Below are 243,793 nucleotides of genomic sequence, written 5' to 3' on the forward strand. Positions count from 1 at the left end.
GTTCTGTGATAATAATTTTAAAAAATTAGAACTCAATCTAGAGGCTCCTGTATAGACCTAACAGAAAGCCTAAGGTGTGATTAGGGAGAAAAAACATCCTACATCAACCCAGCAAGACTAAATTTTAGTCCAATAGGGCTTTTCAATCATTTGGAATATTTCCACACAGAGCAATTAGTATATACTATATAATAATTTAATTTTAACTGCAGATTTAGAAAAAAAATGTTGCATCCCACAAAAGAAATTAGAAATAATTGGCAAATTCCTTTCACCACACTGCTGCTGCTGAGGACTTTATATCTAAGGACTATGCATTTATTTATAAGTGGAGGGTTATCCTTATAACTACAGGTGTACTATTGCAGTTTTTACACACAGGATGCAAGTCAATGAAAATTTGAAACAAATGGAGCATAGTTTCTTTTTAACAAAAATAGACATCACCAAAAAGTGCAGACCCCATTCCTGAAGATTCAGTGAGTCCTGCAGGGAATTTCCCTTAAACTGTGTTTGCCTGCACAACAGAGGAGGACCTAGCAGACTGTCGGGTAGCTGCAGCATTACTCGATACTTTACACTTCCTCTCTTTGGAAGAGCACTCTCATTTAGAAGAAATGTCCTGTCCACTCATCATTATTTCTGATCATCCTCTGACTGTCTGATGCATGATACCACTGCTAACAGTGCTGCAGGCACATACAGCCATTTAAAGACTTCTTAGTGAGTCATTTTTCCAATGATAAACGTTTCTTTTTTGAATATATTACCAGCAGGGCCAGCTCTAGGATTTTTGCCGCCCCAAGCGAAAACAATTTTGGCCGCCCCCACCCCCCGCATTTTTTTCTTACCCCACCCCTGGCCCCGCCTCAACTCCGCCCCTTCCCCAAATCCCCAGCCCTGCCTCCTCCCCCCAGGCTCTCAAGCCTAGGAGGGAGGGAGGGAGAGGGAGAAGCAGCGCGTGCACTGCGGCCACTCAGGGTCTCCCCCTCCCTCCCAGGCTCTCAAACCCGGGAGGGAGGGGGAGATCCCGAGCGGCCGCGGTGCGCAAAACAGCTGATTTCACGCGCCGCTGCTTCCCCTCCCTCCCAGGCTCTCAAACCCGGGAGGGAAGGCTGGTTTGAGAGCCTGGGAGGGAGGGCGAGCAGCGGTGCGCGAGCGGCAGCAGCAGAGGTGAGTTAGGTGAGTTAGGTGAGTTAGGGCGGCCGGGGCACATTTTTAGGGGCGGCATGGCCCACGCCAGAATGCTGCCCCTAAAAATGTGCCGCCCCAAGCACCAGCTTGTTTTGCTAGAGCCGGCCCTGATTACCAGGCAACAGAAAATGCCTAAAAGGAGGGTCACATATATTATCTGACTTCTGAGCCTGCACATTTTACAGCCCTGTTTGCTTCCTTGTTAAGGATCCAATCCTACCCCTTAAATCAATCACAAAACTCATTGACTGCAGTAGGTTCAGGATCTGGATCTTGGTGAGAATACTAATTTTATAATAGTAGTAGTAATTATAATACTTTGCACTTATATTGTCACTTTTCCCAAAGGACCTCACTGCACTTCAAAAACATTAATTAAGCCTAGTCACAATATGCCTGTGAGGCAGGTAAATATCACTATAATATATAGATGAGAGGCACAAAGCAAATGATCTGCCCAAGGTCATATACATCAAACAGAGATGAGAATAGGACCCAGGAATCCTGACGTCCAGTGACTTGTTCTAACCACTAGGCAACACTTTCTAGCAAGATTCTGTTATAAAGAAATGTGCTAGAAAATAGTAGATTCATTGGGTACTAAAAACTGCTCACAGATTATGGGAAAATGCATCACAGTTTAGGAACTTTCTTGATCATTTATCAACTAACTAAAAACTTGAGGTTTGTTGTGTCAACTACCTATTTGTATATGATTAATATAAACTTTCCAAAGAGTATAATATAGCTGTCTTTGATTACAAGGTATAAAGCTAATTTTAAAAATATATTTTGTTTCTCTCAAAGTGGGGAGGAAGGTTAGTGTACAAATTTTTTTTCAATGGCCGAGATGACCATTCAAGAGAGCAACACGCTTGAAAGAAAGGTTTTTTGTCTTTATCTGAGGGTCTTTTTCACTCCTAACTTTTTGTTCCTTTGCTTTTCTTCCTTCACCTTAAATTCAGTACTTTAGAGAGGATTACTCAGTGTTCTGTTATGGACCAGACTGTACGCTGTGTTCCACTGTGTATCGGACTTAGCTTTCCTCTGCACGATCCACTCCAACCTTCAAGGATATGGAGGAGCAGGAGCCCTACTGTGAAATAACTCCATTAAGAAGATCTGTGGTTCACTCTCAGCTCAGCTATATACTGCCAGCAATACCACAATCAAAGTAATGTATTCTTTTGAGTCAATTTCCTTCTCAGTGAAGGTCCTGCATGATGCAAAGTGAAACCAAATAGTTCCAAATAAAACCAATCCCCAACCCTAACCCAGCTCCTCCCCACACACTTCCATCTATGAAATATTAAAAGTTGCTACTCACTAAACAATGTATGGGACCTGCTTCACGGTAGTATGCAAATACTTTCTAACGAATAAGAAAGCAATAAAGGTCAGCCCAGATCTGAAATGAAAATCAAAACATGAGAAGCTTTTCTTCAGCTATTATGAGCCAGATCCTCCGCTGACAGAAAAATGATGAAGCCTTAATAGGGCCCTACCAAATTTTCGGCCATGAAAAGCACATCATGGACAATGAAATCTGGTTCCCCCTCCTCCCCCCATGACATCTGGTTTTGTATGTGCTTTTACCCTGTACTATACTGATTTCATGGGGGAGACCAGTGTTTCTCAAATTGGGGGTCCTGACCCAGAAGGAAGTTGCAGGGGATCACTAGGTTATTTTAAGGGGCTCATGATATTGCCACATTTACTTCTGTGCTGCCTTCAGAGAAGGGTGGCTGGAGAGCGGTGGCTGTTGGCCGAGTACCCAGCTCTGAAGCCAGCACCCCACCAGCAGCAGCGCAGAAGGGTGGCAATACCATACCATGTCACCCTTACTTCTGTATTGCTGCCAGCGCTGGCTCTGCCTTCAGAGCTGGGCTCCTGGCCAGCAGCCACTGCTCTCCAGCTGCCCAGCTCTAAAGGCAGCCCGTCACCTGCAGCAGTGCAGAAGTAAGGATAGCAATACTGCAACCCCTCCTACAATAACCTTGCGACACCCACACACACACAACTCCAGGACCCCTACTATTACAACACCATGGCAAGCAGCTGGAGGAATGAGCAGGGTGCCTTCTCCCTCCCCCAGGGTGGGAAGTGAACTCATACGAATGCACCTCTGAACTCTGGGTCCATTGACCAAGGAAAACCATTATGAGTGGGTGCAGTGGAGGGAGAAGGAAGGGGTACATTAAAGAAACATTTGTTTGTTGGCCTATGTTTTAGTGACTTTGCTCCAGAATGCTAGATTTGTGACTGGGGAGCTTATATGAATATACATTTCCTAGTAGGCCAAGATTTTTAAAATGCATTATTTGCCAGTGTCGTCATCGCACAGTGTTGCTATCTCGAGCGGTTATTATCTTGGGGAGGTTCTGCACTAAACATTTTTATTATATTATAATTACTTTTTCATAAGAATATAAGAATGGCCATTCTGGGTCAGACCAATGGTCAATCTAGCCCAATATCCTGTCTTTCAACAGTGGTCAATGCCAGGTGCTTCAAAGGGAATTAACAGAACAGGGCAATTATTGAGTGATCCATTCCCTGTCGCCCACACCCAGCTTTTGGCGAACAGAGGCTAGGGACACTCAGAGCATGGTGTTGCATTCCTGCTGATCCTGCTGATAGCCATTGATGGACCTATCCCTAATCCTGTTGTAGTTTTGGCCTTCACAACAACGTCCCCTGCAAAAAAGTTCCACGGGTTGACTGGGTGTTGTGTGAAGAAGTACTTCGTTTTGTTTGTTTTAAACCTGCTGTCTATTAAATTCATTTGGTGAGCCCTAGTTCTTGTGTTATGTGAAGGAGTAAATAACACTTCCTTATTCGCTTTCTCCACATCAGTCAAGATATTATAGACCTCTATCATATCCCCTCTTAGTCGTCTCTTTTCTGAGCTGAAAAGTCTATCTTATTAATCTCTTCTCATATTGAACTGTTCCATACCCCTAATCATTTTAGTTGTCCTTCTCTGTATCTTTTCCAACTCCAATATATCTTTTTGAGATGGGGTGACCAGAACTGTACATAGTATTCAAGATGTGGGCATACCATAAGTTTATACAGTAAAAGTGGAGGAGCTTGGTTTGCCAGACTGATCAGCAAACCAATGCTTACAACCTATGTGAAAAGGCTGCAAAACACTAAGCCTCTGGACTGCACTGACATACAGAAAATCTTATAAGCCAGTCACTGTGAAAGCCAATTTTAGATATACTTCATAAGGCTGTTAAGACACCACAGTTTATGCAAACAAACATGGCTGTCACATCATGCTTTTTATTTAAGCAAGAGCTATCACACACTACAAACTGGAGGCCACTGTTACGTGCATTGTCACTTGTTAATCCTTAAATTGGACACTAGTTCTGACCAAGACCAGCAAATGCTCACTATCTTTCTGTAAGAAACTCAACTGACTGGTTAGAAGCATGCAGTGCAACAGTGAAAGACTCAGCAATTGAAAAAGAAAAGAACTCTCTCACCGCATTCAGCAAATGTGCATACATGTCTAATGAATGCACCGATTCAAATTGATATCAAGTATTAAGTTATTGCATATGTTATCTTGATGTCAGTGGTAGGCCAGTAGATGTATTTCTAGATGTTCAGGTTATAGATGACACATCGTCTGCATCTGAGATAACCCACAATTTAGAAGAGTTAAATGCTTGTAAAATGAACCCCAAAGAGATGGCTGCTTGTGCATTTGATGGAGTTGCAAACTTCTCTGGAAGACATGGTGGAGTATAAGCTTTGCTCAGAGAAAAGTGTAACCCTAATCTCTCCTATACACACTGCAGAGGCCAGCTATTCCAACTACCACTAGTATGAGCTGCAGAATTTTCAAAAGACATTAAAAAGGCCATAAATGTAATGTCTTTGTTATATTCTTTTTTTCAGCAACAGGCCAAAAGGACCGAATGTCTTAGAAAAAATAGAAGATACACTGGGACTGAAATTCAAATGAGTCTAACCTGGGAAAACCCACTGATCCTTAGCTGTTGTCTTAAAATGACAGCAATCATTATTGGCTTTAGAAAGTATCTACCGAGATGGGACAGATCTAAGGTAGTGAGGCTGGTGGACTACTTTTGCTACTAAGTTCAGAGAACAGATATAATTTAGAGAATTTTTTCACTTCAAGGTCCCAGAAACAAAGACAAGGTTTTCATCTCGAGGCCAAATGACCAAAAACATCAAGACACTTGATCACGGCCTTAGATAGACCAAGAGACTACCTACACTTGACCAGAGCCATTGCCATTCTCTCTCTTGTAAGTCTACTGTTGAAACCACTTGGTCATTAAACAATGCCATCCAGGCATCTGCTACAACAGTAGTAGATCTTTGTCCAGAAATAGAAGCTACGCTTGGATTAATCAGAGAGATATCCATGGAAAATGTACTGGAAGAAGCAAAGACTTCAGTTCAGAAGTTGACTAATTAAGGTACTTATATTGACTCCTTAAGTGAAGAGGACAAAAAGGTGTTTGTTAAGCTAGCTGAAAAAGAACACAGACTTGATTCTTACATATCTACAACAGTGACTTCTGGATTCTACTCAACCTCTGCATAGCTTTTACTGATCCCTGTTTTACAAAACACCGACAGTTTGAGTGGTGTGAGGAACTACCCTCAATGGGGCTGCTATGTGATCAGGACAGAATAAAGAATTTGAACACAGAGTGGAATATCATATGATGAATGAATGAAGATTTGACTGCAACTTCTTTCTCATCACTAGGGGTTCAACACAATCTTTGTGCTATGTTTCCTGGGATGAAAGAAGTAGGAATTAATCTCTTGCTACTCCCAGTCACAACAGCTACAGTTGAGCATTATTTTTCCTCATTGAATAGAATTTTGTGTTCTGAAAGAACTTGCCTTCTGCCTGATCATAAGCATATCATGAAAGACTGGAGGTACTGGATACACGATAAGCTATCAAAGATGAATGCACTGCTTTCGAGAAGTTCATTAACAGAGTTGTGCAAAATTACAAAGAACCAAGAAGGATATAGATGTAGTTCTTCATAGTAGGATTCAGTAGCCAACTTTAATTTGTATGATGATTTTAAAACATGAGTTAACTCTAATGAAATGGTTGTGAAATATTTTAGTTTTTACTATCATGCCATACCACCCACCTTTGCCCTCAGGGTCTTATCCCTTGTTAGCCATCACCCCTCCCCCCTTGATATTTGAACACACCCCCTAATTTCAATTCCTGGGGAAAACACTGCCCAGTCTCCTTGTCCAACCAATCCAAGCTGCACCTCCCCCACTGCCATCTCCAGTGTCCTTGTCCAGTTGTCCCAGTCCATTCTCCTGCCCTCAGACTCAGTCTTACTTGATTTTTTGTCCCAAGATGCTCCTTTCCCTCTCCCAATGTGGCTTTTGTCCCCCTTCCTACTCTGTGCGGCCTGCAGCAAGCAGGGGGTTCACTAAGAACATAGCAGAGACAGGCTCTCTGCTCTCAATTCCAGGGCTGGGTCCCACATTGGAGCAGCTATTACAGGGAAAGTCTGACTTTGGTCCTATTGTCCTGGATTTGTGGCATGGTCATTTGCTCTGTGAAGAGGGGGTATGCACAGTCTGTTCACACACAGGAGCTGTGAGGAGATGAGACACATTCAGTCATATTGTGGGGATGACGCATGGGCAGTGTGGTTGGAATTAGGAGCTGAGAAAGGCTGAGTAATGTTCAGATTTAGCAGCTAAAATCTCTGAAGTCTCTACTGAGTATGTGCCAACAATAATTTTTCAAACACTTATAAACTGGACAAATTTGGGCAGATTTTCATGGGAATGGCAAAAGACACATCCCTGACAAATATCAGAGGGGTAGCCGTGTTAGTCTGAATCTGTAAAAAGCAACAGAGGGTCCTGTGGCACCTTTGAGACTAACAGAAGTATTGGGAGCATAAGCTTTCGTGAGTAAGAACCTCACTTCTTCAGATGCAAGTCATCTGGTTCTTACCCACGAAAGCTTATGCTCCCAATGCTTCTGTTAGTCTCAAAGGTGCCACGACCCTCTGTTGCTTATCCCTGACAAAGGCTCTGCCAGATTTCAACTACCTGCTCCAAAGCTATTCAAACACTAGCAACATTTTTTAACATGGGTAAAACAATGCATGTTCCCCAGCCTTGTTCTCTTGTTGTTTTCCAAGACAATTCAGCTTGAGGCAGACATCCAGCATGGAATATTTCAGCTCAAATGGCTTGGTAAAGGGAAGGTCCTCTCATGGATTCGTAACTGGGTAAAAGATAGGAAACAAAGGGTAGGAATAAATGGTCAGTTTTCAGAATGGAGAGAGGTAAATAGTGGTGTCCCCCCAGGGGTCTATACTGGGAACAGTCCTATTTAACATAAATGATCTGGAAAAAGGGGTAAACATTGAGGTGGCAAAATTTGCAGATGATACAAAATCAAGATGGTTATGTCCCAGGCAGACTGAAGAGCTACAAAAGGATCTCACAACTGGGTGATTGGGCAACAAAATGGCAGATGAAATTCAATGTTGATAAATGCAAAATAATGCACATTGGAAAACATCCCAACTATACTTATACAATGTTGGGGTCTAAATTAGCTGTTACCACTCAGGAAAGATCTTGGAGTCATTGTGGCTAGTTCTCTGAAAACATCCACTCAATGTGCAGCGGCAGTCAAAAAAGTGAACAGAATGTTGGGAATCATTAAGAAAGGGATAGAAAATAAGACAGAAAATATCATATTGCCTCAGATAAATACATGGTATGCCCACATCTTGAATAGTACGTGTAGATGTGGTTGTCCCATCTCAAAAGATATATTGGAATTGGAAAAGAACAACAAAAATGATTAGGGGTATGGAACGGTTTCCGTATGAGGAAAGATTAATAAGACTGGGACTTTTCAGCTTGGAAAAGACGACTAAGGAGGGATATGATAGAGGTCTATAAAATCATGACTGGGTTGAGAACGTAAATAAGGAAGTGTTATTTACTCCTTCTCATAACACAAGAACTAGGGGTCACCAAGTGAAATTAATAGGCAGCAGGTTTAAAACAAACAAAAGAAAGTATTTTTTCCACACAATGCACAGTTAATCTGTGGAACTCCTTGCTAGAAGATGTTGTGAAGGCCAAGACTATAACAGGGTTCAAAAAAGAACTAGATAAGTTCATGAAGGATAGAGTCCATCAATGGCTATTAGCCAGGATGGGCAGGTATGGTATCCCTAGGCTCTGTTTGCCAGAAGCTGAGAATGGGTGACGGGATGGATCACTTGATGACTACCTGTTCTATTCATTCCCTCTGGGGCACCTGGCATTGGCCACTGTCAGAAGACAGGATACTGGGCTAGATGGACCTATGGTCTGACCCAGTATGGCCGTCCTTATGTAAAGTTATAAGCATCTGAAAATAGAATCTTAAAATGGGAAGAGTTAGGCAACCTTAATAATAAATGATGCTACCAGCCCTGCCTAGAATTATAATACTGTAATTGTGATATAATACATTACACTTATATAATTCCTTACATGTGAATATCTCAAATTGCCTTAAAATGGTAATGAATTAACCCTCAACACCTCTGTGAGATAGATATGCCTATTTCATAATTGTGGACACATCAAGAATAGAGACAAATGACTGGTTTATGCTAGTTTAACAACTAAATCATGCTTTCCATTTTAGTACCACACTATGATGTGGTTTCCTTATACAAATATGGTTGTATTTGCTGTGGTAGTTGCTGAATATCAGTATTCTGGGAAGAAGAAGAACAAAGTTTTAAATGACCTTCTAGGTTCACACATCCCTAATGATCTATTATAAGGACTGTGTGAGCATGATCTTAGATGGCTATTATGGGGACCTTTTCTAGTTCACTTTTGAAAGAACTACTATTTTCCTGCTTTTAAGAGAGACAGCTGCCTTCCCAGCATGGTTCAGAGTGGACACAGAACAGCATAATTGGCTTACAGTATTTCTCTTCCCTTTTGTCAGAAGAGTGACAGGTTTGAGGCATCAGATGGCAAACAGTTTTAATAAGTGCTTTTCATTCAGACTAAATGGGTTTTCTGATAATGCAGTAGCCCCTCCTAAATAATCTCTACTTCATTTTTTAGTTTAGATTTTGGATGTCCGTTCCTTCCCCTACGCACCCTTGAATCCAGTTGCATTTCGAACAATGCTTTGTGTCTGTCTGGGACACCACCATCTTCCACATTCTATAAGCCGGAGGAAAAAACAAGATGAGAAAAAGGTGGGAGAGTATTCAATAGCTGGTGCATTAGGATTTACAATGGAGGATGGCCCCACTGACCAGAAAGTGCTGCACAAATCAGAAGCCAGGGCTAATGGAGTTGAGGCAGGGGCAGTCTCAGAGAAGCACATTAACCCACCTACTCCCATCCATCATTCTGAGACCAGTTTTTTCACTTATAAAAGGTGAAATAGGAGCAGTTAAATGCGGTTATATTTAAGATTTACAGGTGAAAAATTAAACTTCAAGGAGGGTCTGCCAACTGCCAGATTCTGGTCCACTAGAGGGCCAAGCAAGAAAAGGCAAATCAAAAAAGTTAGTATTCCTCTGAAATATAAACTGTTCAGCTGCCGGGCTCAGTAGAACTCCATGGGTAATGAAGTCTCTGAAGTTTTGCTTTCACTTCTAGAAGCTGAGCTAGGACATGTCAGATCAGTAAATCAAGAGTATGGGGAAAAAGAAAACCTAACTTTCCTTCCCTAGCAAATAACTCTCCAACACTTTAAGCTTCAGTGTCCAATACAGTCCACTACACACAATAGTTGTGTATTGAAAATCCCATTACAGTCAGTGGTAGATCTGCTAGTTGAGTACTGCCACTGTGGGAAAAAAAGAAAAATATTATGCACCATTCAGATCAGTCAGTGGTTCTTTCAGATAAAGGGTCTGTTTCTGGGCTTACACAGGTTTTACATTCACACCAATCCACTTCTGCTGGTCAAGTTACACCCCTGTAAATGAGAGCAGAATCAGGCCCAAAGGAGCCATACAAGGCAGCAGGTTGAGTGGCCCAAAGCGTGTAGTGCACACTCCTGTAGGGGGCTGCAAAGCAGCAGAGTGGAGTGCCTACAATCAGTTCCAGCAGCCCAGCATCCAAAGTGTAAAGATGGTTTGGCAATTAGAGAGACTTGGTGGGTGAGGTAATATATCTTATTGGACTAACTTCGGTTAAATAAAAGAGAGAAGCTTTCAAGCTTACACAGAGCTCTTCTTCAGGTCTGGGAGCAGCAGACATGGCACTTCTCCACGTTCACTCCGAGTCCTGCTGGCAACCACTGTAGGGGCTGAGGGGAGAACCCTTGTTCTATGGATGTCAGGCTTAATTAATCGCTGCACAGGAAACTAAGGAGAGTTTTTTTTCTATCCAAAGGTTAGTTTAGCCCACTGATTACAAAGGCAGAGGAAAGAGTTACGTAATTTAAGTAAATAGTCTATTTACCACTATTGATTTAGCTACCCCACTTTTCCTTCTGCATGCCCCACTACCACCACCACCACCACCATCACCATTTATAAGTTTATTTACATATTATGTATATTCATATTTAGGGCCAAATTCTTCAGTAGGCCCCAGCCTCTTTATGCCAATCTGGTGTTCCCTGGCCACAATAGAGCTGCAGGGGAACATGCTGGTTGGGAGTGTATTGGGGAAGAGAGAACACTCCTGGTTCGCCAACTATTTTTGATTGGCATACTAGCTGCTCAGGGCCCATTACAAGCCAGTGCAACTTGGAGCAGCCCTGAGGCTGCTCTAAGACACACAGGGGTCAGAATACAGAAAAACTCAAAAGAAGTGTAGGCATAGAGGAATGCAGGAAGGGAGTAGTGGAAGCTGTGGCCCTTACTATGTAAATGAGCTGATTTCATGATACGGCTGGTAGTTTCTTATTTAGAGACAGACAAACACAAATATGGCATCGCCAAAAATGCCCAGTCAACAAGAAGAACATGCCCTTGCTGATCAGTCATTCATGTTTAATTGCTTAATTAGCCCAATAAGCTTGCTTCAGTTGCATTAACCTTCTGTTATAACTTACATTTGCATGGGCTAATTGCGGAAGCATTCCAAACCCCAGCAGTCTGAAACGTGGTTAAAAGCACTATTCTGAAAGCAATTTTTTATGCCAAAAATAATTTCAAGATGTTAGAATAATGAACAAAAATAAACTTGCCATGGTTTCAATAATTTTTTTTTGCCAAGTCCTAGCTACAAAATAATAAACCCTACTAGCTAAATACCATTGAAATGAAGGTGCTCATTCAGAGAGAGCAGTAGATATGAAAAGGTTCTCAATCCTCCTACAATACTCCTCAATCCTCCTACAATACTCCCCACTGTTCCTTGTGGCAAGTCTGTCTCTCCACCTTTACTGTGACAACTCACAGCTCCTTACGAATTTTCCCCCTCTGCTCATCAGAAGTTATTTAGGTACAAAATATTTGCACACCTGCTTAAATAGCTAGATCTGGCCCCATGACTCTGTAGCCAGAGTTATATACTGCTAAAGGGAAGGAGACTGGGGAAGATTCTAGAAGAAGATCTACAGGACCAGGAGATGAGCAGGCACAGGGCCCCATAGAATTTACAGCCCCTGCAAAGAGAACTAAAATTCAAACAATTAAGGAACTGTATTATTTTATGTCAGTTTAAAATATTCAGTCCAATATCAGTGATTATTGCCTTTCTGTAGAATATAGCAAAGTAATTTTCTGGTGCCCAAAGGGGTATTGCTGCAAATAATGGAAGCATCACACCGCCTGCTGGAGTGGATACAGCCAAAATTATGAGAAAATGTGATAACCTCTCATTAAATAAATAAATTAAATTAAATTAATGGAGATATCCTATCTCCTAGAACTGGAAGGGACCTTGAAAGGTCATCAAGTCCAGCCTCCTGCCTTCACTAGCAGGACCAAGTATTGATTTTTGCCCCGATCCCTAAGTTGCCCCCTCAAGGACTGAACTCACAACCTTGGGTTTAAGCAGACCAGTGCTCAAACCACTGAGCTATCCCTCCCCCAATTAGCAGAGCATTACCCAAGCAGTGTGGGGCAGCTTGCTTAACCTCACAATGTTACCTGACAAATAGACTAGGATTACTGGTCTAGGATGTCTCTTGAAGACTAACTATAGGATAGTGCAGGGGTAGGCAACCTATGGCACGTGTGCCAAAGGCGGCACACGAGCTGATTTTCAGTGGCACTCACACTGCCCAGGTCCTGGCCACCGGTCCAGGGGGCTCTGCATTTTAATTTCATTTTAAATGAAGCTTCTTAAACATTTTAAAAACCTTATTTACTTTACATACAACAATAGTTTAGTTATATATTATAGACTTATAGAAAGAGACCTTCTAAAAACATTAAAATGTATTACTGGCACGTGAAACCTTAAATTAGAGTGAATAAATGAAGACTCGGCACACTACTTCTGAAAGGTTGCTGACCCCTGGGATAGTGCCACTGCAGGGGCTGGAGGAAGCCAGAGACTTACCCTGAGATTCTTTTCTATTGTAGCTCAGTAGAGCCCTTAAGCAGAATGCTGTCCCATCCAATGTCAAATAAATAGTTCAAAAACTGCACCCAGTGGTGAGCACCAGGTGGCTGACTAACTAGAATGGAAATCTTCTTGCGCAAAATAAAAGTAATACTCAACTTGTAAAAATGAAGAGCAAAAAAGCACAAATCCAAAGGTCTGGTGTCAAAAGAAGGAGAGAGGCAGGGTGTTCGTTTAAAGGAAGTATTTATAAAACTCTGACAACAACAAAACAGTTACTTAAAAGCTGAAACAAATAATTCAACAATCCTTTCTTCACAAAAGGGTAACAGAGGATGCTGGCTGAAAAACAAGCAGACAGTAGCTTTGAGAGGTGCTACTTTATTATTTGAGGGAATACCTCTCTACCTTTTTAAGATAGTATTGTAGGTTTTGTTCTTTTATTAGGTTTCCCCAGGATGACACCACAACAGATGTGGCCTTGATTTTCAATTACTTTTACACCCAGTTTTACCCCCTCTGTCAGAATGGTGTAGTGTAAATGAGGTATATCTCCACTGCACTTGGAGGTGTGATTGCAGCTTGTGTAGACATACCTGTACTAGCTCAAGTGGGGGCTTACCCTCAGGGCCGGCTTGGGGCGGCCACTCCGGACAGGGGCGGCAGGTCCAGCTATTCGGCGGCAATTCGGCGGACGGTCCCTCACTCCCGCTAGGAGTGAAAGACCTTCCGCCGAATTGCCGCCGCAGACCGCGATCGCGGCTTTTTTTTTTTTTTTGGTGTGGCTGCTTGGGGCTGCCAAATCCCTGGAGCCGGCCCTGCTTACCCTGGTGGGCCGCAGGCCAAAGGTTCCCGATGCCTGGCTTAGAGGAAAAGATCTGGGAGGCACCAGTGACAGCTTAATTAAAAACTTTGCTTAGTGTGCAGCAATGATAAAAAGAGTTAGGATGCATAAGGAATGGGATAAAAAAAAATAGTCAAAATAGCCTAATGCCATTAAGCGAAAATCAATTGTAGGCCATCACCTGAAATACTTTGTTCCATTCTGGTCCACCTATCTCAAAAGAATTCCTCAGAGACAAATAGAGCATTGAAAATGAGCAGAGGCATGGCAGATTATGTCTGGAGAGACCTAAAAGACTGAGAAGATTTAATTTAGAAACTAGTTAAGATGGGTTATGATGGAGGTACATAAAGTAAGACATAAGACAGAGAAAGTAAATCAGGTATTCATTTATCCTCCCATAATACAGGAATAAAAAGGAGTCATCCAATTAAACTGAAGGTCAACATATTAAAATCTTTTTTATGTACTGCATAATTAGCCTGCATGAGTAATTGACACAAGTGAATTCATTGGGTACACCTACACTGCAATAAAAGACCTGCAGTGTAGACGGCTGCAGCTGACCTAGGTCAACGTACTCTGTCTCACAGGGCTTGGTCTGCAGGGCTAAAAATTGAAGTGTAGACATTCAGGCTTAGGCTGGAGCCTTGGTTCTGAAACCCCGTGAAAGGGGGTGGGTCTCACAGCGTGGGCTCCAACCTGCCTATGCCTACACTGCAAATGCCTACACTGCAAATTTTAGCCCTGCAACCCAAGCCACACAAGCCTGAGTCAATTGACCCAGGCTCTGAGACTTGGTGCTGCCGTATTTTTATCGCAGTGTAGACATACCCAGTGAGACCAGGAGCTCAGAAGGTTTCAAAAAGGAGAAGACATGTATATGAATAAGAACATCCACCGTAACATCAGACAGAACAAAAGAAAAATTTAGAAGGGATATACACCCTCCTGCCTGATCCAAAGCACATCGAATCCAATGAAATATTTTCTGATTTCAGTTGGATTTGGATCAGACCCTCCAGGTATGTGACCACTAACTGATAGGGACTAGACAAACTTCTCAGGCCAAGTTATTCCATAATTGCCCAGTATGGGCAATTTCTTGCATCTTTCACTGAAGCATCAGATTCTGGCAAGTGTTGGAGACAGGATACTGAGTTAGATAGACCACTTCTCTGACCCAGCATGACATGTTTTGTAATTAAGGATGACTGATTCAATTCAGTGGATAAAATAAGATCTTTCACCAAAATTAAAAACTAAAAGGGTTTTTTTAGGTATGAAAAAACGTGATTAACTTTTGTTGCTGAAGTTGTTCACTGCGCCATCTCCTGGGTCCATCTAGAAACAGATCTACAAAAATACAGTGAGAAAGGTTATTCTTGTAACAATTCCCACCAGATCAGAAGTAGGAAAGACAAGAAATATGAGAAATCTGTTAAGGAACAGCAGTTAAAGAAGTTCAAGGAAGAGATTTAGCAACTGGCAGAGTTGCCATATTCAGTCCACACACAAAAAAGTATCAATTTCAAAACTATTTTTTCCAGGATCTCCTGCTGATTTGTGACTCCTAAATTTCACTTTGTTCTCAAAATCATCATTTCTATTTGGTAGAGAGTCCTGGTCTTTCCTGAGCCCGCAAACAAGGCATATACCCAGAGCATGTGTGTTCTCCAATCTGATAATTCTAATCTTGGCATTTTGGACTTTGTATGAAAGCAGTTGAAGCTCTTACTCAGTATTATACAGACTGCTCTGAACAGTGTCCAATTTCTGTGGTATCCATTTAGGACTTCAGGTTCCACTTGTATTCAAAAATCTTGCCCTCAAAGGCATGAAGTTTGAAACAAGGATTAATTTGCAAAATGTCAGACTTTCATCATGGTAATGAAAACATAGCAGGCCATAAACTAGCTAAAATAAAAGCTAAATCTCCAGTGTGGGGAGGGGGAGAGGTGATAACTGAAACCCAACACATCTGCTCAAATGGTGAACGAATTAACCATTTTAATATGATTTTTAATCATTCTGTATTCCATGTTTGTTTCTAATGCCGCACAACTTTTCTTTAGTTCACCTTCTTTGCTGGTTTCGTTTCCATGACAGTTGTTTGTTTCTACTTAGAGCTGGGTAACGGTCGAACAAGCCCAGCAAACTTCAGGTACTCCTAAACACATGGATGGTGGTCATGCCTGCCAAACTAGTTGCCAAGCCAGCAGATTCCACCATTTTGTGATTAATTTTTTATTGATTTTCATAAAGAAACAGACAAGGAAAAGTGCAAAAAGGCAAATGACTTACAGCTTATGTATGGTTTCAAATACTTCATGCTTGACAGGCTCTACAATGGAATTATGCAACTATGCAACTTGGCAAAGCTGCAAGACCAGACAATACTACATAGATATAACATGGGGGAAAGGGTAACGGTAATAAGAAGACATACCTGAATAGGGAGAGGAGGGGACTAGTCTGGGGGGTGAAAAAAAGAGGAGGGGTTAAGTAGAATGGAGGTCTATCATTCTTTGAGCCATCCACCATTTTTTGTTGCTGTAGAAGTAATGGCCTCAAAAGTGCCAATTCACTGATTCTGTTCCACACTATATTTCATCGCCTTCTAAAAGTAGTACTTCCAGGAATAGAATAGTGAAATGAAGGCCCCCTCCAATATTTGGCATCCTCAAAGGTAAGTAGGAACTGTGGGGGAAGGAAAAACAAACATGGCTGAGATTTTCAGTGGCAGGCCATTACTTGTTTATTTTCAGAAGGCCTGACTGTGTGCATATAGAAATAATAATGTGATAAAGTTCTCCATTGCCAAAAACTGTAAATAGTGCGTACTTGTAGTATGTGCATGTAGGAAACTCTCCAGCTATTTTATAACAAATTGTCCAGCTGAAATAGTACAGACAGGCAGCAGCAAATTAAATTATTGTAAGAACTTTCTTTTTGAACTATTTTAACTCAACTGGTAGTCTCTATAAGTCAGTGAAACATAGCCAATTAATGGAATAAGAGGCCTGAAAAAAGCAGTGTTGCTATAGATTTGGTGTCTGTATTATATCAGATAAGGCACAGAAAACTGGATCAATAGCCCTTATTTACACATGGTTGGAGCTGCTGTGCCCAGGAGGTATATCTGATGCCTAGTTAGGACAGGCAAAAACTCAACTGAAGAGGACTTCTCTGTCCATAATGGAGAATACCAAGAGAAAACTAAATATTGTACCAAACTCTAAACAGTTTCAGTGTACGACTGGACTGGACTTCGGATATTTTAGCATAACTCATTCCTTCCATCAGTACATGATAGAAAATTCTGATGATCTCTAGTTCTTGCAAAACAATCTTAAGAGCTTTGCCATTTGGCAAGTAATTATTTCAAAAGTGGGAGTGTTATCCAGGGTTTTCATAACCCAAAGCAGTCACTTAACCATTTCTTTCCAGGCGGTGTCAGGAATAAATCAATGGGGACATAGCTCCTTGGTCTGATAAATGATAGGTAAAACCATTCTTGTTTGTACCAAAAATTATTTCTATAAGGCAGGGGTGGCCAAACCTACTGGCCCTCTGAGCCGCATATAAAAATCTTCAGAAATTTGAGAGCCGGGATACACCTGCTGCCGGGAGCCGGTGCTCAGGGCTTCAGCCCCACTCCTGCTGATGCCCCGAGCCCCAGCAGTGCGCCCTGCAGGGCTGAAGCTGCTAGACCCCCCCCCCTCCCTGCTGGACAGAAGCCCCTACCCCACCTCCCTACTGCAAGGCAGAGGTCCTGAGCTCCCCTCTCCCAGTCTGGTAGGCGGAGAAGGGGGGTGGCACGGGGGGCTTGCAAGCCACACTTTAACAGTAAAGGAGCCACAATTTGGCCACCGCTTCTATAAGGTTTCAAAAACACACATACATCCTGTAGCAGTAGGTTCAGAGCATCCCAAACATTTATATTTACCCAAAGTCTGAGATGGTTTTGAGTGATCAGCAACCAGGCTTCCAGGGGCCCTCCTTCTGACCAGCCACTGGAGAGTTTAGTTGCCAGTTCTTTGCCCAAAGAAAAGCTTTCTCGGACTGCTCCAAAGCACACTTTCTAACTAAACTCTTTATAGATTTTGCCGGGACAAAACACAACTCGTAATAGCCCCGAACAGGCTAACAAATTTCCCTAATAGCAGCCAATAACAATTCATTATGCTTCTTATCAGTGAAGCAGGTTCAGCCAAAAAAAAAAAAAAAAAAAAACCACATCACCTTACAAACACAATCAGAATCAAGATCAGTTTTCCACATTCCCACCCCATCCTGCCCCGCTCTTATGAATCTGTCCTTTCACTTATCTATCCTAGTCAGTAACACTGCAGCTTGCAGCTGTTTTTGTCTGTCCAAGCAAGGCCAGATTTTTCTCCTGACTCTGTGGTGTCGTCACTTCCAGCTTAGGGGTTGGGGCAGGAGATGTTAAGTGCACAAGTTGGCTGTAGATTATATCAAATCCAGTTCTCTCACAACAGAGAGATATGCCTTGTGTAAGGGGCAGCATGAAAGAATGCAGACACATTTGTGTGAGAAACAAAATGGAAAAACGAGACCTGTCGACATTGGCAAAGCAGAGGGAAGGGCACAACGCAATAAGAAACAAGAGGAAACAAGTGGGGAGGGCCAGAGCTATGAAGGGCCTTTTAAAGTGAAGACAAGCAGCTTGAACTTGATGTGGTGACAGAGGAAGAGCTAATGGAGGATTTCAAAGAGCAGGTGACCCGAGGGATAGGTCAGGAAGATGATCTTAGCAACATTGTTCTGAATAGATTGGAAGGGGCAATTCAGAAGGCTGGAAAGTAATCAAGGTGGGAGATGAGGAGAGCCTGGGTGAGTTTTAACTGTAGGGATAGAGAGAAAAGGATGAATCTTAGAAATATTATGGAGGCAGAAGCAACAATATTTGGAAGCAAGGAAGAAAGACTTGGAGAAGGCCCTAGATAATTAGCCTGGATGACATCCAACAGTTGCCCAAGTAGTGGAGTAATATGGCTCCACTACAGAGACAGCCTTGCCTTCTGGCAACCTCGTGGTCTCACAAAGATAGTGTTCTTTCAGTCTTCATGATGAAGACTAAAACCGCTATTGTGAAGAAGCCCAGCAACTAAAAAAAAAAAAAAATTGCTCTTTTGGGAGCTTTTCAAGTTCATGATTTTTTAAAATAGTTATCCTACAGAAACCTGGAAAAACATTAGAAACTGTGGGTGACGTTCAATTTTTTAATGTAGTGATATCAATAAGGCTTTAAAGCATATAAAAAAAATCTAGAAAAAGAAAGATTTACCTTCTTGAAATATTCCACATGTGTAATGATCTCTGTATCCTGCTGAATTGCACTCTACTTTTAGTGGAAAACTCACTACAACCTGAAAAACAGAACCATTGGGTGTCTCTATAAATTACCTGGAACAATACCAATAACACTGGTCTACAATTTGAGAAGTCGTCTGCTTCAGAGATAAAATGTGCTATTTATTATGTATTTTGATGTGCTGAATTCAAATATGACAATTAAAACAACTGATTGGCTACTGTTTCTAAGATATTTAAGTTTTTACATTTTATGTCTATGTATATTGTGTAGATAGTAGAGTTTTAATCATAAATTGTAAACCTAGGTCTTTTCATGTGTTTATGGTTGCTTTACATGATAATATTTCACCTGTCCTGTTTATGTAACACTTTAAAAATCAGCAAAAGGGTTATATAAATAAAATGTATTATGAAACAAAAAGGCAAAAACTATTATGTACATAGTTTAGTCCTATTCAGTGTCTACTCGGCGCTTCTTGGCTTGTCTCTTGTATTCATTAAATGGAGCATCTCTTGTCACTGTCCAGCAATAGCCTGCAAGCATTGATGGGCTCCATTTGCCCTGATAGCTTTCGCCATTGTTGCAATGTCCTGGTGAAATCGCTCGCCGTGCTCGTCGCTCACTGCTCCGCAGTTCGGTGGGAAAAAAAATCTAGATGAGAGTGCAAAAAATGTATCTTTAGTGACATGTTGCAACCAAGGCTTGAGGAGGTTTTCCACCAACAACCTGTAGTTGTCTGCCTTGTTGTTTCCGAGAAAATTTATTGCCACTAACTGGAAGGCTTTCCATGCCGTCTTTTCCTTGCCATGCAGTGCATGGTCAAATGCATCATCTCGAAGAAGTTCACGAATCTGAGGACCAACAAAGACACCTTCTTTTATCTTAGCTTCACTTAACCTTGGAAATTTTCCACGGAGGTACTTGAAAGCTGCTTGTGTTTTGTCAATGGCCTCAACAAAGTTCTTCATCAGACCCACCTTGATGTGTAAGGGTGGTAACAAAATCTTCCTTGATTCAACAAGTGGTGGATGCTGAACACTTTTCCTCCCAGGCTCCAATGACTGTCGGAGTGGCCAATCTTTCTTGATGTAGTGGGAATCTCTTGCACGACTATCCCATTCGCAGAGAAAACAGCAGTACTTTGTGTATCCAGTCTGCAGACCAGCAAGAGAGCAACAACCTTCAAATCGCCACAAAGCTGCCACTGATGTTGGTCATAGTTTATGCACCTCAAAAGTTGCATCATGTTGTCATAGATTTCCTTCATATGGACTACATGACCAGCTGGAATTGATGGCAAAACATTGCCATTATGCAGTAAAACAGCTTTAAGACTCGTCTTTGATGAATCAATGAACAGTCTCCACTCATCTGGGTCATGAACGATGTTGAGGGCTGCAATCACACCATCGATGTTGTTGCAGGCTACAAGATCACCTTCCATAAAGAAGAATGGGACAAGATCCTTTTGACGGTTACGAAACATGGAAACCCTAACCTCACCTGCCAGGAGATTCCACTGCTGTAGTCTGGAGCCCAACAGCTCTGCCTTACTCTTGGGTCATTCCAAATCCCTGACAAGGTCATTCAGTTCATCTTGTGTTATGAGGTGTGATTCAGAGGAGGAGTATGGGAGAAAATGTGGGTCCTGTGACATTGATGGTTCAGGACCAGAAGTTTCATCCTCTTCCTCGTCTGGCTCAAGTGAGAATGATTCTGGTGCATCAGGAACCAGTAATCCTTCTCCGTGGGGTACTGGGCGTATAGCTGATGGAATGTTTGGATAATGCACAGTCCACTTTTTCTTCTTTGACACACCTTTCCCAACTGGAGGCACCATGCAGAAGTAACAATTGCTGGTATGATCTGTTGGCTCTCTCCAAATCATTGGCACTGCAAAAGGCATAGATTTCCTTTTCCTGTTCAACCACTGGCGAAGATTTGTTGCACAAGTGTTGCAGCATATGTGTGGGGCCCACCTCTTGTCCTGATCTCCAATTTTGCAGCCAAAATAAAGGTGATAGGCTTTCTTAACCATAGTGGTTATACTGCGCTTTTGTGATGCAAAAGTCACGTCACCACAAACATAGCAGAAGTTATCTGCACTGTTCACACAAGTACGAGGCATCTCTGCTCACTTTGGCTAAACAGAAATGTGTCCCTTTGCAAAATCAAACACTGACAAATAAGAGAGCACGACACTGTATGATTTCTAGAGCTGATATAGGGCAATTTGTTCAGCAGAGTGTGTAAGCTTCGTTATGATTGCATCATCCATGACTTCTAGGAATAACATGATGCAATTCATATCATGTATGATGCAATACCAGCTTCAGATTGCATCATTCATTGTTTTGCCTAAAAAGCAAGTGCTGTCCAAACCCAGTCATAGATTTATTCATAGATCCAGTCAAAGATGTATTTTAGTCATTTCTGGTTTAAATTGAGATCCCTTCCCTTTATGAGGGTATGTCTACACTATGAGAGTAGTTCGATTGTACTTAAGTTGAATATGTGGAATCGATATTACAAAGACGAACGTGTGTATCCACACTAAGGACAGTAATTTGACTTTGTGAGTCCACACTAACGGGGCAAGCGTCGACATTGGAAGCAGTGCACTGTGGGCAGTTATCCCACAGTTCCCGCTGCCCATTGGAATTCTGTGTCAAGCCCCCAATGCCTGCTGGGGAAAAAAAATGTGTCGAGGGTGGTTTTGGGAAACTGTCGTCATCCAACCGTCACTCCCACCCTCCCTCCCTGAAAGCGCCGGCAGGCAATCAGTTCACGCACTTTTCTAGTGAGTGACAGTGCGGACGCCACAGCACTGCGAGCATGGAGCCCACTGCGACCATCGCTGCACTTATGGCCATTGTCAACACCTCGCACCTTATCATCCACCTTTTCCAGAGGCAGATGTTGAGAAATCGGGTGAGGAGGCTACGGCAGCGCGGTGAGGACATGAAGTCTGAGAGTGGCACAGACCTCTCACAAAGCACGGGACCCCGCGCCGTGAACATCATGGTGGCAATGGGTCATGTTGATGCTGTGGAACGGCGATTCTGGGCCCGGGAAACAAGCACGGACTGGTGGGACCGCATAGTGCTGCAGGTCTGGGATGAATCACAGTGGCTGCGAAATTTTCGTATGCGGAAGGGAACTTTCCTGGAACTTTGTGAGTTGCTGTCCCCTGCCCTGAAGCGCAAGGACACCCGGATGTGAGCAGCCCTGACTGTCCAGAAGTGAGTGGCAGTAGCCCTCTGGAAGCTTGCAATGCCAGACAGCTACCTGTCAGTCGCGAATCACTTTGGCGTCGGCAAATCTACCATGGGGGTTGCTGTGATGCAAGTAGCCAACGCAATCGTTGAGCTACTGCTGTCAAAGGTAGTGACCCTTGGAAATGTCCAGGTCATCATAGATGGCTTCGCCGCGATGGGATTCCCAAACTGCGGTGGGGCTATCAATGGAACTCACATTCCTATCCTGGGACTGGACCACCAGGCCAGCCAGTACATTAACCGAAAGGGCTACTTTTCAATGGTACTGCAAGCACTGGTGGACCATAGGGGATGTTTTACAAACATCAACGTAGGATGGCTGGGCAAGGTTCATGACACTCGTGTTTTCAGGAACACTGGTCTGTTTAGACGGCTGCAGAAAACAACTTACTTCCCGGACCAGAAAATGACTGTTGGGGATGTGGAGATGCCTATAGTGATCCTCGGGGACCCAGCCTACCCGCTAACGCCCTGGCTCATGAAGCCCTATACAGGCACCCTGGACACTGAAAAAGAACTCTTCAACTACCATCTGAGCAAGTGCAGAATGGTGGTGGAGTGTACTTTTGGACGTCTCAAGGGGAGATGGAGAAGCTTACTGACTTGCTCTGATCTCAGCGAAACCAGTATCCCCATTGTTATTGCAGCTTGCTGTGTGCTCCACAATCTCTGAGAGCAAGGGGGAGACCTTTATGGTGGAGTGGGAGGTTGAGGCGAATAGCCTGGCTGCTGATTACGCCCAGCCAGACAGCTGTGTGATTAGAAGAGCCCAGCGGGACATGCTGTGGATCTGGGAGGCTTTGAAAGCTAGGTTCCTCAGTGAGCAGGGTAACCTGTGACTATTAAGTTTGTTTAAAGAGCAGCTGAACCTGCCCCTGTTTCTTTACCCACTTACTGTTGACTATCCTCTCCAGCTACATACCCCATTCACCCCGTCCCAGCCCCCTTCCAACATATGTTTAAAAATAAATGGAACTTTGTTAATGAACACTGTTTTCTTTATTAGGGATTTCGCGGTAAAGTGTTGAAACTGGGACACACTCTGTGGTGGGGAGCGGGTGTAGTGATGGAAAGAATGCTTCTAAACTCGAGGAATGACAGGCTCCTGCTCCTAGAGAGGTCTGCAGTGGTGGACTGGTTGTTTCAATGGAGCCTGCCCCCCTCCTTTTTGGGACTGTGTGCGGGGGGGCTATGTGACTTTGTGACGGGGGAGGAAGGTTACAGATCCCCTGCTGCGTGGCTCTGTGATCCAGGATAAGGACTGCAGCATAAGATCTCTATCTGCCCTCCCCTGACACAAAGTCACATGCCCCCCCATACACACACACACACACCCCCCGAACATGAAAGCCACCTCCCAGACTGACCAGGGTGCCTAGTGACTGCAATGTGTGTATGACCTTCTGCTGAACCTGCCCCCGTGTCTGTACCCTGGTAAAGGTGACTGTCCTCTCCAATTACCAACCCCTTTCCCCCCCCTTCAAACACACTCTCCCCTAAAAGAACATGATGGAAACAGTAATTAACAGAAATGTATCTTTTATTAGCAACTACACAATTAGGGGATGAAACTGGGACGGGGGCTTGGGTGAGGCGGGAAGGAAAGGACTTATCAAATTTTTGGGAATGAGAGCCTTCTGGTACTTGAGCAGTCTGCAGGGGTGGAGTGACAGTTTTCACGGCCCCTGCCACCCCTCCTCCTTGGGACTTTGGGTGAGGGGAATATGGGAGTTTGTGTCGGGGTAGGGCGGTTAGAGATAGACCGCAGCGGGGCTTTGTCCTCCTGCCTCCGGTCCTGCAGAACATCCACAAGGCGCCGGAGCGTGTCCGTTTGCTCCCTCATTAGTCCAAGCAGCATTTGAGTCACCTGCTGGTCTTCCTGCCACCACCTCTCCTCCTGTTTGCTGTGTGCTCACTGGTATTGCGACATGTTCTCCCTCCACTGGGTCTGCTGGACCGCATTGGCTCGGGAGCAGCCCATAAGTTCTGAGAACATGTCGTCCTGTGTCCTTTTCTTTCTCCGCCTAATCTGCACCAGCCTCTGCAAGGGGGATGCCAGGGTAGGTCGGGAGACAGTCACAGCTGTGGAATGGGAAAAAGGGAGTGAATTCCTTACAAAGATAATTTTTTGTGAACAATGAACATAGTCTCTCTCTGTGAACAAGACCATGCACAGCACCTATCACATGCGCACTCAGGACAAGGTCGAATTTTCAGCCTTCGCATTCAGTGCCTGGGGTCTTGCAGTGGAGATCAGACAAGCGGGGCAGGACAGCTGAATTCGGGTAGAAGGCTGACATGGTAAGCCATAGACTTTTGGCTGCTTAAAACTTAAATTATAGCAGTGCCCTCCTTTCATGTTCAAAGCAATGCTCCTATTGTTGGGCAATTCCTGCTGCCGGCAATCTGGCAAGCATGAACTCTGCCCCTGTCCCACCCCCTCGCGGCTGTCCCCGGGAAAGATCCCTTTATGCTGCCCCTCTCCCGCCTCCACCGCGTGGTGGTAAACTGCCGGTGACAGTTCTGTAAAGGAACAGGCAAGCAGTCCCAATAGTAACATTCCCCTAATTCTAAGCAGGTCACCATGAGCGACATCACTCTGCTGAGAATTTCTGAGACTGAGAAAGAATGCATGCTGCATGAAAGCCAGCAAAAACCAGGGCCGTATGCTGCCATGCTCTGCAAGGCAATGATCCCAGAGTACTTGATGATAGCCTGGCGAGGAAAAGTTTTCTACCATGGAGGACACAATAAGGCCACTCTCCCCAGGAACCTCATGCAAAGGCTTTCCAATTACCTCCAGAAGAGCTTCGTGGAGATGTCCCATGAGGATTTCAGCTCTATCCCCAGACATATAGACCTTCTTTTCCAATAGCTGCACTGGCAAGGACTAAAAAGTAGAGCGCCTAGGGCAAACAAATCATGAAAAACCCATTGATAATATTCCTGTTCTGTTCAAAATAAATGTTTACATGTCTAAAACATTTACCGACTAATCCTTCCCCTGATTCAGGGTCTGGGTTAATGCCTGGGGACGGTTGGTAGGGGATCTCTGTGAGGGTGATGGAGATCCTGGCTGTCTGGGAAATCAGCGTTGTAAGTGCTGTTGACTGCCTCGTCTTCCTCCTCACCTTCCCCATCCGCTAACATCTCCGAGGAAGCAGCCGTCGACAATATCCCATCCTCAGAGTCCACGGTCAGTGGTGGGGTAGTGGTGGCGGCCGCACCTAGAATGGAATGCAGTGCCTCATAGAAACGGCATGTCTGGGGCTGGGATCCGGAGCATCCGTTTGACTTTGGTCTTCTGGTACGCTTGTCTCAGCTCCTTGATTTTCACACGGCACTGCATTGCATCCCGGCTGTATCCTCTCTCTGTCATGGCTTTTGAGATCTTCTCGTAGATCTTTGCATTCCATCTTTTCGATCACAGCTCCAAAAGCACAGACTCATCGCCCCACACAGCGATCAGATCCAAGACTTCCCGATTAGTCCATGCTGGGGCCCTCTTTCTATTCTGAGATTGCATGGTCACCTCTGCTGGAGAGATCTGCATCGTTGCCAGTGCTGCTGAGCTCGCCACGATGTCCAAACAGGAAATGAGATTCAAACTGCCCAGACAGGAAAAGGGATTCAAATTTTCCCAGGGCTTTTCCTGTGTGGCTGGTCAGAGCATCCGAGCTCGGACTGCTGTCCAGAGCGTCAACAGAGTAGTGCACTGTGGGATAGCTCCTGGAGCTATTAGCGTCGATTTCCATCCACACCTACCCTAATTCGACATGGCCATGTCGAATTTAGCGCTACTCTCCTTGTTGGGGAGGAGTACAGAAATTGAATTTAAGAGACCTCTATGTCGAACTAAATAGCTTCGTTGTGTGGACGGGTACAGGGTTAATTCGATTTAACGCTGCTAAATTCGACATAACCTCCTAGTGTAGACCAGGCCTAACTCACTTATCCTCCGCCATTCCCAAGTCAAGGGTCATATATACTGACCCAATAGCATATCTTGAAAACTAGAGCCAATCAACAATTTTAAGCATAATTTTCGTTCTCAGTGACCCAAAATTAGTAAAGTTTGACTACATTTATTTCAGAAACATTTTGGCTGTAGAGCAGTGTAATCTGAGTACTGTACTGAAATTGCTTCTTTTGTTGTTGACTTGTATTGTGGCTAGTGAAACAAATGCAAAAATAGATTCTAAAAATGTAAAAACATATGACAATTAAAGTTAAGGAAAAACAAGGAGCTGGAATTTTCAGAAAGAAGCATCTGATGAAGAAGATGTAATGACTGGCAGTGTTTTAGAAATTAAAACTGATTATTAGAATGTCTCATGAACAGAGAGTTCTTTTCAGAGTTCTACAGTATAACAGAATGCAATTAGGTTTAATGGGCCTGATTCGCCTCTCACACTGGTGTAGATCAGGTAAAATTCCATTGAAGTTAATATAGTCCTTTGTTTATGTCTTAGTTTCATGCATGTTCTTTCCCTGTATCCAGAAAATATCATTACAAATGCTTTCAGCATAATATGTTAATTCTATATTTTTGACTTCTCACATTACATTCTTATCTTTCCACTCCTCCACTTTTAGGTCTATTTGTCACAACAATCAAAATTTAAATTAAAAGAACAGTAAAGTGTTTTAGACTAAACTCTTATCTGATGCATTCACAGCTATTAAGCAGCCATTTATCATAACGGTTTGTGTGGTTTTTTTTATTAGCGACAGCTAGTCAACACTATCTGCTCTTGTTGGATGAAGGTTGCTTTTCTCATACAGCAAAGCTAGCCAATGAGACATTCCATTTGTGAACAGTTAGAAGGTAGCAAAACAAAAAGTTACACATGGAAAATGCAAATGTTTATCATGAATGAAAAGACATTTGAAAACCTTGGTACAGAATGTTTCCTGTTATTCCCCTTGGAACTTTTTAAGGCTGAGGAAAATTAAAGTTCAAAACTAGTGTTTTGAATCCAAATGAAGAATAATTACGTTAAAGGCTTTTTGAGAACTGGAATATAGAGGTACTTGAACTTTGTACGGCTTTAGCTAATGTTCTGTCCTGCTGTGCTTTTTCATAACATTAATAGACTTTGAATCTCTAATCCAGAGTGACCATTTACAGACTTTTATCCCACCTAAGATGGTGGGCAATGATTTCTCTGTAACTTTCTATGAAAGTTACAGAGAACTCTATCCACAAAGCCTTCTGAAGTTTCATTGCAAAGATCTTATTGAGTAGCTCAAATGAGAATTCCCTATGTTGGCACAAATATCTTTATTAGCTATCACTGAGATAGTGCAGTGTTTAAAACCCATAACGCTTCTTTTATTTTATTCCAAAATAGTAATTGAAAGGATATTTGCCTATTTTTAAACCCATTCGGGTACTATTTAGACTCTCCTGAGTTTGGAATTATTCTGAACAACTTTAACAGGCTGTAAGCCTCTTTAATTTAAAGCTTCTGCACTCTGAGGTAATTAACTTAACTACTGCCAAACTTCTAATTTACTCTTTATATCCAATGTTTGAAGATGGTTCAGATTCATTTATGTGCCCACCTAACTCAATTGATCCTGTTTGAAACATTTCAGGCTACCTTGCTGTTTTTCTTCACACTTCTCAGCTCTCCTTGATTTCCTTTTGATCTTCTTTGCAGCCAGGAGTGGGCCTGTCTGGTATAGGTTTGGACTGATTTCAAACCATATTTTTTAGAACAGCCTGTTAATTTTTTTGGAGTAAATTTAGTTTCAATTCATTTGATTTGTGATCATGAGTCTTGAAAAGTTTGAGACCATTACTATTTTATAAATCTGTGTGATTGCTAAATTATAATTCATTAATATGGTTTCACTGTTATGCTGATGATAATGAAGAGTTAGCATTTCAATCTAGTTCAGGGATCGGCAACCTTTGGCAGGCGGCCAGCCAGGGTAAGCCCCCTGGCAGGCCGGGCCAGTTTGTTTACCTGCCACCTCCGCAGGTTCGGCCGATCGCGGCTCCCACTAGCCACGGTTCGCTGTCCCAGGCCAATGTGGGCTGCAGGAAGCAGCGCAGGCCGAGGGATGTGATGGCCACTGCTTCCCGCAGCCCCCATTGACCTGGAGCAGTGAACCGCAGCCAGTGGAAGCTGCGATCGGCCAAACCTGCGGCTATGGCAGGTAAACAAACTGGCTTGGCCCGCCAAGATGCTTACCCTGGCGAGCCGCATGCCAAAGGTTGCCAATGCCTGATCTAGTTAGTACTATAACAGTGTTAACCAATTGTTAGTGTGGTGATCACGTCAGGAAGGTGGCAGATAGAGAAGAAATCTAGTAAAACAAATTCTGGTGAACTTCATTGCTTGCTTGGATTGGCATCTTCTCTGGCAGTTTACTTAGATAATAGTTCAAGTTTCCACGTGAACATAAATGTTTATAGCAGTTGAATCTAGGTGTTTATGTCTTTGGATTTATCAGCAGATGAACACTTTGTATCTGTTACAAAATCATTTTGTATCATCATAATGTGGCCAGCTAAAGACTTCTGCTTAGCAAGTATTATAGGGGATGTTAGGAAATATTTTTGTAGATTTTAGTGGCAATTTTTGTAACTCATTTTCTGGGCTGTTAATATTACTACTATTTTACCTTTTATATACTACTTTAAAAGCCAACACACTATGTTGGTGTATAACATTGATACCAGAGTTTTAAGCAGAGCTATATTAATCCCTTCTATTAGCAGCTGAGGACCTGCCTTTCTGGGTCTCAGTTGCCACAGTGTAAAAAGAGATTATAATACTTCCCTACCTCGCTTTGGTGTTGCATGCTCAAAATTAAGTGATGGAGCCAGATAAATGCCTAGCCAAACAGGCACAATATTATTTTTTGCTTCTAATCACACTTCATACTAAAATAGCAATATTCTCATCTGAGGTGGTTAACTAGTAGTGAAAAAATTTAACATCACATCTAGCTGATTATTTCAGCACTCAAACTTTTGAGAGAGATTTTCAGTACAAGCTCTCAAGCTGTCATCAACTGATGACCATCTAATTCTTCAGATAGAGGAATCACTAGGTTCTTCACTAGTGCACAGACAGCATCTGAACACAGAAAATTGACATGATAAATGTAACTTGTAATTACATGATGCAAAGGTGCATAGTATTACAGGTGAAAAAAATTAAATACAGATCTATGGAAAAAATATCAAATGGCAGTGCTTGATATGTATTTTTATCATTTTACATTCTCTTATTTAACCAAATTTTCTGTGCGGGAATACAAAAAAATTGGTTAAATAAAATCTGTTGGGCCTGATTCTGACCACACACACACATTTTATACTTGTGTAACTCCACTGTAGCCAATGGAGTTACTCCTGATTTACACCAGTGTCGTTTAGATCTGAATCAGGTTTATCGTTTGTGAAGTTACATGTGTGAACTAAAACGGAATTGATAAGCAGTTAGAAGACTTGCTTTTCGACATACTTTTGAGTCTCTCTCATTAATTTTCTTCTTTTCTGGCTAGTTTTATGGCTCTTTTTCATTTCTTCTGTCTACCTTCCAAAGCCTAGTTTCCCTCATCAATTCTCCAGTGAACAATTCTTTATTATTGATAACCTTAAAATTATTCAGTGGTTAGTCTTTGGTACTTTTCATGATTATATTGTCCATTTCTTAGCAGACATGAATATATCAATTTAATACAGAGCTTCTGAATCTTTTTCAAGCTGTGACCCCAGTTTTCACAATGAAAAAAAATTGTGACCTTAATCCCTCAATTTCCATGAGTACATTAAAAAATGAAGTAAGTGTACTTTGATTTTGTTCATTTGTATTAGTTAATGACCCTGACATCTTATAATATATCTAATATTCTGCATACATCTCAGACAGTTATGTGGCAATAGTGAGGAAAAGGCAATTACTACATTCATTTTCAATTTCTTATCATTCATGTCTGTGGGATAACTGCTTGTTTGACAGAGTAGAGGCAATCTAAAAATATGGTTCCAGGCAGCTGATTTGTAAGTGAAGATTGCCCTAAAACAGCAAGACAGCATAAATGTTTGTTTTTTTCCAGTTAAATATATATTGAAAATTTCTGTTAGAAAGGAAAAATAATTGGGAATCAGGACATCTCTGACGGACTCCCTGTGTGCATTGTACAAAGCACTTAATCTCTATGTAACTCACTTCCACCTCTGTAAAATGAGTTAATATTTCCTCCCATCTTTTGTCTGCTGTAGTTAAATTACAAGCTCTTTGCAGCAGAAACTCATTCTAACTATGTGTATTGTAACAAAGTTCCTCCTCTATCTTGGTGGGTCCTGCGCTTATTGGGGGATTTTCTTGCCTCAGAGATTCACCATGTGAGTTGGGGAACAGCCCAGAAACCTTCCCCTCTGGAAGAACCCACAGTCCAAGTCAATTGGGAGGTTTGGGGGGAACCCAGCCCCGCCCTCTACTCCGGGTTCCAGCCCAGGGCCCTGTGGACTGCAGCTGTCTATAGTGCCTCCTGTAACAGCTACATGACAGCTACAACTCCCTGGGCTACTTCCCCATGGCCTCCTCCAAACACCTTCCTTAGTCTCACCACAGGACCTTCCTCCTGGTGTCTGATAATGCTTGTGCTCCTCAGTCCTCCTCCTCCTCCAGCAGCACACCCACACTCTCTCAGCTCCTTGCGCCTCTTGCTCCCAGCTCCTCACACTCACCCCCACAAACTGAAGTGAGCTCCTTTTAAAACCCAGGTGCCCTGATTAGCCTGCCTTAATTGATTCTAACAGCTTCTTCTTAATTGGCTCCAGGTGTCCTAATTAGCCTGCCTGCCGTATCTGGTTCTAGCAGGTTCCTGATTACTCTATGCAGCCCCTGCTCTGGTCACTCAGGGAACAGAAAACTACTCATCCAGTGACCAGTATATTTTGCCCTCTACCAGACTCCTGTACCCCACTGGTCTGGGTCTGTCACAGAATGTATTTCACCTAGCATGACGGGACCCCCATCTCAGCTGGGGTCTCTATGTACTACTAGAATGCAAACAACAATAAATAATAATATGCTGAAGAGCTACTGTATCCAGGAGCAAAAAATAAAGATCTGAGGACAACTGAACAGACATACTATGGAGAGATACTCAATGCATTGGATTAATACATGGCAAAATTGGTCAACAAAGGTGAAAGCAGTAACAAATATGGAGAAATAAAAGTAATACTAAATGCAGGTTAAAAGTAACTGTAACAGTAATGAATTATTTGGAAAGAAGTTATAGAAAAAGGTCAGACTGGTGAGAAAGTGTTTTTGTGTTGACATTTACCACATGGAAATAGGCTGCCTGGGTTTCACTTTGAATGAAGAAGGGCTATTTAACATTTATAAGAGTTGAATTGTAATGCAAATAAAAATGTGCTTATGTAAAGCTTATGTAACAGGATGCCTGATCAAAATTAGACAGACAAGCTGTTTTAATTTCAATATCACATTCAAATCTGTCCCTAGAAATTATTATTTAAAACACTACACTGAAAAATTGTATATTTGGGCTGATTACAGGCGTTACTACCAGATTGAAAAATGACATTTACAATGTATTCAAAATACAATAACAGCACTATGGAGAGAGAGAGAGATTTTTTTATTTTATTTTATTTTTTTGGTCTCTGTACCTAAAAACAAAGCTCAGTCACTCCATTCACTATACAAAAGAAAAAATGCCATTATTGTAATCTGTTAACATTATTGTTTAGTGGGCATAATGATTTCTGTTTCTTATAAACAAATAGATAGTTTTGAAGTTTGGTAACAAACAGTATTTTAATTTTTTTAAATGTATTTTAAATATGTATGGAGAGAGATAGAAAGAATGTTGCTGCTCTAGAAACTAAGTGACGATAATGATGTGAGAGGTTAGAAAGAAAAGTACTACTTAATATTCTATGTCCACTAGACTGAAATGTATGGGTAATCTGTGATGTTGCCTTAAGGATAGTAAGCACTAGTTAAAAAATGCAACACCTAGCCACTAAACATCCCATATCAAAAGTCTTTTTAACAATTGTCCAATTTATGGAGATGGTTTTCAAAATAAGTTTACTAATTTTCAGTTTTCAAACATTGATTCATAGATTCCAAGGGCAAAAGGGACCATTCTGAGCATCTACTTTGACCACACAAGTCATAGAACTTCCCCAAAATAATTCCTAGAGCATCTCTCTTAGAAAAGCCTCCAATTTTGTTTTTAAAATAGTCACTGATTGAGAATCCACCATGACCCTTGGCTAATTACTCTTGTTAATTAATCTAGTGGTTAATTACTCTGATATGTTAAACATTTCCACCTTATTTCCAGTCTGAATTTGTCTAGCTTCAACTTCCAGCCATTGGATCATGTTATACCTTTATCTGCTAGATTAAAGAGCCCATTATTAAATATTTGTTCCCTATGTAGGTTTTTATAGACTAATCAAGTCCCCTCCTTAACCTTCTCTTTATTAAACTAAATAGATTGATCTCCTTGAGTCTATCACTGTAAGGTATGTTTTCTAATCCTTTAATCATTCTCATGGCTCTACTTTGAACCCTCTCCAATTTATCAACATCCTTTTTGAATTGTGGACACCAGAATAGGACACAGTGTTCCAGAAATACTTTCAAAAGTGTCACATATAGAGGTAAAAGAACCTTCGTAAGATTCCCCTTTCACGCATCCCAGGATTGCAGTGGTTCTTTTGGCTACAGCATCACATTGGAAGCTCATGTTCAGCTCATTATCTATCACAACCCCCAATCTTTTTCAGTCACTGCTTCCTCAAAAAGAGTCCCCCATCTTATAAGTATGGCCTACATTCTTTGTTCCTAGATGTATACATTTATACTTAGTCATATTAAAATGCATATTGTTTGCTTGCACCCGATTTACCAATCTAGATCATTCTGTATCAGTGACCAGTCATTATTATTTACCACTGCCCCATTTTTTGGGTCATCTGCAGACTTTATCAGTGGTGATAGTTTTATGTTTTCTTCCAGGTCATTGATAAAAATGTTAAATAGCTTAGGACCAAGAGCCAGACCCTGCAGGACCCCACTGAAAACACACCTGCTCAAAGATGGTTTCCCATTTACAATCACATTTTGAGACCTACGAGTTAGTCAGGTTTTCATCCATTTAATTTATGCCATATTAATTTTATATGGTTCTAGTTGTCTAATCAAAAAGCACCCATGCTGATTAGCATTAATTACATTCCCTCCTTTAGTTCGCTATTAATTGAGTCCCGTATCAGCTGCTCCATTGTTTTGCCCAAGATTGACATCAGGCCTAGAATTACCTGAGTCATTCCATTTGCCATTTCTAAATATCGGTATTATATTAGCTTTCTTCCAGTCTTCTATAACTTCCTACTCCGAGACTTATTGAAAATCAGCATTAATAGTCCAGCAAGCTCCTCTGCTAGATCTTTTAAAACACTTGGATGAAAGTTATCCATATCTGCTGATTTAAAAATGTTTAACTTCAGTAGCTAACATCCTCCAGAGATACAGGTAGAATGGAGTGACATCACTATATGATGACACTACATGTTTTCTTCCCCAAGTAAAGAACTGACATTTTTTTTTTGAACATTTCTACTTTTTTTTCAAAAACAACAAGGAGTCCGGTGGCACCTTAAAGACTAACAGATTTATTTGGGCATAAGACTTCAAAGAGAAACTGCAGAGCTACAATTCATTTGCAAACTTAACACATCAATTTGGCTTGAATAGGGACTGGGAGTGGCTGGCTCACTACAAAAGCAATTTTCCCTTTCTTGGTATTGACACCTCCTCATCAATTATCGGGAGTGGACCACATCCACCCTGACTGAATTGGCCTTCAACACTGGTTCTTCATTTGTAAGGTAACTCCCTTCTTTTCATGTGCCAATATATATTTATGCCTGTATCTGTAATTTTCACTCCAGGCATCTGAAAAAGTGGGTTTTTTACGCACGAAAGCTTCTGCCCAAATAAATCTGTTAGTCTTTAAGGTGCCATTGGACTCCTTGTTGTTTTTGTGGATGCCGACTAACACGACTACTCCTCTGATACTCGGTACCTTTTTTTCATTGTTATTAATAATTTTACCATTTTAATCTAATAATGGACCAGTACCTTTTTGCTGCTAATATATTTTAAAAATTCCTTCCTATTGTGTTTAATCCTGCCGGACATAGATTTCTTCTTGTGTCCCTTATCAATTTTCTACAATTCCTAGCTTCTGATTTATATTCATTACTATCAACTTCTCCTTTCTTCCATTTGTTTATTTTTTATACATGCCTTCACTTTACCTCTAAACCATGTTGGTTTTTTAACCATCATAGCCTTTTTCCTCAATTTTGGGACTGTGGCTTTTTGGGCATCTAGTAAACTGTTCTTAAATTATTATAATTATCATTTACATAGTACATGTGAGATATTTGTCTACATACTTCCCAGTCAATGAGTTAAAACTGAGTACCATAACATGTAATTTCCATTTCCAGAATAATTTAGTTATTCACCCCCACTATCCCTAGCACTAATATTATCTTGGTTAAACAAGTATTACTAAACCACATTGGGCAAAATTTGTTGCTGACATTACACAAGGAATCACATTGATACACCTCTGTCAAATATAAAGAATGCAGATAGTCCATACAAGTTAAATCTGGTCACAGAAAGAGCTCTTTCCATGTCATCCCTTCAATCTATGACTTCCACCCATTGTAAATATAATTATCTTGGGTTTTCATCATACCTTGAGAGATGCAGTCCAAACTAAGTGATGAATACATAGATGGATTGTTATACTCATGGGCGGCAGGTGAACGTGCCCTTGGGGGAGGCTAGCCCTTGGCCCCTCCCCCTCTGCCCAAGTACCCGCCCCTTCTGCTCCCTCACTGGAGCCTGGAGCACACCACCTGCCCCCTCCCCCCCCCACCACCATCATCATGGCCACTGCCCCCACCCTCGCCCCCAGCCCCAACGCTGGGTGGCGGTGTGGCCAGAGCACCCCAGTGTTGGGTGGGTGAGTGGGCGGCCGGACCGCCCCTGGCCCAGCGTGGTCTCAGTGCCGGAAGGATGGGTGGCCTGTGGCGTGGTCTTGCACACCAGGGACCCCAGCCTGCCTGCCCCAACCGCTCAGCCACAGAAGGGAGCAGCAGGCAGGAAGGGGCCTGGTGAAGCGTGGGCGGGGCCACTCCAGGCTGTTTGTGGAAGCATCGCCTTCCTTGCCTACGATACCCGCTGCCCATAGTTATATTAATATTGAATCACATCTGAAATGACAAACAGGTAATATTTCCCTGAAACACCTATACAGTTATATATCACTTCCTGCTCTTCCATGCCAAGCTATAAGAAAATTTCTCTCTTTATACGTTATGATGAATATACTTATTTTTAAATTTTGTCTTCTTCTTCTGTCTTATGTAAGCAGCAGGCCAGGTTTTCCCCATTTGTTAACTTCTTTCCTTTTACTTTTCCAGAAGACCTTGCTAACTACCATTGGGTTTTTTTATGATGGTTTATTCTGCCCATGCTGGAATCACATCAGCAGCTCGGTAACAATTTTAAGAGACAAGATGGGTGTGATTGTGACAGTGTACCCCATAAAGCTTTATGGGGGGGGGTGCTTATAAATGTATGTATGACATAACTGGAATATGTTTTGTGCTGCCTGTGCCATGTAATATAGCTCCATAAAGGTCTACTATATCTATTCAGCCTATCTGTACACATATATCATTTTCTACTTGAGGTTAAGAATACGGGCTGTATACTTGCTTGGTTTCTAAATAAGCTTTGTGAGGCATTTGATCAGTTTCTTTAGGAAGGAATTTGCAAGGTTAAGTACCTGATCAGGAAGCACTTGAGGAACAATGCATCTTGGAATGCTCCAATCCACATAAGAAGTCTTCCTGGAGACATACAAGATAGCATGTGGACAATGGCTTCAGCCTGTAAAGACTGAGTCATGCAGGGACATGTGACTTGCCCAGGTGACTCCAAAACTCCATCTTGGAGCTGGACTTTGCATAGGAGGGGGGTCTCCACCCACAAGAGAGAGTCTATTTAAACCTGTGGGCGGCCCCTCCATTTGATCTTCAGCTGGCTAAGGAAGGAGCCTCTCCACCCCCCACCCAGGATACTTGAAGGGACCTGGAACAAAGGACAGTAACTACAGGGGGTGTGAGTGATTGCTGGATCCAGGCTAAAAGGAGATCAGCCTGTAAAAGGGAGCATTCTGGAACTTATCTGTATTTAGTTTGATTAGACATAGATTTGCGCATTTTATTTTATTTTACTTGGTGACTTACTTCATTCTGTCTGTTACTACTTGGAACCACTTAAATCCTACTGTCTGTATTTAATAAAATCACTTTTTATTTAGTAATTTACTCAGAGTATGTATTAATACCTGGGGGAGCAAACAACTGTGGATATCTCTCTATCAGTGTTATAGAGGGCCAACAATTTATGAGTTTGCCCTGCATAAGCCTTATGCAGGGTAAAACGGATTTATTTGGGTTTAGACCCCATTGGGAGTTGGGCATCTGAGTGCTAAAGACAAGCACACTTCTGTGAGCTGTTTTCAGGTAAACTTGCAGCTTTGGGGCAAGTTATTCAGACACTGAGTCTGTGTTGGAACAGATGGGAGAGTCTGGCTCAGCAAGACAGGGTGCTGGAGTCCTGAGCTGGCAGGGAAAAACAGGAACAGAAGTAGTCTTGGTACATTAGGTGGCAGCTCCCAAGGGGGTTTCTGTGATCCAACCCATCACAGTGATATTTTTTATTGACCATTTTCTGTTGGTGAAATAAACAAGCTTTTGAGCTCCACAGAGCTCTTCTACAGGCCTTTCCTACCTTGTCTCTCTCATATCCTGTGATAAACCCAGCTATAGCAACACTGCAAATAATGTAAAGAGTCCTTTATTAAACACATACACTATCCCACAATTACTGGACCTTTCTATTTTTCCCCACTTAAGAAATCCTGAGGTATTCCGTGGGCTCCTGAAAGGGAAGGTCCAGGGAGCTGTCTCCCAAACAGCCTGCTCTCCAAAGAACTCTCCAAGCCTTTTAAGACACTGCTGATGTGATTCATTCACACTTTGCCCCAGGAGTGGCCTTCATCTTGCTTTAGGAACTATAATGCCTTACTTCCTCTATTTATTAAGCACCACTCTAAAAAGGTAATGATTCCACAATGCTCCTGGCATGACTAGCACACTAAATATTCTTCAACTGAGACCCTTTTAATGTACAATTCTTAACTATTAACATTTTTCTATGCTGTATTAAAAGTCAAAGCTTTAAATCTTAAATAATGGATTTCACTCATTTACATATTCACAAGCTTGTCCATAAATATTTAAGAACAACTAGATACTTACATTTGAGCCAGTAGAAGACTTTCCCAACATATCTATAAAAACTACAGAGAATTCTCTCTGTGCTCCATTTCTCTTCTAAGAAGCCTCTCTCCTTTCAGTTTATTCTATTTAGCATTTGCTGCAGTTTCTCGGCACCCTCAAGTTCTTTCAGGTGAAGAATCTTCTGTTTTTTTCTGCTGCTCTAAGTACTAGCTCTGTTCAGAATGCTGCAATTAAATGCTCTGTTTGGTTCCAGATTTCTGCCTTTAAGTTAACTCCATATTCTACAAAATACATTGATGGCTGCAGTCACCGTTTCCAAAACTTTGTCACAAGGTTTGTTTGATAACTCTCTCCCTCTCTCTCTCTCTCTGCATGGCATATTGTTAGTGTTTCAATTTTTGCTTCTTAATCATCTCTCCTTTTTCTTTTCACTCAATAGCCTGTTCTTTAATCTTTTTTTCTTCTTACGTAAAATATGATTTGGCTTATGCCTCTTCGTTTTCACCTGTTGCTTATAAGTAACTAGATGGGGAAGAGATTTCTGATAGTCAATGGCTCTTCAATCTTGCAGGAAAAAAAAGTATAACAAGATCCAGTGGTTGGAACCTGAATGCATACAGAGTCAGACTAGCAATAAGGTATGCATTTTCAACATGAGGGGAATTAACTATTGGAACAACTTACCTAAGGACATGGTGGATTCTCCATCGCCTGAAGTCTTTAAATCAAAACGGGTATCTTTCTAAAAGATATGGAATAGCTCAAGCTATGGGATAGGGGGAATTATTGGGTTAGAAGCTATGGTATGTGTATGCAAGAGGCCAGAATTTTCTGATCATAAAATCTATTAAATGCAATTTCTTCCACTTACTGGCTCCTCGATAGTATTCCTGTATTATTCTAGTTCATCCATTAACTGAAGAATCTACCTTTTCTTCTAGTTGTTGTATCTTAAATTTTGCTTCGTTAGATGTTTAGCTCTTTCAGTGCATATCTTAAATAAAAAAAACCACCACACACACACACACACACACACACCACTTTCTCCTGAATATTTCTCTCTACTATGCTAAACTAGCTCAATCCTGTCCAGCAGTTTCCTTTGTTCATCTTATCCAGTTCTGCTACTAATTGTAGGTGTTTTTTCCCCACACACACTTGGCAGAATTGTTCTTTTTCCACACCATATTGTCCTTTGTGTATTTGATTTTTTTAATATCTTTAGAATGCTACCTTTGGGGGGGCATCTGTCAGTGATTTTTGATCTCAGTCTCTGGCTGCAGCACGTTCTCACAACTGCTTACTGCAAGAGAACTTCTGATCTAGTTCTTAGTTGAATCTGGTCCACAGAGCCTATCATACTGCAAATCCTTACTACTCTATAAGCAGCTCCATTTTTGCATTTCAGACAAATTATATTACATAACCATGTCTTGCATTTTAGTTACCTTTCTAAATTGATGTCACCAATCTATCCTATATACATAGGTGTCCTCAAAGACAACAAATTGGTCATTTGTATCCCTATTGACCTAGCAACATCCACACTGTTGTCATTATATATATATATAATATATATATATATTACGCCTCTTGCCTTGGTTTCTGTTTGTGGCAACATATATAGGAATTTGGAGTGAAATCACTGTTGTGGTCTACTAAATTGGCAATAAAGCTGGGAGATAGAAGACCTGAGTTCCACTCCTAACTGTGCCTCTGATTTTCTGTGCATGCTCAGACAGGTCATTTAACATCTCTGTTGTGCCTCAGTTACACCACCTGTAGAATGGGGAATAATACCATTTATCTACCTTCATAAAGTACTTTGAGATCTACTAAAGAAAAAAGTACTTTATGCAGTCAATTGTAAGGATTATAAATTAACATCATCCATCAAAATTAAAGTCTTCCCTCAACAAATGCTGCATTTCCTAATCTGCAATGTAAAGGATCCATTTACATGGTATTCAGTCACTGATAATACTAGCTAGCTGAATGCTGCTGCATATACTTGCTAGAGAGGGTACACAGATTCATGCTTGGGCCAAGACTGACATTCAGAGGCATACCTCTCCCACATTTGGTTTGGCACAGAAACTAAAGCAGCTGTACTTGGGAGTGAAGGGATCAATAATTCTTCTTTGGCGCAACTCAGGATTTGGGCATTTACCAGCTACAATAATGCTGAAAGTGGTATCAGAAATAAGTGTAATTACATTTTCCAGCTCACACTCCTCTGCCTTATTTACAGAATGGAAACAGGTGTCAAAAAAACACACAGTCTACTTGGGAATTAAATTCAGCAAAGAAGTAGACAAAACAGTAAGGGATAATTGGAACCTGAAAGGCAGATTAAGAAAGACCTAGGAACAGGATCAGCATCTTATCCTCTGGGGAAGAATAAGGGCAGTTAAAATGATGTCAACATTGCAATTTAATTATTGTGTACAGATGCTTCCACTAAGTACCCCACAATTGTACTTTGCATAGTAAATTTTAAAAATGGTAATACACCAAATTGCAAGGCCAACCATGTAGAAAACTTGAAAACGTATCAAATTACACTGTTGCTTACACATTTATCTCATTATCTATCTGCTTATGTTCTTATACATGCACATCATCATAATACCGGAGCAAATTTTAGCAGAAACACATGGAGGATCTAAGATTTCTCTCTTCATCCCCAGGTTCAGGGACTTTTTCCTATTTCTATTACAGTAGCATGTAGGGTTCCCAGCTGAGATCAGTGCCTCATTGTTCTAGGCACTATACATATACCATGACACTCCCTATCACAGAGATCTTACATTTTAACTGAACAAAGTGGGAAGGGCAAACAGACACAGAAAGGTGAAGTGACTTGCCCAAGATCACACAGCAGCTCAATGGCACTACCAGGAAGACACCCAAAGTCTCCAGAGTCCCAAACTGTACCTATTCCCTGGACCACTCTGTATCTTTGTCTCCTTTTGTGTGTAAAGTTATTATAGGAACAATAAGGTGCATTTATATTTTATTTGGAAGGAGGTTAGAGCCATTGTCCTTCTAGTGTGGTCCAGAAATGATTTTCACAACTATGGGCTAGATTCTGAGAAAGCTCCGTCTCCAACACATGCTAGCTTCATTTTTTTGGTGGACAATTCCTTGTTCCAGTGGAACATAGCTGCCTTGAGTAGACACATAATATTGGAGACTGAGGCAGTCCGACAGCTAGCACCAGGCACTCCCATGAAGGTTTGTAAGGATCACAGATGAAGCTATAGATAGGCCCTGAAGAGACCAGAGTAATGAAATGATAAGCTTTTGATGGTCTGCATTGCTAAATATTGCTGAAATTCTGAAGTCTGTGTCTGACACAAGAAGACAGTCACAGAATCTCCAGATGAAAAGAACATTTTTTTTATAGCCATAGCTATTTCTGTGACTATTATCAGTGAGAAGAGGGGGCCCAAAGACTGCAGAAGAACGACCTCAGTATAAAAAGGTTGTGTTAACTGTGAGGACAAATTCTTTGAAGGGCTTCTTTCTCCCCACCAGTATCATTGATCCCTTGCCCAAATTTAGTTTCATCCAACTGCTTTTAATCCAGGTGCTGATGTCTCCTAGGAAGACAGCTAGGATGTCTCCTAGCTGGGAAATTATGTTGTGTGCATGTGTTGCCAAGAAGGTGTAGGCCTGGGTGTTATCTGCATATTGCTCACATTGGAATTCATGCTGTTTTACAGCCTGCCCTTGTGGGTGCCCAGAGATATGAAATAAGGCTGGGCAAGAAGGATGGAAGTCCATAGGTAACCTTCTGGGCTCCTTCTGAAAAAGAACTGAAGCCATTTCAGAGAATTAACCCATGAAATTATGGCTCTCCAAAGGAGACAGTTTTTCCCAGGTAAAAAAATGGAGCAGCAGATTACAAATATAGATTCTCCTACATATGGTAGAAATATTATATTCACCCACACATCTGAAAAGTATTCATTCATTTATATAACACTAGAGAAAATAATGGAATTTAGCCTTCTGTACTGCATGTCCAAATCAAAAACATGGACACAAAAGATTAAACATTTGGAACACTTCATTGAAAATTGAATAGAATTACTTTATCAGCCCACATAGTTATAAAAGGGAAGGTTAAAAATCTCAGACTTGTTTAGGGATTGTCTAATTTTGTAATCTTTGAAAACTTGGCAACTAAAACTAAATTCAGACAAAAAGCTTCTGGAGATAACAATGGACAGTTAAAATAATCTAGGATGGATCAACATTCAGATCATATTTAGTGACTGCAGTGACCTCTTCTAATGCAATAGTTATTAGATTCAAAATCTCCAAACTTGCTTGGAAGATAGTTCAGAACAATCCATACATTTAAAAATAAATCAGGTAAAATGATTAATGTTAATTCATTTAATTTTTTAATCAAATAATGTAATGTAATTTATATCAAAATATAGATTCACTGGACAACATAAGAGACAGATTGCCAGGAATTTACTAAATGGTAAATCCAAATTACCCAAAATCATAGCAATTAATCTGAATTTTCTTCCTACCTCTCTACAGCATAGTTCTTCAGAACATAACCACCATACTGGGTCAGACCAATGGTCCATCTAGCCCAGTATCCTGTCTTAAGACAGTGGCTGGTGCCAGATGCTTCAGAGGGAATGAACAGAACAGGGCAAGTATCGAGTGATCCATCCCCTGTCATCCAGTCCCAACTTCTGGCAGTCAGAGGCTTAGGGACACCTAGAGCAAGGGGCTGTGTCCCAGACCATCTTAGCGAATAGTCATGGACGGACCTATCCTCCATGAACTTATCTAATTCTTTTTTGAACCCAGTTATACTTTTGGCTTTCACCACATCCCTTGGCAATGAGTTCCACAGGCTGACTGTGCATTGTTGAAGACGTACTTCCTTTAATTTGTTTCAAACCTGCTGCCTATTAATTTCATTGCGTGACCCATTTTTGTGTTATGTGAAGGGGTAAATAACACTTCTTTATTCACTTTCTCGACACCTTTCATGATTTTATAGACTTCTATCATATACCCTCTTAGTTGTCTCTTTTCTAAGATCAACAGTCCCCAGTCTTTTTTAATCTCCGCTCATACGGATGTTCTCAAAGTACCTGTCCAGAGCATTTTCTAAACAAGAACTGCCAAAAAAATCTATAAATTAATCCAGGGACCCTATAGCTGGGAATCAGTCATTGCCATGAATGATTCACAAAGGAGGGCAACCCTGGCACCCCCAAAGAGTGACTCCACACCCCAAGCCCCCATAGCATAACCTAGACTGGCTGTGAGAAGCCAACCTCTTTAATAGCCATTCTCCAGTGAAACCTGCAGGGAAACTACTGCAGTAGAATCAGGTAACTGTGCATGGGCCCATATTACATGAATCCATCATTAACTAAAGAAATTTAGAATCCTGGTGATTTAAAATTCCACAGCCATGAGCTCATTATTCTACAGCGTTTCAATAATAATAAAGCTCTTGGACTTTCAGGTTATTTTTCATGAAGGAAAGATAGATGGAAAAAACATACCAAGAAATTATCCTGTGGGGTCGAGGGGGTGGGGAGAACATACGGTGATTCTAGTTAATCTAGGATCCAAAGTCAGCTCCAAGACAAACTAACCATCTGCTTACCAGTAAAAATTACCCTTGTGGGTGCAAAAAGCACTTGAAAAATTTACCAGACATTTATTTGCTTACCAGAGGATCAAATTTACCAGCTAAAGAACAGTATAACAGAGAACTCACCTTATGAGAGCCAGGGTAAGAAACCTATCATCTGTCTGCCGTGGCTGGGATAGAGGGTGCTTCCTCTCAGAGCATAATCCCTGGGCAAAATTTTTCTTTTTTTAATCCATGTGCTCATTTTACCAGATGATCTGCAGCTGAAGGTGAGGAGGTGACTAACTGAGGCAAGGACAACAGGCAGGTGAAGCCAATAGGAAGGGCTGCTTATCCGTTATTGCTTGCTTAGAAGATACAGTCACTGAGGAAAATTCTATGGAGCAACAGTCATTCAGCCCTTCTTCCCAGCTTTCCTTTCCCCCCACTTTTCCTTTGTTGTCCTACTGTCCCTACTCCACTTCTGTTCAAGGAATCAAATGAATTTGAAACCACTAGCACTATTCTACTTTCCTGGTGCCTCACCTACATACTAGAAAGAGATGTCAATCCTTTATGCTCAGATTTGACACCAAAGGTTTTAGAGACCCTAAAAAAGAAGAACACACTACATACCTGGTAAAGAATACCATGGGTTTCCTAGATATTTTTTATTTTATTTTATTTGGCCATAATAACAAATTCATACAAAGTCAACTCACCATAAGGATGAAAAATCATAAAATAGGAAAGTATATTCCTTTATAGCCCAAATTATAGTAGTCTGGGCTCTGAGTCTTCTGTTTCATACTACAAATAACATATGCTGTCAGCATACAAATAGTCAGCACTGCCAGTGTTCAGAGCATTAACATTTCCAGAAATTTATTAACATCAAAGTGTAAACGGGACAACACGGCCTTACTGCTTCAACCTTTTTCTGTTGTATTTCATCCATTAGCATTCTCAAGCCCCATTCTGGGCATAAGGACCCCTATTCCAAACTGTTATGGAGAGTATCATTACAGTTATATTTCTATTGCTTAGTTATGAGTGTTGAATTTACATTTTCCATGCTGATCTTAAATTAATGAACTCCTTTAGGGAATGATTAATGTTAAGATGAATTGCACCATGTTTATTATACTTTTTAAGATCCCTTCCTATGTAGCCTATAAATGTTTTTTTAAAAGATTGCAGTTATTTAGAGTTTTCTTTGGTATGCAAAGATAAGGTAGGAAAACTGACCAGCATAGTGGGTAAGGATTTCATTTACTTTTAAACAAAAAAGAGTGCTTCATTGTCAGCAAGCATTTACACTTCACCAAGCTTTGTTCCATTTAAGACACATTCCTAACTGGTAATTATGGAGAAATCATGTTTATCTCAAATTACCCTATCTTGTGCATTATCATTGATTTATTACAAGCCCAACTACCCAACCCCTCTGGGCTCCTACAATAATGCATCCTTTCAATGAATTAGCAAAACATTTAAAAATGTAACCAATTTATGCACAGAAGTGTTTAGGATAATGTCAGCAGCGACTGCCCTTTTGAATATTCACTAATCTTTCAAAATCTTGCTTTAAAGGACAAATGAAGAATATTGCTTATTTTCCAAACAGCATAAATCTGGACTTCTCTACTCTATGACAGTTTTGCCAGATTTGCTCCACTTTCCTTTATGTACAGGTACTGGGCCAATAAAGATTTTAATTTAAAAAGAAAAACACCAAATGGTTGTTACAGAGGTCACTGCTGTCCGCTTTCCACTCTCCTGTTGGCTTACACAGCTCAGTAAGTCTTTGATCCTGCAAGGGCATGGGTGTGACTTATGAGAAGAGAGCACTGAAACTCCTGTAGAATGGGTACAGTGTTTTGTTACTCTCAACACAATCAGATGAAGGGAGCAGGCACTGTTTGCCAGATCAATGTGACCAGCAGAGATTATAAGGCTTTAAAAGCTGGCTATGAGAGACAGGGCTTTCTTCAAAACTACGGAACCATTTCCCTCAGTGGCTGGTCCCCATGGCTTCCCCTGCTCTCAGTCCCAATTAAATGTAGCTCTTAAGCACACTTGAGTAGACAGTACTCCTGGCTGGATCCGGGAGTAACTAAAAATCCTAAATGTGGCCACTGTACACATCATTTTGATTCATGAATATCTAACACCTTATCCCCACCTCCCTCAGACCCACTTTCCCCCTGCTCCCCCATGTTAGTATAGAGGTCATGCAATCTTCTTGCTGTTCGCTGTTGAAATTGTTACTTGCTCACATGAAGTCTGGAGCCATGTCCATTTTGGAATTTCCAAATGCAGCAGAAGGGGGAGAAAAAAGCCAAAACAATCAACCAGGATTCAGACATGCAGGCCTGACTGGTGTAGAAGGCCCAAGGTGATTTTTTTTAAAAATGAAGTATTAGACATTTACATTTTCATCAGCTACATCTGAAATAGACCCTAAAGTATCACACCAGGAGGTGCACAAATTCCACTTCCATGAGCATGGACACTAACAGATGATATAGGACTCATCAAGGAAGAGCACAAACAACAAGAAGAATAACAGACTATAGGGAGGACCATTAAGCCCTGGACCGGACACTGCTCACTTTAAATATACAAGAGAGGAAGCAGATACACTGGTACTGTTTACAAAGGCCATTTTGGACTTTGTTTTTTCAACAGCCTCAATCTACCGAACTCCTAAAGTTTTATTTTTCAGTAACTTTTAGTAATGTTATTTGTCTCCTTCTTTTTGAACAAATCCGAGTGGCTGCTGAGCATTTCTCCTATGGAAAAAGGAAACCAAAAAACGGGGTAAAGAGTTAGAGAATGAAGGCTGAGAGGTGGGTTAAGAACAAATGAGGCCAAATGATGTCTGAGTTCTCTCTGAGCAAGAGCTGCAGGATCGGTTCTAATGAGATGACATTAATGCCGACAGGTTTGAGTTTCCATGTGATTCAGAGGAATATTTTAAGTTGCAAATTAAGACACAAACAGGAATTACCTGTTACTGTGTTAACTACTCAATAGCCATACATATTACAGTATGTGCCTGAGCAAAGTCTTCTTTTCAAATCTCATACCACATAACTATAATGGAGAGATAATTACTCAGTGAAACTGGCTGGAAGTAATTTTCTGTAAAATAGAACTGAGAAAAATTTGACAAAGAGAGATATATAGTTTCAGGTTCTCAAAGGGAAATTATTTTACTTGTATCTCTGTAATTTCTGACAGAACAGAGCTCATTTCCTAGTACTCATATATTTGTAAGCAAATGTAATATTATGTTTCTAATAATTTACAGAGACTAACAGGACATGAACATACAGACTGGGAAGGAAGATAGCCTTGTGGTTAAGGCACCAGACTTGGATTCCTAGGACTCTCAATACCCAATTCTATTCCAGATTACCTGTGTGACCCTGAGCAAGTGAATGGGCAACTCCCTTAGGCATGTATTAAATTCCATCCTTAATCTCTGTGCCTCAGTTCTCAATCTTCTGCTTTTATGTTGCATCCCCTTTGTCCACACTGTGCCTATCTTGTCTATTTAGATTGTAAATTCTTCAGGACAGACACTCAATGTAGGTTTATCCCAGTGCCTTGCACAATGGGGTCCCATATCAGTTGGGGTTTGTAGGTACTAATGCTTTACATAAAATAAAAAAGAATAAAGTGAAGTGCTGTGAGAGAGGGGGAAATCACTTCTTATTGCACTTGTATGCTCACTTAACGCCATCAATTGCTTTTTGTTTTGCTTTTGTTTCCCGTAACTAAATCATGATGAATGGCCATAATAAAAGCAAAATATTGTTTTAATTGACTCGCTTAATGCATTAGAGAATTGTCCATTTTGCTCCCACTTGAGGGTGTTGTAAAAGCTGTATTCTGTATGTATTACTGCCCATTTCTCTACAGAGGGACACCAAGATTTCCGGTTGATTTTTAAAAATAGATGTTTCTGTTATTCTGAGAGTTAATTATTTTGAACTGTAAAGAAGGCTGTTTTTGTTTGAGTTATTTGGGGTTTTTTGTTTTGTTTTTTTGATGGTCCAGTTACCATAGAGTCCTTACTGGAACAACACGCGCTCTGATTCAGATCCATTTTTTGGCTCTACTACAGGTTTTTTCCATGATAGGATTTGGGGAGTTTATAACTGAATAATTTGAAATGTTGTAGGAATTGTGTCTGAAATCATTCCAGTAAAACCAAATTTTATTATTCCATCTCCACTCCCAGACTAGCTGATCTCCTAACCAAATGCCATATGGACCCTAGACTATCTTTCTTAAATTGTTAAAGCAGAGGATCCAGGTGCGAGGTCTAGAGGGATGGAGCAGCACTAGGACCCGGTGGAGAAATGGAGAAAATTGAGATGGTGTAATCAGCTCCTTTAATCTAAATGTTCCACATTGCTCTATTTACACAATAGACTCCAAATCTCAGCCTCTTCAAGTCTTTCTGCAGTAAAGCAATTCAGCACAAAGAGAGTTTGTTGTTGACCCTTAGCTGGTGCTGCTCTCATTTAAATGAGTCAAGTTCCAAATTTAGCACAATCCTTCCCATACTGGTCTCACTTTCCCATAAAATGCCTCTTGGTTCCTCCCTAGGCCCTAGCTGGTTTGTGTACGCTAGTACTTAAAATTTAGGTCAACATAGTTACAACACTCAGGAGTGTGAAAAGTACACACTCCTGAATGCCCTCACTATGCCAACCTATCCCCCACAGCTTGAATGCTTCCGACAACCTAGTTACCATTCCTCAGGGAGGTGGTTTTCCTACTGCAATGGAAAATCCCTTCCGTTACTGTAGGCTGCCTCTACACTACAGGGTTATGCTGGCATAGCTATGGCACTATAGCTGTGCAGCTATAGTAGTGAACACATGGCCTCAGTGTTGTTTATCTGAAGTGACCATGAGAGGGAAGATTCAATGGGACCCTTTCCAGGCACCCTGCTTACATGAGAGGATTCCATTTGGCTCAAGAATGCTTTCATATACTGATTTCAGAGTAGCAGCCGTGTTAGTCTGTATCCGCAAAAAGAACAGGAGTACTTGTGGCACCTTAGAGACTAACAAATTTCTTAGAGCATAAGCTTTCGTGGGCTACAGCCACTAAGAAGTGGGCTGTAGCCCATGAAAGCTTATGCTCTAAGAAATTTGTTAGTCTCTAAGGTGCCACAAGTACTCCTGTTCTTTTTTCATATGCTGAGGTGACTGTGATGTTTGCAGCTGATGGTGTTGTGATGGAAGATGTTAATGGTTGCCACCAAGTGAGTCTTTGATCTATAGAGGATCACAGACCTGGTTAAAGCTGATGGGTGTGCTAAGCACCCTTCTTTCAGGCTGAATGGAAAGAACTTCATGCAGTGAGTTAGCCTGATCAGATGCTAACCTGTGTGGGCTGAGGGGTTCCTTGATTGCAAATATGGGGTATGTCCACACTGCAATAAAAAACCTGCAGTGTGGTGTCTTAGAGCCCATGTCAAATGAGTTGGATGAGCTACGGCCATGCTGCTGGTCTTTTATTGCAGCATAGGCATACCCATAGGGTACATGTACACAGATGACTTGGGCTGAGACTCCAGGGCTGACAGATTGCTGTGTAGATATTTGGGATTGAGCTGCAGACCGAGCTCTGGGACCCTCCCATCTCACAGGGTCCTAGATCCTGGGCTCCAGCCAGAGCCCAAATGTCTACAGACCAATTAAACAGCCCCTTTGCCTGATCCCTGAGAGCCCAAGTCAGGTGTCATGGACCAGCCCCAGGGTTTTAATTGCAGTATAGACATATCCAGAGAGGGAGCAGAGAGACAGGACTTCTTGGGGCACAGCACTCCCTGGACAGGCAGGCTTGAAAGCTGTGAGCCGGACACTGCCAGCTGGTTGTTCCTGCAGCATTCAGGGGTACAAGCCTTTGTTTACATTCTTTGTAAATAAACAGGATTGCACCAATATACCTGACATCACATCAATTTCTCCTCCTAATGAAAACAAACCTGGAAGGCCCCAAATACTGGCAAACCACCCAGACCAAAGGAGCAACAATAAGAACCTTTCTAGACACATTAGCTTGTCTCTTAGCAAAAACAGCACTTTTCACAATTTCATTCATCAAGCCAATATTTTACAAAATAAAAATGCAATTATCTAGCCATAAGGCATAGCTGTCAGGCTGACTACCACACATGCCACCTGGCAGTCATAAAATGGGAAACCTGCAGATTGTTCCATCACATTTCAGACCTACTATATCATTAAAAAAATAAAAATTGATAATTTGCAACAACTCTAGAAAAATTATTCTTTTATATTATTAAGCCAGATCGTTTTACTATGCATTGTATTTATGCATTCTAATGAGATTCCAGCATAGCTATTATACTGATATTCATCTTTTTGTGGTAATATAAAAAATGTAGACTTGGCCTGTACTGATTCTACCCAATTCATTTATTTACCAATTTTTCTTGTACCTCTATCACTGTGGTGATTAGACACATACCTTCAAGAATTAAAATACAGGAGTAGAGGATCTCTCAGGTAAAGCCAATCCCACGAAGAGCTTTCCACATCAGGACAGAGATCTTCAGCTGGACTCTGTATTCAATAAAGACCCAGCAACATGCAGAGAGTGGAGAAAATATGTAATGTGTTCACAGCAGTGTCTGTTGCTTAACAGATGGACACTGCATTCTGTGCATTTTTAGGCCCCTTATCTTATATACTTGATACATACACAAAACAAAAAGGCCACATGCTGCCAGCTCTTATAGTCTACCTTCTGCATAGCCCAGGGCAGACTGGATCCCAGCCCCTGAATTCTGGGAAGGACAGAATTGCTCCCAGCTGTGCATAGGGATACAGTTACATTCTACACAGGGATGCAATAGTAGGCAACCAGCTTTCTTTACCTCAAATCTCCAATACTGCCTGCACCACCACATGTAGAAGACCGTGCTTAAGTGATATAAATGAGCCAATAGAAGGGAAACATAGTAATCCCACCTAAAGTTTTGGTATCTACATGTCACAGGGTGGCTGGACTCTGTGGTTAATAATAGGTGCAGCCAGCGCCTCTGTGCCAGAGCAGGTGCTCCCAGCTGAGACAGATAAAGGGGCTGCACCTGGGCTATAGAGGGTCAGAGGACCCGCAGCGAGGGTAGAGCTAGAAGGGGAACTGCAGAGCAGGGGTCAGCAACCTCTGGCACATGGCTTACCAGGGTAAACACCCTGACGGGCCGGGCCAGCTGTTTACTTGTCGCGTCCGCAGGTTCGGCCGATCGCGGCTTCCACTGGCCGCGGTTCACCACTCCAGGCCAATGGAGGTGGTGGGAAGCAGCGGACAGCACATCCTTGGGCCCGCGCCGCTTCCTGCAGCTCCCATTGGCCTGGGACGGCAAACCGCAGCCAATGGGAGCCGCGATCGGCCAAACCTGCGGACGCGGCAAGTAAACAGCTGGCCCAGCCCGTCAGGGTGCTTACCCTGGCAAGCCTTGTGCCAGAGGTTGCTGACCCCTGCTGTAGAGTGAAGCCATATGACAAGATGGTCTTCTATAGCGGCCCCTAAAGAAGGGTGTTGAGGCTTGGGGAGAAGACCCAGCTGAGACAGAACCCCTGAGAGGAGAAGCTGTGCCTGGTTTAAAGCTAGCTGGAAGATTTATTTTGTGTTTGCTTCTTTTTGGAGCTTTGTAAATAAAGAAACTAGACCCCTGAAGGGCTGTGACTTAATGAGAGGGTCTGGGGGGGGGGAGGGGAGTTGTTTAAGGAGTCCTGAAAGGGAAAATAGGGAGGGGGCGTGGCAGAGGTTCCCCGGCTGCAAGGAGGTGCTTGGATGGCAGTCATTGTATTATACTATGTTGGATGTAGGGAAGTTTCACCCCCCCATACACAAGCTCTGAACATCAACACCGGTAACTAAGCATAATTGAAAAAATTCCTTCTAAATACAGCAGGTTCCAAATTCCTGATGTCTTTTCTTCTCATCAGATTTATTCCATACGTTAAGATGGGGAAAAATAAACTCCTTAATATCATTTTCCCAGCTGAGTACATTTGCAACCTCTTCCCAATAAAATATTGTGTTTACCATTTGCTCAGAGCCTGCAGTCTTTCACAGCTTTAGCTATAACTGTTCCCTGAGAGTTTAGTATAAATTTATATTACTAGTAAAACCAATCTGCTGCCCAGTTCTTCAGTCATATCCCAAATAGTCTGATTCAATGATGATTCAATCAATCCTTCTCCAGAGAAAGAATTTTTTTAAGTTGGAAAAAAAAATAAGCATCAAAGATTGCATTCCCAAAAATGTGGACAAATGAAATTGTACAAGACAGCTCTTTAAAATTTTGGTCCACAGTTTGTAATTCACATTTCTTTCCAAGTGTTCACATTCACTGAAATATGTGGGCAACCTTTGGTGGTTAATTTGAAATTCTCTCATCTTGTGGGCCCAGAACTCAGCATAAGCTAGTAGCTAATGTCCTGATCCTGTAAAGACATATGCACAGATTTAATTTTAAGTATATGACTAGTACCCGGTCATTAAGCCTATGCAGGATCATAGACTGAGATAGCTGTTTGGGATATACTATCCAAATTCTTAGCTGGTGTAAATGAACATAACTATACTGAATTTATTGAATGTCCATTTACTCAAGTTGAATATCTGGCCAATAAATTAATATATTCGCATTATGTTACAATCTCATTACAATTCTGCTGTTAATCTGTTTTCCTTTCAGTGTGACATAGATGAATACATTGCTACCCATACTTTTTCAAACAAAAAGGAAATGTGTGATCAAAACATTTAACCTGATAAATCTGCCAAGAGAGAAAGCTAGCACTGTAGGGATAGGCTATCTACCAAAAGAAAGAACTGAGAAACCATCCCCAGTGGCATCATATTATCTAGAGCTCACTTAACCCTACCTTGATTCCCAAACTTACTCACATTTGCTGTCTCTATGTTTTGTTTTATCTGAGTTTCTAAATGGTCACCTCATTTCTCCCATGGTTTACTTTATGGACAGAAGAAGAAGATGCCAACTCTGTAATGAAGCACTATCTTGACTTTGTTAATGTTGAAAGGATATGGTCAACCTTTTAATTTGTATCATAATTCACTGTCATAACTTTACAATTAGAATTTGTTCCTTACTGATTTTGTTCTTGCCAGCAGGAAAACATTCACTGGGGGTTTGGGATGTTTCCTCTTGCCATTGGAACTAACACTGACATGACTTTTTTGGTCTATGTATTGTTAAATCTTTTCACCTAAATTTGGGTTATTGCTGATTATGTACTCTATGTATCATATGACTTTTAAAAACAAACTTTGTATTTGTGGATAATCTAGCACTATACCCAGATGTACAGACACTCTTTTCTCAGCCTGTGTATTATATAATTTTTTTAACGTTAGCTTTAATAAGTTTTAAATCTACTGTTATGGATTGTCTAGAAAGACCTCGAAATAATGTTTACTAGTTAATTGCTAAGCCATCTGGCCAAAAGCACACACATTATTTCCCAAGGTTCACAATTTATTTCTTTCCAAAGTAGCAGTAGATTTAGGATTACATGTAAAAGAGATGGTTGGAAAATGGAAAGTTCTGACATTCAACATTTGTTTTTATTTCAAATAGTAAAATTTTGAAAGTTTTCTTGGAATGGAAATTCTGAAAAATTTCAATTTTAAAACATTTCGTTTAAATCACATTTAAACATTTTGTTTCAATAAGTAAAAACTTTTTTCATTTTAATTATATCAAAGCAATATAAAATATTTTAAAATATTAAATATATAACATAAAGATATAAATATGTAAATGGAATTAACAAAATGTTAATGTTTCAACATTATTGATACAAAATTAGAACATCAAATTGATTCACTGATACTTTTCCATAAAAATGTCAAAATTGATTCATTCCCACAAGACATTTCAGTTTCAACTAAACAGCATTTTCCAAAGGAAAACTGTTCTGTAAGAAAAAAAATGAGGGGGAACTTACACTGTTGCACATAGAAATTGAAGAAAGAAAAACAAGTGACATATAAAGAAACTTAAGTGTTTTTAAAGTTATGAATGTTTAAACTTCCTGCATATATGTTAGAATTTTTTATTTAAATGTATAAATCAACCTTAATAAAAGATTAAGCCTCAACCCAACTATCAGTCTCCTATGTGGAGTTCAACAGGTTTACTTATGTGATTAAAGTTACTCACATGTACAAGCATTTGCAGGATCAAGCCTTAGACTAAAGTCAAGCATTCAGTTTTAGGAAATGTTAAACATTAATGTATATAAATATGCTGCCAAATAAAATATGCACATAAATATGCTGCCAAAATTTAACCCGGGTCTCCCTCTAAAATATTTCACCTCTGTACGTCACTGATATATCTGGCAATCCCTTGGTGAAATAATCTTCCCCACATATAGGCTGTTGTGTCTAAACCTAGTGTAACTTAAAAAAAAAGTTGTTAGTTTCCTACCCAGGTACAGAGAATTTAGATGCCCAAGCCTGGAGGTTACAAGTGCATAGGTGATATGGCGAAGGCTGTGTCTGATAACAGGGAACCCAATTTTCTTACAGTCACAACTGGAATTTTTCACCCTCATGACAATTTGGGTCTCCAGAAGCAGTGAAGTACCCTGGTGAACAGCAGGGCTGTGGACTACCTTGCCCACTTAAAGCAGGCACCATCAGTTAACTGCAGAAATGGTGAGTTCTGCTCCCTTTCTCCTCTCAGTGCATTGCTGGACGGGCCAGCAGGGTGTGTGGGGCAGGGGAACTATCTGGTGTGTCCCTCATGCACACCTAAAGGAGGGGTAGGGAGATGGAGAAGGATGCAAGTTCACCTTTGCACCAGCTGCACAGCAATGGTGAGGGGTTGCTCTGTGTGCTTCAGCGGCTGCCACAGTGAGCACATGCCAGCTCAGTCCCAAGCCTCAGAACGAGCTAAACACTTTACCTAGCAGGGCCAGTGAAAATGTTCACAAAGGAGCACGAAGCAATATTTGCTGCCCTGTGTCCCCAAGCATAACTGAAAGCCATCACCTCATCACTATAGGCAAGGCCAGCCAGAGGATTTGGGGGAGGGGTTAGCAAGATAATTCTTTGGGATACATCCTGAACAATATGGCCCCTTATCTGTTCTGTAATGGAGTAAGTACCGTATTTCATCACCAAGGAGAGGTCTCAAGGCCTGATAGTCCATCTTTAGAGTCAGTGCTTAATTTGTGCCACGGCTTGCCAGGGCTTAGCCCCATAATCCCTACGCTTGGCAGTTCATAGCCCCGGCACCTCTGGGCTTGCCGCATCAGTTAGGAAATTAAAAAAATTGCTTGAGCCTCGGCATCTAATTGCTTGAGCCCCTGAATCTCATTACAAATAAAGCACTGTTTAGAAGGATAGAAACGGGCACGTGATCTGAGATCAATATATCTCCAACCAGTCTATCAAATAGGGAAGGGACTATAGAAAAAGCTAAGGAACAGCAGTTGGTACAAAAATATGAGTGAATGCCGCCCCTTAGCATGTGCCGCCCCAGGCACACGCTTCCTCCGCTGGTACCTGGAGCCGGCCCCAATTCCTGCCCAGCTCCTCCCGCCCAGCGCCTCCTGCCTGCTGCTGAACAGTTGATCACCGGCGGGCGGGAGGCACTGGGTGCGGGGGGGGAGGAGCTGATTGGCAGGACACGCAGATGGAAGGTGCTGGGGAGGAGGGGGAGGAGCTGATTGGCGGTGGGTGCTGAGCACCCTTTTTTTTTCCATGGTTGCTCCAGCCCCAGAGCACCCACGGAGTCGGCACCTACATTTGGAAGCTAGGCATAATTGGTGGACAAAATAATGAAGGGAGTGCCCATCACTCCCTTTTGGGGCTCTTAAAAAATAGACTTTGGGCAGGAAATATGGACAAACAGACGGAGGCTACCAGTGACGCCGGCTGACTGAAAGAAGGGGAAGGAGTGAGCTTCACCATCATATCAGCCACCCCCACAATCTCCTGCAACCCTGGGCCTTTGTTATCCTGATCCTGAGAGATGTTGTGGCCAGACTGGGCCAGAGAAAGGGACCCACATGACATCACCACATCTACTAGTTCCAGGCTCCAGCTGAATACCAACCACCCTCTTGTCTAATAAGAGTCTGGCTTAACTGGCCAAGACTATATATTTTGCAACATTTCTGTAAGCCTATGACCAGAAGGAAGCAGCTAAAAGCAATGCCCTAAAAAGCCTGATGCTTGCACAAGATTTGCAGGTCTCAGAGTGGCTGATAAAACCACATGCTGTGCCTGTGTTTCTCCAGCAGTGAGGTAGCAAGTGAGAGTCAACATCAGAGAAAGAAACTGCATTTTCTATCTTTGCTGTTCTTTTCTCTTGCCCTTTTGTGTGTGTTTTTCTTGCTTTACATTAAAGGAAGGAGGGTCAGGTTGTAACAAGAGCAACAGCAGCAGCTTCAGCCTATCTCAATTAACTTCTCTTTTCTCCAAACAGAAATTATTACGATCTTTAATACTATCTAGCTGCCAAACTAGGATTGCCAACTTTCTAATCACAAAAACAACAAGGAGTCTGGTGGCACCTTAAAGACTAACAGATTTATTTGGGCATAAGCTTTCGTGAGTAAAAACCTCACTTCTTCGGATGCATAGAGTGAAAGTTACAGATGCAGGCATTATATACAGACACATGGAGAGCAGGGAGTTACTTCGCAAGTGGAGAACCAGTGTTGACAGGGCCAATTCAATCAGGGTGGATGTAGTCCACTCCCAATAATAGATGAGGAGGTGTCAATTCCAGGAGAGGAAGAACTGCTTCTGTAATGAGCCAGCCACTCCCAGTCCCTATTCAAGCCCAGATTAATGGTGTTAAATTTGATTGGCAGGACCCGCAAAAGAATAAATGGACACAATCCGACATCAGGAATGGTAACATACAAAAGCCAGTAAGTGAACACTTCAATCTCCCTGGTTATTCTATTACAGATTTAAAAGTCACTATCATTGAACAAAAAAACTTCAGAAACAGACTTCAAAGAGAAACAGCAGAACTAAAATTCATTTGCAAATTTAATTGATCAATATTAATTAGCCATAATGCATCTGTGTGAGCTGGAAAAACATTTGTAGTATTGGTAGGCAAATGTGTATACCAAAGCATTGCTAGCATCAATCCAAAATATTGTGCAAATCCATGGCTATAACAGATGGCAATCTTTCTCAGAGCACAATTTAAAAAATTAAATCTTTGCCCTTGATGGGGGTCTGCATTCTGCCTACAAGCCTGACATGTCTAGATTTTATACTGCTATTTGTATATCAACTAATGCTGAATTAATTAATACAGTGTGCCAGAAACAGCACATACAGCATAGCTGTAGTTTTCTTTCAGTGAACAAAGATACGCCAAATAGAAAAACTTAGAAGCTATTTTATCCTCTTCTTTCTGCTTTTCTTCCTCCTAATCATAATAGGCAGTAACATTAAGTTTACAATGACTCCAAATCTGAATTAGTTCTTGGAAAAAATCATTTGAAAAGCCAAATTTCTGCATCAGCTACAAAAATTGCTTGTGGATTCTTCTTGGAAAAATACTAGCCCAGTATTACTAGCATAGTTAAGGATTCAAGTTAAGCAGATAATCTAACCTTAAGGCAATGTTTCAAAACCCACTTCTGAGCATGCACAACAAAAGTAGGACAGAAAGCAGCTTAAAAGCACTTGAGAAGGTTTCTCCAGTTCATTACATGGGTCCATTTCTGGGTTGTTTAGTTTAAACCCAAGTTGAGAGTGCATCTATTAAATTGAGCTACCTTTTCTACAGTTATGTTGTCTTAATCTAGTCTTCCCTTTAACTGAGTTTACTGCACATTGGACGGACAAACAGTGGAATCCAGCTGTTCACCATCCCACTCCAACTTGTTTGTGATGGTGGTGGAGCCATGTTGTATCTCTCATATCCTAGTTCCAAAATGGGTGAGGAAATATTGTTTACTGGACAAACTTCTGTTGGACAAGAGACAAGCTTTCAAGTTCCACAGAGCTTTTCTCTGTGGAGCTTGAAAGCTTGTCTCTTTCATCAACTGCCTTTGGTCCAATAAAAGATATTATCTCACCCATCTTGTCTCTCTCATTCTACTTCAAAGACAGTTTAGTATTGCAGGATGTATGCTAACTGATCGAAGATTTAGGACAAAAATATTTATCATTATTGCTGATATTTGGGGTGACATTCTGGTGCCATTGGCATCAAAGGCCAAACTCTTTGCTACATTATTCAGAGCTTCTTGGAATAAAAATTCAAATTTAGAGCTGTTACCATTTAAAATTGCATGTAATTTGAAATCAAGCAAAAGCCTAAAATAATTAGAGCAAGCATTTTACAATGAAAAAAATTATATTTATCATAGGCATATTTGAAATAATTAAATGTTCTAGGATTTTAATTTGTTTACAATGTTTACTTTCACTGCTGTTATTTTTCCCCTTTGTTTTAGAGTCTTGTCTATCAGCTTCACCTTTATGAAATTACTCTCGTGAGTTGGCTTTAAGATCAATATTTCAATTTAAGGCATGAGGGACTAGTTTTTCAAAGCCTTTGTGATATAGGCATATCTAAAACAAGTGAGCATGCAATATCATGTAGAAGGTGATGCATAGAATTAGATGTGTATGCAATATTCAGACCAGGAAGCAAATCTAGGTGCAACTTTCGGATTTTATTTGTTCATGTTACATCTGCCCTTAGAAGTACTGACTATACCGATAGCTACTTGAGCACCACCTGATAATGATTTTTTTTTTATGTATAAAGGACACATCAGTCCACCAACTTGCAGGTGCTATGTGATGCTGAATGTGGGATCATTGATGTAACCAAATTCCTAGTATTCTGTCACAATTCATTCATCCTTGATGGTTTGATTCAGGGAGGATGGCTCTTACGTGTGTAGATTTTAAGTAGTGGTGGGTGGGATTATTCATAATTCTTTTTATTTACTTTCAGTTCCTAAGACAGCTGTGTATCTTATTTCATATTTTTCAGAAGGCATAGCCTACTCTCTCAAGATTTTGTCCACGACTCTAATTATAAATCCTTCAACTCCTGCATAATTACACTATATGAATCCTATAAAATCACCAGCTCTGTCTTTGAAATGACATCTGGAGTACTAAAGGTACCTCAGTAAGTCCAGCTGTAAATCACAATAGTCATTCCCTTAAAAGTGTAAGATATTCCTTGTCTGCTGTGTTTTGCACACTGTAAGCTCAGTCCATCAACTTCAGTGGGAGCAGGTTGGAACCCCATAGCAGTTAATGAGTTGTTTCAGAATTCTTCTTTTAGAATTACACCTATAAGAGAACATAAGAACAGGCATACTGGGTCAGACCAAAGGTCCATCTAGCCCAGTATCCTGTCTTCCAACAGTGCCCAATGCCAGGTTCCCCAGAGAGAATGAACAGAACAGGTAATCATCAAGCGATCCACCCCCTGTCACCCATTCCCAGCTTCTGGCAAACAGAGGTTAGGGACATGATCCCTGTGCATCCTGGCTAATATCCATTGATGGACCTATCCTCCAGGAACTTTAGTTCTTTTTTGAACGCTGTTATAGATTTGACCTTCACAACATCCTTTGGCAAGGAGTTCCACAGATTGACTGTGCACTGTGTGAAAAAATACTTCCTTATATTTGTTTTAAACCTGCTGCCTATTAATTTCATTTGGTGACCCCCAATTCTTGTGTTATGAGAAGGAGTAAATAACACTTCCTTATTTACTTTCTCCACACCAGTCATGATTTTATAGACCTCTATGATATCCTATGTTAGTCATCTCTTTTCTAAACTGAAAAGTCCCAATCTTATTAATCTCTTCTCATGTGGCAGCCATTCCATATCCCTAATCATTTTTGTTGCCCTTTTCTGAACCTTTTTCCAATTCCAATATATCTTTTTTTAGATGGAGCGACTACATCTGCATGCAGTATTCAAGATGTGGGCTTGCCATGGATTTATATAGAGGCAACATGATATTTTCAGTCTTATCTATCCCTTTCTTAATGATCCCCAACATTCTGTTCGCTTTTTTGACCGCTGCTGCACATTGAGTGGATGTTTTCAGAGAACTATCCACATTGACTCCAAAATCTCTTTCTTGAGTGGTAACAGCCAATTTAGACTGCGTCATTTTGTATGTATAGTTTGGATTATGTTTTCCAATGTGTATTACTTTGCATTTATCAACATTGATTTTCATCTGCCATTTTGTTGCCCAGTCACCTAGTTTTGAGAGATCCTTTTGTAGCTCTTCGCAGTCTGCCTGGGACTTAACTATCTTGAGCAATTCTAGCTTTTCATTTTTTGAATTATCCTTTGACTCGCTCAGTTAAATCACGGGTTCTAACTTTGTTTCCATAATGTGAACCACATCTTAAAGGAGAGATATTATGGACAACTCACGTTCCATTTAACGTCCAATCATAGCAACTCAAACAATTGTTTATATGAAGAAGTATGCATTTTACACCATTTTTGATGCAATAAAAAGCTGTAAAGCAAGGAGGAGGAGCCTGCAACATGTGACCTGGCAACTCTCTGCAGATCACCAGCAAGTGCCACCTCAACACACATGCATGCAAAGACACTTCAGGCCCCTAAACCCCTGAGTAGATGCCCACAGTTCTGCTCAAGTCAGTATCTGTATTAAACTAAAAGGATATTTATAAATGAACTTTGAAGATTCTTATATTGTCCATCCTCTGAAAAGAACTGAGACTTATTGCTCTCATGCACTTATTCTCAAAGGAAATTAAACAAATCCTCTCATCATTTAGGACAGCACAGCAAGTGTATCTCATTGGTCAGGGCACATTATTTCACTAACTCCATCATTCCAGAGTCATGAAAAATAATTACCTACCCCCTTTTTTAGATGTTTTTGCAAGATAATAAGGCATCTCAATTTTCATTTGATGTCATATTGATGTATAGATGAAAAATGGAAACAAACTACTAAGTCAGATATCTATGCTACCTATATCGTATACGTTATTGAAATACTGAATACAAGATACCATTTTTATAAAATGCAGGATGAAAAAGTGTAGCCAATAAGTGTGTCTTCTTAGCTGTCTAAGCAGCTGTGTCCATTTCCGTGGACACCAAGTATACCATTTTCATTACTTCAGCAACCTCTTTAGCAACCAAGAGCTATGAGTCAGTTCCCAAAACGGCACCTTTCAGGTTCTAGTACAGGCTGTGCCATTTTGTAAGTGTCATATTTTTAGAAACATTTAATTAGCATGAAATGTGTGAGCACTTGTTACATCCATTTCAATCAGCCACAGGAAGATCATGAAAAACTTTTTCTGCTGACCGTTCACAGGGGAAAAAACAACAACTAGACAGAAATTTAGAAAACTTTATTTTTGGAATAGTATTTATTTTATATGCTTGTTCAAATATAAAAGAACAGTGAAAAGCTACAGTATTTGCACAGTCTAAGTAAGGTCCCACTTTTTTCTTCAGTTTTGTTGTAAAGGGATCTTATCATTTGGCCCATGTTTAAATTATGTAAAACAAGCTTTTATAAATTTCAAGATCAATATATTTCCACAATTTAAAACAAACAGAAAACAAAACAAAACCTAATGAAAAAACAGTTGAAAGTATCCTTCTGCCTTGTTTAAAATCCAAACATTGCAACACTGAAAACCTGAATATGAAACTGATTGTGTTCAATCCATTTCAGTTTTCTTTATAAACAGTAAACAGAAGTAAATATAGATAAATTGGTTTTTTTTAAAAGTTCTTTCCCCTTTAATAATCATAGGTTTTATTACTGATTTAGAAAAGAGATAAAGAAAATGTGTTTATGTACAACATGATTTTCTAAAAGGACACTGACAACTTGAAATCTAATCAATTTCAAAAAATGAGTTAAAAGTAGTTTGAGGTTCTAAGCCTGGCCTTTGTGTCCATGCTGCCACTTTTTTGTGGTTTTGCAAATCACATTTTCTTGTTTTTAATTTTTTCTCTCTCTCCCATATTTCATGAGAAAGCCACACAAACAACAGGAGTAACTAAGATCTTGATTCAGCAAAGCACTCAAGCACATGCTTAACTCTAATAAGCACATGAGTTGTCATATGCCACAGCATTCAGTGCCAGATCCCTGCCATTACGTATGTGTGTGAATAAATATGTGCAGCTGGCTTTTGTGTGTTCTTTTGTTGTCCAGAAAACTTTAATGTAGCAACATGGCAGACAGAGACTAATACATAATCTGTCGTATGCATTTCCAATAGACCCACCACAGTAGTAGTTAGGCATCTTATATTACAGATGAGGGGAGGAATAGCTCAGTGGTTTGAGCACTGGTGGGCTAAACCTAGGGTTGTGAGTTCAATCCTTGAGAGGCCACTTAGGAATCTCAGACAAAAATCAGTACTTGGTCCTGCTAGTGAAGGCAGGGGGCCTTTCAGGATCCCTTCCAATTCTATGAGATAATATATGGTGATATACCTATTTTATATAAATCATTTCCATCCAAAGGGTGTCAGATCTCAAATGAAGCCTTGGGGGTTGTTGAGGGGAAGCTTTTTCTGAACCTCACCCCTATACAAAGAATAGCCTCTTCCCAACTTCTGTAAGGAAGAGCACTCCTTAATACACAACAGTAAGAAGGGGTTAGATGTATAGCAAAGTGTACATGAGGGAACAGAGAATTATTGAATTATAGCACATCTGAGTACTTTTTCGTATTATCAAGTTTTATAAAGATTTCTTTAAAAAAGATAAAATACCCTAGCTCTTTATTATATATGTCTAATATCTCTTCAGAGAACTGCAAAATACTTTTAATATACTGCACATGTGAGAAAAAAAATACTGGATCAATTGAATACTAAACAGATACCGTGGAACTGTTCCATATATTAATTTATAAAAGTAGATTAAATATTTGTTTTTAAATGTGTAGTTTTCAGACTATCTGGATGCTATACAAGGTTTTTCAAAACACGTACCCAGAAAAGACTACTTTGCAAAAGGTTTTAAAGGGGACTATTTCAAATATATACAGCATCAGCCCATCGTTCATATTAATACATTGAAATTCTGATCCCATAATTGTTTAAAAGCAATTGTATCTTCAAACAGCGATTAATAAATTGTACATTTCTCATTAAAATCGTCCTTGTTTAGCATCACCTATGGCTCCCCATACATCAAAAACAAACTCATCTGGAAATGCGAAGTCTCCAAGAGCTTCATCAAGTGCAACAGCAAATTCATCTGGATTGTTCTTGTCTCTTCCTGCTTCTACCATTGTTGCAGCTTAAAAACAAAAACAAAAACAAAAATGACCAGCCCACAAACACGCATATAGAAAGATTACAAAGAAAATTACAGTTAAATTACATGCTCATTGTACATTTCAAAATAATATATTTTAAACACTGAGAAAGGTCTGCTTAGGGGAGATTTTAAAATGCATCTAACAAGATTTAGGAGCACAAGTCCCAAAAGAGAGTAAACAGGATTCATGCTCCTAAATCTCCCCCTTAATCACTAGTGCTCTGCTATGTGGAAAAGCATGGTTGGGTTCCTAGGGACAAATTCTTCCTGATCTTGTTCTGTTTAGTTCTGGTTCATTTCTCCTTGCTCAGCACAGACTCAGTATCCTTACTACTAACTGTAGTGTCTTGTGAAAGTAAATCCAGGTCTGGAGCTAAAGAACCAGGTAAGATGTGGCACAACACTTCATAACACAATGTCTATTCCAGGATGTCAGAATTTTTATGCCAGATTGTGACACCAACTACTTATCATAATTTCAGTTATTTTAATTGTGAGATCAAGATGCAAATGTGCAACATATTTAATCAACTGGGCTTCATAGAACAGCTCTTAGCAAGCCAGAGCTTAAAATGACCACCCTTTTGGACACTGGATGATCTGTGGAAGTGGAGAATTCACAGGACCTGAGCCTGGAGAGCAGCGTACAACCTGTACACAAAAGGTATGCAACTGAAGACAGACTGGTTTCCAAACACTTGCAGAAGTCAGGGTGAATCAGACTCCAATCAGGAGCATACTCAGCTTGCCCAACATTTGAAAAGGAACATTGTAAATATGACAAGAAAAAAAAACACTGAAAACACCATATCTTTTCTAGGGTGAAAAAATTCAAACTCTGGACAGGAAAAAGTAAATCTCTCTGCTATGTAAAAAGCAGAAAACAGAGGGCAGAGCACTCCAAGTTGGCCAAGCAATGAATACAAAAGGAGACAGAGATGTAGTGTGGCCCAGTGGATAGGGTCTTAGATTAGGGCTCAAGAAACCTAAGTTCTTTCCCTACTGGGCCAACAGCCTTCTGGGTGACCTTGAATAAGTCATGTCACCTTTCTGTGCCTCAGTTTCCCCATACATAAAATGGGGATAATGATACTTACCTTGTTTGTAAAGTGCTTTGAGCTCTACAGATGAAAAGAAAGAGCTCTCTGCATTATCTGAAATATTCTTATTTGAAAGACGAATACACAAAAATTGATTATAAGAAAATTGCAAGCCAAAGAGAAGATACCAGAGGGCTTCTGCCACACAAAGCAGAATAAAGACTTTCAAAAGTGCTTGGGAAAAAACCCTCAAGAATGTATAGGATAAACTTAATCAATTTACAAAAGGGAATAGTAAAAAGATATTAAACATGGAGAGATTTCAGGTGCAAATGAAGATCCAGTGGGGGAAAAAAAAATATCTGATTTGTCATTGGAAATTTTGAAAAGCAGGTCTCTAACATCATTTTAGAGTAAAGGAAGACAAACAGCCTTTGGAATTACGCTGTGGCAAGATCAGTTAGGAAGATCTGCTGTACTGAAACAGCTACCGTGCTATTAAGGCAGATATGAGAACAAAACTATAGAAAAATGTGCATTAGGCCCTAGTGTATTTGTAAAGCCTTGGAAGAAGGATAGAATGATGCATCCCTTTAAAGCCACTGTATTGTAATCTAAGACAACTAGCACATCTAGTACACAAGGTTGCTAGGGCACCGAGCAGACTGCTGAAGCTCTGCTAATAGAGCAGCATTAACCCTGTATGTGTATGTGGGCCAGCATTTACTTCCACAAAACAGCAGAGTATGAGAAATTGTGATTGAGTTTCAGATTAGAAATGGATACATTTATGGTAATTATTTTGGACCCAATCCTCAGCTTCTGCCAAGGAGTAATCGGTAGAGTTCAGGAGGGAGGGACACCCTCCCAATCCTGGACCATCTGGGCACTGGTCTAAAACCCAGGATCAATTAGAGAAGGCTGCTCTAACTTTATGCCTGCTACCGATATCCTCAGGAACCTGTTACAGCAGTTGGAGATTGGCAAGGCCCAGGGATGCCTTGGCCATGCTGCCTGCACCAGCTGCAAGGATGATGAAGGGGTGTTAGCACAGGAGCCACAAGAGCAGCTCTATGCAGCCAAGGACCCCTTAGTCAGGGAGAATCCTTCTGAGCTAATTTTAGGGATGCTGGGTGCTTGCAAAGCAGTCTCAGTACAGCCAAGGACTTGGCCTTTGAATGCAGCTTGCTCACTGAGATATTTGTGTAGATGCCACAGCCTCACGGCATATTCACAACAATGGAGAATATTACAGCCTAGAATCAAATCAATTCAAAAACACTTCTGCTTTTACTGGCTCATGTCTTTTTCTTAAATTGCCAGCTGATATTAACTGAAACTTTGTGATCCATCCAATACTCACGTCACTGTTTTCCCAATCACCACAGAGAAAATGCTATTGTCACGTTTGGAAGGATTTGAAAACCCCTATAAATTTTCCACTTAGAGGGATGTAAAACAACTTATGCAACAGTGCCTGATCAAGGTAACAGAAGCATAAAACCACTAACAGAGGATCTCTACCCTTGAATCAGGACTGGAGCCTGTAAATCTGTCTGATCAAAACCATGTGAGCTTCTCCTGGTTTCAAGTTTTCTTAACATAAAACTCCTCCCACGTTCACTGATGTTTATGAACTTCTGGCAAACCAGAGCTGACTTACGTGAAGATCTGACAAGTTATGAGTAAACTTGGGTCACTCTGGGTGAAAATCATTGAATCAGTAGTTTTGATTGAATTTTACTTTGAGTTTGAATGTGCATTCATTTAACATGAAACTCAAACACAGAATCTGGAAATCAAAGCCAAGGAACCTTGCATAAGTCCTGGCGAACTGAAATTGCTGAGATTTTGACAGCGCTAGTTGAGATTCCCCCCAACTCCCAGGGGTTATTAACCCTGTTTAAACTGCACGGTTCCATGGGGAGAAGGGAATAAACCACAACATTCAAACAGCTGAAATAGCATCTCAAAAATATCTAATTAGAGGTTTAACTAAATTTTTTTTTAAAAAATGACCATAGAGCTGAAACACCCATGAGAAATTTCAGCCCAGTCAGTGAGATTTTTCAGAACAGGAGCTTGTAATAAAAGTGCTTCCTTAATGGTAATCTGGGCCGGCTCTAGGCACCAGCAAAGCAAGCAGTTGCTTGGGGCGGCAAATTTGCAGGGGCGCAAGAATCCAGCATGGGAGCTGAGAACCAACAGGGGGCCCTGGAAGCAGTAGTTCCTTGGTTAGCTCCCTGCCTATAGAGCCAGCCCTGCAGCAGGGAAAGAACTACATTTCCCAGCATTCCCTTGGCCGCAATTAACAGGAAAAGGAGGGGGAAGGAGTGTGGAACTGAAATCTTGCTGTGAATAGTAGGGACAGAGCCAGCTCTAGGTTTTCTGCCGCCCCCACCCCAGCCTAGGGCTCCCCCTGACTCCTGTGTTGCCCTAGCCCTGGACCCCTCCCCTGCTCACACCCCCTGCTGCCCCAGCCCTGGGCTGTCCCAGCACCCGCATCATCTGCCACCCAAACCATGGGCTCTTCTCCCCCACACACACCTGCACCCACTGCTGCCCCAGCTCTGGCCCACACCTGCACCCCCTGCCGCCCCAGCTCTGGCCCCCACCTGCACCTTCTGCCGCCCCAGCCCTGGGCTCTCCCCCAAAGAAAGAATTGGGTGGACTAAATGGACAGTGCACCTCTCTATCTGAAGCCTAGCAAGGGAAGTACATGGATCCCACTAGAATTTAAAATGAAAAGTAAGGGAGGGGAGGCTCTACTAGGACCTGGGCAGCTTTAGATACAGTACCAGGCACGTAGGAGGATTTACACTTCTGAGCCATGGAAGCAGAAATTGACTTTTCTTTTCCAGATTTAGCTAATATTCAGAAAGGGAATGCAGCACCTGCCTTCCAGATTTGAACACCCTCAAAATTCAGGAGTGCTCAAGCTCAATTTGCGCAGCTGTTACTTCATTTCTCCCAAATCAAATATACTGATCCACTGTAGAAAAAGTAGAATAAATTGAGCAAGAAATGCTTCCCAGTGGTTATTCGGACTGGAATTGCTATTTTCAACAGCCATTGCTTTTTTTTTTTTTTTTAGTTTTAGTTTTATTTGTTTAAAAGGAAGACAGTGATATTGCATTGGCAAATTCCCCATAGAAACAAAGAATGGAACAAAAGAATAATAAAGGCACCTCAACTTTTCCTCATTTATGGAGGACAGTCTTATAATATGCATCTAGATATCCTCCAATCACACAAGCTGAAAATTGTTTCACTTTACTGCAGTTCTGTAACCATATGGGAACCAATCCTGTCTGTGTTCTGTGCACATCCAAAATTCCTGCTGAATGACCCGCGCTGGGAGCAAGTTACCAGTGACCCAGGGCTGGGGCAGCAGGAGGGTGCAGATGGGGGGCACGGAGGGAGAGGGAGAGAGAGCCCAGGGCTGGCGGTGGGGGGGAGCCAAAATTTTTTTTGCTTGGGGCAGCAAAAAACCTAGAGCCAGCCCTGATGATAATCATAATTTCAGTGCCCCCCGTGGTACATTATATGTATTATTCTCATTAAAGCAACTTCTTCTGCTCAGATACATTTGATATTATGAAATCTGAAATTTCTGAGAGGAATTATCATAACTTTAGTAGTAGGTGTGTTACTTTCACAATAGCTTGGGGCTGACCTCTAGTGTCAGTAGAGCTGAATTACCTTGCTATGTTATATTAAATGGTAGTCAAAGATGTGGGACCAAATCCTTCTTGATTTTCTCAAGTCCCACTAAGGTTCTTGCATGTGTGAGGCTGAGTCCTGCCTCATTCCCTGCACACCTTAGCAGTAAATAAAACAAGGGCTCCTCAAACACTAGTACTTTCATTACATTTTCACCGTGAGACTAATTTAGCCATGTGTGCACTCACAGTATATAGTTTCCTTTAGATAGGTCCTTTATGGCCTAGTGAGAAAACTCCATGTACTGATGTTTACAGAGTGCAATTTTCCATGGATAATTGCAACAGCAAATCAAGCCAGTGTTTGTCAAAACATTAAAAAGGCACTTGTCAAGGAGAGCTATTTCCATGTCAATTATTTGAGTAAATCTTATTGGGTTCACAGACAGTGTCAGTTTCCTCTTTTTACCACAACTGCTTCTTATAATAGCTGCACAGTACAAGGTTGGAAGGATTTTATTCTAAGAGGGAAAGTGTACTTATTCCCCATTCTCCTCACACTCAAAAGGCTGAGACATTTTTCCTCAAACTTTGCTAAACAATTCACCTTGAGGGAAAAGCCAAGCCTGGGAAATATCAGCCCAAACCATGAGTTTCAATAAGTTATAATAAGTGATTGAAAATGAGCTGTTAGAATGGAAGTCTATTGAAAAGTCAACTATAATGACCTCTGCTAGAATATATAGACACATAGCTACTCTGATGTTTTACCCACTTTTCCCTATTTTCTGATATAGTCCCATTCACACTTAATATCTGAGGTGAAGTTTCCTTTGAGTTTCACTTTTGACACCATATAATACTTCTGATGCGCTATGAGTCTTCCGATCTGCCTGCCATTCTCATTTAACCTTTTATGCACTTTCACTCCTAGACAGCACCAGGTTAGCACTTACTGCAAACTTAACTGTTTGGAGGCTTTATTGCCACCTAAGTCCTACCCTGTAAACCAGCCTAAGTCCAGCTTAATAAAAGTACTTTAAGAATCTGAACAGAATCAACTAGTTTTATTTAGCAGGGAATAATGCACTGTGATTTGCCCACATCAAAAATATCCAAGCAATATGTGGTTCTGGCCTGTGCCTTTAATTAAAAAAAAGAGAGAGAGAAATAATTCCCTTTTCTAACACCAAAGAGACATTCCAGACCATACATTTCAAGTGCATCCCTGCCTTTTGCAGGTGGTTAGAATCCCTGGGTTTTGGCTACATATCTAACACCACCATCCAAAATATTTAAAAGAATCCCTAGAAACCCGTTTCTTTATTGTTTCATTTTAACCAGGTGCCAATTTTAACTGGGCCACAACCTACCAAAGAGAGGAACAGAAACCACATAGATTCTGTTTTTAGACACACTTGCTCTTTTCTTTCCCACAAAATGCCAATTATTCTCCCTCATAATTAACTAACGATCATATTGCATCATAAATATACACTGGGTTTGCAGTACTCAGAAAAGACATCCCCTACTCCAAATAAATACAGCATAGAATATACAAGACAAAAACACAAGAACACAAGAGGACAACAAAGATTCCTGGGAGAAGACAGTTTAATGGGGGGAGAGACAGGAAGCAAGCGAAGTCAATAAAGGAGAGTGATGCTACTCAGAGCAATTGGAAAGGAAAAGGGCTTTCGCAGTCATGTTGGATAGATTGGTGGGAGAGCAGGTGAGAATCAGGGAGGCTGCAAAGAAAGATACAAAAGTCAAGGAGAGAGCTGACCAGGTACAGAGAAGGGTTTTAGCAGCAGGGATACTGAAGAGGGTAGAGATTTTGATGATAAGATGTTAATGAGATATTATTATGTGAGGAGATAGAAGCACAAAGTACTACACTTATGAGGGGGAAAATCATATGCATAAATACAAAATGGGGAATAATCGGCCAGGCAATAATACTGCAGAAAAAAATCTTGGTTTATAGTGGATCACAAACTAAATGAGTCAACAGCGTGATACCGTTGTAAAAAAGGCAAATGTCACCCTGCAATGTATTAACAGGAGTGGAATATGTAACACATAGGAGGTAATTGTTACACTCTGCTCGGCACTGCTGAAGCCTCAGCTGGAGTACTGTGTCCAGTTTTGGGCCCCACATATTAAAAAAGATCTGACCAAACTGTAGAGAGTCCAGGGGACAGCAATAAAAATAATATGAGATTTAGAAAACACGTCCTATGAGGGCATGTTGAGAGAAATGGGGAAGTTCAGTCTAGAGAAGAGAAGGCTGAGGGGGAACATGATAACAGTCTTCAAATATGTAAAAGGTTGTTATAAAGATCAATTGTTCTCCATGTCCACTGAAAGAAGGACAAGAAGTAATCAGGTTAGTTTGCATCAAGAAAGATATAGGTTAGATATAGGAAAAACTTTCTATCAATAAGGATAGTTAACCACTGATACAGGTTACCTAGGGAAGTTGTGAAATCCCATTGGAGGTTTTTAAGAACAGGTTAGAAAAATACTTATCAGGAACAGCCTAGGTTGTACTTAATTCTGCCTCAGCATGGCTGGGATGGACTAGATGACTTCTTGAGGTTCCTTCCAGCCCAACATTTCTATAATTCTAGGACCATAGGGTTGCAAGCCTCGGAGAAAGTAAGAAGAGTAGAACTGTCAATTGCGATGAAGAAGCGAGGTGGTGGAAGGATAGGAAGAACTGGATGGACGTTTTGGGCAGAGTTGAGATACTGGTGAGACATCCCAACAGACTTGTCAGAGATGTTTAGAGATATGAGACTGGAGAAGGGAGTGGAGGTAAAGGATTGAAAAGTAGATTTAGGAATAATCTTAATAGAGGCAGAGAGGACAGATAAGGTTGCCTGAAGTGCTGGGAGGGTACTAAAGGAGAAGAAGAAGGGACCAAGTATAGCATCCTGAGACATACTAATAGATACGCAACTCTGAAGGACAGGGTGATTTCCCGTAAGCACTGAAGAAAAGATCGAAAGTTGGAAAGGAAGTCATTTTTGACATGAACTATCCATCAGTAGCAGAAGAGCTCTTCTGGGATTGGGTTCTATTGACATATGCTTCACATCCTCTTCTGTCCTCTTTGGTAGCAGGAGCAGTCTTCCGTGATCCAACCATCACCAGGATAGAAGAAAGAGTCCCAGTTAGCCCCAGGTGTCCCAGACCTCAGCTTTAGAGGAGCGATCCTGTAAGTGGCCTTCATTGTCATTATTCAGGGAGAAGTCTCTCTTGCTCCATCAATCAAAGAGCAGTTTCTGTTCACTTACCAGACACCACACACCAGTGTTAGAATCATTTGTGGAGGCCTTCACTGGCTCATTTGTTTTTAAATAAGAAGCAGAGTCTATTGGCTCAATTTCCATTGTGCCCTTAAAATTGTTAAGGGCAATGCGTTTCCAAACTCTGGGACACATTCTGCACAGACCCAAGTGGAACTCTAGTAAAATGGTATACGGGACAGATTTTCAAAGGCACAAATGAGCTACATGCATAATTGCCATTGGGAGTCTAATGGCCCTTTGTGTCTTTGAAAATGCTCCTCTAATACCTACCAGCCAAATTGCATTGCCACTGAGTTTAAAGCATTGTACCTATTTAGGTATTTCTGTGCACTTAGTCATTCCTGAAACTTTACGCTGTACAAGATCCTTAACTGGACAAATATTATGGCTTGATCTTATTTTACTCCATTATTTTTTTATAATGGATGCTACTTTATCATTTCTTTTTTAAACCTCTGAGTTAAAATTAGGAGCATTGCATTCTAAACACAATCACACTATGGAAGATGTCAGTTTAATGGAGATTGAATAGCAATATTATCTGACATCAAAAGCCCCTGGAGAACAGAACAGAATGCGAGCAGGGGTCAATGATAAAGCTTTTAATCATTTGCCTGTTGAATAACTATCACACTTGTGGTGATTTGTATTTTCGGCTAATCTGGGATAAATAATGAGTGAAATTCCTAGTTGAACAGTTACTGGCATTCTCTGAATGAATCCTTTCCTCATATTTCATTTCCATGGGCAACTTATCACATTTATAGTCAGTGTATGAAAACGAAATTACATATTGATTGAAGAGATTTGAGGCAGCTGATAATCTTTCCACTGCTAAGGAATTTTAGGTGCTTAGAGCTGTGTAATAGTGTAACAAAAATAAAACTCTGTTTTTGCTGCCTCGTTTTTACCACTGGCCCTTGACAGTTATGTTTGACCACTGAAGGATGTAAACCAGAGCAACAATGCACACTATCCAATAATGCACACAACTACATATACATATTGCATAGAAGAGGGAGGATTAGATAAGGATTAATTACAACAACAAAGCAGAGGAATATAATTTAATCAAATAGCAGTGCTAAATACGTTAATTAAATACTCACCTAGTTCAATATCTCTTATTCCCATGTATGTTTCAAGAAGGTCATCTACTTTTTTTATTGCTTTTTCTTCAATTTCAGAGGGCTTTATTGAAACAAAACACTTAAGAGTTTAAATCCAAACATAAAATGCTACATCTTGGTTACAAATTTCAAAAATTACAAGACACCAAATTAATCCAGATTTTGCATTTAGGATCTGATTTATTCCCATTTTATTATAAATAAATTGCAAGCAAATCTTCTGTCTTAATGTTTTGGGTTTTGGTTAAGATTGATCCTCCACCCCCATCCCACGCCAAAAAAGTCTAGGGTGAAATAGTAGTACAATACAGTTAGTGGGAAACATCTGACTTCCCGATGACACTGCACAAGTAGAACAGAAGATATACATTTTAGTTCCTTCCACCTGACAGGGGAATTCAGCATTTTGGGCATGCACATCAATGAAGTGGGAAGCATGTCATTCACTGTCACAGAGCTGGCCCTTTAAGGGGAGTCAGCTACTTAGGCAGTTAGCTAGCCCCAGGCAAAGCTGGGCTGGCTCCTTCCCTTCAGCAGAGCCTGTTGCAGATAGGCAGGGCATCTGACTCCTCTTAAAGGGACAGCCCTGTGACACTTACCTAACTTTTTGGCTAAGATGTGCCATTGCTAGCTTATTATATGGCAGGAAAACAGATGCGACACGCCTTTCACTTCCCTGACAAATGCCAAAAGATGCAGCCATCTTTCACGTTTTGAGTTATCAGTAATAAGCTATAATAACTGAAAGCGAAGAAGGTTAATGCAGAAAGATGTTTCCTTGGTCAAAGATAATTTCATATTCCTATAAACTCCAGATAAAGGATGCTGATAAATTTATTACTAAAACTTATTATTATTATTACCACCACCTGTAGCACCGAGGGGTCCTATTCATGGACCTATTCGTTGTGGTAGGTGCTGTACAAACACAGAACAATCTAATCTCTGAATGATTTCAAGTGTATTCAAGTGCACAGTATACATAAGTATCTGTATTGCAGACTCCAAGCATTCTAAAATCATGAGTCAGACTCGAAAAAAAAAATCACAATTATCTTAAAAAATAATGTTTATTTATTTTATTTTATTTATTTTATTTTTTATTTGCCTTATGGACTTTGAGCTGTTGTGGTTCATATTTTCTAGATTTTCTTCAGAGCCACCAGGTTTAGAAACTGTTTGCAAATTGAAATTCTCACATAATCGTATGGCTCCAAGAACTGGGGCTTTAAAAGGGCAGTGGGGAAGAAGGGGAAATAAATATTGTGAGACCTGTAATAAAATCATGAGAGTTCACAGCATTGATATGTATGCCACAAGTAACCTGGCTTTAAATTTATTTCTATAAATATTATACATTTCCTAATGAGCCATCTTGTTCCATTACCCACTATTTTTATTTCTTACATCAATACTGAATGTAGCTTTAAACAAACTTTTAGAGACATTTAACAAATTAAGAAACACTGAGATTTTGCTGTGCTGGAATTTTTCAAGAAAATCCCATTTTGCCACATAAACTTTGCTGAAGGATAAATCTGATGTTTTGCATAAATTTAACAGATGCTAAAAGTTTCAAATGCTCTAATTATTACCCCAGAATAAACATACCACTTCCTCCACCACGGCAGGACCTTTGGATCTCAGTCGAAGCGTTTCTCTTCCCTTGGAGATTTTAGCTTCTGATAGAGTTCCACTTTTTAACCTTGGTTCAATCATTTCTAAAAACAAAAGTACAACCGTTAAATGTACCATTTAATTAGAATTAAATAAATATGCTTTAGCTGACTCAGTAGCTTCAGCTTTTAGGTCTACTTAAAATCTAGAGCAACTTGAATTTATAATTTACAGTATTTTAGATATAACTTGGGCCCCAATTGTGCATTAAGATTCACTACCCTGGACTCCTCACAGCCCTTGTGGAATCCTACTCAGATGCTTTACAAGCACAAAGAAATTACTGTGCAATAAAATTAAGACTCTCCTTTGAAAAATCCATCTATGCAGGCATAGTTCATTCTACTATGTTTGTGCATATTTGCATAAATTTAGTTCTCTATTCTAGAGCAAATCATTATTCATTAAATTAGGGTTACCATATTTCAGCAAGCAAAAAAGAGGACGGGAGGAGCCCCGTCCTAGCCCCGCCCCTGTCCTGCCCTAGCCCCGCCCCTGCCCCACCCACTTCCCGCCCCCCTCAGAACCCTCAACCCTCCCCCCGCTTCTTGTCCCGTGACTGCCCTCTCCTGGGACCCCTGCCCCTAAATGCCCCCCAGGACTTCACCCCCTACCTAAGCCTCCCTGCCTCTTGTCCCCTGACTGCCCCCTCCTGAGACCCTCCTCCCATCCTAACTGGCCCCCTAGGACCCTACCCCCTACCTGTACCCTGACTGCTCCAACCCTTATCCACACCCCCACCCCCAGACAGACCCCTGGGACTCCCACGCCCCATCCAACCACTCCCCACCCCCTGACAGCCCCCCCCCAGAACTCCCGACCCATCTAAACCCCTCTGCTCCCTATCCCCTGACTGCTCCGATCCCTCTCCCCACCCCTGCCCCCTGACAGCCCCCCCCCAGAACTCCCAAACCCCCCCCCCGCTCCTTATCCCCTAACTGCCCCCTCCTAAGACCCCCCTCCCTAAATGCCCCCCAGGACCCTACCCCCTACCCGTACCCTGACTGCCCAAAACCTTATCCACATACCTCCCAGAAAGCCCCCCCCCCCCCCGAACTCCCGACCCCCCCCCATCTCTTGACTGCCCCCTCCAGAACCTTCCTGCCCCTTCTCCGACCCCCTGGCTCCCTTGTCGTTGGCCTTTGGTTCGCCTAAGGTCTCTCTGTGAGCTTGCTCAGGAACTGTCTGAGCCGTTCTCCCGGCACGCTGGGCAGCAGTGGGGGAGGAGCTCCAGACTGCCGGAGGTGAATGCAGGGAGGGAGGGAGTGAGTGAGCTCTGCTGCAGGGGGGAGGAGGGACTCTCTCTCGCTGTCGGAGCCCCATGTAAGTGGCACCAGCCGGCTGCCCTGTTAGCCGCGCGTGCTCTGCATGGTGGGGGGGAAGTCCGGACATTAACAAATTCCCCCTGGATGCTATTTTTAGTTAAAAAATCCGGACATGTCCGGGGGAATCTGGACGAATGGTAACCCTAATTAAATAGTATTGGGAATTGGTAAAAATCATGCAGTTTTTACTCAGGCAGAATTCTCACTGACTTCAATCCTGCATTGCGGTCCACACTAAGAGGTAGATCCCTGCTCAATAGGCTTAGCTTTCTTCCAGGATTACACTGTTGCCCTTTTTGACCTGAGAAGCTAGTCAAAGTTCAGGGCCCGGGGATGTTCCATTTGGAAGTAGAAATTGATGGAGTCTGGTATTTTCTTTGATGCAATCTTGTTTATTTACAAAGAATGTACAAAGTCCTAATTCTCCAAACTCAGAATCAAAACCAAAAGGAACAGTTTCTTAGTTTATAGCTCCAAGCCTCTGTAGCCAACTGACCCAAGGGATCTCTAACTAAGTTTTTTCCAGGGCCACACTGTGGTCAGGGCCGGCTCTGGCTTTTTGGCCGCCCTAAGCAAAAAAAAAAAAAAAACAGGGTGCAGGGGGACTCCCTGCGCTGCAGATGTGCCCTGGCTAGCAGGGGGAGAGGGAGGGAGAGGGGGTAGAGACAAAGAAAGGGGGCGGCCCCGTGGCCCCGCCGCCTGCTAGGAGGGCTCTGCGCTGCTCCAGTCGGCTGGGAGGGAAGGATGCGGGCTGCCCTGCCAGGCATCCTGCAGGGCGCTCCCGTCCTCTGCACTGCTGCCCCCTACAGGGCGACCGGAGCGGAACACCACCAAAAAAAAAAGGCCGTGCCACCCTAGGATTGGTGCCTGGAGCCGGCCCTGACTGTGGTCACCAAGTTCTAGTACCTCACTCTCTGTTCTGATTTCTCTGTGCTCTGCCTTCCCTCTTCCTCCCCGACACTTGCCAGGGGAAAGAAAGCACTGGGGTGGGTTCACACACTTCTTTTTCTCAGGTGGGGGCTTGTGTTTACAATTATGTTAATTGAAGGGCGAGTTCACACCTATCAATCTCCAGGAGGTTTTAACTCAATCCATAACAAGACTTCCCCAGCTTAGAACACCCCCACCCACAACTCAGCTTTGGTTATCGTCCCAATGAAGCCTAAAATGGCAATATCCAATAACCCATCCCAAACAGAAATAAAAGAAATAAATTAAAATGATACAAGTTTGACTATTTACATATGTACAGTGTTTTCTATCAAGATGTTTTCACATCATCATGCCCAAAAGAATTTTATTCCCACCCAAAACTCTTTGGGGCTTTTCTCTTCCCGGGTTTCCTTTCAATCAGCCCCTGAAGAACATCTATTGTTTTTGTGGAATTTGTAAGCTGAGACAGACCCTGCACATTTTGTTTTAATGGGGCATTCACCTCTGTAACAACTTTTCTAGCCTTACCTTCCACAGCTACAACCTCAGATTCAGGAAGCAGACAAGCTGAAATTTTGTTCCCCTGATATCTTCTCAAATGGTCCTTATAGGTAACTGTGTTTAGTCCTGGGACCCAACTGGTTCCTGTACACCACTTTATTTATTTGGGCCAGTATTGTATAGGGTGCCTCGCAAGGTTTATCCGATTTAGGGCTCCTACCCTACTTTCTTCTAGGATTGTGTAACCAGACCAGGTCCCCTCTTTTTAAAAGTTTCCCCATATGAATTTACATAATACAAACTTTTTATCTTATCAGAGGTTATCAACTTTTCCCTAGCAAAGGTTTGAACTTTTTCAATTTTGGATTGTAGGGTTTTTACATAGTCCAAATGGTTCCAATCCATTTGTTCCTCTTCAGGAACTCCATACAAGAATTTTTCTGCCGTCCTTAGCTTATGCCCAAACGTGAGAAATCTTAGGGTACACTGCGTACTTTCAATGACTGCTATCCTCTAAACTATCAAAAGGAATGGGATTTTTGCTAGTTCCACTCTGTTTGGTACTGTTCTACCAAAGTAGCCAGCTGAACCCCCCAGAGTCCTATTGCATCCTTCCACCATCCCATTAGATTCTGGGTGTGCTGTGGTGGTGAGAATGTTGTGGCTCCTTAGAATCTTATACAAATCTGTTTAAACACTGGATTCAAAGTTTCTCCCTTGATCTGTGTGAAACTCACTCAGGACCCCAAATCTGGTAAAAATTCATTCACTAGGTCCCCTAATACTGTAACAACTTCTTGATTTCTTATTGGATAAGCCTGAGGCCATTCTGTGAAGCGGTCCATAGCTACCAGCCACTATTGATTACCAGATACCCCACAAGATACTGCTGCAAAGCAGCTCTCCCAGTTTTAGGGGCTCTTCTTTATAATGCAAGCATCGTATTTCCTGCACCAATTTTATAAATCCAGCCTGCATTCTACCCAACAGAAATTCTCCCTTACCTTAGGTAGGGTTTCTGCAACCCCAAAATGTCCAGCAGTTTTAAAATCATGACAACCTCAGAACCACCTTTTCTAATGTATCTGGTACAAATAGCTAGTACCTATATCCATCACCCAATGGTTTATCTCATCTCCCAGGGGTAATGAGAGCCATCGAATCAAACTGTTAATTCTGTATATGATGGAAACCACTTCAAGCCAGAGGGTGCGGTAGCACCTCAGCATCCCTAGTTCCATCACCTATGCCAGCTCCTCTACAATAGGATAGGGATAGCTCAGCGGTTTGAGCATTGGCCTACTAAACCTAGGGTTGTGAGTTCAATCCTTGAGGGGGCTATTTAGGGAACTGGGATAAAAATCTATCTGAGGAGTGGTCCTGCTTTGAGCAGGGGGTTGGACTAGATGACCTCCTGAGGTCCCTTCCAACCCTAATAGTCTATGACCTTTAAATTCCAAGCTTTCCTACTGTGTCCAGAAAGCTTTTACTGTGGTATTATGAATTGACACCACAGTTGCCAATTTTCACGTGGTAAATAATAACCCCGACTTTCACAATAAGACAAAAATCAAGCTAATCCTATTTCAAAAGAAGGCCAAAACAAGCCAATCCCTAAGAACCCCAACACTCTATGTGACTAGATCCCCCCGGCGTGCAGTCTGGGACTGTGGTGGGCCTGCTGTGCACTCCTGACTCTCTCCCACCCCTGACCCCTGCTTGCCCTTTGTCCTTGCTTGCTGGGAGCCGATCAAAAAAAAGCAACAAGCCAAAAAGCAACTCGCAAGCCAATTAAGCCAAAAACAAGCCCCATTTCTGGCAGGGCCGGCTCCAGGCACCAGCTTACCAATCAGGTGCTTGGGGCGGCACGTCCAGCTGTTCGGCGGCAATTCGGCGGACAGTTCCTCACTCGTGCTCGGAGAAAAGGACCTCCCGCTGAATTGCCGCCACAGATCGCGATCGCAGCTTTTTTGTTTGTTTGTTTGGCTGCTTGGGGCAGCCAAAACCCTGGAGCCGGCCCTGATTGCTGGGTTTTTTTCACAGGTTTGGCATGTCTGATTGACACTACAGTCCATGGGGAAGGGATAACTCAGTGGTTTGAGCATTAGCCTGCTAAACTCAGGGTTGTGAGCTCAATTCTTGAGGGGGCTGCTTAGGGATCTGGGGCAAAATCAGTACTTGGTTCTGCTAGTGAAGGCAGGGGGCTGGATTTGATGACCTTTCAAGGTCCCATCCAGTTCTAGGAGATAGGATATCTCCATTTATTTAAATCAACTTTCCAATTGATTTTTCCAATCACACACTATCCTGATAACAGGGTCATCTCTTTGGGAAGATTTTAGTTGCTCTGGGATCCATTCTGGGGCCCCCAACCCCATTGTGCTAGTGGAAGAGCCAGGAGCATGGACACTTCTGCAAACTAGAGGTAAAGCAGCACACCCATCCTCCTGAGCAACTAACTCCTTGCTCTTCTGCTTGGGGAAGTGTTTCCAATTAGCCTCCCAACAAGGCCAGCTGGACAAGACATCAGCATTAACATGCTTATGGCCAGGCCTGTGTGTGTTTGTGAAATCATACCACTGCAGTTCTCCAACTACCTAGCAAGCTGTCCCTCAGGACTCCTGAATCTAAAAAGCTATTGCAGGGAAGCATGCTCTGTCCTGACCATAACCCTCCTCCAAAACAAATAGTGATGAAAACATTCTATAGATTTAACCATTGGAATGTAACCCAGGAATGCTTACAGTAGGGTTACCATTCGTCCGGATTCCCCCGGACATGTCCGGCTTTTTGAGCTAAAAATAGCGTCCGGGGGGAATTTGTAAATGTCCGGACTTCCCCCTGCATGCAGAGCGCGCGTGGCTAACAGGGCAGCCAGCCGGATGGTGTCACTTACATGGGGCTCCGACAGCCGGAGAGAGCCCGTCCTCCGCCCTGCAGCAGAGCTCACTCACTCCCTCCCTCCCTGCATTCGCCTCCGGCAGTCTGGAGCTCCTCCCCCACTCCCCAGCGTGCTGGGAGAACGGCTCAGGCAGTTCCTGAGCAAGCTCACAGAGACGTTAGCCGAAGGCCAACGACAAGGGAGCCAGGGGCTCGGAGAAGGGGCAGGGAGGTTCTGGAGGGGGCAGTCAAGAGATGGGGGGGGGTTGGGAGTTCGGGGGGGGGCTTTCTGGGGGTGGGGGAGTGGATAAGGTTTTGGGCAATCAGGGTACAGATAGGGGGTAGGGTGCTGGGGGGCATTTGGGGGGGTAGTTAGGGGACAAGGAACAGGGAGGCTTAGGTAGGGGGTGGGGTTCTGGAGGGCAGTTAGGAGCAGGGGTCCCAGGAGGGGGCAGTCAGGGGACAAGGAGCGGGGGGGGGTGTTTGGGAGTTCTGGGGGGGGCTCTCAGGGGGCAGGAGTGGGGAGAGGGATTGGAGCAGTCAGGGGACAGGGAGCAGAGAGGTTTAGATGGGTCGGGAGTTCTGTGGGGGGGGCTGTCAGGGGGTGGGGAGTGGTTGGATGGGGCGTGGGAGTCCCAGGGGTCTGTCTGGGGGTGGGGGGGTGGATAAGGGTTGGGGCAGTCAGGGTACAGGTAGGGGGTAGAGTCCTAGGGGGCCACTTAGGATGGGGGGAGGGTCTCAGGAGGGGGTAGTCAGGGGACAAGAGGCAGGGAGGCTTAGGTAGGGGGTGGAGTCCTGGGGGGCAGTTAGGGGCAGGGGTCCCAGGAGGGGGCAGTCAAGGGACAAGGAGCGGGGGGAGGGTTGGGGGTTCTGAGGGGGGGGGAGTGGGAGGGGCAGGACAGGGGCGGGGCTAGGGCGGGGCTCCTCCCGTCCTCTTTTTTGCTTGCTGAAATATGGTAACCCTAGCTTACAGTCAGCTATGATGCAGTTTGTTTTAAAGGCTTAGCATGTCGTCAGTATTCTTTTCTTCCTTAATCCTACTCTTTGATGCAATTCTGCTGCTTATAGGCTATATCCAAGCAAGCAAACAACTGAGTATACAAAGTATACAACTGAACATTTTTATACAACTGAGGCCAGTGCTTAATTTGTGCCAGGGCTGAGCCGTGGCACCTCTAGGCTTGGCAGTTCAGAGCACCAGCACCTCTGGGATTGCTGCATCAGTTATGAATGTAAAAAAATTGCTTGAGCCCCGGCACCTCCTTCATTACAAATTAAGCACTGACTGGAGGTGGATAGTGAAAAAGAAGCATCTCCAAACTTACAACATGTACAGAATGAGGTTGGAGTTCCTAGGAGTTCCTATTAGGTGTTGCAATAATTTCTCTCAAAACTCAGACTCCTGCAGCAAGAAGGTACCACCCTCTCGAGTCTCTGGAGTTCTTGTGTCAATACTGCCCCCAACCCAAAGCACTAGCATCTGTGTCCAATATGAAAGAGGTTTTGAAACATGTACTGGCTAAGAGCTCAACTCTGAAAATGCTACATCACGCTCTGCTGGCCACTGAAGTGTCTTCCCTTTCTCACCCATCCTATGCAGTGGTTTTGCAATATTGGCAAACCCATAAATGATCCTTCTATGATAGCTGCAGAGCCCTGCAAAACTTTACACATCTGAGAGTGTCTGGGAAGTTGGCAAGCTCTGTACAGCCTCTTTTGGTGGGTGGGGTGAAGGAGGGACAGTGGAAATTCCCTCCTCACTAATTGTGTGCCCAAGGTACATTGCCTCTTTTTGAAATAATTCACATTTCTTGGAGTTCAGTTTCAAATTGGCCACCTGCAGTTTAGCGCTCCCCCATCTCCCAAACTGAGAGAAGCTTGCACTAGACATCTTCAACAGTCTGTCCTGGCCAGCCTTAAATGTACATAAGTCCTCCTTTTTGTGGCCAGATTTGTCATAGTACCAGCATTTAACTGAACTGCTTCCTTTAATTTTTTCATTATTGCCAATTTCCCTTGTTTTACCGACCAGATTTATCATCTGTTCTAATCATTCAATACAGTCTTGAGCCAGATTAGAATCCCCTCTTTCATCATACATATTAGACAGAGAGCTGCACTTACAGGACTCATGGTTAGGGCCCTACGAAATTCATGGCCAGGGCCCTACGAAATTCATGGCCATGAAAAACACATCATGGACCGTGAAATCTGGTCTTTTGTGTACTTTTACCCTATACTATACAGATTTCACAGGGGAGACCAGCATTTCTCAAATTGGGGGTCCTGATCCAAAAGGGAGTTGGGGGGGGGCAACAAGGTTATTTTAGGGGGGGATGTCACAGCATTGCCACCCTTACTTCTGCACTGCCTTCAGAGCTAGGTGGCTGGGGAGTGGCTGTTGGCCAGGCGCCCTTACAATAACCTTGTAAACCCCCCTTCCCCAACTCCTTTTTGGGTCAGGACCCCTACAATTACAACACTGTGAAATTCCAGATTTAAATATCTGAAATCATAAAATTTACAATTTTTAAAATCCTCTGACTGTGAAATTGACCAAAATGGACCGGGAATTTGGTAGGGCCCTACTCATGGTGACCAGCTTCCATCTTCCTCACTAGCAGCCGCTTCCTCTTCTGGTGCAGAATTGCAAGAAAAGAGGCAACATCCTTTCACTAAGGCTGTGCTGCGAGCACCATTGCTACTTGGGTCATAGTGTCAATTTAACTAGGTCTGGAACTAGATGAAGATTCTGTCTGCTTCTTCTGTGCCAAGCACCTGGATCAGTTTCAACCATGTAGGATGAGATTCTTGGGGTGAAATTCTGGTCCCACTGAAATCAACAGGAGTTTTGCCATTTACTTTAATGGGTCCAGGATTTCATACCTAGTGTTCATCTATCCCTGGGCCCCCTGGTTTAATTTTGGGTAAGACTTGAACTGCATTCTGGTAGTTATAGAAGAAAGCCTGAGACCTGTTAAACGTGGCATGTCTCAGCCTCACAGGGGCAGTGCCACTTAGGATAAAATTTTATCTGTAAGGTTGGCAGCATTGTTCTGATCTGTCAACGCATAAGCAGCTGAACTGGCCTTAATCTGTTGACTGATATGGGTGTTGCAGAGCTGATTGTACAAAAATGGACTCCCTATCTTCTTAATCTGGACATACTCTCTCCACCAGTCCTTTCCTTTGTTTGGCGGAAGCTAGGGGAATATGCTGAAAGAGTATCCCAAAAGCTTAAAATTCAGAACTGCCAAACTGTGACCCATTATCACTGTCTTGTTCTTCTTCTGTTTTATTCCTGATTCATGTGGAGTCTGTTTTAAGCTGTTAATTAAGAGTCACTTGCAGTCTGTCCATGTGCTATCAGCTGCAAGACTGGAGCAGCTGTGCCATGATTGTAGCAGACTAATGCTTTACAGACTGATACTGTTTCAGGTGTGAATGTTACCTTAGCTTTGCTTTTTAATGTTTACATTTTAAGAAAATGTACTTGACAAATCTTAACTCAGAGTTAATGAAGGTTCTTTGTTTGGAAATATCTATACACACACACACACACACACACACACACACACACACACACACACACACACACACAAAATATGATACAGTGTATATATACACAGCATTAGTTCTGTATGTGTTAAATTAGTTCATTACAGGTACAGTACTTAGTTCAGTGCTGCACATATACTATATTTATGACAAACTAAAACAGAAAAACCACTGTTTATGAACTAGCTAGAAATCCAAGTTAGAAGAAGATACAGTAGCTATCTAATCTCAAAATAAATACTGTATATTGAGAGTAGGTGGCAGTGTAGGCTTACACTAGCCTTTAGCTTCTGGAAAGTTAAGTACAGCATTCAGGTCACAAGTAAAAATGGTACTCTGACCCTTAGTCCTCATTTATGTATACTACAAACTTTTCCACAACTCATAATCTATTTAAGAAAGTCTCAGAAATGAATAGCAGGGGGTTTACAGGTCTGAACTGCATATAGAATTGTCACACTGAACCTTTCATGAACACCAAATCCATTCATTAACTTTATATTACACATTGTAAAATATTAAATGACTGTTTCAAATGAAATTGAATTATCCAGAACAGTGAATTTTAATTTTTTAATTACTGTAGAAATAATTTTACAAACATTCTGAATAAATGTTGATGTATCAGACTACACAATTTCCAGATAACACTTTGTGACGTTACTTGACTAAAATATGACCATATCGATAATTATTGCAACCACTATTATATATTTGCAGCAAATATTGTACAAAGGTTGTAGAGTAAGATGTCTATGAAAAGGTTAGGATTTGCTGGTTATGATTATGCTATCTGTATGCATGTATCATTTTTGTATTTACAGTTGTAAGTATTGGCTCTATACCTGGATTTCAAATGTTTGCTCCTGGGGTAAATACCCACGAAGTAATCAGCCAGATATGCCATGTAAGATATCTGCAAAAAGTGTTATAATTTGCCAGATGTGATAATCTTGTTTAAATGTTTGTATCACCTTTGTATTATGAGATATAGATATGTATGCATGTCTGTATTTCAAACTTGGGCTATGTTTCTGTATTACATAAATCTGTTAGTCTTTAAGGTGCCACCAGACTCCTTGTTGTTTTTGTAGATACAGACTAACACGGCTACCCCCTGATACTTGACCCCCAGACAGTTGGGCATTAGCACTGCCTAGCCTGCTTGATGGCCCATTAAGGACCATCAGCTATACAACTGACCCATTGAGAGAAGGCAGATACACCTTATGACTCAGCAAGGCAGGCAGGGACATGCCCATGGACAGAACTCTAAGGCTTCCAACCCATGTGCTGGGCAGCTTGTGTTTGAAACAAAGGAAGCACAGACTGCATGGCAAAAAACTATAAAAAGCATCTGCATCTTCTCCATTTGGTCTTCAGTCCTGCTTCTTACCTCTGGAGGAACTTTGCTACAAACTGAAGCTCTGAACTGGACTGAATGACCCATCCAAGCTCAACAAGGAGTCTGGTGGCACCTTAAAGACTAACAGATTTATTTGGGCATAAGCTTTCGTGAGTAAAAACCTCACTTCTTCGGATGCATAGAGTGAAAGTTACAGATGCAGGCATTATATACTGACACATGGAGAGCAGGGAGTTACTTCGCAAGTGGAGAACCAGTGTTGACAGGGCCAATTCAATCAGGGTGGATGTAGTCCACTCCCAATAATAGATGAGGAGGTGTCAATTCGGCTACCCCCGGATACTTGACACCATCCAAGCTGTGGATGTACTCCAGAGACTTGACTTAGGCTTACAGCAGTGATGGAATAAACTGCTGGCTTGAGCCAAGAACTTTGCCATTACTGTATGTAACTGATTCCTTTAACCAATTTTAACTCTCACCTTTTTCTTTTTATAAACCTTTAGATTTTAGTTAATAAGAATTGGCTGTAGCATATATTTGGGTAAGATCTGAAACATTCGTTAACGTGGGAGGTAATGTGTCCGATCCTTTGGGATTGGTAGAACCTTTCTTTTATATGATGAAATAAGGTTTACAAAATTTTTCATCATATTTGATGTTGGTACCTGGATGGAGGCGTGAGGATGGATCACTTTAAGGGAACTGTGTTGTTTGGACTTCTGGGTAACCAGTAAGGTAATAAAGAAGCTGTTGTATGCTGGCTGGGTAAATCTAGATATTGGAATATCCACCAGCTTTAAGGGGATTGTCTGCCCCATTCTTTGCAGTTCACCCTAGTTGAAAGAACAGGAGTACTTGTGGCACCTTAGAGACTAACAAATTTATTAGAGCATAAGCTTTCGTGGACTACAGCCCACTTCTTCGGATGCATATAGAATGGAACATATATTGAGGAGATATATATACATATAAGGTGCCATACAGAGAGCATGAACAGGTGGGAGTTGTTGTCTTACCAACTCTGAGAGGCCAATTAAGTAAGAGAAAAAAAAACTTTTGAAGTGATAATCAAGCTAGCCCAGTATGACTAACACGGCTGCTACTCTGATACCTGTCACCCTAATTGAGTGACCATAGCTGGCCCCCACTAGGACCCCGGTCACACACTTATTACTAAGAAATCCTTTCTTCAGTTATTAAAAATCTGTCTCTGTTTCAAGATAAATTATTTCAGCTTATGACTGAGCTAATAAAATATAATAAAGATATAGTAAAAAAAGCATTGGTCTCTCTCTAGAAAGTAATCCAACATGTATTTTACTCTTTACAGAATTTTTTTTAAAAAGTCTTGTATTACTTTAATAAGCTGCATTACTTTAATTCTTTCCATGGGGAGCTTTACACTGTCACTTTATGCCTGACTTTTCATCCATGCTATTATATGCCCATGCATAGGGAAAAACAACAACAACTTGGTTATCAATTTTAAGAAAAACAGCCTATTTGCATATTCTCTTGAAAACTGCTTCATAAAATTAGTGACCAGTGTTCCTAAAGAGATGCATTATTCACTTTAGCACTATTACTCATGTACTGTATTATATGAGGAATTAGAGTGGAAAAATACAACTTCTTACAACCCCCTTCCCCCCCCCCAATTCTGTAATATAATTAAAATATAATTCCAAATGCAAAAGTAGAGTCATAGTACTGAGGAATTTAGAAGTCTAAAGCCTTTAAAATTGATCATTATCCTTCCAGAATTACCCCTCAAAAGAATTCTCTGTCCATGACATTTTCTTAATAATCTTGCTTTTAAAAAGATGAATCTTTAGTATTTTACATTCGTTTTATTCAGATGGGTTCCAGCTGGTTGCTTTATTAGTCTATAGAGTCAGATTATGTGAGGAGAATTTCTACTTTTCAAATTTAAAATTCACTTTTCAAAACACTAATTTTATTTTAGCTCATTTTAATAAACTGATGCTGTACAGTCACTATTACTCACATTTGTTTAACCCTCTGTATAGTTTTTGTACTCAGGGTGCAGTAACAAGGGAGAAGTTAAAGTCTCTTTAACAAGAAACATTTCAAATTCTCATTCCTGATGAAGGATACACTTACATTAGCTCTACCACCAGTAGTATCTTTACTCATGATTTGACATATATGCTATTGTAGATTTGCACCCAACATTTTGGCCAAACTGCCTGTTAAGTTATACTGGCCAGAACAGGACCTTTTTATTAATTCTATCACTATTCAAATTTTAAGAATTGTGCTATACTTACTCCAATTAGTTTCTGTTGATGCCAAAACATTTCATAGAGGGCTAGCTTGTCACTCAGATCACATGCCTACCCAAGGGAGAGCAAGAACCCCTTTCTTACTCAGGCTACCAGTTTGCGTAGCTTACTGCTTCTCCTGAACAGCACTCCTGGATGGGGAATGGGGGCACAGTGGTGGGAAAATGAGTAAACCTTTTGGGTGCATCATATCCCTACTCACTAGCCAGAATAATGAGCCAGGATGTGTGTGTTTGCAGGAGAAGAGGAGGTGCAGTTGGTAAATTATTATTCTTCCCTCATCCCGGGGGAGTAAGGAGTAAGCAAGCAAGACACAGAGGTATGACTCCCAGTCACCATGCCTTCTACAGCTATTCTTGGAGTGATGCAGCTTAAACACTGCCCCTTGCTCAGGGATATGCCTAAAGTTCCAGGCTAGCCCCACGTGGTAAGAACTCAGGCTATGTTGACACAATTTCTTCTACATATGGAGCTATATGTTTTTTGTTTTTTTAAAAAAACAGTAACAAATGGGCTGTGGTGAATACAATTCCATTTGCGGTTTATACCTCCTCAAAATCCTCCATAAACCAATTTCCTAATACAATCATTCAAAGAAACACATTATCTATATAGGACACACAACATTTTTACGTATTGAGAGGAGGAGGGGAAAGTGTGCCCTCTCCAAGTAACAACATATGCTAGTATCACCATGTCTAGAGCATGAAGAAGTATCCTAGAAGATTTTTCTCATCCCTATTGTACTAATTATTTTGAATATCAAATGATATCAAAATCAATTGTTTCCATGTTGCCATTTGCAACATGTTCTATATTCTTAGCATCACTATTAAGTACATACCTGCAATATAAACAAATATATATTTGTTAAATATATATACACACATATTTTTAGAGGCAACAGGTATCACCCACACCTCTCTTACCATGCTGTAGCACCAAGCATAAAAAACACACTTCCAGTTTCTTTCATTCTGTCTAATTACTGCAGTTATTCTGACACCAAGTGTCCACACTGGTGCATTACAGTCTTCCTAGATTGGTCACATATTACAGTGACTTGGAAAACAAATATTTAAACTTGCTGCTGAAATCGGAGGTAGTGGTGGAGAACCCAGAGTTTGCATATGCCAATGGTTATCAATGATTTGTCAACATTTTATTTTGAAAGATTTACGATTATGGAAAAATTTTGTATAGAAAAGGTTATGAGAAAATCTTGAATAAAATGATGGAAATAAAACTAGAAAATATTTTTTTCTCTTTTCAAATGTTCAGCTACATGTATACTGTTTAATTTTCAATGGCTTGTTAAAAAAAATACACAGATGATTAGTGATATAAATAATTATCTCATAAAGAGCCACTGCTCCCTCCTTGCATGGGCGGAGATGGGATAATAGCCTCTGATGCATTGTCACATGCTTTCCTCACATCCCACAGATGCTTGCCATGGGGTGAGGGATGCACACACAGAGGTAGCAGGGCACAGGCAGAGCAAGGTAAACCGGTGCACTACAGAATCTCAGTCTCTGCCTCTATCTTTTCTGTAGAAAATATATACATTGCAGAACCCTAGCCCTTTTAAATAGGCTCAAAGGCGGTTGTCAGTATGGAAACCATGACAGCATTGTCAAGGACCTGGAAGGGTAATGGGGGTGAGGAGGGGGAGTCCTGACCCAGTGCAAGAGTCAAAGTCTACACAAAAGTTTCTGTGTAGATACCATCAGTGTGTTCTGTAAAACAACCCCGCTACCCATTCTGCATGTAAGTATGTGTGGGCGGAGGGGCAGGATGATGAGTTTGGGGGCAAGCACCTCATGAGACAGACGTGATCCAGCCTACAGTGGCCTGCACTGCTAACCAACTTCAGAAAGCACTCACCCTTCCAGGTACAATGCTCAGAGGAGCTGAATGCAAGAAGCATTCATTCATTATGGTATAGAAGGGTACAGCTTGCTCAGGAAGGACACACAGGGGAAAAAATTGAGTTGTTGCCTTATATATTATTTAAAAAAAAAAAAAAAGTATATACTTGGACTGAGGTTGAGATGGAAATAGGAGACAGACTTGTTGAAAATCTCTGTGTAAGGATAAAAGGGGTAAAAAACAAGGGTGATGTCATGGTAGGGGTCTATTACAGACCACCAAACCAGGAAGAAGAAGTGGATGAGGCTTTTTTTTTTTTTTTTTTAAAAACAACTAAAAATCATCCAAAGCACAGGACTTGGTGGTGTTGGGGGGACTTCAACTATTCAGACATCTGTTGAGAAAACAACACAGCAGGGCACAGATTACACTGCTCTACAGCCAAAACGCTTCTGAAATAAATGTAGTCAAACCTTACTAATTCTGGGTCACTGAGAACGAAAATAATGCTTAAAATTGTTGATTGGCTCTAGTTTTCAAGATATGCTATTGGGTCAGTATATACGACTCTTGACTTGGGAATGGCGGAGGATAAGTGAGTTATAAAGGGAAGGGATCTCAATTTAAACCAGAAATGACTAAAATACATCTTTCACTGGATCTATGAATAAATCTGTGACTGGATTTGGACAGTACTTGCTTTTTAGGCAAAACAATGAATGATGCAATCTGAAGCTGGTATTGCGTCATACATGATATGAATTGCATCATGTTATTCCTAGAAGTCATGGATGATGCAATCAGAACGAAGCTTACATCACTCTGCTGAACAAATTGCCCTATATCAGCTCTAGAAATCATACACAGTGTCGTGCTCTTATTTGTCAGTGTTTGATTTTGCAAAGGGACACATTTCTGTTAAGCCAAAGTGAGCAGAGATGCCTCGTACTTGTGTGAACAGTGCAGATAACTTCTGCTATGTTTGTGGTGAAGTGACTTTTGCATCACAAAAGCGCAGTATAACCACTATGGTTAAGAAAGCCTATCACCTTTATTTTGGCTGCAAAATTGGAGAGCAGGACAAGAGGTGGGTCCCACACATATGCTGCAACACTTGTGCAACAAATCTTCACCAGTGGTTGAACAGGAAAAGGAAATCTATGCCTTTTACAGTGCCAATGATTTGGAGAGAGCCAACAGATCATACCAGCAATTGTTACTTCTGCATGGTGCCTCCAGTTGGGAAAGGTGTGTCAAAGAAGAAAAAGTGGACTGTGCATTATCCAAACATTCCATCAGCTATACGCCCAGTAACCCACGGAGAAGGACTGCCAGTTCCTGATGCACCAGAATCATTCTCACTTGAGTCAGACGAGGAAGAGGATGAAACTTCTGATCCTGAACCATCAATGTCACAGGACCCACATTTTCTCCCATTCTCCTCCTCTGAACCACACCTCATAAACACCAGGTGAACTGAATGACCTTGTCAGGGATTTGGAACGACCCAAGAGTAAGGCAGAGCTCTTGGGCTCCAGACTACAGCAGTGGAATCTCCTGGCAGGTGATGTTAGGGTTTCCATGTTCCGTGACCGTCAAAAGGATCTTGTCCCATTCTTCTTCATGGAAGGTGATCTTGTAGCCTGCAACAACATCGATGGTGTGATGGCAGCCCTCAACATTGTTCAGAATCCAGATGAGTGGAGACTGTTCACTGATTCATCGAAGACGAGTCTTAAAGCTGTTTTACTGCATAAGGGCAATGTTTTGCCATCAATTCCAGTTGGTCATGCAGTCCATATGAAGCAAACCTATGACAACATGAAACAATTTTTGAGGTGCATAAACTATGACCAACATCAGTGGCAGCTTTGTGGCGATTTGAAGGCTGTTGCTCTCTTGCTTGGTCTGCAGACTGGATACACAAAGTGCTGCTGTTTTCTCTGCGAATGGGATAGTCGTGCAAGAGATTCCCACTACATCAAGAAAGATTGGCCACTCCGACAGTCATTGGAGCCTGGGAGGAAAAGTGTTCAGCATCCACCACTTGTTGAATCAAGGAAGATTTTGTTACCACCCTTACACATCAAGCTGGGTCTGATGAAGAACTTTGTCAAGGCCATTGACAAAACACAAGCAGCTTTCAAGTACCTCCGTGGAAAATTTCCAAGGTTAAGTGAAGCTAAGATAAAGGAAGGTGTCTTTGTTGGTCCTCAGATTCGTGAACTTCTTCGAGATGATGCATTTGACCATGCACTGCATGGCAAGGAAAAGACGGCATGGAAAGCCTTCCAGTTAGTGGCAATACATTTTCTCGGAAACAACAAGGCAGACAACTACAGGTTGTTGGTGGAAAACCTCCTCAAGGCATACAAAAGCCTTGGTTGCAACATGTCACTAAAGATACATTTTTTGCACTCATCTAGATTTTTTCCCACCGAACTGCGGAGCAGTGAGCGACGAGCACGGGGAGCAATTTCACCAGGACATTGCAACAATGGAGAAATGCTATCAGTGCAAATGGAACCCATCAATGCTTTCAGACTATTGCTGGACAGTGACAAGAGATGCTCCATTTAATGAATACAAGAGACAAGCCAAGACGCGCCGAGTAGACACTGAATAGGATAAACTATGTACATAATAGTGTTTCGCCTTTTGTTTCATAATAAATTTTATTTATATAACCCTTTTGCTGATTTTTAAAGTGTTACATAAACAGGACAGGTGAAATATTATCATGTAAAGCAACCATAAACACATGAAAAGACCTAGGTTTACAATTTATGATTAAAACTCTACTATCTACACAATATACATAGACATAAAATGTAAAAATTTAAATATCGTAGAAACAGTAGCCAATCAGTTGTTTTAATTGATATTTGAATTCAGCACATCAAAATACATAATAAATAGCACATTTTATCTCTGAAGCAGACGACTTCTCAAATTGTCGACCAGTGTTATCCAACAAGTTCTTGGAATTTATTGGAGACAATTTTTTATTTCAGAAGGTGGAGAAACCTACTAGGGGAGATGCTGTTCTAGATTTGATTCTGACAATAGGGAGGAACTGGTTAAGAATTTGAAAATGGAAGGCAGCTTGGGTGAAACTGATCATTAAATGGTAGAGTTCATGATTCTAAGGAATAGTAGGAGGGAGAATAGCAAAATAAAGAATGAATTTCAGGAAGATAGACTTTAGCACACTCATGGAGTTGGTAGGTAAGATCCCCTGGGAAGCAAGTCTAAGAGGAAAAACAATTGAAGACAGTTGGCAGTTTTTCAAAGAGACATTAGTAAGGGAAAAGAGCAAACTATCCCACTGCGTAGGAAAGAGATGAAGTATGGGAAGAGACCACCCTGGCTTAACCAGGAGATCTTCAATGATCTAAAAATTAAAAAAAAAAAAAAAAGTCCTACAAAAGTGGAAGCTAGGTCAAATTACAAAGGATGAATATAAACACCACAAGTACGTAGGGGAAAAATTAGAAAGGCAAAGGCACAAAACGAGATCAAACTAACTAGAGACATAAAGGATAACAAGAAAACTTTCTACAAATACATTAAAAGCAAAAAGGAAGACCAAGGACAGGGTAGGCCCATTACTCAATGAGGGGAAAAAAAACAATAACAGAAAATGTGGAAGTGGCAGAGGTGTTTAATGACTTCTTTGTTTCAGTTTTCACCAAGAAGGTTGGTGGTGATTGGACCTGGGTGGTGATTGGACCCCGCACTCCGAACCCCTTTCCAGACCCCAACCCCCTGCCCCAGTCCAGAGTCCCCTCCCATACTCAAACTCCCTCCCAGATCCTGCACCCTGCACCTCTCCAACACCTTAACACCTTGCCCCAGCCCTGAGCCCTCCCCAGCACTCCAAACCCCTCATCCAAGCCCCCGCCCCAGAGCCCACACCCCCAACCGGAGTCCACGCCCCTTCCTGCACTCCGAAAGCCTTGGCCCCAGGCCAGAGCCGCCTCCTGCACCTCAAACCCTTCATCCCCAGCCCCACCCCAGAGCCTGCATTCTCAGCCGGAGTCCTCACCCCCTCAGTACTCCAGCCTGGAGCCCTTTCCTGCACCCTGAACCTCTCATTTCTGGAGCCTGTACCCCCAGGCCATATTCCCCCACCCCCGCACACCAACCCTCTGCCCCAACCTGGTTCCTCTCCTGCACCCCAAGCCCCTCATCCCTGGCCCCACCACAAAGCCCGCAGCCCAAGCTGAGGTCTTCACACACACCCCGCACCTCAACCCCCTGCCTGGTGAAAGTGAGTGAGGGTGAGGGAGAGTGAGCAAATGGGAGAGGGGGATGGAGTGAGCAGGGGCGTGACCTTGGGGACAGGGATATTTGGTTTTGTGTGATTAGAAAGTTGGCAACCCTACTAGGGAGGTTGTGGAATCTCCATCATTGGAGATTTTTAAGAGCAGGTTAGACAAACACCTGTCAGGGATGGTCTAGATCAGGGGTAAGCAACCTATGGCACGCGTGCCGAAGGCAGCACGCGAGCTGATTTTCAGTGGCACTCACACTGCCTGGGTCCTGGCCACTGGTCCAGGGGGCTCTGAATTTTAATTTAATTTTAATTAAGGTTTTTAAAATGTTTAAGAAACTTCATTTACTTTACATACAACAATAGTTTAGTTATAGACTTATAGAAAGAGACCTTCTAAAAAAATGTTAAAATGTATTACTGGCACGCGAAACCTTAAATTATAGTGAATAAATGAAGACTCGGTTCACCACTTCTGAAAGGTTGCTGACCTCTGGTCTAGATAATACTTACTCCTGCCATGAGTGCAGGGGACTGGACTAGATGACCTCTCAAGGTCCCTTCTAGTCCTAGGACTTCCATTTTCAGAAAGATCAAGGAAGCAATCTACATTTAATAAAAATAGCCTCAAAGACCCACACATTGATTTGATTAAGTTTAGGGTCACTCTGGGGCACAAGAGACAGTCACTCGCTACATGTACACAGAGCACTAGACTACAGCTGCGTCTTGTTCAAACCCATTACTGTACATGAAACATAGAAAAGATCTGGTTTTTTTACTCATTTTTACCCCCAAAATCCTGGGTTTTACAAAAACTATTATTTTACAAAAACAATTTTCACCTGAATTTTAGACCACCCAAATATGTGAAAATACTGGTTATGTTAAGAAAATCCAATACATTAGGTAGATGTGTTTATGTTAATAATAAATTGGCATAAGTGTAAATACGAGGCTGTCAATTCAAGTTAGGCAATGCAGAGGAAGATATGCACACGCATGTGTGTGTGCGCGCATGTGTTAAGGTACTGTTCATTAAATAAACCACAGCATTAAACTGCCTTTACTTTCAACTCTCTTACTTTTCTTTATTTGTTGCATATTTTTCTGTTCTCCTTTCCCCCAGTAGTAACCCTGATATTTACCTAGAAAACTGTAAAGTCAATTTTATGCACTGATTGTAATAAACACCGATAAATGCCAAGGAAATTTGCAAGAAAATAAAAACTGAAAATGAATATAGCTCACAAGTCAAATTAATCTGAACTACAGTTATAGTGAAACTTGAGCAAGAGACCATCTCCCATAGGTAGCGTCTTAACATCTTAAAGTACTCTCAAGGTTTCCAGTTCAACTTTGTTTTCCTATAGTTTAAAAACAAAACACCTCAATTCCTCTAGGCAACTAGGTTACCTAGGATAAATTTCACTGTGTTTGAAAAACAAACAAAACAATGCAGTCATGGTATTTCAATTTCCAGTTACAAGGGGTGGACAGTATGCATATCACTCACCAAATGCTTTCATAGGCTCGATCAATGTTAGTTTAAATGTCTGACCCTTCTCCAGTCCTTTTAAAAGGTTGGCAACTTCATAATGACGATAACCCACCAAATTTTTTCCATTTATAGATTCCAAATGATCACCCACGCATATCGCTTTGATTTGGTCGACAAGGCTGTCTTCTTTAATACTCTGTCAGATAAAAAAGCATTTATATTAGTTAGAAACAAAATTGTGAAAAAATAAACATGTGGCACCTAATTCACTGCCGCTACAGATGAGTGAAACTCTAATGATATCAGCGTAGTTGCACCTATTATTCCAACAGTGAATTCAGAACAGGAGGTTCTCATGTACCATGCCTTGACAAGCATTCAAAAATATTTAATATGCATTTAATATAAAAAATGCATTTAGATGTGGCACAAAATGCCTTTTGAAATCTGCTTTAGAAAAAAAGCTGAACTTTAAGTAGATGTTGGATTATTAAAAAGGTTTTGTACTATAAGCAATATGTTTAAAATTGCTACACATTTCAGAACACCATATGTTCCCACACTTCCCGTGCACCTCAGACACACGTTACAGTATTTCCACTGAGATAATAATGAAGTTATGAAATCAATGTTCTTAATGGGACATCTCACGGAAAACAAATCTAAAATTTATAAAATGTCTTTTATAACAGAAGTTAGTATTTTTTTTTAATCTTATGGTGAATGAATTATAGAAGATAGAAAATCCCAAAGCATGTAAAGATGTCTAGCATTTGCATTATCAGAGCATTTCAGGGGCAGAATTTATAAATTTAGGACTTATCATTCAAATATCAATTTTTATATGAATTAAAAATATGTTGTAGTATTAGTTTTTCTATGCATGAATCCCATCTTTCATTCCCTTATTTTGGTGGAGAAACTATAACATAACAACACAACTTATTATCCTGAGTAGCTAGGGTGAGATAGGAATTTTATTCCAATCCTCTCCTGAAATACATACTATACCTCTACCCTGATACAATATAACATGAATTTGGATATAACACGGTAAAGCAGTGCTCCGGGGGGGGGGGGGGGGGGGGGCTGTGCACTTAGGCGGATCAAAGCACGTTCAATATAACGCGGTTTCACCTATAACGCAGTAAGATTTTTTGGCTCCCGAGGACAGCATTATATCGGGGTAGAGGTGTATTTCAGTGAGAACTGAGTTTATTTTCAATAGATCCATTCATCCAGCTTACAAGATGACATAGGAAATAAAATATCATTGTCTACTATTTTAACACCTACCATAGCAGCCAGTGGTGCCAATGGGGGGCAATTTTCCTCCCCCAAGGTTTTCATAGAACCAGGAGCCACTTATAAGCAGTGGTCCCATACTAAATCAGTATGGCTGCTGTTGGAGCAGTCCAGAGGAGGTATAGCTCAGTGGTTCGAGCATTGGCCTGCTAAACCCATGGTTGTGAGCTCAATCCTTGAGGGGGCCATTTAGCGATCTGGGGCAAAAATCTGTCTGGGGATTGTACTAGATGACCTCCCGAGGTCCCTTCCAACCCGGATATTCTAATCACTTGGGCTACGTGTTTGAAATGCCACTGAAATTTGACCCAGACGCTTGACCATACAGCTGGAGTGTCAGCTGGGACAAATTTCAACAAGTGGCATTGTGACCTGGCACACAGGGTTGCAACACGACTCAAATTTGGCCCAGCTGCCCCTCCATCCAGACAAAAGGGCAACTGGGCCAAAGGGTATTGAGACCTGGTGCATGTGGAGTCTGCCCCAGTACAGGAGGATCTGCCGAGAACTCAACTCATGCATTTTGTGGGTGGAGAGGGGAGACTCCTCAGCCAAGGTGGACTCAGGGTCCCTACTAGTATGGGAAGGAAGGGGGATAAACAGGAATGGGGTCCCTGCCAGGGAGGACAGGGACTGAAATTTCCCCCCCACAAAAATATCTGAACTGGAGCAACTGCTAGGAGCATAACTGTCTCAAAAGCCTGCTTCCAGTTTGTGTGTGCCTGTGTCTGAGCAAGACAGTGGGAAGCCTGGTAGTATATGGTGTTCTGTAAGACATGTAGCAATTTTAAACTTCCTACAGAGTTTAACTCTTATAGCACAAATCATTTTTAAATCTAGATTAAAGCCAAATAGAAGACTTGGTTGGGGGGGGGGGAAATAAAGGGGAGGTGGAAGGATGGTGTTTTACACATAAGGAATCAGGCCCAAAATGCTGCAACACACATGCCTGTTATAAAGTGCAAGGTGTATCTAGCAAACAGCAGTGAAATCTCATTAAATTCAATCCCCACTTATTTCATTACTTAAGCAGGCGTTCTTATTATCAGGGTCCAAATTAAGTGGTGTTGACTGGAAACATGTATGTGGTACTTCAAACTAACTTTTGTATTCCAGGCTAATTATAACAACTTTCTGGTGGACTGTCAAAAGAAAGCAAGACTATGCTAGACACTGCCACTGAGATCCAATGCTTAATTTTCAAATGGTTTACTGTCCATTTTAAAGGGTAAGTCATGCATTTTCAATGCAGTACACAGGGAATTAATTACACTGTTCCAGTTTATGATAGTCAGTTTTGCACACCTATAACTTCATACATCATACTATAACAACGTACTCCTTAGCATCTACAAAAAGTCCTCTTCCCCAAGTGATAACTCATGGATGATTAGTTTCACTCCAGAATATATCTTCCCATTTAGCTACAAATCCCTTAAAAATAGGACTTTATAATAGAATTGGTGACAGATTGTTGAATACAGCTTTGCAAAAGTGACATGATAATACTGAATTTAAATGAATGCTTTTCTTATAAAGCAGAACATTCGATCTTAAAACAAAAGAACCACTGTTTTCAACTTCACCCATAAAATCTGACCATGCTATCAACTACTTTAGAAACTTACCCTTTTAGACACAGAGCAGTCAGTAGTTACAAGTAGGAAGTGATTATAACTATCAACAGATTATCTAGTACAACAGAGCTCATTAATTTCTAATGGAATACTAAATCAGCTCAAATGAAAGGAAAAGCTCTAATGACAAAAGTTATTCCCCTAAATACAGCTCTTTATTCAACTATGTCTCCACTTTGTAATGAAACTGTCACTAAAGCTTTCTATCTGACTGGGAACAAAGTGTACTAAAGATATAGTTTTTGCCTTTTGGAGATTTGTCTCTCCACCTATCCACTTTCTCCATTATTTAATACACTCGTTGATGAAATCATTAATCTTCTGCTTACATGGCTGACTCCATTTTAAAAATTTCTCAGGGATTGTTACTATTGTACTGATTAGATGACATGGTATTAAAAACACTGGCAGCCACAGAAGTTTTATCTACACTAGGGGCCCCACTGTTGTTGCCACAGGTGGAGCTGAACAGGTGCTAGCAACAGTGGAAAATATTTCTCAAAAATCCCAAGGACAGAGACAGTCTAAAAGAAAGATCAGATACAGCTGAGGCCCAGAATAGTTATTACTATTTTCAAATAAGTTAAATGTTTTTATTATTTATTTTGTTTATGTTTGTGGGGTTCACAGTGGAGAGGATATTTAGAAAATATTTAGATGAGAGGTGGGGATGGGTGCACAGGAGATTGAGAGGGCATTCCATACGCATGGGGTAACAAGGTAAAATTTGATGATAAAAGTGACAGAAGGACCTGTGAAAGAACAAAGGGCGAGACTATACAAAATGAGATTAGTTATCTGGGCTGGAGTGGGGTTTTGAAGGTGATGTTACATTTAAGCATGAGGTAGTGGGCGAGTGGGAGCCAGTCTGACAACTCTGGTCTTAATATTTATGAATCTATTAATTCTGTTTACATCCCAGTTCCTCCAGTGTGACAGTTCCAGACAGTGAATGTATCTGAATGTACAGGCCAGATGTTGAGCATCCTATTTTAAAGGAAGCTTCCTTTATTTCTACCACTAAGTTTATCCCTAATCTAAGTGGCTTTCAGATCACTTCTCCCTTCCCCTTGGACTTTCTGTCCCTGTCTTATTGTGCCAACCAATCTTAATAAATAAAAATAACTAGGGCTGTCGATTAATCGCAGTTAACTCACGTGATTAACTCAAAACAATTAATCGCCATTAATCGAAGTTTTAATTGCACTGTTAAACAATAGAATACCAATTGAAATGTATTAAATATTTTGGATATTCTTCTACATTTTCATATATACTGTATTCTGTGTTGTAACTGAAATCAAAGTGTATATTTTTATTACAAATATTTGCACTGTAAAAATGATAAACAAATAGTATTTTTCAATTCACCTCATACAAGTACTGCAGTGCAATCTTTTTGTCGTGAAAGTGCAATTTACAGATGTAGATTTGTTTTTGTTACATAACTGCACTCCAAAACAAAACAAATGTAAAACTTCAGAACCTACAAGTCCACTCAGTCGTACTTCTTGTTCAGCCAATTGTTAAGACAAACAAGCTTATTTACATTTACAGCAGATAATGCTGCCCTCTTCTTATTTACAATGTCACCAGAAAGTGAGAACAGGAATTTGCATGGCACTTTTGTAGTTGGCATTGCAAGATATTTACGTGCCAGATATGCTAAACATTTGTATGCCCCTTCGTGCTTTGGCCACCATTCCAGAGGACATGTGTCCATGCTGATGCTTGTTAAAAAATAATGTATTAATTAAATTTGTGACTGAACAACTTGGGGGAGAATTGTATGTCCCCTGTTCTGTTTTCAGAGTAGCAGCCGTGTTCGTCTGTATCCGCAAAAAGAACAGGAGTACTTCTGGCACCTTAGAGACTAAAATTTATTAGAGCATAAGCTTTCATGGGCTACAGCCCACTTCTTCAGATGCGTAGAATGGAACATATATTGAGGAGATATATATACACACACACACACACACATACAGAGAGCATGAACAGGTGGGAGTTGTCTTACCAACTCTGAGAGACCAATTAAGTAAGTGAAAAAAAACTTTTGAAGTGATGATCAAGCTAGTCCAGTACAGACAGTTTGATAAGAAGTGTGAGAATACTTACAAGGGGAGATTGTTCTGTTTTATTTCAAGTTATTGCAGTCTCGGATGATGACCCAGCACACGTTGTTCATTTTAAGAACATTTTCACTGCAGATTTCACAAAACGCAAAGAAAGTACCAATGTGAGATTTCTAAGGATAGATACAACACTCGACCCAAGGTTTAAGAATCTGAAGTGCCTTCCAAAATCTGAGAGGGATGAGGTGTGGAGCATGCTTTCAGAAGTCTGAAAAGAGCAACACTCTGATGCAAAAATTACAGAACCCGAACCTCCAAAAAAGAAAATCAAGCTTTTGCTGGTGGCATCTGACTCAGATAATGAAAATGAACACGTGTCGGTCTGCACTGCTTTGGATTGTTATTGAGCAGAGCCCATCATCAGCATGGACGCATGTCCCCTGGAATGGTGGGTGAATCATGAAGGGACATACAAATCTTTAGCTGGCTACAATAGTGCCATGAGAACGCTTATCCTCACTTTCAGATGACACTGTAAACAAGAAGCGGGCAAGCATTATCTCCTGTAATTGTAAACAAATTTGTTTGTCTGAGCAATTGGCTGAACAAGAAGTAGGACTGAGTGGACTTCCAGGCTCTGAAATTTTACAAAAATGATTAGGGGTATGGAACGGCTTCCATATGAGGAGAGAATAATAAAACTAGGACTTTTCAGCTTGGAAAAGAGATGACTAAGGGGGGAATATGATAGAGGTCTATAAAATCATGACTGGTGTGGAGAAAGTAAATAAGGAAGTGTTATTTACTCCTTCTCATAACAAAAGAGCTAGGGATCACCAAATGAAATTAATAGGCAGCAGATTTAAAAACAAACAAAAGGAAGTATTTCTTCACACAACGTACAGTCAACCTGTGGAACTCTTTGCTAGAGGCAGTTGTGAAGGCCAAGACTATAACAGGGTTCAAAAAAGAACTAGATAAATTCGTGGAGGATAGGTCCATCAATGGCTATTAGCCAGAATCGACAGGGATGGTGTCCCTAGCCTCTGTTTGGCAAAAGCTGGGAATAGAAAACAGGGAATGGATCACTTGATTACCTGTTCTGTTCATTCCCTCTGGGGCACCTGGCATTGGCCACTGTTGGAAGACAGGATATTGGGCTAGATGGATCTTTGGTCTGACCCAGTATGGCCGTTCTTATGTTCATAATTCTACATTTGTAAATTCAACTTTCATGATAAAGAGATTACACTACAGCACTTGTATTAGGTGAATTGAAAAATACTATTTTTGTTTTTTTACAGTGCAAATACTTGTAATCAAAAATATAAAGTGAGCACTGTACACTTTGTATTCTGTGTTGTAATTGAAATCAATATATTTGAAAATGTAGAAAACATCCAAAATATTTAAATAAATGGTATTCTATTATTAATAGTGCGATTAATTGCAATTAATTTTTTTATCACTTGACAGTCCTAAAAGTAACTTTTCAGAAGTGTATTGAACCCAGGTCAGAGTTTCCTTGGGTTTAATATAGTGTTGCATGCACTGTTCATATTCTTCCAATACCAGAGGATCCTCTCCTCCTAAAACCAGGTCCCAGAGTAGGCAAATATGCAACAATTTGGTGAGACTGCACTTTTCTATGGTGACTGCTATCTTTAGTTCCAGAATATAAACTGTAATTTTGTTTAAATAAGTATCTAGCTGTCCAGGCTGCAAAGAAAACCTTCCAAATGTGAGATAAAGGAAAATGATGCAGTAGTGTCTGCCTGAGTCTGCAGACAGCCTGAAACAATAGCTGTGTCAAGTGAAAATTGCTACCATTCAGCTCAATAGGGTGTTAAACTCTGAAGTATAATCAGCTTTTGACATTTTAAATGTCAGCATTGTTAGCCATTTTGGTGCTTTTCAAAGAACAAGAGAAAGCTGAGGTGTAAGGTGTGGTCTACATGCAGTTTTTGTTCCAGTATAACTATGTCAGTCAGGGATGTGATTTTGACTGATATACTTATACCTGTACAATCCCTAGCATACAGAAATAAGCTTTACTGAGGTCTGGTCTACATTCCAGACCTATATTGATACAACTACATCACTCAGGGCTGTGAAAAATTCGCACCACTGAGCAACATAGTTCTACCCATTTAACACCACCATTCCGTCCCCCCCATGTAGACAGCGCAATGTCAACAGGAGAGCTTCTCCCACTGACATAGCTACCACTTCTCAGGGATGTGGATTAACTACACTGACAGGAAAGTTCTCTCCTGTCGGTGTAGAGCAGGGGTCTGCAACGTTTGGCACGCGGCTCGCCAGGGTAATCACCCTGGTGGGCCAGGCCAGTTTTATTTACCTGCTGACGCGGCAGGTTCCGCCAATCGCGGCCTCCACTGGCTGTAGTTCGCTGTCCAGGGCCAATGGGGGCGGCGGGAAGCGGCGCGGGCGAGTGATGTGCAGCGTACATTCAGGGCACGCTAATGCATGTAGAATAACTGCAGAGGCAGGATAAAGAGGGACAGTGCAATGAAGCCTAGTTTCATGCAGTGGAAGGACATTATGTGTGCTGTGGACAGGCTTTAAGAGTGACAGAAATTTAGTATAACTTCATTGTCACATGAGTGAGCAGTTGCTCTATCATCAACTTCTCAAGAACTTAAGAAAGTAGTGAAAAGAGCAATAACCAAAAAACTAAGGGCCTCTCAACACAGGATTGACTGCTGCTTTTCTTAAATTGTGGTGAATGTTCAGTTGTCAAAAGGGCTCCAGTTCTAGAGGATTACTTAAAACAATAAAACTTAGAGCATTAGATATAAAAGATTCTGTTAAAAAATTACCTTTATGAAGGCATAGCCCGTTCCATTGTCTGTAATGGTAAGCCCGAGAGAATCCTCAGATTTAAGAACATCCACTTCTTTTTTTGGTCCCTTTATGTGGGCAAATATGAAATCTTCAAGACCAATCTGCCCTCCTAAGAGGTTGTCCATATCAATTTTGTGCGTATTCAAAGTGCAAAATATGATCTACACAGAAGGAAAAACAAATCAATTACATTTGAGTTTTAAAATATTACATCAGTCACGGCATTAGGATAGGAAAATAAATGGTGGAAAGAATTCTGTTTCCCTGAATTTGAATTACCCATGAGTTTGGAGCAAAAAATCCACTGTGGTCTTAAGTGGTGACCCCCATTTTCTGTACAACCGTCAGTACTAAAGACCCGATTCCCATCCATTTATATGACAAGAAAGATACTAAATAGCCCAAATTCTGCAGAGAAGAGATAGTAGGGTGCAGGGGAGAGGGTACATGTTATCCAGTACCTTGGCTCACACAGCTGTGTGACCCCCACCAACTGGTAGAGGGTACAGGGGTTGCACGGGGTCTTATAGGGATTTCCTGGGTCAGATATATGCATAATAGTTCATCAAAGAGTGACATGTAAGGTCTCTACCAAGACACAATAACCCACTTTTCATCATAATCATTGAAAAAATGTATGTACAGAGAATATTTAAGTTATGTATCTATACTGAAAATTACATTCTTAAGGTCTTGGAGTTATTTCCTGGGCTAAGGAGTCTTTTACTTTATGCAATAATAAAGAATGTTTTCAAAGCCAAAAAATTTATTTATTGAAAAGAAACAAGGGGGTGTCTCCATCCGGCCCACCACCCACATTCCCGTTTTCCTCTTCCTCCTCCTCCTCCTCCCCCCCCCCCCATCAGCTCTGAAGTGTCCATGGTGGTGCTCGGAGTGGAGGTGGGCTTAACCCCAAGTATCGCATCCAGCTCTTTGTGGAATTGGCAGGTTGCGGGGGGGGGAAGCACCCAAGCGGCCGTTTGCATCGCGGATTTTGCGGTAGGCACTCCGCAGCTCCTTCACTTTAATCCTGCACTGCAGGGCGTCCCGGTCATGGCCCCTTTCCATCATGTCCTTTGATACCTTCCCGAAGGTATTAGAATTCCTACGGCTGGAGCGTAGTTGGGACTGTACAGCTTCCTCCCCCCAAACACTGATGAGGTCCAGCAACTCGCCATTGCTCCATGCTGGGGCTTGCTTCGCGTGTGGAGGCATGGTCACCTGGAAAGATTCGCTGATAGCACTCCATGCCACGCCGGGCTGAGCAAACAGGAAGGGGATTTTTAAAATTCCCGGGGAACGTAAAGGGTGGGTCACATGGTTGGTTACCTGAGGCCAGGGCAGTAGAGTTTGAACCGATGACCAGAGTGGCTAGAACAGGCATTGTGGGATACTGCCGAGTAATTCTGGAGGCCAGTCACAGCGCATTGAGCAGCCACACTGGCGCTGCAGCGGCAGCGCAATACACGCTATTCCTCTCGGAGAGGTGGAGTACATGCAGTGCTGCAACCACGGAGATACAGCGCTGCAAACCTTGCCGGTGTGGACGGGGAGTGAGTTACAGCGCTGGGGGCAGCGTTACAGCGCTGCAACTCGCAAGTGTAGCCAAGGCCTAAACCAGGTGCCAGTTGAAAGGCTGCAAAATCTACAACAGAAAATCTAAAGGAAGAAACAAAGCAGGCGAGGGGGATCCTGTTTACGAATGAAGACAAAGGGATAGGATTTGTATATCTTGGGAGGCAAAAGAACACATTGGGTCCTTCACGTAGGAGACAAGCTGACAGAATGTCTGTTTCATGAAAGGGGGAATCCCAGCAAAGCCGGACTGTGAAATACTATGAGGACTTTGGTTGAGCCATACTCTACAAGGCATAAGAGTATCTAATTAATTAAGACTAGGTTCTTGAATGTGTGTTATGATTTTATTTTATATATAACCATGTGTTTGCAATACTTCTAACTTGCTGTTACTTGAATCTCTACTCTCGGTTACATAAACTTAGATATACTTGATTTCAATATAAACATAAGTGCTGTGTGTTGAGCAGAGAGGTGACCTAAGGTCTGACTGGTAAACTGGGCTGTGCTGTTTCTTTGAAAGCAGCAAATCTGTGAATATTACAGGTATCTCATGGATCAAGGGCTGGACATTCCAGGTTAATGCTTGGATGGCTCGACGGTTGGAGTGTGCCGATCTCTAACCTCTGAGAGGCAGCAGGGCCTGCAAGACCTAGAAAGGAATGCTTGTGTTGCCGATAGCCGGGGAGTTGGACAACTGATTCCTGGCAGGTACAGACAAGGCTAAGGGCAAGTGATAGCAAGGTACCTCACAAGCCCAGGTACTGCTGGGAAACATCACAAACTACACCTCTACCCCGCTATAATGCGACCTGCTATAACACAAATTTGGATATAACGCAGTAAAGCAGCGCTCCGGGGGGGGGCAGGGCTGCACACTCCAGGGGATCAAACCAAGTTCGATATAACGCGGTTTCACCTATAACACAGTAAGTTTTTTTGGCTCCCAAGGACAGCGTTATATGGAGGTAGAGGTGTGCCTTTCCTCTCCCCAATCTCTGTTAAGAAGCTAACCTTCATGTGGCCCAGAGGCATGACCAAGGTGAATGAATCTGGGGAGATCAGCATCTTGAAGTGGTTTCCTGAGCATATGTCTTGCTCATTTCACATTCTGTTTCCACCAATAATCAACCCAGCTCCCCTGTCAAAGCTTATACCAACCATGAGAGGGGGAAAGAGTCCAAATTGCAGGCCAGAGCAGTAAGATTCCCAAACTATTCACCTCCTGGAAGAGGTTTTCTGTTCAGGACATTGTAGCTGCTGGGTTGGTGGTGATGAATTCCCTCCATACCCTATTTTTTTTTTTAGGCTACATCTACACTACAGTGGGGGGTCGATTTAAGATACGCAAATTCAGCTACGTGAATAGCGTAGCTGAATTTGACGTATCGCAGCCGACTTACCCCGCTGTAGGGACGGCGGCAAAATCGACCTCTGTGGCTTCCTGTCGACGGCGCTTACTCCCACCTGCGCTGGTGGAGTAAAAGCGTCGATTCGGGGGATCGATTGTCGCGTCCCGATGGGACGCGATAAATCGATCCCCGAGAGGTCGATTTCTACCCGCCGATTCAGGCGGGTAGTGTAGACCTAGCCTCAAACACATCCTTCTACACAACTACAGCACAAAATTTCAAAAAAATTGTTATGCCCCAATCAGACAATTTCAGAATACAGCTTTTGCCAGCAGAACTCTTAATACTTCCCTGTCTACTTCACCTCCCACTAGTCTTTTTGTATACCACGGTGGTCTATAGGGGTGGTGCAAATGGTGGGAGTATTTATGGTGCTCCCCAATGAAACTGTAGATAGAAGAAACTCAGTGTCCAATCAGAGTAACTCTGGAGGGAACCAATGGCTTAAAATCATTACCTCTTGTTCCCTAGAGCAACATCAGCTTCCAAAAGCATACTTCAAAGTAGAAAAGTGGATAGAAAATCATGATCCATTGTCTTTTGCTAATATTAATACATATTTTTGTTTGCATAGTGATATAAGCATGCGGGAATTTGCAGAGCCACTCCCACTGAGGCAAACAGAGGTTGCACACTTCAGTGGGAGAATGAGCTGAATAGCGCTAAGTAACTAGGAAAGCTTTTTCTGCAATACTACTACATTAAATCGTAAACAAGTCTTTGTCAGAATTATGGTGGGTATTTTTGGGGCAGCGTCGAGGGTTGTTTCTCCAGAAACTTGTCCACCATATAAAGCTGACCTTTAGCTTTCTTCTCAAACAAAAAACAAAACATTTCTGGGGCAATCTTTTTGCTGTGAGAAGCAACGTTAAGGGCCTTGAATTAGTTTTCGTTTTGTACTATTACAATATCAAGACATTTTCAAAACATCCATAACAGTAGAGTGTTGACAACAAGCAGCCTGCAAAATAGTATACATAATGTAGCAAAGTCAGAAAAATTATCTTTGTTTCTTCATGGAAAGAATGCACATTTATTCATAGCATGCATTGATTAAATGGAGTCAGTCATTGAAATATGCCACAGTTTACAGAGAACAGCAGCCTTTGCATGAGAGAATGTGGTTCAAAGAAACTGCTAAGCCTGTTCAAGAAAAACCTTTGATCTCCCTGTCACAGGGTGGTCCCCTGGAGTCCTCTCTCACCTTAAGTGTAGACCACTCTAGTTCTCCTTCACCCCCACCATGTGTCCTTATACTGTTCCAGCAGGCTTACCCCCCATTCTGGAGGAAGGGAACAATGCTAGCAGCCAGCTCTGCCTTTCTTCAGGCTCTCAGCTCCCTCCTCCTCCTCCAGGGCTTCCTTCCTCTCCATTTATTTGCTCCCTGCTGCTGGGGTTGCCTCCCCCCTCTAATTAGCCCTTCATTATAGCACCACTGGTTATTTGATCCTCTAATTAGGCCCTAATTAATCTATAGTGGTGGGGAATTTGAGTAACAATAGGATATTGAGTCAGCTCCTGACTCAGCACCCTTGTTACACTCCCATCAACTTTGAAGTTCCTGGAAAAATTCTGGTAGCAGCCCTTTGGGTCAGTCTGGTTTTGATTTCACTTATACCAGTGTAAAGCAGGAATAACTCCAGTGAAATAAGCCAAATTAATTTGTGAGAACAGAAGCAGGTGCCTAACCTGTTACTCAGCACTGAGGTTGTGCATGAATTCAGATCAACTCAAAAAATGAAAGGCACATACTGCCAGGCTGCATAAAGAATATAATTACTGGGAGTCCCAGACTTTAAAAAAGCCTATGCAACATCTGGAATGAGTCCTCAGTCTTCACACCTTAAGAACATATTTCCTAATTTTAAATTAGTTTAGGAGGTAGAGATAAGGCTCATCAACCATTGAATAGGCATTTTTTTATAGTGTTAAGGTGATGAGCGGGAGAAACAAAAAATGATCTTGGAATTGCCTTGCTGGCAACAGTAGCAAGAATAGCCTTGAAAGCATTCTCGAAAACATACCCATAGGAAGGCATTTTTAATGTATTTATAAATTAAGAAAGCATCCAGAAATCCACAGTGCTACTGCTTGTCTTAGGGTATGTCTACACACAGCAGCACAGTCGTAGCACTGCATTTGTGCTGCTGTAGCGCCTTCAGCGTAGATATTACCTACGCAGGCGTAAGGGGTTCTCCCATCAGTGTAGGTATAATCAACCTCCCCAAGAGGTGCTAGCTAGGTTGACAGAAGAATTCTTCCATCAACCTAACACTTTCTAGACAGGGGGTTAGCTGACTCTCTCAGAGGTGTGGATTTTTCATACCCTTAAGAGATGTGGCTATGCCGATGTAAGTTGTGTGTCTAGACCAGCCTTTAGTGTGAACAAAAATGAACTGGATCTTAACATGCTGTTTTACTCTGAAAACTGCCTTTATAAAAATGGCACCATCCTACCCAGCAGACATGTTGTCTTTGTGTACTAGAGTCCGATCTGCTTGGTTTAATGACAAAAAAAGGGGGTGATGGGTTGCTGCTTTTACCCCATAAGCGCTGCAGAACTCTCACAGTTTATGACAGGTTTCAGAGTAGCAGCCGTGTTAGTCTGTATCCGCAAAAAGAACAGGAGTACTTGTGGCACCTTAGAGACTAACACATTTATTTGAGCATAAGCTTTCGTGGGCTACATCCCACTTCTTCGGATGCATGGAATGGAACATATATTGAAGAGATATATATACACACACATACATGTTCCATTCCATGCATCCGAAGAAGTGGGATGTAGCCCACGAAAGCTTATGCTCAAATAAATTTGTTAGTCTCTAAGGTGCCACAAGTACTCCTGTTCTTTTTGCAGTTTATAATGAACAAACTGCTGTCTATTCCATTGTATGCACATCATTCATTGATTTTTTTATTTATAACCTAAGCACCTTTCCCCAGCTCTAGAAACTTTTCTATCATTAGGAACTGGTTTAAAGCCACCAACTCATTTCACATAAGCCAAACAACCATTACATTCTAATGTCTTATTTTAGCAGCCAGTCAGAAAGTCGCACATTAGCTGGCCACTGAGTATTACAGATTCATCCAAAACACTTCAGTTTTATTCTATTAGGTAACTTAAATGTTCTTTGGTTAATTATCACTCCACCATCATCACCTACATTTTACTTTCACATAATCATTCTTTTTAAGCCATCAGCATCAAATATGTTATTTCCTGAGGGAGCCCAATTCAAAATGCCCTTACAAAGATTTATGATAAGTTCCCAGTTTTGTATCACGATTTAGATAAACTGATTGAGTCATTAATTGTGATTTAATGCTCTTCCATTATGAAATAGAATAAATGTTATTTCATCAATTTTTTGCTTCTAAGAAAAATATAGTGCCCTTGCTTTGACTTTGTCAAACATGGACACTCATCTAGTAACTTGTTTCACACCTCTGAACAGATAAAATTGGCAACAGAGCAGAAATGTGATATTTAGAAACATGATCCAGAGTTTCTTTATTTAGCCTTCATCTGGGTGGCATTCTCACTGCAGCCTACAAGACTGCAGAACTTTCTACAAATGCGTCAGTTCTATACTAGCCTGAAAGAGCATCAGCCAGTCAAAAATAAAAACTGAATCACCCTGTATTCTCTCTCCTTTCTTAGTGAACAACGGCTTCTATTCAGGGCAACTAAATATACAAAGTAACATATTAAAGATACATCTATACAACATATTATACTATTACAGCATCTACAAGTTAAAAATATACTTATATTTGTTACATTCTGGAGGACTGCTAATGCAGAAGTTAAAGGCTTCATTACCGTTTTTCATACTTTTAATATAAAAGTCTAATCAAAATAATGTATGAGTACTTAAACAATAGCCACCAGAGTACACTTTTCATACACGCCTCATAAAATTAATTTAAGATCAAAAATGTTTTTTCCTATATTGTACATGAAAAAAAAATGTGTATAATCTATTCTCCTGATCTCTCCTTCCCATCGTATTTCTGCTCTTCCCCTCTCCTGCTCACAAAAAGAGTATTTGATCTTCAAGCCAGCATACCTATGCTGTGCCCTTTCATGCCAACTTTAAATCGACACTGCCACAGAAATTAGCAGATATCCAGGATCCTTATTTTGCCAAGAGTGTTATCTTGAACAGCTCCCATAACAGAAGGAAATCTTATTTGGCCAGAAAACTCTGTGGGCTGATGCACATAAAATATAGATTAAATAGATAGTCTTCCTATTGTGGAATATCTCCTGCCCCAGTAATTCCAAGGCTACAGAGGTGGTGTTTGCTAAGGGAAAAAGAAAAAGAAAAGGCTATTATGTTATATATAGGGAGCAAAGGGTGGTGTAGTGTAGCATTAATCACAAGTTCAGGCCATCCCAAATGAGGCAAATGCATCAACATGCAACCAAAATCAGTCAATGCTTTTCAAAATTTGCCCCTCAGTGACACAATCATATACAAATATAATCATATAAGTATCACACAATCATATAAAATTTATATTTTAAATAATAATAGACACCTAGCTCTCATAAAGTACTTTCCATCAGTAGATCTTAGAGCACCCAGCAAGCAATTGATGGAGACAGGAATAGAGCCCAGATACCAAACAAGCTTTACATCAAACAGCCTAATGATGGAAATACAGCCTACTGCTATGCAAACTCAGCCTGCTTATTGGTGGGTTAGCACAAGCAGGCAGAAGCCCTGGAATAATGACACAGGCACCAACTCAATAAACAACAGAAACCCATTTATTTATTACTGAGAGAAAAGAGGCAGCTTGGTGTTACTAGTAGTTCCCCTTTTTCCCCATGGCAAGAAGCACTCACACCTCGGAATTTCCTCTCACAGTTACTTCCTGAGATGGACCCTGTTTCTCCTTCACATGTGAGAGGAGCCACACCCTTTAGAAACTGTGGGTGTGTCAGTCACCCAGCCAGCAGGGTACACAGGGCCAGCTCTAGGTTTTTTGCTGCCCCAAGCAAAAAAATTTTTGGCTGCCCCTTCTCCCCGCCCCCGCCAGCCCTGGGCTCTCTCTCCCTCCCCCTCCCCCTCCACCCCCCAACTGCACCCTCCTGCCACCCCAGCCCTGGGTCACTGGTAACTCGCTCCCAGGGCGGGTCATTCAGCAGGAATTTTGGATGTGCACAGAACACAGACAGGATTGGTTCCCATATGGTTACAGAACTGCAGTAAATTTTCAGCTTGTGTGATTGAAGGATATCTGGATGCATATTATAAGACTGTCCTACATAAATGAGGAAAAGTTGAGGTGCCTTTATTATTCTTTTGTTCCATTCTTTGTTTGTATGGGGAATTTGCCAATGCAATATCACTGTCTTCCTTTTAAACAAATAAAACTTAAAAAAAAAAAAAAAAAAAAGCAATGCCTGTTGAAAATAGCAATTCCAGTCCTAATAACCACTGGGAAGCATTTCTTGCTCAATTTATTCTACTTTTTCTACAGCAAGTTACAGTGGATCAGTATATTTGATTTGGGAGAAATGAAGTAACAGCTGCCCAAATTGAGCTTGAGCACTCCTGAATTTTGAGGTGTTCAAATCTGAAAAGCAGGTGCTAGATTCCCTTTCTGAATATTAGCTAAATCTGGAAAAGAAAAGTCAATTTCTGCTTCCATGGCTCAGAAGTGTAAATCCTCCTACATGCCTGGTACTGTATCTAAAGCTGCCCAGCCTAGTAGTAGGGTTACCATATTTTGAGTGTCCAAAAGGAGAACACTCCACGGGGCCCCGCCCACACCCATGCCCCAACTCCACCCCTTCCCCAAAGTCCCCGCCCCAACTCCGCCCCCTCCCCTGCTTCCCGCAAACATTTGATTCGCGGGAAGCCTGAAGCAGGTAAAGGGGGGGGGGGGAGGCGCGGCCCAGTCTGGCCCCCCGGCATCTCCAGCCTGGGTCGGCTCGGGCCCTCGGGTGCCGGCCCTGGGCCAGCCCCCAGCCGAGCACCCCCGGCCCGGCCCCCAGCACCGCCGGCCCAGCCCCCAGCCCCTGGCCCTCAGCACCGCCGGCCCCGCATGTCCCGATTTTCCCGGACATGTCCGGCTTTTTGGGATTTCCCCCCCGACGGGGATTTGAAGCACAAAAAGCCAGACATGTCCAGGAAAATCCGGACGAATGGTAACCCTACTAGTAGAACCTCCCCTCCCTTACTTTTCATTTTAAATTCTAGTGGGATCCACGTACCTCCCTTGCTAAGCTTCAGATAGAGAGGTGGACTGTCCATTTAGTCCACCCAATTCTTTCTTTGGGGGAGAGCCCAGGGCTGGGGCGGCAGGAGGTGCAGGGGGAGAGCCCAGGGCTGGGGCGGCAGAAGGGTGCGGGGGGATCCCAGGGCTGGGGTGGGGGGCGGCAAAAAACCTAGAGCTGGCTCGGTCCCTACCATTCACAGCAAGGTTTCAGTTCCACACTCCTTCCCCCTCCCTTTCCTGTTAATTGTGGCCAAGGGAATGCTGGGAAATGTAGTTCTTTCCCTGCTGTAGGGTTGGCTCTATAGGCAGGGAGCTAACCAAGGAACTACAGCTCCCAGGGCCCCCTGTTGGTTCTCAGCTCCCATGCTGGATTCTTGCGCTCCTGCAAATTTGCCGCCCCAAGCAACTGCTTGCTTTGCTGGTGCTTAGAGCTGGCCCTGATGGTACAGCTGTTGCAGTGCCCCTCCACACCTTTACATCTACAAAGCAAACAACATAATAAAAAGAACAAAACTATGTAAACACAATCTTTATGCCAAACTGGGAGCCTAATATATTGACCACTGCCCTACAAAAGGAAATATCACTTTTGACATTTACTATTCCTTCATATCCAGAACAAGGAAGTAACTTCCCCAGTTTAGTGCCAAGTTTTAATATCTGAATTTCTGGTGCCAAATTAACACTTCCACTCTTGAGGGGATTGTTACATCCTCTGCCATAGTTCCCCTACACACATTGGTGGCATAAATCCAACAAAATACAGGAATACATTTTCCAATTACAGTGTACATTTTATTCCTTATGCAAAGAATGTGGGAGATATAAAATATAATTAATGCATATATCTATATAGGGACAGGGTTGATGGATTGTGTTGCTTATTAAGGATTAAGTCAGTCTTGGATAGTTTTGGGTTTCAGGAAACAAGTTAATGATTGTAGACAACCCTACTTGCCTGGTGCTCAAATTGACAATACAAGGAATCCACTGTTAAAGACTACCTTTGATCCTCTCTGGAAAAATCATAAAGCAGTCTGGACCAGGTTCAGGATGCAAGGTTAGACAAAGGAACTTTTCAAGTGGATAAAAGACTGCCTGTGAACTCCGAGACACACATTAACAGAAAGAGGGTCAGAGATGCCAGCAGAGCCCCTCAAACTGAGAAGGGATGACTGGGACAGGTGAAACCTGCCTAAAGAAACAAGGAAATTTGTGCCTCAGAATCAAATATGGTCTCATATGATACTCCCCCATCTTTCTGGGAAAGATAGATAACACTCTCCATGGGAGGATTCAAATACCTCTGTAGCTTCAAGTTTACAGATTGGCACCTTGTGGCGCTATTCTCTGCACCAGTCTGTTAAATATCAGTTTTAAATCAATGGACAATCCCATTTTAAATGTCCAAACTTCCCACATTTCCAGAAGGCTCAATCCTCCACAATGTTCCCTCATTTACTCCAGTGCCCCTTTGCCCTTCAATTAGGTGCTGGTTTGTTCCTCCAACAAAAACCCAAACACATCTCAATGTTGGTACCTTCTGCTAATATGGAGTCACCTGTTGTCTTTCCATCTGAAATTGTCTGACTTCCCAGATTAATATTTCCACTGCTTTCTCAGACACTAAGTTACTTTGTCAGTCCTTTCACTGCTGGGTCCCTCAGCTCTGTATCCCTGAATCCTTGGAGCTGCTCCTTTCTGTTTTTCCAACTCATGGATCTCTTCCAGTTTACTGGCTAGAATTTTTATTTACACATAGACACTGTTTTAAGTTAATCCAGCATTAGTCAATCATATGCATGTAAGTGACAATTTCAAGTTCTGAAAACCACTTTCAAAGCCCTGCAGGAAATGCAGGAAAGTAAACAATTCTTGCTTTTCCAAAAATTCAAAGCAGAGGAAATAAAAACAATGTTATTAGCATTTAATCATGTTCATGAAACAATTATTTATATTCTAATAGTATTTCCACCCACCCATCACAAAACTTTCTTATGTTGAACATGGACTGAAATCCTATTCATTGGTTGGGAACATCTCCTTGAAGCAACTGGACAAATATATGGGTGAATTCCTTATCAACTTAAGTTAAACTGAAATAAGCAACTTTCAAACTGAAATAAGAGATTCAATACAGAGTTTTGGAGCAGTTTACCCAAGCCTGTTTTAAAACAATTTACATTAAATTGGTGCAAATTTCTTATATGGACAAGCCTTTATTTTTGTCACTAGCACAAGCAGCTATAACTCAATATATTTTTATACAGCTTGTTTCAGAGTTTAACCACAGCTTTTGCTAAGACCTGCAAACTTTGGTTACTTAGCAAGATATGGGACTGACTCATTGTTTACAATACAATAATCTACCATTTATCAATTATTGTTTCCCAAGAAAGAGAATTACTGTGCTGGGATGGACTCCACCTATCGAACACTGGTAAAAGCAACTGTGGACATTGTCTGGCTAACCCAACAAGGAGAGTTTTAAACAAGGTCTTATGAGGGATGGTGACAAAAATCCGGCCCATGAGCATCTAGGCTCAAATAATTAAGACAAGGGGAAAGGGCTAAATTCTGGAGAAGGGACTAGAAACCACAACTGCAGTAAAGACGCACGAAGAAAAACAACAGAGGAAGTCTGCAAAATATCTTTGATGCCTGTATACCTATGCAAGGAGTATGAGGAACAAGCAGGATGAAGTGGAAGTCATGATATATGAAGAAAATTATGACTTAACTGGTGTTCCAGAGACTTTGTGGGACAATTTCCATTATTGGAGGACCAACATTGAGGGATATGGCTTGCTTCAGAAGGATAGGTATGGAAATAAAGGAGAAGGCATTGCACTGTATGTCAAGAATGTATACACTTGCTCTAAGGTCCTAGAGCTGAGGTGGGCAAACTACGGCCTGCAGGCCACAGCCGGCCCGTGGGACCATCCTGCCCGGCCCCCGAGCTCCTGGCCCGGGAGGCTAGCCGCGGCCCCTCCCCCGCTGTTCCCTCTCCCCCGCAGCCTCAGCTCACTCACTCCACCGCTGGCGCAATGCTCTGGGCGGTGGGGCTCTGAGCTCCTGGTGCAGCACAGCTGCAGAGCCCGGCCTGACCCAGTCTCTGTGCTGCATGGTGGCGGCGGCATGGCCAGCTCCAGCTGGGCGGCGGCGGCTGTAGTGCCGCCAGTCGTAGCGCCGCCAGCCACCAGTGCTCCAGGCAGCGCGGTAAGAGGGCACGGAGCAGGGGGGGTTGGATAGAGGACAGGGGAGTTTGGGGTGGTGGCCAGGGGGCAGGGTTGTGGATGGGGCGGCGGGGGTCCGGGGGCAGTCAGGGGGCAGGGAGTGGCAGTGTGTGAATGGGGCAGTGGTCCCGGGGGTGGGGAGGCTATCAGGGAACGGAGGGGGGTTGGATGGGGCAGGAGTCCTGGGGGGGGGGAGAGATAGGCGATGGGGGCCGGGCCACGACCCCCGCCCCTAACTGGCCCTCCATACAATTTACAAAACCCGATGCAGCCCTCAGGCCAAAAAAAGTTTGCCCACCCCGTCCTAGAGGAAGTGAGCGGCAGACCTTCTGAGAATATCTGGGTGAGGATAAAAAGGGAAAGGAATAGTAGTGATATTATGGTGGGAGTCTACTATAGATCAAGAAGAGGAAGTAGATGACATTCGTCAAGAGTGTAACAAGATTAGCTAGCACACATGAGCTAGTATTAATGGAGATTTTAAACTTCCCTGATATTTGTTCAAGACTAACACATAATATGTCCTACAAGTTTCTAGCTTGTGTAGGGGATATTCTGATTCAGAAAGTTGAGGAACCAACTAGGGGATCATCCATTTTGGATCTTATTTTGATCAACAGGGATGAATTAGTTGCAAATGCAAAGGTGGGTCAGGAACTTGGGAGGAAGTGATCATAATCTGATAGAATTCAAGATCCTAAGAAAGAGATGAGAACAGCAAAACACTGGACTTCAGAAAGGCAGATTTCAACCATCTCAGAAAAATAGTAGGCATGGACCCATGAAGAGACCAATTGGGAAGAAAAGACGTTCAAGGGGGCTGGCAGTTCCTAGAAGATGTAATACTAGAGACTCAACATCAAGCTATTCTGATGCAGAGGAAAGATAAGAAGAGCCACAGGAGACCAACATGGTGGCACAAGGAGCTTTTTAGCTATCTAAAAACTAAACGGGATACATACAGGAAATGGGGCACATGACCAAGGAAATATACATGGAAATAACAAAATCAGGAAAGCCAAGGCAAAGAATGAGTTACAACTGGCAAGAAACAACAAGAAGGATTCGACAAATATGGACAAAAAAGAAAGATCAGGGATTTGAGGTCTGCTGCTCAATGGAGAAAGTAAGCTGATAACAGAAGATGATAAGAAGGTGGAGCTGCTCAATGCCTACTTTGCTTCAGTCTTCAAACAAAAAATAACATGTGACTGGATGTCTTGTGAAGTTATCATAGACAATAAAGGGGAAGTAATGCAGAACAAGATAAGTAAAGAACACATCAGAGATCTTCTAATTAATTTGAATGAATTCAAGGTAGCAGGGCCTGATGCTATTCATGTAAGGGTGATGAAGGAATTATCTGAAGAAATCTCAGAGCCACTGGCAATAATATTTGCAAACTCATGGATGACAGGAGAGGTCCCAGAAGACTGGGCTAACACATCTTTTAAAAGGGTAAAAGGAGGAGCCAGGGAACGATTGACCAGTCAGCCTGACCTTGATACCTAGGAAGCCGCGGCCAGCACATCGTTCACCCGCGCCGCTTCTCGCCGCTCCCATTGGCCCGGGATGGCGAACCGCGGCCAGTGGGGACCACGATCGGCCGAACCTGCCACGTCAGCAGGTAAATAAACTGGCCCGGCCCGCCAGGGTGCTTACCCTGGCGAGCCGTGTGCCAAACATTGCCGACCCCTGTACTAGAGCAATGTATAAACTTAAAACATTCAATTTGCAAATATTGGAGAATGAAAGGGTGATCACTAGCAGCCAGCATGGATTTACTAAGAACAAATCATGCCAAACGAGCTTGATTTCCTTCTTTGACAAGGTAACTGGTTTGGTGGATGGGGGGAATACAGTGGACATAATATACCTGGACTTTAGCAAGACTTTTGACATAGTCCCACATGACATTCTCATAAGTGAGTTGGAGAAATGCAGGCTTGGTAGAACTACCATTATGTGGATACATAATTGGTTAAACAACCACAAACAAACTACTAATGGAATTATGTCAGACTGGAAGGAGGTCTCAAGTGGGGTTACACAGGGATGTGTTCTGGGTCCAGTATTATTTAATATTTTTATTAATGACCTGGATGTAGGAATAGAGAGCATACTAATTAAATTTGCAAAGACACAAAGCTGGAGGGTTGAGGGAGGGAATTGCAAACACTTTCGGATAGAGGTAAAACTAAAAGGGATCTTGCTAAATTGGAGAACTGGGCTATAGACAACAAAATGAAATTCAACAAAGATAAAGGTAAGGTGCTATACTTAGGGAAGAAAAATCTGATGCACAAATGGGGGATAATTGGCTTGGCAGCAGCACAGCTGAGAAGGATCTGGGAGTTGTGGTGGATCACAACCTCAACACAAGTCAACATTGCAATGCTGTTGCAGAAAAAGCAAATATAATTTTGGGTTGCATTAACAGAGGCATAGCATGCAAGTCACAGGAGGTGATAGTACCACTCTACTCAGCACTGGTTAGGCCTCTGCTGGAGTCCAATTTTGGTCACCCGCCGCTGTATAGAACTGGTCAGTTCATAACTCTGAGGTTCTACTGTACTACACTTAGAAAGGAAAAAATCAAATGCACAGATACAATATGGGGAATAACTAGATAGGGAGTAGTACAGCTGAAAAGGATTTGGGGCTATAGTAAATCACAAACTGAAAATGAGCCAGCAACATGATGCAGCTGTGAAAAAAGGTTAACATCGTTCTGGAGTGTATTTACAGGAGTGTTGTATGTAAGAGACAGGAGATAAATTGAGACAGGAGGTAAATTGATCCATTGCAGTTGGCACTGGTGAGGCCTCAGCTGGACTACTGTGTCCATTTCTGGGCACCATACTTTGACAAAGATGTGGATAAATTGGAGAGAGTCCAAAGGAGAGCAACAAAAATGATAAAAGGTTTTGAAAACCTGACCTATGAGAAAAAGTTAAAAAACTACTGGGCATGGTTAGTCTTGAGAAAAGATGGCCAAGGCGGGGACCTAATAACAGTCTTATGTTAAGGGTTGTTATAAAGAGGATGGTTATCAATTGTTCTCCATGTCCACTGCAGGTAAGATAAGAAGTAATGGGCGTAATCTGCATTAAGGGAGATTTAGGTTAGAAAGTGTTTCCTAATACCTAAGGATAGTTAAATCCTGGAATAGATTTCCAAGGGAGGCTGTGGAATCCCCATCATTGGATTAGAGAACAGGTTAAACAAACACCTGTCAAGAGAGGTCTAGCTAGGTATATTTGGTCCTGCCTCAGTGCAAGGGACTGGACAAGATGATCTCTAGAGCTCCCTTCCAGCCCTGCATCTCTAATGATTTTGTAGGAGACTGAAGGGAATAGAGAATCAATGAGGAAGGGGAACAGAGGATCAGAGAGAAATAGGGAAGGACAAGGACTGGTGCATGGGGAAAATGAAAAATGTAGTTAGTTCTTAATTACCGAATGAAACTGAATGACTGGGTAGAGTATGTTTTCAACAATATGGCCACTCTTTGTGATAATTTACTACAATGTTAGTAAAGGAAACACTGCTAGGTCTGTCTCCTAGATCAAAATCTACTCTTTTTTCCACTATAGTAGAAGTAAAGGAACCAGACAATAGTGACAAGACACAATCATACTTTATAAAACAAAACAAAAAAACCCAAATTTTTAAATGTAAAAATTAAACTTAAGTATTTCAAAATATTTGCACTTTGTTTTAGTTTGACATTTAAAACTGTAAAGTGTACGCAGCTAAATCAAGGAACAGTTGCCTAGGGTCACTGTCATGCTAAGACGAAAACAATGCATTTACAAACACAAGTAAACCATAATCCAAACAAATCAGTTTTAAAACTTGACTCAAAAAGGGATCAAAGAGGGTTTCTATTAAGGAAAGGGTGGACCTTCCTACCACGGCTTTTATTCACGTGCCTTAATAGTTGGCCTTTTTAATTATTTATTTATTTGGCTGGGAAGGGAGCATCCTACACTGCTCCCTTAATTTTCCCTCACTACCCCATAATTTTGAAGTTAAAGGAATGCTAAGGTTAAAAATCGTGGGTCTAATTTTTCATAGCCTTGCATCTTGTAGTCACTTACATCCATTGATTTTTAAGCCACAAGGAACCACTATGATCATGTAGCCCAATAATTCCTGCTCTGAAGGGAATTATTCTTCCCTACTATACAAGTTAACAAAACTGAGACCAATAAATGCGTTTTCCTTGGTTTACAAGTGCTAAATTGTGTTGAACATCATGCTAGTTAAAATGTGTTAGTTCTGTTAGTTCAAGTACATAAAAGGTTGTTACAAGGAGGAGGGAGAAAAATTGTTGTTCTTAACCTCTGAGGATAGGACAAGAAGCAATGGGCTTAAATTGCAGCAAGGGAGGTTTAGGTTGGACATTAGGAAAAACCTCCTAACTGTCAGAGTGTTTAAGCGCTGGAATAAATTGCCTAGGGAGGTTGTGGAATCTCCATCATTGGGGATTTTTAAGAGCAGGTTGGACAAACAGGGAATGGTCTAGGATGGTCTAGATCAGAGGTGGGCAAACTACAGCCCGTGGGCCACATTCGGCCCACGGGACAGTCCTGCCTGGCGCCTGAGTCCCATCCCGGGAGGCTAGCCCCCAGCCCCTCCCCTACTATCCCCCTCCCCTGCAGCCTCAGCATGCCACGCCTCCCGTGCTCTGGCCTGCCGCTCCTGCCGGGCAGCACAGCAGGGTGGCTGCCTCCGGCATAGTAAGGGGGCGGGAAGTGGGGGGTCCCGGGGGGCACTCAGGGGACAGGGAGCAGGGGGCAATTGGGTGGGGCAGAGGTTCTTGGGGGGGCAGTCAGTCAGGGACGGGGAATGGGGGCAGGGGTGGGAGAGGCGTGGGAGTCCCAGGGGGCTTGTCAGGGGGCAGAGGTGTGGATAAGGGTCGGGGCAGTCAGGGAGAAGGGGGGGTTGGTTGGGAGGTGGGGTCCCTGGGGGGCAGTTAGGGGCAGGGGGTCCCAGGTGGGGGTGGTCAGGGGACAAGGCGCATGGAGGGTTGGATGGGTCAGGGATTCTGAGGGGGGCAGTTAGGGGGCAGGACATGGGAGGGGGCAGATAGGGGTGAGGGCCAGGCTGTTTGGGGAGGCACAGACTTCCCTACCCAGCCCTCCATACAGTTTTGCAACCCCGATGGGGCCCTCGGGCCAAAAAGTTTGCCCACCCCTGGTCTAGATAATACTTAGTCCTGCCATAAGAGCAGGGAACTGGACTAGATGACCGCTCGAGATCCCTTCCAGTTCTATGATTCTATGGTACATTTTCCCCCAATGCAGATACAGCCAAAGTGATTAGAGAACAAATTGTATTTGTACTTGACAGCACTGCCATGTAATCAGTCCACTGTCTCCTCTGTTTCTGTGGGTCTTTTGAAACAGCAACAGGAGAAGGAAAAATGTTTTGAAAAACAGAAAAATGACTGTAAAACCACAACAATTTACAGGGAGCTGCGGAGAAGGGAGGGGCCGCTGTATTACCTGAAGCTACTCTGAACTCATTCTTAAGCTGACTGGATACCTAGTTCCTGATGTTCCTTTCATTCAAATATATTTAAACAAGAGACAACAGCCAATTTGAAACAAGGTGGCCATTGATTCCATTGTGCAAACGCTAACAGACGTATTGGAGCATAACCTTTCATGAGTGAATACCCACTTCGTCAGACGCATGTCTATAAGGTGCCACAGGACTCTTTGTCGCTTTTTACGGATCCAGACTAACACGGCTACCCCTCGGATCCTTGACATTGTGCAAAGGCTGCTTTGTGTGTCCCATTGTGACAATATCATGTGCCAAGCCGTTTGCACTCTCCGCTCCCGTGTGGCACTGAGCGTCCCGCAGAGCGCCTGTTGTTCCCGTGGGAGAGCAGCAGAAACTTTTGTTGCAAGCGGCATTGCCATGGTGAAAGCCAGGGCTCCCTGGAGCCGGGATCAGAACAACCTGCCTTCCTGTGCCTATCCCCAGCGCACGGGGCGATGCGCTGGAAGTGGCTCCTTACCTCAGGGCATAGCAAGAGTCCGCTGTAAAGCCAACTCCCATAACTCCCCCTTCCCCCGGGAGCTGCCCCTTTCCGCCTGCCAACAGGAGCCGCCTTGCCTTGCCAGGACAGCTTCCCCCGGCCCGGAGCCGGTGCGCTCACCAGACCGTACGGGGAACAGTATCGCTTCCCCGCTGGGGCTAGCCAGGCGCTGACGGGATGGCTGGAGGGGGGCAGCGCCCTGCGCTTACCTCGGCGGCGGGGATGCGGAACGCCTGGCCGATCTGCTCGTACAGCTCCCGCACGCTGGCGAAGCCCCCGACGCGGCCGGTGGGGCTGCCGTGCGCCAGCTGCGCGTGGAAGAGCAGCGGGGCCCCGGGCTGGGCAGGAGCGGGCGGCGCGGCCGCAGCATCGCCTCCCCCGCGGGCCGCAGCCGCCTCCTCGCTCTCCACCAGCTTGGAGGTCTCCTTGGACTTGCCTTTCTTCTTGCCCGGCAGCCGCAGAGGCATGGTGCGCGCCCCAGCCGCCTCCCCGCAGCCGCCGCCGCCTGCCCGGGCTGGGGAACCTGCTGCTCCCCCCGGGCTGGACTCTGCCCCTGCCTCGGGCGCGCACTGAGACTGCCGGCTGGCACACCCATCCCCGGCCGCCAGGTGATGGCAGCCGCCGGCCAATGGCAGCCGCGCTCCCTGCCCCGGGCAGCGCCCTCGGCCCCTCCCCTGCTCAGGCCCAGGGCAAGCCCAGCGGGAGCAGCCTGGCCCAGCGCCCGGCGCCGCAGCGCGCCCCTGAGTGCGGGCTACACAGCCAGGGCCTTGCGCCTGCCTAGGGCAGCCGCAGCTGTGTAAAGGAATCCCGCCTTTAAGGACGTTGCAGGGGCGGGAATGAAGTTGTTAGGGCTGGGTTGTAGGGCCCTGCTCCAGCTCCCGCTCCCAGCCATGCGCTGCCTTGCGGGCACTAGTACAAGAACCATTGGAGTCGGTGCAGCAAGGGCCAGCGCAGTGATCTGCCCCACCTTTGGGACAATGGTGATCTGTCACTGACAGAGCCAGAATACCTGTCCCCTCCCTCGCTGTATGATACGAGGGAGGGGGCCCCGCAAGGAAGGGGGCCCCTAAAAGTGGCAAAAAAAATGTAAGGTATAACTAGGTAAGTGACATTTATTGACACTATTGCACAATCCATGTCGGTTTTACTGACAAAACCCTGAAGTCATTATGATACATCATAATGCTATTGGCTACATCAGTTGTCTGTCGGTCAGTTTCGAATTTTAGTTGGACCCATTCAGAGAATGTGTATTTGCGTTCATAATGGCGGTCGGCGGATAAATGTTATTAATTTAGTTGTTTAATTTTTTATCATTTGAAACTATTCATTTCCAACGCAGAAGCATGCTTTGTGATGTCTAAGAGAACGTATAAGAGCAGAGCTAGTAAACGAAAGGCAGCAAAAGATGCCGAGAAGGAACTTGAGAAAATTCCAAAGTTGTCAACGTATTTTGCGCTGCAATCCAACGTACAGGTACAGGCACATGAAATGGACTTTGCTAGCAGCGACGAATCGTATCCAGAAGTATCCAGAAGTGCTTCAAGTGAGGTCGAAGGTGAAGCCAGTTGTTCTACCAAACAAACTGTGACAGATATTCCAGCTGCTGCCGGGAAAGAAGTATCTGAATCTGAACCACTGACTGATGATCCAGGAGATTGGCCATCTATAATATCGGACAGGCAAGTGTGTGACATTGTTGCACGTGGCCCACCGCAGCAGAATGAAAGTTACGAATTTCCATTTAACGAGGAAAGACGGAGGTTCACAAATACTCATTTCTATCGAACCATGGCAAATGGCGAGAAAATAAGACGTTCATGGTTAATGTACTCAGTTCAGAAAGATGCCATTTTTTGTTTTTGTTGTAAATTATTTGGCACTGGCGACATACCACTACGTCATGGAACATCTGCTTGGAAAACACTGTCAAAAAGACTTCAGCAGCATGAAACAGGCAAAGGTCATCAAGACTGTATGGTGAAATGGTTTGACCTTCGGTCAGGCATAGTAAACTGTACATCTATTGACCAACTCGAATTGCAGGCTTTTCTGAAAGAAAGAGATTTCTGGAGAAATGTTGTCAAACGCATGGTTGATGTTGTTATTTTCTTGTCCGAAAGAAACTTGGCATTTTGAGGAAGTAATGAAAAGCTCGGCGATCCTTCGAATGGCAACTTTTTGGGACTGTTTGAATTGCTTGCAAAGTATGATACTGTCCTCAGCGAACTTTTACAGAGGATTAAGAAGGCAGAGACACATGTTCAGTACCTCAGTCCACAGATCCAAAATGAGCTGATTCAACTTGTTGCCAGTAACATTCAAGAGGCCAACATAGCGCAGCTTAAAAAAGCAAAATATTATTCAGTTATTTTGGACTGTACTCCCGACGTGTCACATGAAGAACAGATGTCTGTGGTGTTACGCTTTGTTGAATGCAACGGTGAAGATGATGTCAATATTCGTGAAGCGTTTGTTGGTTTTCTTAATGTTCATGATACAACTGGCGAGGGCTTATTGGAAGCATTTCTTGAAAAGGCAAACAACTTAGGAATAGACATTGCTGACATGAGAGGCCAAGCTTATGATAACGGCGCAAATATGAGAGGAAAGAATAAAGGAGTTCAAGCCCGCATGCTAGAAATAAATGACCTTGCCTTGTATGTACCATGTGGAGCTCACACTTGGAATCTTGTGATCTCAGACGTGGCAAAGTCATCGAAATATGCCGTTGACTTTTTCGGTCTGATTAACAGAATATACGTTATCTTTTCTTCTTCACCTTCATGTTGGGATATACTTCAAGAACATATGCCAATATCTGTTATAGGGTTATCGGACACTCGTTGGGAGTCGAGAATTGATGCTGTGAAGCCATTGCGTTATCACCTTGAAGAATTGTGCAATGCTTTGTCATCTTTGCGAGAATATGCGCTTGAAAAGAAAGATGGCAATACAGCAACAGAAGCCAGTGCACTTTTAGACCATGTTACTACATGGCCTTTTGTTCTGACTGTGTACACGTGGTACGATATACTATTTCACGTCAATAAAACCAGCAAATTAATTCAGTCACCAGATGTGTCAATTGACGTACTGCAGGCAGAAGTTGGTGCTACAAAGAAGTTTTTGGAAGACTATTGAAATACAGGATATATCTCTGTAGTCACAAATGCACGTGAAATAGCAGAGCATATGGGTATTGAGTAGCTGTTTCCAGAAACCAGGGTGCGACGTAAGAAGAAAATGTTTGATTACGAATGTGCTGATGATTCGAGTCGTCTTTCTGCTGAAGAAAAATTCAAATCGCAGTTCTTTCTTGTTCTCACTGATCAGGCCATATCTTCTGTTTCGTTGCAGTTTAACCAACTCGTGGAGTGGTATAAGTTGTTTGGATTTCTGTACAACGCTAACAGCCTGAAGCAGTGTCACACAGAAAATGAACTGGAGAATCACAGCAAAAATTTTGAAAGAAAAATGGGAGACATTGATGCCAACAAACTCATAATGGAATTTAATAGTTTTATTTATGTCATCGAGAAAGAGAGAGGACTTGTCACGGCAAACAATTTTTTAACATACATATACAAGAACAGCCTTCAGGAGATATATCCGAATCTTTGCATTTGCATCAGAATTCTTCTGACCACACCAGTTACGTCGCTGGTGCTGAAAGGAGCTTCAGCAGAATGAAACTGATCAAGAATATCCTGCGCTCAACCATGACAGATGACAGGCTTTCTGCGCTTGCAGTTATCTCAATCGAAAACAAGATTGCCAGATCTCTGGACTATGACGCATTGATTAACTAATTTGTGGAGAACAAGGCTCGAAAGAAGCGCTTTGCGTAAATACGGAATACATGTACACTGTGGGCCTATGTATACATAATATGAATCCTGTATATTGTATAAAATAAATACCGCATTCCAGTTTCTGCATTGTAAGGGGCCCCGCCCGGGCATATGTTCGGAGGGGGCCACGTTCTTTGTTGCTACGGCCCTTGCTGTATCCCCTTCACCGAGGAGTAAGTTACAACAGGTCATTTGCAGTAGAGGACACAGATGTGCAGGAAAAGCACAGATACAAATAGGAAGAATGGAGGGTGGCTGACATGAGGAGAACTCAGAATAAGGGGATGAAATCAGGAAAGAGAACATGAACGCTAGATATCATTCATAAATAAGACTTCCGGTCAAAGATCTGTTATAGTATTAAAGTTTCCAAAAGGAAGCAATGTAAAGCTTCTTTGCTTGGGATATTTAAAACAAGACTGCATTGTTAAAACATAGTCAATGTACAAAAAAAATATAATCACAATTCTGCAGTGGCTGAAGGATGGACCATAGCTTGTTATAATGAAGGTTTTTTCCATCCCTACATTCTGAAGCCACGATTAAACTGTACAGTATATCAAGCCAGTTAGCCAAGTGCTTGTGGTTCCCATTTCAAAAGCAAGCTACTAAATATTGATCAAAATAGATCTGTATCCAGGATACCATAAGACAAAAAATAGCGCAGAAAAGGATTCTTACCAATCCTCATTTATATAAAGTAATTCAACCGCAACTGTATGTAATGTGGCTATAATTCTTTCAAAGGTCACTACCCCTAACTTCTTAAGCAAAGCTTTAGAGGCTTTTTAATGGCACCTGTTCCTTACCAACAATGGAATTAAAACCTTAAATTTATACATAATTTAAGAATATATTATCCAATATTTTTACCAAGACAAAAAGTTAACCTTCATTATTTATACAATGGGTTTGTTGAGTGCAATAAAATGTGCTAGAAAGTATCGATTTTATACATTCCTCCAGTATAAAAAGTGTTTTTTCTTTCATTTACACCAGAATAACTCCAACTTCAATGGAGTTACTCCTGATTTACACTGGTGTAAGGGACTCTCGTCCCAAGGGTGCACAACAGTGGAACACATGCAGCAGCATCCCACACTCCATGGCAATTCTCAGTGTAAGATAACGTGGAGAGGCAGCATTAGCTTACACCAGTTCCCCCAGCACTCAGTAACCACCTGCCTCCCCACCCCTGAGGGAAAACAGGATAACTGGGAAGTGGCAGCACCCATAGCCAGGTGCACATAAGGAAGTGGTTACACAGGATCTCTATACAGATGACATCCAGAGGTAGCAGATCTTAGAAGAGATACATATTGTTGGTGCTAAATCCTTTGCCAGTTCCATGGGGACAAACAACAATCCCCGATGGCATGCTCAGTCAGAAACTCCGTGCTGGGCTGTCCTGCAATGGCTCAAAAATGGGAGTGCCAACCTTAGGGCAGACTGTTAAGAAGCAGGGCACAAACCCCAAATTGGTTGAGAGTTCTATAGACTTAGATTTCACCAACCAATTAAGTGTAAACTCCTCAAGCACTAACAGCCTTAAAATGGAGTCACAAACAGTCCCCTTGGATATCCTGATCTCTCTTGCCACCCAGGTGAGCCTACATTTGTGATAGATGGTCCCTTACACCAAAGATCACAGCAATGTTCAGGTTACTCCCAGTCCCAAAGGACTGGTCACTTACCACAGGTCAGTTGTAACTTGTCTTTTGTGTGAGAGCTAACACTTGTAACCAATTCTATAATAAACTAACTAAAGATTTATTAACTAGGAAAAGGAAATAAGAGTTATTTACAAGGTTTAAAGCAGGTAAATGTATATACACATAAATGAGTTCCAGTCTGAAGTTTCAAAAAGTAATAGAAGCTTCTATAATAAGCAAGCTCTATATGTCCTTTAGGGCTAAGCACTGGAGATCTTTTTCTTATACCAAGTAATCCTTGTCCCCCAGAGTTGAAGCAACATAAAAACCCTCCTTTTTGGGGGGTTTTATTCCCTTCTGCCATTCTGCTTTGAGCTACAGACTCAGCTGATTGGAGAAAATCACTTGCAGGACTCATCTTCATGGGCGGAGGTGAGTAAACAACAAAGTCTTTTGTCCTCTTTAATGTTCCACTCTAGTCTGTCTGGTGTGGATGGGCCTTCCCTGTCAACACCTTATGCCCAAATAAATCTGTTAATCTTTAAGGTGCCACCAGACTCCTTGTTGTTTTTGTAGTTACAGACTAACACGGCTACCCCCTGATACTTAACACCTTATGCTGGAGATCAGCACTTTACACTAGTTAATGTCTCTCTCCTGTCTAATGATATCCAGTTACAGAAGCTTACAGTGAAAACACTCAAATATTACTTTATAATATGGCATACAGATGTTGTGAGATTAATGCATGTAGCAACTTACAACCATTCCAGAAAGTTAAAACACATAATTCTAGTACCAATTTTAACAATACTAACACACAGGTGAGCCAGACTTATTTCAGCTATGTATTTGTCAGTATTCAAATGAGACATGGGTACTTTAGAATGAGCTGGCACCTGGTATGCCAACATCACACTTTACAACTCATATCTCATGGCGTTTCCACTCCCTTGCAGGGGAATAACCCATATAGGGGCCAATTTGTCCCTGAGCAATTTGCATTTTTGACACACTATAAAATGAAAAGATTCAACTCTATCAGATTTTTAAAAAGTGAAACAATTTGGATCCTACCTGACTAGTATGTAATACATTTCATTGGAGATTCTGTTCAAATAAGCATTCAGCAAGCTGTACACTATATATTCTTGAAACTTTTGATTTCAAAACTAAGTGCTCTCATTAATTTTCTAGTACTTCCCAGTAATCAAAAATACCACAAGATAAATCAAGAGCTCTATTTTGATACTTCTCTTTCCAGTCCTGACTGAAACCAGAAAGTGCAGAGGCAGACACTTCTTTTCCTTTCTTCTTTCTAATTAAAGCTGATTTTTTTAAAAACAAAAATAGTTTGGATTCCTTTTTATATTTTTTTTATCTGAACCACTATGACAGTCTGAAGCTAGGGAACCTTGAAATTACATTGATTATTAAACATCCCTTTCTTTAGTCCATTTTTTAATACTTGAGATCCTATACAAGGGATGTCTAAGCACTGTATTACCACAAAATTTAGCACATTAACTAAATTCTCTTCCACTGCTCTCCTCCTTCCATTACACTAATCCTCCTTCCCTTTCCATAATTTCACATTCTCCTCCTTGTTCTGTATAAAAATACACTTTCTATAACAAATTATAATTTAAGAATTTGGAACGAGAAATAATTAGAAAAATTCAGTTGAGTCCAGTTATAGGCTGATAATTAGCTGTTCTATTGTTGTAATTGATAGGAACCTTCTGCCCTTTTCTACACCATTCCCAAATCACTTGAGTGATGTGCATGCACTGCTCATGATTTGGCAATGCTGTTTGATAAATTTTGCATGTGTGGCCTTGGATGTGTCTGGCAGTTCCTCTCTAGAGTTCCCTCCTTATTCAAACATTCTCACTCCAGCCCCCTCCCACCCCCCCACTCTTCTTCAGGCTTTCCCTGACACCTGTCCATCCCTATAACCCTTCAAGCTCCATTCAGGAATACTACAACTTGGAGGCCCTGGGCTTCAAAGGAGCAGCCTTGAATATGCAACCAGGACATGCACTGAAGACAAAAGTAAATGAAATGAATCACGGTCATGATGAGTGTGCACAAAGAGATATGGTGGAAAGGTGAGAGAGAGGCAATTATTGGGAAACCTTGAAAATACTGGGGGAGCAAGAAAGCAATGACCTAGAGGTGCTTGTATCACAGCTTTGTCACAGGCAGAAGGAGGAATGCCAATAGGAGGGGAATGAGTGCATCTAATATCAAAGGAACGGTGCTCTACACATGCAAAAGGATGTCAGGTTGCTGCTCTGGAACATAGCTGCAACTGGCTAACACTAAGGGTATGTCTACTCTGCAATTAAAACCACACGGCTTGCCCATGCCAGCTGATTCAGGCTCGTGGCACTGGGCCTGCAAAGCTCTTTAATTGTGGTGTAGACATTTGGGCTTGCCCTGGTACCCGGGCTCTAGGACTCTGTGAGGTGGGAGGGTCCCGGAGCTTGGACTGAAGTCTGAGCTGGAACTTCTACACGGCAATCAGCTGGTTTGCGGCGTTCAGGAGGCAGGGGAGGGAGGGAGGAGGCTGCGCGGCAGGTCCTCGCTCCTCCTCCCAGCTTCCTGAATGCCACAAGAGAGCTGATTGCAGCAGGCAGGAGGCGGGGGGAGCAGGGGGAAGGCGCTGATCTGGAGGGTCCACCAGCGGGTGGGAGGTGAGGGGGGGGCGTAGGGGAGCTGATAGGGGGGCTGCCAGCCTGTTTAATACCTGTATTAAATTGCTTGTTTAAAATTGTTTAAAATTTATATAATGTCTTTTGTCTGGCCCCCCCAAAAAAAATTCCCTGGAACCTAATCCCCCCCCATTTACTTTAATTCTTATGGGGAAATTGGATTCGCTTAACATCGTTTTGCTTAAAGTTGCATTTTTCAGAAACATAACTACAACGTTAAGTGAGGAGTTACTGTACTTGAAAAATAAAGTACTGCTCAATACATGTGAAAAGCTAGCAGAAACTGGCCCCTGGAGATTTATTTTCATCTTTGCATACACTGTTGCAAATGTTAAGTTGGCAAAGTTATAAAGTGTGAGGTGTGATGTAAATCAGGTGGGATGAAGTGGAGAAGGATTAAATGATTGTGGAGAATAATCTAGATCTTTTAACAATTAATTTCCAGACATTGGGATGTTTGGGTTTTTTAATGGGGTGGAATTTTTGTAAAGTAATATTTTATAAGGAATTAGCTGGACTCCATTGGAACTCACTTTTATCCTTACCTCTTACTGACTGAGGTGAGGGGGGAAGTTGTTTGTACTTTATGAGCACCAAAAGTTTAAATCAGGGGTCTCAAAGTTCCGGCCTGCGGGCCATCTGCAGCCCGAGAACCTCCCCACTGCGGCCAGGTCCGTCCCTAGCTATTCTGGGGCCCTACACAGCCCCCCCCATGGGGGTGTGGGGCCCCACGCCTCCGCTGGGGTGGGGGGGCGGCTGGCTTGGGGGGCAGAGGGGAAACACCTCCCAGCACTTACCGGCAGCGCGGCTGGGGCCGGCTCCCTGCAATTCTCACCACCGGTGAGTGCAGGTCCGGCCCTGCTGCACTCTTCAGGGGAGCGGGGGCGGAGCAGGGGCGGGAAGAGGCGGGGCTTGGGCAGGGAAGGGGCAGGGCTTTGGGGAAGGGGTGGAGTGGGGGTGGGGCTGGGGCGGACCAAGGGCAGGAGGAGGCAAGGCTGGGGCAGAGCTGGGGCGGGGGCCATAGGGAAGAGCCAGAGCAGGGGCTGGAGCAGCACGCAGCTGCGCAGGGCACCAGGAAATTTGGTACCCCAAGTTTTCTGGTGCCCTATACAGCTGTGTACTTTGCGTATGGGTAAGGATGGCCCGGACTGCAGCCTACTGAGGAAAGACACAGGCAGACACGCTGCTGGCAATGTCTGGTGCAGGCGCAGCCCCCCGCAGCTCCCATTGGCTGGGGGAGAGGGACAGAGATACCATCACTAGTGGCCGGGCAGAGTCAGCCATGGAGGCAGCAACACTTTTTTCCACAATGAACAGGAGCGCCGCCAGCTTTTCTGACGCCCGAGGCAGTGGAAGGTCCCACCCTGAAATGCCGCCCCCCACAGAGGCGACAGAAGGTCCCACCGCCGAAAAAACACCGCGGTTGCCGCCCCCCAAATTGTAGTGCCCTAGGCGACTGCCTAGGTCGCCTAATGGGTTGCGCCAGCCCTGACAATGAATATAAACAAGTCAAAATACCAAACACAAACTGATGCACACCTTGCTGCAATCCTGAAGATTTCAACTGCTCAGTCACTGAGGCCAAACATCAACAAACTGACAGAACTGAAGCGTTGCCAGGTTCTGGCAAACACTAAAAGCTCTCTGGCAGGCAAAGAATTGCATAATGTTGTATGACAATTTTATTATTTATAAGAAATTCGAAATAAAAAATACAATATGAACGTTTTCTTTTCTGAACACCATCTTCAGTGACATTATTGGAACTCTGGGAGGATTCGAGGACTGGCACTGGCTCTAAGTTAAATTGAGTTTGAGACCACTGGTTTAAATCAAAGGTCAACAAAAGAGGAGCCCTGCTCTGACAAATCTTGTGAAATCTATGAAAGTAGGGCTTTGCCTTGCAAGACTTTAACAAGAGGTACGAGTGGAGAATTATACCTGGATAAAACTAAGTGCGTTTCTGCTTTTCCTTGTCTTTCACACACACACACACACACACACACACTCACTCTCTCTCTCTCTATTACAGATTTTTCCCAGTCTCCAGAACCTGATCTCTTGCACCTCATTCATTTCTCCATCCCAATGAGTTCCCTCTCACTACATCTGCCTTTTTCCATGCTCTCCTTCACTATGGTGATGCTATCTTTGGCCACAGCCATGCTGTCCTTGGTCAATGTCACCATCTCCTGGGAGAGCTGCATTTCTTTCTCCCTCTGGGTCTTCCTCTGAGCCAGCCAGGTTTTTCGCTATGAATGCCATAGGTTCTGAAAACAGTTTGTCCTGAATCTTCCTTTATCTCCCCCTCAGGTTGCCCAGCCTGTCAGCAGTAGATAGAGTCCCTGTCCTTGATGGTCTGGCTGTTACTGGTGCTGAGGTGAGACTAAGGGAAAAAAAGAAATTGTTTATAGTTCACATCCCAGACAAGTCATGATTGCTTTTAGTATTATGTATATGTGACCTTACCTCCCTGAAACTCTTCCCATTCTTGCAGGAACTTCAGAGACAGTCAGGGGTCTGTGTGTATGGAAGGTGCCAGGTGCATTTGGATTTCAGTCAGGGCCGGCTCCAGGCACCATCTTGCCAAGCAGGTGCTTGGGGCAGCCACTCCAGAGAGGGGTGGCAGGTCCAGCTATTCGGCGGCAATTCGGCGGATGGTCCCTCACTCCCACTCGGAGCGAAGGACCTCCCGCTGAATTGCCGCCGCAGATCGCGATCGCGGCTTTTATTTTATTTTATTTTTTTCTGCTGCTTGGGGCAAAAACCCTGGAGCCAGCCTTGATTTCAGTCTACTGTATTTGCATTCATGCTGTCAGGGATGGGGGGTGGTTGATGCTATATGTTTCAGGTTTCTTTTTTCATCTTTGTTTGTGAGGTGGAGGTGCTACTGTGGTGTCAGAGGTGTAAGGCAGAGATAATAAGGGGCAAGCTGGATAGCAATTCCCTCTACATTCCCTTTAGACTGTCCACACTCTCAATAACCTTTCGCTGAGGCTGGTCACTAGGAGACAGAAAATGGTCTCATTCAAAAAGGCAAAGGGCAGATCAGGGAGATATGTTGTGAAGCTATTCTATTCACCAGGATGGTCCCCCAAGAAGCGCTGCAGGAGTGGACGGGACTTACAAGCTATACGGGGGATGGGTGGCCCGCCTGAGCATCCCTATAACATGAGAAACAAAATCAAGCTGTTTTTCAGTGTTAAGTTCTGCTATATCTCCCCTGCAGACACAGGGAAAGTGAAGAGAAAAATAGGTAGGAACTTACAGTGATTGTCAGATACTATGAAAGTTACAGCCATTTGTACCTCAGCATGGAACAGTATTGTTTGTGCCTTGACTGGGCATGCAATGGGCAGATATATCTCATGAAAACTAACCAAATTTATTTTCCTGTAAGCACTGTTTCAATAAACTGTTGAATTTCGCACAAATGAATGCTTTTGGTTTTCATATCTACCACAGGACAGGATGAAGAGGACCAATGGTACAGACTGCAACTGCGCCATATTGAAGCAAAATGGCGGACCGGAAAGACGGGGCCTTCTAGCTCACATCTGCAACAATAATAAATTCTAAAAATAAATACTTACATGCCATCTCCTACAGGAGATTTGACTCTTTGGCCTTGGCCCAGGTTTTTACTAGGAGTCGGGCTTAGCTGAAGCAGAACAGAAATCAGTGTTTGTTGTATCAGGGCAGAACTGGGGCTGGCTTTCCAGTTGGCTGTCATCAGAGTCCTGAGTCACAAAAAGATCCTAGCTCAGGGGCAGCTCTTCTCTGGAAGCCTCCTGCTTACCCTCTGATAAGCAAACCTAGTCCACTTTGCAAGAGGATTCCAGAGTTCCCAATAAATGTGGACTTAGTGCAAGTAATGGGTTGTATTGTGTGGACATGTGGTCAAACTGGATTAACTTGATTTGATCTGGTTTAAAACCCCCATGTAGTCAAGCCCCATGAAAGGGGTTGTCAGAAGCTAGGCAGCTGGTAGTGGGGAGCCACCTATCCATTTCACTCCTGGCTAGCTTAGGAGAGGGGCTTAGGCATCTAAGTCACTCACTTGGTACATGTGGCTGACAAGCTAGAGATAGGGATCTTCAGCCATGAACCTTCTCCCAGACTTCAGTACCTAAGCCAGCTCAGCTACTTAGAGATTTTTTCAGCTTCTAAGGCATGGGCTACCTACCTACCTCCAGCTCAAGCTCTGTATCTCCCTCACGCTCACCCTACATTACCCTGAACTCCTGGCTGTCTTTGTGCAGGTGCTGTCACTCCACCTATTGGTAGCCTACATCTGGCCCTCCTTCTGCAGGGTCTGACTGGTACTAGGTCTTAGATGTGCTCAAAGTGCACTTATGGGATCAGGCCCTGCTGTCGAGATAGATGTTTCTGTACCTAGTTTTAAAAATCGGTTTTAGGGTCTCCAGAGCTTTGGTTTGAGATAGGGCTCCAAGCAACATGTTAGCTTTAGGGTCACAGCAGCACTTACGCAGAAATGTAGGCACCTGAAGGACTTGAGCAGTTGGGTGAGGGTGTTTGAGGAGTCACCCGAACTTTGGCTTTGAAAATTTCAGTGGTACCTGCATGGTCGAATTAGGCACCTATCTGCCTCTTTAAGTGCCTAAATTCCTTTAGGAATCTGGCCCTAAGTCCTATTGACTTTCAATGAGATATAAGCACCTAAGGGCTTCTTTACACTTATAGCTGCACCACTATAGCACTTCAGCGTAGATGCTACCTATGCCAAAGGGAGAATCCTCCCATTGGTTTATGTAGGTAATCCACCTTCTCAAGAGATGGTAGAATTCTTCTGTCAACCTAGTGCTGTCTACAAAGGGACTTAGGTTGGTTTAACTTTTCACACCCCTGACCGACACAGTTAAACCCATCTAACTTTCTAGTGTAGACTAGGCCTTAGTCCCTTCTGGAAAAAAAAAATGGAACTCCGCCAGATTTTTAAAAAAGGATTTAGGCACCTAAACCAGCAGCAAGGTTCCGAGAAGAATTTTCACGAGTTCCCAGGTGCCTGACTCCTATTGATTTCAATGGGAGTGAGGCATCTAGATGCTTTTGAAAATCCCATTAGGCACCTGGCTGCTGGTTTAGGCACCTAAATCCCTTAACATATCTAGTCCTTAGGCACTTTTGAAAGTTTTATCTGTTATCTATACAAAGTGTCTAATTCCTTTTTGAATCCTGCTAAACTCATCTCCTCACCAATAGTAGTGGCAATGTGTTCCACAGGCTGGCTGCATTCTGTGAAAAAAATATTCCCTCCATAGAGAAAACTGTAAAATGTTTCAAAATGATGTGGCAGCTTTTTCTGTACTTTAAGTTTTACACCACATTCAGAAATGGTGAAATAAAAGAACTAAGTTTTCTGTATGTGTAAGTATACACTATTAGCAACTACTATGGAATTCTACTAATTCAGGCCTGCTACTCTTACCTGAAGTTGGATATTGAAAAATATCTGCAGTTATTCTAAGTATTGTAGCTACTTAGATTATGGGTATCCAAGACTTGGTTTCAAATGCTCAGCCTCATTTGCTCTTCACAGAGTTTATGGCATGTGGTTATGGCAAAAAAATAAAAAAAAGTTAAAAACAAGTTTATTAAAAAACACATGAGAAATGCCATACAGAACATACTGAAACTGGAAATCTTTTAAATGCATAAACACAATATGGATAACAATAGGCATAAGCAGTAGGTAGTAGTTAATTTTAAAACTTTTTTTCCCTTTGTAGTATCACTCCAGCTACTGTTCAGGTTCCCTGTTTGTTCAGGACTGCAAATGAATATGATTTACACTATCAAACATGTCAACTGTATGAAAGAGAAACTGTAGTTAAAAAATTGACAGTATCTTGTAGGAATGCGTTCCTTTGAAAAATTGGAGTGGGATTCTTCTGTGCTAGGGCTCATTAAAAAAAGGCTAACTAAATTAACTCCAATTCTCATAATCCACCCTTCTATAGAAAATCATTTATCTGACGTTGCTAAACACCCTGTTATAACCTAAATTACCCAGAGCAGGTAACTAGTAGATTTCCACAGGTAAAAGAATGACTGCAAACAAGAGTATTTTCTTCTTATAAAGAAAAATAAATCTTCCCTTAAGAATGTCATTATTAAAGCACTGTGGCACGTTTTTAAAACCTAAGTTATGAAAGTAAGTCTGCAAGGCAATTATATGACCAAAACCATACTGCAACCAAGGGAACCAGCCCTATAGCATGTTATAATACTAGACTCAATTAGTGAGGGCTATCTCCTTCCCCTACATATGTTTTTTCACCTTAAGGGCTAGGTAACTCATGTTTCTATTCACAAAGGAACTTATCCAAGCTCACTGAATTGACGGAAAGACTTCCATCGGCTTAAATGAGCTTTGGATCAGGCCCAAAAAGTTTCCTCAGAATCCTTTAGCTGGGAGCTGGGCTTTGTCCCTTCTCTCTTATGGAAGTGGTAGATGGTTCAGCCCTTGAACTCTACAGATGTCCTGAGATATGCATGATCTTGAAATGTGTGAGTAAGCCAAGCGCCTTTATTTACACTGTTCCATGGGCAACCATGGGTAGCCATGACAGCATGGCTCCTTCTGGAGCCAAAATACCATGTTGTCCTGAAATCCATCCCTAGGGAATGGGTGTTACCACCGATTAGTAGTATTCCCCAGGTGGATTTCTGAAGGGAGCATGTCACAGAGTGGCTACACCTGTACTCCTTTCCCCAGAGCCATGTGTTCTCCCCTAATGCTTCAGGGCAGTCCTCACAAAATCTGGGGCAGCTGGGAGCAGGCTCACGCTCTTTTGTGGGTTCAGAAGCTCTACAAACAGATTTAGCCTTTGCTTTGTGAAATGGAAGGTAGCATGTGGGCCTTCATATCTAAATGGTGTCAGTTAATGCTTTAGTCTCTTTAAATATCTGGCTATTACATGAGCGTATTTCTACTATGAATTCTGATTTCTGATATTAGTGGGTAGCATCACATAGATAATCTAGAGATACATGAAATAAAGTACTTGGATGCTCAAGTACTTTATTAGAAATATGTGCATTGAGTTTTTGCAAAATGATTACATTTTACAGGTAAGCAAAATACTGAATAAACTCTCTGATTAGGAAGATCTAAAGTAATATACAGTGAGTGGTTTTCCCTGTATGTTTTACTGCAAGAGTCACCCGTGTGACTTGTATTTAACCATTCTCTTCTCATGCAGCATTACAGTATTCTCTCCCTCCACCCCACAAAAAGAAAATGAATATTCCACAAATGGATATAGATTGCACTTTTACAGCATGAATTTGCCAGTCTTCTGCATTTTCAGTGTCCTGCTGAAACAGTGTTAACACAGACCATTCCTTTATGAAACAGGAAGATTTCTCCTAAGTACTTCTTTTGATGCTGGAGGTATATTGTCTGGGAAATTTACTTCAAATTCTATAATTAAGTCGCCACGTTGGTCGGGATTTTTGGGAAATGGCAATCCATATCCTATAATTCTTCTCCTCATCCCAGGCTTTACAACCTCATTTATTGTCATAGGTATGGTTCTTCCTTCTATTGTTGGCACGGTGACCGAGCTGCCACATAAAGCCTAAAACAAATAGTTCATATCATGAGAAAGAGGCAACCATCAAAAGCTTATTTGTATTGAAATCTGAATTTTCAGATTACAGAATTAGAAAAAGCTGATATTGTGACTACATGGTTTATTTTGCATAACTGAAGAGAACTGTCAAAACCGAAAGACAATAACTTATGTTGCTCCCTTTAAAAGGGGACGCTTGCTTTATTACCAATGTATCTCCAATATCAAACCAGTTATCAGTGCCCTAGAATGACATCTGAAGCAGTCATGAAAGGGTTTACTCCCTGGTGCCGCATCCTAAACTTCAGCAGATAACGCAGTGATTGGTACAACCAGAACAAATGCGCTCAGTACTCTCACTGTCTTCTGCTCATGAATTTGTACCAAACAAGCAGCATCTCTGCTGTCATTAGAAATTCAGAGTCCTAGCTCTACTGTGCTTAGCGCAGGGCCGGCTCCAGCATTTCTGCCGCCCCAAGCAAAAAAAAACAAAAAAAAGCCGCGATCGGCAGCGGCAGTTCAGCGGCAGGTCCTTCGCTCCTAGAGGGAGCGAGGGACCTGCCACTCCCGAATTGCCGCAGGTGTCGCCCCTTTCCCTTGGCCGCCCCAAGCACCTGCTTGTTAAGCTGGTGCCTGGAGCCGGCCCTGGCTTAGCGTTACATAGAGTATACATTTATTTAAAGACTCTTGCAACACTTGTTTTGCTCATAATTTGCTTTTTAAAATTATTTTAGGGGTAGTATCTGACATTTAAATTGAATCTTTTTGATAGAGCTGGGCAAAACATTTTTGGCTAAGATTTTGGGGGTGAGGGGGAGGGAGAAATGCATTTTTCAGTGTCCCAAAACAGTTTGCAAATTTGGATTGAATTCAATTAATAGTTTTGGCCAAGAAAAAAACCCTCAAACAATTTGAAATGTTTCATTTTGTAATGGTATTTTGAATTCAAATTTGGCCAACTAAAAAAAAAAAAAAAGCAGAGGAGGTGGGGTTGGAAAACCACCTGAAATGGCTGACTCAAAACATTTTGTTTTGAATTGATCAGAATGTTTTTGTCAATTCAAAATGAACATTTTGAAAAAAGAAAAAAAAAAGGTTTTGGTTTTAAATTAAATGGGATTTTCTCTTCCCTCCTGGATTTTTTGGTTTGATCGCCAAACCAAAAAAAAAAATCCATTATTTGTTCAGTCTGCTATCAATCTTCAAAGTGTCTTTTTACATGCACATTTGTGATGTTCAAATTAAAGCAAATACTAAAATACAAACCAAGGATTTACCTTCTCTATATCATCAAGATATAATTTCTTGGCAAAAACAAAAACAAACTAAGCACTTTGTTTTTTAACAGAGATAATTCCCACTAATCTCCTGTTTTATCTAAATATTTATACATTTATCACTGGACTTCTGGCCTGCAAGGATTGCTTTTGTTTTCCACCTACTCTGCGTACTTAATGTGTGCTGACAAAAGTCAGTGTTATTTGGACTCAGTAGCAGAATTATGATATTTGTGCAGAAACCACATTACCCATCCTGTCATTACATACTGCTTTTCCTCTTGTATTATGTGATTCATCTCATGAAAAAGCATTTAAAACGTTTGTTTGTTTTTTTTGAAAGTTCAGAATACAGGCATACTTTCTTTGCATGTCCTCTGCACATCACTTGAGATTAGTTTATTCTCATCATTCCTTAATGCTACATTTTTAAAAATACAGACTTGATTCATTTTGGAGAGAATCAATTCCTTTAATTGTCTTCAAACACTAAAGAAAACACTCTGCAATCCCTTATTTTTGCTTCTGAAAGCAAAACTACTTTGGTCTTTGGAATGCATCTAAAAAAAATGTTATGAACTCATTTTTATCATCCCATATAACTTCCATAACAACACCTGCTCACAATTTATCCTAATGAAATCCATCTCTATATATTCTAAAAGTACACTTTTAGAAACGTGTGACATGAAAGATATTTTGCAAGTTTGCTAAATTAAACTCCATTGGTGAACTGTGAAAATATTCTAGACATGAGTTCTAGATGCTTTTTACTCCAGAAATGATAAGGACGATATATCATAGCAGAAAGGAGTCCATTACACTGGATGCATTCATTATTACTCCAACCCAATCTGCATTTACATATAGAAAGCTACTGTACTTAGTACTAAAACTTAGAAAAATGGCAAATATGTTCTACTTTCCTTTCCCACAGATCATCCTGTTTGCTGCCATAGACAAAACTTAACAATATATGATGCAGACCCCAGTAAAAAAGCCAGTGATTCTGGTACAGATAACTATGTACTATATTTAGTTTGATTAAATTGTATTAGCTAGAGAACTGGAGTGCGGAATTATGATAATTGCTACAGATTTGTTTTCTGCAGTGTAGCCACAATACCATGCGAAGACAATTTGTTTTTATATTTCAGTTGCGCTATCAACTAACAAGAAACTTACCTCCCGCAAACTGATTTTAACAGGATAGATAATATTTGAACCATCTCTCTTGAAGAGTGAGTGACTTTTGTCTTTAATGACAAAAATAATATCGGCTGGGATAGTGTTGGGTGTTTCATCACCTTCTTTTGGGAAAGTGATTTTGGTACCTTCTTTCCACCCTCTCTTGATCTCAATGGTGAGGATTTTGTCCTCTGTTCGGACACTTCTGCCATCTGGGTTCAGCCTTTTTCGGGAAATTCTCATCCTTTTTGTGCAGCCATGATATATCTCTTCCAATGATACTTTAAGTTCATGGCTAATTGGGGGATCTTGTTTACGACGAGGCTGGCTACCAACTGTATTCCTCTCTCTTGGAAATCCATTCATGCTAAAACTAGTGAAGGATCCAAAAGGATCTCCATCCACTTCCATGTCTTCAGTGTCTCTGCCACCAGGCATTCTTCTCCCAAAGAAGATCTCAAAAGGATTTGTGCCACCAAAAAATGCTGCGAATGTGGCATGTGGGTCACCATGGAAAGAGTATCGAAAGGTGCCACCCTGTCCATCGGGTCCTCCAGCTCCTCCTTTCAACCCTAATTGGGACATATGGACAAGGTTAAGAAAGTCCATACTAGTTTTCAATCCTGGTACTTATTAACAACATAAAGAGTAAAATACATTTTTGTCTTGAGTCATAAACAAATACTGGAAGAACTTATAGTAGTTTAACAACTGCACAAATATAGTAAGCAGAGATTGAAGGGCTCCTCTTTAAAGAGACCTCACCCTATTTGCCAGTGAGTGCAGAGTAGCAACTACTCATCATCATGCAACCGGGAGTAATTTTGTAGATTTAGAATTGTTTCCTAAAAAAAGCTGCCCTATCAGAAGCAAATCCATTTAATAATTTGTCACTCATCTGAATGATTGGATTTTAATTAACATTTTAATAGTGGGCTGAAAATGATGAGTGTTCTCTGTCTGCATGATCTTAAAGAACATATTCCCATGTAATTTTTTTCACTAAGGATCTGCTCAATGGGACTAGGGTTAAGCCCTTCAAGGCCACTATAGGTATGGAATATATAAAGTTGTATTATATTTAAAGCTTTGAATACGCTCCGTTTCTAAACAGACTAGGCCAATTTCTATGCTCTTGAGATCAATGGGATTGCACAGGGTGTTACTCAGACAGACTGGGTCAAATTCTGTGCTATTTTAGGAAACTACCATAAATCAACAGCTAGCCATAAAGCACACTGGTACGAATGGATAACAGAAAGTATAATCCCTTCTATTGTTTTGGAAACAGGACTTCACCAAGTCTGAGACAATGGAAACACTGTGTTTTGCTTTGTTTCTTTGGGTGGGTGGGGGGTATAATCTGGAAGTGGAGAGGAAAGAGAAAGTTGAAAGGGGTGCAGCACACCAGAAAAGTGAGGCCACATTTTTGTTTATTAAAAGCTATTTTCCATCAATAGCAACACAGCATTAAAACCTCCCAGAAACAGTAAATGTTACATTTGTACTATGTGGCAGAGAAACCTATCATAGAAACCTTGACTTTCAAAAATTCTGATTTCTTTGGGTGCTTGATTTCTCAACTTTAATGCTGCATTAACTAGTTTTTGTATTTAATTTCCTTGAAGTTTTCAAAGTCAAACAATAGTAAAAGGAAAATAGCTAAAAGGCACATTCCTTTATTAGTTATAAATTTTAAGTTGTGTTTATCAAATACTCCAGGCTAGTGGTTCTTGACCTTTTCCAGACTGCATCCGCATGTTACAAACAGAAAAAGCTTTGCGACAGCCCCACTCCCATCTAGCAATGAAGAAAGGGAAGTGTTTGTGACCCCCTGAAACTTTTTTGGGGGCGGAGACTGTGACCCCCAGTTTGAGAACCCATGCTCTAGGTACATTATAAGAATTAAAAAGAGACTTTAGAGGTAAAGAAGCTTTGCTATCTCTAACCACCAATCTCATCCTATCACTTCCTTAGTAAAAATTCCTACTCTCCACTCCTCTTCCCAGGCCATCCAAGATTATGCTCCCCTGCAAAAAAACAAAACAAAAAAACCCATCCTCATCTCTAGGAGTCCTTTAAAGTTCAGTCTCCTTTCTCAACTAATTGACTACTTTTTCTCTTTCTCTTCTTCATATTGTTGTTCCCATCCAGGGCCGGCTCCAGCTTTTCTGCCACCCGAAGCGGCAAAAAAATAATAATAAAAAGACGAGCAGCGGCACTTCGGCAGCAGCTCAATCGCGCCACTTCTTCGGTGACAATTTGGCGGCGGGTCCTCCCTCTCTTCCTCTTCGGCGGCAGCTCGAAGAGGAAGAGAGGGAATGAGGGACCTGCCCCCAAATTCCCGCCAAGACCCGGACGTGCCGCCCCGATACCGGACGGAGTGCTGCCCCTTTGAATTGGCCGCCCCAAGCACCAGCTTCCAACGCTGGTGCCTGGAGCCGGCCCTGCCCCATTCTTCCCAGTGTGAGATCTTCCTTCTACTTCCTTCAGGTGACAGTTTTCTCATGCCCTGCTTACACTCACCACAATCCCCAGCACCCACCCAGTTACCTTCTACCTCTACTCTGGCTCCAGACCATACCTCACTCAACAAACAATTATTTTCTACCTCCCTTTCCTGGCTAATGACCTCCATCTACTTCTTCTTACTGGCTAATTCCCTCCCCCACTCTCGCCGTGACACCAGAATGCCTCCTCAGACCTTAAGGAGGTCTTCGGTTCTAAATACTTAATCATCTCAGCGACACTTAACCACTAAGCTGCCTCATAGGATTAAGGTAGCTCAGCACTATACACAACCATTTTCCGTCTAAGGCCCTTACGTAGTTATGAATTTAGTTTTATGCTAAAGCAGTTCAGCATGCATCCTACTTTCTAATCCATATTAGAGACAGATCTTTTTTAAAAAAAAAAAAAAGCTGAATTCAAAGTATTCATAAACCATGCATAAATTTTAATGCTAGGTCTTCAGCTGAGGCTGATTAGCATATAGTGCAGCTCAAATGGAGGAGTGAGAGACAGATAAGGCAACTTCCTAACATATCTTTGGGAGACCATATTGTATTAAGTGTATGGCTGGTTTATGTATCTTTGTGGGCCAGGGACTGTATGCATTCCACAGTGGGGAGGATTACCACAATTCCTCCAGGAAGTGAAAACAGTAGGGGATAATTAAGGCAAATCACTCAGGTTCTAACACCTCCAGAGAAGTACCACCTCCTGTGGAGGCTCACATATTCTGGTTCAAACTGGATTCTCCAGTGATCAAGAGACAAAGAAAGGACTTTTGGATAAATAACCTAATCTTAAATTGATGCAGGGCCATTGTTCCTGTTCTTGCTCTAAAGACTGATCTGACCTTATAACAAGAGGAAAAAAACAGTTTTGGGGTTTGAAGGACTAACATCTAGAAGAGCCCTATGCTGAGTTGGGAGTGGGTGAGCACATGGGTAGGTTTTTATAGGCTTTCTCTGTAATACTTCTACCTTAAGAATAAATGTGCCTGCTTGGAAGAAGCTGTGTAGTATCTTGTAACTGCAGGCCAAATACTGGCCACAGCCCTCAGAGAAAAAGCAAAGCACAGGCCATGGCCTTCTAGGCAGACTGGCTTGCTGGGGATATCACAGTGTAGATCAGGGAGATGTCCTTAAAACCCCCACTTCCTTCTGACTGAGGCATGGGTCTCTGCCCAGGAGAGGTGATGGCTGAGAGGGAAACCTTTAAGGACCAAGCAGGGTGAGTTACCCTAAAATTGTGGCAGAGGGCAAAAGTGGCCTTTGCATCCTCTTGATCCAGGGCCCAAGTCAGTTGCCTGGCACAACATAGACCAGCCTGAAAGGATGTTAGTGGACCATTGGCAGTTGGCAAGAGGTCAATATGGCAGCCAAGTATCAGTTAAGTATAAGGGAGCTCAGTCACCCCCTCTACACTGGCATCAGGGAAAGAGTCAGCGTAGGAGTTCCCCAGTTGGTGCTACAGCTATACTGGGGTGATCGTCCCATGTAATGCTGGCTTTAGGGCCACTTTCCACCAATGGCACAGCACAAACCAGCAACCCATAGGCCTTAGCATTTACTATTTCCAAATTCAAAAACCCCGAACTGATCTTCTTCAAAAATGTATTGCTTTTCTTTCTCTAAAAAGGACTCTAAAACAAGACAAGTGTCCCGTTTTAACAAATACCTTTAATCCAGATATGAGGAATGGATTTTTTATATTTGTTTAATTCCAGGATGACTGAACTGATTTTACTCAAATTTAAAAAGTTAAACAAATTTGGATTAAACCAAGCACAAAAAGTTTAAGTCCTAAAGGAATGTTTTGATAACGTTCTGAACAATTGCAGAGGGGGAATTAGAATGGAAATGGCATCTCAATCTTAACTCTAGTTTTGCTATGGCAAATGCTACACTAAACATTTTTCAATGTTTTGTTTGTTTGTTTGTTTGTTTGTTTTTAAATGAAGTACTGGTTCTGGTACTGTCAAACAAAGGCATGACAAACTGTGTCATGTGATTAGTGGAATGATACTTCCTAGAATAGATTCTGAATAGTTTTCGCTGAAAGTACATCAGGTTCCATGGTTGTAAAAGAATTACAGAGCTTTACAACTACTGAGTACATTCTGGACAACAATGACAGAGCTTAGGCAGCCACTCAGGCGTCAAGGGATATTTCCCGACACATAGCTTCAGGAACTTGTCAATACTTTTGTTAATATTATGCCTAAAATAAACAGAAGTACATGCTTTGAGCCTCTGCTTCAGGTATGCAATGTCACACTGCCAAAGGCTACACTGCTTTACATGCCTTGCCCTCTACTCTTAGGAGAATCTGACTAATGATATTTTTAGGAGGGGGTTAGGAAGTGCTACTGCACTGGAATAGAATGAATATTACCTAAGCTGTAGATTAATTAAGTACTTGCATATAGGAAAGAACAACAAACAGACCTAAAGGGAAAAAAGCAATAAGGCAAAAGATTAAGGGCAATATTTTTACAGCTATTTAGGAATTGCTGCACTTAACATTGCAATGCCTAATTGATTTAGGAGCCCAAGACTCATTTCCAAAAGGGGTTTGGGAATTTAGGAGCCTAAAACCTATTGACGGTCAAGTGCTTAAACCCCTTTTGAAAATGAGACTTAGGCATTACAATGCTGAGTGCAGCAATGACTGAATACCTTTAAAAATCTGGGCCTAGTACCAAAGGAGCAGGATGAGCCCTTAGTATTCCCAAATAACAGAATCAGGTTAGGTATCTGAGTCTTACAATTGACATGAGAACCCGTAGAAACATCAGCAAAGACTTGTAGTTTTAGAATTCTCTCACTTCACACTGGAACAAGAGACCATGGAATTTGCCTCATTTACAGAAGTTTACAAAGAAGCAATGATCAATGACAGCACCACAAAAATCAAGTTCTCATGTTGATAAAGGGCCAGATATCTTGTATAGCAGTGGTTCTCAAACTAGGGCCGCCACTTGTTCAGGGAAAGCCCCTAGCGGGCTGGGCCGGTTTGTTTACCTGCCGCATCCACAGGTTCGGCCTATCAGGGCTCCCACTGGCCGCGGTTCGCCGCTCCAGGCCAATGGGAGCTGTTGGAAGCGGCGCGGGCCAAGAGATGTACTGGCCACTGCTTCCCACAGCCCCCATTGGCCTGGAGCGGCAAACCACGGCCACTGGGGAGCTGCGATCGGCTGAACCTGCGGATGCGGCAGGTAAACAAACTGGCCCAGCCCACCAGGGGCTTTTCCTGAACAAGCGGCGGCCCTAGTTTGAGAACCACTGTTGTATAGCACTTTACTTCACAATTAGTGCTACTAGTCAATGAGACTACTGATTAGGGTGACCAGATAGCAAGTGTGAAAATTCAGGACAGGAGGTGTGTGTGTGTGGGGGGTAATAGACACCTATATAAGAAAAAGCCCTGAATATCGAGATTGTTCCTATAAAATCGGGACATCTGGTCACCCTACTACTGATGGAGTAGTGTGCAACTCAGCATTAGTCAAATTATCAGAATCTGGCCCCAAATGAATGTTAACCATTAAATGAGCCTACCTAGTTTCTGTGGGCAGTGCTTAACCAGTTTGGAGTCTCAAATAGGATGCAAAAGGTAACTGCTGAATCCTAGAAATGGTGGGGAACCATCGCAATTGATGATTAAAAAAAGAAAGAGCTTCCTGTTTAAGTAATCATTTTAGGCTATATATAACATTTCTGAGGCCTCATCCCTTTGGCACGTAATTACTGTTTACAGTTAAACTAAAAAATTGTTCTGGTATTTCATGACATCAGGCAAATACTTTCCTCTACGGGCAAGAAGCCAAGGCCAACTAAGGACTGGACACCTGGGCTCCTGCTCAGTAGAGGGACTGTCTGTCTTGTTTTGTACAAGCAAACTATCCTTTATGAAAAGTTTTAGAGATATATTATTCGAAGAGTATCAGAGGGGTAGCCATGTTAGTCTGGAACCGTAAAAAGCAACAAAGAGTCCTGTGGCACCTTATAAGGTTGCTTTTTACATTATTCAAAAGGCGCTCTGTCTCTGTCTCTAATCTGTCTCTGTCAAAATGTAACATTTTGATGGCTATCTCAAAAAGCACAGGGGCAAAAATAAATAAAATGCATCCAGCTATTTATGGGTCACAGACAAATATTAATTTCATTAAAAAAGTTCTATAACATGGATTTGGGATCTTTTTAATTTTTTTTTTAAATAAAGAAAATTGAATTAAGCATGGTTCTAAACATGAAGGATACACTATACATGATTATATATATTTGTTAGCATATAAATCTCTGTAATTACCATATATCAGTCTCCATAAGAAAACAATCATTGTCCAAATCAGTACATGCCATGGATAAACACACAAACTTTCTTCTTGTCTTGTGGCATTCAACACAACTAAGTGTCCACTTTAAGAGTATAGCACAGATAGATACTGAGTAAGAGAAATACTTACCTTCCTCCCCAAACTGATCATAAATGTCTCTCTTTTTGGGATCACTCAGCACTTCATAGGCTTCTGCAACCTCTTTGAATTTTTCCTCTGCGTGGGGGGATTTGTTCTTATCCGGATGCCATTTAAGGGCTTGTTTTCTGTAAGCCTTTTTGATATCTTCTTCAGAAGCCCCCTTTTCAATTCCCAAAATTGAATAATAATCTTTTCCCATTCCGAGTGTTGTTGGATGAATTTTAGTTTTCCTCGATATGAAGAAACCAGTGTCCTGTGTCTGAGTAATGCAGTGATACTGGGGGGGAAAAATAGCACAAATCAGCAAAGCAGTTGGTGCTCTGAGCAGTGGGTAGACTGCTTACCCTTATTTGATTCCCTCCCCTGTTGCTCATTTATAGATAAATATACACACTGGTAGAGAGACAGCCCTCTCCAGAGCCCTCCCATTTATACTACGTGTCTCCGCTCTTTCTAGAACAGCAAATGCTACAGAACGTCATTTCCCAGACTGCTCAAAGCCAAAACATTCTCTGCACAGCTGTTTCCTCTGCCTTCCAATTAACTGTTCAATTTCCATTTTTCTCTTTTGAGTGATAAATAAGGTCTGTATCTTACTATCAGATCCCGGAACCTATAGGTCAGTGGTCTCTGACCTTTTTACATCCAACACCACTTTTTGAATTTAAGGGCAACCCAGGGTCTACACCGTCCCTTTCCCAAGGCCCCGCCCCTTCCCCAAATCCCCGCCCCCTCATTCCTTCCCCCTTCTCTCCATCACTCACTCTGCCCCACTCTCACTCACTTTCACTGGGCTGGGGCAGGGGTTTGGGAGGGGGTGCGGGCTCTGGGCTGGGGCCGAGGGGTTCACAGTGTGAGAAGGGGCTCTGGGCTGAGCCTAGGGCAGGGGGTTGGGGTGCAGGAGGGGGTGAGGGGTGCAAGCTCCAGGAGGGAGTTTGGGTGCAGGAGGGGGCTCCAGGATGGGGCAGAGTGTTGGGGTGTAGGAAGGGGTACAGGGTGCTGGCTCTGGGAGGGGGGTCAGGGCTGGGGCTTGACGTGCAGGAGGGAGTTTGGGGTGCTGGCTTCAGAAGGGAGCTCAGGGTTAGGGTGCAGGAAGGGATATGGGGTACTGGCTCCGGGAGGGGGCTCAGGGCTGGGGGTTGGGGTGTGGCCTCCTGCCGGGCAGCACTTACCTCCGGTGGCTCCCGGTCGGCAGTGGATGCAGCGAGGCTAAGGCAGGCTCCCTGCCTACCCCAGCCCCACATCGCTCCCGGAAGGGGCCAATGCACCCCTACGGCCCCTGAGGTGGGGGACACATGGCTTTGAGCGCTGCCCCTCTCTGCAAGCACCACCCCCACAGCTCTCCTGGCCAATGACAGTTGTGGGGCCGGTGCTTGTAGGCAGGAGCAGCACATGGAGGGAGACCCCCATCCCCACCCCCACCGCTGCAATGGCGACTTCTGGGAGCCGTGTGTGGGGCCGGAGTAGGCAGGGAGTCTGCCTTAGCGGCAGCCATACTGCACTGCCGCCGGACATCGCAATTGACTGGGTAGGGCTACCATACATCCGGATTTCCCCGGACATGTCCGGCTTTTCGATCTATAAATAGCCGTCTGGGGGGATTTCTAAAAATCTAAAAATGTCCGGGATTTCCCCCCCCGATCGGCTATTTATAGATGGAAAAGCAGCGACCAAGCGCTGCTGGGCAGCCAAAGCCCTTTCCCGGCTCCCCCCATCCCCTGCAGCCTTAGCACACCATCCAGCTCGGCAGCTGTCTTCCCCCTCCTCCCCTCTCCTGAACGCTCTGCCCCCCTGCTCCTCCCCCTCCCCTGCTTCCCGCGAATCAGATGTTCACGGGAAGTCTGAAAAGAAGCAGGGACAGGCCAGCAGCAGCAGGTAAGCTGGGGCGGGGGGGGAGGGGAAGACGTGAGGTGGAGGGCTCCGGGGAGGTGCGGCACGGCCCAATCCGGCCCCAGCCGAGCGGCTCCAGCCCTGGCTGGCCCCAGCGGCTCCGGCCCGGCTCAGGCCTCAGGGCACTGGCCGCAGTTCCGGCCGAGCGCGCCAGCCCGGCGCCGGCCAACCGCCCCGGCCCCAGCGGCTCCGGCCCCGGCGGCTCTGGCCTAGCTTGGCTCGGGCCCCAGGGCGCTGGCCCTGGTTCCGGCCGAGCGCGCCGGCCCCGGCCCCAGCAGCTCTGGCCCGGCTCGGGCCCCAGGGAGGCCGACCCAGCCCCAGCCGAGCACCTCCGGCCTGGCCCCAAGCCCTGTAACTCCGGCCAAAGCGCAGCCCGATTCTTGGGCTCTTGTTAAAGCTGGCCCTGCGCAGGGGATGTGGGGGGCGAGGGGGGGGTTTGAATGGGTTGGGAGTTCGGGGGGGGCTGTCAGGGGGGCAAGGGTGGGGAGAGGGGTCAAGGCAGGCAGGGAGCAGAGGGGGTTGGATGGGTCGGGAGTTCTGGGGGTCCTGTCAGGGAGCAGTTGGATAGGGCATGGGAGTCCCGGGGGGTCTGTCTGGGGGCGGGGGTGTGAATATGGGGTGGGGGTGTGGATAAGGGTCGGGGCAATCAGGGGAAAGGTAGGGTCCTAGGGGGGCAATTAGGGTGGGGGGTTCTCAGGACGGGGCAGTCAGGGGACAAGAAGCAGGGAGTCTTAGATAGGGGGTGAGGTCCTAGGGGGCAGTTAGTGGCAGGGGTCCCAGGAGGGGGCAGTCAGGGGACAAGGAGCAGGGGGGGGTTGGGGGTTCTGAGGGGGGCAGTCAGTGGGAGGGAGTGGATGGGGCGTGGCAGGGCAGGGGCAGGGCTACAGTGGGGCTCCTCCCCCCCATCCTCTTTTTTGATTGTGGAAATATGGTAACCCTATGACTGGGAGATCCTCTAGGATCAACCAGTCGATCGTGAACAACCGGTTGGTGACCACTGCTGTAGGTCATTGGTCTGAATCCAGACCTTGTTAGTAGGCACTGAAAACCTAGCTGTCTGACAGTTATAAAACCACCTATGGAAAATGAGTTGAGAATTTCAATTCCTGATGTGCATTCTAATCTATGTAGGTTCTTATACCATGTAAGAATGCACAGCTGTTCAAACTGCCAGAATAAACTGGCACCTTGTGTAGGGATTAAAAGGACATTTCAAATTCACAATAAAATCTGAAACTTTTCAGTAGCCTGATTTCACTTCATTACAACCCCAAATTACTTGATTTCCCCCTAATATACAGGATTCCAGACCCAGTCAATCTGATAAAGTACTACTTTATTGCCAATTAGGTAGTAAGCACAACAAAGTATAACAATGATATAACTTGATGCATTTCCAGTTTAAAACATCACATGCAGAAACTGGCCACATTCCTTTCCATATGTTACACTGTACAATATAAGCAGTAGAAACTGGTTTCAACAAGATGCTGATACCCGCCTAAATACAATAATTAATAGAGACTTCTGAGACAAAGCCATTTGATTTTTGATAAGTAAACAAGTTAAAGTTGGGATAGATACCCAATCACTTCATATGATGATTTACGTAAAGCAGGGATACTCAGACTGAGGCTCCGGATCCGCAAGTGGCTCTTTAAGGTGTCGCCTGCTGCTCTTCGCAGCACACGATATTAAAACACTGTGTGATTATTAACCAGTCTGAGTTATTAGCCAATCAGGATACTTTTACTATGTTATTAACCAATTGTAGTGGATAAAATGATGATATCTGGTCAGTCATTTTGCTGTGAGAATTATATAAACTAAATATTTCCCATCATACTGCTTAAATATGAATGTATAGTACTATGGTAAAGGAAACAATAAATTCACCTACTGGGTTACTAAATTTGGCTCCTGAACCACTGAGGTCTAAGTATCACTGATGTAAAGTTTTAACTTTCAAGTCTTTCTCAGACCCTGCAGAAGGGTGGGTATCACGTTACAGCCTACACGCCAGCATATTCAAGATCTCATTTGGCTCTTAGCTGGGTATTAGGTCAAGAAGTTCTAGCCATCTGGTCAAAAAGGCTATAGATTTAAGAGTGATTACTATAATTTTAGGAAAAATATTTCTTTTTAATATTTGTTCTAGTGAAAGGAAAGGCCAGTTTTAGTCATAGCTAAAAATTACACAAGAGGGACAAATAGCTTTCCATATACACCTCTACCCCAATATAACGCTGTCCTCGGGAGCCAAAAAATCTTACCGCGTTATAGGTGAAATCGCGTTATATTGAACTTGCTTTGATCCACCGGAGCACCCAGCCCCGCCCCCCCAGAGCGCTGCTTTATCACATTATATCCAAATTCATGTTATATCAGGTTGCGTTATATTGGGGAGGAGGTGTATTGTGTTTATTAATTGTTCCCCTTTCTACTTTATTATGTTCAGATGTCCTTATTCTATAAATGTCAATACTGGACTGTTTTACAGTGCCCTCAGCAATACCTGTGGGGAACTTCCACACACCAATGCTCAACTTAGAGATGGTATACATCAGAGGTTTAGATGGTATACGTCAGAACCTGCATCTCCTCCACAGATCTTCTCAGACGAGTCAGACCTATCAGTGATGGTTAAAGTTGGCCAGAAAAGGAAATTTTTTGGGGGTGGGGGGGGGGGGGAGATCTTATTCAAAGTTTCCAGTTGAGAAATATTTTTTCCGTGGGAACATACACAAAAAATTAACAATATGGAAAACTTTACATTTCCTCACCTTTACAGTTTTCCAATTTTTACCAGTGGAAAATAGAAAGAAAAGATGAAAAATATTCCCCTCACACAGACTCTTCAACATTCTGTTTTTCAAACTGGGAAAGTCAAAGTGTGACTGTGTGTTACTTTCTCATTGATTTTGTTTTGTTTGTTCCCCCTTTTTCTTGGGGAAAAAAAAGGAAAAACCTAAGGCAGCATGCAAATTCTCAAACTTTTTGCAGGGGTGGGAGGAAGGGAGGGAAATAAAAAATTAGGATTGAAACAAATTTCATGGAGAGGGGAAAAGTAAAAGAAATTAGAACTGGTTTTAACATAAAAATCATTTGACAAAACTCCATTTTTGAAGGGGAAAAAAAAAAAAGTAAATAAAAAAAAAGTTTTGACCAGCTCTGCTTATGATCCTGGTTCTGAGAACATCCGAGGATACTGGGAACCACCTGCCTCTTTGTCCCCCAGCACTAGCTTGCATCACTGGAACCTGCAATAGTCTAGATTGAGCAGTCACAATGTTCAGCTCAATCCACCCTAGTTACTGCCAGCATCAGTCATCCTCTCGGCTGTAAGAGAAGGAATTGCAATTAGACAGAGAGACAGAGAACTAGTTATCGTCCATCACTGTTTCCCCACCATGTCCTTCTCCAAGTGAGACTTGGCAGACACTATCAGGCCTTAACAAGAGCTCGTTTTTATTAGTATCATTCCTATCTAGTTCCAGGATCCTTGAGTGGATGAGAGGGGTTACATTTCATTATATTTTACCTACAGTATTTACATAATGTCTTTGCTGCACTGCATGGCTTACTCGTTTTTGTTTGTTTTAAATTAATAAAAAAAATACTCTCACCCACACCATTTAGTCAAGTTATCTTTAGAAATGTTCTAAGATTCCAAGCTAACAAAAAAAAACCCAAATTCATGCTAAGCTGAATATGCGGTCCTAAATTAAAACATTTGTACTTTTGTAGTGCTGGGGTCTCATAACAAAGCACTGTGCTGTAAAGAGTAGGCACAACAAAGGCCATACTATAAGCTTTAATGCTGAATTTTCATCATTAGATTATTTCAGAATAGAATTTTCCTATACTGCAAGGTAGAGTTGGTTTTTCTGCATTTAGGTTTCCACGGGCAGTACATAAGGTAATGTTTTAATTACATCCAGGAACATGTTACAATAATTTAGGTTCAGAGGGTGATTGTTTTCCATTATTCTAATTCCTAACTAAACAGACAACAAAAGTTAGTCTAGAAAACATTGAACAAATGACAACAAATGCTATCAATAAGACCTATGAAGCTTGGTTTTGCTGCATTGGCATATATAAGGCTCACGTTGTCAGGGCGAAAACCAACAGTTACAGGATAAACTAACAATCTGAGGCCTCATGCCTAATGAAAAGTAGCCCTTCAAAATTAAGCAGTCTACATTTTTCGGAACATCCTGGTTGATGGAGGTGGTAGGAATGGGCTGCATATGATCATTATAAACCCAACAAAGAAAAACAAAAAGTCTATGAAGTCGTCCTTTGGCAATATTGTACCAAATAGGTTACACGGTCCAACATCAAGTGTGTATAAAAGGAGTTCATGCTGAGCAAGTTCAAGACACCTTTTATAGACTAGCCTTTTAAAAAAAATTGTTAAATCCCCTAAGCTCTCTCATACTGGGGGAGGGGGGGGGGAGGAGAGAGAGGAAAAGATATCACACTATAGAATCTCAACATTTTGTTGAGGGCAACACCACTTTCCAAACTCAATGTCATACAGGTCTAAAACTTGTGCTGCACACAGAGAGCTAGTGACTTACTCTTTGCAGTTGTAACTACACAGAAAGGAAAGGCAAACATATGTCACATCTTCCTCCCATTACACAGCAGAGAGGCTGGCTTCAATAGCTCCTGCATGCAATACACCAACCAGTCAGTAGCATCACTGAAACTTAGTCAAGCCCCTTGGGGCAGAGAGGGGAGGTCACATTCCTGGAGAATATACATACATACATACATACATACCCAAAGACTGAAAATCTGTATCCATGTGTTCCCCTACATAAGATTCTGGCCTCAAGTAGCAGTATTTTCCAGATACATAGAAGTGATGCTTGCTGATAGCAGCACCACATGGCTCCCGTAGCCCAGATGCCAGGCAGGCAGGTGTCTCCAAGGCTACATCTACACAGCAATGTAAGGCTAGTGTTAATGGGACTCAAGTCAGCTGATCTGTGTCAGGGAATCATGGGCTTGAGCCTGTACACTGCATTTTAACCCTAGGTTAAGGATTTGCTGACCTGTGCTCAAACCTAGGGCTCTGGCATCCACACTGTAGTGCACAGACCAGAGTGAAAGTAAACGTATTCCAAAATACCTAGCGCCTCCTGTCAACACACTAGCCCTAGGAACGTGGTGCACTGTGGGAAAACTCTACTGCCCTCACTGTTCCCTCACTGTGGCAGTATTGAAAGAACTCAGGTGTCCACAAGGAGCACAAGTACATAAACCACATAATTAGTTCATTTGATGGCTGTCTCAATAGAATGACTGCAGTTTGAGAAGGCTTTATACTGAAACTACCACCTAATCTGAGAATTGGGCTCTCCAGCTCTAGGCTGAGTCCCACTGGCACAAAAATGTCCATGTGCACCTGTTCTCAGGATAATTAGGACATCAGTCACCAGGGCAGTCATATTAAAATGGAACATGGCAAATCTTAATTTTTAAAACAGGATGTTCAATGAAGGTGTTTTGGTGTGGGGGGGGAGGTTTAATTTATTTTTGTCTGTTTGTTTTGAAGTTTGACATAAAATGAAGGTCACATCCCCAGCCTTGCTGCTGCCGACTACAAAGCAGTGAAATGCATGCCCAAGGCTTGGAGCGCAGTGTGCTCCAGCAGCCAGTGAGATCTCTTACCCCTGCCCCTGCTGGGATAAAAGGATCCCCTGGAGACTGCGGGGAAGTTTTGGGGCTGGTTCCCAATCACTGCCCTCACAGTGCATGCGGCCCCAGCGAGATCAGGGAGCAAGGGCCAGAGAGTGGAGTGAGACCAAGAGGATGCCCTGCGGGGAGGGGGAGTGGCAGAGCTCCCTGCTCAGCACAGCTGGGAGTGGGATGACCTGTACCACCCCGGGGGCCAGGAGCTGCCTCCTGCCTGTCAGCTTTGCTTATTGCTCTGGGCAAGTTCTGTGCAGCAGCGAGGAGGACCAGAGCACGCTTGGCCAGACAGTAATGGCACTTCTGGTCGCTGTGCTCTTCCTTTGCCACTGGGAACTCTGGGATACATCCAGAGGACTTCTGGGACCAAGTCAAATTGAGTCAAGCTGGGACTGCATGCACACAGGAAAGCAGCAGGGCTCGGACCCTATGTCCCAGCTTAACACAGGCTTGGACACTCCAGCCGTGCAGGGTCCTAGGATCCTAGGTCTGAGCCCGAGGTTAGCACAGTTGGTATGTGGACACAAGGAGGGTTTGGAGCCCAGGCTTACATTGCCGTGTAGACATAACCCAATAATGACAGCATGCACAATAATTATAATCCAACAGAACACCACTGATTAGTCACTATTCTTTCCCATTTCTTCATCACATAGGCACAATATCTTCACTGCAGTCCTCAGATTTTGATGTATCATGTGACTATTAGATGGTTAGTAGCCAGCATTTTATCCAGTGACTGTATGTCTGTCTATTTTAGGATTTTCAATTCCTTTATACACCATTACTAGTCTACGATGCAAGGGTATGCGTAGAAACGGAGGCTGCAGTATACTCTGCATGGCACACAGGCTGCCGCATATGGTTGGCTTCCAATGTATATTGTATAGGTGTATTGTCTGCCAAGTAAAACATGGTCAAGAGTAATGAGTCTGGACTAGTGGAGAGAAATATATCTGGCAACTGTTGCAAGTATTTTGGCTTTGCTATCTATATATCTAGACCAGGGGTCGGCAACGTTCGGCACGCGGCTCGCCAGGGTAAGCACCTAGCGGGCCGGGCCAGTTTATTTACCTGCTGACGCGGCAAGTTCGGCCAATCGCGGCCCCCACTGGCCGCGGTTCACCGTCCCAGGCCAATTGGGGCGGCGGAAAGCAGTGCGGGCCGAGGGATGTGCTGGTCGCGGCTCTCCGCCGGCCCCATTGGCCCGGGACGGCAAGCCGCCGCGAGTGGGGGCCGCAATCGGCCGAACCTGCTGCGTCAGCAGGTAAATAAACTGGCCCGGCCCGCTAGGGTGCTTACCCTGGCGAGCCGCGTACCGAACGTTGCCGACCCCTGCTCTAGACTGTACAGCACCTACACTACATCTTTAAGAGATCTAAAGAATCAATTGCCTTAAATAAGCAGCTTAATTTAGACATAAACTTGGAAAGTTTCATGGTCATCAAGTGTACTTTGCTTAACCAGCAAAATCCTTTGTGCAAGCCCTTAATTTTATAACTCAATATCTGTCTTCTGTCATGCATGCAAGAACTTTTCAATTGAGGGAAAGGTTTTATTGGTATAATTAGAAACTAAATGCAATATTGGAAGCAGCTAAGAAGGAAGATCGTATTCTGTCAAAAATACATGAGCCCCTAGTCATTCAATGGATCTCTAATACAAATAATACCCTAAGATTTTCATAAAGCAAAAAATGATTGGTGACAAAGCTAAAGTACCCCCCCTAAAATATTGTACGTCTGTCAGAACATCCTTACATGTAATTAGACTAACTCATTAAGATGCAACAGCACCATATTCCTCAATTATTGAATATGTTCATTAGCAAAATTAAATGGGAAGCTGGAGAAATATAGATAGCCTTAAGCCAAGATAACAGATTCCAATTACTGAGGACAAAGTTGGATTAATCTTTACAATGATAAGGGATAAGCATACTGTTCCTCAATAAATAGTAAAATTGTGTGTCTTTTTTTGAGCAATCAGGAAAGGAGGAGGAAGAAAGCAAAGTAGTCATATTGTTGAAGGGCACTGTATTAATTTCAATGGAATAAATGGACTCAAAGAGTCAAAGGTATTAACATGACCCTGTCACTGTTCAACATTAAAAAGTTTTAAACAAGGTTCAGGCTTTTGGAATACAATGACTTCTGCCTGCTCAGTGGCAAATACACTGCTAAAAAATTTCTTAATCTTTACCAAAGATATAGAAAAGGAGGAGAAAATTAAAACATTTGAAATGTAAAATGTCAAGTAATGCCTTCGTTTTAACAGGATACCAGGATAGCTAGAATCTTTAGAAGGAAACCCCATTAGTCACTCTTTCAGATGATAAATAACTATTTAGGAGAAATTAAATCAGTTGAAATGGGCTGGAATTGTTAAAGTCTGATCCTATTTCCTAGAAGACAAAACAAGACAAACATACCCAAAAGGAGAGAGAAAAGAAAAGCAAAGGGAAAAAATGCAGTTTCTGTGTCTGGTGTTGACTCTTACTTGCTACCACACTGCTGGAGAAGCACAGGAATAGCACACTCTGAGTCCTAGCAAACTTGTACCAGCATCAAACTGACTAGGGCATTGCTTTTTGGTGCCAGTTTAGTCACATATTCACAGCAAAGTTGCAAAATATGGTCTTGGACAGCTAAGCCAGACTCTTGATAGAGAGAAGGCAAAAGGAGAAAGAGAGAGAGAGAGAGAGTAAAGAGAAGAAATAGAACATACGAAGGGGAATGACAGTCTCACATCGCAGGTGGTATTCAGGATTTAGCCAAAGCTGGTGGAGGAGGAAATATCATTTGCGTTCCTCTCTCCCCCTAAGGATCAGGTTGATGAAAGCCCAGTGATGCTATGGTACAGCCTGGGGTCCCAGGAGACTGTGGTTGTGGCAGTCACAGTGGTAAAGCTTGCTCCTTCTGTTTCACCTGCCCCCCTCTCCCCTTCCAGTAGTTGTCAGAAAATTTCTTAATTCCCCCCCAGAAGTCTTTTAAGAACTCCAAAAGGGAGTGATGGGTGGAACAGCCCATTCCCCTCATTATTTTGTTAATCAATTAGGCCTAATTTTTGACACACCAATTTTGGTCTATTAGCTTCTGGTCCCACACCTCTTGTTTACGATGTGTGATCTCACCATAATCCTTAAGTTAAATCAATAGGCCTTTATATTTTGACTAATTCAGTTTTTCAGTCTCCCTTTTGCATCTCTTCCCAAGAACAAACATTTATTATTATAGATTATTATGACATCTTATGAACTTTCACTCAATTGTCACACTTAGAGTAAAAATTTGTAGGCCCAATTATTAGGGTAAGGGTGCTGTTGTATTTTGGAGGTGGGATAGGATTGCCGGAAGATAATGCTGGCCCAAGCCCCAGGCTATGGGCTGGAGTTGACTATCTGCCGGCTTCAGGGGAGAACGGGCGAGAGGGCATGGCCTTGGGGTGGACGTGGGCAGGGCCACGGCCTGGGTTAGGGGAGGTTTAGGCTCCCCTGGCTTTCAATACCTACCACCCATGACTAAGCATAAGCAAAAGATCTCCAGTGCTTGCCGTGGGTTAGCCCTAAAGGACATATAGAGTTCACTTATTACAGAAGCTTCTATTACTTCTTGAAACTTAAGACTGGAATCCATTTATGTGTATATAGGTTTACTTACTTTAAACCTTGTAAATAACTCTCTTATGGCCTTTTCCTAGTTAAGGAATCTTGAAATAGTTTATTATAGGATTGGCCAAAAGCATTGTCTTTGGTGTGAGATCTAAGATACAATTGTCCTGGATTAAGTGACCGACTCTTTGGGACTAGGAGTAATTTGAACATTGCTGTTAGCTTTGTGTCCAGTGTTACTGGCCTCCAGGAGCCGTCCCACAATGCCCCACACCAAAAAATACAAGTTGATACAAGTGCTCCTGGTGAGGGCATGCATCACCGACACAAGGAACCAAGGGTGCACACACACAAGTGATTTAATAATTGTGGTGGCTTTCAGATTCTGTGGGCTTGTCTACACTGCAATATTGTCAACAAAACTTTTGTCTTTCATGGGTACTTAAAAAGCCCCCCCGTGAAAAACAAAAGTTTTGCTGATGCAAGCGGCAGCGTGAATGCAACTTTGTTGGCAGAAGCACTCTCCTGTCGACAAAGCTAACACCGCTTGCAGGACTGGAAGTATTTTGTCGGCAAAAGTGCCGACAAAATACTGACAGTGTTTACACACGCTGACTTTTAGCAACAAGGCTGTGTCAACCTTAATGTCAGGTAGCTAATAAAATTGTTACATTGTTTTGAAAAGGCTGTCTGGTATCGCTGCAACTACTTACTGAGAGTATTGCACCCAGAAAGGGTGGAAAAATGATTTTGCAGGAATCTGGCTCAGTTGGACTCACTTCAGGGTGTGGTGGTGGTAGGGTGACCAGACAGCAAATGTGAAAAATTGGGACAGTGGGTGAGGGGTATTAGGAGCCTATATAAGAAAAAGGCCCCAAAATCAGGACTGTCTCTATAAAACTGGGACATCTGGTCACCCTAGGTGAGGGTCATAGATCAGCATTCATGTCGCACTCCCCATCAGTACTCAGCCTGGGCCAGGGAAGCTAATGATCCAAGCAGCAGACCAAATTCGGTGATGAATCCTGGTCATGTGCCACCTGAGGCACAATGTGCATACATTAAGAAGGCGATAACAGGGAGCCATGGCGAGAGACAAGAATTGCTGAAACCTGAAGGCCCAGTTTTGGAGTCGTGGAGGCCATGGGCCACCTCTGTGGAATAGCAGGGATCCAGCATACTAAAGAGATACTTACATTAGACTAGTTAAAGACTGGGGCATAGACCAGACTCTGTGAATCCATGATTCCTTGTTTCCTGATTTTTCAAAAAGTCCTGTAGTAAGTGTGATGAATAGAGTACTATCAAATTCATGGTGCATTTTGGTCAATTTCAATCATAGGATTTTTAAAATGGTAAAATTCATGCTTTCAGCTACTTAAATCTGAAATTTCACAGTATTGTAATTGTAGGGGTCCTGACCCAAAAAGGAGTTGTGGTGGGTGTGACATTATCTGATTAAAATATGACCATATAGATTATTGTTGCAACCACTCTTATCTATTTGCAATCAATCTTGTACAAAATGAGGTAAGATGTCTATGGAAAGATTATGATTTGCTGGTTGATTATGCTATTTGTATGCATGTATCATTTTTGTATTTGAAGTTATGACTATTGGCTCTATACCTAGATTTCAAAGGTTTACTCCTGGAGTAACACCACAAGGTATTCTGCCTGCACATCTTGGAGGAACTATTCAAACTGAGTGGCCCATCAAAAGGACACTTAACTCACAACGGACCATGGGAGATGCCCATCTAAACTGAATGAACGTTCCTGTGAATGTTCCATCTGAAGTATAGGTAATGGCTTCCTGCTATGACTAAGTGAAATCAGACATGGACAGGTAACTTGCCCATGTGACTCCAAACTCCCATCTTTTACCTGTAATTTTCTACTAACTGTGCTGAGGGCTTTGTTTGAAACAATGGGTTTCCCTCCACATGATAGAAGTTATAAAAGGCCCTGGAAACACCTCCATTTTGTCTCTTTCTTGCTCCAGCCTCTTCCTGCTCAAGCCTCTGGACTATGAATTTATACTAATGGGAGCAGTCTAACCTATGGACTGACTACTTTCCAATGATTTGGAAGTAACCAGAGACTTAACGTAAGACAGCAGTTTATTCTGTCACTGCTACAAGCCTGAAACAAGAACTTTGCAATTATTGTATGTATTTGATTCCTTTAACCAAATTTAACTCTCACCTTTCTTTCTTTCTTATAAATAAACCTTTAGATTTTAGATACTAAAGGACTGGCAACAGCGTGATTTTTGGGTAAGAGAGGAGTTACATATTGACCAGTTACATATTGACATGTGGCTGGTATTTTGATATCAGAAGAACCTTTTATTTGATTAGATTGGTTTTAAAGAACCACTCATCTTTAAGTCTAGTGTTTTTGGTGGTGAAACAAGGACTGGAATATTTAAGAAAACTGCTTTTATGACTTCTTGTTACCCAGCATGGTGAAACAGAAGTGTACTTTTGTTGCTGGTTTGGTATATCTCATGGGAGAATAACCTCCAGGTTTGGGGTATATCTGCCCTATTTCTCAGTAGTTTGCCCTGAATTCAGTATTCTCAGTTGTGACCCACTGAGGCACAGTTATGGGGGGGGAGGGTCGCAAGGTTATTGCAGGGGAGGGGGATTGCGGTACTGTTACTCTTACTTCTGCACTGCTGCTGGTGGCTGCCTTCAGAGCTCAACAGCTGGAGAGTGGTGGCTGCTGGCTAGGATCCCAGCTCTGAAGGCAGAGCCGCCGCCAGCAGCACTGCAGAAGTAAGGATAGCATGGTATGGTATGCCGCCCAGCTCTGAAGTCAGCACAGAACGGTGGTAATACTATGACCCCCTAAAATAACCTTGGGACCCCCTGCAACTCCCTTGTGGGTCAGGACCCCCCATTTGAGAAATCTATACAATATAGGGTAAAAGCACACAAAAGACTAGATTTCACGGGCAGAGACCAGATTTCATTGTCTAAGACATGTTTTTCATGGCCATGAATTTGGTAGGGCCCTAGGGATGAAGGTGGGCATTTCTCAACCCTTTTAACCCTCTTCCTTTATTAGAAAAATGCCAATAAGTCAGTAAGTCTCAACAAAGAGGCAGGCTATTAATTTGATGCATCTCGAGGCTAGAGATTGACTTTGCAGGTCAGGGTTTAGGCACATTGGCAAAGCAGCATTGGGAAGCTTGCAATGCTGCTACTCATATATCGGTTTTGTGCACAAAGAGGACTTCACTCCCACTGGCTCTCAATCTGGAAGCCTTCACAAACACTAAATTCATACAATTTAAAAAAAAAAAAAAAAAAGCATGAACTTGAGAAATGTTATTGACCAATAGGATGTGAAACAGCTGTGAATTTAGAGCACAATTCCACAGGATCAGCATACAAGCTGTCTTTTCATTTTATTAGATGTTATTTTTCTTACCTTAAATACCATACTCACAAATACAGTTTATTTTTGTAAGGCATTTGTGCAATTGTTTTTGGCCTCATTAAAACCGATCAGTAAACAGAAAGTGTCTGTGGAGAGAGAAAAAAAAAAAAAAAGCACACAGCACAATGTGTTGCTGATCAGAGTTATGGTGCTATGTGGAGTGGGAGAAGATCCTTACACATTCCCCATCTACGTTCCATTTGGTGCTAGTCAGTGCTTTCTGCATTTGCTCTCAGCAGAATTAAAATTAGCAAAATTTCAGAGGGAATATGTTTATTTTTCAGTTTTCTTTGCTAAGAAAAAGGATATTTTCAGAATTAAACCACAACTAAACCTGTTTGGGATGACAGTTTAAATGCTATAGTTTTAATTTTTTTTTTTTAATATTGCATTGAACAAAGTGAATGCTATTAATACTTTACCAAATAAGGAACAGCACAAATTTCTGCTGTTTGACATGTGATCGCTATTTTTTATGTAAGCAAAAGGAGGTGTTCCCACATATCCATATTAGATTTTTTCCAGAGTGCCGCTGAACAAATCCCACCCACATGCTGTTCTATGACTCATGCAGATAGATTTTTATGTTTACAAGGCTCAGCAATGACAGATCCCCCTGTCCTGTAAGATGTAATAAGAACCAAGTTATATTAAAAACACAAAGACATGTCAGAGTTTGATCTAATTGTTAGTTTAAGTTTGTCTGATTTAACATGAAACAAAAGAGTCGATTCTCCCTTTGAATCATGATAATGGGAGTTATATGTGCTCACCGAAAAGAAAAAGAACAAAAAAACCCACCCATAGCCCTAGGTATCACTCATCCTTGCTGCATTACAGCAAAGTCCAGTTTAGAAGACTATGAAGTAAGTTGTTGCTCACTTTTTGAATGTTCTGACTGCATTCCAGGGCTCGAAGATGCCTTATTACTTCCAAGAACATAGGTCACACTTACAGCATGGGAGACTCCATTCTGTAATTCAGTGACTCCAAAAGGGGTTTGGATAATCAGCAGACCATAACTCTGAATACGACACTGTGGCCAAAAGGACGAATGCATTCCTCGGATGCATAAACAGGAGGTTGAGTAGGAGTACAGAGGTCATTTACCTCGCTTTTTGGCACTGGTGTGACCGCTGATGGAATACCGTGTCCAGTTCTGGTGTCCACAATTCAAGAAAAATGTTATTAAATTGGAGAGGGTTCAAAGAAGAGCCGCAACAATGATTAAAAGATTAGAAAGCATTCCTTATAGTGACAGACTCAAGGAACTCAATCTATGTAGCTTAAGGAGAAAGTAATCAAATCACCCTTTAACTGTCTTTGTTCTCTATAGAGGAGAACAAACATTTGATAATGAACTCTTCAGTCTAGCAGACAAAGGCATAACACGGTACAATGGCTGAAAGCTGAAGTAGACAAACTCAGACTGGAAATAAATGGTAACATTTTAAGTGAGGGTAATTAGCCTTTGGAACAATTTACCAAGAGTCATTCATTGCCTACAGCTGTAGGCAATGTGACAGTGCTGGATTCATGGTTTATGTGCAAATACCCCCACTGAACACTGGTATCATGATGCTCAAATGCCTATTACCTTCCCCACATCACCATGGTTCTAGCACTAGTACCCATATTAGCTGGGTTTGAAAGATTTACTTATGCTATTACACTCTTTTCCCCCCAACATCATCTTAGGCCATCTCCCTCCAATTTAAAGAAAGAAAACCACGCATACTGCTTATGGAGAACTGTATTTAACTGCAACATATAGACAATCCTCCTTTTTCAGGATCTGTGTGTATAAACAAAAACTTAAAAACCCACCCTAAAAAAAAAAGTTATAGACCACTCTTGTTTTTGCTAGACCTTACCCTTTGCTCCACTTTTTCTTTTCTTACATTGTACTACCGTTTTTTAACTTATTTTCATCAGTCTCTTCTATTCACTATCTTAGTGGTTCTCAACCTCTTGGCATTCAGGACCCATTTGTAAACCTTGATGGCATGTCTCAACCCAGTAAATAGCTTTAGCACAAAAAACTTCTGACTTACTAAATATTTCTTATACATGATATACAATACACATTAACGTAATTATTGAATAAATACACTACAAGTACCATAGTGGGGCTTCTATGGCTCCTGTCCCACAGGGCTCAGCTCCCTGTTCTGGGCTTTGAGACCTCCGAGGTCAAAGTGTCACTGAGGTGTGGTCCAGCTCCAGAATAGGGGGCAGGCCAGGCCAAGAGTGGCATTGCAACTTGGTACATGAGACCACTGTCCAGTCACACAAATTTGGCTCAGCTAGCGCCCCCATCATGACAGAGAGGCAGCTGGGATGAACCTGAGTAGTGCTGAAGCACTGCAAACCCATGCTCCATGTCTCAATGCCCATAGCAGGGAGCTGTGCCCAGCCAGCACCACCAATAGCTGTAGGAGCCATTGCTACCGGGTGAGATTGGGGCAGGCTCTGCAACGCTCACCCCTTCTCCCCAACCTCCCATGCAAGTCTTTGACACATTCTGGCAACCCCATTTTGCCCCATGGGTTGAAAAACTCTGCACTGTCTTACATACAGCCACCCATCCCCTGACGCATAGGTGTCTAGTAAAATTTTTGAAGTCCCAACTACCTAGAGATATGAAGGATGGGGACCCCACCATCCAATGTCTGAATGAGAAACCACTCTTACCTTTGCAATTGTGAGGAAAAGTGAGAGTCTGATTGTGTTCCTATCAGGGTGCTGTATCTGGACCTTGCCTGGAGACAGTCTTACGTACTAGTCTTGGGCTAGTACGAGACAAATTTAAAGGCAACGCCTTCCCTTTTCTGTTGCTGCAAGAGAAGCAATATCCTCCGGCTCTCCATCCCCCCTTGCTTCTTCCCACCCCCTACTAGGAGATGTGGGTGGTTCTTCACTGCTCTACCTCTCCTATCCCGTCCCCCCACCTAAACCCAAAAGTAGGTCTCAGTGAACAACTCCAATGCCTGCCCTTGGTGCGGCTGCTCAGCTCTTCTCAAACAGCAGAGGAAAGAGACGTGATTCTTCCCAGTTTTACTGCTGCCCACGGGGTTTTGAAAAGCTACAGTGAAAACGAACACAGTTCTGATCAGCTTTCAGTCTGCTGCAGCTTGAACTATTAGCAGCAGATAGCTAGAAAGCTTCATGCTTGCAATCACCACGTGATTTTTCAAACCTTTCATACTGGAGTGACAGGGACAGAGAGCTGTGATGAGGAGCAAACAAAAAATTAGGAGTAAAGACAGTGTGTCCTACACTTCCACAATTGTACACGTTTCTTACATTCCTCTGTTAAACACAGATTATTATTCTCTCATGAGACTGCAAACGCTAGGGCAGAGGTGGGCAAACTACAGCCGTGGGCGACATCTGGCCCACAGGACCATCCTGCCTGGCCCCTGAGCCCCCCCCGCTGTCCCCTCTCCCCCACACCCATGCTACTGTGCAGGCAACACTCTGGGTGGCAGGGTTGCGCGCTCCTGCTGAGCGTGTCGGGACTCTGGCTGTGCAGCGTGGCTGCCAGACATGCTGCTCTGAGCAGCACGGTAAGGGGGCTGGGGGGTTAGACAGGGAGCAGGGGGTGGTTGATGGGGCAGAGGTTCTGGGGGGCAGTCAGGGGACGGGAAGGAGTTGGATAAGCGTGGGAGTCCTGGGGGGGGGGCAGGGGTGTGGATAGGAGTCAGGGGGGTTGGATAGATGTGAAGTCCCAGGGGTCCTGTCAAGGGGCAAGGGTGTGGATAGGGGTCAGAGCAGTCAGTCAGAGGACTGGGAGCAGAGGAGAAAGCAGGATTTGCCCTCAGCAGAACAAGAAGTGGGATTTATTCCCCATCAAATAAGTGAATTTTGCCAATTCACAGGCAGTAGGTTTCCAATTTTACATTTAACTATGAGGGGGATGGTGTTTTATTAAAGTTATACTTTGTTTTCTCCCTCTTGACAGCAATCCTTATGATATAACATATGGGAGATCTGACATTTTAGTGAGATGTGAATTAGGCAGCAGTGAAGAGGCAGCTTTCTTATACTATTTTGGTCAAAAAGAGTTTCCCTCCAAATCTAATGTCATCCTCATTTTTCATAGAATATCAAGGTTGGAAGGGACCTCAGGATCTAGTCCAACCCTCTGCTCAAAGCAGTACCAATCCCCAGACAGATTTTTGCCCCAGATCCCTAAATGGCCCCCTCAATGATTGAACTTGCAACCCTGGGTTTGACAGGCCAATGCTCAAACCCAGGGATATGAGCTATCCCTCCCCATAGTTAACTCTTAAGTACCTAGAGTTTGTTTTCTCTGCCCCTACGTATTTACCAGCTTTATTGTACTTTGAAATATTAAGCTTGTACCATAGATCTTCAGGGCTGAAACTACCTTTTACATTATTGAACTCAACCATTCCCAATCACAAATGGGGGCGCCGGGTGCTACCATAAATAAATGTTTGTTTCCACTTACAGTAAATATTGAGCTGTCCACTTATAGCATCATAAAAAAAAAATCTAAAGGACAACAGAGAAGGGCGAAAACTAGGGACCATGATAAAATAAATATTCTTAGACATACACAAGTGTTTTGTCATATGTTATTTATTACATTTCCTCAATAAACACATAATCCATAAGATATTTCAAGTTACCAGTTAATCTAAATGTGCCATAATCATATTTTTACAGGCTGGTGACTGAATTTTGAGTCCTTTATTATGAATATTGACTAGGTTCAGTGTTTGTTTAGGGATTTTTAGAACTCAACTCATACCCTTTCCTTCCTATTGCTCCCTTTCCCACTGCTGCCAAAATTACATACACATAATACAGGTCTAGCCTTATATACCAGTTCTTTTTAACTGACTTCTGACAAACAGCCAGCAATGGCTGGATAAAAAGAAATTATATAAAAAAAATGTATTTATGAGCCCCACCTAAATAGATGAGTAGATAATCAGAGAAGGTACAAATCTCTCCATCCCTGGACCAACTGTCCTCAGGATGGGCTGAGCTGGCGCACAGCCAGCCTATAGTCTTTCTTGCCTCTTACTTGTCACATGAGAAAAGGTAACAGTTTGGTCTTAATGAGGTGTGTACATATGTATCAGGACATAGGTGCCAACTCCATGCTGGAGCATCCACGGGGAAAAAAAAATGGTGGGTGCAGTCCCCCCGCCCCCCTCATCAGCTCCCTCCTTCCCCCCCAATGTTTGCCATCTGCCGGTGGGCCCCTTTGATCAGTGCCTCCCCCTCCCTCCCGCCTGCTGCAAACAGCTATTTCGGGGCATGCAGGAGGCTTTGGGAGGGAGGGATAGGAGCGAGGACGCGACGCGCCGGGGGGAGGGAAGAGGCGGGGTGGGGTAGGAAGAGGCGGGGCAGAGGTAGGGCCTTGGAGTAAGGGGTGGAGTGGGGGCAGTGCCCGGGGCAGAGCCGGGGGTTGAGCACCCTCTGTCCCCCCGACACATTTGAAAGTCGGGCTCTGTGTATTAGGGAAGGGGATTACCTCAGACCAGGCCTGTATGGTTGTAGTAGGAAGATGTATTTGCCTAGTCTCCCTTCCTAGCTAAGAAAAACTGACACCCCAAAATCTCTGTTGGTTTTAAATGAAGGGGCTCAGTATTAAGGCCAATGCAGCAAATCACTCAGCATGCATTTAATGTTCTAAGTCAGGACCATAAAGGACCACTGGTTCCCTCTCTCATCATGCATAACTTATTTGTCTTTATTTTCAAAGCCTTCACACACTATCCCCACCCTATCTTCTCTGATTTACTATCAAGTTGCCAACTCCTGCCTCCTATCCACCAACACTGCCAGTTCCCCTTGCCCACTTGTAACACTTTCAAGCAACCACTTTCATGCTTTTTTGCATGCTGCAAACATCCACACAAAAAAAACCTAACTAATTATCCTCCTGAGAACTCTTCTTTTCCTTGATGCCTACAAAAAACTTGACAATTGTTAGACTGTGGGTGTGCTGAGACCACTACTTACCATGCTGACCCATATTGTTTCACTGTACTCCTACAGTCTTCTGTGGCTGTATCCATCTGTTGTATCATCTCATACTCAGATAATAAGCTGTTTGGGGGCAGAGACTATCTTTTTGAGTCTATACAGAGCAGATATAACTTAGAGAATTTTTTTCACTTCAAGGTCCCAGAAGCAAAGACAAGGTTAAGGGTCTTGTCCATGACTAGGGCTGCAACACACTAGTCTCCATTATTATTACCATAAAGAGCAGTGCTTTAGAAGTACGTGAGGTATTTGTAAAACGTTTCAAAAAAAAAAAAAAAAAATTAAAAAGTGGCTAGACAGATATATTTAAGCTTGTCAGTTTTTTTTTATGATTTTGATAGGTGTTTATTTTTAAGCATTTAAGATTTGTTTTATTTAAATTTTCACAGTTGTGGGAAATTACAGCGAGGGGTCACAAATGGGGAGGGCAGACAATTATTTAACAACTGTAGATGTTGAGATTCAAAACTTTATATGATTAAAATACAAATTGTCCGCATCACATCAAAATATACAAAGTAAATATCCTCAAAATCAACTAACAAGTTGTCAAGCAGCATTTTTCTTACTTTGTCTGTAAATTTTGATCATTTATGGAAATACTTTTAATTAGTTTGTGTGTTTATGGTGAATCAACATTTACCGACATTCACTTAAAAAAAAAATCTAAACCTTCCAAGCACAGATATAAATTTTTTTACACATATTCAAAAGAAAAGCTGTAAGGATGAAATCCATCCCATATTACTCAACTGAGCAGTCCCACTGAAGTTTTGTAAGCATCTGTAAATTTTGCACCCAAAAATGGACTAACCTTGTATTAAGTCAGTTATGTTTTAGCCCAGAGTAAAATTCTATAGCAGGATAAGGAGTTTGTAAGAGAAATGCAGACAAAACTTTAACTATAGCATTATAAGAGGAGTCACTACAATAGAATCCTTTTTGTTCTTCCAATTTTTCCTCTCTGCTATCCAGTTCCCTCCCATTTATCTTCATCAAGAATCTTTGAAATCATATACATGAATTTTCCTCTTTCATAAGTGTAAAAAAGTGCAGTAAGCAATTCACAAATGATGTCTGTGCAGTTCAGAATTAGAAGTATTAAAAACCCTGAACTTCCTGGCTTTCTAGGTAAATTGCACTACTAAAGTAATCACTATAGGTCATTTAAACCAAAAAAATAAATAAATAAATAATATATATATATATATAAAATAAATAAATATATACGTTTATTTAGTTTCTTTAAAAAAACAAAACACAATCAATTAATAAAAGATCTTTGTGAGCAAAACTTTTCCTTGACATGACATTTATGACAGCAGAAGATGGCATATCTCAACTCCCCCCAAATCCCTATAAAGCAACTTGAAACTGATTACCAGGCAAAGAATTTGGCATGTTTTAAAATTACAAGCTGGAAAGGTCTTGAACATTAGCAGCGTTTTTTTAACCCAAAAGTCAACTTTCAAATCCAGCTTGTAATGCTAAAATTCTGATATTCATACACACACACAAAAGTTCACTCTCACCATTATATCTTTTTTCCCTCATCTCTTTACTTGAATGAACAGTATGTATTATCTTCTAACAGTTACCAGTACTCTGCTGGTTGGACTGTAGATGTTCTTTATCACTTCAGGGAATTCAGCTGCCAAAACAAAGCTGGGAATTACTTTTTTTTTTCCTTCTTAAATATGACAATCATCTTGCAAATGAGCCTCTCACTGTATGCATGAATTCTATGTGTGATAATTAGGCATCACTTCTCTCATGCTCTGAAGTTTCAAAGAAGAACGACATCTGGAAGCAAGGAAATTAAATTGCTCAATCCAGAATGCGTTATTCCAGATTTCTGAATACGACATATTTCCTTCTTTGAACTTATGTACATACCTTACACATTCCAAGAAGTAGGATTACTTTGCTATATAGTATCAGAGGGGTAGCCGTGTTAGTCTGAATCTGTAAAAAGCAACAGAGGGTTCTGTGGCACCTTTGAGACTAACAGAAGTACTGGGAGCATAAGCTTTCGTGGGTAAGAACCTCACTTCTTCAGATGCAAGTAATGGAAATCTCCAGAGGCAGGTATATATCAGTGTGGAGATAACGTTATCTTCACACTGATATATACCTGCCTCTGGAGATTTCCATTACTTGCATCTGAAGAAGTGAGGTTCTTACCCACGAAAGCTTATGCTCCCAGTACTTCTGTTAGTCTCAAAGGTGCCACAGGACCCTCTGTTGCTTTTTGCTATGTAGAATGTGTTCAATGTTCATTAATGTCTGCATATTCCCAAGATTTGCACTGTTGATCAGAAAGTTACATAGGGAAAGGGAATTGCTATCAGAGCTATAGATTCCCTAGCATTTAGAAACAATAGTTTTTCTTCCTTCCCGTCCTGTAGAACTAACATGATTATTTTAGTGTGTACCATGTATTGAGGGAAAGAAAGCTAAGTAGAAATGAGGACAGTATCCTCTTTAGAGATGATTATCACAGGTCAAAATTGTGCATTGGTAGGTCAAAGTGGGGAAGCTCTTTTTGCCGTGATCAATGGGTTAGTCACTGAAGGTAATAAACAGACTCTTGTACCAAAAGAAAGCATGATAGCATAACCATGTTTCAATGTGTTTTTTTGTTTCATGTGTTGACAGTAACATGTTTATAATATATCTATTTCAGAACCTTGACTATTCTTATACAGCCAAATGCAAGTCAGAGCTCTAGATAAGGGGTGAACAAACTCTGGCCCGTGTGCTGGATCCGGCCTGCCAGCAGTTTTAATTCAGCCCTCAAGCTCCCGCTGGGGAGTGGGGTTGGGGGCTTACCCCGCTCTGGTGCTTGAGCAGGGTTGAAGGTCGCTCCACGCAGCTCCCGGAAGCAGCGGCATGGCCCGCTCCGGCTCCTACATATAGGAGCAGCTAGGGGGCTCCGCTCTGCATGCTGGGAACCGCAGCCAATGGGAGCTGCAGGGGCAGTGCCTATGGACAGGGCAGCATGCAGAGCCACCTGGCTGCGCCTCTGCATAGGAGCTGAAGAAGGAACATGCTGCTGCTTCCGGGGGCCACTTAAAGCAAGCACCGCCCGGAGCCTTCACCCCTGAGCCTCTCCCAGTGCCCCAAACCACTGCCCCAGCCCTGATCCCCCTCCCGCCCTCCGAATCCCTTGGTCCCAGCCCGGAGCACCCTCCCACACCCCAAACGTCTCATCCCCAGCCCCACCCTAAAGCCTGCACCCCCAGCCGGAGCCCTCATCCCCCCCCCCCCCCACACACACACACACTCCCTCCCACACCCTGAACTCCTCATTTCTGGTCCCACCTCGGAGCCCCCACCCCCAACCAGAACCCTCACCCCCTCCCAATCCCAATTTTGTGAGCATTCATGTCCCGCAATACAATTTCTATTCCTAGCTGTGACCCTCGGGCCAAAAAGTTGCCCATCCCTGATCTAGACACAAGGGAAAAAAAACCTTAAATGAGTGAGGAAAAAGTTTGTTAGAGGAAAACTGCTTTCTGTCCTAAGTGATTAGAGCAACATAAGAACAAAGTGTCCAACTAGAATGCCAGCAAGAGGCTTATCGAATTTTAAAGCAACTTGACACCAGTTGTAAAGGGCCCCCATCTGAAGAACATTTACAGTGTAGGCATATATCAAGAAAAAACACAGAATAGGCAGTGGTGACATTTGCCTGAGTGTCTTCTAATAAGAGCTAGGTCTTATATAGCACTATTCATAGGTAATCTAAAAAGCACTTTACAAAAGGAAGACAATATCAATCTCCCTATTTTGCAGATGGGGAAACTGAGGGACAGAGAAGGGGAATGACTTGCCCTCTCAGGTCAGGGGATGTCAGGTATAGAACCCAAGTCTTCCAGGTCCCAGTCCAGCGTGCTAATTAGGCCATACTAGTCACCCTTCATTGTTTGGTAAACACTCCAATCCGTGCATTGCCAGTAGATTTCTGAGTAAGTTTACATATTACAAGCAACAGGAAACACTACATTGAAACCTTTAATAGGCTTTTAACTAACAAAAATCAATCTTAAAATTCCCACTTTATATACATAATCTTTTAATTTCAGGATGATTATAATGGGGGAAGCCAATGGAATAGGCATACAATCTCCTTTCACCTTCCTGGGATAGAATCAATTAATAGAAGCAGATAGGAAAAGGAATTATTTTCTTCCTGGAACAACTCCAGTTGTTCTCTCTTTATGTGTGTTACCAGTAAAAGTCAATGGATCCTAATTAAATTAAAAAGCCAGTCATAAATAAAAATACCGTTTTCATGTAAACATCTGTTAAATAATAAAAGCAAAACATTGCCAACGTGACAAATAAAAATGTGTGAAAATAGAATTTACTTAACTCAAACCTAAGTTTAAATTGGAAACATATGATATAGTAACAGAAGCATACACAGCAGTAGGCCATCCCCTGGCACAGACATAGCAGATGTAAGCTATAGTACGTTCCTCTCCTCTCCTCCCTTCCCACAAACACACACACACTTAGTGGTCCAATTTAAGTATTGCTATTACTCTCTCATATTACTAGCTGTTAGGGCAAAAAAGTTAGCCACACTCGGCCTTCAGCTTCATCTAAAGCTGATTTTTTGTCATGTAGCAACATGTTAATTGATTGCAAATTGTTTCTAGCCAAAAACGCTTGTTCCTGGGTGTGGTTCGAGAACGTTAAGCAAGGTCTATGTTAAACATAAATAAATAAACAGGTTTCATTTGAGCCACCTCGTTCCAAACTGACACAAGCTCAAAGAGCCTTGTAACCAAGGATATGACAAATCCACTTTTTCAAAACTTTATCAGATGCTTGCTATCAACCCTCAGCATTAACTGGATACCAGATACAGATACTGACACTACAGAAGTTCGTAAGATAATGGCTGTGGGCTCTGAAGCCTGGTTCATTTGAACACCCACTAGCTCACCCATTGCTAAAAGCCCCTCCCCCAGGCTAGGGAGGAGCTACTGGACCCAGAACCCAACCAAGTTCAGGGGACAACAAAGGCAATAACGGGAACAGACGTGGGGGGTCAAAGGGCCAAAACTAGGGAACCAGAAGGGGACACTGAGCAGAGAACCCCGGACAGTGCCCATTGTGCCTCAAAGGCATCGAGAGAGCTGGCAGACACTACCCAGAGGAACTCTGCACGGATATGTAAGCAGATTAAAAAAAACAAAAGACAGCCCCACAGTTGCAGGGGTCCCCCTCTGCCAACTTCCTCTCCCTGGTGTTACAAATGGCCACCTTGGCCATGGCCAGGAGGAGGCTGACAAGATGGTCCTACGACTCTGCGGGGCTTCGGATCGGATGTGCGTAAATAAACAAATGCTGGGAAAAGTGCAGCCAGAACCTCAATAAGAGGAAGAGGGGCTGCAGCCTGGCGCACTGAAGGTATGCGTGCGCCAGGGTCTCCCTCACGCCACAGAAGAGACAGGTTTCAGGGACAGAGGTGAACTGCGCCAAATACACGCCTGTGCTCACAGCTCCATGTAGGAGCCACTAGCTGATATCCCCAGCAGGCCGTAGGACTAAGATGGAATATAAGCTGTCCCACCAGGGTCCCCCAGCCTCCATTCTTGGTGAACTATCCCGCCATTTGGTATATGGGCAGGACATGGGTGTGGGGAAATGAAGTGTGTGCATCATGAGCACATATAGATGGTCTCTTGGCGCGGTTCGAAAATGGACCGGCTGCAAGACATGCAGCCAACTTGGGGTACGAGGAGGGGGAGGCTGGGAAGGCTCACGGGGCAGGGAGCCAATGGAAATATCCGGAGAGCCTGGAGTGAGAGGCGGGCATGGCGCACCCTCTAGCAGGACCCGCTCGACGAAAACCCGAGCCTCAGGGGACACGGCTGCCTCCACCTCCTGGAGAACGTGCCAGGGGGTTTTAAGGGTGGAGAGCCCCATGCATCAACTGAGCACCAGGGGATCCATCCAACCGCCAAGGTCATAGTCCAGGAGGTCTCCAATCTTGGTAACTCCCACCAGTACCAACCTCTGGCACACCAAGGGGGACTCTACCACCTGCACACGGAGCTGAAGATTGTGTAGCAGGGCCTCCGTGAGGAGATCTGCCCTCTCGGTGGCCGCCACAGACCTGGTTGCTGAAACCAGCCTGGTAGAAGACCAGCAGCTCAGAGAGGTCTCGCGGAATACCTCTTGGATGGAGAAAAAAAGAGCTGCCTGTCATATCGGAGCCCTCGCAGGCGGTGGAAGAAGGCATGCCCTAATATGCTTCACGCCGAGCCACCTGCACTATAAAGGACTCTCTGCAGGGCCTGGAGACGGAAGACATGGACCTGCTTGCGCATGCATACCAGGCCGTCCTCCCTTCTTTAGGGGAGGATGGAGAACCCCTGCAGAGACCCAGTGCAGTCCTGGCCAAAAAAACTCCAGAACCAACCTCTGGAGATTGGCCAGGAACCTTGGGGGTGGGCATAGGGTATTGAGCCAGTGCCAGAGCATGGACAGGACCAGCTGGTTAAGCACCAGCGCTCTCCGCTGGAGGGAAAGGCACTGGAGCAGTCCTGTTCGGCCCCGCAGTCACCCAGCCAGTTCTTTGGCAGAGACAGATGTGTGGCAGAAAGGTAAACGCCAAGATAGAGCAGTGGACCCGTGCTCCACCGGATGGCCTGAAGCACGGGTGGGAGGGAGCTTGCCCACCACCCGGCCCCAACCACTAGGCCAGAGTTCTTGACCCAGTTGACCAGGGCAGAGGAGGCCGCTGAGTAAACAGCTTGGCAAGCCTCCACCCACACCAGATCGTCCGGGTCCTGGACCATGAGGAGCACGTCATCGGAATACACTGCCAGGACCAGCTGCACCTCCGGCTCACACAGCACCAACCCCGTCAACCTCTTACGGAGGAAGGGCTCAATAGCCAGAGTATACAGCTGACCTGACAGTGGACAGCCTTGCCGCACTCCTTGCACGAAGCTGACAGGTGCGGTCAAGGTCCAGTTGACCCTGACCAAACACTCTGCGGAAGCGTACAGTACCTGGAGAAACCCCATTAACTGGGGCCTGAAGCCGAATGCCCGCAGAGATACCTGTGGTCCATCCGGTCGAATGCCTTCTCCTGATCCAACGACAGGAGGGTGAATGACAGACCATCCCCACACCCAAGCTCTAAGAGACCCTAGATCAGGTAAAGATTATCAGAGATGGTACGGTCCGGGACGGTGTAGGTCTGGTCAGGATGGACCACGTCCACCAGCATGGAACGCAGCGAGATGGCCTTTGCTACGACCTTGTAGTTCATGCTGAGGAGCGAGACGGGACACCAGTTAGGGAGATTGCAGGGCTCCCCCTTCTTTGGCAGCAAGGTGAGCACTGCTCGCCTGCATGACAGGGAGAGGACCCTGCTGCTCTCCACCGATTCGGCCCAGTGGTGGCAAGGTCCAGGCCGAGGATGTCCCAGAACACGCGGTAGAACTCCATGGTCAGCCCGTCCGTGCCCAGAGATTTATTAGTGGGCATGAGACGGAGGGCTTCCGAGAACTCGGCCAGAGTGAGAGGCAGGGCAGCTCCAGCCGTTCCTGGTCACCCGTGCTAACTGTCAGGAGTTCATCCCAAAGCACACTGCAGGCATCAGTGTTGGTTGGCTCCAGGGAGAAAAGGCCAGCATAGAAGGCCTGGGCCCTCTCGCGTATCTCCACCAGATCCGTGAGGAGGGTAGCATCTGCTGCCAAAAGGCAGATGATGTGCTTCTTAACCCCCTGACTGCTACTCCAGGGCATAGAAGAAGCGGGAGCCACGATCCATCTCCCACAGGAGTTGAAGCCTGGTAGGAAGATGCTAGAATCAACAGAGCAAACCATCCTGAAAAATGAATATCCTAAAAAGGAATCAAAAGTAGTACTGATTGAATGAAAGCACTGAAGTGCCAAGGCAAGGGGCATAAATAATTTAGTGGTGGTACATCTTAAAAAGCCAGGTTACATTTAGCTGAAAAGAGAAGCCACACTAGAGAAAGAGTCACAAACCCCAGAGAAGAACTTAGGCTTTCGTTCCCCTCCACCCCCACCTTGGCTGGCATGCCAAGCGGGGACGTCTCAGACCTTGAGCTGGTCAGATCAGCTCTGCATATCACCTCACCCTGCGGCAGCTAACAACAAACGCGGCTGTTTCTCGAGGCGCTGCCAGTTTCCTCAGCCCCCGCTGCGGCGCGGCACCGCAGACCTCTCGCCCCATCCATCCTCCCGGAGCAATAAAGCGCTAGTTCTCTGTCGCCTGAGCGCGTTACACGGGGGTGATACTTCCTCCGTGACCACGCTCCCCAACAACGCCAGTTTACAGGCCGCCGCCGCCGCCGCCACAACACCCCCCGCAGCGCTGTAAGCCCCATGCCCAGCGGGCTGACCGGCTTCGCTGCATCCCTTTTCGGCGGCCGTCACCTGGCAAGTGACGCTTCTCCTCCCCAGTGGCACCAGCCCAGCATGCCCGGGGGGCAGCCGCAGAGCCATGCTGGGCCAGGAGCTCTGCGCCCCCACATTTCACCCCGGATGGGACTGGGGGGGGGGAACTGCGCCCTGGAGTCAACGAGCTCCCTCAGCCTGGGGCCAGCGCCCAAGGGACGGGGGCGCTCCGACCCCAGCGGCCTGCGAATGGCAGTAACCGCTCGCCCCGCGCGGAGCTTCACCCTCCCTGACTCACTCAAAGCCGCAGAAGTCTCGGTCAGCGTTAGCAGGCCGCGAGCCAACCGAGCTCCCAGCAACCACCGCGCTCCAGCTGAGGCTGGAGCCCCACACGCTGAAAATTAACCTTCAACGCTCGCGAGATCCACCTGTTTCCCTTCCGCGATCTCCCAAATCCCGAACCGATAAAAGTCATCGCGTGATCTCCGCCCCGCCCCGCCTAGCCTACACGATGGGGCCTCTCAAATCCCGTTCCAGGAATGAACTATCGCGAGTCTTATCCCCCCGCCTCTGAGGATTTCCCCTTCCATGCCCCTGAAGGACATCTCCGTAGATCTAATCTCGACCCCACACATATACTGGCTTTCAGAATGAAGTCTCACGAGATTTCCTCTTCTTCCACAAGAACCTCCACGAAATCCCACCTCTCCCTTCCAGAGATCTCGCGAGGTTTCCTCTTCTTCCCTGCCCCCCTCCCCCGAGCACGATGCCGCGCAGGAATGTGAAAGGCTCCCGCCCGCCGCCATTTTCTTTCTTTCTTGGCAGGCAGCGAGTAGGGCAGGAAGCGGCGGCGGAGCGGCTATGGCGGATTATTCCACGGTGCCCCCTCCTGCTTCGGGCGCGCCCGGAGGAGGAGGAGGCGGAGGTGGGGGAGTCAACGATGCCTTTAAAGACGCACTGCAGCGGGCTAGGCAGGTGTGTAATGTGGGCACCAGCCCATCGGTAGCTCCGACCCTCAGGCTCGGGGGCCTGGAAGCGGCTCCCGATAGGGCCACCTCTGATCCTCAGCACCGGAATCTCCCCTCTACCTATTCTGGGACAAATAGGGTGGGTCCTACGCAAGTCCTTTGGAGCGTATCGGGCGGCTTCAGGGGTTTGTTCTGGGGAGGGGGCTGGAGTAAGGCTGGGTCCGCTTCCCTTTCAGGGCCCTCGTTTTCTGTGCACGTTGGGGCTGACGGCGGTGCTGTTTGTTTCTTCCCCATTCCCCGCCCTGTGGACGCAGTGAGGAGGGATTCCTGTGCCTCCCCAACACCCCAACGAGGGGGGAGCTCCCGCAGCGCCCTTGCCCCTTCAGCACACAGTGAGATGGGGGGGGGGTCCCACTACTGCTCGATCCCCGGTAACCTTCCCCCTGTACCCACAAGCTCCGTCAAGGGACAGGTTATGGAGGGGACCTTTCCCGGGCCTTCCCTCTGAGCCGTTTGGGGGGGAAGCAAATAGCGAAATCACAGCTGGTTATTAAAAGCGCCTTAGCCCAGGCAGCGCGCAGCCCTGGGTCGCCGCCCTGCGCTGGTTGGGGAGGCGAAGGGGACGGAACTGCTTGTCGCAGGCCTTCGACGAGGCTCCCCCCGTCGTGTTGGAAAAGGCTCAGGTTCAGTTCCAGTTATTATGTTGCCTGAGGCGCTCTTGTATCCTGGTAACCTGCTCAAACTAGTTTGAAAGTGTTGGGTTCGTTGGTCCTGAGCTAAAACTACAAGTTTACGTTGCGTAGTCTCTGTCCTTTAGTTTTACTTTTAACTTGATTTGCACTATTGTCGTTTTTGCAGTTGGCTGCACATAAGACTTCATTTGGTAACAAGCAAGATGCAACTTTGTACAGTATTTATAAAGGGAAAGTCAGATAATGCCGTTATGAGATTTAAGGTGATTTTGTTAGGAGTTGGGTTCTCTGTGAGATAACTCAACCTGTTTTAATGAGATGGTAAATCTCAAAGAGCTTGTGGAAAAATACATGGTGCTGCCATTTCTAAATGCAGCAGTCTCTACTTCCTCCATGGGTGAAACCTCATGAGTACAACAACCTCCTTCTTTTTGTAAAGAGAAATCTGTAAGAATGCAAAATGCTCTTTAAATGCCGGTATTAAAGCAAAATGATCATTTGATCAAGTGTGCTCAAAGATGATATGCAAAGAGAGGGACTTTTCTTCGTCATTGAGATATATATTGTTTTTAATATGTATTTTTTAAACCTCCATCAAAACTAGGGCAAACCAGGACTGATCTGCAAGGTTTTTGATTTGCAAGGTAAAAAGTATCTCATGTTTGTTTTCATTATTTTTACTTTTATCTAGATTGCAGCAAAAATTGGAGGTGATGGAGGGACATCAATGAATTCAAATGATTACGGTTATGGAGGACAAAAAAGACCTCTTGAAGATGGAGGTATGCTGTCAATAAATATGTGTATACTACCATAATTCATTGTGTTCATGGCAGCGGTGTCAAAAACTTCCTAAATTTTCCACAGAAACGATAGTATAGATCCATATTGTACTGGCATGTGCACTCTTTAAAGAACACCACACACTTTGCCAATTTGGTTTTAATGGGGATTTTTGTTTAGAAATCAGTGGTGCTATTTAGGTCTTAAATCTGAAGTCTTGTAAATCAATTCTTAGACCATTACCTGACCTCTTGTACTGAAACAATGCAGTAAATTTTAAGAGGAAAACCCATGGATAAGGTAGGTGAAACAAATAATTTAAAAGATACCTTTATGCAGGTATATTGGTGAAATCTTTTATTCACAGTTAAGGTTGAAGGTGGTCACCTTTCAAACCTATGCTGGTTTGACTTCTGATTTATTATTGAAGGTACCGCATCTGGTAAACTACTTTTAATGCATTTCATTGTAATGGCATAGGACTTTAAAAAAAAAAAAAAAAAGACAGGAAAATAAAAATTCTTATTAGACTTGGCTAAATCTTTTACTAACTTACAGCACGCATGAACCCTGATAAGATCATGCTGTAATATTTCCTCTACTTTTGTTGCAGTTTCCACTTTTTTGACTTGCTTTACGTTGCAGAAAAGTTTGCTACTGAATTGTGTGGCGTGTCTTCTGATTTTTACTACACGACTAGTGTGAACTTAACAGGGTTTGATATGTTTAATATACACACATAATCCTGACTAAATTATGGAGAGAAACTTCTGAACTTGGAGGTGTTGAAAATACTTTGTTAGGTCTATATGAGCTGTGACGTTTTTTTTCCTTTAAGAGGATTGTGACTCAGTTTACAGAATGTAATTAAGGCTTCAAACCAGGAGTTCTTGTATTCTTTATTAAAGTGTTTTTCTATTAATAGTGAGGTTTTTAATATACAAAAATGAGCTAATGATGCTTCAGATGATGTATGTAATGTATTCTTTTTATTTTATGTGTAGATGGCTCTTGGACAAGTCCGAGCAGTACAACACACTGGGAGGGAATGCCCTCTCCTTTTAAAGGCAGGAATTTTTATTTATTACCTGTGTTTAGTATGTAAACGTGAAATAAACTAGTGGATCTTTTGAAATGGATGACACAAATATTTCCTGGATTATGTGTCTGACTTTTTGCTACACATAAATTATGATGGTTCATCACATAACTTTGAATTTGGGGTGGGGAAGGAAACGAAGTAGTCTTTTTCAGAAATAGGTTGTCAGTGCCTTTCATTTCGCTTACTTGTACAAAGAGGATTTTTGATGTTAGTGATAGAGTTGCTTTGAATATACTTTTTTTTTTTTCCTTTGGTGTTTTTTTTTTTTTTTTTTTTTTTTTTTTTTTTGAAGTTTTATGCTGTGAAATGCTTGATATTTGGATAGGAATTTCATACCACAGTTCAGACTCAGATTGCATTGCAGGGGATTATTGTTGTTTCTTAAATTCTATATAGATTTGTGGTCACTTGTCAGATTTTTTTTAAGCCATTGTTTATTTTCATACTGATTTTTGGTGGACTTTTATCTTCAGTTCTTACCGTAGAAGCATCATTAGCTTGAGAAGCCAGTTATTAGGAGCAGAGTTAAATGTTGTTGCTTGTCTTAGCTAAGTTTCATTGACCGTTTATGGATATCCAATCTACAGTATGTTTCTAAAACTATGCTTTTCTTAAACCACTGGATAGACAAATGGAAATACTTAACTTCTTTTCAAGTATACTAACCGAGTATCATACTTATAAGATTTCTTTTTTATTCAGATCTATTCCCTGAAATTACCAAAACAAAAACAAATTCATTGACTAAAAAAAATACACTGGAAAAGTTACGATTCACACTCATGGGACAGCCATTAGTTTAAAAGATTCTTGTTTCTTGGCAAAAAATAAAAAAAATCTTAATTTTGCAGATCAACCAGATGCTAAGAAAGTTGCTCCTCAGAATGACTGTAAGTATTTTTTATTTCATTGCGAATAAAACCTAAACAAGTGTACATTTTCAGAGCAAGAGTATGATGCAGTATTCTGGTAGGTAATGTTGGACCAGTGAGATCACAATGACTTGACCTGTAAGTCTCAAGTTTCTATAAGGAAAATAGGCTTGTTTTTGAACAGTTTGATAGTTGTGGAATATTATATATTAGCAACAGAGCTGAGAATCAGTTTGTCTCTTTCAGCTATACTTTTATACCTCTGCTTGGCAACTTTTTTTAAACCCCAGCTTTGTCAGAAGTAGCTACAGATACACCTCTACCCCGATATAACGCAACCTGATATAACACGAATTCAGATATAACACTGCGGTAAAGCAGTGCTCCGGGGGGTGGGGCTCCGGCAGAGCAAAGCAAGTTTCACCTATAACGCGGTAATATTTTTTGGCTCCTGAGGACAGCATTATATCAGGGTAGAGATGTAGTTTGTTAGTGGGAAATTTTTGGCTTAATTGTGAGAGAATTTTGCCTTTATTTGTGAATTTAACTTTAAAAATACTTTTTATTTGTAGCTTTTGGAACCCAGCTACCCCCAATGCATCAGCAACAAAGGTAGGAGCCGTAATTAACATTTTGTTTACACTTACTTTTTAGTATTGGTGCATTTCCAGGAAACAACTTCAAAACATTTATCCTAAAAAGACAATGTTTGACCATAATAATGAAACACAGTTGTGAAGTGATGCTTGTTACAGTTTAGCCACAATAGGCATAAGCTAAATATTTGAAATGTATGTAATAGGATACCACATCAAGAACTGCATAGAGACTTGATATCATGTCATATGTGGGAGGTCTGATCCATAGGGTCAGGCGTCTGGTCTGAAGGAAAAGGTTATTTTAAAAGCAAGAGGGAAAGATTTCTTAAGGAGAAAAATATTGGAGTTAACAAAATTTATGCCAAACATATCCGATCAATAACTTATGCTGCATTCGTCTCATCTTGCTTCTTCCCTCTGCTGCCTCAAAAACACAAAACTAACCAACCTGCCCTTTTAATTCTTGTTGTGCATTTTTTGTTTGGAAATGGCCTATATTTTTATACATCTGTGACATACTTCTAATGCTACATAACTAGCAATATTTTAATAATCATGGAATATACTGGTCTTTTTTCATACCAAACAGATTTTTAGCAGAATAATTGATTTATTGTGAACTACATAAATCTAGTATCTAAATTTTATATAATGTTAATTAGGAATGTCATTTTTGCCTTCTAATATTACTGTTTGGTATTCTGTGTTTACAGATTGTAATTTTGGCTTTAATCTCTATTTAACTTGAAGAATTTCAGGTTAAAATGGGCAAAACTTCTAAAGTAAAATTGCATAAAATTGGCTCCCGTTCAAGTCATTAGATGGGGTAGATGCACCCACAGAAAGACATTTCCCCAAAATGTTACAGTATGTTTCTCCTTCTTGGTGTGATTGGGGGGGGAAAGGCAGCCAGTCTTTCTATACAGATGAAAAATATTCTCTAAATTCTAAGCCAGTGTAGTCTCCTAACCATATGTTATCTTTTGTTGTATTTTGTCTTCTTTTAGGTCTGTAATGACAGAGGAGTACAAAGTTCCAGATGGAATGGTTGGATTCAGTAAGTAGTATAAATGTAATATACAATATAATGGAGCTCTTAACAAATGTTGCTATTGCTAGTTAACATCCTTTTGTTTTTATCCCTCAAGTAATTGGCAGAGGAGGAGAACAGATTTCACGCATACAGCAAGAATCTGGATGCAAAATACAGATTGCTCCTGGTAATTATTTCCTTTTGAGGTTATATCCATTTAGTGGTAACAAGTTTGGAACACTGCTGGTTGGTTTTTCAACTAAATTTATTCTCACCTTTAACAACTGGGAATAGGTACAAGTCATTTAAGTGCAAAACAATCTTAAATCTTGAGACTGTCATTTTATTGGTTTAGCGAAGTGTTAAAACTTCCCACAACACACTTTTCTATTTACTTAGCTACTGATTCCTTGCAAGTTAAACAGAATTGTTAAATCTGTTTCATTTTACAAACTTTATAGATAGCGGTGGCCTGCCTGATAGATCTTGCATGTTAACTGGAACACCCGAGTCTGTTCAGTAAGTACATTGTCTAATAAAATATTTTAAAGTATGTCATATGACTCCTATACAGTGAGGTGACAATAACTAGGCTTGGAAGGATTCAGTTTTTATTGGTAAACATTGTAAGGCACACAGAAATTGACAAAAATGTGTTTCCATTGATAATCAGAATTTACAGATAAGCAACATTTTTCTTATTTTTCCTGGGAGAATTTGATTTAAGGATATTTCCTTTGCATACTCTGTCATGTGCTGTTGACAGTTTGTGTTTTAACAGTTATAAAGCTTCAATTCTTTGAATCTGAGCGTTTACTGTTATTAAGTAATTATTCTGACTCCCTGTTGTCTTGGGAGGAGGGAGAGCATAATTTCCCACAACTCTGAAAATTTAAATTGATAATCTAGAGAAATGCTTAAGAATAAGAATTTAATTGTGCTGAGCCTGAATATAACCATTCAACTGTGGAAAATTAAGTAGCCCCTTTTCTTGCAGTCAGATCTATGCTGATGGATCAGACCCTAAGAATATTATTAAATCAAGGATGAAGCATTTGATCTGTATATTATCAAGATCTGACTGAACAATGCAACTGGCCCAATTTTTGCTAGTAATTATTAATCTGTACACTAGTTTCAGCATGGGTACAAATGGGTCAGAGTGGTGTGTGGCCATGCCATTTGATTTTATGTTGATATGTAATTTTCTGGATGAAGTTAATATTGAAGTGTGGTGTTTTTGATGATTAGTAGGGCTTGGGAGACATTCGTAAATTTGAGTCCCACTATTTTTCTTATTGCCGTACTGTTAACAGTAATTTGAATTTGATCTGTTGCCAAGTAATTTAGTTTACTATATATCACTAAGCAAAAAGACATTAACGTTTATTAAACATACATTAAAAAAATAAAGGGGGGGGCTACAATATCTGCTTTTTTTTTATTTTGAAAGGGTCTTACACCTTTCACTCAAATTGGCCTGCCTAGGAATAGCTTTTTAGCAGACCAACTGATCACAACAAAATGTTACAAGATTAGATTCATTCTGGCTCGATAGGATAAGCACTTATTAGCCAGAAGACAAATTGATAAAAAAGCAAGGCACAGTCATGGATATGTTGGTGTTCAGTCAGAACATTTAGTATTTTAAAAGAAGGCCCAATGGTGTGAAGATAAATGTGGTCCTATTATATAGTAGCAGTGGGAGAATCATGGTTGTACTTGGTAAAGCAAGGCTTTCCAGTACACAAGACTTAAGCCTTTAGCTGAATCCTTACATGTCTTTATGGTTTAGATGACCTGTAACTAAAGCAATGTAGTGCCTATTGATAGAAGACTTGCATCAGCAGAGAGAATTTTCCACCATCCTGTGCTGTGGTGGGTTGATCTGTGAAATTACACAGCAGAGTATATTCTAGTTGAATGCTGGAAAGTCTGGTGCAGAGGTTCTCAAACTGTGGTCCGCAGACCACCAGTGATCTGCGAGCTCCATTCAGGTGGTCCGTGGATAGTTCCCTCTAAGGTGCGCGCCTGGGCGGCTGCACACAACACAATGAAGGGCCACTCGCTTAATTAGTGGAGCCATGCAGGCTTGGCTTCACTAATTAGGTGCCTGGACCTTGGAGAAGATGCACATGTAAGGTGAGGTGGTGGCCTTGGGAAGAATAGGGGGTGGGTGAGAAGAGTGGGGGAGGGGAATTTGGGATGTGCAGGAAAGAGGCGACTTTCCCCAGCTCCAGGGCTGCGGCTGCTGGGGAGAGACCCCCCGCCACCTTCCCAGCCCCTGCTTGGGGGCCGCCGCAGCGGGGGAGAGGACACATCCATCACATTAGAAAGGTAAGACTACTGATACTAAAATATGAGTTACGTGCTTTTATTTGTAGAACAAAAAAACTTTAATTACTATTAAGGGTTTTTTTACATAGTGCTTTTATCTAAAGCGCTTTACAATAGTTAGCTAACGGTACAAACAACATTGGGAAAGATCATTAAGTGGTGTGCTCCGCGATTTAAAAAAAAAGTATGAGAACCAGTGGTCTAGCAGACTTGACCAGCCCTAGCTGTTAGTGTTGAGTGGTTTTCTTTCAGCTTAACTGAAAAGTTGATGTATATCCAGGCACATTTGGCCAGCACTGTAAAGGTAGTGTCAATGTGGGAGACTGTTACCTCTGAGTCTAATTTACTCTGGTTTTGCTTGAGGAGATGTTAGGTGGAATGGATTTTGTCCAAGTGTCTGTGTGCCAGCCCCCTGTGCTCTTCTGTTTTTGGCAAGGCCTGCTGGGAGGTCTGGGGTCAATTGATGGCAGTTGGTGTTTCTCTTTGGAAACCCACCCATTTTTCAACAACTGTGGTGGGTTCTCTCTTCAAGAAGCTGTCTCTTAATGTGAATATGCTTGCCAGTTATGAATCCACTGTGACCATAATTTGGGGGCAGATGTTTGAAAGAGGTATTGTAGCAGTTTCAGTCCTAACTTTATCTTTGACCTGGTCACTGTGGTTTAGGCAGGTTAAAAACAAACTTACTGTTGCCCGTCCACGTAAAAAGGATCCATGCCGATCTTGTTAAATGAAGTCTTCAGCCATTCTTATTAATACAGGACAGTAGGTACCTATCCAAATTTAGAATTACAACTGAATTTTTTACAAGCTTTATTTTGGTATTTGAGTAAAATTAACGTACAAAGGGAAATACCTTCCTCAAGATTGGCGGTCTGTGGCCAAGATAAACATAGTCTATGAAATTTGAGATTAATTGGATAAGAGGTTTGTCAATTATGACATGCAAAGAATTTCACCAGAGTTTAAATGTTTTTTTTATAGTTACAGTATTTAAAACTTCTTCTTTTTTTTTTTTCTTTTTTTTTTTTTTAATTATGGTTTACTGGACACATCAAGCTGAGCTATAATGCACAGAACCTAAGATGACGTGATGGATTTTTAAAAATTAATCTTGTAAATAGCAGTGTTAGCATGGGTTGTTGAGAACTGAAGAGCTAATTTTTGGTTCCTGCAGTTTCTGAAAGAGTGCTGGGAATCAGAAAGAGCCAGGTTTGGGGGTAATTTGTTTTCCTCTTTGGATTTTTTTGCACAGAACCTGGGGAGGAAAGCATATTCCTAAATTACCATATTCAGATCTTTGGAGTTTTGTTTTTTGTTTGTAAACTTGAATTGGAATTTCCTGACTCTTTAAATGATGGTTGTTAGTAAACTAAAATATTATAAAAATCCTTATTGGACTTGTTAGTGGGTGTACTTCTTGCAGCAACAGAGGAACAATTACTTTTTCCTCCCGCAGTACTCAGTAGGCTTTAATTATGCAGGGTTGCCTCTTGTTACTCTCCTCTTGAGTGTATGTGTAGGCCTGTAGAGGAGAGAGTTGTAGCCTGCTGTGTAATCATTATGAAATCTGGGCGTCCTTATCAAACCCAGATAATGCAGTCTGTGCTCTTCTAAAGTCCTTACATTATAAGGCCCTTGTTGGGAAAAGAATTGATTTAAGAAAATATCAGAGATTAGAAGTAATGCTGAAATGCCTGAGGAGGTACCTAGCGTGAAGATGTCAGACATATGGCCCATGAGCTGCAACACCAGAACTCGGACCTTTTTGAACCCCCTTCCCTCGCCCCACCTTCCCCAGCTGCCTGTCTGCTACTGTTCAGAAGGACTGGGAGGGAACCATACCCAAGTGGGAGAAGGCAAGGTGGAACCTTATTTGCTGATTGGACACAGACAATGAGACACTTCCCTCCCTATGTGTGATAGGTGCCGCAATGCCCCAAAGCTGGGGCTCATAGGAGGCTCTGTTTGAGTCTCCTTCCAGCTTTCTGGGAAAGGGCCCTTCCCCATTCCATGCCCTGGAGCAACCTCCTTCCCCTTCTTTAAACCCCACTCCCCCCCCCCCCCCCCAACCAAGCACCAGGTTAGGGAAGATATTACTTACTGAACATCTCTTTCTGGGGAACTGAACTCTGAGATCCCCCAAGGGGGGGATGGCCCATGGGAAGGAAAATAACCATCCCCTCATCTTTTCTCTCCTTTAAGTAGTGTATGAGGGGCCGCGAGTAGGTTTCGGAGGGGTGCCAAGCAGGGCCAGCGTTAAGACTCATTGGGGCCCAGGACAGACAGCCAAAGCTCCACTGTGTGGGTCTGAAGCCTGGTGCCTTGAGCCCTGCCACTCAGGGCTGAAGCTGAAGCCTGAGCAATGTAGCTTCACGGGGCTCCGGTGGCCCGGGGCCCCAGGCAACTGGCCCGTATACTACCCCCTAGCTCCGGCCCTCGCTTTTAAATGCAGAAAATCACTTACTGTGGTGTAGGTGGGCCATGGAGTTTTTATAGCTTGTTAGGGGGATTCAGAAAGAAAAAGGTTGAGAATTTCTGTTCTTGGTGTCTGTTATTAAGGTTAAACATCACAAGGCTGGCTGTAGGTCACTCAGTGGAAGGTGCAGGGAACCTGATCTTTCGAACAGCACAACAGCCTGAGCTTCAGGTCACAGTGCAGGACCTCTTTGTTTGGTTAGGCCTTTGACTCTTGCGTGTATTTTATTTTAATAGCTAGGAGTTGAAGATTCTTTTCAAAGACTTCTGTTGTGAAATACTGTTTTAGTGACTGTTTTTGGTGATATTAAGGTGGTGAGGCAGTAATTATCCTCAGTTTCTAAATAAACTGATTCCCAAATGCCTTCAAAAGGGAAAAGTAGAAATTTTCTATTTATTTTTTGGTTGGTTGTTACATTGTCTGTTTCCTATTTAGCTAATGCATGGCATACAGTAGAACCTCGGAGTTACGAACACCTCGGGAATGGAGATTGTTCGTAACTTTGAAATGTTTGAAACTCCGAACAAAATGTTATGGTGGTTCTTTCATGAGTTTTCAACTGAACAATGACTTAATATAGCTTGGAAATTTTACTATGCAGAAGAAAAATGCTGCTTTCCCTTTATTTTTTTTAGTAGTTGACATTTTAACACAGTACTGTATTGTATTTGCTTCCTCCTCCCTTCCCCCCCACTCCCCCGATTGTGTACTTCTGGTTCCAAACGAGATGTGTGATTGACTGGTCAGTTCGTAACTCTGGTGTTCATAACTGCAGGTCTACTGTATATATTTCAGGCAGTTTTTTAGTAATGTTTATTTTTGTAATTTGTTGGTATTGTTGGTATTGTTGGAATGTTTCTTATTGTACTAGAAAAATGGAAGTGACTATTGATAAACATTGAAAACTTTAAATTGCAAACAAATTAATGGAACAGGGACAGGCAAATGAGAATGTAATGAAATAGGAGGATTTCTCCTTGTATGTGCCCAAAAATTAAACATTTTGGAAAGCTGATTTCAGAAGGAAGATGATAGGGTGTCCAATAACCCCTGTGTGCTTTTATTAAATTGTCCTGAAAACTCTGCATCTTATAAAAGCCATAAGGAACTAATAACTTATCATCTAGAATTACTGTAGCATGGTGGTGGAAGGCCCTATTGTCTGGTATTGAAATGTGTGGAAAATTCTGGTGCTAGAAAAAGTAACTCAAGTCAGAGTTCTACAGGGGAGAAGGAAAAAAGGTATCCACCTAGAAGTCTGGTGGAACTTCTTGAAATTCGCTGGAAGAAAGTTATTGGCCACCACCATATCTTAGTTTGAGAACTTGTTTTAATGCTGAGGAAGAAGGAAACACCTTCAGTAATCAAAATTAAATTAAAAATTGAGAGATTAAAAGAAGGAAAAAGGAGAAACTTAATATCATGTAGAGTTTTGCTAGGACAACTAGTAAACAAGTAAGAAAAACAGGTGGACCTAACTATGAGATAATGAAAGGCTTTAACAGACTCTACTGACAAGACAGAAGAAGAAAGTAGAAAAGTATCAGCCACAATATCTGCTCAATACCATGAAGCTGAAGAAAGTGACTGGAAACAGGTCTCGTCAGTACAATTTCAGGGACTTGGATATGTGGGCACAAGTTCACTTACTTATTTCACATTATATTGGAAAGGGTCCAAAGAAGAGCAACAAGAATGATTAAAGGTCTTGAGAATATGACCTATGAAGGAAGGCTGAAAGAACTGGGTTTGTTTAGTTTGGAAAAGAGAAGACTGAGAGGGGACATGATAGCAGTTTTCAGGTATCTAAAAGGGTGTCATAAGGAGGAGGGAGAGAACTTGTTCACCTTAGCCTCTAAGGATAGAACCAGAAACAATGGGTTTAACCTGCAGCAAGGGAGGTCTAGGTTGGACATTAGGAAAAAGTTCCTAACTGTCAGGGTGGTTAAACACTGGAACAAATTGCCTAGGGAGGTTGTGGAATCTCCGTCTCTGGAGATATTTAAGAGTAGGTTAGATAAATGTCTATCAGGGATGATCTAGACAGTATTTGGTCCTGCCATGCGGGCAGGGGACTGGACTCGATGACCTCTCGAGGTCCCTTCCAGTCCTATAATCTATGAATCTATGAATCTATATAATTGGGCATCTAAACCAATATAGTTGTTTCATTCTTCTTAGAACTGTTAATAGGATGTGAATCTACCATGTTCATACTGAGCTCATCTTCATGGAGTCTCACGTAAAGAACTCTTAATAGGATGTGACTCTACCATGTTCACACTGAGCTCATCTTCATGGAGTCTCACATAAAGATGTTAAGAGAAGCTAAACTGGGAAGGCATCCTGTAGAATTGATAAATACATTTTTTATGGATATCAAAATATACAAATGTCTGTGAAAATTGTAATGAAGAAACTCTTTGAATGGCTGTGTGAAATGAATTTTTCCAACCGGAACAATGCACAGTTTGTAATACATTTAGCAGTAACTGTCTGTCTTCACAGGTCTGCAAAGAGACTGCTTGACCAGATAGTTGAAAAGGGAAGACCTACACCTGGCTTTCATCATGGTGATGGACCAGGAAATGCTGTCCAAGAAATTATGATTCCAGCTAGTAAGGCAGGATTAGTTATTGGAAAAGGTGGAGAGACCATTAAGCAACTTCAGGTAAGTTGTTTTTTTTAAACATGTGGGGGTGCGTGTGTGTGTGTGTGTGTGTGTGTGAGAGAGAGAGAGAGAGAGAGACAGAGGGGTCAGACTTTGGAATTGCATGGAAATTCAGTTTTATATTGTCAAATAGGAACGAGCAGGAGTCAAAATGGTCATGATTCAAGATGGGCCACAGAACACTGGTGCAGACAAACCTCTTAGGATTACAGGAGACCCTTACAAAGTTCAAGTAAGTAGTTTGTTTCCAAGTTTTATCTTTTTTATGTATATCAAAACAGTTTTAAAATTATAGACTCTAAAATACATTTATTTCTTCTTTAGCAAGCCAAGGAAATGGTGTTGGAGTTGATTCGTGATCAAGGCGGCTTTAGAGAGGCGCGCAATGAATATGGGTCAAGAATAGGAGGAAATGAAGGGATAGATGTACGTATGGTTGAAAATCTATTGTTCACTATGTACACCTCTACCCCAATATAACACAAATTCGGATACAACGCGGTAAAGCAGCACTCCAGTGGCTCAAAGCAAGTTCGATATAATGCGGTTTCACCTATAACAGAGAGAGGTGGTTTTTGTTTTTTTGGTTTTTTTTTTTTTTGCTCCCGAGGACAGCGTTATATCTGGGTAGAGGTGTACTTTGAGACTGTTTAATAATGTTAAACGCTAGTTAATACCAATAATAGCTCTTTAACTGTATCCCAAAGTGATTATGGCACATAGGTATCACTTGCTCACCACCTAAATACTACTATCTCTTTGTGGAATGCAGCAGCCATCTTGTGCCAGCAATAATGAACAGCAGTTTCTGTTGCTTTGGAGGTGTTTTAATCCTTTTTAAGGGGAAGTGAAGAAAAGTCTAATTAAAACTATAGAGTGAAGAATGTAATTACACAAGTTGGAATTTGGGCAGCACACAGAGGTGTTTAATCCTAGCTGTTGTAAAAGCCATGGAATTGTAAATGACCATGAGTGGTGAAGGTTCCTGTTGGAGTTATTGTTTGATGACACCAGTATCCTAGACCCACTAACACCTTGTTCAGGCATTGACTGGGGGAAAACCACCATCTGCTGAAGTGATGCCTCTATCACAACCAGTGGTGTCTAGAATTTATTTCCCCTTTTTGGCCATCCCATCCATTTACTGGCTAGGATCATGATTCCGTAGTTGCTTAGATTTGACAAGATTGCAGGCTGAGGTGGTATGGTTGGTGACCAGTTCAATTTTCCAGTATTCTTTTTTATTGTGGCCTTTGGTAGGAATATTCGTTGTTTCAAGATATTGATGATGTATTCTCTTAAGGTCCCAATACCACGATTTGCTGTTGGTATTGTAATTGGAAGAAATGGAGAGATGATCAAAAAGATACAGAATGATGCTGGTGTTAGAATCCAGTTTAAGCCAGGTGAGTGGAGGGGGTGTGTGTGTGTTGTGTGTGTGTGTAAATGTTGATCAACTTAGCTTTATTTTTAAGTAAAACATGGCTGAATTTAAATATTACATTCTTATTCCAGATGATGGAACAACTCCAGATAGAATAGCCCAAATTACAGGACCTCCAGACAGATGTCAACATGCTGCAGAAATTATTACAGACCTCCTTCGAAGTGTCCAGGTTAGCTAATATTAATATTTTGTGCAAAAAATAAAATTTCAGCTTGAGTTAGGAAAAATCCATGTGTTAGCTGTCTGTCCATTTTAATAACCTTACTTAATGGTAGTTTTTGGGTCTGTGTGGAAAACTGAGCATGGATTATAAAACATCCTTGTTTCCAGTTTTTAAAGTGTCAATGAGGTTACTTTTTATATTTAAAAAAAAAATGCAGCTTAAAGCCCATAGCAATGTCTTGTCTTGGCTATTTTAGAGGTACTTTTATTGATTTGACAGTTGTCTGTTAGTGCACTACCTGCTTTTAATCAATCATCATCTTGTGGTGGTTATTAACCCTTTATCTAATCATTGGCTAATGGTCCCACAATTACATCTGATATAGACAGGCAGTTGTGTTTTGCTGTATTGTGAGGAACTCTCCTTTTCCCTGTGATATCAGTCTGTTTTTTTGCTCTACCACACTATTTTTAAAGCTTTAACTTTTTTTAAAAAATGTGGGTTGAGACAAAAGGAGTGGTTTCAACATTTTTATATTTTCTGTCTGTGAATACCTCCCTCCTAGCTGCAGAAATTCAGGGTACTGTATGTGGTTATCTTCTTTTAAAAATAAAGCAGCAATTGTTCATTTAACTGCATGTTTCAGTTGTGTATTACCTTCTGCTCAACTCTTTAGGGGGAGCTGTGTTTAGTGCATATGCTTCAACTATGTGCTAAATCAGATGCAGGAGCATGAAAGCTTCCTATGCAGACTTTTCTGACCAGGGCTCTGAAGGCTAACACAGTTACCCCCTTCTTTATGTGCATGTGTGCGCACACAAAACTGGAATGTGCTTTTTCCCCATACCTTTCTGAACCCTGTCCCCTATATCCAGCCACTACTGCCTTCCCTCCCATCTCTTCACTTCCACCTACAGGATGCCATGTGGTCTTCCCTCCCTCCTTTTGTACCTCAGAGTGATTTTGAGGAAGACCACTGGACTCCTGTGGTATGTCAGTACTTGGGGTAATCTAGAAATGAAGCAGGAACATACAATGAGTGAAAGCACTTCAATGAAAAATCCTTATTCAACTAAATGTTAACTATATATGTTACTGGTGTGTGTGTGTATGTATGTATATATATAATCAAATAATAAAGCCTCTAAATTTATTAATCTGACACTTGTTAGTTGGCAGTGGGCTTTGTTCTAGAGTCACCTGTTGTCACTAATGAATGAATTGTGGTAAATGAGGCAGTAAATAGTGTGTGCTAACTTGTAGCTTTTCCCCCCATTAGGCTGGTAATCCTGGTGGTCCAGGACCTGGTGGTCGAGGAAGGGGTAGAGGCCAAGGCAACTGGAACATGGGGCCTCCTGGTGGATTACAGGAATTTAATTTTATTGTACCCACTGGAAAAACTGGATTAATCATTGGAAAAGGCAATATATTTTAAACTAAAATATATTCTAACTAGAAATCATAGTACTTAATATTTTTGTATAATTAATTATGCCAGAAATCTTTGCAAAAAGTGCATTGATTTTTTTCAGTTTAGTTTAACAGTGTAATCACATTGTATCCATGTTGATTAATACAGCACTAATTTCCTTTTTCTTTAGGAAAGAATGGTTGTTTCTGGTAGCCAGAGTAATGTGCATCTTGCTAAGATTATTTAAATATTACAAGAAGTCTGAAGTTTTTAAAACTAAAGGCTAAAATGTTAAATGCAAGTAACTGTTCTTCATCCAGTATGATCTTAATTTAGACTTTCCTTATCACACATACTGTAATTATGTCACAAAAGAAATCTCTGCACTTTTCAGCAAAGATCTAATAAAATGAAGTCACATTACTAAGATTTTTTATTTTTACAGAAATATCACAATTTATAGAAGATTAGAATTAAATATTATAATTAAAACTTAAAATGCACTACACTCTCAAATGAGATATACTCTTAATTCTTACCCATGTCTTTTTATTTACTCATTTGTAATGAGTCTTTCAGACAGTACAAATTATTGATCTGTTGTAGTTCATCTTTTGACTTGGAATACTAGTGCATGGTTTAACTGGACACAAGCTTGCATCTTCCATCCGAAAACTGTGTAGCTATCAGTGTTATAAGTAACATCTGAAATTAGTGCAAATGGAGGAGACTAGAGGGAAATGTTCTTATTTTCAGTTAGTTTACTTGTGCGCAGTTGGTAGCACATGTTCAACAATGAACTTCACTCTTTGGTCATTTGCTTTTTCTGTCATCCATACTAACATGATGACACCATTCATGCACTGCTCTAGAGGAGCTCGGGTATGTGCTCTTCAACAGACCGGAAAAAATCTTGTGGTTCTTTTTTTTGTGTGCGTTTGTTTTTTAAAGCACATTATTTGGAAGATGGGTTTTTCATTAGTCAGTTAAAATTGTGTCCTTTTAAATTCAAGTTGAGGTTCTTCCTTTTTGTGCATTCTGTGTTTTTTCCCTGTATTGTATATTGTTCTTAGTATTACATAACTCGCAACTAAATCTTTTCTCCCTTCCTCTGGTATTTTTTAATTAACAAAATCTACTGATTTCTGTATGCATAATTTGTCTTATTGAACACTTCTGTGAAGTGTGTATATCTGTATATAATTTTAGACATCTGTGGCTCTTCCTGTCTAATACTTTGTTACAGTTTAAATAAGTGACATGTCTGCATATGCAAGAAAGGCACTATTCTATGACTTTCTTACTAAACTGGTTTTCAGATACTGATATTGTCTTGCAGTCTCTTCCCTTGGGGCTGGTGTTGTGTTTTGCTTTTTGGTGGTTGGGTGTGTTTTTGTTGTTTTTATTTTGTGGCTGGGTCCCTACTGTTTACAATATGTCAGACTCAAGGAAATATTTTATTTTTTTGTATACCTTGTGTAACTAAAAAGAATAGATAGGTTATCAACTCTGTAATTCAGTAGTTTCCTTAATTTCTTGGCTTTTGCCTCTATCTTATTTAGTATATAAGTTAAATGTCTTGCCATCAAAGGTTGGATGTTTTGATTACAGGTGGTGAAACTATCAAAAGCATAAGTCAGCAATCTGGGGCTAGAATAGAACTTCAGAGAAATCCTCCACCAAATGCAGATCCTAACATGAAGTTGTTTACTATCCGCGGGACACCACAGCAAATTGATTATGCTCGGCAACTTATAGAAGAAAAGATTGGAGTGAGTATTCGGAGAGGCATTTTTAATTGCTGTAAAGGCCCACTGGTATACTCATCCCTTATTGCTTCAAGATACAATTGAGAGAATACAGGAAGTTGAACGGAATGGCTGAGGCTGTTTTCTATTTCTTCCCTCTTCTGGGTTGCTTGTTCAAATGTTATTAACTGGCTGATAATAACTAAAAGCTGTTAATAATCAGCATCTGATTATGTTTACATGTCTCATCTTACAATCGCACACTAATTTGCACTCCTGATGGTAGTCTGAGAGGTGAAGGATTAAATGGGAAGAAGATAGAATGACCGTTTTCCAGGTTGCAGTTTTTGCTGTTCTTGCGCTGTGGATAATGAAGAATTTGACAGCCTAGGAGACCAATTTGGGTCCACTAAACTATTAAGTAAAAAAAAAAAAAAAAAGCTACATTAAACACTTCACTTAACTTAAATTTTTACAAACTCCTCTTGCTCTCTTCATGTAGATTTCTGTTTCAGTCATGGCTCATAATGTAGTCTTGCTGCTTTTTCTATTTAAATCATTTTTGTTTGCCTGCACATAGTTATAATTTATTATTGACTTATTTTCTTTTCAGTTTTTGTGCATTTGAATTTGTAATTGAGTATCTAAGTACGCAGACAATGAGCAATCGGACTAAAAAACCTGTATTGATTTTTATACAATGCTCAGAATAGCTCATGCATAATTCAGTAATGTTCTTTTTTGCAGAGAATTGAACTGAAATGATATCCTTGATTAAAAGTAAAAGTTGTCACATTTAATTTTTCTAAATGAATTCTCTGGTTGAAATGAAGAATGACTTGATTTATATCTTCATTCAGAACATTCATATTCTCTGACTTTTTTTTTTAATCCTATTAGTAGAGTTTAAGCCAGTGGTTGTCTAATTACTGTCTCTCAATCATCAATTGTACATGAACATAAAGACCTTTCTGGTGGTCAACAGAATGAAGTATTTTGATTTTTTTTTTTTAATATCTTGATACTTTAAACCTGTTGTTGGTTATTAGGAGAGGTTGTCCATAAACAGTGTGGGTGTTGCAGTGGTGTGGTCCTTGAGAACCAAATCAATCGGAGGAAGGCATTGGAGTGCTAGCTAGGAAAGAATTCCTAATGAATCAGTGCTTGGAAAGAAAAGTTTAGAGAACACCCCGGTGAAAATTCAGACTTGTGTTTCCATTGTGTGAAAACATGGGGGTCACTCTTCCCCCGCCCACTTCTTTCCTGTTCTAGGGTCCAGTAAATCCTTTGGGTCCACCTGTTCCTCATGGGCCCCACGGTGTTGTTCCTGGCCCACATGGACCTCCTGGCCCACCAGGTCCTGGCAATCCTATGGGGCCTTATAATCCTGCTCCTTATAATCCAGGGCCTCCTGGTCCAGCACCTCAGTAAGTAACATTTCAATTGTCTTATTTTTTTAAAAGGTGATTCTCAAATTGGATTGCATTGCATGTGGCTCTTTGTCTTTTACAGTGGCCCTCCAGCCCCATATGCTCCACAAGGGTGGGGAAATGCCTATCCACACTGGCAGCCACCTAATCCACCAGATCCAGGTAAGAAATTCAGACTTTTTACAAAAAGTTGTGTTCAGGCACACATTCAATGCATGATTGTACATGGCGGGCTTTTAAAAGTGTGTGTTTTCTTTTTATTTGAGTAAATCTGAAAAGCTGTTTCTCCTTGGAATCTACTTCATTGATACCCACTCTGAATGTGCACTTTTACATATACCATGTGTTGGTGGTGATCTGTGGAAAATCAGTTGTCAGAAAAAGCTGAATTATGCTTTCTTCTTGTTAGGGAAGGCATACCATTGGGGGTATGCATCCCAAATTCACGTCCGTTTTCCTAGTTGGATATCAGGATTATTTACGGTGTTGAAATGAAGTTTTCTTTTCCTATTAAATTCGCCTTTTGTCTTTGTGCCCATTTTCTTCAGAGAGACCACTATGCTCTGAGGCATTATGCTTCTGTGATCCTCTCCAACAAATAGATTTGGAGTTTTACATTTGACCAATGTCCCTTCTAATTGATCAGTGAACATGGTTTCTCAATATTTCTGCTGTAACTAATTTTTTTCTGAGTAAGTGGTGTTGATTCAGATGATATTAAGCCCCTTAAATTGCTCCAAAATTTCCACGTTTCTCTTCCCTGTTTTGAGGGGGTGGGTATTCGTCAGAACTTTCAGGCCCTCTTCTAATTTAATTGAAGTTGTTAAGGATCATCAATTCTTAGTACTTAATTATTTTTTTCATAATCTATTCTGAACTCCATCCTCTTCTAGAAATCTTCAGCTGAAGAAACTTTGAAAATAACCACAGTCTCTATTTATCATCATTGTATTGAGAAATTGATGATTTTTATAGGAGGCAAATATTCATGGTGTTACTCTTCCAAATGCAAACATCTTAAATGCAGTATTTTCAGTTTTGCATTGCCTTTTTTTAACCGTGTGCACATGTTTGTTTGCAGAATATTTACATTTTGGCAGAGCACAAGTATGATTTTGAGGCTCTGTTCCTACTGTCTACTGTACAAAAGATTAATCAATAATCCCAACTAGTGCTAGTTGAAAATTTTTCCCTCAAAACCATTTTTGAATGAAAATTGGATGTTTTAGAAAAGAAAAATTGCTTCTGTGGAAAAAGTCCAGCTTTCAATTGAAAAACCGAACACGAGTAAATAGGAATATTTTTCATTTTTGGCTGCAAATTGAAAAACTTCCAATTGGAAATGCTGTTGTTTTATGGAAGTTTCAAGCTACTTCTACACTAGAAGCGTTGCAGCATTGCAGCTGCACTCATGCAGCTGTGCTGCTGCAGTGCTTCTGGTGATGATGCTCTTAGCCGACGGGAGAGCTCTTCTGTTGGCCTAATTTCTCCACCTCCCACGAAGGGCAGTTGGCAAGAGAAGCGCTGTCTAAACTGGTGCTAAGGTTAGGTGGGGGTGTGGATTATTCACACCCAACTGATGTAAGTTATACCGAAGTAAGTTCTAGTGTAGACAAGGTCATAGTTTATTTCGTTCCCTTTCTGGACTATAGATCCTGGGGTACACTACAGCTGGGGACACCTATGATGTATGGATCAACAGGAGGGAGACTGTGGTGCAGATATGGGAGATGTAGTCTAACCAGGAGCCCGGGCTGTAGATAATAGGGGCATGAGGCACCCAAACCTTAAAATCCATTAGTCACTACAGCATTAGTCACAATTTCAAATTGAAATTTTGTTTTAAACAAAAAAAAAAAAAAGGGGGGGGGGTGGTTTCAGTTATTCACCAGAAGTCAACATTTTTGACGGGAGAAGTCAATTTCTGAGCAACGCTAGTCCGGACACAGCAATTCTAATAATGGAGAACTTTTGGCCATCTCTACAGTGAGCAGAGTTCTTTTTGTTCATTTTACTGGTCTTTCAGTCAAGCATCATCTTCAAATTCTAGTTTTCTGACCTGTGTAACAGCACTGGAGATGCAGATGTAGTAATGCATATAAAAATGTGCAGAGCAGAGCTATTCGAAGTAATTTCTCTCTGACAGTTTCCTTTGATGGGGCTAGAGTTCATTTCATCCTTTTTCTGTTACACTCTAGAGAGCACTGTAATCAGTTTGCATCTATGGGTAGCCCAATTCAAACTTTCAGTACATTAATTGGTGAACTGCATGGGAGTGCAGAAGCAAAAGAATGACAAACCTTGATCTTGGTGTTTGTATTCCCTTAGTAAATATTCAGCGTTCAATCAAGGACTGACTCAATTTACAGTTGGGGTGGCATTAGGATGGTACAGGTGTTACTTGGTGCTAGCGTAGAGATCATAGGATCAAATGAAATATTGTAATTGATTAACTGAAGTATAGTATCAGTGTTTTAGAGTAAGTAGGAATCAATGGACCAGATCCTATCCCTTGCTTTGCTGTGTTCTGCAGCCACAAAGCGAACTAATTGGCTACACAAGAATTCCCCTGGTGCTGGGGTAGGGCTGGCATAACAGCTCCTACACTACCCCCTTTCAGCAACCCTTTCCCTTTCACCACACCTTGTTTAAAAAAAAAAAAAAGTTAAATCTCTTTAAATTGTTCCTTGGGACCAGCCAAAAGTCTTAAATGTCCTCCCTGAGATCTGGCCTGGTGTTTTTAAAAATTCTTAACTTCAAAATTCTTATATTTAGAACGTGCTGTTTTAGTGCTGTGTGCGTTTTCAGTATTTGGCTTTCATTTTCTTGTAGTAATACTTCATTGTTTTCTGTTTCTTTTCTAAGTTTTTTTCCTCTGCTCTATCCATTAATTCTCTCCAGAGCACCTATTTAATTCTCTCCATCTGTTCAGTTTGTGTTGCTCCCTCGCTGTTTTTGTCCATGGGTGCAGTTTCAATCATCCTTTTCCCATATGCTTAGTTCTGTCTTGAGAATCCCAGGAGTAGGTTGTTGTTTTTTTTTTTTGCCTCCAACTCTGTTGATCAGCCATCCATGTTCATATACAGGTATCCATAAGCTTCAAGAACACACATCACGTTTTCTGCTGAGCCACATGAAGTTTTCCAGTCCCTGATGTGCCTGAAAACCTCTTTTTGCAAACTGGTGGTGTAATTATCTTCATGTTGTTCAGCAGAAAGAGTGAATTGTTCCTAAAAGGTGAATGTGGATAAATGGGAGAACCAAGGGGATTGGAAGCAAAGACATTTGAGACTCTAGCTATAATTAAAAAAACAATGCATGGAAGGGAAAGAGATAATCAGATATGTAGAAGGTGTAACAGTGGTTACATAGTTTACACCTTTTAACAGATACAACTGTAAAATTGCCTGATATTCATAGTTATGAAAGGATGGGCATTCAGTATCTTGGGACACTTGTTGCATATTCCAAACGATTAATGCTGTCAATTTTTAACAGGGAAAACAGGTTAATTGCAAACCTATGCCAAAACTTATTAAAAGAATGAAACTCCATTGCTAAAACCATCTCACTATATTCATACTTACCCCAAAAATGATGCTGTTAGTGTGAGATTACATTGGGAAAACTTTCGTTGAAATTCTGTTTTACGTTAGTTGATCAAAACAAAAAATGTCCATGTTACAGAGCTATGGACATTTTAAAATAAAAATAAAATAAAAAAAATCTTTGAATTCCTGGACCACACCTCTAACCATGTAAATTTTATAATTAGGCTGCTAAAACACCCATAAGTTAGCAATATTGTACAAAAGTACACTTTGCAGCACATATGTAATTTACTATACTAAACCCCCCTCCCCGCCCCCCATGACAGATTGTGTGCTGTAATAAGAAAATATGACAGTGAAGCTGACTTGATTAATGTGGTAACCTTAGCTCAGAATTTTTCTTCATAACCTCCATTTTTAATGTATTTGTGTTTAATATAACCAAATTCAGTTGATCTTAATGGGTTAAAATGAATTTACAATATACATATAGCTATGTTAAAAATTAAGTATTTTATTAAGATTTCTCAAAAAAATTAGGAATGCCAGAAAAAGACTTGATCTGTAAGATTATTTTACAAAGCCTACTGCTTACACAATATATATATATGTATATATATGTATATATGTGATGGTTTATTTCTTAGGTAAACCAGGAACAGATCCCAATTCAGCAGCGTGGGCAGCTTATTATGCTCACTATTATCAGCAGCAAGCACAGCCGCCACCTGCAGCCCCTCCTGGTGGACCACCTACAACCCAAACTAATGGACAAGGTACACAGATCAATCTGTTACAAGTTAAAACTACTCAGTACTGAAGGACAATAATAGCCCACCTAGACTTTTATCCTGTTACTGTTGGTTGGGTTCTCCTATACAAGAGCTACTTTATTGCATATTAGCTTATTGTGTTCAAAAATCCTTACTTCTAGTGCCAAAGCTATAACCTTGCAGCTTTGCTTCAGGTTCATGAGTGTTAGGAATAATGTTTAAAATAGAGGTTCTCAACCAGAGGTACGCGTACACAGAGGTCTTCTGCGGGATACATCAGCTCATCTAGATATTTGCCTAGTTTTACAACTGGCTACATAAAAAGCATTAGTGAAGTCATTGCAAACTAAAATTTCAAACTGAAATGAGAAAGTAAGCACTTTTTCCGTAATAGTGTGCTGTGACACTTTTGTATTTTTATGTCTGATTTTGTAAAGCAAGTAGATTTTAAATTTACAGGTGCAAACTCAATTGATATGTCTGGTTTAAACCAATATGAGAGTCCAAGCACAAAGTCATACCAGTTTAACTAAATCCGTATAAAATCACACCATGATTTATATCTGTACAACTTCGTGTGTTCACCTGGTCTAAAATATTTTAGACTGCAAGTGGCATTTGCACAGTGTGTGAGTGTTATAGATTTCTTGCATTCTTGAGAAATTTAAAGTATTAAGTTTTGATATTGGTTATTTGATATAGATATTTGATATTAATAAGAATTATTGTGTACAGTTTTGTTATTTTAGCGTTGGTTAGTAAATAAGCTTATTTTTATAGTGTGTTGTAGCAGATTAATTGCATTCATAAGTAAATTATATGTAAATATTTAAGCCATTTTTTGTTTCAAATTAATTGATAGCTGGATGCCTGGAAATGTTAGATTACAAAAATTTTGTTTAAATATCTAACTTAATTCATGCATTATTTTATTTTTACTTTCTGTAAATCAGGAGAACAACCAAATCCAGCACCAGCAGGGCAGGTTGATTACACCAAAGCTTGGGAAGAGTACTACAAAAAAATGGGTATGTTATTCATTTTTGGTTTATTAAAAAAGTAGATCTTTGTAAGGGGAAAATGGTGTTCACATTTGATTTGGCAGAGTTTTAGCAATAAAAATATAACTGTTTAATGCCACAGTCAATTGGCTTAGGTTCTTCTATTGTAGTAATTGAGCACATTGTGCCAGGAAATCTGACTGTAATTAAAATAAGATTTAAGCTATCTTTTTTTCATTGTACTAGCGATCAGCAATGGGCAGTGTTCCACATTTGGGGAGGGAAAGTGTATATTTCTTCTTAAATTCTTTTACTCCCTAACTGGCGTTGAGAAACAGATGTAGAAGTGGTTTTGGTTTTAACCAAGCAAACATGATTTCCAAGAAACTACATTGTGTAATGTATGAAATATCCCGTATTTAAATGTCGAGTGGAAAAGTAGCATTATTTTTTAATCTTTTCAACTTAAATACATATTTTTTAAAATCCTTCAGTATTTGGAGTTCATTCTTTCTTTTATATTGCCTTTGGGAATCTGGAAATTCAAGGTGTTTTATAAAGCTGTTGTATATCTTCCAGGTTTGGAAGTTCATCAATTTAACATTTGCTCTTAGGTGACCACTTACGTCTTTTTATTTTTATTATTGTCTTTTGTTTGCTCTAGCTTTTTATAATAAAGCTTGCTACAAATGAATGCCATTTCTATAGGTTTTATATGGCATGCCCTATTTTTTAAATCTGTTATTAGGTGTTCAACAGCTAAGTGCTGTAAACTAAATCATAAAGATAGTGCTTGTTCTTAGCTTTGACTAGCTTTTTAAAAAAATAAAAGTGAAACTTGTGATTCTTTGAAGGGATATGTGTTTCACTTTGCTGTTTAGTTGTCAGTCATTTCTTTATTTCTCCTTCCTTGAATAAGGAAGGAATATTTGGCACTGATGTGTCAGACCTGCTAGTAGGTGCTAATTCACTTTTCTGGGGCATGACATCTTCTCCCATTTTGAACATAATCTCGTTCATGGGGCTCAGCCTCATCCTTAGGCATACTCCAGAATTTCTGCCTCTGGCCATGCAAATAATAGCAGCTTTGATTTCTCACTTTTCCCATTACCATACTTGTGTTTAAAAAAGCAGACTGGAATAGCAGTGAGCAGTATTTCTCTTCTTTTCAGCCTTCATCCAGGGGCAGTTTTTAGGGGCATCGTTCTCCAAATTAAACCATCCATCAGGCTCCTTTACCTCTATTTCTTCTTTTCCTGAGCATGATAGTAGTGATGAAATGTTTAAGAGATCTTCCATCTCAGGAGGGGGAGTTCTGTCACAATTCTCCCAGCCTAAAAACACTCTGCCAAAACTCCGTTCAGATTCTTAAGGTTTGTTGGGCTTTTCCATTCTTTCCCTTAACAGCTCAGACTTCTTTTCAAGGGTGAGTCAGTCCTATTCAGATCCTGTTTAGTGCCTGTGAATCTGCAGTCGGGTCAATCCTTGCTGTTCATGGATTCTTCCCATTAACTCCCTAGCCATTGGTCCAGTCCACGCCTAAGGCAACAAGCTCTAGAGTCTCTTCTCACATTCTTAAAGGGATAATTGCAGTCCTGCCAAGAGATCTGGTATTTGTTCTGACTTGGTTTTCCTACGAAAGAGGTTCGAGGCTCCTTCAGGAACCTTTCCCTTCATTTCCTTTCTTAGGCCTTGGCTACACTGGCAATTCACAGCGCTGCACTTGCTGCACTCGGGTGTGAAAAAACACCTCCTCCGAGTGCAGTGAGTGCAGCGCTGTAAAGCGCCAGTGTAATCAGCGCCTGCAGTGCTGCACGCTCACTCGCAGTGCTGCAAGCTATTCCCCTCGGAGAGGTGGAGTACTTGCAGCGCTGCGAGAGAGCTCTTGCAGCGCTGGCGGTGCGACTACACTCGTGCTTCACAGCGCTGCCGCGAGTGTAGCCAAGGCCTAAGTGCATATCAGATGATGAAGGGCGCAGGGGCTCAGAGCATGGGCAAGTCCTGAAAAAGGGACCAGTTCTCAGATGGGGGGAAAAAAATTCACCTTTCAAAAGGTAAGGCAAAAAATACCAAAAGGGTAGAACAAATTGCAATTCAATAGTTGGGAAGCATTCCAGATCCTTATCTTTCCCCTCCATCTCCAGCTGTAGTTAATCTCATGAAAGGAGTACTCTTGACTTTAAACCTTCATAAGCCTGAGACAGAGAACCAGGAGAGGTCATTTCTCCACAGACCTGTTCAAGGAAAAGGGGAAGGAAGGTTATTTCCCCATCAAGATCCATCCAAAATGGATGATGAACAATTTAGATCCAAGGGCAAATATTATTCAGTATTAAGTTAGAATTTGCAGTTCCCCTTCTCTTTCTTCAAAGAGGTTGTAAAGGAGGAATGGGAGATTTCTGACATGGGGAAGAGATTGTCAGCAAGACATTATGCTCTGTAAGCTTTCAAAACCCCAAATGCTCCCTCCTCGATAGTTGCAGTTGTACCATCCCTTGTAACCCATCTAGTAATTCCTGGCAGGAAGATAGAAGCCACCTTTCATAGGGACTGGGAAGTTTCATCAGCAGTACTAGAAGCTACTCTGGTAATTACATGTTTCACGAGAGCAAATGCTTGCCACTGCTCCCCAGAACAACGATAAGTTTTAAGTTGGTTATGAAGAAAGTTATTCTTAGCTATTGTATTCATAGTGATGGGTCCATGATTTTCATGAGGTTAGCAGCAAGGGCCATGGCAGCAAACTCCATGGCCAAACACCCACCAACTCCATCTTAAACACAGGACTGCAGATAATTACACTATGCAAATTCACCATCTCAAAATTCTCAAGTGGAACCCTGTTTGAGGAGAAGCTTGAAAAGCTGATAAGTGACAGTTTGGACAAACCAAATTACTTGCTACCCACTCCAGCATAGTCAAAATGGACTACAAGCACATATACAATGACTGAAGTTCTTTTTTTTCCTACGAACATCGAAGATGATACCATCTTATTTCAAGAATAAAGACTGGGCATGAAATGCCAGGGAGAAAGCCAGATTAGGAAATGGGCACTTTCCCTCCTTTCAGTCCAAACCATTAATGTGACTGTAAGCGAGTCTGCCTCTGCCCAGGGCTAGGAGGAAGGATATCGCGCTCTTCAGACTCGTGACTCGGACAGTGGGTACTAGAGAGCATAGCAAGAATACTTTGGAATTGTCTCCTCCACATTCTTCCTTCTTTCTGTCTCAAACCTTGAAGAGTAACAAACATCAATCCATCCTGAATAACACATTTATTGCAAGTTGGGGCAATAGAGCTTGTCCTTTTAAGACCAAAGATACCCCATGGTCTGCTCTATTTTCATATTAAGCAATAGATCAGGTGCAGTCCAGATCATCCTAGACCTCAAGAAGCTGAAGATTAAAATACAGGACATTCTTCCAGTAGCAGCAGAATCTCCTGCATATGACCTGATATTGCTGGACCCTGGCAATAACTGCCATCAGCAGTTCATCAATTTCACCTACCGAACTGGTGCTGCCAGTGCAGAGTTTTACAGTTTGGTCTATCCTCTGCCTCCAGAGTTTTGTCAAAAATAATAGTGGTGATAGCAAGACTCTGGACTGTAGAAACTCATATATACCCCTTGTTAGACAACATAGTTGCTTAGCAGTTGATAAATACAAGGAGGGCTAGTATGTTCCTGACATAAGGAAAGCTTGACTAGATTCAGGCACTGATCTAAGGCAGGGGTAGGCAACCTATGGCACGCATGCCAAAGACGGCACGCAAGCTGATTTTCCGTGGCGCACTCACTGCCCGGGTCCTGGCCATCGATCCGGGGGGTTCTGCATTTTAATTTAATTTTAAATGAAGCTTCTTAAACATTTTAAAAACCTTATTTACTTAACTTACAACAATAGTTTAGTTATATATTATAGACTTCTAGAAAGAGACCTTCTAAAACCATTAAAATGTATTACTGGCACGCGAAACCTTATTTTAGAGTGAATAAATGAAGACTTGGCACACCACTTCTGAGAGGTTGCTGACTCCTGATCCAGGTATTACGTTGTGGAGAAACACCAGTCCATCCTTACCTGCAGCTCCTAGGTCTTTCGGTCACATGAATAAATGCAAGACTGCATGTGAGTTTCAGGAGTTCCAGAACCATTCAAACAAGATGCAGAGGAAAATGTGATTGGCCCTCTGCTGGTAGAAACAGGAAGTCCATGTGATGATAGAACCTTCGCTTCAGTCAAGAGGCCATCCTTTTCCATAGAACCAGCTTTCTAGGGATGAGAAATCAGGTTGGCTGTTCTGGCAGTCAGGCAACACAATGATCATTACATATATAAATCAATGAGTGGGTGCAAAGAATCTCAGTCTAAATGCTTAAGTGTGAATTCTCCTATTTCAATCAAGATGATCAAAATAAAAGGACACTGAAAACAAAAATGGACTAAGTTTTCATCAGCTACACAACCCAGAATAGGTTGAATGAAGAAGTATTCCAGCAAATATCCAAAGAGCCAATCTGCCCCCATATAGGTATATTTCCATCCAGTTGGAAAGGAGAGTTAAGGGAAACAGACCAAGGTTAACTGGGGATATGTTCTTGCTCACAGAGGGCCTAAACGGCTTTTGTGTGCTTCCAAGGCCCCCTCCCTTCCACTGTAAGGAGAAGCAATTAAAAAGATGAAGGCATAATCATTGTTAACACAGATTGGACCTACTGGGATTATCCTAATGGTCTTAATTTCAATTTCTCCCCAATTAAGATGCTCTGTTGCAGAGCCTGCTGCAGAATCCCAAACTTGACTACCTGAAACTTACAGCTTGGTTGCTGATCATCAAGTCCTAAATAGGATGGGATGTTCATCTGAAGTAAAACTCTTCTAGCCTTTCATCTTCTCTGCCTACACACAAATTTGGACAGACTTCTTTCTAATGCTTGGAGAGAGATCCTAGGAAATCAGAAACTGTAGTTCTGGATTTCTTTGGTCTGAAATCTCCCACCTGTTTGTTTTTATCTCGGCATTAAATAGTGTTATAAGCATAGATCATCGAAATATTAAGCAGATAGCTCAAGATTCCATAGGGTAGTACATCTATCCAAACCAGCAGTCAGACCTGTCTTCTCTTCGTGTGGATCTGCAGTCTTCATAACGTATTCACTGAGACCCAAGATGTAAATTCCATATATTTTCTTTACATAATCATGATTCCGGGTTGCAATCATGTCAGCAAGAAGAGTGTCTGCTCTTAAAAGGCACAAGCTTTATTACTTTTTCCACACCGACCGTCACTATTCCAGAATAATTCCCAGAATCAGTAATTACAAAGGAACTTTTTTCCATACATCAGGAGAGTTCATTCTTTAGTTTTACTCAAAGATTCAACACCCTAAAGAGCATTGCACATTCTGGGTATGAGATGCACTCTTAGATTTTCATTGTAGAATCTTCTAGGTCAGTGGGTAATCATTGTTTTCCTTTACCTTACGTACCTGGGCCTGAAAATGTCTAGATTTTTCGTAGTCAAACTCTGCATTAGTGAGGTTCGAAGATAAGCAGTCTGGGTGGATCAAAGCCCATTCAGCATGCTCTGCAGTAACATGTTGGCATATGATGAAGCATCAGCCACCACAGAAGAATCAGAAAATGTGCCAATTGGTTACCCATTAACATGTTTATAAAATGCTTGACCTTAATTCCTGTTCAGAAGCATTGTTCAGAGGTCCCCAAGTACCATACTAATACTTAAGGAAGGAATTCCTCTCCTTCCTTATTGCCCACTACAGCCTAGACGTTTAACTGGTAGACAGGTAATTGTTAAGAATAAAAAAATTAACTGCTTTTCTGGGACTGCCTCTTCTCTTAGTCTGGCTTCTTTGATAAGTCTTTCATGTGCTTCTACAGTGGCCTCTTCAAGGTGCATGTGTGTATATAGTTAATATGATCTAATAAAGCATTACGGGTAAAAAGTTTCAGTATGCTAATTAGACTTTAGTGTTTCAGTACAGCTTTGGAAGGACTCATCCTGAGTGAAGGGATGTGGTGAAGCCCCAGAATTCCATTATTCCTGGGGAAATTCTGCGCCAAAAAATTAAATTCTGCAAACAAAATTTCCCTCCGGAGTAGAGAGTTAAAGAACCCCTACGACAACCCAGTTCCTGCTTCTTTGTCATAGTCTTCTCCTCTCCTCCCCCCAGAGCCCAGGTGTGGGGCCCTCCCTGGCCCAGACACACTCACACCCCATACCCCACCCTTCCCCAAGGCCAGCTGCAGGTGCACGTCTTCCCCCTTCATCCCCCAACACTGACAGACCCTGCCCTCCTAGAGCCATGGGAAACCCTCCAGTTCCTCCCTCTCCCTCCCCCCGGCCTTGTCTTCTATTTGTGAGCTGGGCTCTGCCGGGTCCAACGGCTCCTACTGGTGACCAACATCCCAACAGCCTATTTCTATGGGGAAAAATGGAAATTCTGCCCTCCCACCATTAATTTCTGCAAAATTCTGCATTGTGTAGTGGCACAGAATTTCCTCAGGAGTAATTCCATGGAGTAAACTTGAGCTGTCTCTGGAATTTGCAAGAAAGGTAGTCTAACCCAGATCCTTTCTGGACCTCTTCCACAAAGTAAGTCAGCAGATAATAAATTCGATACTGGTTTTGGTGTGAGTTTTTGCACTCCATAAGGACAGATGGTTAAATACAGAAAGAATCTTCAAAACCTTCCTTTTCCGGTTGGGATTCTGGAGATGTGAATGGAAGAAGTTGGAAAGTACTTTAGGATATAACTTGTAAAAGGTGGTTATACACGACAGCCAGCTCTATCTCGTATTTATAAAATGCAGAAATTGGAAACCTTTCCATGGTACCAGTACACATTACTGCACATTTCAGCACCATACTTTAACTTTCTTTTTTCCTTTGATTCATGTCTAATACAAAATCTCTAGCTATAATTGAAAGTGGGTATGTGAAAGAAAATTTACTTCTGGTAACTTCAGTAGGATCTATTGATATTGGAGACCTTTTGACCACACTGTTGGAGGAGGGTAAATGCAAATGGCACGTGACAAACTACATGACTTCAGCTCCTAAATTTCCATTTGGGTCATAACTTAAGTTTTCTTCATCAGGAACAGAAGAGATGCTTTACCATCTATCTACACAGTTTGATCAAGAGAAAGTAGAATTTAAAATTTTCTTCTAGGATTAAGTGGTATCAACTGTGCTGGCCGTACCTCAGTAATATGACAAGGACAAAAATCACTAACCCTTAGGAAAACCTTTTAATATCCAAGTGTATGTAAACTGAACACTGGCTGATTTTGCTCCAGTGCTGTGCCACGGAGGAATCTTGGCTATCGGGAGGTGTGAATCCCTCCGTCTGGGAGCTATTAATGAGAGAGGTTGTGTTGGGAGGTCAAGATACGGGGATGGAAAGGGTTCGCTAGGGAGCTGTAAGGAATCTTAGTGAGCCATGATGTGAAGGGAAGAGTTGGAGAGTGCTTAGGGATATAACTTTTTTTTGTTTTGTTTGTTTTAAACAAGTTTATTGCATGCAATATAACAGGCTACCTCATATTTACAAAATGTAGGAACTGGAAACCTTTTCATGGGGCCTACGCACATTACATTTGCAAAAGAGGATTGGAATAAACAAAAGAAAAGTAGAAGGGATGTCTTTCACTCTGGTGTACTTGTAAATCCTTTGTTTCTTCTTATTTTACGGTTTCTAGCTGATTTGTTTCCTCAGAAGATCCAGGTTTGTTTAAAATCTTTGTATGACCACAGTGAACAGGGATCAGTTTGAGTTGCAGGAACTGAAGTGTTTTCTTCTTTTTATTTTTGCAGTTTTCTATTCTCTCTCTCTCTCTCTCCCTCCCCCAAAATAAAAAAAAATCTAGGAACCTTACACACCTTGTTAGCCAAGATTATAAAATTTAATGTATCAGTATGCATATATACTAATGTTCCATAAAGACTTATCTTTGGAAGATCAAGACAAGTCAGTTAATCTGTGTCCTTGGCTGTCTCAACCAGCCATCTTGAGCATCTCAAACTCTACCTGAGGCCTTGGCTACACTTTCCAATTGCTGTGAAGCGCAAGTGTTGTCGTGCCGCCAGCGCTGCGAGAGCTCTCACAGCGCTGTAAGTACTCCACCTCTCCGAGGGGAGTAGCTTGCAGCGCTGCGAGCTCTGATTACACTGGTGCTTTACAGCACTGCACTCGGGGGGGGGGGGGGGGGGCGTTTTCACACCCCTGAGCGCAGCAAGTTGCAGCGCTGTACAGCACCAGTGTAGCCAAGGCCTGAATGTGTGCTAGTATTTTGTCAGTAGTCATGTGTTTCCATTATAATGGCAGCTGGCAAAAGCACCTTTGGAGTGTTGTAGCTCTTGAATGTCAGCTGGGATGCCCCATTGTCATGCAAAAAGGTGGTGGTAATAATAGGAGGAGTTAGGCGTTTCTAAATTCAGAGGGCTTGGAGGGAGGAAGAGGTTAGGGGCATCCTTGACCTTCCTTTCAAATAGTAATAATGGTTTATTATTTATTTATTTTAAGTAATAACTGTTGCCTGTTGGCATATTCCATGTACTGTATTGCCTTCTGCTTACAACTTTGAGCACTGTTGAATGAGGCAATAGTTCTGAATTATAATCTGCCAATTATTGTGTGTGTTGAGAATAAATTACAGAGCTTGAAATTCGGAGGTGAGGGGGAAGGAGGAGGATCTTGGGGATTGTTGTCTTTTGTGGAATATATTAATAAAAATATGTGGTCTTCGATGGAAGTGCTTAGCTCTAATAGTGTTAAACAGATCTTGAGATTTATTTCTATTTGCTCGGATAGCAAATCAATTAACTTGAAATTTAATGAATTAATAGCTGGTGTGTTAGTAAATGCAGCCTGTGCAACAAGATCACTTTTTGTAATCTGACTACTTAATTCCTCTCCCTTGTTGACCTGCATTTTAACTGAAAATACTGTCAGTTATTAAATTCAAGTAAATCCAAGTGGGCATGCTTGGAAAAGAGTGGTTTTTTTGTTGCCCCCCACCCGTTCCCCCAAAGTGTGCTCTGAAACACGTTTCAGCAGGAATCCTTTTTTATTTTTTTGCTTTTAAAAGTATTAACATACAAGGTCTAAATGACAAAATGTGTGTGTTCATGTGCAAACTTCCTGACTCCTGCACGCTGCTTTCTATAAAGGATGTGCTCAAATTCAGTCACCTGGAAGTAGGAAAATCGGTATTGTTGATATTTAAGCATATTTGAAATGGTAGTGTCCCAGAGTTAAAAGTGGCTCTCTAATGTCAACAGGAAGAATAGCATTGTGTAAATTACTTGATATTTACATGTATGCTATCTTTATTTTTTTTATTTGGACCTGAAATCAACTGCGAGGCAGAATACCTCTGTCTTTGTATATATGTATAATTTTGGTGTACACGGGAGTTTTTACATTAAAATGTGGGGGGTTTTTCAGGTCAACAAGGGCAGCCACAAGATTATTCAAAGGCTTGGGAGGAATATTACAAGAAGCAAGGTAATGTTTGCTAGAAATGAGATTATTTTGAGCTTCTTTGTCTTTGTTACAGCAACAAAGTTATGTAGTCCTAATTTATTTTAGGTCAAGCAGTTCCAGCTCCAGCTGGGGCCCCACCAGGTCAGCCTGATTATAGTGCAGCATGGGCTGAATACTACAGACAGCAAGCAGCATATTATGCCCAGACAAGTCCACAGGGAATGCCACAGCATCCTCCAGCACCACAGGTATAAAGTTTTATGAATTATTTTGTTTATAAATTTTTTTTTTTTGCATGTCTCCTGTTTTGTTACCGTTGGAGTGTGCATCCTTTTTTTCTAGCAGAATAACTCAGAATAATTAGTAAATGACTTTTATCTGGTAACTTGAGTTCTCTATCTCTTCAGAACGTTCAGTGCTTTTGATTAAAAATTTTTCTCCCCCCAGGGTTTAGAAAACCATGCAAGAAGCCACCACCATTTACATTAACCAATTTTTCTTTCTTAAAGGCTTCACTCCTGAGTTAGCTCAATTTAAAGGATTTTCTTTAACTTTTTGTGTATCTCTTATGTATCTCTTCTGCACAGGGCCAATAATAAGAAGTGGACAATACAGTATTTGCTTCATTGTGTGGGGGAAAAAACCTTTGTTAAATGTATGGATGCAGACGCCTTGATGAAGATCTTAATTTTGTTTGGTTTAAAAATAGTGTTTTTGAAAATGTACAAAATATCTATCACTACTGATAGGAGGTAATATTTCTGTGTAGAAATGAAAATTGGTTTGTTTTTAGTATATTAGTGTAGATGTACACATTCCAGCAAATGTATTTGCAATTATTATGTGGTCAATGCTTTGTGATATAAATGTACTTTTTCAATGTATACTTTCACTTTTAAAATGCCTGTTTTGTGCTTTACAATAAATAATATGAAACCTCCTGTGTCGGTAAGTTGGATATGTGGGTATTTAAAGAATTCTAGGACTTATTAGCAATGCTGAATTAAGGTATATGTACCCAAATGAGATTTTTTTTCCCCCCATGAAATCTTAGAATGAGTTTAAAAACCTGTCATTGGCATGTTTTTCCCCTTTGCAGAATAGTTGTAGATGGAGGATCTCTTTCATTTATTGTATTTTGCTGTCTAGCACCAGTAATCTTGATACCTTTATTTTCTTTCTATTTGATTAAAAACTGCATGTGTTTAAAAAGGTGATCTTTTGGCATACTTCCATTGCATTAACAGTGAAATTTCCCTTTTTATACATGACCACTGTTTCAGACCTGTACAGCTGCTATAAGTTAACCTTTCTGTTTTTAATTTGATACTGTTTCAGCATAACTATTTTAAACATTTTTCAGATTAGTTATAAAAGGTTTTTACTTTTATAATTAAATGTTCTAAGCATTCAGTTTGCAGTAGTTCATTTCAAAAATCAGTGTAGAAAGGTGAACGTGGTTACCAGAATTGCATCTGACATTGAAACTTTATATTTTGTTTGGGGTGGGGGAGTGGTTGACAGAGAACTTCTTTCAGTACAGATAAGTTCTGTTGTGTAAATGCTCAAGACCAGTTGTTGAATCAAATTATTTGATATACTTTTTTTGTTACATTACTGCTCGTACTGAAAATCTGATATTCTGTTGAAATTCATTGTTTGCTGTTTGCATATTTATTGGCTCTTTGCATATATTAGACTACATGCAATACAGTCTGTCTTGCCATTGTCTGTTGAAGTGCAGGTTTGATCCAGCCAGTATAGAACTAGCTCTATAGGGGTGAGGAGGACTGTGCTGTGTATCATCCTTGATTGTTCCTTCAAGGAGCATTGCACTGTAAGTACATCAGAATGACAAATTGATGAGCTGCAACAGTATCGTTTGTCAATTTTCCACATAATGCAAATGCCATACTTGTGTGAATATTATGTTGGAATACAGTGCTAATATTTTAGGAAATCATAACTGCTTCTTAATTCAGAAACATAGGTGTGCATATATATATGTGAGCTTTATGGGTAAGTATTCTTGAAATGTTCAGCAATAGCTAAAGAAAATCTTGTGTTATCTAAGTAATACAACATTTTTCACTAGGGCTCCTGAGACAAAGGTTGTATTATTTAGTCTATGAAAATATGCATATCTTGTTCATATGAAAGTGATTGGAACTGCTTGACAGACAGACAAGTTGTTTTGTCTTAAGTTAGTTTGCAGACATGTAGTGATGCAGGTATATGTTAAACCATTTTATAAGCCTGTATTAGCCATATCTTTTTGGAGCACCATTTGTTGCTTTGAGAATACTTTTTTTAAGGTGGCTGCATAGAGAAGTAAAACTTAAGGCTTGAAATTTGAAGTAGTTTTATTATTCAGATAATTAGCAATGTATTTTATTGTGTTTTGTAGAACCTGGAGGTAACTACTGTACCCCTTTTTAGATTAGGAATTTTAGTAGTAGTTTGAAACAAACAGCTAGGAAGATACTGCAATCTTTAGTGTAGGATATGAAGTTTAATAGTTAAGATATTTTGCATGATACTTTTGTAGATGACCTTATAGTAGAATGGTGCATTTATTACTAATTAAACTGAACAAAATTAAATTCACTGGATACTTTATCATTCACAAAATGGAGGCTGTTGATTTTGATTCATTTTAAGGTATAAAATCTTTATTAATTGCAAACAGTGCAATTATTTATACTTCACAGTGCCTTCCCAGACCTTCCACCTTAGGTTCTGCTGCAAAAAGCAACAGGTAAGCACAACCTAAGGAAGTATATAAATACATATTTCAGTACATTAATGTTGTCCCTGTGAGATTTTTGTGGTTGTGTATTCAAAAGCAATCTGCTGATTTCCCCAAATGCATTCTGTTACTCATGGTTCCATTTCAGTGGAAAGTCTCTCAGTTGTTTAAACAACCGTTCACATTTCTGGGTAAATATGTATCTTTATTTTTTAGAAAAGATGAGTGGATTGCTGCAATAATTAAACTTAATCTGAATAAGTCATTTTTTGTTACTTTTTCCTCAAATAGCTGAATTGTAACAATTTAACAAAGGAAAACAAAACTTTTCCCCCTCCCCTAAGATGCAGGAAATACTTGGTTAGAAACTTCAACAGCCTTCACAAATGTTTTTATAACTGGCAGGTCATTATTCCCACCCCACCCCTAAAAGCTAAATAGAATACTGTGTGTTTCTCTTGGCTTTTTAAAAAAGTTATACAACATAATATTAGTGAAATTTTTAGATAAACTAGTTTGCTTATCCATCTGATATAGTAGGAAAATTGACACAAGTTTTGCAGAATAGTATGTCTTACTAGAAAGCATGTGCACAAGTGAAATGTTAACTGTATGGCAAATAATCTTTTCGTTATCTATATAGCAATCAGTATTTTCTGTTCTTTGATACTTGAACTGAATTGCTGTATACTTTTGCCAGTTTAAAATGTTTGTTTTATTCGATGGTCTGGTACAGTTTTTTAGTTAAAGCAGCATCTCATCAGTTTTTGTTTATTCAATATATAAAATGTGCTGATCCTTTTTCAAAAGTCCTGCTTATATCTATATCAAAGAAAAATATTCAAAAATACTGCCTTCATTTTCACACACAGTGCTGAAGATGCTGCAAGCACCAAATCATAGCTCATAAAATCAGGTCCTGAGATAGTTACTACCAATAAAGAGGAATCCTTTGAGTGTATGCCATTGGTGAGCCGATGAGCACGGACCATAGAAGGGGTCCATGTAGAAGGTAAAATTGGCAAAACAACAGATTTGAAATGTATCCCATACATAATGGTGTAGGGTATAATTTTTCTGTCTGATCACTTGTCATTCTTTAAAGTGCTATTTGCTTGACCATAAATGTTCAATAATCTGTTTAGTTTTTAAAACTATGTGGCTAATATTAAACTATATATTTTAATTTATATTCTTCTAAGCAGTCAAGCTTAGATATATTTACCTTCTGAAATTAATAGTTGCACTTAATTCCCTCAAGCCACTTCATTTTTGTTTACTTGTAGTTTGATATGTAACTCATTTATTTTTCACAAGAGAACTAGGTATGTACCCCAAGTGGGTTTTAAATCCTAAGAATTTATTGTCTGGGGTGGGATTTCTATTTCACTTCCTTAAACATGCTGCTTTTTATTTCACCGTTACATGAATATTTTAATAATTAAAATCTTAAGTTGAGTAAATTTAAGAAGTGGGGGAAAATAGAAAAGACAGGCCAGTTATTTGGATTGATGATAGGGTGTGAAAGTCATAATGGCTTCAGTTTAGTGTTTGTGGCATATTGATTTTCAGCTCACTTATTGCTGGACTTATAGGCATATTTTATGCTAAGTGTAGTGTTATTATTTAAATCAGTCTCCAAACTATTTCTTTTAGAGGACAGAAGATAATTAAATTACTAGAATCTTATTTCTGAGCGAAGATTGTTTTTGTGATTTGGTAGAAAAGTAACTGAACTTTCCAAAATGGGACGTTAAATAAATGAATCTTGATTTGATAGAACCCTGCAAATGAAATAGGAAGTTGAGTATTGCAGTTTTAAAAGGGAAGTAGGGGAAGTGTAATGTTTAATATAGTAAAAGCATTTACAGATCACTTTCTTCAGTCTTTATACTGTATGACATGCCATGAAATACATCAGCTGGAAGGATAATCTTCATTTGGAAGTATCATAGTGTATTTTGGTGTCCAGGCAGGTTGTATTATTATTCACTGCACAGCCTATCTTACGTGAAATATTTCATCTTCTTCCATAACAGTTTTATTGGATGCTAGAAACTATTTTCCCCCCTCATGAAATAGCTTTTCTATGTTTCCTTTGCATGTTGTAAATTGGCAAAATTTGGGCCGTCCAGTAAGCATACAGTTGATAGGGTTCCCTCTTCCCTAGTAATACCCTATAAAACTCTCATGTATATGCACATATTTCTCTTATGCATGTGAGATGCATTTTCGTCCTGAGAAAAGTGTTCTCTACAGAAACTACCCGTGTGTAAAAAGAAGATTGGCTTTATAAGGCTACTGTGATGGGAAGTGTCTTAGGGAGATGCAGCTTGGACTTGAGGTAAATTGAATGCTTTACAAAATGTGGTTTTGAGCTTGCATTATTGACATTGTATGTAATATGGGTACACATTAACTGTATAACATTTTTGTATGGTTTTATGGTTTTCTCAATAAATGTAAAATGATGGATAGTACAAAACAATGTTTTGTCTTTTTTCCCTTCTTTCCTCCTGGCTTTATATTGACTTTTGCATGTCCGCTTCAGATGGAAAATACATACATTTGTGATTATTTTCACAGTATTATATAAATTCATGCAAGAAACATTGAAATGTAGGGCTGGAAGGGACCTGGAGAGGTCATCTAGGTCTGAACCCTACTACAGGAGGTGACAAGGACAAGTATACCTAGACCGTTGCTGACAGGTGTTGGTTTAACCTGTTCTTAACCTTCTAGTAATGGAGATTCCATACCCTCCCTTGATGATTTACTCCAGAACTTAATTATCCTTCTAGTTAGAATTTTTTTTCCTATCACTCTTACAGCAGATTAAGCTTGTCCATACTTCAGTGACAAGGAGAACAGCTACTCACTGTCTTTTCTCAAAACTAAACATACCCATTTTTTAAATCTTTCCTCCTCATGTTTTTTTAAACCTTGTTGCTCTCCTCTTGAATAAGCATGATGCCCAAAACTGGGGACACTGTTCCATGTGAGGCCTCACCAGTGCTGAGAAGAGTGGGAAAAGCTGTCTTACATACAAACACTCCAGTTAAAACACCTCAGAATATTTGCCTTTTTCGAAACTGCATCACGTTGTTGACTTGTACTGCTAAAAAGGATATGGGGGGCTACAGTGGATCAGAAATTGAATACAACTGTCTAGCCCAGTAATTTACCACTTTGTATTTTTATTTCCACATATAGTACTTTGCACCTGGCTTTTTATAAGTGCACTCTCCGCTCCATTATCCAAGTCATTAATGAAAATATTGACTAGTATCAGACCCAAGCCATACCCCCTGCTGGCTCCCAGCAGATATGTTCATCTAATTTGACAGCAAACCATTGATTATGCTCAGAGATAGTTATCTTTCAACCAGTTGTGTATCCATTTTATAGTAATTTCATTTAGTCCACATTTCCCTAGTTTGGTTATGAGAATGTCATGGGGGACTGTCAAAAGCCTTATTGAAATTAAAATGTCACATTTACTGCTTCTCCCTTTATCCACTGGGCCAGAAACCCTGTAAGAGAAGGAAGTAGGTTGGTTTGGCATGATGTGTTCTTGACAAATCTGTGTTGGGTATTACTTATCACCCTCTTATCCTGTAGGTGCTTACAAACCGATTGTTTAATAATTTTGTGAAGAAACACTACCTACATGAAATGAAGCCAGATGTATTTGACAATTTATCTTCTAATTGTAATATTCAGAAGACTGTCACGCAACTGATCAGCAAAATAATTCTGTCAGGATATATCTAATTGTAATTGTTCATTGAGAACCAGAAAAAAGCTTCAAAAATATGCAGCTAATACAAACACAAATGGAACCAACAACCAGAATATATAACTTAAAATAAAACCTCAAACAATCATTGTTTTATTTTCTCTCAAAGGATTGCATAAGAATTCATTTGGGTACAGCCTCTAGCTTATTGTATTATGTTGAGGAATACAAATGCTGAACCTCAGGAAAAGTTGAAGTATGTGTACTTTGTATTTTAAAAAAAAGTCCTATGAAAGTCGGACAGACTAATCTGAACAAAAATCCATTTTAAGATGTTTTGAGACACTGACATGTACATCCATTTGTCTTTGTGGATTTCCCATAAGAGAATTAATGCTTAGTTGTCTTTTCACTACAAAACCAAACATACACTAAGATGCAGTAACAAAAAATGCAACCAGCTGAGGATGAAAGTGGAGAAAGTAGCTGTTATGCAAACCCCAATATATCCCCAGATGTACTTTCTACTAATTTTGTTTTTATATGCCAAATGCTATTTTAACATGGGTAACTGGTAAAGTAGTGGGGGAAAACACAACCTTCAAATGCAAGTCTTGGTAGTCTAATAGTTATCAAAACTTTAGTGATGAATTCACACTATTAGTGATTATAGGCTAATTACACACCCCATTACTACGTTGAATATAAGTATTAAAGCTGATTGAAAGGAAAATGTTTTATTAAACAAAAAGCTTAAACCATTACATAACCTTTTATTGTTTAAAAATAGTACATTATTTTATTCCAGAAACATTCTCTTTTGCCTGTTAAGTCTGAGACAAAATAAAGCACCTACAAACTTAGTGTTCATGCAGAATGTATTTCTACCTATTGAACTTCCAGATTATGTATTTAACTGTTATACTACAGAATAATTGGTCTTCAAAGGTAGGAACACAAATACAATTCATTTTTTTCTATAGTTGGGCTTTTTCATACCAGTCCTTGTTTTAGTGTAATGTGCCTTTGATACCAAATTTCACATTGTAACAGAACTTGAACACTCATGCAGTACAAAGGATCTCCCTATCTGATATAGGAATGACACTTTCTAGTTCCTTTTATTGGCCCCACCACAGAAAAAGAGATGGATGCAGTAAGAAAGTTGAGGGGAGGTTTCCAGCAAAAGTAGAGCATTAGTAGTCGTCAGCTAGAAAAGAAAAGGAGAGTCAAGAAAAATGGAATAGACTTTGTAACAGGAAAGGTGTGTAAAGTAATTAGGCTCTCAAACAAAACAAGAGAAAACATTAACTCTTACTTTCAATGGTGAGAATACAGGTGCTAGCTGCTGTGCCTCTGCTGTTGACCGCTTTACACATATATTCTCCTTCATCTTCTGGGAAAGTTTCTGGTAAGTAAAGGCAGTAAGTTTCTCCTCTTTCAATGTACTGATAGTCCTCAGAGTCCTGCAACATTTCCCCTTCAAACCACCATGTGACTTCAGGTTTTGGCTCTCCCGTAATTTTAACAGTAAATCTTACTGGCTCGCTGTCTACAACTGATACATTCTTTAAGGGTTTTTTGAACCATGGAGCTCCTGACCGAGCTTGGTTCTCTTCATCTTCATAAGTAGAACCATTTATAATACTTCCCTCTTCCTCCTCCTCCTCTTCCCTTTTCTGTGTTAAAAATACATTGATTTAGAGAATTTCAAACACCATTATAACATGAACAGTTTGCAATGCCTCGTAAATCTTTGGCCATATGAAAGTTAGAAAAAATTAAAATATTAGGGAAAGGAGATGGCAACTCTCCCAACGCAAGCATACTGGATAATAACAGATTATGCATCAATACCACAATCTGGATACTGAACAAGAAAGGCATAATGGGAAAGTTGGGGAAGACGGAGCTTAATGTGGTGGGGTGCTGAGGTAGAATAATATAAGAATGTATGTTGCTTCCTTCTTATTTGAGAACTAGCCAAATGTTTAAAGGAAAACACGTCCACTTTCTCTACAGCATTATGTATGTATTAGAGGTGTTAAACTATTAAAAAAAATTAATTGCCGTTAGTCAGTTTTAATTGCACTGTTAAATAACAGAATACCAATTTAAATTATAAATATTTTTGGATGTTTTTCTACGTTGTATTGATTTCAATTACAACACAATACAAAGTAGACAGTGCTCACTTTATATTTATTACAAATACTTAGACTGTAAAAAAAAAAATCAAGTTAAAGCATGAAGAGGCTTGAAAGTTTAGCACAGTGGTTCTCAGACTTTTGTACTGATGACCCCTTTGACACAGCAAGCCTCTTGAGTGTGACCCCCTCTTATACATTAAAAATACTTTTTAAATATTTAACACCATTATAAATGCTGGAGGCAAAGCAAGGTTTGGGGTGGAGGCTGACAGCTTGCGACCCCCCCCATGTAATAACCTTGTTGACCCCCTGAGGGGTTCTGACCCCCAGTTTGAGAACCCCTGGTTTAGCATTTCTGGCACAAATACCTTGCAGCGCTGGCTACAACAGTGCCATACCGAATGCCTGTTCTCACATTCAAGTGACGTAAATAAGTAGTGGGCAACATTATCTCCAGTAAATGTAAACAAACTTGTTTGTCTTAGCGATTGGCTGAACAAGTAGGACTGAGTGCAGCTATGTATTAAAAAAAATTCTGTATTTGTAAGTTGCACTTCCATGATAGAGATTGCACTACAGTACTTGTAGGAGGTTAATTGAAAAATACTATTTTCTTTTTTACTGTGCAAATATTTGTATTGTGTTGTAATTGAAATAAATATATTTGAAAATGTAGAAAAACATCCAAAATATTTATAATGTAAATTGGTATCCTATTATTTAACAGTGCAATTAAAACAGACTAACCGTGCTTAATTTTTTTATCAAGTTAATTTGTTTTGAGTTAACTGCAATTAATTCCTTCAAACAGGAATTATCAGTAAATTCCAAAAGCAATTTTACTGGATATTTCATTTCAACTGTTTTTTTGCAGTATCAAGACTATTGTGATTCTAGTAATGTTGCTACTAACTGGAAACAAACCAGCTCTTAAAACATGCATTTCATTAATATTAAATTAATAGAAAATTCTTAGCTCTTGAACATTTCTGGAGAGGGCATTTTTAATCCTCCATACCTTCTGTAGTGCAGCATCAATTTCCTTCTGTTCAAACTGCATACGTAGTAATTTTTGTTCCTCAATTCTTCTTTGTTCCTCTTCTTCCCTTGCCTTTGCCATTTGCTCAAATCTAGCCTTCATGTTTACTTTATGAGTAAATGGAGCCTCAGATTTCTTGGCAGGCTTCACATCTACTTCATCATCCTTTTCAGATTAAAGAATAACAAAAATTCAGTAAAGTAATAAAGTTTAGCACTTTATTGGTACAGTCTTGTCAGTATTATGATTAAAAGTAAACAGTAAAAAGGCTAGCTTAGTTGAAGGGTTCATATTATGCTTGTTTCTGGGGGTAGCATGACCCAGCCAGAATGCTGTAGCAGTTAAAACCCCATAAGCACAGCAGCATCTGAAGGCTGGTCTAGACTGGGATTTAGGGGTGAGATATTCACAAGGTAGCTTTACCATTATGAATCTTTAGTTGAAGCAATAATGCTTTAAAACATGCTAAATTAATTAAAAACCCAGGATCCCTACTATAAACACACTTAAATGCTAGGTTGTCTTCACTGCAAAAAAATTTTTAAAAAGTCTTTACGGTGCGATACCTATCCTGAGTTAATTATTTTACTGGAAACTTCTAGTGGACATAGGGCACTAGTTCTTACCTGTATACAATCCTACAAACATCTGGGATTTACCTCAACTAGCTATGTCAAACAACAAACTACCTCTGCCTTATCTCCACAGGATTTCACCTTGAGAACTATTTCTAGATAGTAGCTGGGTGGGTGGGTATTCCTACAAGTGTCAGTTTCAAGATACCTTGTACAGTACATAGCACAAGGTTATATGGGGCACTATGCCCCATATAAATATTTAATCATTACTCTAGCTTTTGTGTGGGTAAGTCAAATTTTCTGGAAGGGAGCCCTAGAAAGAAGATGACAAACTAGGAGAAGAACATTGTAGCTACCCTCCTCCCAAAAAGCTTTGCATAAATGAGCTAAGTGATAACATCATAACCCAGTTGCTCTGCTGTTTCCCTCAATAATCAGTGCGTTGTTCAGGATTGTGGTATACTAGTAAAATCCTATACATCAGCCTGCTATCCTGCCTCTACATATCGATCTGTGGTGCACTACAATTTCTTTGAGCCGCGTAAGAAAAAAAATAGATAAAATAGAAAAACGGGTTACAACAACTCTTTAAGCACTTGTCATTTCTTGGTGGGGGGGGGGCACTTTTGCTGGGTGTGGCCCTTCTTTCTGGGTGGAGCCTCTCCAAACCCTTCTTGACTATTCCCAAGCTCCCTGTGCTTCTTTTGACCATCTAACTTTTTCTATTTAAAAAATAAAAGCCCACCCTGCTTGTTTTAGAAAACTGGTGGGGATTTTCTTTTTCCTCTTAAGAGATTTGTTACAGCAGTCCCTTCCCCAAAATGGGGGGAAAAATCTCCCTTCTGCAAGAAGCCTTTAAGGAAAAGAGAAGCAAAAATAGGTTAAACTGTACTGTACCACTAACACAAAGAACACAACTGTCCCTTCACTACTTAGGTGCCATGGTTCAGTGTTTCCTTTTTCTAAACCTCTCCCTTCACACTGAAAACTTGTTAGCTCTTATTTTTTTAACCTGTAGCCTTCCCAGAAGTCACTTTGAACACTGCCAATTCATTCCTAGCCTCCTCTCCAATATGACTTTCCCCTGCTGCCACCTCTTCCCAAACAGGAAGCAGTCGGGAACTGATGAGGAAGACAGGACATGATAGTAAAGAGGATTTCCGGGATGTGCAGGGGGAGGACTACTATAAAAAAAAAAAAAAAAAAACGTCTGCCAGGTGTCAGCGCCTCTTAACTTTGGGGATTGTTTTTTCTTATTTACCTGGAAATTGGCTTGTTTAGCAAGGGTTAAAAAGAAAAGACAGAAGGGAAAGGAAAATAAAACGAGAAGGGAGAAGGCAAAATAGAATGTGGTGAGAAGGAAAACAATCTAGAATAATTTCTTGAGATTTATTTAAAAAGACATTTTAATTTTAATAGTATCAAACTGTAATATGGAGTTTTAAAGCCAATCTGTCCAAAGCCAGTCTGCTGAGGTATTTTTATGCCATAACTTTGCAGCACTTCCAGAACTGCACAGCTTGGGGCCTAGTTCCAGTACCCATTATGTTGAATGAATTGGGGTCAATTATTTAATCAAGGTAAGTATGGGGGGCATAAAGGCACTCAAAGGAATTTGGGGTGTGTGAAAAAGGCCGTACTGGAGATTGGGTTGAGGGGATGAAGGTGAAACTCAGACCTGACTTCACTACATTCTCAAGCAACATTTCACAGTAGCTGCTAAGGGGGTGAGGGGAAGAGAAGGGACCCTCCAGAAAGCTTTGGGGCCATGCTCTTCTTTGCCCCTCCTATCTCCTTACTGCTCCTCAGAGGGGATGGGACTGTATATCAGGGAGAGCGCTCAGGTGCCCAAGTTTGTTTTTCCTAGCAGAGAAAGAGTTCAGGAAGTTGGGCCACTACCTTATTCACAGAAGGGGAAGGGAGAATAGGATGAGGAGCAGATCCTGGATTGTTGGAAGTGTCAAGCTGGAAACAGCTAATTCCTCCTCCTCCTTCCCCCTTGTGAAAAAGTAGCTGCCTAGCCTTCCTATAACCTCCCCTCAAGGAAAAGATTGCTCCTGGGCAACAAGGCTCCCTCTCTTTACTCCTCAAATGGGAACCTGGAGAAACCCAGGCAGGGCCCCACTCCTTGAACCCATAAGTCCCTGAGCAGGGACCTCCTCCCAAGCCATAACATTAAAAACCTGATTTAATAAAAACAATAAGGAAACATCTTAAGCAGGTTTTATAGAGAGAAGTGATTAAAATCTGTCACAATGTTTAAACACATGGATGTTTCACACATCAGCCATTTGCCAGACAAATGTCAGGTTTGCAGATTGAGAAGTATAAGTGGATGGTGAGAGATGGTGTGGGGCCAAGAGCAAATGCATACTAAAACCTTTGCAAATATAGAGAAAATAGGTTGGTGGGAAGATCGAGGCTGCTGGTTCCCTAAGGTTTGGCCAGGAGGGACCTCCTCAGATGCCCATAACGGAGTAGGGGGGATTACTATGGAGATGGAAGGAACTCTGCTGGAAGGGCAGCAACAATTGTTGACACTGAAAATAACTTGCCTCATGAAATTTCTCTGTTTCCCTCTCTTTTATTTCCTGGTCCACTGCTCTTCTTCTAGCTCGCTCCTCTTCAATTTTTTTCTGTATTTCTTCTTCAGACAATTTTCCAATTTTTTCAAACTTGCTTTTTAAGTTCTTTGCCTGAATAGAACCACTTCTTTTTAACTTTATTAGTTCTTCATATTCCCTACTTAATTCAAAGGTTTCAGCCTCTTCCTCCTCCTGTTAAGAGATTACAACATAACAAAACCAGTATAAGTGTGCCTGATTTTGAAAACTGTTTTTGTGCAAAAACTAGCTACATTTCCCTAAATCTAATGAAACCAAGGTATCAGAAGATGGTGGTAGATCTAGTTCCCCAGTGCAGAGACCTTCATTTTTCATTTCTTTTAAAGTGCCAGGCATACAAGACTGGTACACATTATAGGAGAAAAAAAAAAAAGTAAAAATACTCCAATTATATTTGCTTCTAAACCAATGTTATTAGTTTGAAAAGGCTCTTGCCTCTTCATACAGTCCCCTCAAGTTACTGTTCTGTGAAGTCAGTCCATGTGGAGGGTGCTTTATTGATACAGCATTGCATAAGCACTAGATAGTCCTGGAGACAGAGTCTTCTGTTACAAAACAGCAGTGGCACTGCAAGATGCTTCATACTACACTGCTAGTGTACTTCACTCTTCTAAGAGCAAAAGCATAATTCAGTCTCTATGTCTTGTGTTTCTGGTGAGACTGGCATCTAGTATTTTTTTTGGAATAGACCCTTGCCCACTGGGAATGACAGACCACCAACTTATTTCACTCAGGTCAATGAACTGTCACCATGGGTAACAACTAGAGCTGTCAAGCGATTAAAAAAATTAATCACGATTAATCAAGCAATTAAAAAAAGTAATCAATTAATTGCACTGTTAATAGAATACTTTTTATTTAAATTTGGATGGTTTCTACATTTTCAAATAATTTCAATTACAACACAGAATACAAAGTGTACAGTGCTCACTTTATATTTTTCATTACAAGTATTTGCACTGTAAAAAAATAAAAGAAATAGTATTTTTCAATTCAGCTAATACAAGTACTGAAATGCACTCTCTTGATCATGGAAGTTGAACTTACAAATATAGAATTATGTACAAAAAAACTGCATTCAGAAATAAAACAATGTAAAATTTTCAAGTCTACAAGTCCACTCGATCCTACGTGTTCAGCCAATCGCTCAGACAAACAAATTTGTTTACATTTGCAGGAGATAATGCTGCCCACTTCTTGTTTACAATGTCACCTGAAAGTGAGAACAGGGGTTCTGATGGCAGTGTTATAGCCAGCATCACAAGATATTTAGGTGCTAGATGCGCTAAAGATTCATACGTCCATGCTTCAACCACCATTCCAGGGGACTTGTGTCCATGCTGATGACAGGTTCTGTTCGACGACAATCCAAAGCAGTACTGAGCGATGCATGTTCATTTTCATCATCTGAGTCGGATGTCACCAGCAGAAGGCTGATTTTCTTTTTTGGTGGTTTGGGTTCTGTAGTTTCCGCATTGGAATCTTGCTCTTTTAAGACTTCTGAAAGCATACTCCACACCTCGTCCCTCTCGGGTTTTGGAAGGTACTTCAGATTCTTAAACTTTGGGTTGAGTGCGGCAGCTATCTTTACAAATCTCACATTGGTACCTTCTTTGTGTTTTGTCAAATCTGCAGTGAAATCGTTCTTAAAATGAACATATGCTGGGTCATCATCGGAGACTGCTATAACATGAAATATATGGCAGAATGTGGGTAAAACAAGAGCAAGGGACATACAATTCTCCCCCAAACAGTTCAGTCACAAATGTAATTAACTCACTGTATTTTTTTAAATGAACATCATCAGCATGAAAGCATGTCCTCTGGAATAGTGGCTGAAGCATGAAGGGGCATACAAATGTTTAGCATATCTGGCACATAAATATCTTGCAATGCCAGCTACAACAGTGCCATGCAAATACCTGATCTCACTTTCAGGTGACAAGAAGTAGGACTAAAGTGGACTTGTAGGCTCTGAAGTTTTACATTGTTTTGTTTTTGAGTGCAGTTACGTAACAAAAAAAAAAAATCTACATTTGTAAGTTGCATTTTCACGACAGAGATTGCACTACAGTACTTGTATGAGGTGAATTGAAAATACTATTTCTTATAATTTTTACAGTGTAAATATTATAAAAATATACACTTTGATTTCAATTACAACACAGAATACAATATATATGAAAATGTAGAAAAACATCCAAAATGTTTAATAAATTTCAATTGGTATTCTACTGTTTAACAGTGCAATTAAAACTGCAATTAATCATGATGAATTTTTAAAATCGTGATTAACTCAAAAAAAGTAATCGCGTGAGTTAAATGTGATTAAATGACAATCCTAGTAACAACTTTTAATAATTAGTGACCTTGTAACTGGTGACCACCTAGACAGAGTAAGACTCCTATGTATCATGCTGCCCAATACCCTATGCTATTCTTCACCAACAGTCTAATTTATTCTTAGCAGGATCAATGCTGACCGAATGGAATATGCCATAACAAAACCTACTCTCCAAAAATAAAAAAGCTGCTTTTGAAAAAGAAAAAATTTAAGTAATGCTTTAACTATTTCTTAGAAAATCATGATAGCACAGTGCAGGTAAGTTGCACTACATGTATTTAAACTGCATACAACTTAATAGTAAAAGGCAAACTGTGGATATTCTTACTGCTTTAAAAATGTTGGAAGGATATTTTAAATAGAAAAAAACCATAAGCAACAACATAACAATTTTGGATTGGAACTAAATCATTGCCCTCACTTTACGTTTTTTCTAGTTACCTCTTCTCTCTCATTTCAGTGTTGATAGTACACTCTAATTAGTTTAAGATGCAATCCCGAACATGTTTGGAAATCTCAAATCCTAAAGCCCTTATTACTCACCTTGGATCCTCCAGGCATGAGCTGCCTATTCCTTGTTTGCTAACTTTGGAAGGTTTTGACAGTATTTTCAACTCAAATTATTGCTCTCCCCAAGCATTCAAAAATCATTTGATTAATTTTATAATTGAGATTTCAAAAAATAATTTGTGGGTTATTTTAATTTACCTTCTAGTTTCTTAGCATTTGCAATTTATTCTCTGCAAGCACAAGGCCTAGAAACTTCTTAAATTAAAACAGATTTTTTATGTAATCGCATCACTCAAGGATCTGGAGCTTTAAGAAAAAACACCAAATAGGGCAAAGTTCATCAGGGCAAAATCATAAGCTGAACACTAGAAAGAGGAAATCATGATCTTTTTGTACATTAGCTATAGGAGGATTATAGATCTGATTCTCCAAGTATTGCTATAAGAAGTTACAAAACAGCTTTTCAGCAGAGGATATAGCGAAACCTGCAGAAGTTACTGTGAAAGTAGACCGCTTTACAAGTCTAAAAGGTGCTGGAGTTCTCAGTTGGGGAGGGCAAAGTGTATTAATCTGTATTCAAAGCAATTAAAAAGGGAACAAAAGTTTTCAAATGGAAAACAATTTTTTTTTTTAAAGTGTTAGATTTGTTTTCCTTTTTCCATTCCCTTCTTTCTAGGCAACACTTATATATATAAAAAAAGTACCAACGAGACTATACCTAAAATCTTCAAATTTTAGAATTTTAAGCAATGATCCATTCATTATTTGCTATCAGGGAGGTAATCCTGTATGACATTTCATTCAATTATTTTTGAGAATACAAACCTCTCCCATTTCTTGTCTGAGCTGCTCAAATTCTTGCTTCTCCATTTCCAACTTTTGCCTGCGCTCTTCTTCTGTGCGTCTCTTTTCTTCTTCCATTTTTTGTCTCAGTAACTCCTCAAAATTAATTTCCAGTTTACCTGGTGTAAGAGATTCTTGAGAAACTGTTTTAAACATCTCTGGGGTCTCATCGTCCAGTACCTATTGAAAATAATGATCTGTTGCCACTTTTGATACAATTTGTGTACTTGTGCTAAATTTAGAATACACAATTTGAGGATGTGATAATTGGACCTTTTGCTACCTCTAATTCACATTGAAATAAGATGACACATGCTTTAATGTCGAAGACTAGACAACATTGATTCATTTGCGTTTTGCATTAGTATGCTATCTTTCCCACTTACTTTTAATCAATGTAACACAGAAGTAAAATTTTGAGCTTATTGAAGCAAAACAAGTGTATCCTAAGCTTTAAAATAAAGCTTTTTTTCACTAAAATAATATAATATGGGGTGTAGGAGAGATTCCATCTGAGCAAAGGAATGGGAGCCAGGAAAGCTTCAGTTCTAACTGGTCAGGCAAATTGCTTAACATCTAATTCATTTTCCCAGTTGTTAAAATAGGGTGAATAAATCATACATAATTATCACAGTACGGTGAAGATCATGTAAAGTTACATTCTTAGATAAACAATGCTATATAAACCATATTTATTCTCCATTTCTAAGCAAATTTTGTGTATTTGTATTCAGTTTTCTTTAATCTATGTTAACATACCGGCATGTACACAAACAACATACAAAGAATGAAGAACATGTTCTTAAACAACAGTTTGTGGGGTTTTTTGCATATAAACTGAATTATACTTTTACTTTAAATCCAGTGCTTTCCACATTTTCAGAACACTTCTGTGTACAGCCAGAAGTTGGGAAGGGTGACAGGGACTGGATCACTTGATGATTACCTGTTCTGTTCATTCCCTCTGGGGCACCTGGCATTGGCTACTGTCGGAAGACCAGATACTGGGCTAGACAGACCTTTGGTCTGACCCAGTATGGCAGTTTGTGTGTTATGTTCTTAAATATTCCCTCTGATACTTTCAGGCATGCAGCAAAGTTTTTTTTTTAAGGAGGGAGTGAGATGAGGTGGACAGAGTTTTATGGGCAGTCCTTTGCTTATTTTTTGTGTTTAATTTGAGATAGGCACCTATTCTGTGATCTGAGTAACTAAAGTTTACACTTCAGAAATCTGAAAGAATAATAAAACATTTAATTCAGTTTCATAAGCTGTTTTGAGGTGTGACACAATTTAGACAATTTTATAAAGATGGTCGTACACTATGGTAGGGTGTCCTATGTAACCTTGAACAGTGCAGGTGGTCTTTTATAATTCTCCTCTTCATCCTCTATTTTCTTTTCTCCGTTCCCCTCTTGCTCCTTTCCTCACCCCTTCCAAATTTCTTAGTGACATGCATAGGGGAAAAAAATTACCTTAAAGCTTTTTTTATGTTAGGATGGCATGAAAGGTTAAGGTTTCTGTCCAAAAAGAAAATTTGCTTGATATTTTGACACTAGAAATTAAAATTGTGTCTATCTTGGAAGACTTGTGATTAGAGAATTAGTGGGATTAGAGCTGACATCGAAAGAGACAAAGCTCAACACTTGTGTGGCTTTTAACACTACTTGCTTCCAAAGCCTAATGGACACCAGTGTAAGGTTGTGTGACTTTGTTAAAGATTCCAATACCTTTCTTTCCTTAAGGTGTGTAAGCTCACAAATAATGTCTTAGACCCAGCTCCACCAAAATCAAAAGTTTAAAAGCAAGCAGAAACATAAATCTTTGTTTTATAAAACAAACCTTTCAGCCTCATCATAAACTAAAAAATGGATCCGTGCATTTTTTGCTTATTTTGTTAGGTCATCTTTCTAGCCATGCCTGTTTTCATATGGTACTTTTAACTGTTTTCTCTTGTTGCAATACTTTTTCCCTACTTCCTCATTTTACCCCCGACCCTTTCAGGACTTTTTTTGCCCCTCCCCTATCTGCTATTGCTGGCTGTTAGACATCCTTCGATACTGCCCTATGAGCAGCTCAGCTGCTCCTCTCACTCTCAGCTCTTCAATTCTCTTGCATAGGGCAAGCTTATGTCAGTTGAGATGAATTGCATGAGCACAAGGTGGAGGCAAAGACCAAGCCATAAACAAACAATCTCAAAAAGTATCTATCAGTTCACTTAATAATTAATATAAAACATTACTGTATGGCACATCTACAGGTTGAAAGAAGGTAACCACATCTAAACCAGAGCAGAAAGGTGGGAGCCTTTTGCTGGCAATGCATTAGTTCATCTCTTCACAACTTCAGAAAGACTTGGGGAAGCTAAGTGAACAGAAGCTGCAAGGATGAGAAATCAATCAATGGACTGTGCATGTGTAGAAGTGAGAAGCGTGCTAACTGCAGCTCTGAAGAAGAACCCTGATTGCCAATTTAATGGAGATGCATAGACCCATGAGAAGACAATGGGCCAACTGTATCCCTAGTAAAAGCCACATGAAAAGTGGAATTGCACTAGGTATGACTTTACCCCAATGTGTTTAGCTTACCAGCTGTCCTGTTTGTATGGCTACATGAGCCCATGCCATCCTTGCCTCTTCTGTAAATACAGAACTGGGGAATATTTATATTCTGTAATCTCCATACTATGCAGTATGGTGGAGGTAAATTTCACTGGGCCTGTAATGTGACTGATATGTGAGGGAGAATGTGTTTTGATATCTCTGTATAGAGCATCCCTCTACTAGTCTAATGTAATTGAAAGAAAATGATAGTGATCAAAGATGAATATTCCAGGCTGAAGGTGACTAACTTGATGATGACAAAAGCTTTAAAATACGCCCCCCCCTCTTTTTTTTTTTTACACTAAAATAATGCTTCAGTAATATAAGGTGAAGGAGAAATTCCATCTGAGCAAAGGAATGGGAGCCAGCTGCTAGGGAAGAATGTGGAACAAGATCTGCAGGAGAACGTATGAAACATATTAGGAAAAGACAGATTAACCTATCAAGACCTACATTTTAGTTTCTGTTTCTCCTAAAGAGTTGATGACTACACAAATATATAAAAACACTATAAGAAGTCAATTTCCCTCCTGCCCTGCTGCTTTAGATTTTTTTAATGTCATCTCCTCTTCCTGGAGAATCTTGAATTCAGGCCAGGAAGATGAGAGGAAAAAACTTTCAAACTCTCTGGTAAGATAATTTTTAGGAACTTTGACTTTATGTATTCTGTTAATTTAGGATCCTAAACATCTTACATGTCTTTGCTTATTGCTATGCAGACATGTCATCTATGTTATATCTTATGGAATTAACTTAATTTACTAAAGGTGAGGAGGTTTTGTTATTTTGTAATTGTTCATACTCATAATGAAAAAAAATCCTTAAGGTACATCTAGTTTCCAAGGTAATTTTAAACTATCAGAAAAATATTTGGGGGAGAGGGGCTACGAGAGAGGGAGATAGCAATTTTCAGATCCTTCCTCCTACTGCCAAACATGTAGTATTGATACTACTGTAATAGTGACACCTGCTTGCCCCAGGGGAAGGAAGTTTTGATGACCTCATTGCTATTGCTGGAGCTAGTAAAAGAGCAGGAAGTGTAGGTGGACACCATGTTTTCTTTGCAAAAGCAACACGCTCTGTTCTAGCTTTTATTACAATAGAGAAGAAATTTTACAAAGCAGTGGCTGCAACCGCCCTTTTCACCACCTCCTGACTTCTTAAAAATCATGACAGCATTTTGTAGCCCTATTCATAGTTCATCTATTGTATCTGCTGGTTTAACTTCTCATTTTTGTCCCTTCCTAGAGCTGTGGACAGATTACAGGTCCTGTCTACACTACTGCTGAAGCAGTAGTACCACATACAGTTTCTAAACTAGGATTTTCGTAACATTTCCTCTGGTTGTCTTATGATGATGTAGGGCCCTGGTCTATCACACAGTTTTCATCCCTGTTTATGCTAGGAGAAGTGTTAATACTACAATTGCTAACAAAACATTGTTCTTGCCAAAGCTGTTAATGCTAATGGGCATGGCCTAATTCACTGAGATGTTGCTTTGAATTTTGAATGAAACAATTTGCATTGTTTGTGTCCAACAAGTGTTTCTCATTAAGCCTGTATCTGAGAACATGAAATTCCCATGCTGGACCAGACCAGTGTTGCATCTCTTCCAGTATCTTGTTCCCCACAATGGCCCAACAGCAACTGCTTCAGAAGAAGGTGTAAGATGCTCCACATGAAGCATATTATAGAATATGCTGCTCACATAGAACTTTGTTTCTAATCTCAGTCAGAGGTTGCTTATGTCAAGAAGTACGAAAGCTTATATCCCTTCTGAAGCTCGGGGTTACAATTTTTGTAATCGTTTACAATAACTCTCTGGATATTTTTATTTGCATAAAAGTCCAATATTATCTAGTTTAAAAAAAAAACAAACCACACAATTTTGCAGTGACTTAATTGGAACTAAGCCTCCTGTACTGCCCTCCACGGAGGGGCAGCATGAACAAAATTTCCTGGGTAAAAACTAAATACGCTTGACATTTGAGTGTTATTCTACATTAGAGTAATTTCTTAAAATATATATATATCATGGGGATCTATGATTGTTCAATATTATCCAAATCAAGTTGGCTCATTTTTCTCCCCCCTTTTTAAATTAGACTAACTTGCAGCATCACAATCTCAACCTATTTTGTTTTTTGTGTTGGTTCCTGGCTTGTGAATCATCATACTAAAAAGATTATGCAAGCCAAGTTCTGTCCCGAGTTGTTCGTAAAGGTGCCATAGATATAAATGAGGGCAGAACTTGGTTAATTTTCCTAGTTAAAGAGAGACATTGGTGGATTTCAAGGGAGCATATTTGTTATCATGTTGGTGGATCGTGACTGGTGTGTGGTCTTGAAGATGGCAGCATGTAGGAGAGAAATTCCCCAGGAAAAGAAATAATTTTTCATTATGTTGATTCTTTGGTTTTCTTTTAAGTTTTCAAATACAGTGTAATACTGGTTACAAGCATTAACTTTTGATGTAATTTTAAATGATTAGGAATGTTTCCTAGGGCAAGCTACTAACTTGAGTTTAACTACCCAGCTGGTACATTCAGTGGCGGATTAATAATTTTGCCGCCCCTAGGCCAGGAAATAATTGCCGCCCTGGCCCTGCCCCAATTCCGCCCTTTTCCCACCCCCATTCCAACCCCCTCCCCAAAGTCCCCGCCCCAACTCTGCCCCCTCCCTTCCCCTATTGGATCCCTTCCCCAAATCCCCACCCCCGGCCCCGCCTCTTCCCCCAGCGCACGGCATTCCCCCTCCTCCCCCCTCCCTCCCTTCCCCACGAAACAGTTTCGCGGCGCAAGCGCTGGGAGGGAAGAGAAACAGGACGCGGCGGTGTGCTTGCAGAGGAGGAGGAGGTGAGCTGGAGCAGGGGGGCGGGGCACGGAGGGTAGCTTCCGCCCCTGCAAATTTGCCAGCCTAGGCAATAATACAGCGCTGGATCCATTCTCTGATAACTTGTTGGGTTAATGAAGCAGCTGAAATGTATCCTACTGAATTGGCAGATATGATCTAATGCCATATCCAGAAGTACACCCTATTGGCAGAATTCAGATCTGAAAAATCTCTTAAATGCTAAGCAAAATATCTTACCATACTCTTCCTTGCTTCAGCAAATGCCCTTTTCTCCTCTTCTATGCGTCTTCTGGCTTCTTCTTCTGCTTTCCTCTTTTCTTCCTCTCTCCTCTGTCTTTCCAACTCCTCAAAGCTGAGTTTGAGTTTACCAGGACGGAATTCTTTAATAGAATTTTCATTTTCATTATCTTCTTCCTCTTCGTTTGCCTTTTAAAAAAAAAAAATTAAAAATGTTTTTACTCTTTTTGGGCCAGTGAGAAGAAAGAAAAGCTCCCTCTAAGAAATGTAAAAACTGCAGTCTATCTCAACGCCCACACACCGAATACTTTAAAGTTTTAGATACTTAGGCACCATCTGGATAACTTTTCAAATTCTCTCTGAGGAATAGTTTAACGCTACACGCTTATAAATCAAGAACAATATTACACAAGCAGGGGGTGAACTAAATAGCCAAAGTCATCTTTGATGTATACTCTTAAGGGCTGGATCATTTTGACACACCTAAACAGGCCTCAAAGGGGGTAACAATCCTCAAAATCTCTCTGAATCTTGAATTATGCTGTTAATTTCACATATCTGGAAAGGAACCTAATAGACCTTTCATTTGTAGTAGAAAATGTATGTAAATGCATTGGACTGTAGTCTCTTTATTTGCATGTGAAGTGCTTTCCCTCAGTCCTGATTTGTTACAAAATAATATAGTAGCGGATTGTAAATTTTTATAAATAAACTACTACAATATATTAGCATTTTATTTTTGACCCAAGTTGACAATGGTGCTTCTGTTCCTCCTTCAGAAAATGAAACATCACTGACGAATGGAAATGAGGTGCTTCGATATCTTCACTGTTGCCCTTCTCCATTAGACACGGTCTGCAAGGAGAAGGCTGGGACTTGCAAACTCCAACTAAGAATGAAAGCAAGCAACTAAGAATGAATATTCCTTCAACTGCTGTATGTCTATGGCGAGAATGAATCCATGAGCTATGGTGGCATCGCTGTTGGAGTTTTCTGCACATTCTAAGCATCATGGCATTGAGCTATTGCTCACAGAGTTGAGAAAATTATATGATACCAGCTTTTCAGAATGATTAAATTACTGAATATCTATGGAAAGGGGAAAAATGGAAGGAAATAATTGCATTATTCCCTTTAGAAAACTCTGCAAAGGTACAACCAATAAAGGCAAGTGATTGGGAGAAAATGGTAATTTATAACCAACTAAAGTTGGGTGTGTAGAAGGGGAAACACAATAAGAGCTTTAAAAAAATAATTTGCAAATATCACTTTTATACTAAAACTATGTATTTCAGAATGTGGGTGAAGAGGTGGAAAAAAGTATTGTTTAGGATGAGCACTGTGGCTTTCTAAACGAAGAATACAGTATAGAGCGCTCTGGTGTTCAGGGTTGCTAGTAAGAGGAAAGGTTAAGCACCTGGAAAACAGAACTGGACCTAAGCTACAGAATTTGGATTCAAGATCAGATATGGATTTTGACCCCATCCTCACGCTCAAAAGTTCGGATGCATTCTGATGCTGGGCTCCAACAATTTGGTTTTGGAAACTTTCAGGGTTTCAATTTTTGAGCATCTGTGTTTCCACAATTTTGTGCTGAATTAGGATCTTTAAAAAATGTTACTATAAAAACACCACATCAAGTGCAAGATGATTACAATCTGCCCAGGAACAGTCTAGTAGAATCAAACTGTTTTTAGTTATCAAAAGTGTGTGGTTTATTAAATTCCTAGAAATAAAATCTTGCATGGTGCCCTGAAATAAAAACCCCATTCACAAGTGCAAATACTGGTGCATACCTTCTATGTGGGAGAACAATGGCATAAATAGTCATCTGAGTGCACAGAAGTAAAATCTATGTTTAAATATAGAATTTTCTAAAGGTGGTCTCATTTTGTTGCAAATTATTAAGAAAATGTAGCTAAACTATCCAATGTACCTGATGCGAATACTCTAACTAAACAATTGTTATTGCTATAGACCAGAGTACCTAATTTATACAGAGGTCTACTGAATCTTAGATAAACCTAGCTTACAAAAATCTTTAGGGCAAAGGCTACATTATGGAGACGTATCGGGCGGGAGTTGAGGGGAGAGAGAACAGGATTGTGTTTTTTTTTTCTATTCCTGACAATATATTAGGCTAAATCTCTCCAAGGCTTAATCTAGAGTGTAGTATTTAAACCCCCTATAAAGAAAAGGAGTGATCCAACCTTATCCTCCTCCTCTTTCTCCTACTCCAGAGAGAAATCCTCAGTGATGAATATAAACATGGTAGATAAACAAAAGAGATGAATAAGAAATAGCTCCAGACAGTTGCCATGGAATGCTTTCATGTGTGAAAATATTGGTTATTTCAATGCTCAAAGTATCACTGAAGTTAGACAAAACATAGATAACTCCGAGTTTGTTAAATAATGTTTAGCCATGTGACTGAAAATCACTAGAAGGATGCTTATACCCACGAATGTGGTAAATTCATCTGGAGTAGTTTAAGTTCAATCAATATTTAATTAATTTAAAACTAAGAACTGGAGTCAATTTAAGAACAGACTAAAATCTGTTCATACTTTTATACAATTGCTTCAGTAAAAGATTAAAACTGACACATGGAACTGGAGTATCCTATGATGCAGCTACATTTTGTAAGAATGAATATGACTGATGGCATGCTTTTAAGAAAAGGAAGCTTCACTCATGCCAGTGGCTTGTTTAAATGACTATGCCGAGATTCAAATGAATCACTATCTAGAACAGTGATTTTCAAAGTTCGGGTCGCGACCCAGTACTGGGTCACAGAATGCAAGGCACTGGGTCGCTTTGCTCAGCACCCAGGAACCCTGGCAGCCGGCCAGTAAAAACTAGTAGTCCCTACCTGTTCTGACACCGCACTGCGCCCCAGAAGTGGCCAGCAGGTCCGGCTCGTAGGCAGGGGGCCATGGAGGTTCTGTGCGCTGCCCTCGCACCGAGCACTGGCTCTGTACTCCCATTGGCCAGTTCCCAGCCAATGGGAGCTGGGGGGGAAGGTGCCTGTGGGCAAGAGCCACACAGAGCTGCTTGTGTGCCTCCACCTAGGAGCCGGACCTTCTGGACGCTTCCGGGGCACAACACAGTTCGCAGTGCCAGGATAGGCGGGAAGCCTGCCTCTGCACCCCGGCTGCGCTGCTGACCAGGAGCCACAGGATGTAAGCCCGCACCTCTGCACCAGCCCTGAACCCCTCCCACACCCTGAATCCCTCATTCCTGGCTCCACTCCACAGCCCTCATCCCCGCATCCCAACCCTCTGCCCCAGCCCTGAGCCCCCTCCCACACCCCATCCGTTTGGTCACGGGCATCAACAACTTCCTTCAACCGGGTCACCAGAAAAGAAGTTTGAAAGCTACTGATCTAGAACAGTATCTAGGGCAGAAAGAATTTTTGAAACTGATAATGCTGTCAGGTCTCAATCTCAACTGTTAAAAACTGAGAATCATCATGAGGTTAACAGTTTGAAACAATTCAGATGTAAAAAAAACCCCCTCAGATACATGAAGGAATGTAGTGTATTTTCTACACAAATAAGCATCGATAACTAGAAATGAATAATGCATCTATTTACCATTTGTTGTCTAGCTTCTTCAAAGGCACGTTTTTCCTCTTCCAAACGTTGTCTTGCCTCCTCCTCTGCCTGCCTTCTTTGATTTTCTTGTCTTTGTCTTTCCAGTTCTTCAAATGTTAATTTCAGTTTCCCAGGAGAAAGAGGTTCATTTGTTTCACTGCTTCCATCTTCATCCTAGATAACAAAAATGAAAGTTAAATACAGTTTAAATATCAAACCTGTTTCCCAAGTATTTCTCATGATTTGTTTACCATGACAAATGAAAGACACTTGGCTTCCTTGAGGGATTGTTTTTGTTCCTCATATCTTATCCTCTTTTCTTCTTCTTGCTTTCTTTTTTCTTGTTGTTCTCTCTCATTTCCTGGGTCTTCAAATTTTATTTTAATCTTTCCAGGTGTTTTGTTAGGTTTGACAGGCACTACTGTCACCAGCAGCGAATCATCACCTTCCTGTTGTTAATAATAAATTTGTTTCCATAAATATTGACTTTTTGGAGTAGTCTTTCCACATGCAGCTGCCACTGTTACCTGTGCTTCTCAAAACTGCCAACATAGTTATACTGAGACCAAAAGTAAGGACCAGAGCAAAACTCATTTTCCAGTGCTTCTGACAGCCATTAGTTTTCTTCTGACAACAGAAGAGCATCAAGAGAATTTTATTTTGAATTGAAATGCGACTGGTAGCAAGCGTTCGTAGAACTCGTACAGTATCTTCATTGACAGTTGAACTTATCTACAGTATTCATGGCTGATTGGAAAAAAGCTGCTGAAATTTTGCAGATATAATTGTAAATGCACCTAAGTTTTAAGGTGCTATACTCCATTTGGAAATAAGCTAATAAGGAATTTGCTTCCACACTCTCTTCCTCCAGAAACTGTGGTTTAAAAAATAGCATGTGAAGTAACTGCCAGTCCCTTCAGTCTTACTTGGGCAGAAGTCTGGGATCTATTATATCTATTTGCATGTTCAATCTCCATGATATCTAGGACTGAGTCCTTAGTAATTTTTTTAAGTGACAAGTTGTGCAGCATTTCAAAATGTCTGATTAGAGCAACACTGACAACTCAAACATTTACAGACTTCTTTTGTATATAAAATCTATTGCTGTCTCAAGTGGATTTGAGCTACTGTCCAATACAAATTCATGTACAAAAATATCTTCTATGATGTGGATTTACACAAAATATCACCGTTAAAGAGAGACTGTCTAGTAAGTTAGACCCAAAATTTAGATTTTATTTAAAAAAAAAAAAAAAAAAAAAAGAAAGAAAACTTCAGTAGAAGTGTGATTACACTTCGTTTTGACAACTTAGTGGAAAATGGGTTTTTGGTGTATAGCTTTTTTAAAAATTAAACATCCGCTTACAATGCTGGAACCTCATAGAAAACAACATTGTGCTAGCATATGTAAACCAGTGTGTTAAACTGACCAAACAAACCAGTTTAGCTACACTTTCCAAGCTGAAGTGCAATACGGAAATCAAAACATTGTTAGTGATTATAAACACTCTCTCTTTTAAACGAATCTAAAAATCTTGACTGTACTGTAACATTAAAAAAAAGCTTGACACTTTCCGTGTTTAATTTCAAGATTAAAAAAGGCAAAGAGCTTTTAAGGTTAGATTTTCAAAGCCACTAGTGCATTTAGAGGCCCATGTCCTGTGAGCATCAGAATCCTTTACATGGCTTTGAAAATGTAAGCCTGAGTTATTTTTTTTATTCTGACTTTAATGGTTGGTAAGTCATTCACCTTTAAACTTGTTTTAAAGCTAGAATAAATTGGCCTCGTAGATGGATAGCCACAAAATATATTGCCAAGACATTTTCTCAGGCTTTTTTAGCCTTGTTACAGAATTTCAGTGAAAAATTAAGTGTATTGTTTATTTACCCAACCCCTATTAAACTAATAAAGCAGTGAATAAAAAATTAGGTGAATGTTTCTTTGAGAGAAAAAAAAAAAGTCCAATTACCTCTGATGCTGATTCAGTTCCTGTATTGTTTATGTCATCAATCTATTAAATGAGAATTTCACATAATTATGTTACTTTTGTTCTTTGCCTTAGATTTTCAAATATAAAATGGAAAATTAACTCAGTGATTGCTTATATGTTGCATTTAAGTTTATGTATCTTCGGGGTGGGAGGGAATAGAGCAGGGGTCAGCAACCTTTCAGAAGTGGTATGCCGAGTCTTCATTTATTCACTCTAATTTAAGGTTTTGCGTGTCAGTAATACATTTTAAAGTTTTTAGAAGGTCTCTTTCTATAAATCTATACTATATAACTAAACTATTGTTGTATGTAAAGTAAATAAGGTTTTTCAAATGTTTAAGAAGTTTCATTTAAAATTAAATTAAAATGCAGAGCCTCCCAGACCAGTGGCCAGGACCTGGGCAGTGTGAGTGCTACTGAATATCAGCTCGCGTGCCGCCTTTGGCACGTGTGCCATAGGTTGCCTACCCCTGGAATAGAGGGATACCATTCTGAATACTTTTTGATAGCTATATGAGTTTAGCCTGACATTAAATTTTAATGCCTAGGTTGTATGTCATGTTTTAACCTACAACAGTATTAATGTTGGAACAGTTCTTGAGGCTTACTAGATAAAGGCTTACTTTACTAGCTATGTAATCCTGGAAACAGAATTGAAACCCTGGGTATAGCATAATAATCTTATTTAGCGTCTTAGTGATAAACTAGTAAATACAGTGTAGATAAAGATTTGTTTCCACATGCATTCCATAATTGTGCAAGAGAAGCTAAAGAAAATCTGTCATCTAATTTCATATCAAAGTGACCTTATCCTTCCCTTGAGACTGAGCCTAGGGAGAAAGCCCCCTTTCCCTATATTCATATTCTTGACATTAGCTTCTATATATTTTTACTGTCTGAAATTAGTATAACTTCCTTCCAGGGTACAAATTTACATACTGTACTCCTACCTTTCAAAGTAAATAAACTCTAGAACAGGTACTGAAAGAGATTATGAGCTAAACTTTCAGCAGAATGCTCACAATTTAGTAATGTTACTCCCAGTAGGACACGAGCAGCTAAATCTTTGTTGGACATTTATGCTTAATAAGAGTTCTCTTTCCTCTTCTGTGTGGAGGAAAAAGATTTAGTGCTAATATTTTTGGTTAAGCAAACCATTTATTTGTTCATGGTCCTGGACTATGACATTTAGACTCTTACTTGCACAGGTAATTGCTTCCGTGAAAGAACTAAAGAATGAGGGGACACACTCCAATTCGGAGTTCAAAAAGATAAAATTAGGCTTGTAGGCAGTGGCAAGAATTGAAGCTACTCATTTATATATCTAACAGAAGTGATCTGTACAGTGACAAAAGAATAAAATACTGATTGAAACATAACTTAAGTAGTCTTTAGTTGACAATTTGTCTACAACTGTGCTTCTTACAAACACCTATTTTTAGTAATAAACTTGAGTATAAATCAGCATCTGTCTAAAATGTGTGTATGTAACAACAAATGTTTTAAAATTTACTTAGTCAACTTAACCTTGAATCACTTCTAATCATATGATACCAAAATCTGTGTTTGGTTCATTCCCTCTCCCACTTTCTGTTCATCTTTTTCATCAGTGCTTGGTTTCAGATATAACTCAAGCTCAGTGTTCGACAACAGTGATAACCCTCCACCCATCCTAAAAACTCCTCCACCACACTCATTATCTCCCCCTAGACTACAGTCCATTCACCTACTTTCAAGAAACTAAGACCAAATCCTCCTGCTGAAGTCTTAGCATTTTTTTTTGTATGATTTTTTCCTATTTGATATGTACTTAATATTCAGAACAAGATAAATATACCTCCTGGGCTTTTTTTGCCAGTTCTCTCTGAATTTTCTTTTTCTCAATCATATCTTGTTCAATTCTGCGCTTTCTTTCCTCCTCCATTCTTTTTCTTTCTTCTTCTTGTCTCTGCTTCTCCATTTCTGCAAACTTGCCTTTAACAGTTCCTATGAATGTGCAATACAAAACTCAATAATTTGATTTAATCTTCAACTGTCAAATTACATGGACTTTTAAACTGTCTCTCTTACCTGTCAGCTTTGGAACATATGCTTTTTCTATTTTAGAAGACTTTGTTTCTTCTTCTTCATCAGAAGCAAGCAGTTCTTTCATCTAGTTTATTAAAAAGAGAAGTTAGAATTGAACTGTCTTTAAGCATTAGAAGACAAAATTTCAATATTATCATATAAAGGGTTCAAAAACAGTTTATCTACTAGATGTTGAGTCCACTTATTTGAATTACAATGAAAAGTTCCAAAAATATTTTTAATTCTTATGATCAAGTGAATATTAAAAAAAATATTTGCAAAGAAAATAACCTCCTGCTTTCTCCTGTTCCATTCTCTCTCTCTAACATACTGTTCTTTTCTTCTTTGCTTTTCATCTCTAGATCTCCTTTGATTTCTTTCTTCCCTTGCTTTCTGCATAGCTTCAAATTTATCCTTTACATCACCCTTGTGAAGTTTGGGCACATAGGATTTTTGGACAGGTTTAGATGAAGAAAGCAGAATCTTTGTGAAGATAAAGAAGAAGTAAAGATAAGGAAAAGAAAGTTGAAACAGATGGAGAGAAATTGTATGATAGATTGGCTTAGACAGAATGAGATTTATTAAAACAAAATACATATGTGATCATGATTTTTGTGCCACTGGCTACTGTCTGCCAAGCATCTTAGCTATACTTTACCATTTTTTAAAGTAATGAAGGAATAAACTGAGTTTTGTTGAACTTTAGCTGTATGAATCCCACTGATTTTAATGGAGGGCTATGTAGTTAAACCCTGAATTTTGAGAATGTACTTTTATAACATATATGAAATTTTAAAAAGATATATACATCTCTATATTGTTGCATTATACTCACACTGAAAACAGAAATATATACTTGATTCTGCCTCTAAAAGCAAGACTGGGATTTAGATTTGTACAATCAGGTATGTACAAAGACATGGGTATTGGCATCACCGTGTCTAATATATCTTTGGTTTCTCATGTAACAGATGTTTTACAGCATACACTGTTGAATCTTTACACATGGTGGCATTTTAAAAGAAATATAATTCTTCCATTTAAAAACTTAAACACATCATCAAAAACTAATTCCTTATATATTGGAGTTGACCCAGCAATCCAGTGGCTACACATGACAGCTGGGGAGCCAAGCTCCCTGGGCCAACAGAGATCTATTGTATATATGGCTGAAGAATTTTTCATGGGTGTTTCTATGCTAACACTTTCCTCATCTGTATGCTTCTGCTGCTCCAGTTAGTACATTATACCCACATCTTACAAGTATTTGAGTGTTCTGTCTCCTTTTACACTTTAGTGCCAACAGAGTATGGTTGAATCAGCTGAAAAACTGACTGAAAACATTGTTTCATATTTTATATGCTTCCTATTTGAGTACATCACACACTGTTAGTTGTACTTGTTTTAACTCCCATCACTAAGTTATCTAGCTAAGATGCTAAAACAGATCTTTTGAGTAACTTAATCCCAACATTTTCTAAAGATATTAAAATATTTTAATCTTCATCTTGAATCATGAATGGTGTAGGAAAGTGAATAAGGAAGTGTTATATACTCCTTTACATAACACATGAACCAAGGATCATCCAATTAATAGGCATCAGGTTTAAAAAAAGCATAAGGAAGTACTTCTTCACACAACGCAGCATCAACCTTTAGAACTCATTGCCATTGGATGTTGTGAAGGCCAGAAATATAACTGGGTTCAAAAAAGAATTGGATAAGTTCATGGAGGATAGGTCCATCAATGGTTATTAGCCAAGATAGTCAGGGATGCAACCCCATGCTCCAGGTGTCCCTAAAGCTTTGACTGTTAGAACCTGGGACAAGATGACAGGAGATGGATCACTCAATAAATCCCCCTGTTCTGTTCACTCCCTCTGAAGCATATGACAGCAGCCACTGTCGGAACACCGGATACTGGGATAGATGGAGCATTGGCCATTCTGGGTCAGACCATTCTTATGTTCTCTTCCTCTTTCCCCTTTTTTTTTCCTGTCCTCTGAATTTTCAACAACGTTTCCTATTTTGTGATTCTCACTTCAGACATCCACTTCCAGCCTTTCAACAAAAGCTAATAATTCATTCATTCTAGTTTTTCTATAATAGCAAGAACCCCTTTAACATATTCCAGCAAATATAATAACCTTACATCCCTTAATCAAACTGTTCTTTTCAAGGGCTTCTCTGTTGCCTTAAGATACAGGGTACATTCCCATTCTTTTCCTAGAACTTATGCTCTTACCCATTTGCTGCTTAGCAATCAGAAATAAAGCATCAATCTTGTCTTTTGTCAGCATCACTTGTAAGTTACTACAGAACTTTGATTATTTTAAACTTGATACATACCTCAGTCTTCTGTACAATGTCATTCATGGTTTGTTGTTCTGTGACCCGTTTGATATCTGCGTTTCTATTTTTACCTGTAAGAAATTGCTGCAGATTTATTACCAGCTTAGGAAGACTCACTCTTTAGTTGAAATTTTTACTATCTTTGTAGAAAAAAAGTTAGTCCACATTTAAGCTTGGTGCACCACAACTTAATTTGGTCCTCCTGCGTGAAGATATATGAACGTGTACTGAGCATGCAATGGTATTGAAATGCAGTGGCTAAAATTCACTATTTGAACGTCATGTGTTACGGATTCACCTACATAAACTATCATGATTTTAGCTTATATGTGATAGCCCTAACAATTATTAATACAAATAAACTGTCAATCACAGTTAATTGACACAATTAACTCAAAAATTAATCGTGATTGATCGCAGTTTTAATTGCAGTGTTAAATATTAGAATACCAATTGAAATGTATTAAATATTTTGGTTGTTTTTCTACATTTTCATATATATTGTATTCTGTGTTGTAAAGGAAATCAAACTGTCTATTTTTATTAAATATTTTCACTGTAAAAATTATAAACAAAATAAATAGTATTTTTCAATTTACCTCATACAAGTACTGTAGTGCAATCTTTGTTGTGAAAGTGTCTTACAAATGTAGAATTTTTTTTCTTACATAACTGCACTCAAAAACAATGTAAAACTTCAGAGCCTACAAGTCCACTCAGTTCTACTTCTTGTTCAGCCTATCATTAAGACAAAAAAGTTTGTTTACATTTACAGGAGATAATTCTGCACTCTTCTTATTTACAATGTCACCAGAAAGTGAGAACAGGCATTTGCATGGCACTTTTGTAGCTGGCATTGCAAGGTATTTACGTGTCAGATATGCTGAACATTCGTATGCCCCATCATGCTTCAGCCACCATTCCAGAGGACATGCTTCCATTCTAATGACGCTTGTTAAAAAAAATGCATTATTAAATTTGTGATTGAACTCCTACGGGGGGAGAATTGTATGTCCCCTGCTCTGTTTTACCAGCATTCTGCCATCTATTTCATGTTACAGCAGTCTTGGATGATGACTCAGCACACGTTCATTTTAAGAACACTTTCACTGCAGATTTGAATTAACACAAAGAAGGTACCATTGTGAGATTTCTAAAGATAGCTACAGCACTCAACCCAAGGTTTAAGAATCTGAAGTGCTGTCCAAAATCTGAGAGGTATGAGGTGTGGAGCATGCTCCCAGAAGTCTTAAAAGAGCAACACTCTGATGCAGAATTGTTATTGAGCAGAACCCATCATCAGCATGGACGCGTGTCCCCTGGAATGGCGGTTAAAAAATGAAGGGACATATGAATCTTTAGCGCATCTGGCATGTAAATATCTTGTGACGCAGGCTACAACAGTGCCATGAGAACACCTGTTCTCACTTTCAGGTGACACTGTAAACAAGACACATGCAGCATTATCTCCTGCAAATGTAAACAAACTTGTTTGAGCGATTGGCCTAACAAGAAGTAGGACTGAGTGGACTTGCAGGCTCTAAAATTCTACATTGTTTTATTTTTGAATGCAGTTTTGTTTTTTACATAATTCTACATTTGTAAGTTCAACTTTCCTGATAAAGAGATTGCACTACAGTACTTGTATTAGGTGAATTGAAAAATACTATTTTTTGTTTTTTTACCGTGCAAATATTTGTAATAAAAAATAAATACAAAGTGACCACTGTACACTTTGTATTCTGTGTTGTAATTGAAATTAAATATTTTTGGATGTTTTCTACATTTTTAAATATATTAATAAATGGTATTCACTTATTGTTCAATCGTGCAGTTAATTTGTTTAATCACTTGACAACCCTAATAATCGTATTTATTATTATCACTAATGGGACAGAAGGATGGTTCAGTGGTTAGGGTGCTAGCCTGGGTCTCGAGACACCCAGGTTTAATTCCCTGCTCTGGCATAGATTTCCTGACTGTTTGACGCTGGGCAAGTCACTTCAGCCTAGATCTTTCAAAGGTACCTAGGTGGCAAACTACTACTGATTTCAATGGAAGTTGGGTGCTTAAGTAACTTTGAGGATCTGGGCCTCAGTCTGTTTGCGTCTCAGTCCCACATCTGTAAAAGGGGAACATTAGTACCTCTCTGTCTCCCTGGGCTGTTGTGAAGATAAAGACAGTGAGGTGCTCAGATAGTACAGTGATGAGGGTGGGACATAGT

At 41.4% G+C, this 243,793-nt stretch overlaps 4 protein-coding genes across 19 annotated transcripts; 1 reads left to right on the forward strand and 3 right to left on the reverse strand.

Moving 5' to 3' along the window:
* Positions 1-60,674: 60,674 nt before the first annotated feature.
* GIPC2 (GIPC PDZ domain containing family member 2) lies at positions 60,675-121,001 on the reverse strand. Of its 2 annotated transcripts, none has more exons than XM_054038256.1 (6): positions 120,809-121,001; positions 101,827-102,012; positions 93,988-94,168; positions 73,386-73,495; positions 71,754-71,835; positions 60,675-62,604 (listed from the first exon to the last, which is right to left on the reverse strand). In XM_054038256.1, exons 1-6 carry the CDS (start codon positions 120,965-120,967, stop codon positions 62,453-62,455), a joined length of 870 nt encoding a protein of 289 aa, XP_053894231.1. In that variant the 5' UTR covers positions 120,968-121,001; the 3' UTR covers positions 60,675-62,452. The 2 variants fall into 2 exon arrangements, with proteins under 2 accessions (XP_053894231.1, XP_053894230.1); XM_054038255.1 differs by having other exon boundaries at positions 120,582-120,934.
* A 13,189-nt stretch (positions 121,002-134,190) lies between these two features.
* DNAJB4 (DnaJ heat shock protein family (Hsp40) member B4) lies at positions 134,191-175,100 on the reverse strand. Of its 2 annotated transcripts, none has more exons than XM_054037755.1 (4): positions 175,021-175,100; positions 145,635-145,923; positions 138,656-139,230; positions 134,191-136,199 (listed from the first exon to the last, which is right to left on the reverse strand). In XM_054037755.1, the coding sequence occupies exons 2-4, from the start codon at positions 145,843-145,845 to the stop codon at positions 135,966-135,968; spliced, it is 1,020 nt and encodes a 339-aa protein (XP_053893730.1). In that variant the 5' UTR covers positions 145,846-145,923; positions 175,021-175,100; the 3' UTR covers positions 134,191-135,965. The 2 variants fall into 2 exon arrangements, with proteins under 2 accessions (XP_053893730.1, XP_053893731.1); XM_054037756.1 differs by lacking the exon at positions 175,021-175,100 and adding an exon at positions 150,052-150,070.
* Positions 175,101-175,512: 412 nt separating this feature from the next.
* FUBP1 (far upstream element binding protein 1) lies at positions 175,513-213,775 on the forward strand. Of its 7 annotated transcripts, none has more exons than XM_054036632.1 (22): positions 175,513-175,829; positions 177,074-177,164; positions 178,170-178,232; positions 179,119-179,157; positions 179,712-179,751; positions 180,746-180,795; positions 180,887-180,958; positions 181,233-181,290; positions 188,096-188,258; positions 188,392-188,490; positions 188,583-188,684; positions 189,562-189,664; positions 189,774-189,874; positions 191,148-191,289; positions 192,891-193,051; positions 194,300-194,454; positions 194,540-194,619; positions 198,656-198,784; positions 199,735-199,809; positions 209,261-209,320; positions 209,405-209,547; positions 209,887-209,981. In XM_054036632.1, the coding sequence occupies exons 1-22, from the start codon at positions 175,584-175,586 to the stop codon at positions 209,893-209,895; spliced, it is 2,181 nt and encodes a 726-aa protein (XP_053892607.1). In that variant the 5' UTR covers positions 175,513-175,583; the 3' UTR covers positions 209,896-209,981. The 7 variants fall into 7 exon arrangements, with proteins under 7 accessions (XP_053892607.1, XP_053892613.1, XP_053892614.1 ...); XM_054036638.1 differs by lacking the exons at positions 209,261-209,320; positions 209,887-209,981 and adding exons at positions 212,011-212,057; positions 212,921-213,775 and having other exon boundaries at positions 175,514-175,697; XM_054036633.1 differs by having other exon boundaries at positions 175,515-175,697.
* Positions 213,776-216,508: 2,733 nt separating this feature from the next.
* Positions 216,509-241,608, reverse strand: NEXN (nexilin F-actin binding protein). Of its 8 annotated transcripts, none has more exons than XM_054036643.1 (13): positions 241,567-241,608; positions 239,509-239,700; positions 239,221-239,302; positions 238,988-239,136; positions 237,131-237,172; positions 235,412-235,609; positions 235,161-235,334; positions 231,565-231,753; positions 225,858-226,055; positions 222,110-222,331; positions 218,956-219,141; positions 217,106-217,195; positions 216,509-216,997 (listed from the first exon to the last, which is right to left on the reverse strand). In XM_054036643.1, exons 1-13 carry the CDS (start codon positions 241,591-241,593, stop codon positions 216,899-216,901), a joined length of 1,848 nt encoding a protein of 615 aa, XP_053892618.1. In that variant the 5' UTR covers positions 241,594-241,608; the 3' UTR covers positions 216,509-216,898. The 8 variants fall into 8 exon arrangements, with proteins under 8 accessions (XP_053892618.1, XP_053892615.1, XP_053892617.1 ...); XM_054036640.1 differs by having other exon boundaries at positions 217,106-217,466; XM_054036642.1 differs by lacking the exon at positions 237,131-237,172 and having other exon boundaries at positions 217,106-217,466.
* Between the last annotated feature and the right edge of the window lie 2,185 nt (positions 241,609-243,793).

This window comes from Malaclemys terrapin, chromosome 8 (assembly GCF_027887155.1).
Source record: "Malaclemys terrapin pileata isolate rMalTer1 chromosome 8, rMalTer1.hap1, whole genome shotgun sequence".
Taxonomy (NCBI): domain Eukaryota; kingdom Metazoa; phylum Chordata; order Testudines; family Emydidae; genus Malaclemys; species Malaclemys terrapin.

Coding starts and splice junctions, on each gene's coding strand:
- GIPC2 (XM_054038255.1), bottom strand. CDS start 120,839: ATGCCTCTGCGGCTGCCGGGCAAGAAGAAAGGCAAGTCCAAGGAGACC. Junction 94,169..101,826: donor CGGGCTATGCCTTCATAAAG/GTAATTTTTTAA, acceptor TTTATCTGACAG/AGTATTAAAGAAGACAGCCT. Junction 73,496..93,987: donor CGAGCCTATGAAAGCATTTG/GTGAGTGATATG, acceptor TTTTGTTTTTAG/AAATGATTGAACCAAGGTTA.
- DNAJB4 (XM_054037755.1), bottom strand. CDS start 145,845: ATGGGAAAAGATTATTATTCAATTTTGGGAATTGAAAAGGGGGCTTCT. Junction 139,231..145,634: donor TGATCAGTTTGGGGAGGAAG/GTAAGTATTTCT, acceptor TGTCCCAATTAG/GGTTGAAAGGAGGAGCTGGA. Junction 136,200..138,655: donor TTAAAATCAGTTTGCGGGAG/GTAAGTTTCTTG, acceptor TATTTGTTTTAG/GCTTTATGTGGCAGCTCGGT.
- NEXN (XM_054036640.1), bottom strand. CDS start 241,593: ATGAATGACATTGTACAGAAGACTGAG. Junction 237,173..238,987: donor TGGCAAAAAAAGCCCAGGAG/GTATATTTATCT, acceptor CTCATTTAATAG/ATTGATGACATAAACAATAC. Junction 222,332..225,857: donor TCAGACAAGAAATGGGAGAG/GTTTGTATTCTC, acceptor ATCTCTTAACAG/GAGGAGGAAGAGGCTGAAAC.
- FUBP1 (XM_054036632.1), top strand. CDS start 175,584: ATGGCGGATTATTCCACGGTGCCCCCTCCTGCTTCGGGCGCGCCCGGA. Junction 181,291..188,095: donor GGAACACCCGAGTCTGTTCA/GTAAGTACATTG, acceptor CTGTCTTCACAG/GTCTGCAAAGAGACTGCTTG. Junction 194,455..194,539: donor CCTCCTGGTCCAGCACCTCA/GTAAGTAACATT, acceptor TGTCTTTTACAG/TGGCCCTCCAGCCCCATATG.